The 288,358-nt window shown below is 46.3% G+C and overlaps 1 protein-coding gene across 1 annotated transcript; it reads right to left on the bottom strand.

Annotated features, from left to right (window-relative positions):
- Positions 1 to 63,402: 63,402 nt before the first annotated feature.
- GNB1 (G protein subunit beta 1) lies at positions 63,403 to 245,966 on the bottom strand. Its single transcript, XM_082274342.1, has 11 exons — positions 245,524 to 245,966; positions 188,143 to 188,243; positions 168,168 to 168,206; positions 167,963 to 168,069; positions 152,733 to 152,796; positions 130,577 to 130,739; positions 120,807 to 120,873; positions 118,765 to 118,966; positions 102,292 to 102,508; positions 70,023 to 70,134; positions 63,403 to 63,569 (listed from the first exon to the last, which is right to left on the bottom strand). Exons 2-10 carry the CDS (start codon positions 188,197 to 188,199, stop codon positions 70,028 to 70,030), a joined length of 1,023 nt encoding a protein of 340 aa, XP_082130468.1. The 5' UTR covers positions 188,200 to 188,243; positions 245,524 to 245,966; the 3' UTR covers positions 63,403 to 63,569; positions 70,023 to 70,027.
- Positions 245,967 to 288,358: the final 42,392 nt, after the last annotated feature.

Below are 288,358 nucleotides of genomic sequence, written 5' to 3'. Positions count from 1 at the left end.
CATTTATCCTGAATCAAGGTGGTCCATGGTCTTGCAAGGAAGCAAAGACGTCCCCCCACCCCAGAAACGGGTGAGGGCACCTCTTTATGCAGATGAAGATCAGCCGATCCGGACTGGCTTGACTTAAATTTGCCAGACCATGGTTTCTTGGAACCCCCAGCAGACCTGAACGGTTTGCCTTTTTCTTGCAACCCGGAGGTACGAAAAAGACGCCTATGAGCAGTAAAGGAAGGCCCCCATCTAGGACGTGGTGCTTTGCCGATAGAGGATTGAGAAAGAGGAGTAATCTTACCCCCGGCGAGACCCTTAAACAACTCATCCAGAGAGGATCCAAACAACCTCTCCCTTGTGAAGGGAATATCAGTCAAGGCCTTTTTGGAAGCCTGAATAGTAGAACAGCTTTTTAGCCACACCATGCGCCTGATAGCAATCCTCACTGCCGACACTCTGGCCACTAGTAGAGCCGCATCCAGGGACGTATCACACATGGACACCAGGGCTTGAGCCAACTGGTCTATTCGTGCCAGCACCGCAGGGTGGGAGCCGTTCAGCTTCCAAGTTACTTTTAAGTAACTTCACCCATTCAGTAACCATGTATGACACCAGAATGTTCACAAAGTAGTTTTCAATATGGAACCCGCTATCACGTGTAGGTGACAGGACAGACTCCACCCCTCTATCCAGGGGGTCCGCAAAAGTCGATGATTCCTGCACGGGAACCACAGTACTTATTCAGCCTGGAAACTGGGTGATCCACCTAGTGGATAATGCATCCACATAAGGTAAAAGCGTTTAAAATGCTTAGGCACCACCAGCATATGCTAATGCGCCGCCGTTGTTCATCCACAATGTTATGAAACATTTCAGGACAAGGAAACACCTTGCCCGATTTATGGGATTTGCGGGAGCCAAAAGACACCTACGTACCCGACGCTGTAGATTCATCAGCCATTTTTAATGTTTCTCACACTGAAACTAGAAGGGCTTCCACCAAGGCGCGTTCCCGCGCTATGGCTGATGAGAACAGGTCCTCTTCACCGTCGGAATGCAAAGACACGACCCTTAAGGGTGGGATACATCTGCGGCAACCAAATCTGCCTCAGAGTCTGATGACACTGCCGATGGAGGTGAAGGCAGAGGGCGTTTGCGGCTGGCAACACTTGTAATTACAAAATCTACCTTTGACATCAAGCTTTGTAAAATGCTGTGAAATCAGGCTGTGACTGTGACCCAGAAGGGTCAGCAGCCACACCTAAGGAGTCTGTAGGTGAATTTTTATCCTGGCACTCCATGTTACATTGGTATGGAAAAAAGAGTCGCCAAATTGAGATCTCACCGCTATAATTGCGGACTACCAACCCCAGGCTAGTACAATCTAATAGGAGAGTATATAAGGAAAACCCACAGGGAAACCCAGAAAAACGTTAACGAACCGCTCAGGAGACTGCCAGCATGTCCTGTAATATAAAAAGTGAAACTAATCTGCATAGGAAAAGTTACTTGTCTTTGTAAGAATTAAAGTAGAATGCCGCTTGCCTGTCCAGTGATCCAGGACCACGGGAACATGGCCGCCCCATGCATTCCTATGGGGAACTAACAGAAAATGGCTGCCCATGCAACACAACGGGAAAAAAGAACACATGGATCCACAGCAAAATGGCAGTCTGCACGGCACGCCATGCGGTCTCCAGGACCCCCAAAAGGGGTCCCTGGGCAGAAGGCATCAGAGGGTGCCTCTGAAGGGATCCCACCAGGACCAGTCACCCCCATCAAGGAAGCACCACAGCGGGCGCAATATTTCCACCCCCCAAGGTAGGAACCTGCACGGGATTAGGGGAAAAAAAACAGAGGGGTTTGGGCCTAGTCCTCCCGATAGGCCAGGGGAACGGAGGGAGCCCAAGGGTACGAATATTCCAGGGAGAGGGCCCACGTCCACCCCGAGACCTCTAGAGGTTTTGGGGGGATAATTACTCACCATACCATGATACCAGGTGGGCGCCACAGATCACCTCCCACCCGGTATGGGGGTACTGTCAGCCAGGGGGTACGCCACGACTCAGGGCGTTCCAGGTCAATCGCAGTGAGACAGTGCACTAGCAGGGTCGTCCCCATCCATCATAGACAGTCAGAGTAAAAGCTGCATAAATTACAGTATATATACCATAGTTTGTAGACGCTATAACTTATTGGTACCAATTAATGTACACTTATTGGGATTTTTTTTTATTTTTACCAAAAGACCTAGAATACATTTTGGCCTAAATGTATGATGAAATTTAATTTTATTGGATATTTTTTATAACAGTAGAAAATTTTGATTTTTGTCTTACCGTAAAATCCTTTTCTCCGAGTTCATTGACTGGCACAGTCTCGGATCTTCATATTAGTAGGTTATACTGCCCTCTACAGGAGTAGGACACTAGGAAGAAAAAGTTCTGGCTACGCCTATGGGCAGTCCCAGGGGGTATACCCTCTCTCCCTGCTATAGGATGTCAGTTTTGTATCAAAGCAGTGTCAGAGAAAATAATAAGAATAGGGGGTAATGGCGCAAACAGAATGCCAGTAATGTTTGATGACAGATGCCCAGGACCTCCTCCAGATATTCGATGCCTGTACTCAATTTACTCTTGTGAGTAAAATGTTTTTTATCCCTCATTAAAGTTTTTTTATTACTACATTCAGATCAGCGCTTGGGTTTCTCTCTCCCCTTGTATCAGAGAAAATAATACCAACCCAACTCAAATAGAGGGGCGGGTACTTCATCCGTCAATGAACTCAGAAAAAAGGATTTTACGACAAGACAAAAATCCAATTTTCTCTATCGTCGACAGACGCAGTCTCTGATCTTAATATCAGAAGGGACATCCCAAAGCAGTGCCATAAAAACGAGGGGTGGGAACAGCAGAAAAAAAAATTCTCAAAGTCTAAACCATAGCGAACCAGGCAACATAGGACTCATCAGAACAAGATGAGACCCACCTGAAAAAAATTAAACACCCTAAAGGGAGACTGAAAACACCCTTAAACGGCAGCCTGCAAAACTTTGCGGCCAAAAGAGGCATCAGCAGATGCCAGCACATCCACCTTGTAAAACTTCAGATGGGCAAGGATAGTGGTGGGTTGGCAATTTCCTAACCCCAGAGTGTATTTTCTGGCCTCTCAGGTCAAACATATGGGGGCTGGGGTCTTTTGGATCCCTTGGATCCTATCGGGTCCCTTTTGGTCCCTCCTGACTCTCCTCACCCTGTATTTGTCCATCTTGAAGCAGGGTTTTCCAATATGGTGGCGAAGTTACCGACGCTCACCTTGATTCGCATGGTATGGCGTTGTGTTAAGAGGATGTTGAAGATCAAGGGTTATCTTCCTCAGACTCCGATTTGGCGTAACTGCAACTTCTCAGAACTATTCCGTTTAGAGGGCGCTGAGAGGTGTGGGAGGCCCTGGTGTATATTTTATAGCACAATTGTTCCAAGCCCGTGTGCTGAAATCCTTTCAATATATATAGAGGGAGTTTGATGTTCCTAGGCACTGTTTCTTTCGCTATCTACAATTGTGACATGCAATTATGGCCCAGGCAGGCTTGTCTACCTTACTACCCGACACTCACCGCTTGCTGGGTGAGGTATTTCAAGTTTCGGACAAAAAAGGGTATGATATCACAGGTGTATGCACTCCTATTGGGCTCCTTGCAGGATCGCGCGGGGTGGGAGGGGGATCTTGGACCCATAGATGGGGAGACGTGGGATTTGCGCCTCTCCTTGATCCCTATGGTGTCTGTGTCGGCCTCCCATAAGATGTCTCACCTATTTTTGTTTCATAGAGCATACAGAACACCGGTACAGTTGTTCCATTGGGGCCGCATGTCTACTCCTCTGTGCCCTAAATGTGAACGGGACCAGGGTACATTTGTACAAATGTTGTGGAGATGTCCCAAACTTTTTCGTTACTGGGGGGAGGTGATCGACAAGATCATTAGAGTATACAATTTTCAGTTGCTAAGGGATCCTGTGGTTTGTTTGCTTGGTGCTCTGGAGGTGGACACTCTGACCCCAAATGCCCACGTTGCCGTGTTGAGATTGGTATACATGGCTCGCAAATTAATCACTAGATTTTGTATCTTCTCCAGGATACCGCGCAAAGGTCAGTGGATTGCACAGGTCAATGCCTCTTTGATCAGAGAAAAGCTGACGTACCAGCATCGAAAAGCTAACAAGAAATTTGCCTTATTATGGCAGCCCTGGCTGGATGATCCAGCCTTGGCTCCATCTCAACTACTATGGACCGGTTACTCTTGGGATAGGGTGACATTTCTTGAGACAGCCTAGCATGCAGTGTCTTACCATCCTTTTCTTTCCCTTTTTTACCCAGCCCCCCCCCCTTTTTTTTTTTCTCTTACTTTTCGTGGTCTTTCTACCTATACCCCCTTCTTTTTCTTTTTTTTTCCCTTAGTTTTCTGCCACTGTTCTTCTCCTCCCCTTTTTCTTTTGTACCTTTTACTACAGGTGGGTTTTTGTTAACATACGAAGGTATGTGCTATACCATTGGATGTGCAGGGTTCTACTACTTCTATGTGAGAATAATTTATGTTTTCGTTTATAACTCTCCTGTGCACATGTTCAGGATGGTTTACTTTGATGCACTATACCCCTGAGTGCGATATTTTATAAATGACGTTCTCCTTAAGTGTTGCTATTATATACTTTTGTATTTTTCCGAACACTGGTTATGTACCTGGTTGTGTCTACCGTTGATGTTATTTATACAGTGTATGGTTTATACTCAATAAATATATTTTTCTTGAAAAAAAAAAAAAAAAAAACTTTGTAAAAGTATGACCAGACAACCAGGTAGTCGCCTTGCAAATCTGAAGCAAAGATGCCTTATGGCGCAATGCCCAGGAAGCACTAAGCACCTGAAAAGAATGCGCCTTAACAAGGAAAGGTGGAACCTGACTCTTAATCAAATAAGCCTGCACAACTATCTGTCTGATCCACTTGGAAATAGTTGCAGCAAACGCAAGCAGCCCTTTCTTTGGGCCATCCATGAGTACAAAGAGGGAATCTGACTTTCGAAAAGACTCAGTAGTCGCCAAGTACACTCTGAGTGCCCAAACCACATCCAAAGTATGTAATGCAATTTCCTTAGGATGTTTAGGCTTAGGACACCAAGGGTAACACAATGTCCTCATTTAAGTGAAAACTGGAAACCACCTTCGGAAGGAAGGACGGATCCAGACAAAGTACCACTTTATCCCTGTGAACCACCAGATAGGGAGGACAGGACAACGCTGCCAGTTCCGACACCCTGCGTGCAGAATTAATATCCACGAAGAAGGCCACCTTCTGGGATAGGGTAAGTAGAGGAATCTCCCGAATATTTTCAAAGGGAGGTTTCTGGAGAACCGACCGCACCAAATTAAGGTCCCAAGGTGCCAGCAGAGACAGCACCGGAGGCACTCAATTTAAGCAGAGCAGGAATCACTGAAGCAGACAAACCCCTGTCCTTCAGCACCTGGCTTTCAACAGCCAAGCTGTCAAAGCCAGCGACTAAAGCAGGATGAAAGATTGGTCCTTGAGACAGTAGATCCTCCCTCAGAGGAAGTCTCCAAGGAGCGTCTGCGACTAGCCTGACCATGTCGGCGTACCAAGCTAGGCGAGGCCAGTCCAGGGCCACAAGAATGACCAGAAGCCCTTCCGCCTCGATCCTGCGAAGAAGTCTTGGCAGCAATTTGAGGAGGAGGAAAGGCATACATCAGCTGATACTGACCCCACGGGGCCACCAGCGCGTCTGTGACGTCTGCCAGAGGGTCGCAAGGTCGGGCCACAAACCTTTGCACTTTTCTGTTGATCCGAGATGCCAACAAATCTACATCTGGTGTGCCCCAACAAAGACACAACTGCTGGAACAGCTCCTGATGGAGAGACCATTCCCCTTGATCCAAGGTCTGTCAACTGAGGAAATCTGCCTGACAATTTTCCACTCCTGGAATGTGAACAGTAGAGAGAGCTGGAACAAAGCATTCCACCCATCAGAAAATGCCAGCCACTTCCAAGGCCGCAAGGACACTTTTGGTGCCCCCTTGGTGCATGACATAAGCCATGGCATTGTCCGACTGAATACGCACTGGACAACCCCGAAGGTACTCAGTCCAGTGGACTATGCAAAGCCTGATCACTCTCAAGTCCAGTACATTTATCGGTAACCTGGATTCTTCCAGGGACCCGACTTCTTGAGCAGAAAACCTGCTGAGAACTCCTCCCCCACCTGGACAGATTGGCATCTGTGGTGACAATTGTCCAACATTTAGGAAGGATTTCCCGTGTTTGAGCATCGGGGACTGAAGCCACCAGAGCAGGGACTCCCTGGTCATGTGGCTCAGCTGGATCCGATTGTCCAGGAAATTTGTATTTTTGTTCCATTTGAGAAGGATTCTCAAGTGGAATTGAGCGAAGGGCAACACCATCAGTCCCCGACCTCTCATACAGGTCTGAAGGGATGACCATTTGCTGGACAGCAACTGCTGAATCGCAGTCTGTAGTTTTTTTTGGAGTTTTTCAGGAGGAAGAAAAACCCTGACTGCAGACGAGTCCAAAGTCAGACCCAGATAGTCCAGTCTCATGGAAGGGACCAGGAACGACTTCTGAAGGTTCAGAATCCACCCGAACTTGTCACCAGCACCGTGGGAGACTCCGCACGGAGAAGCAGATTGTCCAGGTAACCCAAGACCGATATCCCCCACTGTATGAACAGCGCCAGGACCAGAGCCAACACCTTTGTGAAGACCCGAGGAGCAGAGGTGAGACCAAAGAGTAACGCCATAAACTGATAGTGATCCTCTCCCACTGCAAAACGCAGAAACCGTTGGTGTCCTGCACATTTTGGGATGTGAAGGTATGCATCTTTGGAGGTCTATGGAGGCCAGGAAATCCCCCTGACGTAGGGAAGCCACCACCATGCGAAAGGATTCCATCTCAAATTTTTGAACTTGCACAAAGCCATAAACAGGTTTAAATAAAAGCCTTGAAAACGCCCTGCACGCAGAAAAGGAACTATTACTCCCAGTTGTACCAGATCCTATACCGCCCCAAAGAGAGCTGTGGGGACCCCCCAGCCTCCTGGATGGGATTGACAAGAAGGGGGCCCTGGGAGTGACAGGTAAACTTCCCCCCCGCACACGATCATTCGTCCATCGCCGGCGGCACACCCTCCCACCCCCACCTGCATCCTGACGCTCGGTCCCAGCCCCCTGGAGTAGTTGCAACCATCCCACAGCCCCAGTAGTGGGGGGGGGGGCAAGTAGGTAGGGGGTGCATGACAGGATAGAGGGGAACCCGGGGGTTGTGAGGGTCCAACTGTCCTAGAAAGGGCCGTGTCCACCCCAAAATCCACCAGGGGAAGGGGGGGGGGGACATTTAACCACCATACCAGCAACAGGTGGGCACCATCTCCTGACAGAACCCCTCTCCGCCAAAGTGGGGGGCTGTCGGCCAATAGGGACACTGCAACTCGGGCCTAGACCCGGTCGTATGCGATCTGGCGAGACATTTAACTGGCAGGGCCCGTCCAGTGGGACTATGTTACGGCCGACCTAGCGCGGAGCTCGGGTCTGTGCACGCTCGCTGACTGGCTGGGGTGACCACTGGCTCTGTATATCCAGCCCATCGCCCATATCCAGATTAGTTGCTTGTAGATCTCACAGGAAAAAAAATCCAGAGAAAAAGCGAACTAGAAAAATCTATAAAAAAAACTGCGCCAGATCCAGAGGTCCCAGCAAAGAACTAGGTCCTTATACTTCTCTTCTTATAGCAGGGAGAGAGGACAAACCCCCTGGGCCTGCCCATAGGCGTAGAATTTTTCTGACTAGTGTCCTACTCCTTTAGGGAGCCGTATGACCTACTGATATGAAGATCAGAGACTGTCCGTCAATGAACGCCAGAGAAATCTTTTCTTTTTTGGACTTTTTCCGTTTACAGTGGAAAAACAAAAAAAAATAGCCAGTAGTGATCAAACACCACCAAAAGAAAGCCATTTGTGTTAAAAAAAAATAGAATTTTTGTAAGACCTTACCGTAAAATTATTTAGTTCTCTGAGAGTCGCAGCCCGTTCAGATGTTCTTCACTATTGGGTAATGCGCCCTCTCTGAAGGAGCAGGTTAGGTAGTGAAAACTTGACAATAAAGAGTTAAACAAAGACACACCTCTAGGGGGCTGTCCCTCTCGACATTACCCTCAGCTATTCAGTGCTGCTCTTCAGTTTCGTAGCAAGCAGTATAGGAAGACAACGAAGCCCAAAATAGAGGGGTGGGGATTGCGACTGTCAGAGGACTCAGAGAAAAGAATTTTACGGTAAGTTCTTACAAAAATTCTATTTTCTCTTAAGTCCTCTGACAGTCATAGCCCGTTCAGATGTTCTTCACTATTGGGATGTCCCAAAGCAGTGCAGGTGTGAGGGGTGGGAAAAGACGCAACCAAAGAATGGCAACGTGTCAACAAGGCCAGAGAAAACTGAGCCAACAGGAGCTAACCCTAGAACAAAAATCACAACACGAAGAGAAAACCTCAACAAAACCGCTGTGCTCAAAACTTGCGGCCAAAGGAAGCATCCGAGGATGCCATCACGTCAAGTCTGTACAATTTTTATTAAAGTGTGCACAGATGACCAGGTTGCCACTTGCACACCTGAGCCACAGAAGTCTGATGGCGAAAAGCCCAAGAGGCACTCACAGCTCTAGTAGAATGCGCCCTCACAGGGAAAGGAGGCACCTGACCCTTCAGTGAATAGGCCTGAACAATAGTCTGTCAGATCCATGTAGAAATGGTTGCAGCGGACACAACCAAAAACCCTTCTGAGGTACCTCAGAAAGGACAACCAGAGAATCAGACATCCTAAAAGACTGTGGCTGACCGGTAAACCCTGATCGCCTGGACCACATCCAATAAATGCAAGGCAAACACCTTTGGATGCTTGCGCTTAGCACAAAGCGAAGGCAACACAATATCCTCGTTGAGGTGGGAATCCGACACCACCTTAGGGAGAAAAGACTGAGTTGGTCGTAGGACCACTGCATCCCTATGAACAACCAGATAAGGCGAACGGCAAGACAGAGCCGCCAGTTCAGACACTCTGCGAACAGAGGTGATAGCCACCAGAAAAGCCACTTTCTGGGACAACACAGGCAGAGAGATTTCTCTGATGTTCTCAAAAGGAGGCCATTGCTAAACGGACAAGATCAAATTCAATTCAGGTCCCACGGAGGCAAAGGAGCCCTACGCGGTGGAGCCAGATGATGCACCCCTTGCATAAAGCTGCGAATCAGGGAATTAGTCGCCAAGGGACGCTGGAAGAAAAACAGCCAAGGCTGATAACTGACCTTTGATTGTGCCCAGTGCCAAACACTGGTCCACACCTTTCTGCAGGAAGGCCAAAACCCTGGCCACCAAAAAGGAGCGAGGATGAAACCCTTGCGACTCACACCAGGCAATGTACGCCTTCCATGTACGATGATAAATCTTCCTGGAGGTAGCCTGTCGAGCTCTCAGTAAGGTAGGGATAACAGCATCAGAGAGACCTCTGTCTCTCAACACCTGGCCTTCAACCGCCATGCCGTTAAAGCCAGAGACCGTAAAGCAGGGTGGAAGATCAGCCCTTGAGACAGCAGATCTTCTCTCAGAGGTAGCCGCCAGTGAGGCTTGACGACCATCTTGATGAGGTCTGCGTACCAAGACTGACGAGGCCAGTCTGGGGCCACCAGAATCACTTGTACCTGTTCCAGCGCTAACCTGTGGAGGAACCTGGACAGCAGATGAATCGGGGGAAGGCGTAAATCAGCTGATACTGGTGCCAAGGCATCACCAATGTGTCCGTGGCATCTGCCAGAGGATCTCGAGCCCTGGCCACAAACCTTTCCACCTTTTTGTTGAGACGAGAAGCGAACAGATCCACGTCCGGAGTCCCCCACCGGGAGCACAGGAGCCAAAACACCTCCGGATGCAGAGACCATTCCCCCTGATCCAAGGGCTGACTCCTCAGATAGTCCGCTTGCCAGTTCTCCACTCCAGGAATGTGAACAGCAGAGATAGCTGGAACGTGCGCCTCAGCCAAAGACAATCTCAGTCACTTCCTTGGCTGCCCGGGCACTCCTGGTGCCCCCTTGGTGATTGATGTAAGCCACAGCCGTGGCATTGTCGGTTTGAACCCGAACCGGACGACCGAGTTGCCCAATGGAGCAGGCAAAGTTTGATCGCTTTGAGCTCCAGGACATTTATTGGCAAGGATTCCAACCATGTCCCCTGGGCACAAAGTGTCCAGTACTCCACCCCAGCCCGTCAGGCTGGCATCTGTGGTGATCACCATCCACAACAGGGGCAGAAAGGACTTGCCCTGGTTCAGAGTGGGTGACAGAAGCCACCATAAATGCTCCGACCTCGTGAGATGGCTCAAACACACCATCCTGTCCAAGGACTGGGGATTCCTGTTCCATTTTGCAAGAATCTCTGCTTGCAGAGTCCTTGTGTGAAACTGGGCAAACGGGATCGCCTTGAAAGCTGAAACCATCAGCCCCAGGGACCTATGCAGGTCCGCAGGGAGGAGAGATCACTGCCCGAGGGACCTGATCTCACCCTGCAAAGTCTGAAGTTTTTCCTCCGGGAGAAAAACCTTTTCTTGAGCGGAGTCTAGGACCATTCCCAGATATTGTAGATGTACTGACGGAGTCTGTGCCGACTCCTGGAAGTTGATGGTCCACCCAAACTCCTGGAGCGTCTGAACCGTGACCGTCAGATTTGATGGAAAGAACCTGTCTGCGGGGCGAGATCGAAATTCGATCTTGTACCCTGAACGAATCAGTTTGTGAACCCACTTGTCCTGAATTAGGTACAACCAGGGTTCCTGAAAGTAACGCAGACGTCCCCCCCCACCCCTGAAACGGGTGAGGGCGTAGCTTCATGCGGAAGACGACTGGGCCGCAGCACCGAACTGACCGGCCTTGGACTTACCAGACCAGGGCTTCTTGTAACTGCCGGAGGCCTTAAAGGATTTTCCTTTTTCCTGCGCCCCTGAGGCACGAAAGTACCCCGCCACGTGCAGGGCAATTTACCCTTCGGGGATTGGGGCAGGAGGGTACTCTTACCCCCTGTGAGACCCTTGACAATCTCATCCAAGGAGTCCCCAAAAAGGTGTTCCCCCCCCAAATAGGGGATATCAGACACGGTATTTTTAGAGGCATGGTCTGCAGACCAGCTCTTCAGCCACACCATGCGGCGGAGTGCAACCCTCACCGCAGACAATCTTGCGACCAGGGGAGCCTCGTCCAGGGCCGTGTCACACAGATACACCATGGCCTGGGCCATTTGGTCCGTGAGCTCAATGAGATTCGAGGAACCGATAAGGCCACCACCAAGTTGCACCTAAGCACCTCAATCCATTCCGTAACCGTCTGAAAGACCAGCACGGAAGCAAATACCGGCTTGAGGAGTGAGCCCGCCACGAAGTACATGTGGTGGGAAAGTGACTCCACGCGCCTATCCCTTGGGTCTTTGAACACCGGGGAGTCCTCCACGGGAACCACCGTGGATTTATTCAACTTGGAAACAGAGTGGGCCACTTTTGGGGACACCTCCAGCGATTGGAAACAGGGATGCAAAGGGGTAATGGCATTGAAAATGCTTAGGCACCGACAGCACATGCTTAACGCGACGTCACTGTTGGTTCACGATATCGTGAAACTCCTCGGGGCAGGGGTGATCTGATCTGACTTCTGGGCTTTGCAGGACCCGAAGGAAACCTGCTTACCTGACAGGGTGGGCTCATCATCAATGTTCAAAGTCTCCCTAAGGAAGCGAACAAGTGCTTCAACCAAAGCGCGTTCCCGCACTGCAGGGGAGAAGGACTCCTCCCAGTCTGAGTGTATGGACAGGGATCCCTCAGGGAGGGCAATGTCCATGGCAACCATGTCAGGCTCTGAATCAGAAGACAGAGGGCATCGGCTGTTTTTGAACATTACCTTGTGACATCATGAGATCAACTTTGGACACAAGTTTCAATGGCTGCAGATAAAGATGCTAGGGAAGGTGATCCGGATGTACATGTCCCAAACAAAATCAGGGGTGAAATTGTCACCCTGGGACTCCATATTAGCAGAAATATAAAGAAAGGAACACTGGCCCTTTAAATCGGCTATTGCGGTCCGCACCGTGATCACACGCTGCTGTTGGAGTACCCCTTTATATTGCCAGATAACTGAGAAGGCAAAGTGCCCAAGTAGAAATGCCTAAAAAGCAATAAAACCCCTTATAGTGCCAGAGAGAAGAAAACAAAACGGCTCTCCACGCTTCCACTGCAGCATATTAAAGATGGCTGAAGGAAGTGACCGAAATCACTAGAGGGCGAACAGCACCCTGAGCCACACAAACATGGATGTCAATAGAAAGTATATGGGAAAACACAGGGAATGCGGCTGCCCACATCCAAGATGGCACCGAAAACGGTGCCAAAAGCAGGTTATGCAAAAAAAATGGCCTCTGCCCTTAATCTGATGCAGTCTGGCTGCCCTCACCCAAAATGGCGGCCGAAAACGGATTCAGGAGCCCAGGCCACCACAGGAATCCCCCTAAAGGAAGCCCCCCAGGACAAGGTAGTAGTAACCCTACATCCCCCACCCCCCCAGTGGACTGTCCCAGGGACACGGGGGGGAAGCATCACTCATCATACCAGGGACCGCGGGCTCTGCTCAGATACAGCTCACCTCCCACCCTGAGTGGGGGTGCTGTCAGCAAAGAGGGGACGCTGCAATACAGGGCATTCCAGGGTTTATGCGTCCCGAAGAAAAAAATCCCCGCAGGCTCGTCCTTATTCGTTGGAGCACTGTTGTGGCGAGGCCTGGGCGGACCACAACCTGCGCATGCTCGTAGGCCAGGCTGGGGTACCATAAGGATCTAGATTATCCAGTGCGAAGCTCAGCCTGGCTGTCGCTTGTAGTTCTCTAGGAGGATCCCTCTGACTAGCTAGCGTCCGTGAGTGAGAAAATAAAATGAAAAATGTTTCAAAGAAAAAAATAAAAACTGAGACCGGAGTGCAAGCAGGGTATCCTAGGTCCTACTCCTGAGCTAGGCAGCAAGAAACTGATTAGCAAGCTCTAAGGGCTCTTTCACACGATCTGTCCGTCGGACGGACATCCGTTTATCTCAGCGGGGGATGGATCCGCCGATCCCCCGCTGAGCAGGAGGATGACAGCTGTTCGCCGCACTGTGTGTGGAGACACAGCTGTCAGTTCCCCATACATCTCTATGGGGGAATCGGATGAGAATGGACTGTCGTTCCGTTTTCATCCTATCCCATCCGCTGGACGGATGGAAAATAGGGTTTCCATCTGTCCAGATTTGACGGATCGGATGTCAGCAGACATGTCTCCGCTGACATCAAATGCCCCATAGGGATGCATGGGGGTCCGCCTGTGTGAAAGGGGCCTAAGTGTCTGAGGGTAATGTCTAGAGGGACAGCCCCTAAAGGTGTGTCTAGTTAACCACTTACCGACTGCCCAACGACGATTGAAGTCGGCCGTTTAAAGCTAAATACCAGGGTTATGGCAGCAGATAGCTGCCATAACCCTGGTATTTTTTTTAAACGGCAGGCGGTTGGCTTTCAAGGTATGGGTGGTCCCGGCGGTGGAAGAGGTGCCCCCCCTTCCGCCGTGTCCCGGCCGTTTTCCCCGCTTACCGGACCCGCCAGCAGCGGGGAAAACAATCCAGTCCCTCTTAGACAGGTCTTGGAGGACCGGAGCGACATCAAACGTCGCTGCCTAGCAACCGGCTTAAAGAGCCGATTGGTTTTTGTTTTGTTTTTTTAAACCATTTTTTTTTCTTTTTTAGTGTACTTGTGAGATCTGAGGACTTTTCTGACCCCAGATCTCACAATAAAGAGGTCCTGTCATGGCTATTTCTATTACAAGGAAGGTTTACATTCCTTGTAATAGGAATAAAAATGATCTCATTTTTTTTTTTTTAAACTGTGTAAAAATCAAAAATAAATAAAATAAATAGGGGAAAAAAAATTAAAGCGCCCTGTCCCTGTTAGCTCGCACGCAGAAGCGAACGCATACGCAAGTCCCGCCTACATATGTAAACGGTGTTCAAACCACACGTGAGGTATCGCTGCGATCATTAGAGTGAGAGCAATAATTTGAGCCCTAGACCTCCTCTAACTCTAAGCTGGTAACCTATAGAAATTTTTAAAGTGTCGCCTATGGGGATTTTGAAGTACCAAAGTTTGTCGCCATTCCACGAGTGTGCGTAATTTTGAAGCATGACATGTTGGGTATCTATTTACTCGGCCTAACATTATCTTTCACGTTATGGAAAAAATTGGGTTAATTTTACGGTTTTATTTTTTTTAGTTCAAAAAAGTGAATTTTACCAAAAAATTGCTTTTGGAAGACCGCTGCACAAATACGGTGTGATAAATATTGCAACGATCTCCATTTTATTCTCTGCTAAAAAAAAAAAAAAAAAAAAATATAATGTTTGGGGGTTCTAAGTTTTCTAGAAAAAAAAAAAAAAAACGGATTTTAGCTTGTAAACACCGAGTGTCAAAAAATAGGCCTGGTCTTAAAGTGGTTAAAGCTTTTAAAATGAAGTTTCACTACCTAGCCTGCTCCTACAGAGGGCGCCATTACCCAATAATGATGAAACTTGAAAGAGGCTGAATCTGTCAGAGGACGCAAGAGAAAAAAATGATATAAATTTCATTACAGTTAAAGTAGCGCAGTGCTGAATAGCAAATTAATGCTCTGGTCATGAAGGGGGGTAAATTCTTCCAGAGGTCAAGTAGTTAATGTAAGATGTGCTAGCCTTTAAAACAGGCAAAGCATTTAGATTCATAGATCTAGTGGGAGTATGAGATTCAAATATGATCAACAGGACGAAAGAAATTAGGTTTCCGATAATTCTACTTCTTCCTCCTTCAGAGACTTCTCATGAAAGAAATAGATATTAAAGCCTGGGACACAAGTGCCAAATATCATCCAGTTCAACAGAAACCGGCCGACATTCGGCCTGTGTGTACATCAACCTATCTGACAGAAGCCAGCTAAATGGCATGGTGGAAAACCAGCATCCGATCAGCTACGAGCGCTGGCCAGTGTGTTCTGGGGGGGTCCTCCTGTCAGAAATAGATCAGTAGGTAGATCCTTGTACTAACATTGCATAGTTAATACAGCAAGCTACTCTTTTTTTGTTTATTCCTTTCAGCCCGCTGAATTGAATGAAAAAAAAAAAAAAAAAAAGCTTAAAAGTGAATACCAGGCTTAAGACAAGTTAAAGGATGGTAAGGTGATTGGATACTAAGACATGGTGATCATGATGGCAACATTGATGCATGATTTGCCCAAGAGAAAGACACCGCCACCTCTTGATTTTGATTCACACACTTCTCAATCTGACATGCGTGGTGGGAATGGTAACAGGGTATTGGAATCAAAATACAACAGATTTTTTTTTATTTATTTTTTAGGAGTCACTCTCAAATTGAATACTTTTTTTTTTTTAAGACAAAACCAGGCCCCAAATCTCAAAGATTGGCAGATAACTCCCACCCTGAATCACAAGAGGAGCAGAGGGTAAAGGCTAGATCAATATGTAGTAAGGACCAAATAGGATCTCAATCTGTCAGGTGATGAATTAGATCTAATGAGGTTAGGAATCAATTTTTGTCCCTCTCAAAATATTGATTACATCAAACTTTTTTCACACAAAGATTACAGAGAACTAAAACATTGACTTGGTTCCATTAAGAAAGTTACCTCTTCTGGGGTACCAGATGACATTTGTGGAAGTAGATGAATCCCAATTATGGTTGCATTCAGACAAGCCTTTTTTAAAACCTCCTTCCAAATTTACAAATAGATGTAAAAATTTCCCCTTGCAATCAAATGCAGGGGTGGATTTATTTTTGAAGTTGGTTTTGCAGGATATAAAGACTTTCTAGAAAACACAATAAAAAAATAAAAACCGAAGTTTTGTGTGGGGGAAAAAAAGAGCACATTCACACCACAATCAAGGGGAGGTTTGGAAGCTCCAGATTTCATCAAATATTATCATGCAGCACAATTGTCTCAACTGATTTGTTTCCACTCTTCTACTCATCAACCCGAGTGGATAAAACTAGAATCGGCACAATAGCCCACAAAACCAATTAGCCGCTTGATGTGGCTGAAACCTAAAGATAGACCAATTATGCTATGCCCCACTATATCATTCTCACCAAGTTTGTGGGACAGATTATTGAAACCACATAGCTTCAAGTCCCCTTATGCTCCCTTGGCTCCCCTGACCGGTAACCCGCAATTTACCCCAGGTCTCAACCCACACAACTTTGCATGGTGGACTAATAAAGGTCTAATTTGCATAGTGGATTATTGTGATAACAGAGAGATTCTGACTAGAGACGTCTTAAAAGACAAATATCAACTTCCCAACTCAGAGTTTTACCATCATATTCAAATAACACACTTCTTGAAATCCCTACTATCTCTGTTCTCAACACCTCTACCTCAATGGTGTATTTATGTAGGTCATATGATAAGCACACAGGCCATTTATCGAAAATTTATAACATTCTGACCTCAAAGTCAGAAAAACTATTCTATATAGAGAAATGGGAACAAGATGTAAATGAAACATACGAAACTAATGAATGGTTTCGGATGACCCAAAGTGCATCAAGATCATACATAAATACGGCATTGATAGAGGCCAATTATAAAGGTGAGGTGGTATATGGTTCCATTGAGAATAGCAGCACATGTGTCGGGAGCTTCTCCTGCAAGTTTCTGGGGATGTGGTATGCAGGGCACAGTAATACATACCAATGGTGAAAGGCTTTTGGATGCGGATCTAGAATTTTATCTATTCTCTCATGCAAGTCAACCTAATTAAATTTACCACAAGCCCTGCTGGGACACTATTGAAGGAACACCAAGACAAAAAGGAAAAAAAAAACAATAGCTTGTTTTTACAGCAGCCAGATTGGCACTAGCCAGATCGGCAATAGCCAGATCTTGGAGATCACCTACTATCCCGTTTGACCTGGTAAAACAGAAATTGAAATAGATTATGATAAACTAATGGCTCTAGGCCACCCTCTTAGACAAAATAGCCATGTATAAAAAAACATGGGAACCCTGGATCAAATATTTGTCCGATCCTCTGTAACCTGCTGTGGATCTGATAGATACATTTTATAGAGTGCACTCATCTTTCTGGGATACTTTCCTTTTCCCTATTCTTCTCCTCAACCGCTCTCTTCTCCCCTTGCATCCTTTCTTTTGGAATCAGGCAGATAAACATAGCCAATAATATAACTAATAATATAACTAATAATATAACTATAACTAATGAAAGCTAGTGGGTTGGGCCATACTTCCCGATTAAGAGATACAGGTGGCAAATGACACTGGACTTTCTTGCACTTTGCTTTCCCTCCATTTCTTTTTTTTTCCGGGATATATTCTGGTTAGAAGGGGAATCATGACCCTTCAAACACTCCAATACAGTATCCCCATTCCTCCCTTCAGATACAGTTTAGCTCTTTTGTTCTGGGAGGAGGATGAGGACATGGACACCGTAGGTCAACATGGCATTAGGTGACAGGTGAATTACCGGATGTATCTTGCCATAAAACGTGTTCAGTTTTGAAGAATGCAGTTATAGTGACATAGCATGGATGACAGACAGATACCCTACCTGTAATGCAACATTTGTTTTGCCATAGACTTATGTAATTCTATTATCAAAACATGTAATGTTTCATTCTTTTTGATAAAAACTCAATAGAAATCATTAAAAGGAAAACACAATTAAATCTTTTAAAAGAACAATTAAGGGCACGAAAGGCATAACAATAAACCTTTTAAAAAGGGTTGGAATATTGACAATATGACCACAGTCAACTGACCCAAGATAAAAAAAAAAGGGGCCCTGCTCAGGCTATTAAGGTCCAATGAGTTTGAAGCCGCTGACTAGTGAGGGTGCAGGCTGAGGAGAGATCTGTCTAGACCTAAAGCACACTGCAGATATAGGATGGGATAGTCTGGAACGCACACCTCACCCAGCCGCTTTTTACCTGCGAATCACTTGAGCAAGGTGAGTCATTTGACGGCCAGGCTATGCCTTGATATAGAAACATGATTCAAAAGATTCTTGCCAACAAGGCTTTGTACAGGCAGGTACCTCAGGCCAGTATGAGCGATTTTCAAAGCTCTCTCTTTGACATGATTGCTAAAGCATTTTGAGCTACAGTTATTTCTCAAGGCAGGATTGTTTTTTTTTTTTTTTTTTTTTTTTTAGAACACATCCAGTCTCCCCAATGTTGTATGCCCTTCCTTCACAAAAGTGTCAGTGACCTCCCCCCCCCTCTCGCCAGGTAAACCCATAGTGTCAGGACTGAGCTGTTCAATCAGCAAAGCAAGTAAACTTGTCGACCATCAGACCATGAGTGGAACCAGTCTACCTTCACAGCTAAAGGATGTTATCCATTTACTTACTATTAGTGAAAATTTAGAGGTACCTACTGAAACTATTTTAGTGTCCATTGCTGTCAAGGCATTCTGAACAATATAGGGATTATTGTAGTTGTGCCATTCCTATGCGAAAAATGTTGAATCTTGGGAAAAAAAAACTGAATTTTTGTAAAATCTTACCGTAAAATTCCTCTCTCTGAGTCAGACAGTCGCCACCCACTCATACAGTCTTCACCAATGGGGTATTGACTTCATCTCCACAGGAGTAACTAGGCATAAGACTTGTTAAAAAACAAAGCATTTACATAGACACACCTATGGGGGCTGACCCACTGGTCCAATACCCCCTGCAATCAGCCATCCCAACTCAGTTTGGTAGCAAGCAGTTAAGTGTAGAAGAACCCCAATAGAGGGGCGGGGGCGGCGACTGTCGGAGGACTCAGAGAAAGGAATTTTACGGTAAGATTTTACAAAAATTCAGTTTTCTCTTACGTCCTCCGACAGTCGCTGCCCACTCATACAGTCTTCACCAATGGGGATGTCCCAAAGCAGTGTAGACATGAGGGGTGCCCAACGCAACTGTCAGAAAGGTAACGCAGTACCCACAACAGAGAAAGGAACCTTACGTGAACAGAAAGGCAACCCTCTGGGTAACAAAAAAGGCTCAACAGGAGCAACAACCCAGGAAAGCAAATGACCAAGGGGATGAACAACCCCAACAGCCAGGGACCCGAAATAAAACCAGGATTCCCTTACCGTACAGAGAACTTTGCGGCCAAAGGAGGCATCCGCCGATGCCAGAACATCAATTTTGTAAAATTTTGAAAAAAGGTGTGTACTGACGACCAAGTCGCAGCCTTACACACCTGGGCCACCGAAGCCTGATGTCGGAAAGCCCAGGACGCACTCACCGCTCTGGTAGAGTGTGCCTTGACAGGGAACGGAGTTACCTGTTCCTTCAACGAATAGGCCTGGACAATGGTCTGTCTGATCCATTTTGAAATGGTCGCCGCAGACGCAGCCATACCCTTCCGAGGTCCCTGAGGAAAGACAAAGAGAACCCGACTTCCGAAAGGATTCAGTCGACGACCGGTAAACCTTGATTGCCCTGACAACATCCAAGGAATGGAAAGCAACCTCCTTAGGATGCTTAGGCTTCGCACAGAGCGAAGGCAAACAATGTCCTCATTAAGGTGAAAATCAGAAACCACCTTTGGAAGAAAGGACGGGTTAGGTCGCAAGACCACATTATCCCTATGAACCACCAGGTAAGGGGAGCGGCAAGACAAGGCCGCCAACTCCGACACTCTGCGAGCAGAAGTGATTGCCACAAGAAAGGCAACCAGCAAAAGGTAACGAGATTTCCCTGATGTTTTCAAACGGGGACCGTTGCAATACGGACAGGACCAAGTTCAAGTCCCATGGAGGTAAGGGCTCCCTACGAGGAGGGGCCAAGTGACACACACCTTGAATGAAGGTGCGAATCAAAGAATCAGACGCCACGGGCGCTGGAAAAGGACTGCAAGTGCAGATACCTGGCCCTTACTCGTGGCCAACGCAAGGCGCTGGTCCACATCAGTCTGAAGGAAAGCCAGCACTCTCGCCACCGAGTATGAACGAGGAGAGAAGCCCCTGGACTCACACCAGGCAAAATAAGCTTTCCATGTACGGTAATAGATCTTACCAGATGATGCTTTCCTAGCCTTGATTAAGGTAGGAATGACCTGAGGAGAGACCCCTGTCCCTCAGGACCTGGCTTTCAACAGCCATGCCGTTAAAGCCAGCGACTGTAAAGCAGGAAATAAAATCATAAAATAGAAGAAGGCTGAGACTGTAGCCCCAGCACAGGGAAGCCTTACTCCTTAACTAGGCAGAAGACAAACTGAGTTGTGATGGCTAAATACAGGGGGGTATTGGACCAGTGGGACAGCCCCCATAGGTGTGTCTATGCAAATGCTTTGTTTTTTTTTTAACAAGTCTTATGCCTAGTTACTCCTATGGAGATGAAGTCAATACCCCATTGGTGAAGACTGTATGAGTAGGCGGCAACTGTCGGAGGACATAAGAGAAACTGGATTTTTGTCTTACCATAAAATCCTTTTCTCAGATGTTCATTGACGGACACAGCTCCAGAATCTTCTTAACGCTAGGCAGGAAAAAATGTATTTTTGTAAAATCTTACCGTAAAATCCTTTTCTCTTAAGCTCATTGACAGACGTAGTCCTCCTTGATTAATATCAACTCGGGTTATACTGCCCTCTACAGGAGTAGGACTAGACAGGAAAGAAAACGTTCTGGCCACACCCTAGGGGCAGTCCCAGAGGGTATATCCTCTCACTTCCTGCTACAGAAAATCAGTTATGTCACAAAGCAGCGTTTAGAGAATTTAACCCAACCCAACTCAAAAACAGAGGGGCGGGTACTACGTCTGTCAATGAGCTTAAGAGAAAAGGATTTTACGGTAAGATTTTACAAAAATCCATTTTTCTCTGTCGCTCATTGACAGACGTAGTCCTCCTTGATTAATATCAACTCGGGACGTCCCAAAGCAGTGCCACAAATGAGGGGTGGGAAAATGGAAATCAAAATCCAATCTAGAAGGCCCAACCGGTGCCAACTGGAAGTTTTAAAGGCTCATCAATCACACGATGAGACTCAACTGAAATTCCAACGGAAAAAAAACCCTCGAGGTAGACCACCGGTCTCCTCAAATTGCGGCCTGCAAAACCTTGCGGCCAAATGAGGCATCCGCCGATGCCATCACATCAACTTTATAAAATTTTGTAAAGGTATGAACCGACGACCAGGTAGCCGCCTTGCACACCTGGACCACTGACGCCTGATGGCGGTAGGCCCAGGAAGTACTGAGCGCTCGAGTGGAGTGCGCCTTAACAGGGAACGGAGGATTCCGACCCTTAATAGAATAGACCTGTACCACCGTCTGTCTAATCCATTTGGAGATATTCGCAGCAGATGCAGGCAACCCCTTTCTGGGGCCATCCGTGATCACAAAAAGTGAATCCGTCTTACGGAACGATTCCGTAGTCTTCAGGTATACCCTGATTGCCCGAACCACATCCAAGGAATGCAACGCATATTCCTGAGGATGATTGGGCTTAGGACACAAGGAAGGTAGCACAATATCTTCATTCAGATGAAAATCTGAAACCACCTTAGGAAGAAAGGATGGCTTCGGATGAAGAACTACCTTATCCCTATGAACCACTAGATACAGGGAATGGCATGATAATGCAGCCAGTTCTGACACCCTGCGTGCAGAAGTGATAGCCACCAAGAAGGCCACCTTCTGGGATAATGTAAGCAAGGGAATCTCCCTGATATTTTCAAAGGGAGGTTTCTGAAGAACCGACAAACACCAAACTAAGACTCCAGGGTGGTAAGGGCGCGCGCACTGGCGGAGCCAAGTGCCGCACCCCCTGGACACCAAGGAATGAGTAGCCCAAAAAGAAGATTGCTAATGCTGAAATCTGACCCTTGATAGTGCTCAAGGATAGTTTCTGCTCAACCCCCCTTTTGCAGAAAAGCCAAGATTCGGGTCACCGAATAGGTACGTGGGGGAAATTCCAAAGATTCACACCACGCGATATAAGTCTTCCATGTGCGATAATAGACTTTGCTGGAAGTCGCTTTCCTTGCTTTAATTAGAGTAGGAATAACTGAAGCTGACAACCCTCTGTCCTTCAGTACCTGGGTCTCAATAGCCAGGCCATTAAAACCAGCGACTGTAAAGCACGATGGAAGATCGGTCCTTGAGACTGCAGATCCTCCATGAGAGGAAGTCTCCAAGGAGCGTCCGCGACTAGCCTGTCCAAGTCGGCGTACCTGGCTTGACGAGGCCAGCTCGGAATTTCCAGGATAACTGGAGTTCCCTCCACCTCTATCCTGCGGAGAAATCTCAGCAGCAATTTGAGAGGCTGCGTCCGCTAGAGGATCGCGGGTGCGAGCCCTGTTGAGCCAACCTACCAACAGATCCATATCCAGGGTGCCCCAATGAAGGGACAGCTGGTGAAATACCTTTGGATGAAGAGACTATTCCTCTTGATCCAGAATCTGACGGCTGAAATAATCTGCCTGTCCACCCCCGTGATAAATATCGCGGAGAGAACTGGAACAACTGTCCCCCCCAATAAGAATGTTGGCCACTTCTATGGCCGTCAGGGCACTCTTGGTGCCCCTTGGTGATCGACATAAGTCATGACCGTGGCATAGTCCGATTGGATCCGAACCGGGCTGCCCTGGAGCTGCTCGGTCCAGTAAATCAGACAAAGTCTAATCGCTCTCAGTTCCAACCCATTTATCGGTAACCTGGAATTTATCAGAAGAAATGACTTCCCCCTGGCTGAGCATCGGAGACCGAAGCCACCAGACCAGAGCCTCCCTGGTCCGCTCACTCAATCGGATCCGATTGTCCAGGGAATCAGGATTCCGATTCCATATGAGAAGAATCTCCTCTTTGGAGAATTCGGGTATGAGACTGGGCAAACGGTACTGCCTCTGAGGCGGCGCCATCAATCCCAGCCAGTTGACGGACAGCAACATCCGAATCATTGACTGAATCTTCTGGAATTTCTCCGCATGGAGAAACACTCTTGCCAAGGATGTATCCAAAATTAGGCCCAGATAGTTCAGTCTCCTGGTGGGAACCAGGGATGATCTTTGGGAAAAGCAACGAAAACGCTGATGTCCTGCGAAGATGGGTATATGAGGATAGGCATCCTAAATGTCTATGGACGCCAGGAAATCCCCCTGATGCAGGGAGGCCACCACTGTATGGATGGACTCCATCTCTTCCAAGACCAGAATTGGACGCACCTAGCCCTTTTTCCTGGGCATTGTGAACAAGTTCGACTAGAACTCCTCCAAGGAATGGGAACTACCACTGCTTGTATCAAGCTGTCCCCCGCAAAGCTTTTTAAGCGACCCAGGGATGTCGAATATTGGAAGGGAAGAATCGCACCGGTGGAAGTGATCGAAACTCGATCTTGTATCCCGACCATATGACCTTGCCAACCCCTTTATCCGGGATTCTGGAAAGCCATGGAAACCGGTGAAGACGTCCCCCCACCCTAGAGATGGGTGGGGCCCATTCTGTCAAGCCAACGGGATAACAGTGGCTTTATTTAGTCTGGAAATCGGCGAGTCCACTATTGGTGGTACCGTCCATCTTTGAAATGAGGGATTCCTCAAAATGATAGCGCCTAGCAATGCGTTTGGAAATAGCAGGGCTCATTTACGGACGACCCTATTTGGGCAAGGGAAACCCTTCACCATTTTGGTAGGCTTGCTAGTACCAAAAAAGGAATAAGAGTCTCAGCTACCTCTGCCGGTGTAACCTCAAGATTTAAGGTTTCCCGGACAGACACAACTAGTGCTTCCACCAACGCTTCTTGTGCTATGGCGGAGGCAGAAGCGTCCTCCTCACTGTCTGAGGAGACCGTACCTGAGACAACCCCAGAAAAGCTGGGTTATACTTACTGATAACTCCTTTTCTAATAGTCTTCCAGGACAGCCCATGAGACGTTAGGCTCCTCCCCCAGGGACAGGAAACACATTCCAAAATTAAAATAAAAGGCGGTCCCTTAGTCCTCACCTTCAGTATTTCATGAGAACCACAGGACACCCTGTAAAACATATACATAGATATATAGACACATATCATACATTATACATAATACCAGATAGTTCGGGTGGGAATCCGGCTGTCCTGGAAGACTATTAGAAAAGGAGTTATCAGTAAGTATAACCCAGCTTTTCTCAAAGTCGTCTTCCAGGACAGCCCATGAGACGATGAGCAAGCACTTACCAGTCTAGGGAGGGACAACTGCCTGGAGCACCTTTCGACCAAACGCCTGTTCCTGAGAAGAGAGGAGGTCCAGGCGATAATGTCTAACAAAGGTCGAAAAGTTAGACCAGGTAGCTGCCTTACAGATTTGGTCTGGTGAGGCACCGGCCCTTTCAGCCCAAGACGTGGACAATGCTCTAGTAGAGTGTGCAGTAATGAAAGGTGGAGCCACCTTTTTCACTATATAGGCTTCTGTGATAGCCTGTTTGATCCATCTAGCTAAGGTTGCCTTAGAAGCTTTTTCCCCTTTATGGGAGCCGGAAAATTGTAAAAACAAAGTATCAGTCTTCCTGAAGGTTTTAGTCACCTCCAGGTATCTCAAGAGGGATCTTCTGACATCCAAACAGCTAAATTCTTTCTCTTTATTGTTGTTTGGGAAATTGCAAAAGGAAGGAAGGACTATGTCCTGAGTCCTATGAAAAGAAGAGACCCTTTTTGGCAAAAATCCTGGATCTGTTTTTAGCACAATCCTGTCATCAAAAATCATAAGAAAAGGTTCTCTGATTGAGAGAGCCTGTAATTCGCTAACTCTTCTAGCTGAAGTTATAGCTACTAAAAATAAGGTTTTTAGGGTGAGCATTTTTACTGATAGGTCTACCAAGGGTTCAAACGGACTGGTAACCAAGGCCTGGAGTACCAGGGATAGATTCCAAGCTGGACACGTTTTAAGCACGGTTGGCTTTGTCCGGGCAATTGCTCTGAAAAAGGCATTCACATTTGGGTCTTCTCTAAGGGAAAACTGAAGAAAGACACTAAGGGCGGCAGCCTGTACCTTTAAAGTCCCTAAGGAGAGACCTTTGTCTATGCCTTCCTGAAAAAAATCCAAGATAGTTGGTATATCTGGGGAATGTCTCTGATTCTCCAACATCCAAAAATGAAATTTCTTCCAGATTTTAGCATACATTTTTCTAGTGACCGGCTTTCGACAGCTGGTCAATGTTTTGATGACTCTGTCTGAGAACCCCTGAGAGCCTAGTATTTGTTCCTCAGATACCAGGCCGTCAGGTTTAGGGTCCTGAGAAATGGATGGACCACCGGACCTTGTGTTAAGAGATCTGGTCTCCAAGGTAAGGTCATTGGAGGTTGCGCTGCCAACGCCTGAAGGCGTGCAAACCATGGCCTTTTGGGCCAGTATGGGGTTATCAGTATCATCTCTGTGTCTTCTAGGATGAATTTCTGAAGAACCTGTGGGATCAATCTGATCGGAGGAAATGCGTAACAGAGTCTGACTTTCCAGGGGTGGGCGAAAGCGTCTATGCCTAACGCCTGATCCCCTTGAGTTATGGAAAAGAATTTTTCTGTTTTCCTGTTTGCCTGGGAGGCAAATAGATCCACTACCGGTAGGCCCCATGAGGTTGTGATTTTGAGAAACACCTCTGGGTTGAGGGACCAATTGTCCTGGTTCATCTGGTGGCGGCTGAGATGGTCTGCCAGATAATTCTGCGTCCCTTTTAGGTGAATGGCCGAAATGGATGTTAGGTTCCGCTCGGCCCAGACAAAGATTTTCTGTGCAATGGTTTGTAGGCCCAGACTTCGAGTACCTCCCTGCTTGTTCAGGTACGCTACCGTTGCTATATTGTCTGACCTGATCTGTAGATGGCTCCCTTCTACCTCTACCTGAAAAAACTCCAAGGCCTTTTGGACCGCCATAAGTTCTTTTTGGTTTGATGAAGACTTCCTTTGTGCTGGGGACCATGTACCCTGCGCCCATCTGTCCTGCAGATATGCTCCCCATCTGGAAGCGCTTGCATCCGTGGTAATCCTCTGTGATACCTGGATGGTCCAGTTTAGCCCTCTTGATAGGTGAAGAGAGGATCTCCACCACCAAAGAGTCCTTTTTATCTTGGTGGGAATCCTTACTTTTTGTTGCAAGGAACTTGACTGCCCATCCCAATTCTGTAGAAAGAATTTTTGGAGTGGACGTTGTTGGAACCTTGCCCAGGGGACTGCTGGGAAACAGGAGGTCATCAAGCCTATCACTCTTGTGACATCCCTCAGAGAGACCCATAAGTTGGTCTGTAAAGAGGCAACCATCAGGTTCATTTTCTCCATCTTGCACTGAGGGAGGAAGATCATCTGATCCCGTGAGATTTCGTAACCCAGGTAGGTCACTCTTTGTGAGGGTACCAGGCAAGACTTTTGTCTGTTGATTATCCAGCCTAGGGAAGTTAAGAATTCCTGAACTATGAGGAGGTCGGCTTCCAGTTTCTGGTATGATTCTGCCACTACCAAGATGTCGTCCAGGTAGGGGGTGATCATGATAGCTTTTAGCCTTAGAGGGGCTAGTGCTTCCCCTAGGACTTTGGTAAAAATCCGTGGGGCTGAGGACAGCCCGAAGGGCAGTGCCCTGAACTGGAAGTGCTTGACTTCCGGTCCTATCTTTACTGCTAGCCTCAGGAATTTCTGATAGGATGTGTGTATGGGGATGTGAAAATACGCATCTTTCAAATCTAGGGTTGCCATGAAACACCCTGGGAACAGTAGGTTCCCTATGGAGTATATTGATTCCATGCGAAAGCGTTTGTATGCTATTGAAAGGTTCAGATTGCGTAAGTTCAGGATCAGTCGATGACTTCCTGAGGGTTTTTGAATCACAAAGATGTGAGAATAAAACCCTGTTCCTTGTTCTTCTCTGGGGACTGGGATAATTACTTTTTGATCTAATAGGTCCCCTAACTGAAGACTCAAGGCGGAGGCCTTGACTGGATCCCTGGGAAGATTTGTGATCAGGATCCTTTCTGGAGGTTGAAGACAGAACTCCAGCCTGTGTCCTTGGCCTACTAGGTCCAGAATAAAAGGGCTGGAAGTAATCTTCTTCCACAGTGGGAGGAAGGCCCCTAATCTTCCTCCCACTCTGAGAAGGGAGTCATTGGGGCTGGTTGGGGCGTTTAGGAGGGTTAAACAGGATGTTACCCCTCCCCTTTCCTTTATGCCCCGTCCAATGTTTTTTGAAATTTTGCTGAGTTTCAAAAGACTTCTGCTGTTTGCCCCTGCCACGAAAATTCCTCTGAGCATAGGGGAATTTTTTCTTATCTGGGAATCCCTTCTTTTTATCCGCTGTACGCTCCAGGGCTTCTGTTAGGCCTGGGCCAAAAAGGTGGTCGCCTGTGAAGGGAAGACCACAAAGGCGAGATTTAGAAGTAATATCTCCCGACCATGTCTTGAGCCATAGGCTTCTTCTGGCCGTATTAGCTAAAGCTGAGGTCCTTGCTGCCATTCTTACAGCTTCAGCTGAAGAATCCGCCAGGAATCCTATTGCCTGGAATAAGAGTGGAAAGGATTTATTAATCTGTTCCCTCGATGTTCCTGCAGTCAAGTGTGTTTGGATTTGAGATAGCCACAGCTCCAGGTGTCTGGCTATGCAGGTGGATGCCAGGGCTGGCTTTAAGCTCATAATGGAGGCTTCCCAGACCCTACGTAAAGAGATATCTGTTCTCTTATCCATAGGGTCTTTTAGTGCTCCTGAATCCTCAAATGCCAAGTCAGTTCCTTTGGAGATTCTGGCAAGAGAGGCATCCAGCTTAGGGATTTTGTTCCAGGGCTGTTCCACACTTTCGTCAAATGGATACCTTCTTTTTAAGTTTCTTGGAAAAAAAAAGGCTTTTTATCAGGAGAATTCCATTCCTGTTTAATCACATCCAATAGTGAGCTATGCACAGGGAACACTCTAGCATGCTTTTTATGACTAGCGTACATTAAGTCATGCTTAGAGAGATGCACTTCTTCCTCCTCAATCTCTAGAGTGGTATAAACCGCTTTGAGTAGATCATCTACATCCTCCAGGCTCAGTTTAAAGTTGGAGCTATCATGGGAAACATTGCTTTTTGGTTCCTCTCCTGATCCTGATCCCTCTGCAGAAGAGTGGGAAGAAGAAACTTCCTCCTCCAAAACCAATGGGTCAATTAGGGATGGTGGAGCCTGAGCTGGGGTGGAAGGCTGGGCTGGTGCCTGCATCTTTTCAATGAGAGTCCTGAATGAACTAAATGTACTTTTTAGCTCATCTCTCACTGAGGACAGCATTTTCTGGGTAGAGACTGCAGAATCGTCTCTGACCAGTTTAGCTATGCATGCCCGGCACACTGCTTTGTTCCAAGAGGAACTCAATTTTTTTCCGCATACAGCACATTTCTTTTTGGGGGGCTGAGGTGGGTTATTGTCCTGAGCCTTGGCCTGGAAGATAAAAGACAAGGGAATTTAATTAGAGATACTTGTCCTCCTCCCACCTCCCATTTTTCCCCCTCCACCTTGTGGATAGAAAAGAGGGAGCGGTGCTGCTTAACCCCTGCCCCTAACGATAGAAAAGAGAGGGGGGAAGGGGAACGGAGTTCCTAACAGGTACCTGCAAATAGGGTGTCGTTCCCCCTTGCTTACCTGAGAGGTGCCGATGCCAGAGCCGACTTCCGCCGCCTGTGCGGTTGCTGCCGTGGTGTCCATCGCTCTGTATGATGGTCCCAGCAACTGCTGTTTCCCCTAACATCGGTCGCCCATTTGAACTCTGTTCGCGCCTTCGGAAACTGGAACGAGGGTTTCCGGCGCCCGCGGATGCCGTCACTGCGCCGGAAGTGACACTGTCACTTCCCGTGAGGCCAGAGTGGATACGCTGAGTTCCGCCCCCTCCGTCTTTGGCGCCAACTTCAAAATTTCTTCCGAAGTTAGCGGTTCACGGGTACACAGCACTGCTGCTCCAAGGAACCGGCCGACCAACGGAGTGAACTCCCCAACGCTCCACCAGACAGCATCCGTAGTCCTGCCGAGAGGCTAGGAGAACAGGAGACAGCGGTCAGCCCCTATTGCGGCACTAAGGGGTACCGCTATGGGCCGAGGAGATGCATCTTTCCAAGTCTTTCCATGGACAGTCCAGGAGACCGGGAGCTTCAGTTCCAGGAACATGTTACCCCCTGTCCGGAGGAAACAAAAATACTGAAGGTGAGGACTAAGGGACCGCCTTTTATTTTAATTTTGGAATGTGTTTCCTGTCCCTGGGGGAGGAGCCTAACGTCTCATGGGCTGTCCTGGAAGACGACTTTGAGAAAAAGGCGCTGCAATGACCAGCTCAGAATCCGTATCTGAAGTATCAGATGACATAGGGGTAGGCGGGGGTCGCTCTTCTTGACCCCCGTCCCTGACAGGCTACCTCCACCCGGGATACCAAAGACTCCAAAACTGCTGATAATGCATCATCACAAGTGGGGTACTGGAGGGTTCTGCGGCCACCCCGAGGGGATCAGGTGGGGATACATGTGTGGCAGGGTTCATGTAACAAGACACTTGCCAGCAAACACAAAAAAATTAATTGCAAGAAAAAAACTTTTTTTTTTTAACTTGGTCCCCCAGCGCCGGAAGTGCCTCGGCCTGCGGGAGGTGTCCTTCGCTTTCTGGAGGGATGGCGATCTGTGGCAGCAGTAACTCAGGCATAGGCATCGGCCTGTGTACACACTAGACAGGTAGGATACCTCTATACCTCAATAGTAATGCCTTTTAGTAGTCTGCCACTGACTTCAGTCACCCTTACAGTCATATAGTGACTTTAGATAGTCAGCTCCCAAACCAAGCCTCCTGGTTTCTATTCACAAAAATCACACTCAAATTGGGGGATCTGTGACCTGTTATAGGATAGAGGGGAGACCCAGAAACTGAGTGTCCGACCATCCCAGAGAGGGGCCCGCGTCCACCAACAAACCCGACAGGGGGAGAGGGGGAACATTCTACTCACCATACCGGAACCAGGCGGGTGCCAACTCCTGACAGAACCCCTCTCCACCGGGGTGGGGGGGCTGTCGACCAATACGGACGCCGTGACTCTGTTGGTCATTGGCGTCCAGGTAGAGACGTTTAACTCGCAGGGTCAGTCCCTGTCCAGTGGGACTATGTCGCGGCCGACCCAGCACGGAGCTATGGCCTGCATGCGCTCGTAGGCTGAACTGGGGTGACCACTGGATCTCAACATCCAGCCCGTAGCCCAGTTTCAGCGTACTTGCTTGAAGATCTCACAGGAACACTGGAGAAAAAAAGCTGTCTAAAAAGTATTTCTAAAAAAAAATCCTGCCAGGACCGAAGATCCTAGGAAGGAATCTAGGTCCTTACTCCTAACTAGACAGAAAAAAACTGATTTGCTGTAGCAGGAAGTGAGAGGATATACCCTCTGGGACTGCCCCTAGGGTGTAGCCAGAACGTTTTCTTTCCTGTCTAGTCCTACTCCTGTAGAGGGCAGTATAACCCGAGTTGATATTAATCAAGGAGGACTACGTCTGTCAATGAGCGACAGAGAAAAATATTTACCACACCTATGGGGCAGGGGATCTACTCCCACACTCTGCTATAGGCATTCAGTTTTGCTGCAGTGTGAGAAGAAAAATAATCCAACTCAATAGATTGATGGGGGCCGTGTCCATCAATGAACAGAGAAAATGATTTTACGGTAAGACAAAATTCCAGTTCTCTTTCTTCTTGGACCATTGGGACGTCCCAAAGCAGTGTTAAACATGAGGGGTGGGGAAAAAAAAACGCAGAAAAATTCCCAAAAGTCTTAACCTAGCTTACCTGAAAATAATACACCCTCAAAGAGGACCAGGTCCTCTCAAACAGCAGCCTGCAAAACCTTGCGACCAAAAGCAGCATCCGCAGATGCCAGTACAGGCACTTTATAAAATTTCATAAAAGTGTGCACAGACGACCAGGTGGCCGCCTTACAAGCCTGTATCACCAACGCCTGATGGAAGAAAGCCCAAGAGGCACTAGGCGCCCACGTAGAAAAAACCTTAATAGGGAACGGAGGAACCTGACCCTTGATAGCACCACCGTCTGTCCTGTCCATCTGGAAATGGTCGCGGCAGAAAACCAGATTCTAGGACAAATATCCCCCCAGACAATATCCCCCCTCTAACCCTATGTCCAAGGGGATGTTTTCAAGGGGGGATGTTTTCGGGGGGGATGTTGTCCTGATATCGACAACCAACCCTTTGCAAGATCCATCCGTAAGGACAAACAGTAAGGCCGATTTCCTAAACTACTCAGTTGCCGCAAGGTACACCCTGAGCGCCTGATCCACATCCAGAGAGTGCAAGGCAATCTCCTTAGGATGTTTAGGACACAGGTAAGTGAACACAATGTCTTCATTCAGATGGAAACCAGAAACAACCTTAGGAAGGAAAGACTGACAAGGGTGAAGCACCACTATCTCTGTGAGCCACCAGGTAAGGTGAACGACAAGACAATTCCGCAAGCTCTGACTCCCTGCATGCAGAAGTAATAGCCACCAAGAAGGCTACCTTCTGGGCCAACGTAAGCAGAGGAAGCCCACGAATATCTTTGAAAAGGCGGTTACTGGAGATCAGACAGCACCAAATTGAGATCCCCACAGAGGCAACTAAAACCGTACTATGGAGCCAAGTGGCGAACCCCCTGAATAAAGGTGCAAACCAAGAATTGCGTAGCCAAAGGACGATAAAAAACGACCAAGGCCAAAAAACCTCATCCTTGACGGTACCCAAGGCGAGGCGCTGCTCAACACCTCGGAGGAATGCCAAAATCCGAGCCACCGAAAGGGAACGGGGATGACCTCCAAGAGACTCACCACGCAATGAATGTCTTCCAGGCACAATGGTAAATGTTCCTAGAGGAAGAGCCAAGCCGTTAAAGCCAGCGCCAGGATGGGCCAACAGATCTTCTCTGAGGGGAAGTCTGCAAAAAGCAGCAGCGACCAGTCATACCAGATCCGAGTACCAAGACCAGCAAGGCCAGTCTGGAGCCTCTAGAATGAACGGGATCCCTTTTGCCTCAATCCTTTGCAGGAGGCTTGGCAGAAGCTTGGGAGGGAATAAGTCTTAATCCGAAAATACTGACCACAGGGAGCCACTTGTGTGTGAGGAGTCGGTTAGAGGAACCTGGGACTGTATCTCTGTACCCGTTAAGACAAGAGGCCAACAGACCCACCTTGGAGACAACTGAAGAACACCTTCGAATGAAGTGACCATTCCCCCTGGTTCAACGCCTGTCTACTGAGGTAATCTGCCAATTTCCCCCCCCTGAAAAGTGTACAGCAGAGAGGGCTGGAACAAATGTTCTGCCCAAGTTAGAATTGCCAGGTATTTCCCGAGTCACCAGGACATTTATTGTGCCCCTTTAGTGATTGACATACGCCACAGCAGAGGCATTGACCGATTCGCCCAAGATGATTGTCCAGGGATCCAGACAAGGTCTGAACACCCGAAGTTCCAGTACATTGATCGGTAGTCTGGACGTCTCCAGAATCCAGACCCCTGAGCACAATCTGTGCCGAGAACGCCTCCCCACCCAGAAAGGCTGGCATCCGGGATGACCCCTGTCCAGTATAAAGGAAAGAAAGAACAGCCCTGTCCCTTGCCGTAGAATGAAGCCACCAATGCAGAGATCCTCTTGTACCCCAGCTTAACAGGATTAGTTTGTCTAGAGACTATGGACCTTGTCCCATTTGACAAATCTCTGCAGAGATCTCGAATGGAATGGTGCAACAAAAAAAACACTCCAAGGTAGAAATAGTCAGGTCCACGCACGTAGGTCAAGAAAGACGACTGAACAGCAGAAGAATTGCATCGTGCAATTTCTGAAGTTTGTCCAGAGTCAAGACCAAAAACAGGCCCAGACAGTACAAATTGGCGGACAGAACCAAAACAGGCTTCTGAAAATCAGAATCCCACCGGACTCCTTCAGAGTTCGCAGAATACTTTCCCTATAGACCATTGGAACGGTCGGGGACACTGTTCCCAGAAGATGATCATCCAGGTACCTCCAGTACCGCAATCCCCTGCTGATGTAACAAGGCCAGCACCTGGGCCAACACTGTCGTAAAGGCCCGAAAAATGGAAGCGAGGCCAAGGGCTAACGCCTTAAACAAAGTGGTCGGGGGACAAAAGAACCTTTCCAGTAAATAAAACCGAAAATCGATCTTGCGTCTGGAACCAAAGACTTCGTAGACCCCTTGTCCTATACTAGGGAGGTCCATGGATCCGGGGACCAGTGGGGGACATCCCCCCCAGCCCAGATATGGGCGAGTGTGCCCCTTCATGCTGAGGGAGGCTGTCCACAGGTCTGGAGAGCCCGCTCATGGCTAGCCAGACAGGGTTCTCTTGGAATCTCCGGCAGAGGTCCAGAAGTCTTGATCCTAAGAGATGACAGACGTCTTATGAGCCGAGAAGAATGGGCCACGTCTGACGGGACTTCTTGTCTTTGTTGCCTGCAGAAGGAAAGAATTCTACCCTCCTGAGAAATCCTTAAGGACGTCATTCAGGGCCGCTCCAAACAAGTGACCCCCACAAAAGGACATCAGATAGGGCCTTCTAAGAAATCTGGTGAGCAGACCAGCATTTTAGCCAAAACACCAAGGCAAAAGACTGCTGCTCATAAATACAGCCTAAGACCAAGGGAGCCACAGCGAAAGGGAGATCACAGGCCGGAGCCTTCGCCCGCTTATCAGCCGGAGCTGTAAAAGGTCAAGGCTTAACAACCGGGAGCAAGGTAGATTCAGGCAACCTGGAAACCGGCGAGTCCATTATAGATGGGACCGCCCACTTGCAAACGAGGAATCCTCTGAAGGATACCGCATAACCAGGATGAGTAAATTTTGGACAACCCCACTGTTTTGGGACATTGTCAAGTAGCAGAAGACGGGGAACACCCTTGCTGCCTAGGATGGCCTGTGGTACTAAAAAAGGACCGACACCGCTGATGCAGTAGCAGCAACTCCATTCGCAGGATTTTATTATTTTTCTTTTTTTAATACAGACACATCCCGCAAGGGGACGCCAACCCAGGACCCACAAATAGACCACCTACTGGACCCCAGGAAAAAGAACAAAAAAAGGGGGTCGCCCTCCAAGCCCATCCATAGAGACCTGATGAAAATAAATGGCCCTCTTAAAGGGGCCTACCCAGATGGTCCGCAGCGCTAAAAGGGGGAGTGCCCTGCACAATAATGGCGGCATGCTATCATCAAAAAGGTGACCAACCCCACAACGCCCCTCTTTCAAGGAAGGCGCCAAGCTGACCGCAAGTCGCGGCCTAAGTCTTAGTGGAAGCGCAGCGGCACAGATCCCATCTAAGGGAAGGCGGGTGGCTACAAGACACGCATGGGGCTACCACCCCCCCCCACAGAGACACCCACTCGGAGGCCCCCCTGCTGCCTGGGCACGAAGATTGCTGGAGCCGACCGCCCAAGGCCAACGGGTGAGAGGGTGGCTTCAGCCACCCTTACTGGGGCCTTTAACACAGCACCTGGCCGGCAGGCCATGGCCTAAATTTTCAGCCAGACCCAGCTGCGTGTGGTGTGGACCCGCAGATGTGAACTCACTTGCTCCTCCGGCCCAACAGCCAGGATCCCTTAAGACCCCCCCTGCCCAGGTCACTAACTCCTAGGCTGGTGACAGACCCTGTTGTAACCCCCCATGTGCGCCCGGAAATAACCGGTCAGCAGCAACCCCAAAGGAAGCCCTTCAGAGCACATTGCAAAAGCCAGCTCACAATCTCCAGGGATGGGGGGTATGGAAAACCCATGGTGACCCTAGAGGAGCTGGGGAGGGGAGTCCACTTCCACCCCAAAACCCGCAAGGGGGGTCGACAACTACTTACCATACTGTGGAACTGGGTGGGCACCGCTGCGGACAGAACACCTCTCCACCGGAATGGGGGGGTTCGGTCAGCCAGGAGCAGGAGGAATGCTGAAACTCAGGCCATGACCAGGTCATATGTGTCCTTGCAAGACATTTAACTTGCAGGCCAGCCCCCATCCAGTAAGGCTATGTCACGGCCGACCTAGTGTAGAGCGGAGGCTTGCACGTACTCGCTGGCCAGACTAGAGAGACCTTAAGGATAAAGAATATCCAGTCCATTGCCCAGTCCAGCAGCTGACTCCCGTTATCGCAGGAACAGAAACTAAGGAAAAAAACTGAATTTTTGTAAAATCTTACCTGTAAAATTCCTTTCTCCGAGTCCTCCGACAGTCGCAGCCTCTTCATATTCGTCACTAATGGGGTTATTGACCTTTGCTCCGTAGGAGTGCTAGGCAACAGAATATATTAATATCAAAGCTTTTAGCATATCCCACCCCCAGGGGGTGGTCCCCTCAGTCAATACCTCCTTGCTTCCTGCACACCAACTCAGTTTAAGTAGAATAGCAGTAGAGTATACAACCAAACCCCAAAAGAGGGGCGGGGGCGGCGACTGTCGGAGGACTCAGAGAAAGGAATTTTACAGGTAAGATTTTACAAAAATTCCGTTTTCTCTTACGTTCGACAGTCGCCGCCTCTTCATATTCGTCACTAATGGGGATGTCCCAAAGCAGTGTAGACATGAAGGGTGGGAAAAAAAGCAGCCGCGCCTAAAGCAACGCAGTACCCACATCAGAGAAAGGAACCTTACCAAAGTAAGAGAACCAACTGGGCAACAGGAAAACATGCTCAACAGGAGCAACAACCCGGGAAAAAACAAGTAACCTAGGGGTAAATACACCCCAACAAGGGACCCTAAGGCACTGCCGCACTAAGAACTTTGCGGCCAAAAGAAGCATCTGCCGATGCCTGAACATCCACCTTGTAAAAGTTGGAGAAGGTGTGAACGGACGACCAAGTCGCCGCCTTACACACCTGGGCCACAGAAGCCCGATGATGACAGGCCCAAGACGTACTCAGAGATCTGGTAGAGTGCGCCTTCACAGGCACGGGAGGAACCTTCCCCCTCAAAGCATAGGCCTGTTCAATGGTCTGTCTGATCCATTTGGCGATGGTAGAAGCCGACGCCACCATGCCCTTCCGAGGTCCCTCAGGAAGGACAAAGAATCCGACTTGCGAAAGGATTTAGTCGATGACAGGTAAACCCTGATCGCCCTAACATCCAGGGAATGTAAAGCCACCTCTTTCGGATGCTTAGGCTTCGCGCAAAGCGAAGGCAAGACAATGTCCTCATTGAGGTGAAATTCAGAAATTCTCTTCGGAAGAAAAGATGGGTTAGGTCGCAAGACCACCTTATCCAAGTGAACCACCAAATACGGAGACTTGCAGGACAGGGCCGCCAGCTTAGACACCCTGCGAGCCGAAGTAATCGCCACTAAGAAGGCAACCTTCTTGGACAACAAAGACAACGAGATCTCCCTGATATTTTCAAAAGGAGCATGTTGCAACAGGGACAGAACAAGGTTCAAATCCCATGGAGGCAAAGGCTCCCTCCTAGGAGGGACCAAATGTCGCACCCCTTGAACAAAGGTGCTAACCAAAGAGTTAGACGCCACAGGACGTTGAAAAAGAACGGCCAGCGCAGAAATCTGACCCTTAATCGTGGCCAACGCCAAACGCTGGTCCACGCCCGTTTGAAGGAAAGCCAACACTCTCGACACCGAGTATGAGCGAGGGGAATACCCCCTGGACTCACACCAGGCAAAATACGCCTTCCAAGTACGGTAGTAAATCTTCCCCGAAGAGGCCTTCCTGGCCTTGATCAAAGTGGGAATGACCTCAGGGGAGAGACCCCTATCCTTCAAGACCTGGCTTTCAACAGCCAGGCCGTTAAAGCCAGCGACTGTAAAGCAGGATGGAATATCGGTCCTTGAGACAAAAGGTCTGCTCGAAGAGGCAGACGCCACGGAGCGTCGACCGCCAGATTCACGAGGTCTGCGTACCAAGACCGGCGAGGCCAGTCCGGTGCCACCAGAATCACCGTTCTCGGTTCCGAGGCCAACCTGCGAAGGAACCTGGACAGCAGCTGAATCGGTGGAAAGGCATACATCAGACGATACTGATGCCAGGGCGTCCCTAACGTGTCCGAGGCGTCTGCCCGAGGATCGCGCGTCCTTGCCACGAACCTTTCCACCTTGTGATTTAGACGAGACGCGAACAGGTCCACATCTGGGGACCCCCACTTCGCGCACAACATCTGGAAGACATCCGGGTGAAGGGACCATTCCCCCTGGTCCAGGGTCTGGCGGCTCAGATAATCCGCCTGCCAGTTTTCCACCCCCGGAATGTGAACTGCAGAGATCGCCGGGACGTGCGTCTCGGCCCAAGACAGAATGTCGGCTAGATCCCGAGCCGCCCGGGCACTCCTGGTGCCCCCTTGGTGGTTGATGTAGGCCACCGCTGTGGCATTGTCCGTCTGCACCCGAACTGGACGGCCCTGAAGCCTGTCTGTCCAACGCAATTCCAGAATGTTGATCGGAAGGGAGGATTCCTCCTCCGACCAAGTTCCCTGGGCGGACAAAACGCCCAGAACACCACCCCAGCCCGACAGGCTGGCATCCGTGGTGACCACCGTCCATGACAAGGGACGAAAGGACTTGCCCCCCCGACACCGCCAGGGACTGGAGCCACCACAAAAGACCCCTTCGGGTGTGGCGGCTCAACGAAATCCGCAGATCCAGAGATTGTGGACGCCCATCCCACACGGCCAGAACCTCCGCCTGAAGCTCCCGTGTGTGAAAACTGGGCGAAGGGAATCGCCTCGAAGGCCGAAACCATCAATCCCAGACACCTCATACACGTCCGGAGGGACGAGCACTGATTGTCCCTGAGGGACCTGACTTCGCACTGAAGTGTCCGAAGCTTGTCTTCCGGCAGGAAGACCTTCGCCTGAACAGAGTCTAGAATCATCCCCAGGTAGGGAAGACGAACCGACGGACACGTCGTCGATTTTGGAAAATTTATCGTCCAGCCGAATTATTGCAGAGTCTGCATTGTGATGGACAGGTCGTTCACCAGACCCTGATTGGTCGCGGACCGAATCAGGATATCGTCCAGATACCCCAGGACAGAGATGCCCTGGGCTCTCAGTAAAGCCAGAACCGGCGCGAGCACCTTGGTGAAAACCCACGGAGCCGAAGCGAGCCCGAAGGGTAACGCCACGAATTGATAATGATCCTCCGCAATGGCAAATCGAAGGTACCTCTGGTGACCCTCGAAAATGGGGATGTGTAGGTACGCATCCTTCAAGTCGATGGAGGCCATGAATTCCCCCGGAACCAGGGCAGCCACCACCGAGCGCAGGGATTCCATGCGAAACTTGCGAACCCGCACAAAGCGGTTCAGAGCTTTTAAGTCCAGAATCGGACGTACTTTGCCCTCCTTTCTGGGCACAGTGAACAGATTGAAATAGAACCCCCAAAATCTGTCCCGATGAGGCACCGGAACCACAACTCCCTGGCCCCGCAGGTCCTGCACCGCCAGGTGCAGATCCTGCAAGCGCTCCGGAGTCAGCTGAAGGTTTGAGGGGAAAAATCTGCCCGCCGGCCAAGAGAGAAACTCGATCTTGTATCCAGACCGAACGATTTCCTGAACCCACCTGTCCCGAATACGGTCCAGCCAGGGTTGAAGAAAACCGAGCAAACGTCCCCCCACCCCAGAAACGGGTGAGGGCGCCCCTTCAGGCCGCATTGTTATGGGTAGCGGATCCGGACTGGCCGGACTTCTGCTTACCCGCCCACGGCTTCTTCTGGGAGCCTTGGCCTTTGAAGGGCTTGCCCTTATAGTGCGAACCGAAAGGCACGAAAGGACCCCTGAGAGGGCCTAAACGAAGCATTCTTCTTACCGCGAACAAACTTCTTCTTGTGAGATTGGGGCTCTTACCCCCAGAAATACCCTTTATCAGAGTATCCAAAGAGTCGCTAAAAAGGCGCGATCCCGCGTAGGGCAAATTAGCCAAAGTCTTGCGGGAAGATTGGTCAACCGACCAACATTTCAGCCATATCAGGCGACGGTTCAATACCGCCACACTAGAAAGACGCGCAGCCAAAGGGACCATATCTAAGTCCGCATCACACATACATGACACCCTGATGAATCTGATCCACCATAGCCAAAGTTGTCGGCGGGGAAGAGTCAGCCACCAGGGTGCGCCTGAGCACCTGCGTCCAATCCACAATAGCCTGGGCTGCCATAATGGAAGCAAAAATAGGCTTCAGCATAGAGCCAGCAACCGTATAGGCATGACGGGCCAGAGATTCCAATCTCCTGTCAGTCGGGTCCCGGAGCACCGGGGTATCCTCAGCAGGGATTGCAGTCGATTTATTCAAAATCGCCACCACGTGATCCACCTGAGGCGGCACACACCAACGCTCATCAGTAGCTGGTGTAAAAGGAAAACGCAGCTTGAACCTACTCGGCACAGCAAAAGGCTTTTTTAAATTGCGCCATTGCTCATCAACAGCGTGCTGAAATTCCGTAGAGCAAGGAAAAACCTGCGATGTTTTGCGTTTCCTTTGCGTCCCATAAGAGGACATCAAAGCAGGAGGACATGGTTCACCCTGCAAATGCAGCGTTTGCTTGATAGAAGCAACCAACTCATCCATGAGTGCAAGCTCTTCAGACGAGCCAGGGGGAGAATTATCAACCCCTTCCACCTCAGCCTCCCCGTCAGACCCCACAAGGTCTAGGGATGAGTGAGACCCTGAGAAGGGCACTCCAGCCATAGCAGCCCCATCGCTCTCTGAATCAGAGGAAATAGACACCCTGGGCCTTTTTGTGGAGCCACCAGCATCTGCACCTGAGCAGCTAAGTTAGCCACAATAGTGGCCAGATCAGCCCCCTCTGGGGAAGCAGCAGCCCCTTGGCCCCCCACCAGGGTGGGAGGAAACTTGCAATCCTGAGAATCCATGCCCCAGCAAAAAAATTAATAAAGGATACTGCCCCTTTAAGATCGCGGGGAGGTAGGAGATATAAAACCTGGAGAGCTCACACAGGCTGCTGCATCGATCGCTGTCCCAGAGGAAAAGGAAGTGATGCAAGACTGACCGCCCCTATGAAGCCTATGTAAGGCTACACAAACATGGCCGCTCGGCTGAGGACAAAAATCTGGGCAAAGAACATGGCGCTGACATGTGGGATCGATCGCCGCTCAAAATGGCAGCGTTTGGCGCCAAAAACGTGTGCAGTACCTCACAGGACCTGCCACCATAATTTTTGCCCCAGAAAAAAGGCGGATCGCCGCACAGCATGTCTTAAATCTCACTGCTTCATATGACACCCAGCAGAGCGGGAGAGCCCCCCCCTCACAGCCCACACACAGGCAGCAAGTGCATACAGGAGCTGACAGGGAGCACAGCAGCCACACAGACATGCAGGGTCACACAATCCCAGACTGACACCCAAAAAAGACAGGTCCCCACATAGAGATACACTTACCAGTCCGGATGGCGTGGGGAGCCTGCTCCAGCGACCAAACCGCAGTACTAAGGACAGGGAGTGTCGCAAGCATGACGCAGTGGAGTTGCAGTGCGAAACCGCAATGGCGTCCAGTGAGGTAGCCACCTCACCGATAGCATCCCTGCAGCGAACAGGGATGGGTCGTTCAATGTGCCAGGGCAAAACCTAAGCTGAATGCTCGATGGCAGGCTGGGAAGCCCCTGGCCCTGAGCCCTGGGATCCAGGGTGGCCAGACTGAGACCCAGCTCCGCACGATCATCTTCATCAGAAGAACTAACACTGAAAATAAACAGCTAAGTAAAAGAGAGAGAAAAAACTTCAAAAAAAGAGAAAAGTGGCTGAGACTAAGAGCCCCAGCACAGGAACAGCCTGCACTCCTGAGCTAGGCATATGAAATTGAGTTGGTGTGCAGGAAGCAAGGAGGTATTGACTGAGGGGACCACCCTCTGGGGGTGGGATATGCTAAAAGCTTTGATAATATATTCTGTTGCCTAGCACTCCTACGGAGCAAAGGTCAATAACCCCATTAGTGACGAATATGAAGAGGTGGCGACTGTCGGAGGACGTAAGAGAAATTCCATTTAAAAAAGGAAAAAATGCTAGGACCAGAGATCCCAGCAAGGAACTAGGTAGAAAAAAAAAATCAGAGTTAGAACTTACCGGTAACTCTGTTTCCAGGAGTCTTCCAGGACAGCCCTTGAGAGATGGAGCTCCTCCTACCAGACCGGAAACACATTGCCATCAGCTCTTTAAAAGGTGGTCCCTCAGGCACCTGGTCAGTTTTATCCAAGAACCGAAGGACAGAGCTGAAAAACAGTTAAAACAGTACGTAACAGTACATCAATTCATTTTATCAATGTAGAAGCAAAAGGGTGGGAACCTGCTGTCCTGGAAGACTCCTGGAAACAGAGTTACCGGTAAGTTCTAACTCTGATTTTTCCCCAGTCGTCTTCCAGGACAGCCCTTGAGAGGATTAACAAGTACTCACCCAGTTCTTTTTAGGGGGGGACCACTGCTTGGAGGACTTTCCTTCCAAACACCTGATCCTGGCTACCCAAAACATCCAGACGATAGTGTCGGACGAATGTTGACATGCTTGACCACGTTGCGGCCTTGCAAATCTGCTCAGGGGTAGCACCGGCTCTTTCTGCCCAAGATGTGGCTAGTGCCCTTGTGGAGTGTGCCTTGAGTCCCTCTGGCGGGTCTAGGTGCAAGATTTTGTATCCCTCTGAGATAGCCATCTTGATCCATCTGGCTATGGTCCCTTTGGAAGCCTGCTTCCCCTTGCGTTTTCCTGAGAACAGGATAAACAGGGACTCAGATGTTCTGAAGCCCTTTGTGGCTCCTAAGTAGGCAATGAGGCACCTTCTGACATCCAAATGGTGTAGTTCTTCCTTGTCATTGGATGGCCTATTACAGAAGGAGGGTAGTATGTCCTGGCTTCTGTGAAAGTTAGAGGCGACCTTGGGTATAAACGTTTGGTCAGTCCTGAGTATGACCCTATCCTCAAGAATCTGTATGAAGGGTTCTCTAACAGAAAGGGCCTGTAGTTCGCTAACTCTGCGAGCGGAGGTTATAGCGATAAGAAAGACTGTCTTCAGGGTAATCGTTCTTAAGGAAGCCTCTGATAATGGCTCAAAGGGTTCCCTAATAAGCGCCCTTAATACGATAGATAAGTCCCAAGTCGGAAACTTACGACAAAGGTACTGGTCTAAGTCTAGAAATTGCCTTGCAGAATCTGCTAATGAGGGGATCCTGTTGTAAGGAAGTTTGTAAATAAACTGATAGGGCAGCAATCTGTACCTTAATAGTGCTTAAGGACAGGCCCTTGTCAATACCTTCCTGTAGAAATTCCAGAATTGTAGGCGAGTCCGACTCTCCTTTTTTGGATTGCGTCAGCCACAAGTTAAACCTCCTCCAGACCTTCTGGTAAATAGCTCTTGTGACTGGCTTTCGGCTCTGTAGCAAGGTTTTGATCACCCTGTCAGAGAGCCCTCTAGATTTTAAGATGTCCGATTCAGATACCAGGCTGCCAAGTTTAGCATGGCTGGCCTGGGATGAAGTACTGGTCCCTGCGACAGCAGGTTCCGGTTGGAGGGTAACATCCATGGTTGTTGATCTGTCAGGGATAATAGTAGTGAAAACCAAGCCCTCTTCGGCCAGAATGGCGCAATCAGGATTAACGTAGTGGGTTCTGTCCTGAATTTTGCTAGGACCCTTGGGATTAGAAAAAGAGGGGGGAAGGCGTAGCATAGTCTGAAAGTCCATGCGGTCCGAAACGCATCTATTGCCAGCGGCTGATCTCGAGGATTGAGCGAGCAAAAATTTGGTAGTTTGGTGTTCGCTTTGTTGGCGAATAAGTCGATCTCTGGATAACCCCATCTGGATGTTATCTGTGAGAAGACTCCAGGGTCTAATGACCACTCCTCTTGTGAGATCAGTTGTCTGCTCAAAAAGTCTGCAAGGTTGTTCTGAGTACCCTTGAGGTGTACCGCTGAGAGGGACTCCAAATTCTTCTCTGCCCAGAGAAAGATTTCCTGTGCTACCTTCATTAAGGTGGGACTTCTGGTCCCTCCCTGCTTGTTTAGGTATGCCACGGAAGTTATGTTGTCCGACCTTACTTGTACGTGCTGGCCCCTGAGTTGCTCCTGGAAGGCTGCGATTCCCCTCTCCATGGCCTTCAATTCCTTGAAATTGGACGAATTGTGTCTCTCTGAAGAAGACCAGACTCCTTGTGTACACTGACTCCCTAGATGGGCTCCCCATCCCCGGCTGCTGGCATCCGTTGTTAGGATGCATGAAATCTGAACTGTCCATGACAGTCCCTTGTTTAGGTTGGTATGGTTTCTCCACCACCATAGCTCTTGTTTTACTCCTACTGGGAGAAGGACCTTGTCCTCTAGTTCTTTGTTCCCGAGGTTCTGTAGGAGGAAAGCTTGAAGTGGCCTCTGATGGAATCTGGCCCACCCAACTGCTGGGATGGAAGCTGTCATGAGCCCAAGTACTGACATAATCTCTCTTATTGAGTTTTGAAGGTTGGTCTGCAGTTCTGCTATTCTTTGATCTATGCGCCTGATCTCCTCTGGAAGTATCATTACCTGCTCTTTTGAGCGGATGATATATCCCAGGAACAGTATCTCCTGTGAAGGTACGAGATTTGATTTTTCGATGTTGATTATCCATCCTAGATGGGTAAGCCAATCCTGAGCCACTACTAGATCCTTGATCAGTTTTTCCTTGGTGGGAGCCATGAACAGCAGGTCGTCTAGATAAGGGATTATAGTTATGGCCCTCAGTCGTAGCGGAGCCAGAGCCTCTGCTAGGATTTTGGAAAAAATCCTTGGAGACGACGAGAGTCCGAACGGAAGAGCTCTGCTTTGAAAATGGTGGATTTTTCTCCGATCTTTAATGCTATGCGTAGATGCTTCTGGGATCCCTCCCTTACGGGGATGTGGAGATGGGCATCTTTTAGGTCCATAGTTGCCATAAAACAATCCCTTTGGAGCAAATTCCTTACAGAGTAAATTGACTCCATACGAAATTTTTTGTACCTTATCGCCGCGTTCAGAGGCTTCAGGTTTAATATCAAGCGGAATTTTCCTGAGGGTTTCTGCACTAGAAACACATGCGAATAGAAACCCTTTCCTTCCCCTTGCTTTGGTACAGGAATTAAGACCCTCTGGTCTACCATTTCTCCTATAAGTAGTGGCAGGGCTTGTGCCTTTGCTGGGTCCCTGGGTAGTTTGGTAATTGTCAATCTCGAGGGGGGAATTTTGCTGAATTCCAACGCATAACCCTTCTCGATGACTCCCCTGACAAAACTGTTGGAGGTTAGTTTTAGCCATTGGGGGAGGAATCTCTCCAACCTCCCTCCCACCTGGCCTCCAGCGTCACTGGGTCTTGGGATTTTGGACAGGAGGGTTAAAGAGCACATTTGCCCTCGGTTTTCCCTTCTGCCCTGTCCAATGCTTCTTCGGTCTTCCCGTATCCGGGCGACCTCTGTCTTCCCTGGCCTGTCCCCTATAGGGACGAAAAGTTTTCTTCTGAAAAACTCTCTTCTTGAACGGAAAGGTCTTCTTTCTATCTGCCGTCCGTTCTAAGGCTTCGTCCAATTGTGGGCCAAAAAGGAATTTTCCCGAAAAGGGGATGCTGCATAATCGCAGTTTTGAGGCTGTGTCTCCAGACCAGGTTTTGAGCCATAGTGCTCTTCTGGCTGAGACAGAAAGTGCCGCCGATCTGGCTGACAACTTTACTGCTTCCGTTGAAGCATCCGAAATAAAGCCTACTGCTTTAAAAAGCATAGGGAAGGATTTTAGCATCTCTTCTCTCGGGGTACCTGCCGTTAGGTGCTCCTGTAGCGGTTTTAGCCAAAATTCAAAATTTCTTGCCACACAAGTTGTGGCTAAGGCTGGTCTTAAATTGGCCATAGCCGTGTCCCATGAACGCTTTAAGATGACATCGCTTCTTTTGTCCATGGGATCCCCTAGGTGTCCCATGTCTTCAAAGGCCAAGTCCGAATGCTTGGAAACCTTAGCCAAGGGAGCATCCAACTTTGGTGACTGGTTCCATACTGATTCCCCGTCGTCAAAGGGGAATCTTCTCTTCAAGGAACCTGCAAAGAATGGTCTCTTTTCAGGTTCTGACCACTCTTTCAGTACAAACTCCGACATAATCTTATGTACTGGGAATACCCTAGCCTTCTTTTTGTTCAGGCTCTGGTACATTTTATCGTGTCTAGATAAAGGGATCTCCTCTTCCTTTATTTCCAATGTCTCATAAATGGCTCCCAAAAGGTCATTGACTTCCTCTATGGAGAGCCTGTATCCGGTGGGTCCGACGGCCTCTCCCTGTCCTTCTTCCTGCCCAGAACCTGACTGGGAGGAGTCAGGGTCCGTGACCCTAGAGGGGTCTTCCCTGCTCCTTACTGGTTCCCCTGATCCTGAAGCTACGGGGGTAGGCGGGGAGGAAGGTCCTGGTGGGGTAGAGGGAGGTATTTGTACATCTGCGATTAGCTGCCTGAAGGACGCAAAGGTAGATTGTACCTCGTCCTTAAAGGAGGAGAGAAACTTTGAAAAAGGTGAATCCTCCTCAGCTTTTAATACAGCCGAGATGCATGCTGGGCATAGGGTCTTGGAATAATTGGAGGAAAGTTTTGTGGCACAAGAGGGGCACTTTTTCCTTTCTGTTTTAGAAGTTCCTTTGGAGGGTTCCTTCTAAGAAAGGGGTACATAGGCAGGGAATTGATTCACATATCAAAAAAAAAAAACAAAAAAAAAAAAAACATTTAAAATAAAAAAGCCCTCTCTGTGCCTCTCTCACTAAAAAGTCCCTAAAGGACTCTTCAGTGCTTAACCCCCTTTTTACCCCCACTATGCTGCATAGCAATCACAGGAAAGAGATACTGGCAGGTGCCAGCCTACCTGTGCTGAGCCAGTGTTCGTTTCCCCTGCAGTGTGTGGAGCCTCCATTCCGTCAGGGACCTCCGTGGGATCGCTGCTGCAGTCGGCATTTTCTTGCAGGCTTCTCCCTTCCTTTAACACTGGCTCCGGCCCTCCCCTTCCTCTCTGCGCCCGGAGGCCGGAACCATGACCTCCGGCGCACAGCGATGACGTCACCGCCGCCGGAAGTGACGCCCCGCGTCTTCCGGTTTACGATTGTATACAGCGAGGCCGCCGAGCGGCCCTGCCGCATCCACCGCTGGTGTGCGGTCTTCGCTGCCCTCTCCCTCACTGGGCCCTGGAGAGAGGGGGGACGGGGAACTCCAACGTCTGTGGAGGGAACCCGAGGCCATGCTGCTCCGCTGGAAAAAATCCTGCAAGGTGAGGGTCCCAGGCTGCTGCGGTGTCTTCCCAGACAGTCCTGAGAAATGGAGCTCATCCAGCCCTCTAAGGTGGTTCCTCCTGGCAACATGTCTCCTCGGAGTGAGGAAACACAAAAAACTGACCAGGTGCCTGAGGGACCGCCTTTTAAAGAGCTGATGGCAATGTGTTTCCGGTCTGGTAGGAGGAGCTCCATCTTTTAAGGGCTGTCCTGGAAGACGACTGGGGAAAAATGAATGGCTATAGCAGAGTGTGGGAGCATATCCCCTGGGACTGCCCCATAGGCATGGTAAAGCTTTTTCCTGCCTAGTGCCCTACTCCTGTAGGGGGCAGCATAACCCAATGGTTAAGATTATGGAGCTGTGTCAGTCACGGAACGAAAGAGAAAACAAGTTTGTTCTTGAATTATGGATATTCATACTAGCAGATAATGTGCTCATGTTTGGTGGCTTTCACTACCTCTAGGTGCAGAGCATGGCAAAGGAGGCTACTGGGGCCCCATCTTACTTGAACCTGTACTTTGGGGGGAGGGGGGGTCAGGTACATAAATTGTGAGAATATTGATTTTATAATCTGGTCCTATGGTAGTGCTGATCAAAGTTGCTCCCCAGAGGTCAGAAGGTCCCCCCATGTGGATAGAGTAACAAATCAACCGTTGCCATATTTCAATCGGTACCTGATAGTACGGGCAAATGCCCCTCAGTCATGATCCCAGAGGAGAGAAGCTGCACCTAAGCAGTACAAAGGTCTGCAAAACCAGAGACAATTGTGACCCAATGTAAGAAATTCCTGTGAGCAGTTCTAGGAAGATACCTATTAAAGTACACAGGTTGGCCTAGAACAGCAGATGCAAAATAAAACAGGCTAGGAGACATGTCCATAGACTAAACCTCCCCATGTATCAACACAACAAAGTGATAGGTTACATAATCACAATGTGATTACCGTAATTAGTGTTGGGCCACGTGGCAAGATGTCATATAGAGATTGCCAGCTGTGTCAGAGACTATATAAAAAAAAAAAGAGGGGCAAAGGTCAAAAGGAGGCTATCCTACAACAGCCTGCAAGTTAAGAGAACAGTGAAGTTGACTCATGGACCAAAAGCAACGCAGAAAAACGTATGGCCTGGCATACCAACAACTGATAATTAAAGGTAACAAACGCACCAACTGCAGAACAGGAGGAAGCAAATGGGCAATTGTGACTAGGTCACTGGAGGTTCCGAGGTGTGGGAGTACAGAGCAATGGCTGAGCAGGAAGATATGAAGTCAGTTCCTGGCATAGGCAACCTAGGCTGAAATACAAAAAAAAAAAGCATGTAATGAAACTATATCCACAAAGGGCACTTACAGGCCCGCTGCAAAGCAGGGACAGTCACTGTAAGCCAACCAAATGTACCAACAGTAGCCAGTGAGACATGGGTGACTCACAAACCACTGCAGAACAGAAGGAATGAATGGCTGTCTGACAAGATCACCTCAGGCCACTATAAGCAGTACAAAGACATTAACCACAAGGGATATCCACAGCCCACTGCATAGTGGTGATCATAACTAGGTCACTGTAGACTGCTGTACAAACAGTATACAGTGAAACATAACCAACAAGGGGCACTCCGACCACTGCAGAACAGGAGGGGTTAAAGGTGGTTTGTGTCTAGATCAGTGTTTCTCAACTCCGGTCCTCAGGGCACACTAACAGGCCAGATTTTAAGCATTACCTTGGGGAGATGAAGACTAGAATACTGCAATCACTGAGCAGCAAATTATATCACCTGTGATGCATTTCAGTTTTCTTGCAAACCTGGCCTGTTAGTGTGCCCTGAGGACCGGAGTTGAGAAACGTTGGTCTAGATCACCATAGGCCATCATACAAATATATAGCAAGACATTACCAATCGGCGTAACTCACAGCCCTGTATAGCAGGAGTTCATGGCTGTCAGAGTAGGGCACCACAGTCTGCTGTTCCATAAGTGCACAGAGATGTTGCCAACCCAGGATCAGGACTGAGAAAATAAGAGCCAATTTGGGGAAAGCCAATCCCCCTGACTGTTGGCCTGGAAGCCAGTGAGATGCCCTGACGCATTTCCTTTTGATCTGCCATGTGCAGTTACATAGTTTGTGAGCTTGAAAAAAGACATCAGTCCATCCAGTTCAACCGATGTGTGTGTGTGTGTTTGCTGTTAACCGTACATTGTATACCCCTGTATGCTGTGGTCCTTAAGGTGCCCATCTAATAGTTTTTTGAAACTAATCGATGCTCCCTGCTGATACGACGGCTTGTGGAAGAGAATTCCACATCCTTACTGCTGCTTGACGGTGAAGAACCCCCTTATTTTTTAAGGTTAAACCGTTTCTCCTCTAGTTTTACTGAGTGGCCATGTGTCATATTCCCTCTCTCTAAAAAGTTTGTTCCTTATGCTAGGGTCATCACCAGTACAGTATTTGTACATTGCTATCATATCCCCCCTCAATCGTCTCTTCTCCAGAGAATAAGTTCGGTGCTTGTAGTCTTTCCTAAGCCAATGCCCTCCATTCCCCTAATTATTTGTGTTACCCTTCTCTGGACTCTCTCCAGTTCCAGCCCATCCTTCCTGAGGACCGGTGCCCAGAACTGGACGGAATACTCCAGATGTGGCCGGACCAGAGTCTTGTAGAGTGGGAGAATAATCTCTATTTCTGGAGTGAATCCCCTTTTTTATACATGCCAGTATTCTGTTGGCTTTGCTTGCAGCGGCTTGGCATTGCATGCCACTGCCAAGCCTGTTGTCCACCAGTACACCCCCAGGTCCTTTTCCATCCTAGACTCACCCAAAGGTTCCCCCCCCAGTGAGTAGCTTGCTTTAGTGTTTCTGATGCCCAAGTGCATTACTTTACATTTTTCAACATTAAACCTCATCTGCCATGTAGTTGCCCACCCCATTATTTTGTTCAGGTCCGCTTTCCACATCCTGCATAGAAGATATTGGCATGCTTAGTTCAGTATCATCCGCAAATACTGAGATTGTACTAGATATCCCCTTCTCTAGATCATTTATGAATAAATTAAACAGGATTGGTCCCAGGACAGAACCTTGGGGGACCCCACTTTCCACACCCGCCCAATCCGAGTACTCCCCATTTATCACCACCCTCTGGATCCAGGTACTCACCCTATGGTCCATACCTACATTCCTTAGTTTGTACAGTAAGCGTTTGTGGGAAACGGTGTCAAATGCCACATCCACAAGCTTTCCTTTATCTAGGTGGCAGCTCACTTCATCGTAGAAGGTTAATAGGTTGGTCTGGCATGAACGATTTTTCATGAATCCATGCTGATTACTACTAATACTGTTTTCATTACTAAAGTCTTGTATGTGGTCCCTTAACATCCCCTCCAAAATCTTGCAGACTACTGATGTTAGGCTGACCGGCCTATAGTTACCCGGGATATATCTCGGCCCTTTTTTAAATATTGGTACCACATTGGCTTTTTTACAATCAGCTGGCACCATACCAGTCTTTAGACTATCCTTAAAGATCAAGAATAATGGTCTGGCAATCACCTGGCTGAGCCCTTTAAGAACCCTCGAGTGCTAGCCATCCGGTCTCGGTGATTTATGTTAAGTTTCTCTAGTTTAGTTCTAAGTCTATCCTCTGTAAGCCATGGGGGTACTTCCTGAGGTGTATTATTTAGTTTAGCATTACAAGCTGGGTTAGTGTAGCCCCCAATGTGCATTGCTGATGTCCCTAGAAGGCTACTTAAAACATCCTCAGCAGGGTAAGAAAGGCCATCAGTGCTAGGCACACTTAACAGCTGGAATCCAGGTGCTGTAGTTGCATTGCTTTTTTGTATACTGGCAGGAGCAAATCTGATCCTATGTATACCAGGACTAGAATGGAGTGCACATACGCAGTAAACGTATAAGACAGAAAAGTACATCTTGCTGGAAACGTGGTGAAAGTTACTGCCTGGAAAAATGGCACCAATAAAACATGCACCCGAACCAGTGTCCTCCCAACAGCAGCAACACAAGTGTTGCAGCCAGTGCTACATTAGACCCCAGGGGATTGGAACACAGCACACTGGGCCCAGGGAAGGGCTGTAGCTGGGACCCGCCCTCCTCGATGAGCCTACCTTTGAAGAGCTCTGCCACATGCAGATCACTGTCCTGGACCTGTATATCACCCTGTGGCTAACATCACAATGCACCATATGCCATGGTGAGCACCGACACACGATTCAGCAAGGGTCTGGTATACCAAGGCTTATGCTCGCCATACACTAAGAAAAATGAACACACTACCATGAAAGCAAACGATCGTGCCATCATGTAATGACAGATAAATCATTCAATGGATATAAATGAATCAGTTTTTTTGTTCGTTTTTCACATATACCTAGTGCAGTTTGGACGAGAAACACATTAACCTTTCAATTTATCGCTCGGTCAGCGGAAAATTTCCAAATCTGTCCGTTTCTCAGCTCAAAAACTTCACAACCGATTACCAATTTGTGCCCATTACCTGGCCGAAAAATGAAGGAACTGTCCAAAAGACTAATTTCGGATGATTTTTCATATAGTGTATGGCCACTAGTCATTCAAACTAGAAAGCTGCAGGAGTAAGCCACAGTGGTTATGGAGCAGCTAGAGCTTGATGATCATGAAGAAAAAATTTCCCTCATGAGAGGGATGTTTCATCACTAGAAAAAAACTCAAACTAGCTGAGAGTGGAAGGGGTTAGATAGAGGATGCTCCTGCAGCTTTTTTTGCCGGTATCCTACCACCTGATGGTAGCTTTGTGCAACTCTAGTTTAAGATCCTGTTGTCCTGTACGGTTCTGGTAACCGTGTTTGGCAAAAACCAATAATGATAATGTAAAGTTTTTTTTTTCTCACAACTTTATACTTTCATTCAAATTAACGAACAGCCCAAGTTGTCCAGCAACGCAGTTATTACAGGGGTTGGGACAATACATTAGTAGGGGTGCTAAGGTCAGAATTTATTTATATGGTTTAAACCACGAGTCCTTCCTGATCTGAAGAGCACGGCTGCACCTGGTAAATTCCAAACTCCCATACTTGTTTCAGGTTATACAGCAGTTTCAAGCCATATCCAGCTTTTCACCATGACCAGAGCTCTGGATGAAAAGGTTAACATATTAAAATAGATTGGTATCACACGGAACTTATTTGCATTTAGTAAAATGATGTTCAGAGGAAACATTGAGCCGGCTATTGATAACACGGAAATTAAACTGCTGTCTTGCAGAGACCATACATAACAGTATAACCCTGTTGAAAATGACAGGTAGAAAACAAGACTAGTCACCACCATTGCCTACTGTCCTGCAGCCAATCTATCCCCATTACTGACTTACCCATGTCTTGTTCTGTACAGTCTGTGGAGGCAGCCAGCGGTAGGGCTTTGCTTCCTCCTGTCAGAGGCACTAGTAGGGAAAACTTAGCACAATAGTGATTTTAGCACATCCCACTTGAAATCCCCTGAGATTAGCAGTCAGAAGCAGCTGCTCCTTATACATCAACAGCAGCTTTACAGTTATGAGGCTGTAGACAACAGAAGTATCTAGGCACATAGAGATACCAGAAAGTGCACTGCTATTTTTCTGAAGGAATTCAAGACAAAAAAAAAAAAAGGTACAATGTTCAGGATAACGCCTAAAGGTTGACTTCATATCTCACCATGGTACAACCATATTTAGGGTGTAACATTGTGTAAATGGGACCTCGCAGCCTAAAAACCGCATGCCTCATTAGAGCATGTGTGTGTTCCTCTCTACTGCAGCTGTCACATTTGAAATCTGTATGGCTTTGCAGGACTTTCAGAGATCTGGATTGTAGTCCACTGAAACTTCCTCCAGCTCTGCAACTTGAAAGCTTTTACCTCCGTACAGAGAGCTGAAGGAGGGTCTGCAAGAGCCCAGCATTGAACCTGTAAATCCACTGGCCCCTGTGAAAAAAAAAAAATGCAGTTTCCCACCTGTATAAAAAAAAAAAAAAAAACCCACACAAATGCACATATTAACCGGTTGCCGACCGCCGCACGACTATATACTGCGGCGGTCAGCCCCGGCCAGGCAGAGTGACGTATCGATACGTCACTCGCCTGTCACTGACTTGCGAGCCTATTGCGGGCGGGCGCGCGCCCGCCACGGCTCGTTCACAGACAAGTCAGTGCGTGTGACCGGCGGACTCGATGTCCGCCAGTCACACTACGATCGCTCCTGTGAAGGGAGAAAGACAGAGCGGCTTGTGTAAACAAGCTGCCTGTCAGTTCTCCCTGTGTAAAAGTGAAGATCTGACCGTTCTACTATGTAGAACTGTTGATCTTTGCTTTTACACCAATAGCAATGTCCCTGCACAGTTAGAATCACGCCCCTAGGACACACTTAACCCCTCCCTGTCCAATAAAGTTAACCCCTTCCCTGCCACTGTCATTTTTGCAGTAACAGTGCATATGTATAGCACTGATTACTGCAGTAATGTCACTGGTACCCCCAAAAGTGTCAAAAATGTCAGTCAAGGGTCCGATCTGTCCGCCGCAATGTCGCAGTACCGAAAAAAAAAAAAAATCGCAGATCGCCGCCATTACGCGTTAAAAAAAAAAACACCAAAAATGACAAAAATCTTTCCCTTTGTTAGTAAACGCGATAACTTTTGGGCAAACCAATCAAAATACGCTTTTTGCGATTTTTTTTACCAAACATAGGTAGCATAAAACAAATTTGCCAAAAAATGTTAAAAAAAATTTGATTTTTACATTTTTTTTGGGGAATTTCATATAAAACAATGTGAAAAATAGTTATTTTTGCAAAATTTACGCTCTTTTGTTTATAGCGCGTGATCAAAAAAATCGCACAGGTGATCAAATACCACCAAAAGAAAGCTCTGTTTGTGGGAAAAAAAGGACGTCAAATTCGTTTAGGTACAGCGTCGCACGACCGCGCAATTGTCCGTTAAAGTCACGCAGTAAAAAAAAAAAATCACAAAAAAACCCCTGGTCCTTTAGCAGCCAAATCCTCCGGGGCTTAAGTGGTTAAGTAAACCTGGCCTTTTAGCACATTTCTGGATGTTCCCTAAACATGGCTTTAGGTCCACTTTCAGTTAGGTTTGTAAACTGTCCCCTGGTTAGAAAAAGGTTCCCCAAATCAATGCCTCATATATTTCACACAGTTATAACTATTTCTGACATATTTTCAATTGCAACCCCCACCTGAAAATGCTAGTTATCAGTCTCTGGCTTGAATCAGACCCAAAACCGTATGCAACTATTCATTTAGAACATCTGACTTTTTTTTTTGGCGAGTGAAGTCATCCAATTAAGATGAGATCAGTCTGTGTTCTGCAAGGGATTATAAGAAGCCAATACAAAGTCACATTTAAGTACGTCATTGCTTTAAAAATGTACCTGAAGTCAGGCAGAATATTTAACAAAAAAAAAAAACACATGCAGGTGTGTTCATTAAAAAAATGAACACCAGTTTCAGATAGTTTTTATAAGCCAAACTAAGCAAAGGTATCAGAAACGTTACAAGCAGGTTTCCAGGATCCTGTCAGATTGTGCAATATCCCCAGCGGCTTGCAAAAATAAGATTATAGAGAGACGGTGATGGGAGGAGTTAAGAATTCCTGATATCCAGAGAATTTTAAAAACTTGGGGTACCTTGACTGAATAATAAAAACCATAAAATTACCAAAGGCTGAATCACCATACAGTTTAATGCTTGTATTTATTTTTTTCAAGTATGCTAGGAGTGTACCTTAACTACTTCCATACAGGACGATTTCTGGCACTCCGCTCCTACATGTAGAAATCATTTTTTTTGCTAGAAAATTACTCGGAACCCCCAAACATTTTTTAGAGACCCTAGGTAATAAAAACGGTAGTCATTGCAACTTCTGTCACACAGTACTGTCACACAGTATTTGCGCAGAAGTTTTTCAAACGCATTTTTTTGGGCAAAAAAAAAAAAAACCTGTTTAATAGATTCATAAAAACAAAACACTAAAGTTAGCCCAATTTTTTTGTATAATGTGAAAGATACACCAAGTAAATAGATACCCAACACGTCACGCTTTAAAATTGCACACACTCATGGAATGACGCCAAACTTCCGTACTTAAAAATCTCTATAGACAACGCTTTAAAAATTGTTACAGGTTACCAGTTTAGAGTTACAGTGGATGTCTTGTGTTCAAATTTTTGCTTCCGCTCCACCGTTGGATTGTATACCGTCAATGTATGGATTGTACGTAGTTTACATATGTGGCCGCGATAAACACATGCGTTCGCTTCCGCGTGCGAGCACGTGGGGACAGGGGGCACTTTACATTTTTTTTTAATGGTTTATTTTTTTTTTCACTTTCCCTTTAATTTTTTTGATCACTTTTATTCCTATAATAGTGAATGACCGGTCCTCTTTATGGGGAGATCTGGGGTCAATAAAAAGCCTGAAAAAAAAGATAGGCTATTCAGCTGAGATCAGTGCAGTATTGAAAACTGCCAGGCCGGGCGTGACATGTCGTGCCCGGGCCTCCGAGTCTCAGACTGTCAGGGACCATTTGGTCCTCGCAGTCTCTATGGTGTACTTCCGCCGGCGGCCTATTTCTTCTCAGGCCCGCCTATCCCACGGGTGAGCCGGTAGAAGCACCGGAGAGCGGCAGGAGGGGGGGGGGGGGGGTTGTCCCTTCCCACCGCCTGCAAGAACAATCAAGTGGCTAAACAGCCGCTATTGATTGTTCTTAAGGTAAAGGGAATTTCCGGCTGAAAAAAATGATTTCTGAATGATGCCTGATCATTCAGATATCCCCACTTAAAAGTCAAGGACGTCATGTGACGTCCAGCGGTAAGGAAGTGGTTAAAGCAGTGTTTCTCAACCTTTTGACCGTCAAGGTATCCTTTAAAATTTAATGTGTACCCCATTCTAAAATTTAAAAACTATACTAATAGTTTTACATAATGCACCAAAATCCATATGCGTAGGACACCCAACATTAGAGATTTATTCTTCCAAAGCAAACACTTTTGCACACTGGCATTAATTTGTATTGTAAGGTTTCTCTTCTCCCTCACTCCGCTAATGTGACCCCAGTGTGAATGGAGAGGGGAAGAGGGACAAACAAGGATGTTGTGCAGGTGCCAGAAGTCCTCCCTATCAACCTATGTAATTGGTTGTTCGGACACTGGCGGCTAGTAGGTTGTAATGGTGCACAATGAAAAAACCTGTGACTTTATGTAACTAATAGGCAAGCTTGATCCACCCGATGCGATGGCTTGTATACAATTTGTAGGCAATTTCTAGGACATTTTGTCAAGGCACCATGAAGACACATGAAAGCACCCTGGTTGAAAAAGGGTGCCTTTTAGTGTATGTGTGGATAGAGGAAGAAAAAAAACAAGAGTATGTTCTTTCATTTGCATATTTCCCGATGTTGGACTCAATTAGAAAGGCTATTAAGTACAGAAAAATACCCACTAATCTGCCAGAAATTAAGCAAGTTCCAAAATTCCTGTTTGAGATGACAACACCGTGCCTTTAATGCTCCAAAATCCAAAACCGCATTATCTGCTGAACAAAACTTCGTCATCTTCAAACCTTCCTTCCCACTCATGCATACATGCATTTCTTTCTCAACAAAACAAAGCTGTTGCTTTGACTCCCGAGAGCCTGTACACAAACTTATGTAGGAAATGGGTTCTTGGAAGATTTAGTTCTGGGGTGTGCCTATGTTAATAGGAACCAAGCTCCTAGAAAGCCTTGTGATGACATTACAGTGAGTAGTAAAAATGGATTTTTGTAAAATCTTACCGTAAAATCCTTTTCTCTTAGCTCATTGACAGACGTAGTCCTCGGTGATACAGCACCTTCGGGTTATGTTGCCTCCACAGGAGCAGGACTAGACAGGAAATAAAAATGCTCTGGCCACACCCCAGGGGCAGTCCCCGAGGGTATATCCTCTCTCTCTCCGCCACAGCAAATCAGTTATGTCACAAAAGCAGTGCTTAGAGAATTTAACCCAACCCAACTCAAAAACAGAGGGGCGGGGACTACGTCTGTCAATAAGCTAAGAGAAAAGGATTTTACGGTAAGATTTTACAAAAATCAATTTTTCTCTATCGCTCATTGACAGACGTAGTCCTCGGTGATACAGCACCTTCGGGAAGTCCCAGAGCAGTATCACAAATGAGGGGTGGGAAAATGGAAATCAAATCCCAATCTAGAAGGCCCAACCGGTGCCAACTAGAAGTTTACAATGCTCATCCTTAATGATTAGACTCAACAAAAAGAAATTTTTCAAACAGAAAAAAACCCTCGAGGTAGACCACCGGTCTCCTCAAATTGCGGCCTGCAAAACCTTGCGGCCAAATGAGGCATCCGCCGATGCCATCACATCAATTTTATAGAATTTTGTAAAGGTATGTACCGACGACCAGGTGGCCGCCTTACATACCTGGACCACTGACGCCTGATGGCGAAAGGCCCAGGAAGTACTGAGCGCTCGAGTGGAGTGCGCCCTAACAGGGAACGGAGGACTCTGACCCTTAATAGAATAAGCCTGTACCACCGTCTGTCTAATCCATTTGGCAATGGTCGCGGCAGATGCAGGCAACCCCTTTCTGGGGCCATCCGTGATCACAAAAAGTGAATCCGTCTTACGGAATGATTCCGTAGCTTTCAGGTATACCCTGATTGCCCGAACCACATCCAAGGAATGCAACGCATGTTCCCGATGATGATTGGGCTGAGGACACAAGGAAGGTAGTACAATATCTTCATTCAGATGAAAATCTGAAACCACCTTAGGAAGAAAGGATGGCTTAGGATGAAGTACTACCTTATCCCTATGAATCACTAGGTATGGGGACTGGCATGATAATGCAGCCAGTTCCGACACCCTGCGAGCAGAAGTGATAGCCACCAAGAAGGCCACCTTCTGGGATAAAGTAAGCAAGGGAATCTCCCTGATGTTTTCAAAGGGAGGTTTCTGTAGAACCGACAAAACTAAATTAAGATCCCAGGGCGGTAAGGGCGCGCGGACTGGTGGAGCCAGGTGCCGCACCCCCTGGATGAAATTCCGCACCAAGGACTTGGTAGCTAAAGGTTTCTGAAAGAAGATTGCTAATGCTGAAACTTGACCCTTGATGGTGCTCAAGGCTAGTTTCTGCTCAACCCCTTTTTGCAAAAAAGCTAATATTCGAGTCACCGAATAGGTACGTGGAGGAAATTCTAAAGATTCGCACCACGCAATATAAGTCTTCCATGTGTGATAATAGACCTTGCTGGAAGTCGCTTTCCTTGCTTTAATAAGGGTAGGAATGACTGAAGCTGACAACCCTCTGTCCTTCAGTACTTGGGTCTCAATGGCCAGGCCATTAAAACCAGCGACTGTAAAGCACGATGGTAAATTGGTCCTTGAGACCACAGACATTCCCTGAGACGAAGTTCCCACGGAACGTCTGCGACTAGCATGTCCAAGTCGGCCAGGCCGGCTTGACGAGGCCACCCTAGAATTTCTAGGACCACTGGCGCTGACTGGATCTGAACCAGGCGTCCCTAGAGCTATCTGGCCCCGACAATCCGAGAAAGTCTGGTCGTTTTCTGTTCCCACACATTTATCAGATACCTGATTCCTATCAGGAAGGGTGATCTTTTCTGGTTGAACCTCAGGGACCGAAGTCACCCGGCTAGAGGCTTCTTGGTCTGTCTGGTCAACCAGATCTGATTCCTGTGGGGAATAGAGACTAATCTTAGGAAAAGGTAAAGGAAAAGATCTATTCAGGGGAACGGTGACTACCGCTCCCTGTAGTACTTAAATGTTGGAAGGGAAGAATCGCACCGGTAGTAGTAGTCGATGCTCGATCTAATGTCCTGAATACCGGTGAAAACGTCCCCCCACCCTCAACCCGGGTGGGGGCGCACCTTCAGGCTGTGTAATCCTTTGCTTCGGGTTTGGCTGAGTCGGTCCTCTGTTTATCCGACCAGCCTTTCTTGAACCCTCCTGGAGGAGTCTTGCCTTTCCCGCTTGTTCCAGCCGGGCGTACGAACCCTTTATGGGCGGTAAAGAAAGGTCCTCGCTTGTTGCGAGGTCCCTTAACTTTAGCAGCCTGTGGCAAGAAAGTGCTCTTGCTCCCAGTGGCATCCTTAATAATTTCATCTAGGGTGGCCCCAAATAGACGATTCCCCTGAAAGGGGAGATTCGTCAAGGTCTTTGGAACCTAGGTCAGCTGACCAGCATTTTAACCACAGCACACGTCTGAGGATTACCGCTGACATAGATGCATGCCGTAATAGGGGAGTAGCGTCCAAGGCTGCGTCACAGATAAACTGTAGCCCTTGTATAATCTGTTCCATCAAATCAGATGTTTCCTGGGGAATATCTTTTCCCCTAAGGTCTTGGCGTACCAATCTCGCCCATTCCGTAAGTGTCTGGGAAACTAGACCAATAACAATTACTGGTCTAAATGCTGACCCTATCAGAGAGAAGATAGTGCGGGACTCTGCTTCCATCTTCCGATCCACCGGATCCTTAAAGGACGAAGTGTCCTCCACTGGGATAACCGTGGCTTTATTCAGCCTGGAAATAGGTGGATCCACCACTGGTGGTACCGTCCATTTCTTAATAAAGGATTCCTCAAATGGATAGCGTCTAGCAATACGCTTGGAAATCGTAAAGGTACGCTTAGAATGCTCCCATTCTCCTTTAATTTTATTACCAAAACACTTGGGTACAGGAAAAACCTTCACCGTTTTGATGGGCTTGTTAGTACCAAAGGGAATCTCTGTTTCAGTTGCCTCTGCCGGTAAAACCTCAAGTCTTAAGGTTTCCCGCACTGCCACAACTAGTGCGTCCACCAATGCTTCTTCCTGAATTATAGTGGGAGAAGGAACGTCCTCCTCACTGTCTGAGGGAGCTTTATCTGAGGTAACAGCCCTTGCAGAGGGACCTGCAGCTGCAGTGACCATCTCTGAATCTGAGTCAGAGGTGTCAGATAATATAGGGGTAGGCGGGGGTCGCTTCCTTGACCCCCGTCCCTGACAGGCTGCCTCCACCCGAGCCACCAAAGACTCCAAAACTGCTGTAAATGCATCTATACTCTGTGCACCGGCGGGTCCCGTGGCCCCCTCGAGGGAAACAGGTGGGGGAATTTGTGTGGCAGGGTCCATGATTATTTCAGTAACTTCCCGGATAATACAATTCAATTAAATAAAAAAACTTTTTTTTTCAGACCCCCAGCGCCACAAAAGCCCCTTAGTGTTACCTGCTAGGGATCCCTATCGATCGAGAGAGCGAGATAGACCCCCAGGCTCACCACTTGATGCTCAGAGTTTAACTGCAACAGGTTACAGCGCTGTCTTCACAAACGAAGTCTTTTGGCTGGCTGCCCAGGAAGAAAGGAGGCGGCTCCGCCCCTCTGCACGCCTTCCGGCGCCTCCCCTAGCTCCACGAGGTGTTTGGATCACCTCAAACATGGCCGCCCCCATGCTGGAGACACGAGGCTACGCCAAAATGGCGGCTCGTGCGATCCAGCAAAAAAAATGGCGGCGGCCTGTACCGAATAGCGGTGTGCTGCAGAGCACACAACACCTTCTCTGCATGGGGATTTTGGCGTGGTTGGCGGTACCGGCCCTGGCGGACCGCATGGCCATTCGGAAGGCCTGCTATAGCTGGAGATTTGACTAGGAAGGCAGTCTACATGTCCGTGGCTTCTGACTGGTAGGTACTTTATTATTATCACAGTAAGATTCCCAGACTGCCACTGATTACAATCTTTTTAACATGTATACAATTAGATTGTTAGCTCCCAAACCAAGCCTCCTGGCTTTTTGCACATAAAATCACACTCAAAGTAGGGGGATCTGTGCCATGTTATAGGATAGAGGGGGACTATCTTACCATACAGAGAGGGGCCCGCGTTCACCACAAGACCCGTCAAGGGGAAAAGGGGGAACATACTACTCACCATACCGGAACCAGGCGGGCACCAACTCCTGACAGTACCCCTCTCCACCGGGGCGGGAGGGCTGTCGACCAATACGGACGCCGTGACTCATGGTCCTTGGCGTTTCAGCGAGACGTTTAACTCGCGGGGTCAGTCCCCCAGTGGGACTATGTCGCGGCCGACCCAGCGCGGAGCTATGGCCTGCACGCGCTCGTAGGCTGAACTGGGGTGACCACCGGATCTCAACATCCAGCCCGTCGCCCAGTTCAGCTTTCTTGCTTGAAGATCTCACAGGAACACTGGAGAAAAAAGCTGTCTAAAAAATCTTTTTAAGAAAAAAATCTTGCCAGGACCGAAGATCCCAGCAAGGTATCTAGGTCCTTACTCCTGACTAGACAAGAAAAAAACTGATTTGCTGTGGCGGAGAGAGAGGATATACCCTCGGGGACTGCCCCTGGGGTGTGGCCAGAGCATTTTTATTTCCTGTCTAGTCCTGCTCCTGTGGAGGCAACATAACCCGAAGGTGCTGTATCACCGAGGACTACGTCTGTCAATGAGCGATAGAGAAAGGATGTTTTTTGCTCCAGATCGGGAAAAGAAAAAAAATGCGAGAGAGTGTGTGGACATGCTTTTGTGAGGTTAGAGGAGTAAATATGGGTAATGCCTGAAATAGTTTTAATACATGTGAGTAAATAAGAGACACCATGACAAAGAGTAAACTCATGTCAAACTGCTTTATTACATCTTAAATAACAGTACATTTTAATATAGTATCTATCTTGCATCCAGCGTTCTTGTAGTACACGGACTTTAAAATTAAATACAAAAGGTGAAAGGGAGTAGGGGGTGCAGAGAGCTCTACAGTAATTTATGCAAGAGTGGGCGGGGCATCTCGTTCTCTGCCAATTCCCGGCCTAACGCACAATTACAGCACTTTTTTGTACAGAAAGAAAAAAAAAATAGAAAAAAAAATAAAAAGCATCTACGTCTAAGGTTGAGTAACGTTCATATACAATTAGGAAGAAGCTAATAAAATTAATAGTCCGCTTCTCTCAATACAAAGACCTGCGGAACAGAGGGGTCAGTTCCTGTGTATCAGTGTACAGGTCTCTGCAGAAAAGTCAAGAGGCAATGCTTAATTCAAAGAGAAAAAAACCTGGGGAAAAAATAAAAAATTAGCAAGGGGAAGCTATTCCTGGAAGAACAAAAATCAGATGCAAGATCCTCTTTCTACAAGAACAGGCTGAGAAGCATCAACTTAAACCAGGGTAAAAGTTTAATTTCACATTTCCCAACCCTTCCTGAAAAATCGATTTTTATGTTTTTGTATGCAATCGTTTGAACAGGATGTTTTTTTTTTGTTAAAAAAAGTGAAATTGAGCTACTCTTCAAAGTGCTCATTTTTTGCACTGAACTTTTTTTTCGAAAACGTATACAGAGAGTAGCTGTGATTATAAAAAAAAATTGAGCACAACCGCAATTGTCATTTCATTTTTTTTCTGTTTAAACAGGTTATTTTTCATTAAAAGGAAAAAAAAATAAACGAAAACATCTAATGACTCTCTATTTGCACATTATTAAGCAACTCTACAGCATGCAATCTTAAGAGGAAAACCCATCCCTATGGCAAACACCCCCCCCCCCCTCCCCGCCGCCAACATAAGAATAAAAGCTTTCATTAAGTTTTAACTTAGAAAGTTCAAGATCATTATTTTCAAAAACATTAATTTGTACATCATTTCATACACATCTGACCGTATATCCAAAGAGTACAGACATGTACTTCTGTCCACGGCTGCTCCTAATCTATATATATGGGACCAGGGTAGTGTTCTTGCAAGATACCCTTTTTGTTTTTCTCAAATTGTTAAGTTTCCCAGTGTTAACTGAACTTACAAGGGGATTCGAGTTTTTAATGGTTCAGGCCTACATGAATAAAGGATGACATGGGTTAAACAGTGAAGAGGACAAAAAAAATGTTTTTTTATATATATATATAAAATCCTAACTGGCAACAGTATACAGCACCAACTAGATCCCTATCTAGCAGTACATAGCACTCAAATAGGAGCTTGCTGTACCAACCGGTATAGGTGTGTATAGGATAATATGAATGTTGCCAGTTTTGCCCTGGGAAAAAAAAAATGGTCTCTGTCCCAACAAAGAAACAAGTTAACTATGGGTTACCCTCAATAGCAAAGGCTGAACTTGACATTGCTCTACAATCTAGCATGCTCTTGATCCCTGAAGGAGTTCTAATATTGTGGTGTGTATTTGTTGTGTGTGCAGGAAGAGAAGGTGGCGTGGTGTAGATGCATTCATAGAGATCAGAAGACAGTTCACTGGCATCGGTGGTATAAAGAACTGTACATGATTTAACAAAGTCCTTCCAACGCTCCCAAGTGGCATCTGTTGCATTGCTTCCCCAACAGCCAGAACTCTCAGATGACAGAGGTAACCGAAAGGCACTCCAGACATTGTGTTACTACATTTCCCCCGAGCAGTTGGTGCTCAAAAGTAACTCAATTACTGGAGCAACCTAATTAGGCATTGACTTTTTCCTCATACTATAGGATGATCATTACATGGAGGGCTTGTGGATGGCTAATACGCTTCTTTAATGTTCATATGGTTCTGTATCTGCAACAGATTCACAAGACAAGACAGGGACAGTTTATAGCATTAAAAAGGCCCTGAAACACAGGTCTATCACATCCCACCTTCATTTAATGGACCATAGACAGGGGTTTAAAAAAAAAAATAATAACTTTACAATCTCTGTTCTGCTGCCGTTTTTTACAGCAACTACCATCAACATCCAACTTAAGAAAAAAACAAAACAAAAAAAAAAAAACAAAAAACAGACACTGTTCTAGAACCTTCAGGTAACAATCATGAAATGGACTTATCATACAGCTATTTCTTGGTTATAACGTACTGCGCATAGTGTTTTGTATCATTACGTCAAGACAAATGAAGGTGAAGAAAGGGTTGAAGAAATAGGAAAATAAAATAAAAACGAAATGGTCCCAAAAGGAATGCACAATTCTTGGTTTCAGAACCACAAAACAATTCTTCCTATAGCAAATAATTGTGCTCTTGGTTTCAGAAAAAAAAAAAAAAAAAAAAAATTATGAGAGGAGAGGTTCTGCCCTTTGATGTATGGGAGTAGGGATAAGTGGGTGTCCACGTTAGTATGGTTGGATCGGATATGCTATGATTTAAAATTTTGAAGGTTGGAATGCTCTTCCAGTCATGGAGAAGTCCGCTGGGTATCTAGAGGGAAGGGGAAAAAAAAAAAAAACATTTAAAAAAAAAAAAAATTTTTTTTTTTAAAAAAAAAAGGGAGGCTAAAATAGTTTGTCTTATTTACAAGTTTAAAAACAGTTTTATATCAAAGTACAATCTTTAACATTTGTAAACAAGAGCCAAGATGGGCTATTTGGAAAGTCTGTTGGGAGTTCTAATCAAGCATTTTTCTTTTTGGCTTTTGCAAACCAAAGTCAGAAAGGGTTGATCATATCTGTGTTTACTTGAAAAACAATAGCTGTAAAAAAACAAAAAAAACAAAACGACTTTTAATTATAATATATACTTGAACAAAAAAATATCTTTTTAGTAGTGAAGAAAAAAACCAAACTATACAAAAATGCCACAACCCTTGGTACCAAGACATTGAGAATACGATAACCTTCAATATACCGCTTATGTAGAGATACTAAATGGCTTGCTCTGTAGATACTAAATTGGCTTGCTCTAGCAATGCCCTCTGGCAGAGACTAAGTCAGAAATGGTTGAGGGACTTGGAACCTTCCTTTTTTAAAAAAAAGAAACATTCTGGGGGGTTTACATTCCATTTTTGTATGGGAAATGGTTACATTATGAAATGTGTACCCTTCGGTTCACCTTACGGGGTGGGGTGTTAGAAAATTTAACTCAAATACTTAGAAGAAAAAAAAAAAAAAATTGGGATATAAATATGGGGGCTGCCACTACCAACTTATTTTGGAAGACTTATGTTCCAGGAATGTCCTATAGTCTACTTTTACTACATAGGGAATAAATGACCAGAAAAACAACGCACAGCATATGAAATGCAAAGCGTGCATTGGCCAAAGATTTTAGTGCTGTTGGATCTTGTCTTTTGTTTTAGTGTTTCCAGCGTCTACATCAGATATGTATATTCAATTGTCCTGGCTGTGAATCTTTAAGTATGGACACAAGAAAGACTGGAGCACCAGGCCATGGGTATCTTGCATGTTTCCACAATGGCTGCTTCACTTTAAAATAATTTGTGATTTCTTTCTAAAGGTAAAGAATACGAAGTTGCAACATAACCATAAACCTATCAGCTAGTCGAGAATGTCATAATATTTTTTTGCTCTGTCTGTGTCCTTTTGAGGAGATTTTAATTTACTTTCTGCCCTGAAGGCAACAGGAAGTCTCCCCAAAGTAAGCAGAGAACCGGTATTCGACAGCTGCCACAAGAACAGGCATCTCTCCAATGTTATATTCCCCCCCACCTCCTGTATTAGTGACAGATGCAGCTTGAGTAGTGCCATTTTTCACTTTAGGTCAGGGGACCTAAAAAAAAAAGTTGAATTTTTGTAAGAACTTACCGTAAAATTATTTTCTCCGAGTCCTCTGACAGTCGCCGCCCACTCATACAATCTGCACGTCTGGGTATTGGTCTTATCCACAGGAGTAAGCTAGGCAGATTATTTTGTTAGAAAGCATTCACAAACCCTTTGTACAGACACACCTACAGGGGGCAGTGTCTCTGGTCCAATACCCCCATCTAGCTGCATTCCCAATTCAGTTTGGTAGCAAGCAGTATAGAGATCCATGAACCCCAAAAGAGGGGTGGGGGGGCGGCGACTGTCAGGACTCAAAATAATTTTACGGTAAGTTCTTACAAAAGTTCTATTTTCTCTTACGTCCTCTGACAGTCGCCGCCCACTCATACAATCTGCACGTCTGGGATGTCCTAAAGCAGTGTCAAAAAGGCAACGCAACACCCAGGTCAGAGAAAAGAACCTCTTCTGAACCAGAAAGGTAAAACACGACAGGTAAACCCTGATCGCCCTTACCACATCCAAGGAATGCAAGGCAAAATCTTTAGGATGCTTAGGCTTTAAACACAGCAAAGGTAAGAATGTCCTCGTTGACATGGAAATCCGAAACCACTTTCGGAAGACGCGTCTGTCAGATGGTCGCGCGTTTGAGCCACAAATCTTTCCACCTTGTTGTCGACCCGAGACACGAACAGATCCACATACGGGGATCCCCGCGCACATATCTGAAACACCTCCGGGTGGAGGGACCATTCCCCTTGGTCCAGGGTCTGGCGACTCATAGTCCGCCTGCCAGTTCTCCACACCTGGAATGTGAACTGCCGAAATCGCCGGGACCTGCGTCTCAGCCCAGGACATAATCTCGGCCACTTCCTTGGCCACTCCTGGTGATTGATGTAAGCCACCGCAGTGGCGTTGTCCGTCTGCACCCGCAATGGGCAGCCCCGCAGATGATCCGACGCACGGAGCAAACAGAGCCTGATTGCTCGCAGTTGCAAGACATTTATCGGCAGGGAGGATTCTCCTGCCGACCAGGTGCCCTGGGCAGACAAATTGCCCAGAACCCCACCCCAGCCCGACAGGCTGGCGTCCGTGGTGACCACTGTCCATAGCAACGGTCGAAAGGACTTGCCTACCGTCAGAGCCGGAGACTGGAGCCACCACAGGAGATCCGATCTCACTAGGGGGGTTAAAAGAAATCCTTCTTTCCAAAGAGTGAGGACGTCTCTCCCACCTGGCGAAAATCTCCGCTTGAAGAGATCTCGTGTGAAACTGTGCAAATGGGATCGCCTCGAAACCCGACACCATTAAGCCCAGAGACCGCATTCAGGTCCGAAGCAAAGAGTACTCATTGTCCCTGAGGGACCTGACCTCGGCCTGCAGGATCCGGAGTTTGTCCTCTGGAAGAAAGACCTTTGTGTGGGCAGAGTCCAGAATCATCCCCAGGTAAGGGAGACGAACAGAAGTGGACAAGGTCGACTTCTAAAAATTGATGGTCCACCCGAACTCCTGGAGCGTCTGAAACGTGATCGACAGATCGCGCAACAGAGTAGCACTGGAGCTCGACCTTAATAGGAGATCGTCCTGGTAAACGTGGATGGAAATCCCCTGTACCCACAACAAGGCTAGAGCAGGAACCACCGACCGGAGGGACTGCATTCGGAACTTCTGGACCCGCACAAAGTGGTTTAGAAACTTTAAGTCCAGAATCGGACGCACCTTGCCCTCTTTTCTGGGCGCTGTAAACAGATTTGAGTAAAACCCCCAAAACCTGTCCCGGTGTGGAATCGGGAAAGCCACCCCTTGAGCGAGGAGATCCTGGACCGCCCGATGGAGATCTCGGAAACGATCTGGGGTCAAATGAAGATTTGAGGGAAAGAATCTGTCTGCTGGGCACGATCGAAACTCGATCTTGTACCCTGACCGAATGAGTTCTTGAACCCACCTGTCCTGAGTCCTGGCCAGCCAAGGTTCGGGAAAATCGCGCAGACGTCCCCCCACCCCTGAAAAGGGTGAGGGCGCCCCTTCAGGTCGAGACGGACTGAGCCGCCGTGCCAGTGTGGGCGGCATTTGACTTGCTCGCCCAAGGCTTCTTCTGGCCACCAGAGGCCTTGAAGGACTTACCTTTGTCTTGTGCCTTGAAGGCACGAAAGGACCCCTGGTTAGGTTTAAAGGAAGGGCCCCGCTTGCCGCGGAAGGACTTGCCCTGGGACACCTGAGGCAGCAGAGTGCTCTTGACAAAAACCCCCCCCCCCCCCCCCCGTGATCCCCTTTCACCAGTTCATCCAGAGAGTGCCCAAAAAGACGATTTCCTGCATAAGGGATGTCAGACACCGTCTTCTTTTTAACCAAACGATCCGACGAATCGTAACTACGACTGCAGACAGTCGTGCGACTAAAGGGGCCTCATCTAAGGCCACATCACAGGTATAAAACAGCTTGACCAATTTGATGCATCATCTCCAGAGTAGCAGGAGGGGCAGAGTCAGCAATTAGAGTGTGTTAAGCACCTTGGCCCACTCCACAACAGTCTGAGAGACCATTACGGAAGCGAACACGAGTTTCCGTAAGGATCCCGATACCATGTAGATGTGACGGGTAAGCGATTCCACCCGCCTATCCGCCGGGTCTTTAAACACCAGAGAATCCTCCGTGGGCATTAAAGTGGCTTTATTCAACCTGGACACAGTGTGGTCCACCTTAGGAGCCGCAGTCCAGCGAGAATCCACTGGATCCGCAAAGGGATAATGGTACTGAAATCTCTTGGGCACCACATGATTACGTTTTAAATTGCGCCATTGGTCATTCACGGTATTGTGAAACTCTGCGGGACAGGGAAAAAACCTGACCCGACTTCTGGGCTTTGCAGGTCCCAAAGGAAGACCGCTTACCCTACAGGTGGGGCTCATCAAAATTTAAAGTGTCTTTCACAGAGCTAATAAGCACAGACATTGCAGTGCGTTCTCTTGCTGATCCGGAGGGGGAATCCTCCTCCTCCACATCCGACTGAGACCCCTCAGGGGGTACGCTGTCCGTGGCAACCAAATCTGGCTCTGAGTCAGACGACTGAGAGGATAGGCCTTTTCTTAGAAGCCCGGTCAGACATCAACAAGCCCACTTTAGAGACGCTAAAGTCGCAAGTGCAGCAGTGAGACTCTATAGCAGAGGATTCGGGAGTACCTGAACCCTCCACCAGATCTGGGGGGGAATTTGCTATCCTGGGACTCCATAATAGCAATCTCAAATTTAAATGACACCGTCCCTTTAAAAATCGGCGATTTCCGCGGTTCCCACTGCAAATGCACTGCAATGAGGAACACGTCCTGTGCTACAGGAAACTGCAGGAAAATGAATGCTAGCAAGAATGCAGGCCAGGAAACACCATAAAATCCCCCCAAAGTGTGCCTATACTTGCCACACGCTGCCAACTCGATCTGCATGTGAGAAGAAAGGAAGTGACCTCACGCCTCTAGAGGCAGAACACAGCCTTGAGCCACAAAAAAATGGTTGCCAATACCAGTCTATGGAGAAAGCTCCGGGAAAATGGCCGCTGACTACATGAAGACACAGTGCCCACAACAAAGATGGCGCCTGATCGGCGCCAACAGTATTGCAGAAAATGGCTGCTGCCCTCCCAATGAGGACAAAACAGCCTGCCCACACTAAAATGGCGGCCCCCACACACCATGTCTGTACTCCCGAATAGATGCTAAAGCACACCAGGGACATCAGGGACCCCGAAACCCCCATACAGCGGTAGAACAGGGACCGCACTGACAGACATGAGGGGGACATTACAGATCCATACCGAACTGCCATCCCCATAAACAGAGGGCCCACATACACACCCCGACAGACAAGGCCATAGACAGAGGGGTAGCATGGTACTCACTGGTCCAGCGAAAACGTGGGTACCGCTCTGTGACAGGAAGCCTCCCACTCTGGGTGGTGGTGCCATCAGTTGAAAGGGACACTAGCAACACGCGGCGTAACCCAGTTGAGACATCCCAGCGAAGTAGCCACTCCGCAGGCTCGTCCCTGAGGACAGGGACATGGTCGTTTGCGAGGCCTGGGCGTACACATAGCCTGCTAACGCTCGATGGCAGGCCGGGATTCCATAAGGCTCTAGGATAACCAGTGTGAATCCCAGCTCCGCAAACGCTGTAGTCTTCCGAAGTCTGACTAACTAAGCGCAGGAACAAATAAAAATCATTGTAAAGAAAAAACTCTTAGAGAAAAAAATAAGAAAAAAGGCTGAGACTGCAGCCCCAGCCAGGGAAAAGCCAGCCTACTCCTATGCTAGGCAGAGACAAACTGAATTGGGAATGCAGCTAGATGGGGGTATCGGACCAGAGGGACGGCCCCCTGTAGGTGTGTCTATACAAAGGGTTTGTGAATGTTTTCTAACAAAATCTTCTGCCTAGCTTACTCCTGTGGATAAGACCAATACCCAGACGTGCAGATTGTATGAGTGGGCGGCGAGTGTCAGAGGACGTAAGAGAAAAAAAGCTTTATTTCCAAAAAGCTGATCTGCAATCAAAATCCCTAGCTTTTTTTCTTTGCATTCTCTTGCATATTTATGAATATTGATGTAACATAACATCCTGTGATTGATACAGGATACTAGATATATGACTGAAGTATGGATTATTTTCACTAAATTTGAAATATCTGAGTTTGTATGGAACCATTTTCAATTAAATGTCTATAAAAAATAAAATCCCTTCCTACAAAGTGAGGTTACAAAGTAACAGTAAAAAGATTGTTTTGGGTAGAAGAATACTGCCCAGGCAGTCCCAGCCACATACAGGCTTATATTGGTCTCAACTCATTCTGTGTTCTAGTGAAGAACTTAGGCCAGCAGTCGTGGCTTCCGTCACTGTTTGTGCTTTCAATATACTGTATGCATTGTGAAATCATAAGCAAATCTATTCTGGATTAACATTTGTTAAATGCTGGCACTCCTCCATAGCCTCCACTATTTATAAAAGGCTGACAAAGAAGGGTTTCATGATAAACTACATTTGCCAGGAATCAGAAGTTTAAAGAAATGTGTGCCGTTTACTAAACATTCAACTCCACTTGTTGGAAGGAAGTAAACATGTCATGGCAGATTAATACTACGAAGAGGTGGAAGGCTGCAGGAGATACTCACAGACTTTAGTTCCAGATCTTCAGGAAGCTGTCCCATGACCCTGTCGCCACAGCCATTCCATCATCTGTCACTCCCAAGCAACTTACACGGTTATCATGACCAGCAAGGACACCTTGAAAATAAAAAGTTAGCAGATGAGCTTGGCAAAACCTGAAAAGGTTAAGACATTAACACACACACACACACACACCCCGCTGAGCTCTACAGTAGACGGTATTAGAAATGCATTAGTCTTGCAAGCCTAAATATTTCACAAGGTCCTCACAAGGCTTGCTGCACTAACAGCTGGTCAAACTGCTGGAAGCTATTCCAGACCACATTTATGTAGACAAAAAGCCAAACACTCAAGGCACCCTACCCTGCTTTTTTTTTTTTTTTTTTTTTATGTGAACACACGCAAAACTCATCCACACCTTGACTCTACTGAAAATCTAATGAACCTTCTAGCACTCGGACTCTCACCTTACTTGGGAAAAGGAAAATTCTAAATGACAAGGTATGCACACATAAAAACAGAGATTGGCATTCCCAAAAATGACTGCAACAGCCCCACAATGTACAGTTTGCAAACAATCACAATATGAAGTGGCCTTCGTCCCATATGTGGATGAAAAATTAAACACAAGGACGGTGCTGTATAACATGCTTGATGGGAAAAGAATTTATTTTAATGTTTTTATTTTAGGGTAACACTTTAGTTTGCCGGGCAAAGCTCGCCCAACTATTTCCATTAGGGCTAGTTTACACTTCAAAACAAGGCTTCGGACACGCTTTGTTAAAGCTCTCTGAACGCCAGTCATAGCTGCTGTCACTAAATAAAATGGTTAGCTTACAGTCCTGTATACACCTTGCTTTGGCTTCGCTTCAAAAATTATACCCCATGTTGCTTCAAAGCATCTTCAAATCCTCCATGGAAGTCTATGACAAAGTTAGCTTGAAGCATCATCGAAGCACCAAAAACACATCAAAAAAGCATGTTGAAGCAGTAGGCACTTGAATGTGCGTAGAAGCCGATGCAAGTGTAAATGGGCGCTTACAGAACGATGCAGCCTCTAATATACTGTAGTAGCAATAACTACATACAATTAGGGCTCATTTACACTTGCTTAGACTTCAACATTAAAGCTCCTAGCGCCTAAACACGCGTTTCTGATGCTTCTGCAATGCTTTTTTTGAAGCTTTAAGGACTAGTTTACACTTGCTTCAAACATGGCTTCGGACACGCTTTTTTTTAAGCTCTGAATGCCAGTCAAAGCACCTGTCACTTAATAAAACAGTTAGCTTACAGTCCTGTTTACACTTTGCATTTGCTTTGCTTCAGGAATTATACCCTGTCGCTTTAGTGGTGCTGCATAGCCCTCCGTAGAAGTCGTATGACAAAGTTCGCTTGAAGCACCTGCAGCTTTTGTGAGGCTTAAATTCAGCTTTACTTTGGAAGTACTGCAGGTATGAGATAATACACACAGGGTATCTGCCAAGCTTCATTAAAGCTTCAAAAAAGCACCACCGAAGCATTGAATCATGTTGAAGGGGTAGGCGCTTTAATGTGTGCTGAAGTCGAAGCAAGCGTAAATGAGCCCTAAGTGGCAGGATGTGCTGGCAGCAGTAGAGGCAAGTTTCCATCTGCTTCCATAATGAAAGAAAGCTTCTCCGCCATGATCAATAAATGCAAGGCTTCCCCTGATCTGATAAGGTGGAAATAGTGACATCTGTCCGTTTCTCCACCTTAACCAATTAAGGTGTTTGTGAAGTGATATTGAAACTGCATTTCTACTTTAGGGATGGTCACACTGGTACGTGTCCTCAAGAACAGTAAGCTGGGAGACATCAATGTTCTGTAGTTGCAGGACCAGCCATTGTTTCTTCTGTCCCTTGCCTGATGAAATTAAATGGCAAAAGTGCCTTAAGGGCTCTTTCAAACAGCCCGTCCGTCGGACGGACTCAGTTTATCTCAGCGGGGGATCGTTCCGCCGAACCCCCGCTGATCAGGAGGATGACAGCTGTTCTCTGTGCTGTGTGCGGAGACACAGCTGTCAGTTCCCCATACATCTCTATGGGGGAATCGGATGGGGTCCGTTCTCATCTGATCCGCTGGACGGATGGAAAAACTGAATTTTTGTAAAATCTTACCTGTAAAATTCCTCTCTCTGAGTCCTCCGACAGTCGCCGCCACCTCTAAGTCATCACTGTTGGGTATTGACTTCCCATCCGCAGGAGTAGCTAGGCATATAGACTTAGTTAAACGACAAAAGGCATTAGCATATACACACCCATGGGGGCTGTCCCATCTGGTCAATACCCCCCCTGCATCACCACTCCCAACTCAGTTTGGTAGCATAGCAGTAGGTAATAAGAACCCCAAAAGAGGGGTGGGGGCGGTGACTGTCTGAGGACTCAGAGAAAGGAATTTTACAGGTAAGATTTTACAAAAATTCAGTTTTCTCTTACGTCCTCCGACAGTCGCCGTCACCTCTAAGTCATCACTGTTGGGATGTCCCAAAGCAGTATAGACATGAGGGGTGGGAGACGCAACCGTAGAAAAGGCAACGCAGTACCCACATCAGAGAAAGGAATCTTACATGCACTGTAAGAGAACCAACTGGGCAACAGAAAAAACAATGCTCAACAGGAGCAACAGCCCAGGAAAGCAAATGCCAACAGCCAGGGACAAAAGAAAAAAACACAAGGGTCCATCATGGCACTGCCGCACTGAGAACTTTGCGGCCAAAGGAAGCATCAGCCGATGCCCGAACGTCTACTTTGTAGAATTTGGAAAAAGTGTGCACCGACGACCAAGTCGCAGCCTTGCACACCTGGGCCACCGAGGCCCGATGCCAACAGGCCCAGGACGCACTCACAGATCTGGTAGAGTGTGCCTTAAAAGGGAAGGGAGGAACCCGTTCCTTCAAGGCGTAAGCCTGTTCAATGGTCTGTCTGATCCATTTGGCAATAGTGGCTGCAGAAGCAGCCATGCCCTTCCGAGGTCCCTCAGGAAGGACAAAAAGGGAATCAGTCTTCCGAAAGGACTCCGTAGACAGGTAAACCCTGATCGCCCTGACAACATCCAAGGAATGCAGAGCAACCTCCTTAGGATGCTTAGGCTTCATACAAAGCGAAGGCAGGACAATGTCCTCATTAATGTGGAACTCGGAGACCACCTTAGGAAGGAAGGAGGGATGCGGACGCAAAACCACCTTATCTCGGTGAATCACCAAGTACGGAGAACGGCAAGATAACGCTGCCAGTTCAGACACCCTGCGAGCCGAAGTGATCGCCACCAAAAAGGCAACCTTCTTAGACAGCAGAGGCAACGATATTTCCCGAATGTTTTCAAAGGGAGCATGCTGTAAGACGGCCAGAACCAAGTTCAAGTCCCATGGAGGTAAAGGCTCCTTCATGGGAGGAGCCAAATGTCGCACACCTTGAATGAAGGTGCGAACCAGAGAGTGAGACGCCACAGGGCGTTGAAAAAGAATAGCCAGTGCGGACACCTGGCCTTTGATCGTGGCCAGCGCCAGGCGCTGGTCCACCCCAGACTGGAGGAAGGCCAACACTCTGGACACCGAGTACGAGCAAGGGGAGAACCCCCTGGACTCACAGCAGGCGAAATAAGCCTTCCAGGTACGGTAATAGATTTTACCGGAGGAGGTCTTTCTAGCCTTGACAAGGGTAGGGATGACCTCAGAAGAGAGACCCCTGTCCTTCAGGACCTGGGTTTCAACAGCCAGGCCGTTAAAGCCAGCGACTGTAAAGCAGGATGGCAGATCGGACCCTGAGACAGGAGATCTTCCCGCAGAGGCAGACGCCACGGAGGCGCCAATGCCAGGTGAACAACGTCGGTGTACCAGGACCGGCGTGGCCAGTCCGGAGCCACCAGAATCACCAGGTGCGGTTCCGAGACCAATCTGCGGAGGAACCGGGCTAGTAACTGAATCGGAGGAAAGGCATACATCAGACGATACTGATGCCAAGGGGCTACCAACGCATCCGAGGCGTCCGCCAACGGATCGCGCGTTCTTACCACGAACCTTTCCACCTTTTGATTTAGCCGGGATGCGAACAGATCCACGTCCGGGGATCCCCACCTCGCACACAGTATTTGAAAGACCTCCGGGTGTAGGGACCATTCCCCCTGGTCCAGGGTCTGGCGGCTCAGATAGTCGGCCTGCCAATTCTCCACACCCGGAATGTGAACTGCCGAGATCGCTGGGACATGAGCCTCGGCCCAAGACAGAATGTCGGTCACCTCCCGGACCACCCGAGCACTCCTGGTGCCCCCTTGGTGGTTGATGTAGGCCACCGCGGTAGCATTGTCCGTCTGTACCCGGACAGGACGGCCCCGTAGACGGCCCGACCACTGGAAGAGAGAGTTTTATCGCTCGCAATTCCAGCACATTTATCGGGAGGGAGGACTCTTCCTCCGACCAAGTGCCCTGGGCAGACAGATTGCCCAGAACTCTACCCCAGCCCGACAGGCTGGCATCCGTGGTAATCACTGTCCACACCAACGGACGGAAGGACTTGCCTTCCGCCACCGACAGGGACTGGAGCCACCAAAGAAGAGCCAATCTGGTCTGATGACTCAAGGAGACACACAGATCCAGGGACTGAGGCAGTCTGTCCCACCTGGCCAGGATCTCCGCTTGGAGAGCCCGCGTGTGGAACTGAGCAAAGGGTATCGCCTCGAAGGCCGATACCATCAGGCCCCGCATACAGGCCCTGAGTGACGAGGACGGGCTGTCCCTGAGGGACCTGATCTCGTCCCGCAAAGTCCGGAGCTTGTCCTCCGGCAAGAACACCTTTGCCTGAGCAGAGTCCAGAATCATTCCCAGGTAGGGAAGACGAAGCGATGGAGACAACGTCGATTTCTGAACATTGATGGTCCATCCGAACTCCTGGAGCGTCTGCACCGTGGTGGACAGATCGCGCACTAGGTCCTGGCTGGCACGTGATCTCAGAAGTAGATCGTCCAGGTAACCCAAGACCGCAATGCCCTGAGCCCTCAGTAGGCCCAGAACCGGCGCCAACACTTTGGTAAACATGAGTGAAAAAAAATCAGGTGCGCTAACCAAATGTACATCCAATCATATGCATCTAAACATGAATGGGTGCCAAAACAATATTATGGGTGCTGGTGCTACAGGATAAAAACTGTAAAAAAGAGACAGGTGCAAATCAATACAACTGAGTCAAAAACACCCTTGTGTAACAAACAAAAAAGTGTCCATCCAAATAAATGGACAAAAACAATCCAGATGTGATGTGAACAGGTCACTATCCAAAATTTTGTTTTAGCACCCATTCATGTTTAGATGCATATGATTGGATGTACATTTGGTTAGCGCACCTGATTTTTATTCACTCCTCTCACATCACTCTAAGGTAGCAGCTTATCCACTTAAAATCAGCGCACTTTTACTTTACTCATACTTTGGTAAACACCCTTGGTGCCGAAGCGAGACCGAAAGGTATAGTGGTCCTCTGCGATAGCAAACCGAAGGTACCGCTGATGACCCTCGAAAATGGGGATGTGCAGAGGTACGCATCCTTCAGATCTATCGAGGCCAGGAATTGCCCTGGACTCAGGGAGGCCACCACCGAACGGAGAGACTCCATACAGAACTTCCGAACACGTGAAGCGGTTCAGCGCTTTTAGGTCCAGAATAGGACGCACTTTGCCCTCCTTTCTGGGCACAGTGAACAGATTGGAACAAAACCCCCGAAACCTGTCCCGATGAGGAACCGGGAGGATCACTCCCTGAGCAAGCAGGTCCTGCACCGCTTGATGCAAGTTCTGCAGACGCCCCGGAAGCAGATGAAGATTGGAGGGAAAGAATCTGTCCGCCGGCGGGAAAGGAATTCGATCTTCTATCCCGATCGAACGATTTCCAGAACCCACCTGCCCGATATCCGAAGCAACCAAGGTTGGAGGAAACCGCGCAAACGTCCCCCCCACCCCTGAAACGGGTGAGGGCGCCCCTTCAGGCAGAGGCGGATTGACCCGCCGCGCCAGCATTGCCGGACTTCTGCTTACCCGCCCAGGGCTTCTTCTGACTGCCCTGGGCCTTGAAGGGCTTGCCCTTGGATTGGTTCCGAAAGGCACGAAAGGACCCCTGATTGGATCTAGGCGCAGAACCCAGCTTGCCCCGAAAGGACTTGTTCTTCAGGTTCTGGGGCAGCATAGTGCTCTTGCCCCCCGTGACTCCTTTCACCAGGGTATTCAATGCCTCGCCAAAAAGGCGAGAACCAGCATAGGGAAAATCAGCAACTGTTTTCCGTGAGGACTGGTCGGCCGACCAGCTCTTCAGCCATATCAGTCGCCGGTTAAGTACCGCAACACTAGAGAGGCGAGCCACTAAGGGGGCCTCATTCAAGGCTGCATCACACAAATACATGACTCCTTGGTGAATCTGATCCACCATTTCCAGCCGGGCAGGCGGAACGCCATCAGACACGAGATTGCACCTAAGCATCTTAGTCCAATCAGCCACCGCCTGAGCCACCAGAACGGACGTGAAAACGGGTTTGAGCAACGAACCCGCCACCGTATAGGAATGGCGAGCTAGAGACTCCAACCGCCGGTCCGTGGGGTCCCGGAAAACCGGGGTATCCTCAGTAGGAACCAAGGTAGCCTTGTTTAACACGGCCACAGTGTGATCCACCTGTGGAGGCACACACCATCGTGATTCCGTAGCCGTCGCAAAAGGATAAAGCAATTTGAACCGACTAGGTACCAGGAATGGACGTTTTAACGTGCGCCACATTTCATTAACAGTGTAATGAAATTCAGCTGGGCAGGGAAAAACCTGCGCCGACTTGCGGGTCCTGCGCGTCCCAAATGAGGACACAACGCCCGGAGGACAGGGCTAATCCTCTAAATGCAAGGTTTCCTTAACAGAAACAATTAACTCATCCATGGTCGCCCGTTCTTCAGGTGACCCTGGGGAGGAGGTATCAACCCCCTCCATTTCAGCCTCCCCCTCGGACCCCGGGGGGTCCAGGGATGAGCGGGACTCTGAAAAGGGCACGCTCACAGCAGCAGCCATATCCCCATCTGAATCAGAAGAGAGAGACAATCTGGGCCTCTTCTTTGCAGCACGTTCAGACATCAGCATTTCCATATTAGACACCAAAGTCGCCACCACAGCAGCTAAATCGGGTCGCAGCGGAGCCACAGGAGAACTGGGGACCCCCACTAAAGCGGGGGGGGGGGGGGATTCCATTGCTCAAAGTTCTCAGAAAAAAACAGTGCAATAAATGTGTACTGCCCCTTTTAAATCGCTGCAGGATGTCCAGAGGAATATTGAGAGCGATAACCTGCAGAGCCCGCAGAGTGTTGCCACCGATGTCCTGCTGCATATGGAAAGGAAGTGCTGCTGAAGTAGGCTGAACTTAAAAGACTTTCAGTCTTAGGGAAAATGGCTGCCCCATAGGAATGCATTGGAGGCTTCAAGAAAATGGCCGCCGAACATGCGGTCGGACCGATCGTTCTACACCCACCAAAATGGCGGCGGATGGCGCCAAAACAGCATGCAGTATCGCCCACAGAGAGGCTGACCATGCCGGCCCAAATCAAAGATGACAGACCGTGTGAGTTCACTCCGCTGCGGTCGCCACACAGTCTGCACCCCCAACAATGCATGCACCGAAGTGACACAGGGAAGGGGACCCCCACACACACAAACTGCACAAGCGATCCCCGCAGGGACCGCATCAGGGAGTCACACAGGCACAGACATGGGGGACACACAGCAACACAGACTGCCATCCCAGACAGAGGCCCCACACAGAAGTACTTACCTGTACCAGATGGCGTGGGAAGCCTCTATGCATGGAAAACCGCTGTCCTCACCTGACAGGGAGTGCCGTGAGCCAGGGACATCACACTGCAGCACCGCAGATTTGTCCTGTGAGGTAGCCACCTCACGGCTGCATCCCTGCAGCGAACAGGGATGGGTCATTCGTAATGCCAGGGCGAGCCATAGCTGAACGCTCGATGGCGGGCTGGGGGTCCATTTGACCCTTTTGCTCTGGAGAACCAGGGAGCGGTCAGTCCGAATCCCAGCACCACATGATCCATCTTCATCCGAAGAGAAGACTAACACTAGAAGCTGACAAAATAAACAGCTAGTAAAGTAAGAGAAAAAACTGACATTTTCAAAGAAAATCAAATAAAAGTTTAGGAAGGCTGAGACTGAAGCCCCAGCACAAGGTAAGCCTGACTACTCCTGAAGCTAGGCAGATTAAAACTTAGTTGGGAGTGGTGATGCAGGGGGGGTATTGACCAGATGGGACAGCCCCCATGGGTGTGTATATGCTAATGCCTTTTGTCTAAGTCTATATGCCTAGCTACTCCTGCGGATGGGAAGTCAATACCCAACAGTGATGACTTAGAGGTGGCGGCGAATGTCGGAGGACGTAAGAAAAAGGGTTTCCATCCGTCCAGATTTGACGGATCGGATGTCAGCGGACATGTCTCCGCTGACATCCGATGCCCCATAGGGATGCATGGGGGGACTGTTCAGATCCGCCAAAAAAAAAAACGGACAGGCGGATCTGAACGGTCCACCTGTGTGAAAGGGGCCTAACTTGTTGAGAAGCATAGAGATTGCAATATGGTTCCCAACCATTGGGTCATGATCCCCTCCTGCTGGGCTGCAGCTTTGTATGCTGGAATGTGAGAAATAACAGCTGAATTAATTAAAACAGCCACAGTCCATAGAGTTTAGTGTTCAAACAACCTGTTAACAGACACTTTGAAAACATAGCCAATCAGCAAAGTTCCAACGTTGTCACATGACTGTATCAGACCTTCCTGATTGGTTGCAGTTTCAGGGCATCTGGTCACAGGCTGCGAGTACATGTTACACTTTGTGAACCGCGCGACTTGATCTATTTCAGAAATTAATGAAACAGCCGCAGTACACCCAAGTGTATTCACAAACTACAGCCAGACACATTAAAACTGAAGCCTATCCGCAAAGTAATGACATCACCATATCTCTTGCCAACTATATGCTGTTCCAGGGTGCCTGGATTTCGCTAACCTGTAATTTCATATGGCAAGTGCTTAGTGTGAATGGATACGTGTATTTACCAGACTATGACCCATAGTTTGTGGAAACCCTCATTTTCAACATACTTTTGCTGTTTTCACCTCTACGGTTGAGAATCATTTGCTGCATTTTGTGCTATACCTTCGTAAGTGGCATCGCGAAAACCCTGAAACACAGTAAAGCACCACTCTAGGTTGTGGTGTGGTGCACTGCACTGGCAAAAATTGCTCTGAATCCAACCTTTAGGTCTGTTCTGGTGCAATGGCAGCCAGTTCAAATGAATGGGTAACACATTAACCATCTGCTGTCTGCCCTAAAGCAGTTTTTCAGCTACAGGGCGGAAACGGTTTGCCGGAATACACACACACGACACTTTATGTGCGCCGTCACCCGCCGATCAGACTCCGAATGGAGCTCTGCCTATGTAAACAAGGCAGAGTTCCGTTCTGACAGGGGTGAAGGGATGGATTCTGTGTACCTGGGGATTACATCCATCTCTTCCCTTAGTAAAAGCAGCACACAGTAAACACAAACACTGGCTAGGCACGCAGTTAACCCTTTGATTGCACCCGTTAACCCCTTACCAGCAAGCATAAGGAGTCACACGCATATTTTTAGCACTGATCACAGTATTCTTGTCACTGGTTTCCAGAAAGTGTCAGTGTCCAATTGTGCGCCACAATATCGCAGTTCCGCTGTAAAGCCGCTGATCGCCGCCATTACTAATTTTTTATATATATATATATATATATATATATATTTATTACACACATATACACACATATATTATATATATATATATATACACACACACATATATATATATATATATATATATATATATATATATATATATATATATATATACACACACACACACACACACACACACACGTTATGTTCGCATAAATCATTCAATATATGCTGATTGCCCTACCTGCGCCATATTTTACACCCGGCGAGCAGGAAACAACAGCACTGCCCCCAAAAAGAAGTGATGTGGCACCAGCCATCTTAGTCCAACCGACCATGCCACTGAGACCTACAAGTACCCGTTGCTTCTGGGACACCTTTTATCCCAGGCACAGGCCTCTGACTGCTCTACAAGTGGAGATGAAGTGACATTAAACCTATAATGTAATATATTGCAGAGTACTAATCATTTGATGTGGTGGGTGCATTGGTTTTCTTTTTTAGGCTCGTTCTTCAGTTTTCACCTGGTGAACTGGGCAGCAACACCTCCTGTATTGAAGTTGATGAAAGAGCACAGACACCTTTGTATAACAGCATTGGAAATTGGGGGGGGGGGGGGGGGGGCAGTGTGTCAGATGTACTTTGACGGAACGGATTTAGATACACTATTATTCTATTATAATACACTATAGTCACAATTTGAAACCAAACAGCTAACACTTTTTCCTTTTGGGATAATACGATTTTTTTAAGATCTTACCGTAAAATCTTTCTTTGATGTCCTTAGACGCAGCCTTATCTCCATGAGCTGAGTGGGTTTATGCTCCTCCCATCAGTAGTCTAGGCAGTAAAATTTGAATACACACGCCCAGGGGGCTGTCCCTCTAGGCATAAACCCCCAGTGCACAACCCATCACATCAGTTTAGTTTAAAAGCAGTGAAGGCAAAATAACCAACCCCAAACAGAGGGGCGGGTGCTGCGTCTATAAAACGGACATCACAGAAAAAGATTTCACGGTAAGATCTTACAAAAATCTTATTTTCTCTATCATCCATCAACAGACGCAGCCTCATCTCCATGAGCTGAGTGAGATGTCCCAAAGCAGTGTAGGTATGAGGGGTGGGAAAAACACAACCAGATAGTAACGTCAACTCCAAAAGGCTAAACTTAGCCAACCGGGCAACATGGAGCTCAACCAAACAGGAGCTCACCCAGAAAAAAGACCCCGAAGAGAAGTACAAACATTCTCTTATGAAACAGCAGTCTGCAAATCCTTGCGGCCAAAAGAGGGATCCAAAGATGCCAACAAATCCACCTTGTAAAATTTGGTAAAGGTGTGCACAGACGACCAAGTCGCTGCCTTACAAACTTGTAGAACAGAAGCCTGATGGCAATAAGCCCAAGAGGCACTCTAGTAAAATGTGCCTTCACAGGGAAAGGAGGAACCTAACCCTTGATTGAATAAGCCTTAACCACCGTCTGCCTGATCCATCACAAAATGGTTGCATAGGACGCAGCCAAACCTTTGCGAGGACAGTCTAGAAGGACAAAGAGTCCGACTTCCTGAAGGACTCAGTAACTGTCAGACAAACTCCTATCGCCCGAACCAGATCCAGAGAGTACAAGGCAACTTCTTTGTGATGTTTAGGCTTAGGATATAAGAAAGGCAACACAATGTCTTCATTTAGGTGAAAATCCGACACCACCTTAGGAAGAAAAGGCAGATTAGGTTGGAAGACCACTTTATTCCTGTGGATCACCAAATAAGGCGGACAGGACAACGCCGCCAATTCAGACTCTGCGGGCAGAAGTGATAACCACTAGGAAGGCAACCTTCTGCGACAAAGAAAGAGAAATCTCCCTATTATCAAAAGGAGGCCTTTGAAGAATAGACAAAACCAGATTAAGATCCCACGGAGGCAACAGGGATCTCCTCGGAGGGGCCAGATGATGCACCCCCTGAATGAAGGTGCGAATCAAACTACGAGTAGCCAACGGACGTTGGAAGTAAATAGCCAAGGCCGACATCTGACCCTTGATAGTCCCCAAAGCCAAGGGCTGCTTAACCCCTTTTTGCAAAAAGGCCAGAACCCTATCGAAAAAGAGCAAGGGTGCTGCTGCAGAGATTCACTTCATGAAATGTACGATTTCCACGTACGATGATAGATCCTCCTAGAGGTCGATTCCCTGGCGTTCAAAAAAGGGTAGGAATGAATGAATCAGAGAGACCTCCATCCCTCAACACCTTGCTTTCAACAGCCAAGCCGTTAAAAAACAGTAACCGTAAAGCAGGATGAAAGATCAGTCCTGAGATAGAGGATAGGAAGACGCCATGGAGGATCCACGACCATTTTTACCAGTTCTGCGTACCAAGTCCGCCGAGGCCAGTCTGGAGCCACCAGAATGCCTTCCATCGCCACCCCCCGGCCAAGAAACCTCGGCAGAACGGGGAGGGAAGGCATACAACAGGAGATACTGACCCCCAAGGAGCCACCAGAGCGTCTGGTGTCAGCTAGAGGATCCCAAGACCTGGCCACAAACCTCTGAACTTTCCTGTTGAGGCGAGATGCGAACAGATCCACCTCTGGAGTCCCCCACCAGACACAGGAGATGAAACGCCTCTGGATTCTGGGACCACTCCCCCTGATTCAACACCTGACGACTCAGCAAGGAGTATTATCTCCAAGGGTTAGAAAGGCTGGATTCATCTCTTTTTCATGGATAGTGTAGGACCCACTGATAATGGGGTACTTTGACGCAGTAGTGGGCTTGAGCACGATATGGCCATATGGTGGGACCAAACCCCCATTTTTATTTATGGACTCTCTTCAGATTTGGTAGTAATTTCTTTTGCATTTGCGCGCTATTCTTTTTTAATATACATGACTCAGGTAATCTGCTTGCCAATTCTCCACACCCGGGAAGTGGACCGCGGAAAGAGCTGGAACATTGTGTTCCGCCCATACCAGAATCTCGGCCACCTCCTTGGCCACCAGGGCACTCCTGGTGCCCCCCCCAATAAATGATGTAAGCCATGGCTGTGGCATTGTCCGAATGGACCAGAACCAGAGAGCCGAGTAGCCGACTTGTCCAGTGAAGCAGGCAGAGCTTGATCGCTCTCCGCTCCAGGATATTGATTGGCAAGGAAGACCATGTCGTCCAAGTTCCCTGGGCACAGAGCTTCCCCAGCACTCCACCCCAGCCTGACAGGCTGGCGTCCGTGGTGACCACCGTTCAAAACACCGGCAGGAAGTACTCAACCAATTCTTCTGGTCCAATGGCCGAGGATCTCTGTTCCATTTTGACAGAATCTCTTTCTGCAGCTGTCCGAGACTGAGCAAACGGACTGCTTGGAAGGTCGAGACCATCAGACCCAGGGCCCTCATGCAAGCCCGCAAGGAGGACTGATCAGCTTACATCAGCATCCTGACCACCCCTTGCAACTTCTGAAGCTTGTCCAAGGGAAGGAAGCCCCTCGCCAGAGCAGAGTCGTGGATCAGCCTCAGGATAGGTGACCCGCACAGAGCCAGGGCAGATTTGGCGACCTTGATCGTCCATCCGAATTCCTGAAGGGTCCGAATGGTGGAGACGTCGTCCAGCAGATCCAAATGGGAAACTGCTCGCAACAGGAGATCGTCCAGATACCCCACAATGGAGATACCTCGTTGACGCAACAGGGCCAGCACAGGAGCTAGGACCCAAGGGTAACACCACAAATTGAAAGTGCTCCTCTGCCACCGCAAAGCGGAGGAATCGCTAGTGTACCTCGAATATGGGGACGTGGAGATATGCATCTTTGAGATCGATGGAAGCCATAAAATCCCAGATTCAAAGATGCCACCACCGACCGAATTGGACTCCATTTGAAACTTCAGCACCCACACGAAGCGGTTGAGAGCCTTGAGGTCCAGGATTGGAAGCACTTGGTCCTCCTTTCTGGGCACAGTGAACAGGTTTGAATAGAAACCGAGAGCGTTCCTGTTGGAGAACCGGCACAATCACCCCTTGAGCCAGGAGATCTCGCACAGCCTCCCGCAGATCCTTCCAACGCTCCGGAGAACGGTGAAGATTTGACTGAAAGAAAGTGTCCCCTGGCCGGGACTGGAATCTTGTACCCGAAAAAAACAGTTCACAAACCCAATCGTCCTGAAAGAAGGAAGTCCAGGGTTCCTGAGAGTGCAGACGCCCCCCCCCCCCCACCCGAGCCGGGTGAGGGGGCCCATTCATGCTGAAGAGGACTTGTCTGCCGCACCGGACTGACCAGCGTTGGTCTTGCCCCAGGGCTATTTAGCACCTCCAGAAATTCTGAACGGCCTACCTTTTTCTTGCGCCCCAATGCATGAAAAAAACGTTTGCGAGCAGAAAAGGGAGGACCCCACTTAGACAGGGTGTCTTACCCTTGGAAGATTAAGAAAAGTACTCTTACCACCAGTCAGTCCCTTGATCAACTCATCCAATGAGTCACCAATTAACCTGTCTTCCAGAAAGGGGAGATCAGCTAAGGCCTTTTTACAAACTTGGTCAGCCGACCAGTTCTTTAACCAAACCATGCGCCTTAAAAACAATGCCCACGGCCGAGACCCTGGCCACCAGGGGAGCCGCATCCATATACGCATCATACAGGAACACCGGAGCCTGGATCACCTGGTCCAAAAGTTCCAGCTGTTGGAGGAACAGTCTCAGGGTCTAAAGACTGCCGCAACCCCCTAATCCATTCCGTCACCGTCTGTGAAACCAACACAAGACACAAAAAATGGTTTAAAAATGGAACCGGCCCGCACATGAAGATGGCGGGAAAGGAATTCCACCTGTCCACTGGATCTGTAAAAACTGGGGAATCCTCCACAGGCACAAGGGTAGATTTGTTCAATCTGGAAACAGGATGGTCCACTTTAGGTGGCACCGTCCAACGGTTTGAGACCTTTTCAGCAAAAGGATACTGGCGTTTAAAGCGTTTAGGCACCACTAACACGTGCTTAACACGCCATTGGTCATTTGCAATATTGTGAAAGGTGTAGAGAAGGGAAAACCTTGCCAGATTTCCGAGACTTTTGGGAGCCAAAAGCCAACCGCGTCCCTGCCGGTGTGGGCTCATGAGCACATTTTAAAGTATCCCGAACTGAAATAATCAGGGCTTCCACTAAAGTGCGTTCCCACGATGCAGCTGAAGATGACCGGTCCTCTTCACCGTCTGACTCAGAGGACAGCGACCCCTCAGGTAGGGGGGCGTCCCTATCAGCCTCTGACTCAGAGGACACCCCCATTCGGCTATCAACCTTTTTCATGACTAAATCAACTTTTGTCACTAGGCTTTTCAGGGCAGCTGAAATCGAGGCCATCGACTGCGACCTGGACTGTCTTAGGGTGATTTTTCAGTTTGGGACTCCATAGTGCAAATTGCAAAAAACGGAGTACTGTCGCTTTAGAGCGCCGATCGTCGTATCTACCAACCAACGCAGCGGTCTGCAGGGAACCCCTTTAAACCAAACTGATAGCAGAAAGTGTAAGGATATGCCCGCAGGGACCCCCAATACATTACCACATCAGACACACTTACTCCTGAAGCTACCACAGCATGGAGAGAAAAGCAGAAGTGACCTCTGGACAGCAGCAGGAAATGACCACACAGAAGTTATGTCGCCTGATAGGGAAACACTAGCAAGTATAGCACCAGGGCTACACAAAGATGGAGGCCCATAGAAAACAGGAAGCTGCAGGGAAAATGGCTGCCCCATACAAGTCTATAGGGGGGAAAAAAAATCTCATTGCCCACATCTAAGATGGCGGCGCCCACAGCGCACCATGCCGCTAGGGACCGACACATGAAGGCCTCAGGAACCACAAGAGGTACCAGCAAGCCCACGGGAACCATGTGACTCCCCCCATAGTGCCAGAGCACACCAGACCCCGCAGGGAGGGGGGAAGGACACACAGGGGGTACCGGGCAGACCAGGGGGATCTCTAGGGAGGCACAAATCCCATTATCCCCAGGGGAGGGCCCACATCTCCCAAGGCCAGCAGGGGCAAGAGGGGCACATTTACTTACCATTCCATGGAAAGTAAATGGGCTCCGCTCCGGGCAGACTGTCTCCCACCTGAAGTGGGGGTGCTGCCAGCCGATGGGTACGCTGTGACTCAGGGCGTTCCAGGTCCATGCGTCCCGGCGAGGCATCCGCTCACAGGCTCACCCCCCCTCAGGACCAGGGTGGCTAGGCCTAGGTTGGTACTATAACCTGCTTATGCTCGTAGGCCAGACTGGGGGGGGGGACCATAAGGATTTAGATTATCCAGTGCAAAGCCCAGCCGGCATCGTTGCTTGTAGATTTACCAGGAAAAATCTTCCATAAACACTAGCTAGCGAGTAAAGAGAAATAAAAGGAAAATATTCTGAAAAGAATAAAAAAACTGACCGGAGTCCCACCAAGAAACCTAGGTCCTACTCCTTCTCTAGGCAGACACAAACTGATGTGCTGGGTTGTGCAGTGAGGGTTTATACCTAAAGGGAAAGCCCCCTGGGCGTGTATTAAAATTTTACTGCCTAGACTACTGATGGGAGGAGCATAAACCCACTCAGCTCATGGAGAGGAGGCTGCATCTGTCGACGAACGATGGAGAAAAAAGTTTTATATAAACAGCTAATCATTGTAAGCACCTGATCGTAGTAAATTGTCTCAACACACTAACTGCTACCTCAGCAAGAGAGCTGGTTTTGAAAAACACACTTACAACAGATCACCAGGTGAAAAGAAAAAGGTCTGAAAAAAATAAAATGCAGCTATCACATCTAAGAATAGGTGAGCTGCAATACAATGCTTGCTTTAGGGCCTAATGCTGCTTTAACCACTTTAAGACCGGAGGATTTTCCTGCTTTAACATCCAGCCACTTTTTCAACTTGGCACTGCGCGACTTTACCGGCAATTGCGCGGTCATACAATGCTGTACCCAAATAAAATTTACATCCATTTTTCCCACAAACAGAGCTTTCTTTTGGTGGTATTTGATCAACTATGCGCTTTTCATTTTTTGCGATATATATATAAAAGAGCGAAAATTTTGCTACATTTTCTACTTTGACAGTTAAAAAATATCCAATATATAAAATTTCTGTCATATTTAGGCCAAAAAATATATTTTTCACATTCTGATATACAACATTCCCCAAAAAAATGTACAAATCAAAATTTAACATTTTAGGCATATTGGTTTTCTGCTACATATTTTTCGTAAAAAAAAAAAAAAAAACAATCACAATAAGCGTATTTTGATTGGTTTGCGCAACAGTTATCGTGTTTACTAACTACGGGAAAGATTTGTCATTTTTATTGTTTATTTTTTTACTAGTAATGGCGGCGATCTGCGATTTTCTAGCAGGACTGCGACATTGCGGCGGACAGATCGGACCTCTGACATTTGACACTTTTGGGGGGACCAGTGACATTACTACAGTAATCAGTGCTATAAATCTGCACGGTTACTGTAATGACACTGGCAGGGAAGGGGTTAACACTGTTGGTGATCAAAGGGTTAAATGTATGCCTCAGGCTTCCTGACGTGTGTGGGGGGAGGGGGTTGTGCGACAGACACAGATCGCAGGTTCAGATAGGCTGAATCCTGTGATCTGTGCCTGCCCGTCACAGAGGAGATTCGCCCGCTTTGTTTACACAAGCGGGCGGATTTCCTCAGTCTTTCCCCGACGACCGGGGGTAGAGAGGCGGTGATCACCGCCTCTCCTCCCATGGCTCGACTCCCGCTGTGTCCAAACACAGCGGGCGCATGCCGCCGAGAGAGGGAGGTATCTGGCGTCGTAGGTCTTTGTCGCCAGACTCAGCCAAGCCGCTCTGCTGCAGTAGCAGCAACGTGAGCGGTCGGCAAGTGGTAAAGGTCTGCCCCATTTCATCTCGATCTCCACACCATTTTCTCTACCAAATGCCAGAGCCTCTACTGCCTTCCAAAGTATCCGACAGCTGATTCTCAGAGGAAGTGGGTTAAGTGCAGAAATGTGCACGGCTTAATTTAAACTTGGAGAGAATTCAAGGGCCTACCAACAGCCTGGGCTCCACAGGGATCAACTAAAAGACTAAGGCTTTGTTCACACAATACATGCATGAAAACCGATGGCCAAAACCATGCAGATTTCACTAGCAGGGACACGTTTACATCCGTTTTTGGCACGTTTCAGTGGTTTTTTTATGCACGTTGACATCAGTTTTCATGCTCGTCTTATGTGCCCTGTTCACACCACAATGTTGAATTCCAATCATTTTTTTCTGCTTAGAAAACTGCATACACGCATTGCAGATTCATGCACAGAAAAAAACCCACACATGATACTGGTGCTGTACTGTGAACAGGGCACAAAGAACAATTGTTTTCTTTGATCCCTTGCAGGAGTGTAGAAAAACTGATGTCTCTGCACAGTGGTGTGAACGAGGCCTAGCTGTTATTCAGATACCATAAATTGCCTAAAGCTCAGCACTGCAGATATTGTAGTTACTTTAGACACAGGGCACAATGGGCACTTGAACAAAATCAGTAAATACTGTATAATACAATTACACTGTCCTGCCTCAATGGTAAAGGTAACATGTCCAAGATCTGACATAACTTACACAATAAGGCCTGTGGGTCAGCGGTCACATTTATTCTCTGCAAAATTCTCATCACTTCCTGTGCAGGTGATAACATTACGCTCTTTGTTCACTGAAAACACATGGTCATTAACCAATCTACACTTCCTGAGAGCAAACACCTTTCAGCTCCACTACATGAATATACAAGTCATATCTCAGCAACAGAGTCACGTCAGGATTATAGTCCAACACCCAGCGCCAGATTAAAAAGCCTCAGTAACAGCTCACGTAAACCAACAATCACATGCTAGTCATGCAAGATGAGCTTATTCTCCTCCACTTCACCTATTTGAGGCATTGATTCATCTAGCTGGATTACTGTTTTGAGGAGAAACTAACCTGCAGATGGAAAAAAAAAAAGTGCCCCTCACTATGCTACAGCAGCAGGTAAGCTTTACTAATGCTTACATTACTTACATGAACCGTTCTAGAATTAAAAAAAAAAAATATGGGGATTACTTAATAAAAAGTAAAGAGGAAACCTGATGCAACAACTTTTATTTAACCACTTACGCAAACAAATGTACCTGCAGGCATCAACCCAGTACTGTTTAGAGCCGTTGGTTGGCTTTCTAATAACAGACATGGCTCAGAAGCAGCTAGGCCATTATCACAGGGAGCGGGAGGTCCCCCTCACTCTGCTCTGCCCAGATCTCCTGACCTGAGCGACCAGCCAGCATGTCTGCTGGCTGGTAAGAGTCCCGAACAAACCCGGATTCGGCTTCAATCTTGTCTCTGATGAAGTAACCCGGAAGTGGCATCCCGATTTAAAAAAAAAAAAAGTGAGCATATTCAAAAATGCAGATTCTTTTGACGTTTTGAATACTTAAGTACAGTGGAGGGATTTGGGGTCTTTTAGACCCAAGATCCCTCCATAGAGAGTACCTGTCACTGCCTATTACTGTCACAAGGGATGTTTACATTCATTGTGACAGCAATAAAAGTGATCAGCTTGATCAGTGATAACATTTTTTTAAAGTGACCCCGTCCTCGTGAGCTCTCTCAACAAAGAAAACGCATACGCAAGTCGCGTCCGCAAATGTAAACGGTGTATCAAATCACACGTGAGGTATCGCTGCAATCGTCGAGAGTAATAATTCTAGCAAAAAGGTACCTCTAACTTTGAACTGGTAATCGCAAATTTTTAAAGAGTTGCCTATGAAGATTTTTTTTAGCAACCGTAGTTTGCGCAATTTTAAACCGTAACATGTTGGGTATTTTACACGGCGTGACATTTTCACAATATACAAAAAAAAATGGGCTAACTTTACTGTAGTTTCTTTAATTCAGAAAAGTGTATTTTTTTCTACAAAAAAAAAAAAAATGGATTTTTGTAAAATCTTACCGTAAAATCCTTTTCTCTTAGCTCATCGACAGACGTAGTCCTCGGTGATACACCACCTTCGGGTTATGTTACCTCCGCAGGAGCAGGACTAGACAGGAAATTAAAAGGCTCTGGCCACACCCTAGGGGCAGTCCCAGAGGGTATATCCTCTCTCTCTCTGCCTCAGCAAATCAGTTATGTGAAAAAGCAGTGCTTAGAGAATTTAACCCAACCCAACTCCAAAACAGAGGGGCGGGGACTACGTCTGTCGATGAGCTAAGAGAAAAGGATTTTACGGTAAGATTTTACAAAAATCCATTTTTCTCTAGCGCTCATCGACAGACGTAGTCCTCGGTGATACACCACCTTCGGGACGTCCCAGAGCAGTATCACAACTGAGGGGTGGGAAAATGGAAATCAAATCCCAATCTAGAAGGCCCAACCGGTGCCAACTAGAAGTTTACAATGCTCATCCTTAATGATGAGACTCAACCAAAAAAAGAGAAAACAATTTTTTTTTTTTTCAAACAGAAAAAAACCCTCGAGGTAGACCACCGGTCTCCTCAAATTGCGGCCTGCAAAACCTTGCGGCCAAATGAGGCATCCGCCGATGCCGTCACATCAATTTTATAAAATTTTGTAAAGGTATGTACCGACGACCAGGTGGCCGCCTTACATACCTGGACCGCTGACGCCTGATGGCGAAAGGCCCAGGAAGTACTGAGCGCTCGAGTGGAGTGCGCCCTAACAGGGAACGGAGGACTCTGACCCTTAATAGAATAAGCCTGTACCACCGTTTGTCTAATCCATTTGGCAATGGTCGCGGCAGATGCAGGCAAACCCTTTCTGGGGCCATCCGTGATCACAAAAAGTGAATCCGTCTTACGGAATGATTCCGTAGCTTTCAGGTATACCCTGATTGCCCGAACCACATCTAAGGAATGCAACGCATGTTCCCGATGATGCTTGGGCTGAGGACACAAGGAAGGTAGTACAATATCTTCATTCAGATGAAAATCTGAAACCACCTTGGGAAGAAAAGATGGCTTAGGATGAAGTACTACCTTATCCCTATGAATCACTAGGTATGGTGACTGGCATGATAATGCAGCCAGTTCTGACACCCTGCGAGCAGAAGTAATAGCCACCAAGAAGGCCACCTTCTGGGATAGAGTAAGCAAGGGAATCTCCCTGATGTTTTCAAAGGGAGGTTTCTGTAGAACCGACAAAACCAAATTAAGATCCCAGGGCGGTAAGGGCGCGCGGACTGGAGGAGCCAGGTGCCGCACCCCCTGGATGAAATTCCGCACCAAGGATTTGGTAGCTAAAGGCTTCTGAAAGAAGATTGCTAATGCTGAAACTTGACCCTTGATGGTGCTCAAGGCTAGCTTCTGCTCAACCCCTTGTTGCAAAAAGGCCAATATTCGAGTCACCGAATAGGTACGTGGAGGAAATCCTAAAGATTCGCACCACGCAATATAAGTCTTCCATGTGTGATAATAGACTTTGCTGGAAGTCACTTTCCTTGCTTTAATAAGGGTAGGAATGACTGAAGTAGACAAACCTCTGTCCTTCAGTACTTGGGTCTCAATGGCCAGGCCATTAAAACCAGTGACTGTAAAGCACGAAGGTAAATTGGTCCTTGAGACCACAGACACTCCCTGAGACGAAGTTCCCACGGAACGTCTGCGACTAACATGTCCAAGTCGGCCAGGCCGGCTTGAGGAGGCCAGCCTAGAATTTCTAGGACCACTGGCGCTGATAGGATCTGAACCAGGCGTCCCTAGAGCTATCTGGCCCCGACCATCCGAGAAAGTCTGGTCGTTTTCTGTTCCCACGCATTTATCAGATACCTGATAGTTATCAGGAAAGGTGATCTTTTCTGGTTGAACCTCAGGGACCGAAGTCACCCGACTAGAGGCTACTTGGCCTATCTGGTCAACCAGATCCGATTCCTGTGAGGTATCGGGACTAATCTTAGGAAAAGGTAAAGGAAAAGATCTTTTCAGGGAACGGTAACTACCGCTTCCTGTGGTACTTAAATGTTGGAAGGGAAGAATCGCACCGGTAGTAGTGGTTGATGCTCGATCTAATGTCCTGAATACCGGTGATGATTTCATCTAGGTTGGCTCCAAATAGACGATTCCCCTGAAAGGGGAGATTGGTCAAGGTCTTTTTGGAACCTAGGTCAGCTGACCAGCATTTTAACCACAGCACACGTCTGAGGATCACTGCTAACTTAGATGCATGCCCTAATAGGGGAGTAGTGTCCAAGGCTGCGTCACAGATAAACCGTAGCCCTTGTATGATCTGTTCCATCAAATCAGATGTCTCCTGGGGAATATCTTTTCCCCTAAGATCTTGGCGTACCATTTTTGCCCATTCCGTAAGTGTCTGGGAAACTAGACCAATAACGATTACTGGTCTAAATGCTGACCCTATCAGAGAAAAGATAGTGCGGGACTCTGCTTCTATCTTTCGATCCACCGGATCCTTAAAGGACGAAGTGTCCTCCACTGGAATAACCGTGGCTTTATTCAGCCTGGAAATAGGCGGATCCACGACTGGTGGAACCGTCCATTTCTTAATGATGGATTCCTCAAACGGATAGCGTCTAGCAATACGCTTGGAAATAGTAAAGGTACGTTTAGAATGCTCCCATTCTCCTTTAATCTGATTACCAAAACATTTAGGTACAGGAAAAGCCTTCGCCGTCTTGATGGGCTTATTAGTCCCAAAAGGCCTCTCTGTTTCAGTTGCCTCTGCCGGTAAAGCCTCAAGTTTTAAGGTTTCTTGAACTGCCACAACTAGTGCGTCCACCAATGCTTCTTCCTGAATTATAGCAAGAGAAGAAGCGTCCTCCTCACTGTCTGAGGGGGTTTTACCTGGGATAACAGCCCTTGCAGAGGAACCTGCAACTGCCGTGACCATCTCTGAATCTGAGTCAGAGGTGTCAGATGGTATAGGGGTAGGCGGGGGTCGCTTCCTTGACCCCCGTCCCTGACAGGCCGCCTCCACCCGAGCCACCATAGACTCCAAAATTGCTGTAAATGACTCTATACTCTGTGCACCGGCGGGTCCCGAGGCCCCCTCGAGGGAAACAGGTGGGGGAATATGTGTGGCAGGGTCCATAATAACTCCAGTTACTTCCTGGATAATATAATTCAAAAGTAAAGAAAAAAACTTTTTTTTTTTTTTTTTTTCCTTTTCTGACCCCCAGCGCCACAAAAAAGCCCCTTAGTGTTACCTGCTTAGGGATCCCTATCGATCGAGAGAGAGAGAGATAGACCCCCAGGCTCACCACTTGATGCTCAGAGTTAAACTGCAACAGCTTACAGCGCTGTTTTGACAAACAGGAAGTCTTTTGGCTGGCTGCCCAGGAAGAAAGGAGGCGGCTCCGCCCCTCTGCACGCCTTCCGGCGCCTCCCCCAAGCTCCACGAGGTGTAGGATCACCTCAAACATGGCCGCCCCCATGCTGGAGACACGAGGCTACGCCAAAATGGCGGCTCGTGCGATCCAGCAAAAAAAATGGCGGCGGCCTAAACTGAATAGCGGTGTGCTGCAGGGCACACAACACTCTATCTGCATGGGGATATGGCGTGGTTGGCGGTACCGGCCCTGGCGGACCGCGTGGCCGTTCGGGAGGCCTGCTAATAGCTGGAGATCTGATTTGGAAGGCAGTCTATATGTCCGTGGCTTCTGACTGGTAGGTAGCTTATACTTAACCCATAAGATTCCCAGAATGCCACAGATTACATCTTTAAAACATGTATACAATAGATTGTTAGCTCCCAAGCCAAGCCTCCTGGCTTTTGCACACATAAATCACACTCAAAGTAGGAGGATTTGTGACATGTTATAGGATAGAAAGGACTCTTTCTTACCATACAGAGAGGGGCCCGCGTTCACCACAAAACCCGTCAGGGAAAAAGGGGGAACATACTACTCACCATACCGGAACCAGGCGGGCACCAACTCCTGACAGTACCCCTCTCCACCGGGGCGGGAGGGCTGTCGACCGATACGGACGCCGTGACTCATGGTCTTTGGCGTTTCGGCGAGACGTTTAACTCGCGTGGACAGTCCTTTAATGGGACTTTGTCGCGGCCGACCCAGCGCGGAGCTATGGCCTGCACGCGCTCGTAGGCTGAACTGGGGTGACCACCGGATCTCAACATCCAGCCCGTCGCCCAGTTCAGCTTTCTTGCTTGAAGATCTCACAGGAACACTGGAGAAAAAAGCTGTCTAAAAAAATCCTTTAAGAAAAAATTCTTGCCAGGACCTAAGATCCCAGCAAGGTGTCTAGGTCCTTACTCCTAACTAGACAGAAAATAACTGATTTGCTGAGGCAGAGAGAGAGAGGATATACCCTCTGGGACTGCCCCTAGGGTGTGGCCAGAGCCTTTTAATTTCCTGTCTAGTCCTGCTCCTGCGGAGGTAACATAACCCGAAGGTGGTGTATCACCGAGGACTACGTCTGTCGATGAGCGCTAGAGAAATGGGGATTTTTGACTGTTAAATCCATTTCTCTGATGTTCATTGATTGACACCGCTCCTGATCTTAACCATTGGGTTATACTGCCCCCTACAGGAGTACACTAGGCAGAAAAAAAATCTGGCTATGCCTATGGGCAGTCCCAGTGGGTGGGTATACTCCCTCTCTCTGCTATAGGTACTCAGTTTTGTTACAAGCAGTGTCAGAGAAAATACAACTCCACAGAGGGGTGGATGCTGGGTCAGTCAATGAACATCAGAGAAATTGATTTTATGATAAGTTAAAAATCCAATTTTTTCTTTCATTCATTGATGGACACTCCTGATATTCATAACCATTGGGACGTTCCAAAGCAGTGTTAAACATGAGGGGTTGGAGCAGCATAAAATTCCCAAGGCTAAAAACAGTAGCCAACCAGGCAACAGGGGCTCAACCAAAAATGAAAAAACTGAATTTTTGTAAAATCTTACCTGTAAAATTCCTTTCTCCGAGTCCTCCGACAGTCGCCGCCCCTTCATATTCGTCACCAATGGGTTATTAACCTTTGCTCCGTAGGAGTGGCTAGACAACAGAATATGTTAATATCAAAGCTTTTAGCATACCCCACCCCCAGGGGGTGGTCCCCTCAGTCAATACCCTCCTGCTTCCTGCATTCCAACCTCAGTTTCAGTAGCATAGCAGTAGAGTACATAAACAAAACCCCAAAAGAGGGGCGGGGGCGGCGACTGTCGGAGGACTCAGAGAAAGGAATTTTACAGGTAAGATTTTACAAAAATTCCGTTTTCTCTTACGTCCTCCGACAGTCGCCGCCCCTTCATATTCGTCACCAATGGGACGTCCCAAAGCAGTGTAGACATGAGGGGTGGGAAAAAAAGCAGCCGCGCCTAAGGCAACGCAATACCCACATCAGAGAAAGGAACCTTACCAAAGGAAGGAAACCAACTGGGCAACATGAAAAAAACTTGCTCAACAGGAGCAACAACCCAGGAAAGAACAAGTAACCCAGGGGTAAAAATACCCCAACAGCCAAGGACCCAAACCAGGGACCATAAGGCACTGCCGCACTAAGAACTTTGCGGCCAAAGGAAGCATCTGCCGATGCCTGAACATCCACCTTGTAGAATTTTGAAAAGGTGTGAACGGACGACCAAGTCGCCGCCTTACACACCTGGGCCACAGAAGCCCGATGATGACAGGCCCAAGACGCACTCAGAGATCTTGTAGAGTGCGCCTTCACAGGCATGGGGGGAATTTTCCCCTTCAAAGCATAGGCCTGTTCAATGGTCTGTCTGATCCATTTGGCGATGGTAGAAGCAGACGCCGCCATGCCCTTCCGAGGTCCCTCTGGAAGGACAAAGAATCCGTCTTGCGAAAGGAATCAGTCGATGACAGGTAAACCCTGATCGCCCGAACAACATCCAAGGAATGCAAAGCCACCTCCTTTGGATGTTTAGGCTTTGCGCAAAGCGAAGGCAGAACAATGTCCTCATTGAGGTGAAATTCCGAGATCCTCTTCGGAAGGAAAGACGGGTTAGGACGCAAGACCACCTTATCCAAATGAACCACCAAATACGGAGATCTGCAGGACAAGGCAGCCAGCTCCGACACCCTACGAGCCGAGGTGATTGCCACCAAAAAGGCGACCTTCTTGGACAACAGACAACGAGATCTCCCTGATTTTTTCAAAGGGAGCATGTTGCAACACGGACAGAACAAGATTCAAGTCCCATGGAGGCAAAGGCTCCCTCCTAGGAGGGACCAGATGCCGCACCCCTTGAACAAAGGTGCCAACTAAAGAATTAGACGCCACAGGGCGCTGAAAGAACGGCCAGAGCAGAAATCTGACCCTTAATCGTGGCCAACGCCAAACGCTGGTCCACGCCCGTTTGAAGAAAAGCCAACACCCTTGATACCGAGTATGAACGAGGGGAATACCCCCTGGACTCACACCAGGCAAAATAGGCCTTCCAAGTACGGTAGTAAACCTTCCCCGAAGAGGACTTTCTAGCCTTAATCAAGGTGTGAATGACCTCAGGGGATAGACCCCTATCCTTCAGGATCTGGGTTTCAACAGCCAGGCCGTCAAAGCCAGCGACTGTAAAGCAGGATGAAATATCGGCCCTTGAGACAGGAGATCGGCTCGAAGAGGCAGACGCCACGGAGCGTCGACCGCCAGATTCACGAGGTCTGCGTACTAAGACCGGCGAGGCCAGTCTGGTGCCACCAGAATCACCGTTTTCGGTTCCGAGGCCAACCTCCGAAGGAACCTGGACAGCAGCTGAATCGGTGGAAAGGCATACATCAGACGATACTGATGCCAGGGCGCCACCAACGCATCTGAGGCGTCTGCCCGAGGATCGCGCGTTCTTGCCACGAACCTTTCCACCTTGTTGTTCAGACGAGACGCGAACAGGTCCACATCTAGGGACCCCCACTTCGCACAACATCCGAAAGACATCCGGGTGAAGGGACCATTCTCCCTGGTCCAGGGTCTGGCGGCTCAGATAATCCGCCTGCCAGTTTTCCACCCCCGGAATGTGAACAGCAGATATCGCCGGGACGTGCGTCTCGGCCCAAGACAGAATGTCGGCTACTTCCCGAGCCGCTCGGGCACTCCTGGTGCCCCCTTGGTGGTTTATGTAGGCCACCGCTGTGGCATTGTCCGTCTGCACCCGAACCGGACGGCCCTGCAGCCTGTCCGACCAACGCCGAAGGCAGAGATTTATTGCTCGCAATTCCAGAAGGTTGATCGGAAGGGAGGACTCCTCCTCCGACCAAGTTCCCTGGGCAGACAGAACGCCCAGAACACCACCCCAGCCCGACAGGCTGGCATCCGTGGTGATCACAGTCCACGAGCAAGGGCGAAAGGACTTGCCCCCCGACACCGCCGGGGACTGGAGCCACCACAGAAGGTCTCTTCTGGTGCGATGACTCAACGAAATCTGGAGATCCAGAGATTGCGGTCGTCTGTCCCACCTGGCCAGAATCTCCCTTTGGAGACCCCGCGTGTGAAACTGGGCAAAGGGTATCGCCTCGAAAGCCGAGACCATCAGTCCCAGACACCTCATGCACGTCCGGAGGGACGAACACTGAACGTCCCTGAGGGACCAGACTTCTTCTTGAAGCTTCTGGAGTTTGTCTTCCGGCAGGAAGACCTTCGCCTGAAGAGAGTCCAGGATCATTCCCAGGTAAGGGAGACGAACCGACGGACACAGCGTCGACTTTGGAAAATTTATCGTCCAACCGAACTCTTGCAGAGTCTGCATCGTGACGGACAGGTCGTTCACCAGGCCCTGACTGGTCGCACACAAAATCGTCACAAAAAAATGGCGGACCGCAGTAGCGGCCGCCGCACAGTATGCCCACAACATGTCTTACACAAGCATGTCCTTCACAGCACAAAGCATGTCACACAGCCTGTTACACAGAGCAGAGCAGGAGAGCCCCCCCCCCCCCCCCCCTGCAGCCCACAGAGAGCAGCTATACTGACAGGGAGCTCAGCATTATGCACAGACATGCAGGGTCCCACAGTCCCAGACTGACACCCAAGACAGACAGGTCCCCACACAGAAATACACTTACCATCCGGATGGCGTGGGGAGCCTGCACAAGCGATCAAACCGCTGCACCAAGGACAGGGAGAGTCGCAGCCAGGATGCAGTGGAATTGCGGTGCAAAACCGCATGGCGTCCAGTGAGGTAGCCACCTCACCGCAGCATCCCTGCAGCGGACAGGGATGGGTCGTTCATATTTGCCGGGGAAACCTAGCTGAACGCTCGATGGCAGGCTGGGAAGCCACTGGCCCTGAACCCCGGATAACCAGGGAGGCCAGCCCGAGACCCAGCACCGCACGATCAAAATCAAAAAGAGAGAAGAAGCTGAGGCTGAAAAGCCCCAGCACAGGAAACGTCTAACCTACTCCTGAGCTAGACAAATGAAACTGAGGTTGGAATGCAGGAAGCAGGAGGGTATTGACTGAGGGGACCACCCCCTGGGGGTGGGGTATGCTAAAAGCTTTGATATTAACATTCTGTTGTCTAGCCACTCCTACGGAGCAAAGGTCAATAACCCATTGGTGACGAATATGAAGGGGCGGCGACTGTCGGAGGACGTAAGAGAAAACAATACACCCTCAAGGAAAACCAAGTCCTCTAAACAGTATACTGCAAAACCTTGCGGCCAAAAAGAGGCATCTGCAGATGCCAACACTTCCACTTTATAGAACTTTGTGAAAGTGTGCACCGACGTCCAGGTGGCCCCCTTTTAACCTGTGTCACTGACCCCTGATGACGGAAGGCGCAGGAGGCACTGAGCATCCAAGTAGAGTGCGCCTTGGTAGGGAAAGGAAGAACCACACCCCTGATGGAATAGGTTTGAATCACTGTCGGTCTGATTATCAGGGAAAGGTCGCAGAGGAAGTGGACAACCCTGTCCGAGACCCATCTGTAAGCACAAATAGTGAGTCTGACTTCCTAAAAAAAAGACTTCATAGCTGCCAGGTACACCCTAATTGCCAAACCACATCCAAGGCATGCAAGGCAATTTCCTTAGGATGTTTTGGCCAGGGACACAGGGAAGGTAACACAATGTCTTCATTCAAATAGAAATTAGAGACAACCTTTGGAAGGAATGACGGACAGGGGTGAAGAACCACCTTATCCCTGTGAACCAGGAAGGTAAACGCCAGGAAAACACCGCCAGTCAACACAATGTCTTCATTCCCACCTTCTGAGACAGCCTAAATAAGGGAATCTCCTGAAGCTTCTCAAAGGTAAAAACTTATGGAGGATCAAAAGCACCAAATTGAGGTCCCAATTTGGCGTACCAATCCCGGCGAGGCCAGTACAGGGCCACTAAGATGACCGGAATTCCTTCTGCCTCGATCCTGCGTAGAAGTCTTGGCAGAAGCTTGAGAGGAGGGAAGGCGTAAATCAGACGATACTGACCCCATGGGCCACTAGCCCGTCTGTGGTGTCCGCCAGAGGATCTCATGACTGTGCCACGAACCTCTGCACCTTTCTTTTGAGCCGAAATGCCCACAGATCCACCTCGGGGATGCCCCACAAGAGACAACTGATGAAACCCCTCCGGATGAAGGGACCACTCCCCTTGGTTCAACGTTTGCGCACTGAGGTAATCCGCCTCCAAGTTTTCCACCCCAGGAATATGTACAGCGAATTTGGCTGGAACTGTCTGCCCACCTGAGAATACCGGCTACCTCCAGAGCCGCCAGGACACTTCTTGTGCCCCCTTGGTGATTGACATAAGCCACGGCTGTGGCATTGTCTGATTGAATGCGCACTGGACATCCTTGGAGATGATCCAGCCAATGTTCCAGGCACAGTCAGACCGCTCGGAGCTTCAGGATATTGATCAGTAGTCTGGACCCTTTCAGGGTTCAGAGCCCCTTGAGGAGAATTTCTGACAATGCCTCCACACCCAGACAGGCTGGCATCCATGGTGACCACCGTCCAATACAAGGGGAGGAAGTATTTGCCCTGATGGAGCACAAAGCCCCCAGATCAGGGACCCTTTCGCACCCCGGCTAAGCTGGATTTGGTTGTCCAGAGATTGCAGAGTCTTGTCCCATTTGATCAGAATCTCCCGTGCAGAGACCTCATATGGAACTGTGCAAATGGGACCGCCTCGAAGGTAGACGCCATCAGGCCCAGCACTCACATGCAAATCTGGAGGAATGACCATCTGATGGACAGTAGGAGGCAAATTGCAGTCAGACTTAGTATAGTTTCCTTCCTCAGGGTCCGTATGGAGAGCCCCAGGTTTTCCACCAGTGCAGCAAGGTGGTTGTTCAAGTAGCCCAGGACCGCGATCGCCTGCTGATGTAACAATGCTAGCACCGGGGAAAACATTTTTGTGAAGACCCGAGGAACAGAGAAAAGACCAAAGGGTAACGCCACAAACTGACAATGCTCCTCTCCCACGGCAAAGCGGAGGTAGCGCTGGTGACCGACACATTGGAATGTGAAGGTAAGCGTCCTTGATGTCGATGGAGGCAAGAAAATCCCCCTGATGCAGGGAAGCTATCACCATGCGAACAGACCATTATGAACTTCTGCACCTGCACAAGCAGTTCAGCACCTTGAGGTCCATGACTGGTCACACCTTGCCTTCCTTTCTGGGGACTGTAAACCGGTTTAAGTAAACCTCTGAAAACGCTCCGAAGTCAGAACCGCGACAATTACCCCTTGAAGTAAAAGGTCTTGCATCGCCCCAAACAGAACCTGTAAGCGGACCAGGGGACAGTCGCACATTGGAAGGAAAGAACCTTTCTGGAGTGTAATAACGAAACGCGATCTTGTAGCTGGACTGTAGGACTTCATGGACCCACTTGTCTTGTACCGGGGAAGTCCACGGGTCCAGAAACCAGCGAAGAAGTCCCACCAAGGAAACGGGTGAGAGGGGGGAGGGAGGAGAAAACGGGTGAGAGGGGGGGAGGGAGGAGGAAACGGGTGAGAGGGGGGGAGGGAGGAGGAAACGGGTGAGAGGGGGGGAGGGAGGAGGAAATGGGTGAGAGGGGGGGAGGGAGGAGGAAACGGGTGAGAGGGGGGAGGGAAGAGGAAACGGGTGAGAGGGGGGAGGGTAGAGGAAACGGGTGAGAGGGGGGAGGGAAGAGGAAACGGGTGAGATGGGGGAGGGAAGAGGAAACGGGTGAGAGGGGGGAGGGAAGAGGAAACGGGTGAGAGGAGGGAGGGAAGAGGAAACGGGTGAGAGGGGGGAGGGAGGGCTGAGACTCGTGCCTGGAACCCAGTCCTATGCAACCTCGTGAGGCGTTTTAACTCACAGGCCAGCCCGTGTCCAGTGGGGCCATGTCACAGGTGATCTGAGGTCTGCGCGCGCTCGCTGGCCAGACTGGGGTGACCACTGGAACTAGATTTTTCAGCCAGTCGCCCAGTCCAGCAGTCGATTGTAGATCTCACAGGAAAAAAAAAAACAGGAGAAAACATTTCTATCTAAAATTTCCCAGCAAGGAACTAGGTCCTGACTAGGCAGGAAAAAAAAAACTGGAGTACCTACAGCAAGGAGAGGAAGTATACCCCCCTGGGACTGACCATAGGCACAGCCAGATTATTTTCCTGCCTTGTGTCCTACTCCTGTAGGGGGCAGTATAACCTAATGGTTATGAATATCAGGGGCTGTGTCCACCAAAGAACAAAAGAGAAAATACAGATTATAACTTGTAAACGACATGTATCAGAAATAGGCTTGGTCCTTAAGTGGTTAAACTACTAAAGAATCTGGCTACTATGGGCAACAGACTTGCATCTTGTCCAGGGTTAGATAAGTTCCAGTTGCCATTGCAACTGAAACTCTCTAGAGACTAGGTGAGTAGTGCTACTAGCCTGTGCCTCTCTCATTCATTTACATTCTACCGAGTGTCTCTAGGTGCTTTTGTGACCACCATTCACGCCCTATTTCCATTGCACACAACAATGGCTCTTGGGTGTGGGTACCAAGGTTCCATCTATTCAGCCTCTCTTTTCTTCCAGGGAAGTAGTGACCGCAGCTACAGGTCTGCACTCCAATTTCACCCCCAAAATCACATCTTCATAATACCATCATTATACCCTGTGCCACCCCCCCCCCCAAATCATATAATTTACTGTGGCTTTGTTGTAAACTCAAGGGCTCAGTACCATATATTTTTACTGATTAATGCAGGCTTAAAGCAAGGGCACAGAGCTAATTGTTCTTCATGTGCCCTGCTCACGGCATACAAGTATGTGTGTAAACCTGGTAATGCATTAAAACCATACACAACACACAAGCAGGCATGCATTATGCGGTGCATAGCCCGCCTACACTGGTGTGGATGACCCCTAACTGTTGCTTTAGTATGCATCTTTCAGCAGGGTGAGATCTGTCCAGGCCTGATCTAGTTACTACACCTTTAGACATCCGTGAATGAAAAATTGACTGTTACATGCAAAATAAGTGTCTTCAATTGATCAAATGAAAGAAAGTGCATATTATCAGATACTAGAGGTTCCCCAAAAAATCATGAGATGGTTAAAGGCTGCACACAAAAATAAACCTTTATCATAGCTACCTGCTCTGTCAGCTTTTAGTGTGTCCCAGACGTTGCAGTTAAAATCATCGTATCCGGCTAAGAGGAGGCGTCCACTCTTGGAGAATGCTACTGAAGTAATGCCACAGATTATGTTGTCATGGGAATAGACCATCAGTTCCTGGTCTGCACGGAGGTCAAAAAGCCTGCAGGTGGCATCATCTGAGCCAGTGGCAAAAGCATTACCATTGGGGAAGAACTGGGAAGGGAAAAAAAAAAAAAAAATGTTTTACATTGCAGTTCATACAAGTATAAAACAGGCAATAAGAAATCGTGAACTCAAGATTTAGGCAAAGGTCTAGTAAATACTTAGAGCATTGTGACCACCGCCAAGAATCCAGTGCCAGGCCTAGCAGACAATTGCCTGACCTGAATGCTGCCATAATAAAAAGTCATGGTTACGCATGCCAAGCTCATGTCAAGCTCAATGGTCATTCAGCATTACATAACCAACTGCTAATTCCTCCAAAAGCTAACCTCAGAGACCCACCATTGTATTATGTAAAGAACGTGTGGTCATAAAAAACAAACAAAAGCTCCTGTCCCTTTAAGACATAATATAAAGCATAGTGTGTTACAATGTCAGCTGGGCCTTTCCATGTTGTACAAAAGCTGGCTGATTCTGCCTGTTCTTGTGTTCCTCTATGTACTGACCATGGTAATCATGGCTGGATTACATGGCTCCGTCATCCTGCTCTCTTGCTCAGCATCTCTGCATCTTCCCTTCCCTCCCTGTCGTCATTTCCAGTGTCTTGTGTGGGAACTGTTAAGCAGATCTCCTCCATGCCCCTCCCACCTCGAGTAATACTATTCTCTGCAGCTGCACCACTGCTTATAAACACAACCATGAATTACTTTTATCCTCTGTTTTAGGTCCATGTTTGGTCCTGCATTCACACGCGATGCGTATCCACTGCGGGCTCCCGCATCGCATTCAACTCGCAGGCAGTTCACACTGCCATACGCGAATCGCTGGGGGCATCAATACAATGTTAACACCCAGATCAGTCTGCATATCGCAGTGCGAACTGTCAGTTCGGACATGAATTGGATCACATAGGTGTGAACACCCATGCGATCAGATTCTGGTGCGGACCAAAAAAAAAAAAAAAAAAAAGGGTCCTGTGCGAGTTGTGCCCGAATGAGATGCGAATTCAGCCATACAGTCTGTATGGCTGAACTCGCATTGCACAGACAATACATGTGATTTGCAGAGCAGTGCACTCTAAATCACATGCGATGTCTGTCATCGCATATATGTGAACCGGGACTTAGTGCACTGTTTCCTTAACTACTTCCAGACCACCCATGTATTTACATTGCTACTTTGATGGTAAATACCAGAGTTATGGAAGCAGATGGCTGCCAATGCCCCAGTATTTTTGTACACGTCGGGCAGTCGGCTTTAGCATAAAAGTGGCCCAAGCGGTGGAACCGCCGTGGGATTACTCTTACTTCCAATTTTCCCCACTTACCGGAGCCGTCAAAGTGACATTACTTTTTTCATTGCTTTTAAGTGTAAATGTAATATCTGGGAGGTCTTTTTGACCTTACATCTCACATTAAAAAAAAAGGACATGTCCTGCCTATTTATCTTACAAGTGATGTTTACATTCCTGGAAAAAGAAATAAAAGTACAAAAAAAATTTTTTTTTGATCAACGGGACAGTAAAAAAAAAAAATTGCATATGCAAGTCGCGCCCACATATGTAAACTGTATTTAAGCCACACGTGAGGTATTGCGAGAGCAATAGTTCTAGCACTAGACCTTCTCTGTAGCTCCAAACTGGTAACCTGTAGATATTTTTAAAGCATCGCCTACGGAGATTTTAATGTACCAAATGTTGTCGCTATTCCAGGAGCATGTGCAATTTTAAAGCATTACATGTTCGGTATCAATTTACTCAGCGTAACATTATCTTTCACATTATAGAAAACAATTGGGCTAACTTTACGGCTTTCATTTAAAGTGTATTTTCCCCCCCCCCCCCCCAAAAAAAATTGAGTTAGTAAGACCGCTGCGCAAATACGGTGTGACAAAGTATTGCAACGATCTCCATTTTCTTCTCTTGGGTCTCTGCTAAAATAAGTTATATAAAGTTTGGGGGTTCCAAGTCATTTTCCAGCAAAAAAAAAAAAATGGGATTTTTGACTTACTGTAAAAATGGATTTTTGTAAGATCTTACCGTAAAATCCTTTTCTCTTAAGCTCATTGACAGACGTAGTCTTCTTGATTCTCAAGAGCTGGGTTATGTTGTCTCCGCAGGAGTAGGACTAGGCAGAAAGACAAAACGTTCTGGCTCCACCTTAGGGGCAGTCCCTGAGGGTATATCCTCCCTCTCTCTGCTACAGGGAATCAGTTCTGTTCTAAAGCAGTAACAGAGAATTTAACCCAACCCAACTCAATGATAGAGGGGCGGGTACTACGTCTGTCAATGAGCTTAAGAGAAAAGGATTTTACGGTAAGATCTTACAAAAATCCATTTTTCTCTATCGCTCATTGACAGACGTAGTCTTCTTGATTCTCAAGAGCTGGGACATCCAGAAGCAGTGCCACAAATGAGGGGTGGGATTGACAAAATCAAATCCAATCTAGAAGGCCCAACCGGAGTCAACCAGAAGTATCAAAAGACTCATCGAGTAAACAGATGAGACCTACCCCACAAATCCTCGAGGTAGACCAACAGTCTCCTCAAACAGTGGCCTGCAGGAACCTTGCAGCCAGAGGAGGCATCTGACGATGCCATCACATAAACCTTATACAATATTGTAAAGGTATGAACCGACTACTAAACAGTCGCCTTGAAAACCTGAACCACTGACGCCTGATGGCGGAAGGTCCAGGAAACTCTAAGCGCCCGAGTAGAATGCGCCTTAACAGGGAACGGGGGATCCCGACCCTTAGATAAAATAAGCCTATACCACCGTCTGTCTGATCCATCTAAAGATGGTCGCAGCAGAACAGGCAACCCCTTCTTAGGGCCATCCGTGATCACAAACAGTGAATCCGTCTTACAAATTGAATCCGTAGTATTCAAGTATATCCTGATCGCCCGAACTACATCCAAGGAATGCCATGCAAATTCTCGAGGATGATTGGGCTAAGGACATAGGAAGGACAATACACTGTCCTTATTCAATGAAACTTTGAAACCACCTTAAAAGGAAGGATGGATTCGGATGAAGAACAACCTTATCCCTATGAACCACCAAATCTGGGGAACAACAGTATAATGCAGCCAGTTCTGACGCCCTGCGTGCAGAAGTGATAGCCACCAAGAAGACCACCTTCTGGGATAAAGTAGGCAAGGGAATCTCCCTGGGAGGTGTCTGAAGACCGAACCGACAGCACCAAATTAAGATCCCAGGATGGTAACGGCGCGTGCACTGGCAGAGCCAGGTGTCGCACCCCCTGGATGAAATTCCGCACCAAGGAATGAGTAGACAAAAGCTTCTGAAAGAAGATAGCAAATGCTGAAACCAGACCCTTGATAACACTCAAGGCCAGCTTCTGCTCAACTCCCTGTTGCAGAAAGCCAATATTCGGACTACCGAATAAAGATGTAGATGGAACCCAAAGGATTCACACACAATATAAGACTTCCATGTACGATGATAATCTTTCTGGAAGTCGCTTTCCTTGTTTTAACTAGAGTAGGAATAACTGAAGCTGACAATCCCTTGTCCTTCAGCACCTGGGTCTCAATAACCAGGCCGTTTAAAACCAGCGATCGTAAAGCAGGATGGAAGATCGGTCCCTGAGACAGTAGATCCTCCCTGAGAGGAAGTCTCCACGGGACGTCCGCCATCAGTCTGACCAAGTCGGCGTAACAAGCTCGACGAGGCCAGTCCGGAGCTGCCAGGATTACTGGAATTCCTTCCTCCTCTATCTTGCGAAGAAGTCTTGGCAGTAACCCAAGAGGAGGGAAGGCATACATTAGCTGGTATTGCCCCCACGGGGCGATCAGTGCGTCTGCGGTTTCTGCTAGAGGATCGCGGGAGCGAGCCACGAATCTCTGAACTTTCCTGTTGAATCGAGATGCCAACAGATCCATATCCGGGGTGCCCCATCGTAGGCACAACTGGTGGAAAACGTCTGGATGGAGGGACCATTCCCCCTGATCCAGAGTCTGACGGCTGAGATAATCTGCCTGCCAATTCTCCACCCCCGGAATGAACACCGCAGAGATTGCTGGAACAAATCGTTCCGCCCAGCGAAGAATGCAAGCCACTTCTTTGGCCGCTCGGACACTCTTGGTGCCCCCCTGGTGATTGACATAAGCCACGGCCGTGGCGTTGTCCGACTGGATCCGAACCGGGCTGCCCTGGAGCTGCTCGGTCCAGTGAATCAGACAAAGTCTGATCGCTCTCAGTTCCAATACATTTATCGGTAACCTGGATTCTTCCGGGGACCAAAGTCCCTGGACAGATAACTGACCGAGAATTCCTCCCCATCCAGATAGACTGGCATCCGTGGTCACTGTCGTCCAATATATTGGCAGAAATGACTTTCCCTGGCTGAGCATCGGAGACCGAAGCCACCAGACCAGAGACTCTCTGGTCTGTTTGCTCAATCGGATCTGATTGTCCAGGGATTCCGGATTCCGATTCCATCTGAGAGGAATCTCTTGCTGAAGAATTCGGGTATGGGACTGGGCAAATGGGACTGCTTCGAAGGAAGCCACCATCAACCCCAGACCCCTCATGCAAGTCCGAAGGGAAGACCAGCTGTTGGTGGACTGCTGATTGAATCTTTCGGAGTTTCCCTACCGGAAGAAAAAAAACTCTTGTCCTGACTGTGTCTAGAATTAGACCCAGATATTCGAGCCTCTGGGTGGGAACCAGAAATGACTTTTGCTGGTTCACCAGCCACCCGAATTCCTGTAAAGAAATCATAGTAATCTCTATGTTTTGTAGCAAGGTCTGAGGAGACTCTGCATGAAGCAGAAGATCGTCTAGGTAACCTAGAATCGATATGCCTCTTTGGCGCAGAAGTGCCAACATTGGGGCCAACACCTTCGTGAAGACCCGCGGAGCCGTGGCGAGACCGAGAGGTAACGCCACAAACTGATAGTGGTTCTCTTCTACGGAAAAACGTAGAAACCGCTGATGTCCTGCGAAAATGGGAATGTGAAGATATGCGTCCTAGATGTCTATGGACGCTAGGACATCCCCTGGATGCAGAAAGGCTGCTACTGTGCGAATGGACTCCATTCTGAATCTTCTTATGTAGACAAAAGAATTGAGTGCCCTTAAGTCCAGAATTGGACGCACTTTGCCCTCTTTCCTGAGTATTGTAAATAGGTTTGAATAAAAACCCCTGAAAGCGTTCTGTCCAAGGAACGTGGACTACCACTCCTTGTTGTAGTAAATCTGTGACTGCTCTCCACAGATCGTCTAAACGATCCGGGGATAGTCGGCTATAGGAAGGGAAGAATCGCGCCGGTGGGAGAGATCGAAGCTCGATCTTGTACCCTGACCTTATGACTTCGCAAACCCATCTGTCCGGGATTCTGGAAAGCCATGGATCCGGGAACCGGCGAAGACGTCCCCCCACCCCAGTTATGGGTGGGGGGCGCACCTTCAGGCTTTGGACGGTTTATCTTCAGGTCTAGAGGGGGCGGGCTTTTGCTTGCCCGACCAACGACCCCTGACGCCTCCTGCAGGAGCTTTGGAGGACTTAATTTTTTCACCCGCGGGACGAAAAAAACCTCTTGTGAGCAGAAAAAGAAGGCCCTCGTCTTTGACGAGTTCCTTTACCTTTAAAATTTTGCGGTAAAAAGGTGCTCTTTCCACCCGTGAGATCCTTAATGATCTCATCTAAGTTGGCTCCAAATAGACGCTCTCCTAAAAAGGGGAAATTAGCCAATGCTTTTTTGGAACCTTGGTCGGCTAACCAACCTTTTAGCCACAGTGTACGCTTGAGAACCACCGCTGAGACAGATGCTCGCGCCAATAATGAAGTGGCGTCTAACGCCGCATCACACACAAACTGTAACCCCTGTATCATCTGTTCCAACAAATCTGATACCGCCTGAGGGACCTCTTCTAGGTCCCGGCGTAACCACTTGGTCCATACAGTTACAGCCTGCGAAACCAGACCAATAGCAATTATTGGTCTGAAAGCTGATCCAATCAAGGTAAACATGGTGCGAGACATAGCTTCTATCTTGCGATCCACTGGATCTTTAAAAGACGGAGCGTCTTCTAGAGGAATAACCGTGGCTTTATTCAATCTAGCAATTGGTGAATCCACCACAGGTGGTTCTGTCCATTTCTTAATGAGGGTTTCCTCAAACGGATAACGCCTGTTAATGCGTTTAGAAATAGTAGAAATGCGTTTTGGCAGACTCCATTCTTCTTTGATTGGATTGCCAAAACATTTGGGCAATGGAAAAAACCTTCGCCACTAGATGCGTTTTTAGTCCCAAAAGGGATTTCAGTTTCAGCTATTTCTGACGGAATACCCTGTAATCTTAAGGTCTCTTGAACAGATACCATGAGTGCGTTTACCAACGCTTCCTCTCTGGCTATGGCTGATGCCGAAACATCCTCCTCACTGTCTGAAAAGACAGTACACGAGACACCAATACCAGATGAAGTACCTGCAACTGCAGAAATAGGCTCAGAGTCTGAATCCGAGGTTTCAGATAAGGGGTTAGGCGGGGGTCGCTTACTTGCGCCCTGTCCCTGACAAGCCACTTCCACCCGGGACACAAGCTTCCATAATAGCGGACAATGATTTAATCGTCAGTGGGGTGCTGGAGGATCCCGCAGACCCCTCGAGGGGATCCGGAGGAGATACATGAGTGGCAGGGTCCATGTTAATTCAGGACACCTTTGCCAGAAAACACAAAAAAACTTTTTTTTTTTTTTTAAATAAAAAATACCTTTTTTTTTTTTTTTTTTAATTTTTTTTTTTTTTTTTTTATGCGTCTCCCCCTAGCGCAATAGCGCCCCTCAGAGTACCTGCTTCTCTAACCCACAGAGAGAGAGAGGGACCCCCAAGGCTCACCAACCGATGCAGTGAAGTTTCCAACCAACTGCAGTCAGCGTCTGTCTTTACAGACTGGAAGGAGCTGTTGCTTTTTCCTGGGTAGAAGGACGTGGCTCCGCCCCCTGTGTACGCCTTCCGGCGTTCCCAGCTCTCCACGAGGTAGCTGGGCTCATGAAACATGGCCGCCCCCATATAGGAGACATTAGACTCCAAAAACATGGCGGCCGGCGTGACCTGAGGACATGCATGCACCTGGTCTACGGCAAAATGGCGGCGGACCGCCGAAAACGTTTTTCCCAGCACATCCACCTGCATCTCTGCTGAGTGGCGATTGATAGATCTACAGGAGATACACTACAAATAAGGTAGGATTATACCTCCTATGTCTGCTGTAATGCTAAAGTCTGCTGGGTAGAGTGTTAGCTCTCAAACCAAGTCCACTTCCCACAAACACATACTGTATTTACAAGGGGGACTTTTAGTGTCAGATATATACTGACCATGTATGGAGGGGCCCATAATTCATACTGCCTCATAACGAGGAAAGAAAAAAGGGAACGTTTACTCACCATACCGAACCGACAGGCACCCTCTCTTCACAATACCCTCTCCACCGGGGTGGGGGTTTGTGGACCACTCCGGACGCCTCGACTCTCAGGTTCCTGGCGTCCAAGCGAGACTTTTAACTCGCAATGTCAGTCCCTCCACTGGGACTCCGTCGCGGCCGACCCAGCGCGGAGCTCTGGTCTGCACGCGCTCGTAGGCAGAAACCGGGGTGACCACTGGATCTCAACATCCAGCCCGTCGCCCGGCCCCGCATACTTACTTGAATGTGTCGCGGCCGACCAAGCGCAATGCAATGGTCTGCGCGCGCTCGTAGGCCGGCTGGGGTGACCACTAGTGTCGCCCAGTCCGGCGTTTTTTGCTTGAAGATCTCACAGGAAAAACACTGGAGAAAAAACTACCTAAAAAATATTTCTTCTAAAGAAAAAATCTTGCCAGGACCAAAAAGTTCCCAGCAAGGAGCTTAGGTCCTTACTCCTGACTAGACAGAAAAAAACTGATTCCCTGTAGCAGAGAGAGGGAGGATATACCCTCAGGGACTGCCCCTAAGGTGGAGCCAGAACGTTTTGTCTTTCTGCCTAGTCCTACTCCTGCGGAGACAACATAACCCAGCTCTTGAGAATCAAGAAGACTACGTCTGTCAATGAGCGATAGAGAAAATCCATTTCTGTGATACTCATTGACGGACATAGCTCCTGATTCTTCTTAACCATTGGTTTATACTGCCACCTACAGGAGTAGGACATTTGGCCGCTATAGGCACTCCATTTTGTTAGTGTCAGAAGAAAGCCAACTGCACAGAAGGGTGGGTGCTGGGTTAATGAACAGAGAATTGGATTTTACAATAAGTCAAAACTAATTTTTGCTTTCGTTCTTTGACAGACAGCTCCTAATTCTTAACCATTGGGATGTCCCCAAAGCAGTGTTAAACATGAGGGGTGGGAAAACATCAGAAAAAAATTCCCAAGGCTAACCATAGCCAACCAGGTAACGGAAGCTCACCTGAAAAACAATACACCCTCAAAGATGACCAGGTCCTCTAAACAGCAGCCCACAAAACCTTGCGGCCAAAAGAAGCATTCGCAGGTGCCAACTCAATCACTTTACAGAAGTAAAGTGTGCACCGACTACCAGGCGCCTGCCTTGCAAAAACTGCACCACTGACGCTTGAAGATGGAAAGCCCCGGAGATGCTAAGCGCCCTAGTAGAGCGCGCCCAAACAGGGAAAGGAGGAACCTAACCCCTGATGCAATAGGCCTGAACTGTGTCTGATCCATCTGGAAATGGTTACAGAAGAAGCAGACAACCCTTAGTGAGGTCCGTCCATGAGCACAAATAAAGTGTCTGACTTCCTAAAAGACTCCGTAGCTGCCAGGTACACATCCAAGACAAATTTCCTTCAGATGTTTAGTCTTCATTCAAATGACATTCAGGGACCACCTTAGGAAGCAATGACGGACAGACAACCACATTATCCTTGTGAAGCATCATAAAGTGGACAGGCTAACGCCGTCAGTTCCGACACTCTGCATGCAGAGGTGAGAGCCACCAAAGGCGGCCACCTTCTGGGGCAGCGTAAGCAAGGAAACCTCCCAAATATTTTCAAAGAGAAGCTTCAGTAAAGCTGAAAGCACCACATTAAGATTCCAGAGTGGCAACGGAGCCTGCACTGAAGGAACCAAATGTCGGACACCCTAAAGCAGTGGTCCTCAACTCCGGTCCTCAGGGCCCACTAACAGGCCAGATTTTAAGTATTACCTTGGGGAGATGCAGACTAGAATACTGCAATCACTGAGCAGCAAATGATATCACCTGGGATGTATTTCAGTTATCTTGAAAACCTGGCCTGTTAGTGGGCCCTGAGGACCAGGGTTGAGGACCACTGCCCTAAAAAAAAAGGCACGCACGGGGCGTGTGTGGCCAAAGGCCCTTGGAAAAAGACTACCAAAACCAGATACCAGGCCCTTGATGGTACTCAAGGCCATTTTTTGTTCAATCCCCCCGTTGAAGGTAGGTTAAGATCCGAGCAACCGAGAAGGAGCGAGGATGAACCCCAGGAGACTCTCACCACGTAATGTAGGTCTTCCACGTACAATGGTAAATCTTCCTAGAGGCAGATTTCCTAGCTTTCAACAGCATAGGAATCAGATTCAAAAAAAACCTCTACCCTTCAGCACCTGGCGTTCAACAGCCAAGATGTTAAAGCCAGCGACTGTAAAGCAGGATGGAAGATTGGTCTGTAGGACAGCAGATCCTCCCTGAGAGGAAGTCCCCCAAGGAGCATCAGTGACCAGCCGTACCAGATCAGCATATCAAGACCGGCAAGGCCAGTCTGGAGCCACTAGAATGACCAGAATCCCTTCTGTCCGAAACCTGCACAGGAGTCATGGCAGAAGTTTAGAGAGGGCTGGAACGAATCAGTCAGCCCACCTTAGAATACCAGCTACTTACCGAGCCGCCAGGACACTTCTTGTGCCCCCTTGGTGACTGATAGACCACGGCCGTGGCATTGTCCGAATTAATTCAGGGACACCCCTGAAGACAATTGTGTCCAATGAGCAAAGTCGGATCGCTTGGAGTTCCAGTACACCAATCAGCCTTCTGGGCTCTGTCAGAGTCTAGACCCCAGACCCCCTGAGCATGTCAGTGCTGAGGACACCTCCCCACCCGGACAGGCTGGAATCCATGGAGACAACCGTCAGTACAGGAGGAGAAGGATTTTCCATGTTGAAGTGTAAAGCCACCTCTAGAGACCACGGATCCTTGACCCATTTCACCAGAATCTCTTTAGCAGAGATCTTGTGTGGAACTGTGCAAACAGACCACCTTTAAGGGTAGGATACCATCAGGCCCAGATAACGCATGTAAGCCCAGAGGGAAGACCATCTGCTGAACAGAAGCTGAATTGCCTCCTGCAATGTCGGGTTTTCCCAGAGGAAGAAACACTCTGGCTGAGGCGGAGTCCAGAGTCAGTCCCAGATAAGCCATTTTTTGTGGACAGAACCAAAGCAGACTCCTGTATGTCCAGGATCCCACTGAACTCCCTTAAGAGTTTGCAGAGCGATCTCCAGTAGTCCATCAGAGCAGTCAGAAGATCGTCCAGGTACCCCAGTACCGCGATCCCCGGCTGACTCAAAACAATGCCAGCACTGAAATCTACACTCCTGTGAAGACCCGAGGTGCGGGGGTGAGAACAAAGGTCAGCGCCACAAACGGATAATGCTCCTCGTCCATGACGGAGGAGGCGCTGGTGACCACCACATATTAGAATGTGCAGGTAGGCGTCCTCGATGTCGAAAGAAGTGAGAAGAAATCCCCCCTGATGTAGGGACGCCACAACAATGTGAATGGACTCCATGCAGAACTTCTGTACAAGCACAAAGCAGCCTAGCGCTTTGAGGTCCAGAATTGGGCATACCTTGCCTTCTTTCCTGGGGACTGTAAAGAGGTTTGAGTAAAAAAACCCTTGAAAATGTTCTGAAGTCAGAACCGAAACAATCACCCCTTGAAATAAGTCTTGCACTGCCCCAAAGAAACCCCGTAAGTGATCTGGGGACAAGACAAGTTGGAAGGGAAAAAATCTTTCTGGAGGACAAGACAAAACTCCATCTCGCAGCCTGACCGAATAACTTTGTGGACCGACTTGACCTGAACAAAGGAGGTCCATGGATCCGGAGCCAGCGAAGACATCCCCCAACCCCAGATGCGAGTGAGGGTGCCCCTTCATGCAGAGGCAGCCTTGTACGCAGGTCTGGAAGAGCCCGCTTGTGGCTTGCCAGACCAGGTTCTCTTGGAACCTCTGGAGGAGGCCCTGACACTTGATCCCTCGTCTTGAGATCCTGAGAGACAGAGGCCGCTTAGGAGCTGAGGCGAGAGGCCCACATCTATGACAGGGCTGCTTTGGAGGGCCTGGGGGTGCCAAAAGGAACCGATGCCTCCAACTCTGCATCAGCCGCAACCTCCATTTTTAAAGTTTCCCGCACTGACACAAACCGTGCATCCACCAGCGCCTATTTAGGGATGGCTAGAGGAGCAGAGGAATCAACCTCACTAGCTGAGTGCCGGGTGCGTGGACACCTCGAAAACATATCAGGGGAGGCTGCCGACTACGATCCCACAAAGGGTCTACAAATGGACCACCTAATAGACGCAGCAAAAAAAAAAACAATGGGGGTCGCCCTCCGAGGCCTCAGAGGAAACAGGACAGCCCCCTTAAAAGGGGGCCGCCTGCCGTGGCGCTGATGCGCAGGCAGGGAACACTCACTAAAACAAGGCAGGTGCCCCACACAATAATGGCGGCAAGACTCATTAAAAATTAAGCGCCCCCACACGCAAGCCGCGGCCTGAATTTTTGTGGGGAATCCAGTCACAATTGCATGGATCCTTAGCCCGACAGATGCCCGAAGAGTGGGGGAGCTTCAGCTACATGTACTTAAGCCGCCCCCCAATGGCCAATCACAGCCTAAATTTGAGGGTGCTCGGCCACCAGCCTCAGCAGGGCAGATCACCCAGGGCAGCAGAGGGGGGAGGCGGATGCCCAAACAAGAGGCAGTGGCTTCAGCCATCCTCACAGGGGCCTCCTCACATTGCAGCCTACTCGTCAGAAGTCGTGGCCTACATTTTTTGGTCTGATCTGGCCCCGTGAGGCGCGTACCTGCGGATGGTAAAAACATCCGCTCCCAAAGCCCAACCACTGCAGGAAGCCCAGAGGACATCCCTGCCCTAGTCACCAACCCCCAGGTGGCAGGGAACCCTGCTCAACCCCCCGTTGCGCACCCGGGAAAAACTGGTAAGCAGCGACTACAACCAACCCCCCTTAAGAGCATGTGGCAAAGCCAGCTCATTACCTCACCCGGGGAGGAGGGGAACCCGGAGTTCCGACCATACCAGGGAGGGGCCCACGTCCACCCCAAAACCCTCCAGGGGTAGTGGGGGGACAGCTACTTACCATACCAGGAACAGGGTGGGCACTGCTCCGTACAGGACACCACTCCATTGTAATGTGGGTGCTGCCAGCCAGGAGGAAATGCTGCAACTCAGGCCAAAGCAAGTTCTTATGCATTCTTGCGAGATGTTTAACTCGCAGGCCAGCCCCTGTCCAGTGGGGCTATGTCAGGGCTTGACAAATTTTCCTGAAATCTAGGAGCCAGCTAAAAAAGTTAGGAGCCAGTTTTTTTTTTTTTTTTTTTTAACTAACCACTAAGCTTTATTTAATAAAACGGATACTAAATTTACACATAAATACGACTAGAAACCCACTCTCCTCTATAGCGCAATTGGATCTTTCCATCCGATGCCATCTGATCCGATCCACGGGATGGATAGAAAATAGAACCACCATCCGTCTGCTTTTGGCGGACAGGATCAGATGGCGCCAGATTACTGCTCCATAGAGGAGAATGAAGAGTCAGATCAGGTCTGCCTGAAAAACTGACAGGCGGACATGATTTAGACAGCCCGTGTGAAAGGGGCCTTCGGCTGTGGCATGGCGATGAGGAAAAAAAAAAAAAAAAAGATTTTTTTTTTAATAATTGGAAAAAAATATTTTTTTTATTTTTTTTAATTAAAAAAAAAATATATATATTTTTTTTACATTTAAAAAATAAATTAATAATAATAACCACACTCCCTGTCAAAGGTAACTAACTGGACAGGGAGATGGTAATGCATTGAGAACAGGCAGTGGAAACAGTCATTACAACAGTCATTACTCCCGGCCACCACAAGAGGGCGCCAGATCCCCATTGGAAGCCTCTCATCTCAAGTAGGCCGAAAAGCCGGGCCTCAATTTTCGGACGGCACGGAAGTCCGTGCACTCCGTGCGCGGAAGTCCATGCAAAAATGACAGGACACCTTCTGCAGGGCACCCCAGGCGCCAGGTCGCTAATTCTAGTCGCAAATGCGACCTGGCGCCCGGGGATTGACGAGCCCTGGGCTATGTTGTGGCCGAGCTATTAAGGAGCTGCGGTCTGCTCGCACTCGCTGGCTCCTAAGGATCTATATTATCCAGTTCATCTTCCAGTGCAGCACTTGATTGTAGTTTTCACAAGAACAAAATATTAAAAAAGGAGGGCGGAGGGATGTAAATCTAATTTACAGTGAAAAAATTGCCATGACAAGAGATCCCAGCAAGGAACTAGGTCCTTACTCCCGACTAGGCAGAAAAAAACCGAATGCCTATAGCTGAGAGTGGGTGTATACCCCCTAGGACTGCCCATAGGTGTAGTCAAGGCTTTCCCTACCTAGTGTCCTACTCCTGTATGGGGCAGAATAACCCAACAGTATAGAAGAATCAGCAGCTGGGTCCATCAATGAACGAAAGAGAAATACTGATTTTTAACTTGTAAACAACCAAATGTCAGAAATAGGCCTGGTCCTTAAGTGCCTAACATGCCTTATTAGCAGTTGTAGGAAAAGAATTAGCCGCACATCCAGGGATTCCAATAGGTTTCAAATACCTTTATTTCCAAAAGTTGCAAATGATGACACCAAAGACACCAGCATGAAGTCTCGTAGACGCATTTCACACATACATCTTGTGCTTAATCATAGGTAATGATTAAGCACAAGATGTATGTGTGAAACGCATCTACGAGACTTCATGCTGGTGTCTTTGGTGTCATCATTTGCAACTTTTGGAAATAAAGGTATTTGAAACCTATTGGAATCCCTGGATGTGCGGCTAATTCTTTTCCTACAAGTGTTCCCACGGAGGCGGGCCGGGGCCATCACTCTACTGGATATCCTATCTCCTGGCAATCACCACACACTATACACCTGGAGCAGTGCCTTTCCTTTCTTCAGTGCCAAATTAGCAGTGCTGCTGTGCAGTCACTTGTCCTCCCTCTGCTATCTGGCATACATCAGAAGGAAATCTCAGCCCCTCCCACTGTAGTCTCATAGATCGGGGAGGGAGGCAGAGGGAGGACACATGACTGCACAGCAGCATTGTGCAACGGTGGTATTTAGCATTCTATACATTTTAAGAACACACACTGTACTAAACATGTATCTTAGAGAATCAAAGTAATTCTTAGATGCGACTTTACAACCACTAACTTTTATAGGGTGTGAGGCCTTTTAATATTTCAAAGTCCCCTCCTGAGCAGCATAAGTTCATCTAATACTACATGTGCTTTCTAAGCAGCAGATCTAAGGATTTTATTAATACAAAGACCTGAGGATTTGTCACTATCATATACACACACACACTATATATATATATATATATACACACACAGTACAGACCAAAAGTTTGGACCCACCTTCTCATTCAAAGAGTTTTCTTTATTTTTATGACTATTAAAATTGTAGAGCCTCACTTCAAGAGGTAGTCATCTGAATTGGTTCTCACTTCACAGGTGTGCCCTGTCAGGTTTAATAAGTGTGATTTCTTGCCTTCTAAATGGGGTTGGGACCATCAGTTGTGTAGTGCAGAAGTCAGGTGGATACACAGCGGATAGTCCTACTGAATAGACTGTTAGAATCAGGGCCGTCTTTAACACAGGGCAAAAGGGGCAGCTGCCCCGGGTCTAGTCTTTGTAGGGCCCAAAGCAGCTGCCCCTTGAGCCCCCAAATAGTTGATAAGTGGATTCAAGAGGGCCCAAGAAAATTTTTTGCCCAGGGTCCAATCAAGAATAAAGACGGCCCTGGTTAGAATTTGTATTATAGCAAGAAAAAAGCAGCTAAGTACAGGAAAACGAGTGGCAGAAGAGACTTGTTTGGGCTAAAGAACACAAGGAATGGACATTAGACCAGTGGAAATCTGCTTTGGTCTGAGGAGTCCAAATTTGAGATATTTGGTTCCAACCGTGTCTTGAAGCATGGAGGAGGAGGTGTGATGGTGCTTTGCTAGTGACACTGTTGGGGATTTATTCAAAATTGAAGGCATACTGAACCAGCATGGCTACCACAGCATCTTGCAGCGGCATGCTATTCCATCCAGTTTGCGTTTAGTTGGACCATCATTTATTTTTCAACAGGACAATGACCCCAAACACCTCCAGGCTGTGTAAGGGCTATTTGACCAAGAAGGAGAGTGATGGGGTGCTGCGCCAGATGACCTGGCCTCCACAGTCACCAGACCTGAACCGAATCGAGATGGTTTGGGGTGAGCTGGACCGCAGAGTGAAGGCAAAAAGGGCCAACAAGTGCTAAGCATCTCTGGGAACTCCTTCAAGACTGTTGGAAGACCATTTCAGGTGACTACCTCTTGAAGCTCATCAAGAGAATGACAAGTGTGTGCAAAGCAGTAATCAAAGCAAAAAGGTGGCTACTTTGAAGAACCTAGAATAGGACATATTTTCAGTTGTTTCACACTTTTTTGTTATGTATATAATTCCACATGTGTTAATTCATAGTTTTGATGCCTTCAGTGTGAATCTACAATTTTCATAGTCATGAAAATAAAGAAAACTCTTTGAATGAGAAGGTGGGTCCAAACTTTTGGTCTGTACTGTACATACACGATATATATATATATATACATACACACTTATATATATATATATATATATACACACACACACACACACACACATATACATACACGCACTGAAGGTATAGCTTCCAACTGTCCCTCGAGAGCAAATCAGTGTCCACTTTTTGGTCTAATGTGCACACCATTATCTACCAAATCTATTTTACTAGCAAAAGTGTTCTCTTGCACTAAACATTTTAACTGACCTCTATTACCACTTTTTTGAAAAGAAAAGGTTAAACATTTTCTGCATATTGGATCTTTGTGGTCTGTCTAACTAGGGGTATAGGAGGGATGTGTCCTTTGCCTATATATTGTGTGCTAAAAGGTGTCTATATACTGGGTGGTAAATGGGCCACTATATAATTTCAAAAGTTAGGAGATATGCTGAAAGCTTTGGAGTCACAAAACTTACACAGATAGCATTTATGTCAGACTCGTGTCCGGTGAAAGTCTGTCGGCACATTCCTTCTCGGATGTCCCAAAGTTTGGCTGAGGCATCGCAGGCCCCAGACACAAAGCACCGGGAATCTGGAGCAAGGGACAGGCTCATTACATCCCCGGTGTGTCCAGTAAAGGTGGTTGTCTGCTGGCCAGTTTCAATATCCCACAGAGCGCTGCAAGCAGAAAGAAAACACATGTAAACTGAGTGCTGACACAGTGGGTGATCTTTGAAGTTTGGATATCGGTCTCTATTATTTTACCTGCAATATATTTTATACTTAAAAACTTGTGTTTATCTATTGGAATCAGATACTTGAGAGATACAAAAATCTCAGCATGCACCAAGTCATGAGGTGGTTGTAAGCTGCACTGTGCATGAGTAGACGTTAGTAAGGTTAGGGCGATTCCAGCAGCGCAACAGTGCACAAGAATTGTGTGAACAAGTCAAACATTTAAAAAAAAGTGGGTCCAGGGGGAATCAAAGTGGCAAGTCACAAAAAGAAAAGGCTTGATCACAAAAAAAAAAAACATGCTCTAGTGCACAAGCAGCAGGTAGGCCTCTTTCACACTGGTGTGCTTTTGCCACGTTTTTCCAGGGTGACAAGAGCACGGAAACTTTTCCTCATTAAATCCTATATTACTGTTCACACTACTGGTGTGCTGCATTTGAAAAGTCCTGCATGCTGCTTCTTTGGTGCAGTTTTTCAAAGTGTAAATGGGCCCTTAAAGAACATTTAGGCCTCATGCACACTGGTTTCTTGTAAACGCTGTTTATCCTGACAGGAGATAATCAGCGTTCTAAACTCGCCTAAACTGCATAGGTGAATTTTATCGGAGTTTGTGCTTCAACTTATTGACCAGAATTTATTTATTCTGGCCAAAGAAATAAACTCAGCAGTGCTAAACGCGCCTAGTGTTTATGGGCATTTAACAGCAATCATCACCATTGGCTGTGGTCAAAATGTACTCTTCTGAAAGCGATTTCAGGGCATTCAGAAAACAGCCAATAAACTACCCTGCTGATAAACTGCTAAAAACACCTATGTGTGCATGGACACTTAGGATAATCAAAGGGGAAATAAGGGGGGGGGGGGGGGGGTTTACACAAAATCGCAAGACACGTGTGCCAAGCCATATTATACCCTAATCGAAGCAGGATTTTGCAGCGCTAATTTGTGACGTAAAAGCAGCAAATTGAAACACCGGTCGCTCAAAAAGGAGCTTTTGAGCAACAGCGTCGCATGTTGCTGCTTAACAATCGCGGCAAAAATGTGGGGCGATTGGGGTGCCATTAAGTAGTAGCGTCCTGAGATATGGAATTGCGGCCATTCCACCCCATGATTCATATCACCTAGGTGTGAACGGAGCCTTAGTAGAAATTAGCCAATATCCGACAGCGTATCAGATACATTATAAACAAACATTGCACCTACAAGGCAAAAGCCCTGAAAGCTTGCAAAAAATCCCTCGAGCTGAACTTTTACAGCAATCATATGATGTGGCAAACAAAAGCAGAGGTGGTAACACCGCCCCAGGTGAAATGTTTCCTCTAGAGACCTGGTGCCAGTCCAGTCTGTGGATTGGACGTGTAATCCAATACACAAGGGAAGATGACCGCATTCCAGATTGCAAAAGATAAACTTTATTCCATAAAATTCATAGTAAATATCAGAAAGCTATTCATGGTACACTCACGATACAGACGAACAGCAGCATGGTTAACCATGCTGCTGTTTGTCTATATCGTGTGTACCATGGATATGTTTTTGATATCTACTATGAATTTATGGAATAAAGATTTCATCCTTTGCAATTTGGAGTGCGGTCATCTTCTCTTGTATATTGGATATGCTGTGGCAACACAAACTTAAAGAAACCCAAACATTGATCTCGGGATTTGCTGGAATTGTGGCTTTTCTAAAATCATATGTATACATTATGGAATATTTTGGATCCAAATGAATAGTGTAATATTCTATAGCACATTCAAAGAAAAGAAAAAATACTATTTACCAAGTGGTGTCTCCAGAGCTGGTAATAATTTGGTTATCATCCAAGAAGCGACAGCAGGATAGATAGCCTTAAAAAAAAAGAAAAAGAAAATAGTGTCAAAATACAGCATAGGTCTTTTTAATTTGAAATGTCAAATTTTGTACCCCCATTTGGTGAATACTGTTGTATTTAAATGCACTCAGTTTATAGTCTGACTGGTTTCAGAGCATTCATACCAGTGTTCTAGATATTCAAACGAGTACAGGTAAACAGCCTGTAGACATTAACCAGATTTGACTGTGGCATGGAGAGCAGTCAGGTACAAAGGGAGAGCATTCTGACTTTCTGCCAAGACGTGGGACAGAGCATCAAATACACTTCCTGTCTAGGTTTCAAAGATTCCTATGCTTTTTAAACCAGCCAGCTTTAATATGCTCAGGGATATCAAGCAACATTGCAAATATAAGAAACCCAGGAGATGAAATAGTATAAGAAAGTTGCTGCCAATCAACAGCTTCACACCAGCAAAAAATAAACAAAAATTAGGCCAAAATACGTTAGGTACAACTGTAATTTGTATATATCGCACAGATGTTTTAAATCTATTATTCACACCTTGTATAATCCCTGGGTGGGCACGGGATATCAAGAAGGACCAGCGGAAGGAGGCCACATGGGAAGTCTCCAACTGAACTGAAGTTTATGTACAAAAAAGATAACATCCTTATACATCAGTATTCGTCAGTCATTCTACCACATGTGTTACTGGGCACAATGGGAACATGGCATAAGGGCCATTAGGCACTTAAGGGGAAACGGGAGTCTTGCACCAAGTTAGCCTTGGAAGCAAAATTGGAGAAAAATATATTCCAATAATTAGGGGGATTTGTACAAAAATCAAAATCTAATTATTCAGGTATCCAAGAAAAAGATATGCCAACCTCTAGTTTAGTGCAGCAGATGTAGCCTAAAATTAGCCCAGAGTAACAAGATGAATCTCAAAAACGGGAACTTTACAACTCCCAGAGATAAAAAGGTATAAGCTGCCACTAAAGATCCACCACAAGACACACTAGGTGTGCTGGCTCCACCATAATGACACACGTATACCAGCCATATAGCAAGCAACATAGGGCAGCTGTGTTGTCCCAGTAAAAATGTGCAGCTATAAGTCCATCAGCAACAATGGAGATAGAATAAACCCACAAAGAGCCAAGCCAGTTCCCACAATAATGGCCATTGAATATGCTTACCAGTCATGCATTAACAAGGGAACTTGCCCAGGGAGAAATAGCCGCCACTCACCTCCTTCCTAGCCCCTCTTAAAATACCCCCACCGCCCGACGTCAAGTTGCACCAAAACAGTGGCTGATGACAATGGAAGAGGTAGTGACTGGCAGCAATTTCTCCCTGGGCAAGCACCCTTTGTAGTGCATGAATGGTGAGAATATTCAAAGGCCATTATCATGGGAACTGGCTTGGCTTTGAGGGTTTAGTCTCATCTCCTTTATCGTCATCTTCAGCAGATGGAAGACTTTCAATTGCACGTTTTTACTGGAACACCACAGCTCCCCTATCTTCCTTGATATATGGCAGGTATACTTATAGGTGTCATTATGATAGAGCCAGAACACCTAGCAGCATCTTGTGGTGGAACCTAATTATGACATCCTTAATTTTCTTTTTTCGTTCACTGACGGACACCGCTCCATGTCTTCTAGTGGGGTTCCCCTGCCCCGTGCCCCCCCTTAGTCCCCTTTTAGGGGGCATGGGTGTGTTTTCGGGTGGTGGGGGGTTTCACTGGTGTTGGGCAAGAGAGCGGTGTGGGTGTGTTGCTGTCCACCCCCCTTTGGTGCTGCAGGTGGGGTCCCGGGGGGGACTGGGAGTTGTGGACGCTCATTTCCCTGGGGTCGCTATTTTGCCATGGATGCTGTTTCCTGGCTTCGGCGGCCATGTTTGTGCAGACCAGCAGCCATGTTTTTGGTTTCCTATTGAAAATAGTGGCGGATATTTTCTTGTAGTCAGAGTGTGGTGATGTGCTGTGGGGGCCTCTAGTGTCAGTGCTTCCTCTTTGATCGCAGTGTGACAGGCTGTTTGGCACTCTCCAGCTCTGGGGTGGTGAGTTTGTGGTTATATGATCCTTCCTCTGCTATACAGCGCTGCGGTTGCACTGATTCTTGTGGTGCTTCAGCGGTGTGTGGGGGTGGCGGGGGTTCTTTCAAAAAAAGAAAAAAAAAAAATCTTTGAGCATGGTGCAGGTCAGATTAACCATGGAGCCTCTGGAGCATGCATCACTACCTGACCCACTCCTTGAACCAGCGGGACCATTTGGGTCTCAGTCTTCCCTGGCGGCGGCCCTGCAATCAATTGTATCAAAGGTTAATATGGCCCTGGAAAGGCAACCTACCAAAAAGCACCCCCCACCTTTTCACCTGTATCCTCTGCCGCATCAGAGTTTGAGGTGGATTTGGCAGCCACGGACGAGAGAGTCAGCCCACTGGGTCTGCGCCCACGCATCCTGAGTGCTCTAACAGTGAGGACGAATCCTCCTCCTCGCCAGCCGTGCATGAGAAAGCACTGGTGGATGCTTTGTGTCAGTGCAGGAAACTTTAAAGTTGGAGGACTCGGCGATGCCGATGCAGTTTGGCACCCGCAAATCTCCCAAGGTGTTCCCTTTTCCTGCCTATTTTGACAAGATTACTACTAGTCAGTGGGGTTCGACTCATGGTTGGAATACCTAAGCATTTCACTAGGAGATACGGTTCAACTGTCGGTGTACTCAGGTTTCCAGGCTAAATAAGGCCACGCTTTGGCCGGTGGAGGGTTCTCCATCCTTTTAGGGAACCTGGACAATACAGCCGAGGCTCTAATCCGTTACCTTTTCACCATGGCAGGTTCAACGTTGAGGCTGCCATCACCTTGGTATCCCAGACCAACGGAATGGGCAAAAACTTTACGCCAGATCTGGAAAGGGATCAACACTCCTGAGCTGGCTGTCAGTTGATCCATTTGTAATGCATCTTTGGATGATCTGACGGTGATCCTTTGCGACACGATTTGGTTGAAGCACTGGTCAGCTGACCAGGCTTCTAAAAAGGTTCTGACTGATCTACCTTTTGTAGGCGATTGTTTGTTCGGTGCCTCTATGGAATCATTAAGGGCCTTACAGGAGGTAAGATTACATTACTTCCACAAGTTGCTAAGGGCAAGGAACCTCGCAAATGTGGTTCTCTCTCAGCTCACAAGCAGCCCTTTTTTCCGTCTGGATCGCAGGAAAAGGGTTCGAGATCCACCCGTAACTTTGCGGGAGGCTCCAAGAGACCCTAGAATAGTAAGTCGAAAGTGGGTTCTCCCGGTTCCGCAGACAAATCTTCCCCAAGCCTGAAGGGGCACCCTCACCCACATCTGTGGTGGGGGTGGGGGGAGTCTTCGCCTTTTTCCGGACCCGTGGACCTTGCTCATTCAGGACAAATGGGTCTACGATTTAATTTGGTTCGGTTACAAGATCGAGTTTCGGTCCTTGCCTCCAGCAAGATTCTTTCCTTCCAACTTACACCTGTCAGACGATTGGCTACAGAGCCTCTATGGGGCAGTGCATGACCTGTTCAGACTCTGGAACCGGCACAATGACTCCTTATGCGAATGTTTTCTAGGTTTTTATTCAAATCTGTTTACAGTTCCCAGAAAGGAAGGCAAGTCAAGGTTTGCCCGATCTTGGACCTCAAGAGGGGATCTTCTGGCTTCTATCGATCTCAAGGACGCTTACGTTCATATTCCAATATATGTCAGACATCACCGTTTTCTTCCTTTTGCCGTGGGCAAGGAACACTATCAATTCGTTGCGTTACCTTTTGGTCTCACCTGCGCTCCTCAGGTGTTCACAAAGTGTTTGGCCCCAGTGCTGGCCTTGCTATGGCAGAAAGGGATTACAGTACTGGGTTACCTGGACGATCTGCTTCTGCATTCAGTCTTCCGCTCTAGAAGTCAACTTGGATATTACTGTACAAACTCTTCAGGAGTTAGAATCCGTCCAAGCTGGACTACTTGGGTCTGACGCTGGATTCAGCGCTGGTCCGAATGTTTCTTCCTCAGGCAAAACTTCTGAAGTTGCCGGATGCGATTCGGCTCCTGTTGTCCAACAGTCAGTCGTCGCTCATGACTGGCATGCAAGTGCTGGGTCCGAAGGTCTCCATTTTTGAGGCGTTTCCGTTTGCTCAGTTTCATACCAGAACTCTGCAAAGAGGGATACTTGCCAAATGGAACGTTCTGATTCTGTTGAGTAGGGGTACAAGCAGGTCTCTGATATGGTGGCTCCACTCCTCGGTGCGTGGCCTGGGAAAATCCTTTCTTCCCCTGTATTGGACTGTGATCACCACGGATGCCAGTCTGTCTAGGTAGGGAGGGGTCTTGAGAGTGTACGCGGCCCAAGGTGTTTGGACTTGGAATCCAGTCTGCCGATCAGCATGCTGGAGATTTGGACGATCAGGTTTTGTCTCAATGGACGGATCGTCTGCATGGACGCCCTGTGAGGACACAATCGGACAATGTTACGGCTGTGGCATAGGTCAATCATCAAGGGGGCACAAGGAGTGCTCTGGCAGGAAGTAGCAGGTATCTTGTGGTGGCCCGAATTATATGTACCGGCCCTCTGCTCTGCACATTCCAGGGGTACAGAATTGGCAAGCGGACTCAGTCGGCAGATGTTGGATCCAGGAGAATGGTCCCTTCACCCTGAGGTGTTTCATAAGCTGTGTCTCTGGTGGGGGACCCCCAATGTGGACATGTTGGCCTCCCGTCTCAACAGGAAGGTGCAGAGGTTCATGTCAAGGTCTCGGGATCCTCTGGCCGACGCCACAGATGCCCTGGTGGCCCCTTGGGGTCAGTATCATTTGATTTACGCCCCCCCCCCCAATATAAACTTCTGTCGAGACTGCTACGCAGAATTAAGGTGGAAGGGATTCCAGTCATTCTGGTGGCACCAGACTGGCCCCGCTGGTCTTGGTAGGCAGGCCCAGTAAGGCTGGTAGCAGACATCCCTTGGAAATGTCCTCTCAGGGAAGATCTTCTGTCTCAGGGTCCAATCTTCCATCCTGCTTTCCGGTCGCTGGCTTTACCGGTTAGGCTATCGAAAGCCAGGTGTTGGAAGGACAGAGGGCTGTCGGAGTTGGTGTTTCCTACTTTGTTAAAAGTGAAGAAATCTACTTCCAGGAAAGTTTATCAGTGTTTGGAAGGCATGCATTACTTAGTGTGAGTTCCGGGGGATTTCTGTGTCATCTTTTGGAGTTTCTACAACTAGGTGTAGACAAACGTGTGGCTCTGGGCACCATCAAGGGCCAGAACTCCGCCTTAGCCATATTTTTCCAGAGACCATTGGCTGCAAAGTCCTTGGTTAACACTTGTGCATGGAGTTCGCCATCCCGCTCCTCCGGTGCGATTCCTGGTACCTCAATTTGGTACCATCGGTGCTTCAAAAGCAGCCTTTTGAAAACATTTGTGAACTCTCTCTGAAGCAGAAGGTGGCCTTTTTAGTCGCCATTACTTCTGCACGTAGGGTGTTGAGAGTTGGCTTTTCTTTGAATGTGCTATAGTATATTACACTATTAATTTGGATCCAAAATATTCCATAATGTATACATATGATTTTAGAAAAGCCACAATTCCAGCAAATCCCGAGATCAATGTTTGGGTTTCTTTGAGTTTGTGCTGCCACAGCATATCCAATATACAAGAGAAGATGACCGCACTCCAAATTGCAAAGGATGAATGGGATAAGTATTCTCAGTCTCTGGACAATCAGATCTGGCTGAGCGGGGGGGAACAAGGGAGTCCTCGATATGGTGGTTTAGTTCTCTGGCACTTTGGCTGGGCAAATCCTTCCTCCCCATGTATTGGACAGTGGTCACCACGGATACCAGACTGTCCAGCTGGGGAGGAGTCTTCAGCAAAAATTCTGCTCAAGGGATCTGGACACTGGATGAATCCAGACTACCGATCAATATGTTGGAACTCCGAGCGATCAGACTGTGCCTGGACCATTGGACGGATGTCAGTGTGAATTCAGACAACGTCATGGCTGTGGCTTAGGTCAATCCCCGAGAAGGGACAAAGTGTCCTGGCGACTCTGGAGGTAGGCAGAACGGTTAGCTCCAGCCTCCTCCGCCGGATACATTCCTGGGACGGAAAACTGGTAGGCGGATTACCTCAATCGGCAGGCATTGGACCAAAGGGAGTGGGTCCCTTCATCCTGAGGCGTTTCATCGGTGGTCTCCGTTGGAGCATCCCCAAGGTGGATCTGTTGGCGTCTTGGCTCAACAAAGGTGCAGGTTTGTGACTGTCACAGGATCCTCTGGTGAATACCAAAGATGCGCTGGTGGTCCCGTGGGGGTCAGGATCAACACCTTCCCTCCTCTCAAGGTTCTGCAAGACTTCCACGCAGGATCAAGGCAGAAGGCATTCCGGTCATCTTCGCGACTCCGGACTGGCCTCGCTGGGCTTAGTACGCCGATCTGGTGCTGATGGTCCCCAACCTTCTTTGGAAGCTTCCTCTGAAGGAGGATATGCTGTCCCAAGGACCAATCTTCCTTCCTGCTTTATAGTCGCTGACTGACGGCTTGGCTGTTGAATGCCAGGTGCTGATGGATAGAGGTTTATCTGAGTCAGATTCCAACGCTGTTAAAAGCTAGGAAATTACTTCTAGGAAGATCTACCATTATACGTGTTAGACGTATATTGTGTGGTGTGAGTCTCTGGGTTCATCCTCGCTCCTCAGGTGGCTCGGATCTTGACCTTCCTTGGGGGGTGGGGGGGGGGGGGGGTGTGTGAACAGAAATTGGCCTTGAATACCATCAAGGGCCAGGTGCCGACTTTGGCGGTCTTCTTCCAACGATCCCTGGTACATACCTTTCTCCAGGGGGTCCATCATTTAGTTCCTCCAGTGTGGTCTCCGTTGCCACCTTGGGACCGCAATTTGGTGCTTTCAGTCCTCCAGAAGCCTCCCTTTGAGAATCAATCGTCGGGAGATACCCTTGCTTACGCTGTCTCAGAAGGTGGACTTTTTGGTGGCTATCACCTCGGCGCGGAGGGTGTCGGAACTGGCGGCGTTATCCTGTCGTTCACCTTACTTGGTGATTCACAGAGAAGGTGGTTCTGCGCCCCTGTCTGTCGTTCCTCCCAAAGGTTGTCTCTGATTTTCATTTGAATAAGACATTGTGTTGCCTTCCCTGTGTCACAGGCCAAAAAATCCGAAGGAAATTGCCTTGCATGTGGTCTTGGCAATCAGGGTATACCTGGCAGCTATGGAGTCTTTTCGGAAGTCAGACTCACTATTTGTGCTTGCAGATGGGCCTCGGAAAGGGCTGACCGCTTCCTCCATGATCATTTCCAGATGGATCAGACAAACCTATTCAGGCCTATTCTATCAGGGGTGAGAGGTCCCTCCTTTCCCTGTCAAGGCGCACTCTACTTGGGAACTTGGTGCCTCCTGGGCCTTCCGTCATCAGGCATCAGTGACGCAGGTTTGCAAGGCGGCCACCTGGCCGTTGGTGCACACTTTCACAAAGTTCTATAAAGTGGATGTGTTGGCATCTGCAGATGCTTCTTTTGGCCACAAGGTTTTGCAGGCTGCTGTTTAGAGGACTTGATCCTCGGATGGTTTATCGTTTTTTTCAGGCAGGCTCCAGTTTTGGTTAAGCTCCTGTTGCCTGGTAGGCTACTGTTTAACTTGGGGATTTTTTTTTTTTTTTGTGGTTCCCACCCCTCATGTTTAAACACTGCTTTGTGACGTGCTAATGGTTATGAAAATCAGGAGCGGTGTGACAATGAACGAAAGAGAAAATTGAATTATTGACTCACTGTAAAATCCATTTCTCTGATGTTCATTGACGGACACAGCACCCACCCCTCTGTAGAGTTGTAATTCTGACTGCTTGTAACAAAAAACGGAGTACCTATAGGAGGGAGAGGGAGTATACCCCCCTGGGACTGCCCCTAGGCATAGCCAGATTCTTTTTCTGTCTAGTGTTCTACTCCTGTAGGGGGCAGTATAACGCATTGGTTTTGAAGATCAGGAGCTGTGTCCATCAATGAACATCAGAGATATGGATTTTACAGGAAGTCAAAAATCCCATTTAGGTCTACTCTTTGCTGGTGTGAAACTATATATTGGCAGCAACTTCCTTTTACCATTTTGTCTCCTGGGTTTCTTATATTTGCAACGTTGCTTGTCATCCCCCCCCCCGAGCCTATTCAAGCTAGTCTTTTTTTCCATCTGTTTAGTTACCACTACTACCTTCATGTGTCCTGAGAAAGTGGAAATATAAAAATGCGTTGACCCAAGGGGACTAATTCACACACCAGTGAATAAAGCTCTTTGCCATGAGTTTTGGATTATCCAAGAAAATGTGTTCCACAGTTCTGTCACAAGCACAAATTGGTATTAATGATCTATATAGGCCTTAGTGTTTTTACATATTATAATATAAGTGATTGTTAATGTACTACCTGTGTCCATTGTTATGCTAGTAAAGTCTGACAATCTTCCTCTAGGTGATTCAGAGTATGTTTACATGGATACCCTGGTTTCATATATTGCTAGTTTGCCAAAAGACCCATATTCATTTCACCCAAATAAATGTTGAGTTACCAAGGTCAATGAGGCCAATCTTGGGACAGATAGCCATTGGCCCCCAAAGTCTGTCAAACTTCTGGCGGTACCCCTGTGTTGAAAATTCAGTTTCTCCCACGGCAGCATAGAGTCTACCCAACTATGCCATTCCTCTTGAGTGGGAGGATGTTAAGATATCAAACAGATTTTAGCGTTGGCCAGAGAATGCAGTTTACTTGTACTAGAAGGGGCACATTATTGTAATCTTTTTACATTACAAGTACATTTTAGATGAGTAGGAAACCACGCTGGAATCATTAAGCAGGAACGCCAATCCTTCCTGCATTATAACAGAACCTTTTAGGCTTTTTAGAACAGACTGCAGGATATCACAGAAGAGACGAGAGGTTTCAGATAAAATACACCTACCTACCGTCTTCTGTAGTATGTAAACTAAACTGTGCATGCTCTGCTTACATCGCCAGCAGAGTCCCTCCTGCACAGGGGTTACTGCACCCCCCACTGGCCAATAGAGATGCAGAAAAACCATCTTGTAGATGCTGACACGGAACCCAGACCTTCAGGTAGTAGGTTAAGTTCAGTTCTGATTTAAGTAGGCTTGCATGTTGCTTTACTATACAAGACACCACCCAAAAGGGAAAAAAAAAAGTGTCACTTTCCTCATTAGAACCCTGCAAGTGCAGCAGCCGAAAAAAAAAAAAAAAAAAGCACACACATATATATATATATATATATATATATATACACACACACACACACACATATATACACACACACATATATACACACACACATATACACACACATATATATATACACACACACTCCTTTTCACATTGCCAATGGACACAGCCAGCCATTTCTTGAGAACTAAAAAGGTAGGAATCTGCAACAAAGGTTTGTTAAAATCCTTGCAATTTACAAAGATCACCCAGAGGGGATTGTTTTTTTTAAAGTACGGTTACTCTTTTAAAAGGTAAATGTCACCCAGCCTACAAATATTACAACATCAAAAGGAACTTCTCAGTTGCCATGACGTATAGCAAGACATGAAGCATACACAAGATAGTTGCGTTGGAGCAGCTGTTGAAAAATGCACATTTCTGTCCCCACAGACAAATAACCATTCTTTAGCTATGCTTTGCGTCTCATGTCGATTCAAACTTACCTGTGTGCCCAGCCAACTCACGGCTCACTCGCACATTTCCTTCACGAGTTTTCAGGTTGTAAATTGAACAAATGTTATCAAGACCACCGCAGGCCACATAGTTTCCAGAGGGGGCATATGCACAGGTCATCACCCAAGACGAGCGTAGGGGAATTGCATGAACCTAAGAAAAGAAATAGATAGTCACAGATAAGATGTTTGACCAATGTGTGTGGTTTTCTATATTGAACAAAACTGGGTGATCCTTCACTTTTTTGGCAGCCATGTGTCAGGTCCCCCCTCAAGAAATTTGGATGTGCGCTGTACTACAGTCTTAATCTCTGTTGTAATAGGATATGAGTTAAGGTGGACTGGCCTCTCATCTCCCAAAGGTGGACTTTGGCTGGAGGAATATGGGGATGCCAATGTCAACCGTCCAATCCTGGACAAGTCTGCAAATCAGGAAAGTTCAATTTTCATTAGCATGCTTGTTTTGGCTTAGTGGCTCTGTTTAAAGGCAAGAGTGACGGTCAGCATGACCACCAAGCACTTTTAGAAGACTAATATTAGCAGATAGGTTTCTCCAATCGCATGTTTACTTTTAAGTAAGCTGTATTGGTTGATTCTATGGCATTGGGTATTATTTTGTAACTAGCTGGAATATTCTACAAACTAAAGAAATGTCAAGTTGTTGCTGTCTCCCACAACCAAAAAAAAGCACTCGTGACAATGCAATGACCATTCGTCTTATAAGGGCTTGGTTCACACAGCTGCAATGTGAGTGTGCAGCGATTTTCAGTGTGATTAAGTAGTGCGAGTTTGCACAATCTATAGGGCCAAATCTAACTGCAAAGTGGCACAGGAAGCTTTTCCAAAGCCGCGCCATGATGGGCCACATTGATGACAACGGACACCATTGAATGTGTGTTTTACGACTGTGTTCCTCAAGTTGCATCAGAAGTTTCTCTAGTGTGAACCAGCACTTACAAAGTGTGATTATATGGTGTAAAGTTGCCCTCAGTCTAAATGCTGTAGATTGAACCTTTTACAGGAAAAAAAAAACAAAAAATGTCTACTTTGTTGATGGCGACTTCACCTACAATTTCTGATCAAATACTTTATATTGATGTTCGATCTTTGATCAGTAGCTTTTAGATCCTTTAGGATAGAGGTTTACACTACACCTTATTGTACATTTTTGGTGGATGAGGTTTTAGAGTTTTACACATATTGAAAACCAGATCCTGAAGACCGTCTTCTGGGTGAAAAACATAGATCCGACCCTTGTGGGATTACCCAATACTCAAAGCATTGTACTATATGGCGATATGTATATCATGACATACTTTTACCAAACATATATTTTGCTATTTTAACATTTCTTGTAAAATCTTACCTGTAAAATTCCTTTCTCTGAGTCCTCCGACAGTCGCCGCCCACTTCATATTCATCACCAATGGGGTTATGTCCTTTATTCCGTAGGAGTAGCTAGGCAATAGAATATGTTAATACAAAGATTTTTAACATATCCCACCCCCAGGGGGTGGTCCCCTCAGTACATAACCCTCCACTTCCTGTATCCAACTCAGTTTCAGTGGAATAGCAGTAGAGAGTACATCAAAACCCCAAAAGAGGGGCGGGGGCGGCGACTGTCGGAGGACTCAGAGAAAGGAATTTTACAGGTAAGATTTTACAAAAATTCCGTTTTCTCTTACGTCCTCCGACAGTCGCCGCCCACTTCATATTCATCACCAATGGGGAAGTCCCAAAGCAGTGTAAACATGAGGGGTGGGAAGAACACAGCCGCGCCCAAGGCAACGCCGTCTCCCCATCAGAGAAAGGAACCTTACCAAAGGAAGGAAACCAGTTGGGCATAAGAACAAAACACTCGCTCAACAGGAGCAAGAGAACCCAGGGAAAAAACAAAAATCCCAAAAAGCCAAAGAACCCGTAACAAGGGCTCTAGGGAACTGCCGCACTAAGAACCTTGCGGCCAAAGGAAGCATCAGCCGATGCCTGAACATCTACTCTGTAGAATATCGTGAAAGTGTGTACGGTCGACCAAGTCGCCGCCTCACACACCTGGGCCACAGAGGCCCCATGACGACAGGCCCAAGACGTACTCAGAGATCTGGTAGAGTGCGCCTTCACAGGTACAGGGGGAACTTTTCCCCTCAAAGCATAGGCCTGATCAATGGTCTGTCTGATCCATTTGGCGATTGTAGAAGCCGACGCCGCCATGCCCTTCCGAGGACCTCCCGGAAGGACAAACAAGGCATCCGACTTGCGAGAAGACTCAGTCGATGTGAAATAGACTCTAATCGCCCGGACAACATCCAAGGAGTGAAGCAACACCTCCGTCGGATGCTTCGGCTTCGCGCAAAGCGAAGGTTTGACAATGTCCACATTGAGATGAAAGTCCGAAACCCTTTTTGGAAGAAAAGAAGGGTTAGGTCGCAAGACCACCTTGTCCAAATGCACAACCAGACACGGAGACTTGTAGGACAAGGCTGCCAGCCCCGACACTCGTCGAGTCGAGGTGATAGCCACCAAAAAGGCGACCTTCCTGGACAACAAAGACAGCGAGATCTCCCTGAACCTTTCAAAAAGGAGCACGCTGCAATACTGACAGAACTAGATTCAAGTCCCAAGGGGTAAGAGGTTCCCTCCTAGGAGGGATCAGATGACGTACCCCCCGCACAAAAGTGCTAACCAAAGAATCAGATGCCACAGGCCGCCGAAAAAGAACGGCCAAAGCAGACACCTGACCCTTGATCGTGGCCAGCGCCAGACGCTGGTCAACACCCGTCTGAAGGAAGGGCAACACCCTAGACACCGAATAAGTGTCAGGAGAGAAACCCCTGGATACGCACCAGGCAAAATACGCCTTCCAAGTACGGTAATAAACCTTCCGAGGAAGACTCCCTCGCATTTATTAAGGTGTAAATGAACTCAGGGGAAAGACCCCTGTTCTTCAGGACCTCGGTTTTAACCGCCAGGCCGTCAAGGCCAGCGACTAAAGCAGGATGGAAGATCGGTCCTTGCGACAGAAGATCTTCTCGAAAAGGCAGACGCCACGGGGCGTCGATTGTCAGATTTACGAAGTCTGCGTCCCAGGACCGGCGAGGACAGTCCGGTGTCACAAGAATCACCGTGGTCGGTTCCGCGAAGGAACCTGGACAGCAATTGAATCGGCGGGAACGCATACATCAGATGGTACTGATGCCACGGGGCAACCAACGCGTCCGACGCGTCTGCCCGAGGATCGCACTCCTTGCCACGAACCGTGGTACTTTGTAGTTCAGACGAGACGCGAACAGGTCTACCTCCGGAAGACCCCACCTCGCGCACAACATCTGGAAGACAGCCGGGTGAAAGGACCATTCTCCCTGGTCCAGGGTTCGACGGCTCAGAAAAAACCGCCTGCCAAATTTTCACCCCCGGAATGTGACCTGCCGATATTGCCGGGACATGCGTCTCGGCCCAAGACAGAATCGCGGCCACTTCTCGAGCCGCCCGGGCACTGACATCTGGAGATCCAGAGACTGCGGACTCCTGGTGCCCCCTTGGTGATTGATGTAAGTCACCGCCGTGGCATTGACCGTCTGCACCCGAACCGGGTTCCAACGACGAAGACAGAGGAGTATCGCTCGCAGTTCCAGAACGTTGATCGGAAGGGAGGATTCCTCCGTCGACCAAACACCCTGGGCGGACAGAACGCCCAGAACACCACCCCAGCCCGACAGGCTGGCGTCCGTGGCGATCATCGTCCACGAAAGGGGACGAAAAGACTTGCCCCCCCGATACTGAGGGGGATAGAAGCCACCACAGAAGATCCCTTCTGGTCTGAGAACTCAATGACATCTGGAGATCCAGAGACTGCGGACGCCCGTCCCACCTGGACAATATCTCCGCTTGGAGATCCCGCGTGTGAAACTGGGCGAAGGGAAATCGCCTCGAAAGCCGAGACCATCAATCCCAGACACCGCATGCACTTCCGAAAGGACGAAGATGGAACGTCCCTGAGGGACCTGACTGCCTCCTAAAGAGCTGCGAGTTTTTCTTCCGGCAGGAAGACCTACGCCTGGACAGAGTCCAGAATCATACCCAGGTAAGAAAACCGAACCGATGGGCACAATGTCGACTTTGGAAAATTGATCGTCCAACCAAACTCCTGCAGAGTCTGTAACGTGAAGGACAGATCCTCCTCCAGACCCTGGCTGGTCGCAGACACCAGATATCCCAGGACCGAGATGCCCTGGGCTCTCAACAAAGCCAGAACAGGCGCCAGTACCTTGGTGAACACCCGCGGAGCCGAGGCGAGGCCAAAAGGCAATGCCACAAACTGGGCATGATCTTCCGCTATGGCGAATCGAAGGTACCTCTGGTGCCCCTCGAAAATCGGGATGTGAAGATACGCATCCTTCAAGTTGATGGAGGCCATGAACTCCCCTGGAATCAGGGCAGCCACCACCGACCGCAGAGATTCCATGTGAAACTTGCGCACCCGCACAAAGCGGTTCAGAGCTTTCAAGTCCAGAATCGGACGTACCTTGCTCTCCTTCCTGGGCACGGTGAACAGAATGGAATAGAACCCCCGAAACTGTCCCGATGAGGCACCGGGACCACCACTCCCCGAGCCCTCAGGTTCTGCACCGCTAGATGCAGGTCCCGCAAACGCTCCGGGGATAGCAGAAGATTTGAGGGAAAAAATCTGCTCTCCGGCCGAGAGAGAAACTCGATCTTGTACCCAGATCGAACGATTTTCTGAACCCACCTGTCCCGAACCCGGGACAGCCATGGCTGAGCGAAAACCGAGCAAGCGTCCCCCCACCCCTGAGTCGGGTGAGGGCGCCCCTTTAGGCCGCACTGTTGTGGGCCGCGGAATCGGTGTGTTAGCCTCGACCTTTGGACGGCTTGCCCCTATAGTGTGACCGAAAGGCACGAAAAAAGACCCCTGAGGGGGCCGAAAGGAGACATGCTTCTTACCAGGAGCCGTCTTAGTCTTGTGGGATCGAGGCAAGAGCGTGCTCTTACCACCCGTGACCCCCTAAATTAGGGCATCAAGGGATTCACCAAGAAGGCGAGAACCACCAAAAGGCAGAGTAGCTAAGGTCTTACGCGAAGATTGGCCACCGACCAACACTTCAACCAAACCAGGCGGCGAGACAACACCGCCAAACCATGTACACGTGCAGCCAACGGAACCATATCCAGGTCCGAATCACACAAATACATGACACCCTGGTGGATTTGATCCACCATATCCCAAGTCGCCTGGAGGGCAGAATCAGCCACCAGGACACGTCTAATCACCTGCGTCCAGCTCGCGACCACCTGGGCCGCCATAAGTGAAGCAATAAGGCTTTAAACATAGAACCCATAATAGAATAGGTATGACAGACAAGGGACTCCATCCTCTTGTCCGTGGCATCCCGGAACACCGGGGTGTCTTCAGCAGGAATCGCAGTGGACTTGTTCAAAACTGCTATCGCGTGGTCCACCGGAAGGGGGACACACCAACGCTCATCAGTAGCGGTCGTAAAAGGATAGCGTAGCTTAAACCTACTCGGTACAGCAAAAGGTTTGCGTATATTACGCCAATGTTCATTCACAGCGCGTTAAAAACATCAGTGCAGGGAAACACCTGCGACATTTTGCGCCTTTTCTGCGTCCCATAAGCCACCAAGGCAGCAGGGGGACATTGTTCATCCTCTAAACGCAGTGTTTGCTTGATAGAAGCAACCAATACATCCATGAGTGCAAGCTCTTCAGACGAGCCAGGGGAAGAATTATCAACCCCCTCTACCTCAGCCTCCACCTCTGACCCTACAAGGTCCAGGGAGGAACGGGACCCCGATAGGGAGACCCCAGCCACAGCAGCCCCATCACCATCCCCCTCCGAACCAGAGGAAATTAAAACTCTGGGCCATGTGTGGATTGAGCAGCCACCAGCAGGTGCACCTGAGCAGCAAGATTAGCCACAAACGCAGCCAAAACCCCCCCCCCTTGAGGGGGGGGGGGGAGAGAGACAGCAGTCCCTTGTGAGCCCACCAAGGTGGCAGGAATTTTGCTTTCCTGAGAATCCATTGCCCCCAGAGCAGATCGGAAAAGAAAGGGTTAACAGCCCCCACAACAAGCGCGGCGAGCGCTGCCCACCGCACACACACACTTAGCCCAATATGAGACCCCCACAGGGAGAAAAGGCTAAACTTAGGTAATGACACAGAGATAAATAAAACCTGTAAGGTCCAATGCTGCTGCTGCTGCTCCGATCGGTGCGCCCAGGGATGTGATGCAATACAGGGCGCTTCTGTGTAAGCCTATGCAAGGCTACAAGAAAATGGCCGCCAGCAGTGTTACCATGCGGCCGGAGCGAGCGCTGACAAAATGGCGTCGTTTGGCGCCGAAAACTCCGCTCCCTCACACAGTGAAAAGCACAGTAAACATGGCGGACCGCCGCAGCGGTCTTAGAAATGTGCCCCAACACGATACATGCATGTTATACAGCACACAGTCTGACACACAGATCCAGTCTGACACAGAAGTGCAGCACAGCCCCCCCCTTGCAGCCCACAGCATGCACCAGAGAGATAGGGAACATTTACAGTGTGACAGAGGCAGGGTAACACAGTCCCAGACTGACAGCCCTCAGACAGACAGGCCCCCACATAGATTTACACTTACCTCATAGGTGGCGTGGGGAACCCGCACAGGCGAACAAGCCGCTGTACATGAGACAGGGAGAGTCGCATCCAGGACGCAGCAATGGTGGGTTGAGAAACCGCACAGCGTCCAGTGAGGTAGCCACCTCACCATAGCATCCCTGCACCAAACAGGGATGGGTCGTTCAGAAACTTCAGGAGCGGTACCTGACTGAACGCTCGATGGCGGGCTGAGAAACCACTGACCCACAACCTGCGACCAGGGGGGTCAGCCCGAGACGCAACCCGCATGATCCTCTTCATCAGAAGAACTAAACTAATGCTGGTAAAAAATAACAGCTAAGTAAAGAAAGAGAAAAAAACTCAAATAAAATCAAAAGAAAAGAAAAGGCTGAGACAAAAGTCCTAGCATAGAGACATGCAGCCACTCCTGACAAGCTAGACATTGAAACTGAGTTGGATACAGGAAGTGGAGGGTTATGTACTGAGGGGACCACCCCCTGGGGGTGGGATATGTTAAAAATCTTTGTATTAACATATTCTATTGCCTAGCTACTCCTACGGAATAAAGGACATAACCCCATTGGTGATGAATATGAAGTGGGCGGCGACTGTCGGAGGACGTAAGAGAAAATACATTTTAGTCATGATACATAATGTAACATTTGGGCACACAAAAATCCCCATCTTCCAGTGCTTCCCCCCCCCCCCCCTTAGGGGAACCTTGAAATACACACACACACATATATATATATATATATATATATATATATATATATATATATATATATATATATATATATATATATATATATATATATATATATATATATATATTTTTTTTTTTTTCATTCTTCTTTAAAATAGCAGGTATTCCCAGGAATATTCCCCTTTACAGTTTGAAGCAGAAAGTAACCATCTGAGCACCTGAAAACGCTATTCTGTTCGTTTTTATTATTTAAAGCAAACTCACCCATCCATGTCTCCATGCTTTTATTGAGAAATCACTTAGAAAGACCTGCCCCCCCCCCCAACCTATTCCAGCTGCGACCTTAAGGGCAGATTCATGTAGCATTTACATCCAGGAATCCATCTGCATTTAGCACAGGCATGCAGTCAGGAGGGCTTGCTTAACTGAGAAAGCCTCTCCCCTCCAGAGGAAGGGAAAAAAATGCCCATGAAAACTCATGGAATGTGCGATATTGACCCAAGCCAGAAACCAGTAAGTACCCGAGTAAATAAAAAAAAAAAACAAAAAAAGAAAACCTTTTAACAATTATATATAATCTACCTTTCTATTTATGAATCCTAGCAACATAAGGAATACAAATAGTTAATGTTGACTGTTTCTAGTTGCTCTTTAATTAAATCTTTAGCATTAAGCGATTAAATGTAGTTAAACTGTATAAGGCAATTATACAGTTGTGCTACCTTCACGATTGTTAATGGGGCACTTTAGTCTTTTTAGAGATTCATATACTATTCAAATTACTATGCTCCCTGACACCGCATTTCCTACCAGAAGGCCAGTTCCATCTTTGCTCAGGTATCCGGAGTGAAAAATCGAACGCCTGGACCAAGATGCTAGACCAAACAAATGTATTTCCTGTGTTCTTGGGCGTTTATGCTTTTCCTCAATTCAACCTCCTGCTGCAGCTTTGCATTCTGTTATAATGTACAATTAGAGTAAAGACTGGGAGTGAGAAATTGCATCCGTCAGGCTACAACACACAATATTCTTCCAATATGCTCCCCTACGCATAGTTTTAGGACTGGAGCTTAAAAGCAGTTGTAAAGGCTTCTGTTTCCTAAAAACAAACTGGTTATACTTGACCGTTCTGTGCAATGGTATTGCATAGTTAAGCCCTGAACCTCCTCTTCTGGTGTCCCCCCTGCTGGCACTCTTGACTCATACTCAGAGTGTCCCCATAGCAAGCAGCTTGATATGTAGGCAGGTGTGCAGGTTAAAACCCAAGCCGCACCTTGTGCATCTACTGATGCACAGCGTGGCCCAGCCCTGCCCCCAGACACAGGATTTGATTGACTGCAGCCAATGGAGCCAATGGCACCTGGTAATGCCTCAAAGCAGACAGAGGAAAGAGCCACTGCAGACAGGCACAGTTCGGGATCGAGATCAGGCAAGCATACAGGGGGTGGAGACGGCAATACAACTTTTTGGACATTTTATTTATGTTTTCCCTTAAAATGCAAGGAATGCATGAAGGTAAAACAACGTCAAGCTTTTACAAACACTAAGCCCAAAAACAAAAATGTAAAAATGGCAGCCTAACAAATCTTCGATGCAGTGGCTGCATTTTTTTCCCTTTATTACTACCTGGTGATCCTCCTGATATTTCTCAACAGAAAGCTGTGCCAGTTGGAGGAGTGCCTACAATGGTCTGCTTTTATTTATATAAAACCTTTAACCCAAACAGGAGGAAGGGGAGGGGAATAGTTGATTTGAGAGCCGGTTCACACTACTACGACTTGTCAGGCGACTTGGTCGCCTGACAAGTAGCGCTCCATGCTGTGCAATGGAACCGTTCTAATCAGAGCGACTCAAGTCGCTCCGACTTAGAAAAAGGATCCTGCACTATTTTTGGGCGAAGTCGGAGCGACTTGCATTGACTTCTATTATGAGAAGTAGTTTGCAGCAGCGATGAAGTCGTGCTGCACAGGCGACTTCAAAGTCGCCCAAAGTCGGGGCGTCTGAGTCGGAGTAGTGTGAACCGGCTCTAACAGCCTCAAAAGCCTTGTTTACAAGGATGGCAAGAATAAGCAGTTGAGCCATGTTTTAATGACAGGGGGAGTACCCAGAAGGGGGAGGAGCCAGGACCACCAGCAGGGGACCAGGGTTGCTCTGTAGAGTGCAACTCATGTAAATAGCCAAGTGTGAGCTGGAGTTCAGCTTTCATTTGTTAGTCAAGTCCAACTAAATGTGCTAGTACATTTAATACTACCCTCTCCCTGATTGACAATGCTGCGGTCTCCACTGCTCCTACAAATAAGAGTGGCGACACTCCAAAACAGGAATTGTGTTACTGACTGGATCATCAGGTAAAAATAAAGGTAAAAGGCCTAAATAAATACAGCCACCACATCAAAAGACTGGTAAGCTGCAATACATTTTTGTTGTGATGCTATATATTGTGCCATAATGAAAAACTCAATGCAGCCTTGTAAAATTACTGAGAATTAGGCTAAACACCACATGGCAGTATCAGTTTATAAAGGTCACAGGTACCGCTCAAACAAAATATTTTTAGGCCTGGTGGTTTGCATCAATAGTATTTGGGGCTGAATTCCTGCTGGGAATCCTTTTTGCAAATTCTGTGTGGATTTTCACTAGGTGTTGAGATTTCATAGCATAGTCTAACCGAGCTCGGTTAAGAGTCTTTCAATCTATGAAAGGTTGTTTCGACTCTGGCACAAATAAAAGATTAAGCTCATTAGGGGCAGCAATGGATATGATGGTTCAACATTTGCAAAATGTGTCAGCACTAGACAAATGAAAAAAATTGCAGAATAGATAAAGGATGCTATATTTAGAATGGATCTGTTCTACAAGCCAGCAGTTCTGGATGCACAGTAAGCCACAGAGGCATAAAAAGGATGATGTGCACGTCTCCGCCTACTATCTTTAAAGGGCCACCACATTTTACATTACAGAGGTTTTAATTTATTTTATGAACAAAAGCTTTAGGGGATTAGAAAACCCAAAGATAGTCACAGCTGACTTCCTTTCACTCATGTTACATCCAGTAATCCCAAAGGACACCGAGAACTCACCTTATATTGATTGATCTTATATATTTGCCTAAAATGGCAGTCACAACAGATCAAAGTTGCACTGCAATAAACACAATGGCGAGTCAATTATCTTCACCATTTCTATAATTAAAACAGTAGAGAACATACAACTGCATTTTTCAACAACGTCCCTTTTCAATGCATTCCACAAGTTTGTATATACCCCCCCCCCCCCCCAAAAAAAAGTAGATCTCATTTGTCCCTTAGCCATGTACACACCGCTTCTAATACATGGTCTGTGACAAATTTGACAAGCTTTTCTTACAAGTGGTTGTAAACCCTCACATATACCCAGTGAAGTAACTCCTACATAAGTTGTACCTGTATCTGCAGTATCCAATTCTCTACATCAGTTAAAAGTTCAGAAGATATAAAGCTTGTCTGAGCCGTCAGAAAAAAATAAAGAGCTGAAATTACACTCTGCAGAGCTCAGTAAGGAGAGGTCTGAGAGCTTATTGGAGGTAAGGGACACATCCCTCTCCAGAAAGCAACAGAGCTGAGGCTGTCAATCTGCTGGAGATCCCTCCCGTCACTTTTTTCTCTTGGTGTCAGGAAAACTTGGCAGAAGTGACAAAAAAAAAAAAAAAAAAAACACATTTAGGCTAGTAATTCCTGGGTTCACAACACTACTTGTGGCCAGGCCAGATGCCTGCTTTTTATTCAGTTGCGAGTATAAAATTGTTGTTTAAATAAATGACTTTATAATACACTATGGGAGAATCATCCTCCTTTTGGAGTCTGGAACAGCCATCAACATAAGCAGTGAAGGATTTCTTGTGACAGCTTAAGCCTGGTTTCAGCCTATTGAGGAGAGTCACTGCGGTCTGGAATCCCGTGCAGCGGTCCATGCTGACAGTAGGATTCCTTGTGAGACAGTTTGGAGTTTGTGTGCCTTTTCTTGAGAATTACCATGATTACTGTGGTGAAAGGCGAATCACTGGAATTTTTTGGGGCAGTGCACAGGAAGACATCACAGGGTGGAAAGTTTTACTGTAAGATCCATTATATTGGTTCAAAGAAAGGAAGAAAGATTAAAGTGGACACTTGGGTTTCTTTTCACATTTCTTTATTCAACATTTTGTATCACAAATTTGATTGGTTTTAGAATGTAAGCACAAGACATCATTTTATGTTTTTTCACGCTGGGAGAACATCGTAATTGCTAGCAGCTTTAACAGCTGCTAGAGTGAACTGCAGGCTTGTTTTACCCAAGTTGATCGATCAACCCATACACTGTTCAAATCTCGTCCGGTTCCTGCTGAACCGGCTGAGACTCAGTCTATGGCCTGCTTAAATTTGATTGTGAGGTATATATCAGTACACTGTACTATAGGTGGTTTATTTCACATATTTGGAGGGAAAGTACAGCAGCTATTTTGGTTGTTGGTGTTCCACAAATTTGTATCATTAAGTTCATCAAGGAATATATTTATACACACACTGTACATTCATTTAGCGTGGGAGGGAGGATTTTTTAGCAACAAAACGCATTTCTACACTAGGCCTTGGCATGTTCAAACTACAGGCTTCAGCTGGTTGCACAGCATCTCGCTGACATGCACCATTTACTGTTGAGCCCTACTCAAAATAATCTTCCAATATTGACCCTGGTGAGCACCAGTAAACTGAGCCTCACTTTTTCAGCATAGGGTTGAGTTTTGAATTTCTTCTTGACTAGTAGTTCCAGGCGTTTCCATTCCACTCTGGCGTTTGCTTTCTGGTTCAAAGTGATAATTCAAAAGCCTCACCTTCATTAGTATAGTGGTCCAGTAAGGGTAGGTTCACACAATTTCTGTATTCTGGTGCATTTCCTCTTTCTTCATCTCAATTCAGGACATGTGCATTCTGTGCGTTTGATGAATTTTTGATGCCTTTTGCCATGTACCAGATGTGTGTCATATAGACATAGAAAAGAATGCAGCATGTCCTACTTTTGTTGGCTGCACTAGTGTGAAGTAGGGCCATTGGAATCCATGTTAAACATGACATGCGTTTCTGATGCAGATTAAAAATGCCCTAGACTGCATCTGGTGGGAACCATACCTACGAGTTCACAGATGGCCAGATGATTGCGCTTGCTCTCTTCGGTGAGCTATTTTGTTCGGTACCCATCTTGAGCAAACTTTATGAAGGTCAATCCTGTTATGAATACTCAGGCATGACTAATTTGCATATTTGCCACTTCGATAGTCATCAAAATTATGGCAAGGACTTGCTCATATCTGTGGATAAGCGTCCTGCTTATGCATGTTCAATGCTTTTTCAACCGTTTAACTTCTCAGTCCATTCATATACACTTCACCATGGTAAAACCTTCCCCACATAGTCATAAAAGACCTTGATGAATTTTGGCTCCTGGTAAACCAGCAGACTAAAAAAAATTTAAAGTAAAACTGATTACAGTCCAAATGAAGAGTGATCGGTACATGGCCAGGTTTACTGTGCAACAGTGCCTAGGAAACTAAGTGATGAAGGTCAAAGATTCAATAAAGTTACTATGAAGTCACCTTCCCAACATGCACATCCAAACGCTTTACAACCAACATAAGATAGTAAAAGTGCAAAAAATGAATGACTCTCCCTCAAATATTTTATACAGTTCTTTTATAAAATGCATTTGTCATCCTAAACGCTATTAAAAACAGACAGGTCCTCTTTATTTGCTAGCACAACACCTGCTAGCTTTAAAGTGGAACTAAAGTCTAAACTGAGCAGGCAGGCTCTTTATTATAGAGGACATACGCAAGATGTCTTCTGCAATAAAATAAACCCGTCTGATAGCGGTCTTTAAAATGTACACCGAGCTGTACCTATGTGCCAAAAGGACTGAACTCCTATGCATGTGCGAGAGGAACGTCATTTCACTGCAGTCGATCAATACAGCCAAACATCATACAGTAGAAGATTCCAGCATCACAGCTCAAAATGTTCGAAATAAAGAGCCATCTGCATTCTTACTTGAATGTTGGTGTCCTTTGTGTACATCATTCAGATCTGTGCAGTAATCTAGCATAAAACCCCTCCTGCATTTAGCACTTTCCTGTAAAAATAGCAAACTACTGCTACTCTCTTCTTGAGAAGGAAAACTTGTCTTGCACACTTAGCGAAAGGAATAGAGGAAGAGTGACAAGGAAGATAACCGGGGAGACCAAAAAGGTTTTGGACAGCCCCCTATGCCGATTTGTCAACCACTTTCTCTCCAATATGGCGTTAACAGCATCTCACCATTGCTCAATGGTAGATGGACAGAAAGCCAACCACATCTGTACTATTACAGGCGAGGAAAAATAAGAGTTGTCAGCATTAGCTTGGACAATGGTATAATGTCCTTAGGGATTATGCTCAAGATTGCAACTTTATAATCAGGGAGTATTGAAATAACAGGAATCTTGCGCCATTTCAAAAATGCTAGACTAGTATCTGAACAGTGATGTCGATGCTGAAGCACCAAGGACAACATTCACTTCTACCCCAGGAATATATTTTTTGGGTGGTATAATAGACCCTGTGTATTATGAATAACTGACAATTTCTGAGAGAGGGATGGAAATTGTTGGTACCGCTTCCAATGTAGCTGTGCATTGGTCTTCCATATTGCCCACTTCTTGCCTCCAAGTCTCCTCTTTATTGCTATATGTCTGTCCCACTGCCAGTGTTTTCAAAGATTGAAGTATTACTAAACAATGCAGACATATATTTGGCTTTTAAATTAAAACGCTCTAATAGGCCCTGTTACTAGCTAGCAATGCTGAGCACTGGAACATGTGTATTACATTTGTCAACTTTGTTTGGATGCTCTTGCGGATGGGCAGCCGATACAGGCAAAGAAAAGTGCTGGTAAGTCGCTGCCTGTGTTCAATTGTACACAGCAGGAGACTGTTGACTGGCTATGTCCAATCACAGCCCAGAGCCCTGTGTTCACAATCAACACGGGGCTCTGTACAGAGGGAATGATTTCTGCAAAGCATGGATAAGAAACAGTTTTAGTAAAAACCAGTACACAATACACATTGTTAAAGTGGCTGTCCTATTATAAGTTAATCACCATTCATATAAATAAAAAAATAAATAATTCAAGTATATACTGTATACCATAGTTTGTAGACACTATAACCTTCACACCTTTCCAAAGATATGTAGCAGAATACATTTTGCCCTAAATATATAAAAATTGGATTTTTGTACTTACCGTAAAATCTATTTATCTGAGTTTGACGACAGACACAGCACTCCGTAAATCATAACTAGTGGGTTATATTGCCTCCTCCAGGAGTAGGACTAGGCAGAACAAAAACACCTGGCTACCCCCTTGACCTGTCCTCAGCTTGGTATATATCCCCTCTTAGCTCTAAGTAATCCGTTTAGTAGCAAGCAGTATTATAAGTATCAGAACTCCATAGAGGGTTTGGGTGCTGTCTGTCGACGAACTCCGAGAAATGGATTTTACGGTAAGTACAGAAATCCCATTTTCTTTCATTCGATGGACACAGCGCTCCATGAATCATAACTAGTGGGATGTCCAAAAGCAGTACCAAACAAAAAATGAGGTGGGAAAATTACCCAAGGCTAAACATAAGCCATTAACCAGGACACAGAAGCCCTGTTTGAAAAAAAAAAAAAAAAAGGTTTAAAGAAAAAAACACCTCTTAAGAGAGAACAGCTCCTCTTAAACAGCAGCCCGCAAAACTTTCCGGGCCAAAAGCAGCATCCGCAGATGCCAAAGTATCTACCTTATAGAATTTTGGGAAGGTATGCACTGACAACAAAGTGGCCGCCTTGCGATATTGAAGCCTGAAGACCGAAGGCCCAAGAAGCACTCGGCACCCAAGTAGAATGTGCTGTGACAGGGAAAGGTGGAACCTGACCTTTAATGGAATAGGGCTGAGTCACCATCTCTCTGATCCATCTGGAGATGTTAGCCGAAGGAAGCAGCCAGCCCTTTTTCTTGGTCCGTCTAATCACAAAAAAGTCTCAGTAGCTGCCAGATACACCCAAATTGCACGAACCCCATCCAAGGTATGCAAGGCAAATTCCTTGGGATGAGCCAGCTTGGGACACAAGGAAGGCAACAATGTCCTCATTCAATTGGAAGTCAGACAACTTTGGGCAGAAATGGACAGGGAGGAAGAACCACTTTATCCCTATGGACCACTAAATAGGGACCGCGAGAGGATAATGCCGTCAAATTTGATACCCTGCAGACTGAGGTAATAGCCACCAAGAATGTCCCCTTCTAGGGCAACATAGGCAAAGGAATCTCCCGAATATTCTCAAATGGAGGTTTCTGGAGAACTGAAAGTACAAAATTTAAATCCCATGGTGGCAAGAGAGACCGTGTCGAACCCCCTGAATGAAGGTACGAACTAAAAAGAGTACGGGGCTAGGGGGGGGGGGGGGGTCGCTGAAAGACGATTGGCCAGGGCAGACACCTGGCCCTTGATGGTTCTCAAGGCCAACTTCTGATTAACGCCCTGTTGAGGTTAAGATCCGAGCCACAGAAAAGGATCGAGGATGAGCACCAATCGAACACCAAGAAATATACGCTGTCCACATACAATGGTATATCTTGCTCGAAGACTACTTCCTCGCCTTCACCATAGTAAGGATGACCGATCCATACAGACTTCTATGCCTCAGTACCTGGCTTTCAATAGCAAAGCCATTAAAACCAGTGACTGTAAAGCAGGATGGTAGATCAGCCCTTGGGACAACTGGTCTTCTCAGAGAGGAAGCCACCCAAGAGACGTTTACAACCACCAGGATTGGAAGATGCTCGCAGGAACTTAGCGGAGGATGATACTGGCCCATTGACACCTGCGTTGTCTGTCAGAGGACCCCGTGACCTCGTTACAAACTTCAGTATCCTCCAGTGGAGCCAAACCGGCTAAAGGAGCTGCATGCAAGACTGGGCAAATAGAACTGTTTTGAAGGTGGATACCACCAGACTCAGAACCTGTATGCAAAAATGGGTAAGTGTGACAGCAGCTGATTAATCACGGCCTGTGGTCCCTGAAGTTGGTGCAGAGGACGGACCACCCTGGACAGACCTAAGAAAATCAATTTCCTGGACAGGGATAGGGGGGACCCTAGGTAGTTCAGACATAACCTGACCCATGGAGGAATAAAATCTGCAAAAGGAGACTTGACCTAAAAAACATGAAACAGACAAGCTTTGTCCCCCTTTCTGGGTACCCCCCAAAGGAACATTTTGTGGATCTCCTTGATGCTCAAAGTTGTCCATGGGCCAGAAACCAGTAAAGATGCCCCCCCCCCCCACCCACCCCAGTAATGGGTGAGGGCAGACCTTCATGCTGAAGTAGTATTCTCTGCTTGTCCAGGGAAGCTAGCTCTAGGCTTACCAGACCAAGGTTGCTTGGAACCCCCCAGGGAAGACTTAAAAGATCCATTTCCCTTATTCTCCATGCTAGAAGCACAAAAAAAGGTCTATGGGCTAAGGAGGGCCCCGTCTGCAGCAAGGCTCCTTACCTTGCCTTGACTGTGGCAGGAAGGTACTCTTCTCTCCTGTGATACCCTTAATGTCATCATCCATGGTAGCCCCAAACAGGCTAACGCCTTGAAAAGGCAGATCAATGAGAGCTTTCTTAGAGGCTTGGTCTGCGGACCTATTCTTAAGCCACAGCATGCGCCCAATCATCACTGAAAACAAAGTTTGGACCGCACAGGATCTGTATCCAAAGCTGCATCACAAACTGCATCCCACGGACCAACTGGTCTGATAAATCAAGCCGCAGGGACCTGCACACCCGCCAGGCTCTGGCGCAAAAGCTTGGCCCATTCAAATAGGGTCTGAGACACCAGGGCTGAGGCAAAGACTGGCCGCAATGCCAAACCAGCCATAGTAAACATGCTGCATGCCACAGCCGCCGCTTTGTCAGCCGGGTCCTTAAAGGACAGGGAATTCCTCTACTGGAATCATGGTTGCTTTATACAACCTGGAAACAGGAGGGTCCATCACTGGTTGACTAGCCCACTTTTTAAAAAAGTGACTCTTTAAAAGGGTAACATACAGCAAAATGTTTAGGGACCACAAAGGGTAATTTTGGCTGTTCCCATTTCTTACAGGAAAACCTGCCAAAATAAGGAACATAAGGAAACCCCTTTGGAGTACGATGCGACTTGTGCGTACCAAACGACACAGCCACGTCTGCGGCTACCTCAGCCGCATCCTCTATCTTTAAAGTCTCATGCACTGCAGTAATAAGTGTGTCCTACTAGCGCATTTTCATTCGCTGCAGAGACCAGGGAGGAATCATTCTCACTATCGGATAGATTAGGGGGTGTGATAATAAGTCCCCCTGGACGGACCACGTCAACGGCGGCATCAGGCTCAGAATCAGATGAGAGCCTGAGTGGGGGACAGTGCCTCCTGGACCTTTCCCCACACGCAACTTCCACTGAGGGGTAGTAAAAAAACAATCTTTTGCCAGCACTAAAGCATCCCCTCAAGGCTCAGGATACCCTATCAGCAGAGAGAGAGAGAGAGAGAGAGATAGATAAACAGGGACCCCCAAAGACTCACCCTACCGAGCAGAGGAGCGCCAAGAATTCAAACCCAGCATTATCATGGACGCTATCTCTGTTCCTATGTCCCGGGAACAGGAAGAGGAAACTGAAGAGGTGGAGCTTCGGCATCCCCACTAGGCTTCAGTTGTTTCCAGCCTCTCCCAGACTAAGAAATATGGCCCCCGTGAAGTCAGGCTACACGTACATGGCCGCCAACCGGAGACCAGCCAGACTAAGGGAAAATGGCCACCATTATCTACAAACACTAAAGCATGCTGCCAGGATCTTTCCTGCACCCTCTGCAAGGGGACCCTCCCAACTGAAGGTAGTACACACGTTTAAAGAAGATTCTGCTGTGCATTCTGTACCATTGTCTACACTGCGACCCCCCTGCACTATACCCACACTGCAAACAGCAGGGCATGAACCTAGGGGTCTCCTACACTGGGAACCCTCCAGACTACCAGGGCAGGACACACTATCCCAGGACCCTTACAGCATGGAGATAGCGGGGGAGACCCCATGGGTCTCTGCTGAATTCTCTGCCCTAGGACCCCCCACCAGATCTCCCGAGAGAAATCAAAGATGTTAAGGAAAAAATTGCTAGGAAAAAATTGCTAGGAACAGAGATCCCAGCCGGGAGCCCAGGTTCTTACGCCTGACTAAACAGATTAAAACTGATTACCTAGAGCAGAGAGGGGGGGGGTTATACACCAGATACCAGGTGTTTTTTGTTCTTCCTAGTCCTACTCCTGGAGGAGGCAATATAACCCACTAGTTAGGATTTATGGAGCGCTGTGTCCGATGAACGAAAGAGAAAAATGTTTTCCATATTTATTGGATATGTTTTAAAGCAGAAAAAAAAAAGAAACATTTTGTTTGGGTACAGCTTTGCATCTCCACACAATTACAGCGCAGTGCTAAATAGTAAAAACGCTTCTGGAGCAAAGGTGGTTAAAATGAAAAAAACCTTTGACTTGAAGATACAAAAACCTTCAGAATTTTGAAAACATTGCTGTTCAGCCTTTCTAGGGAGGACTTTTTTTCAAGCCACCTCACCATAACCTTAATGGTCCTATAGAAGGACTGTAAACATGAAATCCAAGCTAAGTACTTCAAGCCCAAGACCGCTCTTAAAAGCCTGAATGTGTCGACTGATGCAGGAAGAAGTTGCAAACCACAAGTAAAGGAGGTCAGGAACTCTGCTACATCAAGTAACCCAATCACTGATGCCAGGAAGGAGAGAAAAGTTGCTCATCTAGAAATACCACATTAGAGCTGCTGTAGTACAGGCTTCAGATTACAGCAGGAACCATTTTCTGCAGCAAGCTCTTTATCAGTCTATATATTGTGAACCAACAATGATTAAAAGCACTTTACAGAGCATTTAATCCACATCCAAATGAACAAGCATTTATCTCAAGATGGGCAGTCCAGTCCTGGCAGGAGAGGCAATGCTTTACTTGATCTGAGTAAGTCAGGTACATGAACTCTGTTCTCACAGGAGACAAAGCGTACTTTTAACCTTAAACACCATAGTTTACATAGTTGCAGATTTACTTTACAGCGCCCTTTGCTTCCTGTATCCCTCAGCCATTAATCACAGGAGCTGTGCTGCAGGAAGAGCTGATTAAAGCCAGGCTGCCTTAAACCCTGCCAGAAGGCTACACATGACATCAGTATCCATTTCATCATTTCTCCAATATAAAGTGTGCAGGTGTATGGACTTCACATTTAAAACCCCACTCAAGGCAAATTCCATTTTCAGTTGAATGACTGGTCCTCCCACTACCCAAAAGTAGTTTGCTCTGCGATTCTGACAGCATTCAAGATAACAGTGGGCAGTAGTAACACTGCCTGTCTTTCCTAATCCTTGGCTAGCTCTGCTCACTCCTAAATACGTCTGCCTTCTTTGCATGTGAAGTATTCACTGTACAACAGTCAATATGAAATATTTCAGCTAGCGATTCTCTTTTAGGTAAAAGGTGATCCTCGCAGCTATACAGGTGGCGGGAGTCGTCCCCTTTACCAGGCTCTCCTGTCCTATCAGGTAGCCTGGTAAGGATGTGAGTGGCACTGGAGATGGTGTTCCTCCCACTGTGTGATGTCAGAAACCAGAAGTGATGAGGATTTAGTCACTTCTGGTTTCAGTCTAATGTAAACAAGCCATTACCAGCTTGTGAAAGCATCTAATAAAACCAATCTAGGTTTGATCAGATGCTTTGGAGGCCAGAGGAGAGATATGGTGTCTAACAGAGCCCAGATCCCTACATAAAGAGGACCCGTTACGCGCCATGCTATCACAAGTCATTTTATTCACCCCTACTGATTGCAAAAAAAGGTACAATTTACCACTTAAGGAATAGGACTTTGACACTTGTTTACAAGTGAAGAAATAACGCGTGTGCGGGTCACATGTTTTGGACATTACTGGGACACTATAAGCACCTTTTTTCATTTATAAGCACTTTATAGATACTTACCTGTATCTGTTTAAAAGAATATATTAGTAGTGAATAAAGTGACAGGTGCTCATAGATTGCAAAGTATAAATTATTTTCAATATAGCACTAGAACACTATATATATTTATTTTGGAAGTATTGTCACTATTACTGTTTATGTATTCACATATTTTAGTGCGGATTAATTGTGGATTGATTTTGGACAATATCACAGAAGTTATATTATATGATTTTATATGCACACTAATTTTTATTATCACTGAGTGAACACCATTTTTAGTCTTTTCCCTGAAGCACGATACCACCCGCCCCTTCATAGGGTTTATAACTACTTTAACCCCTTCCCGGCAAACATATGAATATATGTGGCCTCACTGGACTTTGCGTATCTGTCTTTGTGCTGGGGGCAAGCTGTACAATGTGCTCCTGACACAGACCAGGGTTTACCTGGGACCCATACGACCGATGAGGACCAGGAACTCCCAAGTTACAGGTCACCCGAGTACTGTGATCGTCTGATTGGCTATCGCAATGGTCACTGTGCAGCCTGCCCCTGTATTTTGTCTCTTTGAATAGAGGGCAGAGATGCATTGCATCTCTCTCCTTGCAGAGAGAAATAAAAGTGTAAACCCCCCCCCCCCCCCCCCAGATAAATGTCTGATCTAGGACAGTGCCAGGGTTAGTATTTAGGTCAAATAAGGGTTAAAGGTAGGATATTTTGAGCAAGATTTTTTCTTTAAGCATTTTTTTTTAATTCGCATCAGTGTGTTTTAGAACATTGATTCTGTGCTGTACTATGGGTACATACAACACACGTGGTATTGATGTGATCGTTGGGAGAAGAATTTATTTTGGGTTGTTCAGTGGTAGGTTATAATAGTAGCAAGAAATATACAGCTACATTTTTACAATTTTATGCCAGTTTTGATTAAAAATAAATCAGGAGATCTCCATTACCATTTACCACCAAATGAAAGCCCAATTTGTCCTGAAAAAACTTCCACCTGGAAGCACAAAGTTTTGACGACATGTATGGTTTTTCTAACAGCAAATTAGTGCTTAGGCTGGTTACAAAAATTCTAGTTGCATTGCATTTCAACCATTTAGGCTTTTTTCACTAAGGAAATTCCCAGTGAACTGCATTTTCCACTGATCTGCAAACATTAGACTGAAATACACATTATTGCTCTTCTCAACCGGTTCATTCACACCACTGAAATGCTGGGTAAAACTTTAGAGATGTTGCCTAGGCTCCCACTTGTGTCATCTGGTTGCTATGCCAATTTAATGGCTTCTGAATTGGAGTCCTTAGCAAGCAAATAATTTCTTATTTGACAGGCTACCTGCTTGTTCTTGGTCACGGAGTACAGGGGCTTTATACAGCCAGATCACTAGCAATTTTAGGTCAGCAATTGTAGCCTCCATAACTCTCACTGCAAGTTTTTAATAAAGCAGAAAAAAGGCATAACCACTGATTAGAAAGGAACAATCTGTACTGTTTCAACAAATTTGAATTCAATATTGCACTCAATGCCTTGGAGGCACTAATATTTGCATTCTCAAATTGGACACTGCATAACTAAAATGGGAGCATTATTTACTACTTAACTAAACAATTACCAGGAGATCATAACCTGAACAGCTGTGTAACTCAGCCTTAAAGTCAGTTATCACAGTGTCTGTATTGTAAGCCAGAGTTCTTTATGTCACGCACCTTGTTTGTGGTATAGCTGTCCCAGATGATAAGCTTGCCATCCTGGGAGGCACTAACTAGCAGCCTGTAGAGAAAAGAAGTTGGGAAAACATCAGTTGAGCACCACATTTTTTTTTTTTTTATATATATGTAAAAGTGAAATTTGCTAGACCCCGTTTATTATAATACAACAAAACTGAAAATAGCTGCGCTTTCTGACAAAATGGTCAAAAAAGTTCTTTCTAGAGCACATTTCACAGCAAAGCAAAAAATATTGGCCTCACGTTGCCAAGCTGGAACAGAGTTCAAAGTATTATTCCATATAATAAAAAGGGATCTTAATGCCAACGTTTATAAAACCCAGAACAACTGATCGCTAAACAGATTAAATGATTGGCTCCTGATGCTACTTTCCTCAAACTTTTTGCATGTCCACAACTGGCTATATACTAGAATAGTGCCAAACAAACTATCTAAACTTACGAGATCAATTGTATTAGGTCTCAAAAATGATTCTCCAACCAAGGTTGCAAAAACTGTTGGTTCTAACTCTAAAGTCAAAGTTTTGGATTGTGCAAGGTGTAAAAAACTCAAAAGCTGTGGCAGGAAGACCTGAAAGCTTAGAATCTACAGCTTGCTTTGCCTACTCCAAGAAGGACAAAGGCAATGCTTCATTTTGAACACGTATGAATGTTCATGCGTGTAGGTCGGAGTTACTGAATAAGAGTGCATGCATATGTTCTTAAATACTTGTTGGGTGTAAGAATATACATATTCTAGAGCAAATATGCAGCTGCAATTATGCACTTGAGTCCCACATACAAGTCTTTAGTTTAGGAGTCCCAGATCTGACAGCACCACTGTCAGTGTCTCTCAATTTTAATATGATACTCCATAAAAAAGTGACCAGTTCTATTACAAGAAAAAAAAAATATATAACAAGCGATACTTTCCTAGCCATTTTATTCGATCTCAATCCCCAAACCTCATGTAAGCCCCAACAAGGAGGAAAACAGGAGGGAACAAATCCCCCTGCTCAAGTGACAGTGCTCTGGTCTGGCATCCGCCTGGGAGGTGGTCGTCTGCATTCCCAAACCAGGAAAACATAAGCCTGAAAGTGTGGGTTCTTACGTGACAACCTGTCCCTTTGTTATCAAAGTATGTGGGTATGAGTGTACAAAAACGGAATTTTTGTAAAATCTTACCTGTAAAATTCCTTTCTCTGAGTCCTCCGACAGTCGCCGCCTCTTCATATTCGTCACATATGGGGTATTAGACTTTGCTCCGAAGGAGTAGCTAGGCAACAGAATATGTTAACAATAAAGCTTTTAACATATCCCACCCTCAAGGGGTGGTCCCCTCAGTCAATACCCTCCTACTTCCTGCAAACATATCTCAGTTTTAGTGGAATAGCAGTAGAGTATACAATCAAACCCCAAAAGAGGGGCGGGGGCGGCGACTGTCGGAGGACTCAGAGAAAGGAATTTTACAGGTAAGATTTTACAAAAATTCCGTTTTCTCTTACGTCCTCCGACAGTCGCCGCCTCTTCATATTCGTCACATATGGGGACGTCCCAAAGCAGTGCAAACATGAGGGGTGGGAAACGCAGCCGCGCCGAAAGGCAACGCAGTCTCCGCATCAAAGAAAGGAACCTTACCAAAGGAAGGAAACCAGCTGGGCAACAGCAAAAAACAAGTGCTCAACAGGAGCAACAACCCAGGAAAAGACAAAAAACCAGGGGATACAAAACTTATCCCAACAGCCAGGAGTCCCCAACAAGGGACCCTAGGGAACAGCCGCACTAAGAACCTTGCGGCCAAAGGAAGCATCCGCCGATGCCTGAACATCTACTTTGTAGAATTTTGTGAAAGTGTGCACGGTCGACCAAGTCGCCGCCTTACACACCTGGGCTACAGAAGCCCCATGACGACAGGCCCAAGACGTACTCAGAGATCTAGTAGAGTGCGCCTTCACAGGCACAGGGGGAACCTTCCCCTGCAAAGCATAGGCCTGTTCAATGGTCTGCCTGATCCATTTGGCGATGGTAGAGGCCGAAGCCGCCATGCCCTTCCGAGGACCCTCTGGAAGAACAAACAAGGAGTCCGTCTTTCGAAAAGACTCAGTCGATTTAAGGTAAACCCTTATCGCCCGAACAACATCCAGAGAATGCAATCTCACCTCCCTTGGATGTTTAGGCTTCGCGCACAACGAAGGCAAGACAATATCCTCATTAAGATGGAATTCCGAAACTCGTTTCGAAGGAACAAAGGATTAGGTCGCAAGACCACCTTATCCAAATGAATAACCAGGTACGGAGACTTGCAGGACAAAGCCGCCAGCTCCGACACACTGCGAGCCGAAGTGATCGCCACCAAAAAGGCGACCTTTTTGGACAACATAGACAACGAGATCTCCCTGATCTGTTCAAAAGGAGCACGTTGTAACACAGATAGAACGAGATTCAAGTCCCAAGGGGGCAGAGGATCCCGCCTAGGGGGGACCAGATGCCGCACACCCTGAACAAAGGTGCCAACCAAGGAATTGGAAGCCACGGGACGTTGAAACAGAACGGCCAGTGCAGACACCTGACCCTTTATCGTAGCCAGCGCCAAACGCTGATCAACACCCGTTTGAAGGAAAGACAGCACACGGGAAACCGAGTACGTGCGGGGTGAGAACCCCCTGGACTCACACCAGGCAAAATAGGCCTTCCAAGTACGGTAATAAACCTTCCCTGAGGAAGACTTCCTCGCATTGATCAAAGTATAAACGACCTCTGGAGAGAGACCCCTCTCCTTCAGGACCTCGGTCCCAACAGCCAGGCCGTCAAAGCCAGCGACTGTAAAGCAGGATGGTATATCGGTCCTTGAGACAGTAGATCGTCTCGAAGAGGCAGACGCCACGGGGCGTCGACCGCCAGATTCACGAGGTCTGCGTACCAGGACCGGCGAGGCCAGTCCGGTGCCACAAGAATCACCGTGTTGCGTTCCGAGTGTAACCTGCGAAGGAACCTGGACAGCAACTGAATCGGTGGAAACGCGTACATCAGCCTGTACTGATGCCACGGGGCCACTAACGCGTCTGACGCGTCTGCCCGAGGGTCGCGCGTCCTTGCCACGAACCTCCTCACCTTGTAGTTGAGACGAGACGCGAACAGGTCCACATCTGGAAGACCCCACTTCGCGCACAACATCTGAAAGACAGCCGGGTGGAGAGACCATTCCCCCTGATCCAGGGTCTGGCGACTCAGATAGTCCGCCTGCCAGTTCTCCACCCCCGGAATGTGAACTGCCGTTATCGCCGGGACATGAGTCTCGGCCCAAGACAGAATGTCGGCCACTTCTCGAGCCGCTCGGGCACTCCTGGTGCCCCCTTGGTGGTTGATGTAGGCCACCGCCGTGGCATTGTCCGTCTGCACCCGAACCGGGCAGCCCTGCAGCCAGTCCGTCCAGCGATGAAGACCGACTTATCGCACGCAATTCCAGAATGTTGATCGGAAGGGAAGACTCCCCCTCCGACCAAGTCCCCTGGGCGGACAGAACGCCCAGAACTCCACCCCAGCCCGACAGGCTGGCATCCGTGGTGATTACCGTCCACGAGATCGGACGAAACGACTTGCCCCCGGACACCAACGGGGACTGGAGCCACCACAGAAGGTTTCCTCTGGTGCGATGACTCAACGAGATTTGAAGATACAGAGATTGAGGTCGCCCGTCCCACCTGGACAGGATCTCCGCTTGGAGACCCCGCGTGTGAAACTGGGCGAATGGAATCGCCTCGAAGGCCGAGACCATCAATCCCAGACATCTCATACACGTCCGCAGAGAAGAGTGCGGAACGTCCCTGAGGGACCTGACTTCCTCCTGGAGAGTCCTGAGTTTGTCTTCCGGCAGGAAGACTTTCGCCTGCACCGAGTCCAGAATCATTCCCAGATAGGGAAGACGAACAGACGGACTCTCAGTGTCGACTTTGGAAAATTTATCGTCCAACCAAACTCCTGCAGAGTTTGCATCGTGACAGACAGGTCCTTCTCCAGACCCTGGCTGGTCGCAGACCGAACCAGAATGTCGTCCAGATAGCCCAGGACAGAAACGCCCTGGGCCCTCAATAATGCCAGAACCAGTGCAAGCACCTTGGTGAAGACCCGCGGAGCCGAGGCGAGACCAAAGGGCAACGCCACGAACTGGTAGTGATCCTCCGCAATGGCAAATCGAAGGTATCTCTGGTGACCCTCGAAAATGGGGATGTGAAGATACGCATCCTTCAAATCGATGGAGGCCATGAATTCCCCCGGAACCAGGGCAGCCACCACCGACCGCAGGGATTCCATGCGGAACTTGCGAACCCGCACAGAGCGGTTCAGAGCCTTCAAGTCCAGAATTGGACGAACCTTGCCCTCCTTTCTGGGCACGGTGAACAGATTGGAATAAAACCCCCGAAATCTGTCCCGATGAGGCACCGGAACCACCACTCCCTGAGCCCTCAGGTCCCGCACCGCCAGGTGCAGGTCCCGCAAACGCTCTGGAGACAGCTGAAGATTTGAGGGAAAAAATCTGCTCTCCGGCCGAGAAACTCGATCTTGTAACCAGATCGAACGATTTCCTGAACCCACCTGTCCCGCACACGGGCCAACCAGGGCTGAAGAAAACCGAGCAAGCGTCCCCCCACCCCAAAACTGGGTGAGGGCGCCCCTTCAGGCCGAACTGTTATGGGCTGCAGATCCGGATTGGCCGGACTTCTGTTTACCAGACCAGGGCTTCTTCTGAGAGCCTTGACCTTTGAACGGTTTGCCCTTGTAGTGCGGCCGAAAGGCACGAAAGGACCCCTGAGGGGGCCGAAAATTAGCATGCTTCTTCCCAGAAGCCCCCTTAGCCTTGGGGAAATGGGGCAAGAGAGTGCTCTTACCCCCGGTGATCCCCTTAATCAACACATCCAGGGACTCCCCAAAAAGGCGAGACCCATCATAAGGTAGATTGGCTAAGGTCTTACGTGAAGATTGGTCCACTGACCAACATTTTAACCAAACCAGGCGGCGAGACAACACCGCCACGCTGTGCACACGTGCAGCCAACGGAACCAGGTCTAGGTCCGCATCACACAGATACATGACACCCTGGTGGATTTGATCCACCATATGCAGGGTCGCCGGCGAGGCCGAGTCGGCCACTAGGACGCGCCTAAGCATCTGCGTCCAACTTGCGATCGCCTGGGCCGCCATGAGAGAAGCAAACAGAGCCTTAAGCATAGAACCCGTAACAGAATAAGTATGACGGGCAAGAGACTCCAGTCTCCTATCCGTGGCATCACGGAACACAGGGGAATCCTCTGCAGGAATCGCAGTGGCTTTGTTCAAAACCGCAATTGCGTGATCCACTGGGGGAGGCACACACCACCTTTCATCAGTGGAAGGCGAAAAAGGATAACGCAGCTTGAATCTACTTGGTACCGCAAAAGGTTTGCGCAGATTGCGCCATTGATCCTTAACAGCGCGCTGAAAATCATTGCAGGGAAAAACCTGCGGCGTCCTGCGTTTTCTCTGCGTCCCATAAGCCACCAAGGCAGTGGGGGGACACACTTCGTCCTGCAAATGCAGCGTTTGCTTAATGGAAGCAATCAACTCATCCATGATTGCAAGCTCTTCAGGCGAGCCAGGGGGAGAATTATCAACCCCCTCAACTTCAGCCTCCACCTCAGACCCCACTAGATCAAGAGAGGAGCGGGACCCCGATAAGGAGGCCCCCGCCATAACAGCCCCATCACCTTCACCCTCAGAATCAGAGGAAAGAGCAACTCTGGGCCTTTTAGTAGATTGAGCAGCCACCAGCATCTGCACCTGAGCAGCAAGGCCAGCCACAATAGTGGCTAAATCCCCCCCTGGGGGGGAACAGCGGTCCCCTGGCTTTCCACCAAAGCTGTAGGAAATTTGCCCTCCTGAGAATCCATTGCCCCTGTAATGCCAGACAACAAAGGGTTAACTGTCCCTTTTAAGCAAGCGCGGCAAGCGCAGCCCACCGCACCACACTCGAGCACAATAAGACCCCCACAGGGAATATGCAAACTGAACACAGGCAATGGATAGCAAGAAACAGAAGGATAAAACCTGAGGAGACCCTCGCCGCTGCTGCTGCCTCAATCGGTGTTCCTGGAAAGAGGAAGTGATGCTGCCAGGGCGCTCCATGTAAGCCTATGGAGGCTACAAGAAAATGGCCGCCATGCATGTAAAAACATGCGGCCGGAGCGAGTGTAGGCAAAATGGCGTCGTTTGGCGCCGAAACCGCCGCTCCACAGTGCATTAAAACACACATTATATTCCAAAATCAGAATACATGTCAGATCGCCGCAGCGATCGCTGTATATGCCCAAACATGCCAAAAAAACATGCCCCACAGCACACAGCTTCTCACACTGACCAGTCTGACACACACACAGTGTCATACAGCTCCCCCCCCCCCCTGCAGCCCACAGCATGCAGCCGAGAGATAGGGAGACAAGCAGTGTGAATAGAGGCAGGTTACACAGTCCCAGACTGACACCCCCCCAGACAGACAGGTCCCCACATAAATACACTTACCTCACATGGCGTGGGGGACCCGCACAGGCGAACAAACCGCTTCACATGAGGCAGGGAGAGTCGCATTCAAGACGCACACAATGGGGGTTAAGAAACCGCACAGCGTCCAGTGAGGTAGCCACCTCACCAATCATCCCTGCACCGAACAGGGATGGGTCGTTCACTGTGCCAGGAGCGTTACCTGGCTGAACGCTCGATGGCAGACTGGGAAGCCACTGACCCACGACCTGCGACCAGGGGGATCAGCCCGAGACCCAGTCCGCATGATCCTCTTCATCCGAAGAACTAACTAACGCTGACAAAATAACAGCTAAGTAAAGGTAGAGAGAAAACTCAAACAAAATTTTAAAAAGAAGAAAGAGTCTGGGACAGAAAGTCCCAGCACAGAGAGCCAGCCACTCCTGACAAGCTAGACATTAAAACTGGGATATGGTTGCAGGAAGTAGGAGGGTATTGACTGAGGGGACCACCCCTTGAGGGTGGGATATGTTAAAAGCTTTATTGTTAACATATTCTGTTGCCTAGCTACTCCTTCGGAGCAAAGTCTAATACCCCATATGTGACGAATATGAAGAGGCGGCGACTGTCGGAGGACGTAAGAGAAACAAGTTTTACCTCGTCACCTCCACTAATCCCAGGACCCTTTGTGCACCTTCAACTTTCTTTTGGGTGAGAGGGTGCACTCACCCAGGTCAAAAGGAACAGCACAAGGGCCAGCAGCCAGTCAGCTTGGAGGACAGGCAAGGCTTGCATGAGCTGTGTGTTTGAATGGACACATCCTTTCAGCATTAGTCCTCGCTGGAAGCCAGAACTCAAGGGCATCTCCATAGAATCTTTGAGGAAAGGACACACTTTGAATGTGGATACAGCTGGGGCAACTGGCTGAACAGGAAAAATTGGATTTTTGACTTACCATAAAATTCATTTCTCAGATGTTCATTGAACGACCGCTCCAGATTCCTAACCATTGGGTTATACTACCCCTACAGGAGTGGGACACTAGGCAGGAAAAAGCTTGACTACGCCCATGGGCAGTCCCAGGGGGTATACACCCACTCTCAGCTATAGGCACTCAGTTTTGTTACAAGCAGTGTCAGAAGAATGCCAACTCCACAGAGGCGTGGGTGCTGTGTCCGTCAATGAACATCAGAGGAATGGATTTTACGGCAAGTCAAAAATCCCAGTGACCCACCTATCACCCGGATGTTTAAAGGCCGGGGACTCATCAACCGGAATGAAGGTAGCTTTATTCAACCTTTAAACAGACGAGTCCACTACAGGTGGGACCGTCCACCTTTAATGCAGTTATCCTCATAAGGACACCGCAAGCAAAAAGCGCTTAGGAACCACTGCATTTTGGACAACCCCACTATTTTGTGGCAATATGGTCAAAGTGAGCGGAAAAGGGAATACCCTTGCCGCTTTGGAGGGCCTGTGGGTGCCAAAAAAGGGACCAGCGCCTTCGATGCCGCATCAGCCACAACATCCAATTTCAAAATGTCACGCACTGACACAAGTGCATCCACCATCTTTTCATTCGCGGCTAGAGCAGTAGAGGAATGGTCGCTATCTGAGCACTCAGGGCAGGGTGAGTGGACGCAGACCCAATAGGGTCGCTATATACCAAAGCTCACCCTGAAAATATAACAATCAGGGGAGGCCAACTGCGATCCCGCAGAGGGAATGCCCACAAAGGGCCCACAAATGGACCACCTACTGGACCTCCACAAAAAACAAGGGGGTCACCCTCCATAGAGGGCATAATAGGAAAAAGCCCCGGTAAAAGGAGCCACCCAGGGGGACGCGGAGGCAGGGTACCCTAATAGTCCCACAGTGATCACTGAAATTTTTGAGGGGCTTGGGGGGCGAACCCACTGTCCCAGGGAGGGGAACACGGCGCCCCAAAAACCCTCCAGGGATAGGACAGGACAACTACTCACCACAGCCGAAACAGGGTGAGCACCACTTTGGACAGGACACCACTCCATCGTAATGTAGGTGCTGTTGGCCGGGAGGAAACACTGCGACTAAGACCGTAGCCAGTTTTTATGCGCCCTCGCAAGACGTTTAACTCGCAGAGCTATGTCATGGCCAACCTAGCGCGGAGCTGGTGTCTGCATGCGCACGCTGGCCAGACTGGGGGGGGGGAACCCAAAGGATCTACATTATCCAGTTTGTCGTCCAGTCCGGCACTTGATTGTAAATACCAGGAATAAAGAAAAAAGGAGGAAAAAAATTCCATTTATTATGAAAAAATTGCCGGACCAGAGATCCCAGCAAGGAACTAGGTCTTTACCCCTGACTAGGTAGAAAAAAAACTGAATGCCTATAGCTGAGAGTGGGTGTATACCCCCTGGGACTGCCCGTAGGCATAATCAATTTTTTTTATGCCTAGTAACCTACTCCTGTAGGGGGGCAGTATATCCCAATGGTTAAGAATCAGGAGCGGCGTTTGTCAATCAACTAAAGAGAAATGGGATTTTTGTACTTAATGTAAAATCCATTTTTCATTGAGCAGTTCATTGACAGACACAGCTCTCCATTACTCAGAACCACAGAATTATATTGCCCCCTACAGGAGTAGGACACTAGGCAGAAGAAAAAAAAAAAAAGACTTGGCTACGTCTATGGACATTCCTAGGTGGTATACATCCCCCTCCATGCTATAGGCCTTTCAGTAACAAGCAGTGTCAAAAGTATTACATTTCCATAAAGGTATGGGTGTGCTGTGTGTCAATGAAGAGAAACGCAATTTACGGTAAATACAAAAAACTGGATTTTTGTCTTACCGTAAAATCCTTTTCTCTGAGGTTCACTAACGGACACAGCTTCGTGTCTTTGGCTACAACCCTGAGGCAGTCCCAGAGGGTATATCAGCACTTCCTGCTATAGGACTTCAGTTTGTAAGAAATGGTGTCAAAAGAACATACAAGTCAACCCTACAAAGGGGCGGGTGCTGTGTCAGTGAATCTCAGAGAAAAGGATTTTACGGTAAGACAAAAATCCAGTTTTCTTTCGTTCACTGAGGGACACCGCTCCATATCTTTGACCCTTGGGTTGTCCCAAAGCAGCATCAATATGAGGTGTGGGAAAAACACAGCAACATGTAGAATTCCCAACAAGGCTAAACATAGCCAACCAGGTAAAAATATGAGCTCAACTAGTAACTGGAGCTCACCACCAGAAAAAAAGAAAAAAACTACACCCTCAAGAAGCAGAAGCCTCTAACCGCAGCCTGCAATACTTTGCAGCCAAACGCCGCATCCGAAGATGCAAATACATCACCTTATAAAATTAGTGAATGTGTGTACAGATGACCACGTAGCCGCCTTGCACACCTGAACCACTGACTCCTAATGACGGAAGGCCCAGGAGGCACTAAGCTCCCTTGTAGAATGCGCTTTAACGGGGAAAGGAGGAACCTGACCCTTAATGGAATAGGCCTGCACCACCGTCTGCCTGATCCACTTGCAAATGGTCGCAGCAGAGGCGGCCTGCCATCTGCAAGAACAAAGAATCTGACTTCCTAATTGGTTCAGTCCCTGCCAGGTAAACCCGAATCGCCCATACCACAGCTAAGGAATTTAAGGCAATTTCCTTAAGATGTTTAGGCTTTAGGACATAGTGACGGTACAATGTCTTCATTCAAATGAAACCCCGAGACAACCTTAGGAAGGAATGCCTGACAGGGTTGTACCACCACTTTGTCCCTATGAATCCCCAAGTAAGGTAACCAACAAGACAACGCAGCCAACTCCGACACACGACGTGCGGTAGTAATAGCCAAAAAGAAAGCCACCTTCTGCGACAGGGTGAGCAGAGGAATTTCCCCAAATATTTAAAAGGGAGGCCTTTGAACCACCGACAGAACCAAATGGAGATACCGCGGAGGTACCAAGGATCATACCGGAGGAGCCAGATGGCGACCTCCCTGCACAAAAGTGTGAACCAAAGACTTCGCCGCCAGCGGCATTTGGAAAAAAAAAACCAAGGCGGAGATCTGGCTCTTGATGGTGCCAAGAGCTAAACGTTGATCTAAACCCAATTGTCGACACTCCAACAGGCGAGACACAGGAAAGGAGCGGGGAGAAACCAGGCATGTATCACAAATATACTGTAACCTTTAGATCAACTGATCCACCAGCTCAGAAGGATGCGACTCCCCTCCAGATCCTGGCGCAAAACCTTAGCCCGTTCCGTTAAGGTCTGGGATACAAAGGTGATGGCAAACACTGGTCTTAAAATTGAACCAGCCACATTGAAGAGGTCCTGGACCAGAGCCTCAGCTTTGTCTACGGGGTACGTAAAAAGATGGGGAATCTTCCATTGGCAAAAGTGTGGTCTTATTCAGCCTGGTAAACCTGGGAGTCCGACGGTGGAACCGTCCGTTTCTTCAGAAGAGACTCCTCAAAAGGGATATCTTCTAGCAAAGCACTTAAATATTTTAACCCCACTGACTAGTGACGATCTCATAAAAATAGACAGAAAAGGGAAAAACCTTATTCACCTTGGAAGATTTGAGGGTGCCAAATTGCACCAGCGTCACAGACTCAGCAGCAGTTGAGTCCTACAACTTTACAATCGGGGCCTTCACCAGCGCTTTTTTATGCGTGGCTGCAGAGGAGGAGGATTCATCCTCACTAATCGAACACTCACCGTGCGTGGACGCAGACCCAGTGGGCTGACTCTTGTCCGCGGCGGCCAAAACCACCTCCGAATCTAAGGAAGCAGAGGATACAGGTGAGGGGGGGGGGGGGGGGATGTCTTTGCAGGGCCATATATACTTTGGTTACTAGGGACTGCAGGGCTGCCAGGGCAGACAGACCCAGAGGTTCCCGGAGCTTCAAGGAGTGGATCGGGTGGTGAAATGTGCTCCACAGGCTCCATGACCATGAAGGGTTAAGTGAAACCACGCTGCTCGGCAAAGAAAATTTTAATTTTTTTAAAATAAAAAAATGGGAAGCCCCTTCCCCTGTGGCACCACAAGAATCAGTGCACCCGCGGCACTGTATACAGCAGAGGAAGGATAATGTACCCCCAGAGACTCACCACCCGAGCTGGAAAGGTCGGCGTACCAAGACTGGCAAGACCACTCTGGGGTAGCTAGAATGACCAGAAAACCTTCAGCCTCGATCCTGCGCAATAGCCGTGGCAGAAGCTTAAAAGGAGGAAAAACTTAGATCAGACAATACTGGCATCATTGAGCCACCAGAGCGTCTGGTGTCTGCCAGAGGATCCCGTGACCTTGCCACACACCTCGTTATCTTCCTGTTGACCCGGAACGCCAACAGCTCCACCTCGGGAGTAACCCACCGAAGACCTATCTGAAACACTTCAAGGTAAAGGGACCACTCCCCCCTCCTGGGTCAAATGCCTGCTGACAGATAGTCCACCTGCCAGTTTTCCACTAATGGAATGTGTACGGCGTAGAGTGCCAGAATGAAGCGTTCTGCCCACCGGAGAATGACGGCTACTTCCAGGGCTGCAAAAACACTTTGTTCCGCCCTGGTGATTGACACACAACCGTGGCATTTTCCGACAGGATCTGTACCCGGAGCCCCCAGAGACGAGCTGTCCATTGTTTCAGGTACAGCCTGACGCCCAAAATTCCAAGTCATTGATCGGTAGTCTGGACTCTTCCACCGCCCAACAACCCTGAGTGGAGCCCAGTCCCAGGACACCTCCACATCCAGAGAGTGGCATCCTTGGTGACCACTGTCCAATACAAAGGGAGAAAGGATTTGCCTTGCCCTGCCGAAGAGCAAAGCCACCAGACCAGGGACCCCATGGTTTCCCAGCCCAGCCAAATCTGATTGTCCAGAAAACCTCGGACACTTATCCCATTTTGCCAGGATCTCGCTTTGAAGGGACCTCGTATAGAACTGTGCAAGCGGAACTGTCTCAATGGTAGATGCCAATAGGCCCAGCACCCACATGCAAGTCTGGAGGGAGGACCACCTGTTGGACAGCAGTAGAATAACTTGCAGCATGCAACTTCTGGATTTTGTTCAGAAGGAACACTTTGGCTAGAGCTGAATCCAGAATCAGAACCAGATAATCCAATTTTCTGGATGGAATCAGAGCAGCCTTCTGCAGCCAATCTAACTCCTTCAGGGTCTGTATAATGATCTCCTCATCGTCCCATCAGGGCACCAGAGGACTCTGCTCGCAGGAGGAGGTTGTCCAGATAGCCAAGTACCACAATCCCATGCTGACGCTGACATAGCAACACCAGAACCAGGGCCAACACTTCTGTGAAGACCCAAGGAGCCGAGGCAGGACCAAAGGGTAATGTTAAAAACTGAGAACGCTCCTCTCCTTAAGCAAAATAGAGGAAGCACTGGTGTTGGGCACATGTTGGAATGTGCAGGTAAGCATCCTTGATGTGGATAGAAGCAAGAAAGTCACCCTGATGAAGAGGACTGACCCGCGACCTTGCCACAAACCTGTTGGTGTTACGACTCAACAGATCCACCTTGGGGGGTGCCCCACCGAAGACATCTGATGAAGAAATCTGATGTGGAGGGGGCCAGAACGAAGTGTTCTGCCCACCAGAAAATGCCGGCTACTTCCAGAGCTGCCAACACACTTTTTGTTCCGCCCTGGCGACTGACATAAGCTACTGCCGTGGCATTGACTGAGTGAATCTGCACTAGAACCCTTGAAGTCGATCTGTCCAGTGATTTGGGCACAGCCTGAACGTTTAGAGTTCCAAGACATTCAATTCATCGGTAGTCTGGACTCTTCCAGGGTCCTAACACCCTGAGCGGAGCTCAGACCCAGGACACCTTCCCACCTGGACAAACTGGCATCTGCGGCGACCACTGTCCAATACAAGGGGAGAAACGATTTGCCCTGACGAAGAGCCGGAGAGCAAAGCAACCAGACCAGAGACCCTTTGGTTTCCCGGCTCAGCCAGGTCTGTGTGTCCAGAGACTTTGGACACTTGTCCAAAGACACAGATAATCCAATTTTCTGGATGGAATGAGAGCAGACTTCTGGTAATTCAGAAGCCAACCAAATTCCCTCAGGGTCTTTATAGTGATCTCCACGTCGTCCACCAGAGCAGCGGAGGACTAAGCTCGCAAGAGCAGGTCGTCCAGGTAACCCAGTATCGCAATCCCCCGCTGATGTAGCAATGCCAAAACTGGGGCCAACATTTCCGGCTCCTCTCCTACAGCAAAGCAGAGGAAGTGTTGGTGCTGGGCACATTGGAATGTGCAAGTAAGCACCCTTGATGTCGATAAAGGCAAGAAAATCCCCCTGATGTAGGGATGCCACCACCTTCTGTACCCATAAAACAGTTTAGGGCCTTGAGGTCCTGAATCACACACACCTCGCCCTCTTTCTTTGGGACAGTGAACAGGTTTGAATAAAAAACCTGAAACCGTTCCAAGGTCAGAACCTGCACAATCACCCCCTGAAGCAGGTCTTGTACCACCCCAAAGAGCTTGCAATCAGCCCAGGGACATGCACACATTGGAAGGAAAGAACCTTTCCGGAGGGTAAGAACAAAATTTGATCTTGTAGCAGGACTAACTTTCTGGACCCATTTGTCTTGTACCAAGGAGGTCCAGGGGCCCAGAAACCTGCGAAGACGTACCCCCCACCCCAGGTACCGGGGAGGGCGCACCTTCATGCTGAAGGAGGATTGCCCGTGGGTCTAGAGAATTCCTCTCTCAGCTTTCCAGACCAGGGTCGCTTGAAACCCTCGAGGAGGACTTGAAAGGCTTTGAACCCTTGTTGGTGGACCCTGAGGGAGGAAAAACCTTGTGAGCAGAGGACAGGCCAAGTCTCCGATGAGGTTCCTTACCAGCCTGCGGAAGAAAAGTACTTCTGGGGGTGACCACTGGATCTAGATTATCCAGCCCATCGCCCAGTCTGGCAGCTGATTGTAGATCTCGCAGTAAAAAAAAAAAAAAAAAAAAAAGCCAATTAAAAAAGAAAAAAAAAAAATTGCCAGGACCAGAGATCACAGCAAGGAACTAGGTCCTTACTCCTGACTAGGCAGAAAAAAAACTGAAGACCTATAGCACAGAGGGGGAGAGTATACCACCACGGACTGCCCAAAGGTAAAGTCCAGTTTTTTCTGCCTAGTCTTACCCCTTTAGGGGGCAGTATAACCCAATGGTTCCAGAATGCTGAAGAGCTGTGTTAGTCAATAAAGGAAAGAGAAAAAGCCATTTAAAAAAAAGGAAAAAAAAAAAGGTGGTCAGGACCAGAGATCCTGGCAGGGAACTAGGTCCTTACGCCTGACTAGGCAGAAAAAAAATTAAGGCCTACAGCAGAGAGGGGTGATGTATACCACCTAGGACTGCCCATAGACACAGTCAAGTCTTTCTTTTGCCTAGTGTCCTACTCCTGTAGGGGGCAATATAACCACGTGGTTCTGAATAATGGAGAGCAGTGTCACTCAATGAACGAAAGAGAAAGAACGTTCGAACAGGGGAAGCCAGTCAGGCAAAACTACCTTAGCAGGTACAATTTACCCTTTAGTATTACCAAGTACCTCATGATTTATACATTATCTGTTCTTAAACCCATTTGCATGCCTGTATAAGTAGGAATGGAATCCCAGAAATGTGTGATTAAACAGCTAAGCACAAGTTTTGTAGAGTATGCTTCAAGTAACAATGGCCCTGCCACATGCAGGTACAGAAATTCCATAGCCACACTTACCTGGAATCTGTGCCCCAGTGCATAGCATAGATTTTAGCAAGGTGTCCCCTCAGGGTACGTCTAGTGCGCATCTGAATTCGACCTACTGGATCAATATTGGCTGTGATCTAGAATAAGAGAACAAAACCGTTGAATACACCAAAATAAATGCTTTAGACTTCCTATGAAATGAGAACAGTAAGGTAAAGCATAGGGAAATGTTTACCTGAGCCAGAGTGGCATCTGCACATGCTTTCCTGGCATCCTGTAAAATAAGGAAATACAATTAGAGATTAATACATTTAAATTCAAGACAAGACATTAGACCAGTTCGAGAAAACATCTGCGGGCTCGTTCGAGTCAGGTTGCATGAGTCTATAGATACATATACACACACACACACACACACACACACACACACACACACACACACACACACACAGAGCGTGGCTCAGCCCTGCCCCCTCATCACAGAATTTGATGGACTGCTCTCAATGAGTCCTTAAGGGGAGAGAGAGACCAGTGCAGCTTCAGAACGTCGGTTCGAGGGAGGGCTCAGCAAGTATAAGGGGGCGATACAACAAACACATGTGTCCCTATTTAACACACATGTCCCTATTTAAGGTTAAGAAAAAAACAGGGGGGAAAAAAAAAATGCACTGGACTGCATAAGAAACGCCTACTAAAAAGCATCAAACGCATTGGAACGCATAAAAAAAGCGCATGCAGAAATGCATCTGAAATTGCATCTGGATTGCGTTTATGGTGTGAACTGGTCCTTAAAGGTAAAATATGTTGTGCCTTTAGAACCACTTTAATGCTACATTGGGCCTAATCAGCAATTCACGCAGATACTAATTGAAAGGCAATCTAATATTAAAGAGGAAGTAAACCCTCCTCTGCAACTTTTACCTATAGGTAAGCCTATGATAAGGCTTACCTATAGGAACTGTAAATATCTCCTAAACATGTACCGTTTAGGAGATATTTACCTTACATGCAGCCAGTGACATCACTGGCGCATGCGCTCTGAAGGAACGGCCGCTGGTGCCGTGCCTTCAGAGCCCCGTGCCGTGACCGTCGGCTGCCGCGCGCATGCGCAGGAGTGACGTCACCACGGCTCCGGCCAGATGGCCGAATGCTGTGATCCTGGAAGACAGGCGACTGGACATGTCGCCCGTCATGCAGGTAAGCGGGCGGCACGGCGGAGGCTCGTTCTAAGGTAAGTATTCAATAATGAGCTAGTATGCGGTGCATTATGTGTTTCTCTTTCAGGTTGCAAAAAAATAAAAAATTAGCTGCCAGTTCATGATTCCTGGGCTACATAGTAATTGCAGTAAAAATGACCTTCAGTTACGGCATGCTTTTGTCTCCCAGTTCGGCTCAACTAGAGTGGAGGTCAAGGCATTAACTTTGGAAGAATAGAATACAGGATGATGCCCTTAAAAAGCCCCTTTCCGAACTTTACAAAGAACTCTTCCCTGTTCCCCCTCCTTTGATAACTAAATGTAAGGAGAAATGGGTGGAGGTCCCAGACTTAAAAAAGGGGAGGACTGGGATATGTGGAGTTCTCCCTTTACTCATTTAGTGTCGGCAAGAGACAGGTTATTTAAATTCCAAGGGTCTACAAAGAATATATTATACCCCAGCAAATTTGTCCAATATTTACCCCCAGGTCTCAGCAGAGTGTTGGTGGTGTGCACTCCCCGGCTACCTTCGGGCATACTTTTTGGTACTGTCAAGTGATCGGTGACAGTTTGCCTCCTTGGTCTTGGAGGCAGCTCTGGCACCCACCAGGGCCACACACACTTTGCTTAGTATACTGTTATTTTATGTACCTAAGATACTAATTCTACATTGGAAAAAAATGGATTTTTGACTTACCGTAAAATCCAGGTTTATTGACGGACGCAGTCTTCTGATGCACATCAGTAGGGCAATACCACCCCCTACAGGAGTAGGGCACTAGGCAGAAACAATTTCTGGCTACGCCTATGGACAGTCACCTGGGAATTTACCCTCTCTTCCTGCATGGTATTCCAGTTTTGTATCAAAGCAGTGTCAGAAAAAAGTACACCAACCCACTCAAAAAAAAATGAGATCCTAGAGAAAAAGGATTTTACGGTAAAGTCAAAAATCTAGTTTTCTCCATCGTTCATTGACGGACGCAGTCCTCCGACGTCCCAAAGCAGTACCAAAATGAGGGGTGGGTACCAGAAGAAAACAGTCCAAGGGCAACATGGCCAACCAGGCAACACAGGACACATCAGAACAACCAGATGAGGTCCTCCTGAAAACCAACAGAAAAAAAAACACCCTCAAGGAAGGCCAGGAGGCCCCCCGAAACTGCAGCCTGCAAAACCTTGCGGCCAAAGGAGGCATCCGCAGAGGCTTTGGTAAAGGTGTGAACAGACGATCAGGTTGCCGCCTTGCACACCTGAAGCACAGACGCCCCATGGCGAAAAGCCCAGCAATCACTAAGCGCCCTAAGAGTGTGCCTTGACAGGGAAGGGTGGAACCTTGCCCCTAATGGAATAGGCCTGCACCACTGTCTGATCCATATGGAAATAGTCGCAGCAGACGCAGGCAGCCCCTTCTTCGTGCCATCCGTGAGCACAAAGAGCGAGTCAGACTTGCGAAAAGACACGGTAGACACCAAATACACCCTGATCGCCTTAACATCGAGGGTATGCAGAGCAAATTCCTTAGGATGTTTAGGCTTAGAGCACAAGGAAGGATAACACGATGTTCTCATTCAGGTGAAAACTGGAAACCACCTTCGGCAGGAAAGACGGATCCGGCCGAAGTACCACTGTGTCCTTGTGAACCACCAGATAGGGAGGACAGGACAGGACAGCGCTGCCAGTTCAGACACCCTACGCGCAGAAGTGATAGCCACCAAGAAAGCCACCTTCTAAAACAAGGTAAGCAGGGGGACCTCCCGAATAGTCTCAAAGGAAGGCCTCTGGAGAACCGACAGCACCAAATTAAGATCCCATGGCAGTAGCGGAGGTCACACCAGAGGTACCAAGTATCGCACCCCCAGGGGCCAATGGCCTCTGGAAGAAAATAGCCATGGCTGAGACCTGACCCTTGATAGTACTCAAGGCCAACTTTTGATCAACTCCCCGTTGAAGGAAAGCCAAGATCAGAGCCACCGAATAGGAGCGAGGGTGGGTCCCAAGAGACTCACACCACGCAATATACGACTTCCACGTACAATGATAAATCTTGCTGGAAGTAGTCTTCCTCGCTTTTAGCAGAGTGGGAATCACTGAAGCAGATAAACCCCTGTCCTTCAGCACCTGGCTTTCAACAGTCAAGCCGTCGAAGACAGCCACTGTAAAGTAGGATGGAAGATTGGCCCCTGAGACAGCAGATCCTCCCGGAGGGGCGATCAAAGTGTTTAATGTGTTCCTAGGGGGGTGCGGGCTTGCTGGATAAACAGACCTGTGTTCCAAAAGAGGAGGAACACAGGATTCCTGTGTTCATTACTGACAGAACAGCGGTCTGCCGTATTTACATCGGCAGACCGCCATTCTGTCTCCACAGGAAGCGACCACGGGTGCCCAGCGGACATCGCAGCCGCCGGACCCGATGATTGACTCCACCCCCACTAGCTGTCCTGCGAGATGGCATACAGGTATACATTGTTTCGCGGGACAGAGCCGAGCTGCCGTTGTCTAACTACGGCAACTGGTTGGCAAGTGGTTAAGGCACATAAAAGATATATCAATGCAAGTGCAAATTAAAAGTATTTATCCCCCTAACATAATAAGCAAACTTGCGCACTAGTATCAGAATTAAAATAATAAAATTTAATGTTATATACCTGGTCTGTAAATCTAAAATAAAGTTCTTTGTAAGAATACAGAAACAGGCGAAACATTAATGGAGAGGGCTTTGGACGTTTTATTTTTTGGCCAGGTTTATAAAAAAGTATAAGTCATGTTAGCCAGTAAAAAAGATAGAAAAAAAAATAAAGGTATAACTAGTAAGACTCATTTCAGCATGTCAACCCTCTGCAAAACAGGCCTCTGAACGGATACACTAAGCTAAAGACATCCAGGAAGTCTGGTCCAGTCTGGAGCCAAGCTTTTAATAACTGTTTAGAAGAGAAGAGAATTAATGAAGACACGAAGAACTGTTCGCTTGTAGAAAAGCTAATGTGTACCAAGATAAAGCAAACAGCCAAGGATTTATTTCTAGAGAGGTATTTGACCATGTACAGAAGTAACACTGCTGTAGTAGTAGTATGAAGCTGGTTTACCAACTTAGTGTTGAACCTGGTGCCACCAACATTAAAGATTCTTTATGTGTGTTAAATTTCGCTGTTGCCCATTTAAACCGATTTAAAATCTATCCGTATTACCAAAAAATATAAACTCTCACCAAGAGCGCTATATCCTTTAACATTAATGTAATCCCAAAGAAAAAAAAGTGCTATAACTGGGGTTGCCAGATTTAATTTAGGTTAAGGCTGAAGGTTTTTTACCTTTACGCATTCTGCATCCCTAACTAAAGGGGATAGGGTGCTCAAGTGGCATCCCTACAAGGAGAAAGGGATGAAAATGTAGATCGGAAATCCAAACTGGAGAGATGGGATCAGTCATCAGCACATCCATTTTTTACAACAAAGTTGCCACAACAGCAGCCAAATTAGTCAGGTTCCTCTGAATTTTCTACCCTGAATCCCCCGCCTAAGCTGATGGGAATTTGCTGTCCTGGGATTCCATAGCAGAAGTAAAGTTTTTTTTGTGTGTACTGGCCCTTTAAGAGCGCCGCGGACCCCGCAGCCCACTGCTATAAGGACTGAGACACAGACCCCCCCGCAGTGACAAAACTGACCAGGAAGATTGCACAAGTAGGAAAGGAACAGCAGGACAGGACCCCACCAGTGTGTTACTAGCTCCTTCGGTCGGCTCTGTGAGAAAGAGGGAAGTGATGTCACCGCCGGAGGCTGAACTGAGGCTGCAGACCAAGGAAAAATGGATGCCTATTGAAACTAATGGGAGGCTTCGGCAGGATGGCCGCTGACATGTGCTCGGAACGATCGTTTGCCACACGCAAGATGGTGGCGCAAGGCGCCAAAATACACTACATAGCATGCTGTATAAGCGCCCATAGTGAAGCCAGACTGCTGCCCACACTTAAAATGGCAGACCGGCGGATTTTAACCCTGCAGCGGTCACCGCATGTGTCTGCACCTCCCAAGCACCCTAAAGTGACATTGAGAGGGACGCCCAAAACCCCACACAGCGCTGCTGTGAGAGAATAAAACCCCCGCAGGGACCGGGACCAGGGAGTGCAAAACACACAGACATAGGGGACACCACAGACACAGAGGCCCCACACAGAGTGTACTTACCTGTACCCGATGGCGTGGGGTGCCTCATATCAAACGGGAAACCCCCCCACCTTCAGGCGGCAGGGGAGTGCCGCCAGTCAAATGCAGGACACTAGTAGTGCACGGACGAACCTATGCTGTGTCCAGTGAGGTAGCCACCTCACATGGCTGCATCCCTGAGGACAGGGATGGGTCGTTTGCGATGCAAGGGCGAACACATAGCCTGCGAAACGCTCGATGGCAGGCTGGGATTCCATCTGACCCTCTGTCCTGGAGAACCAGGACGGTCAGTTCAATTCCCAGCTCCACAAACGCCGTCTTCATCCGAAGATCCAACTAACTAGCGCTGATAAAATACAGCTAGCAATATAAAGAAAAAATGACATTTTCAGAAAATAAGAGAAAAGAAGAAGGCTGAGACTGTAGCCTCAACACAGGGAAGCCTATCCACTCCTAAGCTAGGCAGAAGACAAACTGAGTTGGGATGGCTATTGCAGGGGGGTATTGGACTAGGACAGCCCCCATGGGTGTGACTATGTAGATGAATTGTACTTTTACAAGTCTTATGCCTAGAAACTCCTGCGGAGAGGAAGCAATACCCCATTAGTGTGAATGGGCAGTGACTGTCGGAGGACGTAAGAGAAAAAAAGATTTTGCTTTAGTGCTCAAAAAGGTGTCTCAGGGGCTGATTGAACACTGCAGGAGCTGTTTAACCTTGAGCACAAAACAATTTTCCAGTGAAGCACCCACAGCCGTGGAGCAAGAAAAGAGAAAAACAAACACTTATTGCCAATGCAGAGAATATTCCTCTAGAGATTGTGGATCAGCCACAGGAAGCATTCAGGCGTAAACAATACCTCAACAAGGGATATCTTCAGCAGGATCCAGTGTGTTCCACCTGGTAATACCACCAGGTGAGCACAGAGCCCTCTATTGATAGTCTGAGCACCTCTGTGTGACCCTCTGATGACTTTGCTGCAGACTACAGGATTGAGGAAAGCTGGATGTCAATTCATTGTTTTTAAGGAGGTTAATGCAGAGAGTAGTCCTCTGAGAAGTCTAATGACCAGCTTATTTGTCCTGTCACAGAGATTCCAATCACATTTTTCCAGTGTCTAAGTGATGTCCAAAGAAGTCTCACTCAAAAACCAGATTCAACCCTGTGGGGAAGATACAAGCCCGATGGGTCATGCCAGTTACTAACTCAAACAGAAAATATTAGTGTCAGAGCCAAGGCCTATAGAAAGAAAGGGGTTGAAAAGGATGCTGAGTCAACAAGAGAAGGAGAAGCCATTCAGAGAGGGTCCATATCCCAACACCTTGCACCATATTGGACAGAGTGAATGTTGCCAAGTGGATATCAACCTACAGGTTGCAGACTTCAGTGAGGGTTAAATATGAACACTGATGGCCACATTTGGAGGCGCTACCAACCAACACCAGAGAGGCCCTATCTATCCTGTCAAATCTTGCAGGTTTTAGGCCCTTCTGAATAGGGTTGAGTACAAGGGTCCAAAAAAGCTGACTTCAGGCAAGTTGTTTTGAGTATCCCACAATGGGGATGCCAGGAAAGGGCAATAGGATGAACACAGGAGACGAAGCAAAGGGTTAACATGTCTTAGGACGCTGAGGAGTCAGGTTCTTGTTTTGATAGGGGACAACAAGGACTGGTCCCAGTCGAAATTGTAGGTCAGAGAAGTGAAGATATAAGGCAAGTACCGCGTACCAAGAGGGGTTGAAATGGAACCCAAAGAAAGAAGATTGTTCTGAGGAAGGGAGTGTCCAGATGGGATACAATTGCAATACAGGCATCCAATTTGTACAGTGGCAAGGGATCCCAGGATGCAGAAAATCCAATGAGGAAGTTGAAGCACAGAACAAACCGGGGCGCAGGAAAAGTGTTAATTGGAAAAATTTATTAAAGCTAAAACAATACCACACATGAAAGTAGCCTGTAACCAGCCTAGGTGGCAGCCCCAGAGGCACAGTATAAAAAAATGCCATGATTTCTTTAACAACGTGAGGTGGGTTGTTACTGCTAGGGCCTGGTTGTTAGTGCGCTGGGCCCACTTGAAGAGTTGCCAAGCAGCAGCATCTATGGCCGCTCTGTAAACTCATGACAGACTATGCATTCAGGCTGACAATGCCTTTCAGGGTAATGCCCAATTGTCAAGCCTGATTCAAACTTCACAGTACAAACATGGGCAGTTTCAATATTGACTTCTGGCACTCATATGGATGCATACCATTTTGTGGCTTGTAATTAGGAAAATAACTGGACTAGCCCAACTTGGCACCTCTGCATGAAAGAAAAATCCAAAGAAGCTACCTCCTACTAAAGTCAGGTCATGGACATTCCCTAAAAGGAGATTACTATTTACAATAGGTCAAAACTTTATTTTTTTACCTTCATGCATTCCCTGGCATTGGGGTAAAAAAAAAATATCACACTTTGTGTGTAAGTGACCCGACACCTCTCAGCTGCATAGGGGCTTAGAAAGGTGGGGGCCTTCCATGTGAACAGTTGTGCAAGGGGAGAATATCCGCACAAGTCTGACCAATGGAGTATTGGAAGACTGTTACAAGTAGAATATATAGATATTAAAAAACTGCACAAAAAAGGAAGCAGCGTTCAAACCGTCTGAATTCAAGACAAAAGTATCAAGACATATAATATATATATATATATATATATATATATATATATATGTATATTACACACACACACACACACACACACACTATCTCACAAGAGTACACCCCTCACATTTTTGTAAATATTTTATTCTATCTTTTCATGTGACAACACTGAAGAAATTACATTTGCTGTAAAGTAGTGAGTGTACAGCTTGTGTAACAGTGTAAATTTGCTGTCCCCTCAAAATAACTCAACACAGCCATTAATGTCTAAGCTGCTGGCAACAAAAGTGAGTACACCCCTACGTCAGAATGTCCAAATTGGGCCCAAAGTGTCAATATTGTGTGTGGCCACCATTTTCCAGCACTGCCTTAACCCTCTTGGGCATGGAGCTCACCAGAGCTTCACAGGTTGCCACTGGAGTCCTCTTCCACGTCTTCATGACGACATCACAGAGCTGGTGGATGTTAGAGACCTTGCACTCCTCCACCTTTTGTTTGAGGATGCCCCACAGATGCTCAATAGGGTTAAGGTCTGGACATATGCTTGACCAGTCCATCACGTTTACCCTCAGCTTCTTTAGGAGGCAGTTGTCTTGGAGGGGTGTTTGGGGTCATTCTGTTGGAATACTGACCTGCCGCCCAGTCTCCGAAGGGAGGGGAATCATGCTCTGCTTCAGTATGTCACATTACATGTTGGCATCCACGGTTCCCTCAATCAACTGTAGCTCCCCAGTTCCGGCAGCACTCATGCAGCCCCAGACCATGACACTCCCACCACCATGCTTGACTGTAGGTAAGACACTTGTTTGGTTCAGATGGTGTCGAGCGTGTGTGGCAGCAACCAGGTGAGGAGTACAAAGACAAGTTTATCCAGGTCTCATCAGACCACAGGACATGGTTTCAGTAATCCATGTCCTTAGTCTGCTTGTCTTCAGCAAACTGCTTGTGGGCTTTTCTTGTGCATCATCTTTAGAAGAGGCTTCCTTCTGGGAGGACAGCCATGCAGTCCAATTTGATGCAGTGTGCGGCGTATGGTCTGAGCACTGACAGACTGACCCCCCCACCCCTTCAACCTCTGCAGAAATGCTGGCAGCACTCATACGTCTATTTCCCAAAGACAACCCCTGGATATGATGCTGAGCATGCGCATTCAACCTCTTTGGTCAACCATTACGAGGCCTGTTCTGAGTGGAAAATGTCCTGTTAAACCGCAGTATGGTCTTGGCTACCATGCTGCAGCTCAGTTTCAGGTTCTTGGCAATCTTCCTATAGCCATCTTTATGAAGAGCAAAAAATGTGAGGGGTAAAAAAAAAAAAAAAAAAATATATATATATATATATATATATATATATATATATATATATATATATATATATATATATATATATATATATATATATATATATATATATATATATATATATATATATATATATATATATATATATATATATATATATATATATATATATATATATATATATATATATATACACACATATATTTTTTTTTTTTTTTTTTTTTTTTTTTTTAATAGTCCATTCAATTTAATGTGACATGTCAAACTTTAATCCAGTGACCACTTCATTGTTCCCACACCAAGTGCACAAGCGTCTTACTAATAGAAATGACTGCTAAGCTATAGGTAGTCTTCGGCATTTGGTTGTAAATATCACAGCTCCCCATTATACTAAATCTGCACCACTCCATAAGAAAGCTCACAATGATCCATAAATCCAACCTCAATTAAACAAGCATAGGGAGGGGAACAAACATGGGTCCCGCAACGATATCCCCTTGTGATGAAAGGCGTCTGACAGTCAAGCTGCGACGTCATTATGGCTGCTGGCTTAAGCGCAGTGAAGCTTGAATCCCTATCTCCTTTACTTGATATTAGGAGTACCTTATTACACAGTGTGGCCTATGTTTGTTCCCCTCCCTATGTTTAAAGTGTTTGTAAAGGAACTTTTTAAAACACACAAACCACTATACATACCTGCACTGTGCAATAGAATTGCACAAAGCGGCCCAGAATCTCCTCTTCCTGGCCCCTCCTGTGTCCAGCGCACCCCTCGGGAAGTCACTTCCCATGGGGGCACTTATGCGTGCCCAGGCCCCGCTGCTGCATCCATTGACAGTCAGGACTTTGCCCCACCCCATCACTGGCTTTGATCAACAGCACTGGGAGCCAATGGGTCCCGGTGGCCCAGAAAAGCCAGTGAGACATGGAAGGGAGGAAAGGGAAGAGCTGCAGGCATTCAGAACTGGATCAAACAAGGGTTTAGGCAAGTAAAAGGAGGGGTGAGGGGCCAAAATCAACGCCAAAACATTTTAACTTAACCACTAGACCCCTGTAAGATTTATCCCCCTTCATGACCAGGCCATTTGTTGTGATACAGGACTGCATTACTTTGACAATTAGGCAGTCAGCTTTTGGTGAGCTTGATCTCCTAGGAGTTTTTGCACCTTTTAACAATAAACGAAGAATTGTTTAAGCTGTATTACGCTATGTATTCTTTCATTTACTTCTATGTCCACTGGAATGGGTTTACCATCTGCAAGTCCATTTGATTGGTGATCTTTACCTGTTGAGGAATACCCTCAGAGCTATTGGCTTGTCCATTAATTTGGAAGCCAACATTTTTTGGTAAGCGGCTATTCCTTTATCAGTTATTGGTGCCTTTATCTGTAAGCATTCAGGAAGATTGGCTCTACGTGCATGCTGGGACTTGTGGTACTTTCCCTAAGGACCGTGTCGACTACACTTTTGGAGTTGAGTTTATTTTCTACTATATGGACACTTTCTGGATTTTTATGCACAGATTTTTTAATTATACATTAGTTTCACCATTTTCTCACTAGTGGTATATGTTTATATTTGTTTATTTTTTGTATACACGTTACGTCACTTTTACTAGTGCTGCACGTATTTTTACATTGTTTGTTGGGTTCTAGTCTATTGACCCGTGCGAGGTGCTGGTTCATTCATTCATTTTGAGGTTTCCACACTTTATATCCAGCGCAGATTTTTCTGTTATACAATTTAGACCAAAATGTTTTCTACGTTTTTGGAAAAATCCCAATAAAGCATACATTGTATGGTTGATGTGAATTATGGAGTCTACAAAACTATAGGATATATTTATGGGATATTTTTTTTATAAGTAGATTTGCACCGATACATATCTGTGCCGATACCAGGCATTTGCACAGGTATCGATACTCGTGCAAATGCACCGATACCCGGAACTGACAGCTTCTGGCTCGGTTTTCAGCTGTCAGCAGAATTTCCCCACTAAAAGCTGAGAATTAAAGAATGCCAGCAATTATTAGTTAAGCGGGGCCACTGCGTCCCTAAAAAACCAATGAAATAATTTTTCCCTCCCCAACGCCTCCTCCCCTTCTGCCAGTTGTCACCGTAAGCCACAAGAGGAGTTATCTGTGTGTTGCAGGAGGGGGGAGCCCAAGGTGACAAATAGGTAATAACTGTGGAGGAGTATATAGCAGTTGGGTGGAGGCAGGATAGGCTTCTCTAAAGATCAGGGTTTTCCGGGATTGTCTAAAAGTGAAGAGAGTAGGAGATCGTTGGACAGATTAGGGTAGGGAGTTCCAGAAGTTCGCTTAATTAAATAGATTTCTTGTTTCACTGAACTTTTGTGATATAATCAAGCATGTTTATTTAGAGCAAAAGTCATGTGTGATAACAGTCACTATTTATTATAGTGCTTCACTTTATGACATTTATAAAAAGGGCCTGCGCACCTATTATCACTCACAATTACAATGCAAAGCTGATTGACCATGCTGGGATGGATGTGCTTCCATGCCTTGGCATGGTCAGTTTGAAATAGCAAAGCAGAAGAAGGACTGGCAGGATCACCAAGTATTTCACACAAAGGAATACCAAAGAACAGGATACTTTAACCACTTCAGCTCCGGAAAGGTTTTACCCCCTTAATGACCAGGCCATTTTTTTTGCGATACGGCACTGCATTGCTTTGACAATTGCGCTGCCGGGCGACGCTGTACCCAAATTAAATTGATGTTTTTCCCCACAAATAGAGCTCTTTTGGTGGTATTTAATCACCTCTACGGTGTTTTATATTTTGCTCTTATAAACAAAAAAAAAAAAAAAAGACAATTTTGGGGGAAAAAAATTTTTTTACTTTGCTATTAAACATTCACAATAAAAAAAAAAAAAAAAAAAATGTAAAAATACTATCACTTTATCAATTTAGGCCAATCTGTATTCTGCTACCTATTTTTGGTAAAAAAAAAAAAATCCCAAAAAGTGCATTTTGATTGGTTTGCGCAAAAGTTTGTGTCTACAAACTATAGGATAGATTTATGGACTTTATTGTTTTTACTTGGCAGCGATCAGCAATATTTAGCGAGGCTAACACATTGTGGCGGACAAATCTGACACCAAGTGACTTTTTGGGGACCAGTGACACCAATAACAAGGATGATGTGCTAAAAAAAAAAAAAAAAAAATGCACCGTTAGGGCTCTCTCACACAGTCCGCCTCCGTAGGCGGATCCGTGCTGGTCAGTGGGGATCGATCCCCGATCCCCGCTGAGCCGGCGGATGACAGCTCCGTCTCCGCTTGCAGTGCGGAGAGGGAGGTGTCACAACCCCCGCTGCTCTCTATGGGGAATCGGATAAGAGCGGACCGCCTGTCCGCTCTCATCCGATACCATCCGATCCCCAGGACGGATGGAAAAAACGGATTTTTGTAAGATCTTACCGTAAAATCCTTTTCTCTTAGCTCATTGACAGACGTAGTCCTCTTTGATTCACATCAATTGGGTTATGTTGTCTCCGCAGGAGTAGGACTAGGCAGAAAGAAAAAACGTTCTGACTCCACCCTAGGGGCAGTCCCAGAGGGTATATCCTCCCTCTCTCTGCTACAGGAAATCAGTTCTGTTGTAAAGCAGTAACAGAGAATTTAACCCAACCCAACTCAATGATAGAGGGGCGGGTACTACGTCTGTCAATGAGCTAAGAGAAAAGGATTTTACGGTAAGATCTTACAAAAATCCGATTTTCTCTGTCGCTCATTGACAGACGTAGTCCTCTTTGATTCACATCAATTGGGACATCCAGAAGCAGTGCCACAAATGAGGGGTGGGATTGACAGAAATCAAAATCCAATCTAGAAGGCCCCCAATGGGACTCTGTCGCGGCCGACCCAGCGCGGAGCTCTGGTCTGCACGCGCTCGTAGGCAGAACCGGGGTGACCACTGGATCTCAACATCCAGCCCGTCGCCCGGCCCCGCATACTTTCTTGAATGTGTCGCGGCCGACCAAGCGCGATGCAATGGTCTGCGCGCGCTCGTAGGCCGGCTGGGGTGACCACAAGTGTCGCCCAGATCCGGCGTAATTTGCTTGAAGATCTCACAGGAAAAAACACTGGAGAAACTACCTAAAAAAATATTTTTTCAAAAAAAAAAAATCTTGCCAGGACCAAAGATCCCAGCAAGGAACTTGGGTCCTTACTCCTGACTAGACAGAAAAAAACTGATTTCCTGTAGCAGAGAGAGGGAGGATATACCCTCTGGGACTGCCCCTAGGGTGGAGCCAGAACGTTTTTTCTTTCTGCCTAGTCCTACTCCTGCGGAGACAACATAACCCAATTGATGTGAATCAAAGAGGACTACGTCTGTCAATGAGCGACAGAGAAATAGGGTTTCCATCCGTCCGGATTTCACGGACAGGATCGGATGCGGATGGCAGCGGGTGTCAGCGGACATGTCACTGCTGACATCCGCTGCTCCATAGGGCTGAATGGGGCATCCGATCAGATCCGTCTAAAAAACTGACAGGCGGATCTGATCGGACCGCCCGTGTGAAAGAGCCCTTACTGTATAAATGACACTGGTAGGGAAGGGGTTAACACTAGGGGTAATCAAGGGGTTGGGTGTGCTCCAAGGAAGTGATTTCTTATGCCCCATACACACGTGCAGATTATCTGCAGACTTTTGTCTGCAGACTTACCAAAACCATATAATATGAGGTCAAACCTAAACACTTTCAATTTGTATGCAATCCGGCAGGCCCTTGCACTACATAGAAAAGGTAAGTCTGCAGACAAAAGTCTGCAGATAATCTGCACGTGTGTATGGGGCATAACCGTATGGGGGGTGGATGTACTAGGGGACAAGATCGATCTGTTTTAGCTTAACTGAAACAAAAGATCTCTCTCTGCCTCTGACAGAACAACCGTCTGCCTAGTTTACACGATCCCGGGTGTACATGGTGGCCGCTGAACCCGCCGATTGGCTCCCGCTGTGTGATCACAGAATCACGGAAGTGGTTAATACAATGACAACGCTCTCAATGGCAAACCTAACATCTTTGGATTCTACAGAGTGTCCATCTAGAAACATTTAAGATGGCTGCTTAGACATGTATTTAGTTTATAAAGTTCAGGCTAGATTTGTGAATGGTAGGGTCATTGCAGCTACAATGCATACTAGAACACATGAACCTGCTGTTAGTAGGGAGAGTCAACAATAAGCCTTATGATTTGAGAAGAGCAGCTACTAATAGCAATTGCAATACTGATCAACATCAAAAGAGAAGTTGGTATTAGGGTTACTAATACAGTAAAACCTTGGATTGCGAGCATAATTCGTTCCGGAAGCATGCTTGTAATCCAAAGCACTCTTATATCAAAGCGAATTTCCCCATAAGAAATAATGGAAACTCAGATGATTCGTTTCACAACTATTTATTCATAAATCCTTCAATTTATAGTCCATATAAAAAGATTATAGCATTGCGATAGGTTATATAACCATAAAATGTCCATCCACAAATAGCCGCTTCCACAAGGGGATTGGAAGCAAAATCCAGCAGGAGCTACAGGGTATCAAAGAGAAGAGAGGAGCCTCTAAGTGTAGCAATATGGTTCCATTTAATGAAGGTACAACATTTAGCAACTCACATGGTTGATGAATAAAACAGGCACATCTAAGTATGCAGGCATCCGGGGTAAAGCTGTCTACATAGACCATCTTCTGCACTGCCGGCTGCCAGTCTGTAATACTGACCGGGAAGATCACCCTGCAGTAAAGCGAGGGGTAGCATGGAAGGGATGACGTAGATGAGGGTGCGGAGGATGGTCCTATGTGGACAGCTTTACCCCTGATGCCTGCATACTTAGATGTGCCTGTTCCCATCATCAGCCATGTGAGTTGCTAAATGTTGTACCTTCATTAAATTTAACCATAGTGCTACATTTAGAGGCGCCTCTCTTCTCTTTTATACTCAGCTGTGGCTTGAGGCTACTTGTATATCAAGACATCGCTTGTATATCAAGTCAAAATTTATTTGAAATTTTTGCTTGTCTTGCAAAGCGCTCTTAAACCAAGTTACTCTCAAACCAAGGTTTTACTGTATTCTTAATTTTGTAGTCCAGCATTTAACCCTTTTTTTAGTCAAAGCACCATAAAATGCTGTACAATCTTAAGGCACCCCATCCTAAAGGTATAAAAACTAAATAGTTATTCCATAATGCAGCAACATCCATACATGCAGGACACCCAACACCAGAAGGGATTTATTCTTTGAAAGCATATACACCTTTGCAAACTGGTACTGACTAGTATTCTAATGTTTCTCTCCCTCATTCAGCTGTGACCCCAGTGCTGATGGAGATGGGCAAACAAGGATGCCGTGTAGATATCCTTAACTGATGCCATCACTGGACACGGGTAGCTGAAAGGTTGCACAATGAAAACCTATGGCTTTGTGTAACTAAAAAGCATTATTGATTCACCTGCTGGCTTGTATACAGTTTGAGCAATTTTTAGGCACTTTTGCCAAGGCACCCTGCACAAACCTGAAGGCAATCTGGTTGAAAAAAGGCTGCAGTAAAAGGCTGTATGAAATGTACAAGAATAATTGGATAGGCACACAACAGTGGTTGAGGTATATTTCAGGAATCGGACAGTGCTATACCATCTCCAGAATTGCATTATATGGTGGGGCATTCTTTTTAGCCAGATTCAGACAACAGCATGTAAGGGCATTTTAGAATTCTATTAAAAAGACTAGGCTAGAAACTACTAACCGATTAATCGATAACTAATCTATGAAAATAGTTGTCAAACTATTTTTAAATTCGATTAGTTGGTCAGCTGATTAGTTGGCCTGCATACAGAATGCATTATTTGTTTACATAAAGAAATGCAGTGAAGCACAAATACAGCTCAGTACATCCTTCATACATGTCAGTAAATTGGTGATCAACCGATATCGGTTTTTCGTTACCGATACTTTGGCCAATGCATAATCGGAATTGGCCGATATGCGCCGTTATTTTCATACATTTAAAACTTTTTGCGGCTTTGATCGGGACTTTGGTGGCCTTGCAGGCTGTTTGCCAGGTGGGACAGCCCCTCCCGCTGTCATTACAATACAGCCGACTGTCTGCTATGGACGCCGATACCGGGGTGATGCCTCTAGCTGCAGGCATCACTCCGATACAAGCACTTTCCGAAATATCGGCAATATCGGTAACCTCCAGGGCCAATTCCGATATATCGGTGAAAGTGCATATCGGCCCTCGATATCAGCTTTGCCGATGATCGATCCTAGTCAATATACACAGTGCAGCACACATACAGCTCAGTACACCATCCATACATGTCAGTATACACAGTGCAGCACACATACAGCTCAGTACACCGTCCATACATGTCCGAAGACACAGTGCAGCCCACATACAGCTCAGTACACCGTCCATGTCAGAAGCACACATACAGCTCAGTACACCATCGATACATGTCAGTAAGTGCCTGAGAACTTGTGAATGTGAGGAGCAATGCCTCATGGGACATTTAGTCCTTGGCAGGAAGTGTTCTAAAGGCAGAAGTTTTTACCTTGCTATAGGGGCACTCTATACTATGCTTTGCAGCTTGCTATCAGGGGAAGTGTCGGCATGGGAACCCCAGAAGAGGAGAACCAGGGCTGCTCAGTGCAAAACCATTACACAGTGCAGGTAAGTAGAATGTCTGTTGTAGTTGTAGTTAACCACTTAAGCCCCGGAGGATTTGGCTGCTAAAGGACCAGGGTTTTTTTTGCGATTTTGTACTGCGTGACTTTAACGGACAATTGCGCGGTCGTGCGACGCTGTACCTAAACGAATTTGACGTCCTTTTTTTCCCACAAACAGAGCTTTCTTTTGGTGGTATTTGATCACCTGTGCGATTTTTTGATCACGCGCTATAAACAAAAAAAGAGCGTAAATTTTGCAAAAACAACAATATTTTTCACATTTTTTTATATGAAATTCCCCCAAAAAAAAAGTAAAAATCAAAATTTTTTAACATTTTTCGGCCAATTTGTTTTATGCTACCTATGTTTGGTAAAAAAAAAAAAATCGCAAAAAGCGTATTTTGATTGGTTTGCGCAAAAGTTATCGCGTTTACTAACAAAGGGAAACATTTTTGGTGTTTTTTTTTTTAACGCGTAATGGCGGCAATCTGAGATTTTTTTTCGGTACTGCGACATTGCGGCGGACAGATCGGACCCTTGACTGACATTTTTGACACTTTTGGGGGTACCAGTGACATTACTGCAATAATCAGTGCTATACATATGCACTGTTACTGCAAAAATGACATTGGCAGGGAAGGGGTTAACTTTATTGGACAGGGAGGGGTTAAGTGTGTCCTAGGGGCGTGCTTCTAACTGTGTAGGGACATTCCTATTGGTGTAAAAGCAAAGATCAACCGTTCTACATAGTAGAACGGACAGATCTTCACTTTTACACAGGGAGAACTGACAGGCAGCTTGTTTACACAAGCTGCTCTGTCTTTCTCCCTTCACAGGAGCGATCGCAGTGTGACTGGCGGACATCGAGTCCGCCGGTCACACGCACTGACTTGTCTGTGAACGAGCCTCGGCGGGCGCGCGCCCGCCCGCGATAGGCTCGCAAGTCAGTGACAGGCGAGTGACGTTCCAATACGTCACTCTGCCTGGCCGGGGCTGACCGCCGCAGTATATAGTCGTGCGGCGGTCGGCAACCGGTTAAAAAAAAAAAAAAAAAAAACACTTTAAAGACTCCATGCAGGGAAGATCAGCATCTGAACCCAGAGAACATGGCGGCTGATAGACTGGAGGCAATATAAGGCATTACAATTACATTTTAAGTAAACTTTTGCCAGTATTGTGCATTGTATTTAAAATGACCAAATCCAAGAAAAAAAAAAAAAAGGCTAAGCTTTTAGTACTAGATTATAAAAGATTTATATCTCCCTTCCACCCTTCATATAACTTCATGTCTGACTCCTTGTTAAAATGCCCAAATTATCCTACTTCTGAGTGTATGTGTATATATATATATATATATATATATATATATATATATATATATATATATATATATATATATATATATATATATATATATATATATATATATAATAAAAAAATCGTCAAACAGGCTTAAATTTTTTTTTTCTTTAAATAAAAAAAATTTGATCTCTGGGTCTGATGATTTTTACCAGATTCAACCTCTAATAGTATATACAGTACATCTCTTCTGACTGTTATTCTCAGAGTGGACTAGAGATTTTGCTCCCTAAACATATAGTAGGTTAGTTATAATAACCCCCGCAAATCGATATTTAGGAATACATTGCCTTTTTTTAAACTTTACATATTAACCAAAATTATACACAACATTTTAAGGTTTTTCTCTGATCAAAATAATCATTGGCCAACTAATCGATTATGAAAATAATCGTTAGTTCCAGCCCTAGAAAAGACACTAATTACACCATGAAAACAAAATTAAATGGCACATTGGAAGCCCAAATACATGCCACCAAACTAAGAAAAGGTACGTACTTTAAATGTAAATGCAAAATTGCAAAGAAAATGGGTGGCATACGAGGTCAGGAGAGCTTCCCTCCAGGTAGTCAAATGGGAGAGATTTACTAAACCTGGAGTGTGCAGAATCTGGTGCAGCTCTGCGTGAAAACCAATCAGTTTGCAGGTTTTATTCAATTCAGGCTTAATTGAACAAGCTGAAGTTAGAAGGGGATTGGCTACCATGCACAGCTGCACCAGTTTTAGTAGGTCTCCCCCAATATATGCTTCCATTACATTGTATATTCCAATCAGTTTGGCCTCAACAATTCACTGTCAAGACTACCATAGTAGCAGGAGGACTTTATGAATTTGCAGATTTAGTTTTCAATGAGCAACCACCACCAAGTGATAGCCACAATAGCATGGCACAACCTTCATTTCCAATGCATCAAAAATAACATTTGCCATGAGTGTTAGATCCAGCTTGATCATCCTATAAAAGGGGTGGCAAACTTTGGCACCCCAGATGTTTGGGAACTACATTTCCCATGATGCTCACCCACACTGCAGAGTGCATGAGTATCATGGGAAATGTAGTTTCCAAACAACTGAGGTGCCAGGGTTCGCCATCACCATGCTATAGTAAGCATGCACACAAGTTGTTTATAGTGTAGACTGAAATATAGACTATCAGAAGAAGTCTTGTATCTGGTTTTTACATAAAAACTTAGTGGATTTGTTTTTTCAATTTAGGTGCAAATTAAGGATTCTGAGGGTACGATGGAATCTAAATTTAAAATAGAGCCAGTCAAACTGACTTAAAATGACTGACACTGGGCCAGCTGTACACAAAAGGCTTTTAGTTGATTAGGCTCCTTGTAAGATGCACACGTTTTTATTATACAGGATTTATATAGCGCCATCATTATCCTAATAAAAAACATAAGGCCAGCATGCTAGAGATACAACCACAACAACAAATTTGCAAAAAAAAAAAAAAAAGGCAGCTTTAAAAAAAAAACAATGTGACACGAGTTTACATTATAGCAGCCTTGCAGTCTACTGTTGAAGCACTGCACAACCAAGTTACACAGAGCAGGCGTCTTGTTTAACAAACTAAAGACAAGTGTGAAGTTAAAATGGCATTTATGGAACATTTAACATCCACCGACTTGAATTTTCCTTGTCTTCAAAAACAGTAGCTTTAAACAGCAACAGATTCTCTGTGCCAACTACAGTTATGCTTATTACAAGAGGGGTAAATGTATAGCGCATTTTATATTGGTAAAGTGTGTTTACTTTAGATGGCTCTAAGGGGACTGATAAGTTAAAAAGGAATAACCTATGAAACACTGAACATTTCCAAGGAGGAGACATTGTTTTACTTACTCTGATTTGGTTCTTGAGCTGCTCAGCCTCCTGGCGTAGCTGATCGAGTTCACTCATTTTTCTTCACTAAAATGAAGCTTCTCTACCACCAACACTCAATTCTGTAAAGAAAGAGGGAAAAAAAGGCAAACTTAGTTCTGAAGTCTCAAACTTCACACAAAAGAAAAAACATTTAACTTTACATTTGGAGGCCCCAAGACATCAGTTAGCCAACTCAGTAGGTCTTTAACAGAACAATGGTAGACCCAACTTCAAACAAAGCTCACTGACTTAAAGATAGAAAAGATTCACAACACAGAAAAATCCAAGTTTTACAAACAGTATAAATCTTTAATACTAGTAAACACTGAACATTAACTGTGCGGCATAAAAGTCAAGACTATCAGGCTCTATGAAAAATTACCCAATAAACTCAACTTAGGTTTTATAATACAAAGCGTGTCAGACTTGGGTAACCACCACAGAAAATAAAAAATGCTCTCAGTGGAGATCAAGTTACAGAAGTTCGTCATCTACAGATCGTGTAAATGCAAGATTAATGGAGAAGACATTGTGAAGATGTGAAGATTTACTTTTAAGTCTTATTACCTCACCAATAAGGTGTAAAACAGCAAAGAACTATACTTCAGATTCTCCTTAAAATTCAGCACTGATGGTAGTCTTGGCAAGTTCTGGTAGAAGGTGCAAATGTATGTTCTTCAGCTACATTCCTTTCACCTGTCCTCCATACAATGTCATCTTTAAGCCCGAATAGAGCTCAGTTACTCAAATCGGGTTAACACAAAACCGGCTGAGAGTCTTAAACTGTCCGCTATCCTTCTGACCCTAATCCATTGGTTGCTTTTATTTTAACTGCACTGTCCTTGGTGTGGCGCAACAAGTTTTCCCAAGCAAAGCATTCTTGACCTGGTATGTTTCAGCTTTAGCATAGTCAAATATTTATGTGGATGAAAGGATTGTAAGCATTTTTAATCATCACAAGTAAAAAGGGACATCTACAGGTAGTCGCACCTCATTCAGTGCTATGTACTTACATGAAGTGCCATTTACCAAAGATATCCAACTTCTTACAAATCTGTAATGCTTCTAGTTTTAAAAAAGGACACATGTTGAAACATTTCCAGAGACAAAGGGAAATGTAGCTTTTCCAATGGGAAATGTGTGAGAAATTGCCAGATGGCTGTATTTGATTTCAGGCTAATACACTTAGCAGCTTGTTAAAACCAGCCAGATAAGTGTCCGAACAGAGTAAACACTAACTAAATCTCCTCTACTGTGTAGGTCTGAATTATTTAAGCTTACTTCAACTTAATATCCAACTCAAAAAACGCTCAGGGCAAATCAGAACACACACAAACGAAATTTTGTACACATGGGTCCTGCCAAAAAAATAAATCTCAAGATCCTTTCAATCTCAGGCCAACAATGGGGGGCAGGATCAATAGTAAAACCAGTACTGAATTTACTTCTAATGCTAGTCTTTTTAAGGCCATTTGTAGATCCATAGCATGCTCACCTCTGTGCTTCTTTCCCACTACTGTTCAGTTACCTTCACTCTTGTCAAATGCAGACCCAATTAGTAAAATGCACCTGAGAGCAAATCCCCTTAATCTTGTTGACGAAAATATTCCTCTGGTAATGCTTTGCCTGGCAGAGCAGCAGTTTATATAAAGCAGCATTTACAAGCTGTTAAATTATGTACATTTAACAATGTATTTTTGCACTAACCATATTGTTTATGTGAAAAGTACACACACATTTTTTTTTTATATATATATATATATATATATATATATATATATATATATATATATATATATATATATATATATATATATATATATATATATATATATATATATATACATATACATACATACATATACACACACACACACACACACACACAGTAAACCCCCGCTCAATCGCGGTTCAGTTTTTGCGGTCCCGGTAATTCGCGTTTTTTTGTAATGTTATTTTACTATATAAATTAAAAATGAAATATTTTTGTGTTTTCCATAGCTCTTGCTATGTCTCTCAGTATCTTTTATGTGTTTAAATGAGTTTCTATTGTTTTAAAAGTGTGTTTAAAGACCTTAAAATGCTTTTACACGTACAGTGACAGTAAAAAAAACATGCCTACAATGCATTTTAATAGGGTTTTTCTATTTCGCGGAATTTCACTTTTCGCGGCTGGGTCCGGAACGTATCCCCCGCAATGGAGGGGGGTTTACTATATATATATATATATATATATATATATATATATATATATATATATATATATATATATATATATATATATATATATATATATATATATATATATATATATATATATATATATATATATATATTATACACACACACAAATCGGAACATTGAACAGGAACACAGTATACACAAGCTTCAGAATGCAGGCAATACACTTTAAAAAGAAACGCTTGCACTTTAAAAGTTAGGAGGACCAAATATAAAAAAAAAAAAAAAAGCAATTCATGTTTTTTTGCATCGCAACAGAGGGATGACTAGCTAGATCTCTTTACAGTGAAGATCCATAATGCAAGGCAGTGAAAAGTAGAAGGGAATTTCAGGTAGCAATACATCAATATATAAAAGAAAATCCATTCTAGTTTCCCTTTGGTGCAGACTATGGTGTATTCAGAACATGAACAAAGATGGACAAACAGGAGCACTAAGCAAGGAAATATATACTGATACCAAGACCTTTCACACATGCAGCTGGGGTGGAGATAAACAGATGGCCAAGCTATAGTTTTACTACCCACTGATCACCCACCTAAAGTTTAAAACCTAGCTGTTGGAAGCTGTTCACATGCCGAAGAAATTTTTAACAGCAGTGGAGGTGGGAATTCAGCCATTATTAGTATGGATGGAGAAATCTCTTCCATTTCGTCCACCAGAGCAAGCTAAATGAAAGAAACGAATACATGAACTGCCAGGTTTAGTATTGCTGCCTGTGTCCCATTATAACTTGTCCACCCTATGATTGGGGTCAGAACAGGAGTGAAAAGGAAATCATTCATTTTTAAGTAGGGCGGAAAATGTTTTCAGAACTGTCAGGTTTTGAAGGTAATATTTCTTATCAGGAGATTCTTCACTTCCTGCCCCAGTGTGACAGGTATCCGACATGTAAACTAGAACATTAACATTTGCTTGCTCAGCTAATCATTAAAAGATTGTCTGATCAGTGCAAAACCAAACCCTATTGATCCTGCCAATACCCTTGTGAACTGATTGCGGTTAGCAAAGGAAGCCAAAAGAACAGTTCTGTTCAGTGAATTCTACAGGAGAAGACGAGGGGAGGTTCTGTAGTTCTATCCTAGGGAAACAAAAAATAATGGCACCACCAAATCTAAAGACTGGAATTACACATTTTTGTTTTTGGGTTTAAGATGAACTCAAGAGTATTGCAAACTGAAGAACAGAGATATGAATAAGCCTGGTAGGAAAAAATAGAATTTCTGCTTGAAATACATTTTCATGCAGTATAAATTCAAATCAGACAGCAACACAAAAATTACTGATTTTAACCCTTTCCTAGTCAATCCAACAACTTTAGCTGGGTAGGGCTTTAAAACCGTTGGGGCAGAAAATTGAGTGCAAAATGCAGATGATAGTCTGGGAAAAATGGGCCTCAACAGATAAGGTCAAAATGTTAAGTACCTACAGCTAATTTACTTTTATTTTTCAAGAGCTGGATACCTAGCTTCTGGAATTGTTAAAGGTTAGACCGCATTCACGCTGCAGCGGCACGACTTCTGCACAACTTTGGGGGCAACCTGTGAGGTCCTGTGCACCGCAACTTCGGCGCAACTTGCACGGACTTCATATAATGAATGTCTATGCAAGTCGCACCGAGGTCGCCCCGAAGTAGTACAGGACTTTTTTCTAAGTCGGAGCGACTTTTGTCGCTCCTATTAGAACGGGTCCTGTAGCACTGCATGGACCGCGACTTGTCAGGCTGACAAGTCGCGGTAGTGCGAATGGAGACTTAATTTCATAGTTTACAAAAAGCTACACCCATGTTTACATTTAGGTCTCATGCACACATAAAAGAAAAAAAAAAAAAAAAAAAAAAGGCACTTTTACAGGAATTTGACTTTTTCAGCCTCTAAATGCACCTTTTTGCCTATATAGCCATGAACATGGTATGAGTAAGACTACTGCCGAAAAGAGTCAGCGTGTTCATTGTATTTAATATGTAGGAAATATTCAGATCTACAGATGAGACAGAGCTGCCGTCCTATGTTCTTTTCTCACTAGGAGCATGGAGACACTCGAGCCAGAGCACCGGTATTTCCAGTTTTACGGGGTCTGCGTATTTTGTTTGTGGATGACACAGGCGTTTACAGGCCTATAAGACCCCGTTCACACGGGGGCGAACCGACTTCCTGGGGCGACCTCACAGGTCGCGGCGCGCTGCTCGCACCGCGACCTCGGAGCGGCCGGCACGGACTTCATAACATTGAAGTCAATGCAGGTCGCTCCAGGTCGCCCCAAAGAAGCTCCGGACCCTTTTTATAAGTCGGAGCGACTTGTGTCGCTCCTATTAGAATGGGTCCACAGCTTCTCTATGCCAGGCGACCAGGTCGCCTGACAGGTCGCCCCAGTGTGAACGGGGTCTAAGAGGAATGTTTAGAGGCTGAAATTAAAAAACAAATAAATTCACTTGTATTCGGACGTGGAGCGTTTGGGCAGAAAACCACTGAACGGGCCTAAATGATTTTTTTTTTTTTAGCGATCGCGCGTTTATTCACTCCACTAGCCAGAATAAAGATTCTAGCCAAAGGAATAAATGACAGCCTGAATGCTTGATACACCTAAAAGCCTTTCTAAGTGTTTTTCAAGTAACTTATTTTCCCACTGGAGCAAAACCACATACTAATCCTCCGGGCTGCAGACTGCAGAGTACAAAGCACCTGTAGCTTTTTTTTTTTTTTACACTGCAGTACAAAAAACACACAGATCCTTAATAGTTGCACGTCATAGTACACTAAACATGTGTTGTGCTGGCCATACTATTATGTACATATACATACTTTTCAGTTAGCCAAACATTTCTGTATTTTTTTTTTTATTGGTCTTCTGTAATATTCAAATTTTCTGATATTAATTTTTTGGCTCTCACTAGCTGAGCTGTAAACCATAATTAAAATAAAAATGCTTGAAATATATCACTGTGTGTGAACGCATCTATATAAAAAATATACACGAGTTCCAGGTTTTGAATTGAATTACTTAAAATTAATTTTAAATGGTATTCTAATTTTATGACATGCACCTGTATATATAAACTGAATCGCAATGCACAGTTATGAATGGGGCCCAACAATAGGGCAGGCTTCTATACCACGAAAATAAATTTAACCTAAAAATCAACCACAGAAAGCCATTCGCCATTTCTGTACTCGTATATCTGATTTGTACACAGCATGACACTTCTCTGTGAGGTCAAATGTTAAATTGCTTTATCTCTAGGACCTAACAGGTAAGCAGCTAAAATTTTAGGCCAAAAACACATTTAACAGATCCCACCAGACACCTAATTGAAGAAGAGAAGAACCATAGAAAGCTAAAGCGCACAAGTTCATAAGAATATCATGCAGGATTACTGTGGTCTAAAGAGGATCTACAAAGAAACGCTGGGTTGGCACAATGTGAGATTATACTTTCCGTGAACCTAATAGAATAGAGTAATACCGAGCCAGGGCTGAACAAAAGCAAGGAGCCAATACTCCTGAAGAATAGGGTGGCATCCAACCTTTTCTACTTCTCCTTGGAAACAAATTTCCCAATTGCTACCGATTAATAGCCTAGACTAACTGGCTCTTCATTTCTGTATTTGACAACCCTTCCCATACCACTTTCTTTTGGACACAAAACTGACAACCTGCAATTCCTACAAAAAGGCAGCGCCCTAGATCCCTGCCAAGAAAATCATTTCTGGATGGACCTTGGTGGGCTAAGTCCAATAATGGTAGGACTCCTCACCAGGAAAAATATTCCTTATGCAATAATTCTAGTGCTTGACCTTCTGTAACTCCAAACTGGTAACCTGTAGAGAATTTTAAAGTGTTGCCTATGGAGACTCAAGTACTGTAGTTCGGCGCCAATCCAAAAGTGCGCGCAATTTTGAAGCATGACATGTTAGGTATCCATTTACGTGGCGTAACATCTTTTATATTATACCAAAAAAAAAAAAAATGGGATATATATGGTTTTGTTTTTTTAATCCATCAAAGTGTATTTTATCCAAAAAACAATTCAGTTTGAGAAAACTGCGCAAAAACTGTGTGACAAATATGCAACGACTGCATTTTTATTCTCTAGGGTCTCTGCTGAAAAATATATATAATGTTTGGGGGTTTTAGGTAGTTTTCTAGCAAAAAATACAGATTTTTACTTGTTAACCAAATGTGTCAGAAAAAGGTCTGGTCACGAAGTAAAGTGATATTAACCACTTAAGCCCCGGAGGATTTTCCTACTCAAAGACCAGGGCCTATTTTGCGATTCTGCACTGCGTGACTTTAACAGACAATTGCGCGGTTGTGCGGCGCTGTACCCAAATGAAATTGATGTCCTTTTTTTCCCCGACAAACAAAGCTTTCTTTTGGTGGTATTTGATCACCTGTGCGATTTTTACTTTTTTGCGCTATAAACAAAAAAAGATCGACAATTTTGAAAAAAACAATATTTTTCACATTTTTTTTATATGAAATTCCCCCAAAAAAAATTTTAGGCCAGTTTTCTGCTACACGTTTGGTAAAGAAAAAAAAAAAATCGCAATAAGCGTATTTTGATTGATTTGCACAAGTTATTGCGTCTACTAACTATGGGAAAGATTTATGTCATTTTTATTGGTTTTTACTAGTAATGGCGGCGATCTGCGATTTTATTTTGCGGGACTACGACATTGCGGCGGATAGATCGGACCCTTGACTGACATTGACACTTTTGGGGGTACCAGTGACATTACTACAGTAATCATTGCTATAAATATGCACTGTTACTGTAAAAATAACACTGGCAGGGAAGGGGTTAACTTTTTGGTGATCAGTGGGTTAAATGTATCCCTAGGGGCGTGATTCTAACTGTGGGGGGCGTGGCTTGTGATGTAACCACAGAGACATACAATCCTACATAGCAGGATCGTATGATCTCTGCAGTTACATCAGGGAGAATGACAGGCGGCTTTGTTTACATCAGCCGTCTGCCTTTCTCCCTCTCCAACGGGAGATTGCGAGTGACCGGCGGACATCACTCGCGCGGGGATGTTAGTGAACGAGCGGGAGCGCGCCTCCGGAGGCGTGTGCTCGCCCCCTAGAGGCTTGTAGGCGAGCGACGTAGCCCTACGTCGGTTTGCCTGTACGGGGCTGACTGCCGCAGTAAATAGTCGTGCAGCGGTTGGCAAGCGGTTAAAGTCTTTTTTTAAAAAAAAAAAACAACAAACATGTTACCCTTACCTGCTCTGTGCAGCAGTTTCGAACAGAGCAGCCCATATCCTCCTCTCGGGTCCCTCCTATCTGCCGAGTGCCCCCACAGCAAGCAGCCTGCTATGGCCCACCCGAGCTGTGCCGCTGCTGTGTCCATTCAGACAGAGCTGCGGCTCTGCCCCACCCCATTCCCTCTTTCTCATTGGCTCACTGACTGACAGCAGCTGGAGCCAATGGCGCCCACTGCTGTGTTTCAGGAAGCCAGAAGGGACAGTCCTGGACAGCAGAGGCTCTCGTGAAACACAGAGCTCACTATGCAGAGCTTTGTCACATTAGCACTCCCACATTTATGACGCAACACAGGAAATGGTGAAGCACACACTGGATGCAGTGTGACCTGAAACAAGATGCTTTTAGCAAAATAGGAAAAGGGAAGCTGAATTAATGTACATAAAGAAATCCAAAAACCATACACTACAACCTGTAGCTGCAACTTGTAAGCCAATCATTACAAGGTAAGGGAAATAACGCAGGGATTCCTACACACTGCATCTCAAAGTAGCTGCTCCTACAGGCTTTTTTTTTAACTCATTTTTTTCTGCCTGGAAACTCCCCTCCATGTCAGCCAATGTGTCTATGCACACTATGACAGGAGTTTACAGGCATATGCCCTTTCAGGCAGAAACTCCCTCAAACTCGCATTTTTAAGAGGAGCTTTCAAGCAGAAAAGTCGCCTAAGTCCTCAAACGTGTGAAAAAGCATGAAAGGTCAAAGAAGCTCGGAAACAAAAACAAGGAAAAAATGAGCTGAAGAGGGTTTGTAAAAAAAAAAAAAAAAAAAAAAAAAAATGTGCAAGTGCCCAAAAAAGCACAAACTTCTTTAAGCTGAAATAAAAGCTCAAATGCCTGTAAGAGCAGCTTTTTTTTGTTGAGCCATATAAGCAGCTTGTTTTTAGCTGCAGCATGAGCCCTAATTACCTAGTTAAAACTAGAACATTTGAAAGTGTGAAATGCCTTTAGGTAACAAGCTGGTGTAGTAAAACTGTCTAGAAAGCGGTACTGACCCTAAAATACATCTAGGTTTCTGCTTATTATCAGGGAGGTGAAAGAAGCCTTGGTCACTAGTGTTGCATCTACTTGCAGACTGAGGCATGAAGCAAAATGTTACGACTAGAACTTTTCAGACACCAGTATGTAAACTGTTTTTCACATGGTAGTTCCCATGGTTCTATATCCTAACAATAATGGCAACAGCACAGGAAACTAAAGGGACTTTTCTTGTATGAATTTGCCTCTGATATTCTGTTAAGATTAGTCTTTTTACAGCAGTTGAAAGAGGAAAAGGTGTGGTAAAATCAGACTTGGGTGTGGGTTCCTCATGCAATCACAATTACTTGCAGTATCAAGTCAAATGGCAAAACGTTACCAAGCAAAAACCCTTGAAAAGTAATACGGAGGCTGGCTCCTTCGGTGAAAACCCACATGTACCATAAAAGGTGCTTAATGAGAACTTCTGGTCCCTGAAAGGATGATAGATGAACTGTTAAAAAGGAGAAGTATGACTAAAGCTTTTTTGGTTGTACTTCTATGGATCACATGAGTGAGGTTTGTTCTGCACTCCTGTGACCCGTTTTCAGCTGACAGCGGGCTAAAGCCCCCTGTTGGCTGAAATCAAAGAGACAGTCTAGGCTGGGGAAAGATTATGATCATATGGCTGGGATCCTACTTGAAGCCTGGACCGGCACCCAGCTCAGCCACCAAGCAAGGCGCTAACTGCCCCAGCCAGCCCCTCCCGTCCCCTTTACAGGCCAGCTGGAGGGGAAAGCAGAGAGCTGGTGACTGACAGTCACAGCGCTCTGCTCAGCGCAGAGGGGTGAACTAAGCGATCGGCGGTGTTTGATCGCTCAGTTCTCATTGCAGAGCCAGCAGGGGACAGACGCAGCATCGGATCAATGCTGCATCCACAGAGGCAACTATAAAAGTTTGTTTATTTTCAAATCCTGAACTTCAAGTGCAAAGGCTTGTGTACACGTGCAACTGTCATTGCTGCGCCTCTGAAATGCAATATAACCACCCCCCCCCCCAAAAGCCTAAGGCACCGCAAGCCTGCACATTACAAAAGATTGCAGCACAGCCCAATTTCCCTTAAATGGTACTACCTGCCAAATGCGACCAGTGCACATGTTCTGAGGAGTAACGGGGCCAGGCTCTGGGATGACCTAGATTCCGAGGTTTCTGAGTCGTCGAGCATAGGCTGTCAGGGCAGGCTTCCAGGAAACTTCTTCCCAGTTTACATCCACAACCTATGTATGGGGTCCTTCAATTCCTGCTTGGCAATCCTCATGTGTGCGGTGTCACTTACCCTGTGATTAGGTATTGGTCCTAATTGAGCACCTTTTATTAATATAACACTATATTGGTTTGTGCTTGGTTTTCCCTTCCCTTTACACAGTTCCTTCTTTGCAGCACATTTAGCTTAGGTGTATTTCTAGTTTTGGTACACCCACATTTTCTGAGTGATGTTGTACCATTTTGATATACATCTCTGTCACTCTTCTCCACCTGGTTCATATCACAGCGTTTAACCAATAGGTTTGAGCTCTGTGCTGGGCATTTTTTGGATGCTGTGTGTGTATAATTTTTTACTGCACATGTGTACCACCCTCTCCCAACTGCCATGAAAAGTGATGGTAAAACACTGACCAACCACCTGTTTTTGCTGCCTCCCAGCTGTAAAGTGAAACAATGGCTATAGGCAGCCCCTTTTAATCGGCCATTTTGTAGAGTGTGAAATGGTTAGCATTTCTGCCAAGACGTTGTGGTCTGTGTCCCTGCTGGAGAGAATTACCAGTTTGTCCTGGTAACCAATGTCACAGACTTTTGAAAGTTGTCACAAGGGCAAGGGATGAGGGGACATCTTATGATGGGGACAAAAGTTCTAAGACAACCAAGAAAGGAATTCCCCACACTTGGAGATATTTTTATTTTTTTACATCTTGCAGTGTCTCCAAGACAGCAAGGAAGAGGAAATCTTTTGAGCAGTATTTGGGGGTTTTAAGAATTAGCAGTATTGTGGTTTAGTGGTTAGCAAATTCACCTTGCAGCACTGTGGCTCTGTTCAAATCCCAGCCAGGGCACTATTTACGTGAAGTTTACATATCCACTCTGACAGCAGAGGTACTGCACAATATTCCTGCTTCCTCATCCTAGTAGGTCAATGTCTGTCTGTATGAGAGATAGGTACCTTTAGCTGTAAGCTTCTTAAATGCAGGGACTGATGTTAATCTGCAGTACCTAATGAACGGTGTACATTTTCTATGCAATATAAATGCCTATAATAAATACACCAATTATATTTCCAGGTTAAAGCACAAAGTATGTTAGCACAAAAAAAGGAAATAAAAAAAAGTATCTCTGCAATACTTGCATATTTCTCTATATTATCCCCCCTAAACAACATGCAGCAAGGAAGAGGGGGGGGGGGGGGGGGGGTTTGGGGCGCCGCCAGAACACACCGCTCTCAGTCATTGGGGGCCGATCGGCAGACCTTTTTCAGCCATACCCCTTCAACAAAAGTCGGCCGAACGGCTGGCTTAGGTTGGACCAGATGCAGTACACATAGGTCAAATGTCCAACAGTTTCTATTGAACCGGCCGATGCTGCCAGATATTCGGCCCTTCGACCGTTACTCACCGTACGGGGAACACAGGCGGGCGCCATTTCATGACAGGACCCCACGCCACCTGGAGTAGGGGGGCTGTCAGCCAAATAGGAATGCTGCGACATAAGCCTAGACCCTGTCGTGTGCGTCCTGGCGAGAAGTTTTAACTCGCGGTCCAGTCACAGTCAAGTGGGACTATGTTGCGGCCGACCCAGCGTGGAGCTAAGGCCTGCACGCATTCGATGCCAGACTGGGGTGACCACTGGATATGGGGGTCCAGTCTGTCGCTCAGTTCGGCATAATTGCTTGAAGATCTCACAGGAAAAACGTTTTGAGAAAAATCTACATAAAAATTTTACTTCCATGCCAGGACCAAAGATCCCAACAAGGAACTAGGTCCTTACTCCTGACTAGGCAGATTAAAAACTGACATCCTATGCAGGAAGAGGGGTTATACCCTTCAGGACTGCCTGCCCATAGGCTCAGCCAGAACTTTTCTGCCTAGTGTCCTACTCCTGTAGGGGGCAGTATAACCCTACTGATATGAATCAGATAGAACTGCGTCCGTCAATGAACGATAGAGAAAAGGCATTTTAACGAACCTGAAGTACAAACAACAAACAAGTTCTAAATCAAGTTTACGGTTTTAAGTGACTTTACCTTACACTACAAAATTTGTCTTTGCACTCCTATTATCCCAGAAGTGGAAGCTGGAATCTTTAAACTGTACCATGCACACGTTAAAACAAAACAAAAGTGGTTGCTAAAGGTCCAATGGGGATGTAGTTCAAAGCTGCACTTAAGGGCCCTTTCACCCACATGCGTTTTTCCTGCATTTTTTCCTTGCAATAAAAAGGTTTCCCTTTAAAATCGTTTAGAACTTTTCACACCACTGCGTTACAGGTGCAGTGCCTTTTCAAAAGTCATACATGCTTCATCTTTGGTACGGTTTGAAAACTGCCCCAAAAAATGCAGCTTCCTATTGAAATGAATGGAAATTGTGGCAAAATCGAGGTAAAAATGTGCTGCAATTTTGCGTTTTTAGTGCGTTTGAGTCAGATGTCCATTTTTCACAGGTGCATGCAACCCAAAAATGCACCAGAAACTCATAGTAAACAAACATCAAAATTATAGGAAAAAAGCATATGCGCTTTTTTTCCACAATTTTGCTACAGAGCAATGTGAAAGTACCCCAACAAGCAACCTTAAAAAGGATAAGTTCGCCTTTAACGAAAAAGAAAAAAAGTGCAGGTGCAATACTAGGCTCCCTCAGATGCTGTCTGTTGCCCGTACCTCCACTATGGAGTTACTGAATTGCAGGAAGAACCAATGAAATAAGAGCAAGCTCACGAGTGCCCTCATAGTTCATTGAGAACTGCAAGCACCTGACGTTAGATGTACTTCATTTATCCCCAGAACAAATGATGTGGCTGTGTGGGAGGAGCTCTGCAAAGCGACATTATCACTCGCTATCATGGTGAAGGGGGAGCGAATCGGGAAGTGTGGGCTGGTGCTGTATTGCAACAGGTTACAAAGGAGAACTTATCCTTTCCAATGCTCTGCAGCTTTCTGATGACTACCGCATCTCATTTTTACCCATCTCTTCCAGTCACTTGTCTTGTCTAGTTGTACTCACTCCAGCAGTAGCTGCATGCCATTGCTCAGAGTGTTTCTCAATCACGACAATGGTTGATGTTGACTGCAAAATATAGTGTACGCTGGAAGCACGTGACAGGGTGACCACACATGAGTGTAACTGGAAGAGGAACAGAGGATCACCACCCTATAACAAGAAATGCCTTCTATAAAAATGATCAGAAATCCAAAGACAGCTGCAGATTTAAACATCTTTCTAATTACACTGACATGTTAAAGACTATGATTTATAGATATTTCTACATTGTATTTTGTAATCTGAGACTAGTTGCACAAGAAAAGTGGTAATTAGGAAGAGATTCTGCTGCAAACAAGTTCCCTTGCTTGGTAACACTGAGGGTTCACAGGCGGCAGCCACATTTTAAGTTCTCAAGTATCAAATCAAGACAATGCACTCTCACCTATTCGGTGTTAAAATGTCATAGGTCTTTTGCAAGACACCATTAGGGTCCTTTTAAACTGGCTTTCCTTCCAGCGGACTTCATTTTGCTCAGTGGGGGTTGGCGGATGGATCCCTGCTGAGCAGGCGGATGACAGGTCTGTCTCCGCTCTCTGTGCTGAGACAGAACTGTCAGATCTCTGATCTCCTCTATTGGAGATCGGATGAAAATGGACAGCCTGTCAGTTTTTATTCGATCCTCCCGATGGATGGAAAATAGGGTTTCCATCAGTCTGGATTTCACAGACCGGATCAGATAGAAGCGGATGTCTGCGGACTTGTCACCTCTGACATCCGCTGCTCCATAGAGGTGCATGGAGTGTCCGACCAGGTCCGCCTGAAAGACTGACAGCCGGACCTGATCGGAAAGCCCGTGTGAAAGGACCCTTACAAGTCAAGTGTGCTAAAGACCGTGCTCTTGCTCAAAAAATAAATAGTGCAATAAATCAAAAACAATGTAATATGTCTAAAATAAAAATCTCTATAAATTAAATTGTAATGATCAAAGTGTAACACTAGCTACATAAAGTGAAAATTCCCAAGTGATTTAAAAATACATATTAAATGTGCATATATTGATAAGTTTCCAAGTATTTGATGAAAACAATTCCACCGTATTGAATAAATGATGAACAGTTCTACCATTATACATGGTAACACTGATAGACCAAATATTACGACCAAAACCCCCTCAAAATAGCTAACATTTTCAAAGCAAAGAACGAGCAAATGTCTGAGGTGTAAGCTTACAAAACTGCAGTACTGACAGACCTATAGACCTCACCATCTCATTATGATCTGATGTTTTTATGAACCTATTCCTAGCTGTCAAATTTATATCCTCAAGAGAAACTCCAAACAAACAAGTTATTCCACAGGGTGAGCTTGCCAATTAGAAAACCAGCACCTGGTTATCAACACAAAATTATCAAACAACTGAAAGGTACTTGTACAAGGCTTTGTTTAAAGTACAAAAATCCATCCAGTCGTACGATCAAACTAACCTAACCTAGGACTGGGGGTGCATCTGAGCTGTAGGTTTACTGAACAGTTTTATTTTATATGCCATGTGGCAGACGGTAACCGAATCACTACATCCGAGCAGTGAGGCATTGTGAACAGTGTCAGAATAATCTCTATAGCAACTACATGTACAGAATGTTTATGAGGTTAGAGAAAACACCTCAAGATGTCATGATGCTTCCACATTGTGCTGTGCATTCCCATTTGCACCAACATGTACAAAGGAAATAGAAGACACAGGGGGCCAGGTCACAGCTCCTAGTCCTCTTTCCTGTAGATTACACTAAAAATGTCATTTACCATGGATATTCAGGAGGCCCAAATTGCAATTCCACTAAACCATCTGAATTATACACGTTTACTGCGCCAAGAAGCTAAATTACATGTAACCATTATGCGGCAAGACCCACCTATGCGTTTATGAAGATTGGATTTTGATTGCTGAGAACTGACTGAAGATCCTCCTCACATAAAATGTGCATTTGAGGCGTCAAATCCCTTGCATTGCCTTCATTTATATACCGGTCACAACTTTTAAATTATTGAGCCAAAAATCCAGGCCAAAAGATCTTCCAAAAGTGCTTTCTAAAAGTACTACAATTGTAAGAGAATGTGAGCGATTGCGCACTGAGAAACTCACTCAAAATTGGCCTCCTCTATGGAAAAAGCAGTCACTGTACAGGAAAACCTAAGCCCTGCAACTCATGTCCTGCGGCAATTGTTTTTGCCCCAATTGGGTGACAATCATAAGCTTGTAGGCAAACACCAGACAGAATACCCAGTTCAGCTCATTGGATGTACTATGTACATCCAAAGAGTGAACCTTTAATTATAAGCTGATGGACATCAGCTTGTATGGGTTTTGTTTAGCCGCCTCCTCGCTGAAAATTGAAGGGGATGAGACAGCTCCATAGCTGCCAATCACTTTCACGGACCTGGCAGCGTGGTACAGGAGCCTTGGCTGATCCAGAAGAACCTACGGAGCAGCATCTGTCAGGAGCTTGAGTATGTGTAAATACCTCAACCTTAAGAGCCAAATTGTTCCAGAGAATCATGACTCTTTTTTGATCCTGTAAAGTAGGCAAGGGAGATCTGGAGGGTACAAATCGGCTGAACAAGAGACTCCACTGCGAAGGTCCGATGGGTCCCTGGACCTGGTGGAAAATCTGTCTAGTAATTTCTTAATCTGGACACCAGCTGATCAGGAGATGGCACTCCCCACCTGTGGTAAATGGCTTGAAAGACCATTAAATGAACAGCCCATTTTCCCATATACAGTCATTTAAGACAAAGTCAATTTTTCTGCTTGTAAATCAGAATTGCACACCAGGCCACACATGCACTTTTAGCCCATGAGATTTAAGCCTGGCATCAGTCATTAAGAGCTCCCACAACTGTGGAGGAAAAGGGATCCCCAACTTCAGTGCCAGATTGGAAATACACCCTGCCAGGGAGTGTTTGGGCTTGGAGAACAGATGTATTGGGCAATCAAAAAACTGAGTATTTGTCCTACACAGCCAGAATATAGTTGCAACTATCTGAAATGAAGCTTATTGTATGGCTCCAGTAACCTTGGCCATCCTAGCCAACTCTCACATCACAAACCAAATGTAGGCTTTCAAATGGACCACGGAACACCAAAGACAGGAATGCCCCATCATATTTTGAGTGCCTCTATCCAACCTGTCGTTTCAGGACCTGCATTATGCCTCGCACACACGCATCGATTATTGGCTGGGAATTTTCGGCCAACGTCCGATCTTCGGCTTGTTAGTATGATGCTTCCGACAACCGACTCAGACTTTTCGGCCGAAAAAAATCTGGTGTGCAGACTATAAAATTTTTGTTGGCCGTCAACACAACGGCCGATTTTCCGTCAGTCAGTACAGATTTCGGCAGACAAAAATCTGATGAGCAAGACTGGGCATGCTCAGAGAAGAAAAAACACGGAAAGTAAACCAGCACATGACATCACTTCTGAAGTTGATTTTTGTTGGCCGAGAAAATTTGTGTGCAGTCTAGGCACATTCCAACCAAAACACTCTGGACAAAAGTCGGACGATCGGTCAGCCGATAATGGTTGCGTGTGTACGAGGCATTACTTTTGCCTTGATAGATGGCTGTGCTATTATGGTTAGCAAAACTACTATCACCATTTTATTATCCAGCCCTACTGCAGAAAATATATACTCTATTGTAGGGCTTGACAAATTGGCTTTGGATCTAGGAGCAAGCTAAAAATGTTAGGAGCCAGATTTTTTTAAACAAAGCTTTATTCTCAACTACAGCACAGCCAGGGCGGAGGGGGCACGTACCCCCTATCAGAAGTGCCAAAATGCTGCTTTAGCTAGGCTAAATAAAAAATGCACCACCTGCCTGGCATCCGGAACTGCATGGCCTGGGTGTTGGGCGATCTAATTCGTGCATCCCCCTAATAGGAATGTCAGGTACAGCACTTCCAGCCCCAAACCAAACACAGTGGAAAGCATGCAGACCATCCCCAGAAGGACACAGGCCGAAGACAGAAAGGCATCATCACAGCCTGTCTGTCACCAGGCCACCATATGCATGCGACTGGCGGTGGCTTCCTAGAGAGGGACAGTGCAGCAAGGCGGGGGCAATGGGAGATCCAGTGACCGGGGTACACAATGCAGATTCTCATGCAACCCTAGGCTGTGTGGCTGTGGCAGGACAGGGAGAAACTGACGACAACACAATCTGGAGATGGAATCAGTGAAGTGACTGGCCTCAGGTGATATGTAGAGTTTTAAAAAAAAATTGGTATTAGTTGTACCTTTTATCGGCAGCGCTCTCCCCTCAAAGTACATAATTTATATAGTATTTGAGCTTTTGGAAGGGCATGGAGCTGAAGTTATTTTCTGCAGAACTCAGGTGAGGAGCGCTGAGAACTGATTGGAGGGAAGGGGCACACCCCCTTCACAAAGTATCAGAGCTAAGGTTGTGTGCTGTAGCTCCCTCCAACCCCCTTTTTACCTTTTAGTGTCAGGAAAACATTTTAAAAGTGACTCCTGCAGATAGGAACAATGCAGCAGACAGAAATGACACTTAGCGCTGAGGACTGAGACAAATACACAATATAGTTGGATAAGTTTTGTCCATATTTCGTGGCTGAGGTTTACAACCACTTTAAAGCTGTATTAAACCCAAAACCAAAAATGTATTATATTGCAGCATTAGATGTAGTGGCTGCATCTTCACCTGGTGATCTGGCCAGTAATACACCTCCTGTAAAAGTGAGACAGCTCTAGAGGAATGAGCATAGGAAGGCACAGAAGACAGCAGCATTGTGGGGAGGGTAGTGTTAAATGTATTTAGATACACTTATGCCCCGTTTCCACTGAGCTTTCTGGTACGGTTCGGTACGCTATTTATGCCGTTTCCATTATGAATGGTACCCCAATTCCGAACCGTACCAATTTTTTGGTACCCTTTCGTTGGGGTACCAAGCACATTAGACCCGTACCAACAGGGTGGAGCTACACTCTGCAGAACTTTGATTGGTTGACAGAGAATCGTCTATCACAGCTTTCCTGCTACACCACGCCTATCATGAAAGGGTACTATTGGCAGTGGAAACGCAATGTGTACCGTACCGAGTTTTTCTGCTCTAGGATCAGCTCTCAAAACGCCCAACAAGAGAAATCCTATTCATTTCAATGGCCCCTGTTCACATCTGAGCGTTTTGACGCTGTGAGCAAAATGCCCAAAGCTAAAAAAAGTACATGAGCTTCTTTTTGGGCAGATTACAGGTGTTTTCCATTGGTCTCTATTCAATCTAAAAAAGCCTGCACAAAAAACGCCTGTAAATCACGGTTAAAAAAAACACGCGAAGACACTACACTCAGGTGTGAATGGAGCCTAAAGGCCCGTACACACATACCGATCGTCGGCATACAAACGTCGGCGGACGAAAGATCTGCCGATTGTACGCGTGTTAGTATGGTGCCTCCGACAGCTGTCTGCGCACAATCCGCGGACAAAAGTCTTTCTTGCAAACATGAAAATTTTTGTCTGCAGACACCAGAACGGACGATTGTTCGCCTGTCAGTACAGAATTCGGCCGACAGACCGCAGATTTGCAAGACTGGGCATGCTCAGAAAAAAAACACAGGGAAAGTTAACCATTACATGACATCACTTCTGCAGTCAGCTGAAGTCTGCAGACAAAATTCTTGTGCTGTCCTTGTGCTGTCTTTGCACTTTTCAACAGACACCGACATCCCGGGGAGAAAAGACGAACATTTGTATGACGACGATCTGCGTGTGTGTACGGGGCTTTAGGCTCCATTCACACCTGGGCGTTTGAGTGTTTTTCAGCTCCAAAAACGCTAAAAAAAACATTTCAAAACGCCCAACAAGTAAAACCCCATTCATTTAAATGGCCCCTGTTCACATCTGAGCATTTTGCAAAACGCTTGTAGCTGAAAAAAGTACATGAGCTTCTTTTTGGGCTGATTACCAGCGTTTGCTCAAGTGTGAATGCAGCCTTACTGAAGCCAAACTCCAGCTCACACTTTATAATCAGTAAACCATTTTTTTCTCTTTTGGGGGAAAAAAGTTTTACATGCATAAATAAAAGCTGATCATTTAAATTAACTGTCAGTGTTAAGTAGTTTGTCACATCCATGTAAACTGATAATTTGCTGGAGAGCTTGAGATTGTGAAAAACTTGCTGGCTGGATCACCAGAGGAAAAAAGAAAAAAGAAAGCCTAAAATAGGAAACTAATACAGCCATCACATCGAAGAATTGGTAAGCTGCAATATAATAAAGGTTTGCTTTTGGGTTTAATACTGCATTAAGGAACGGACTTGCATTGTTTCCCCGAGTCTCTCTCTACAAATGACAAATTTACTCTTTAGTGAACAAAGCAACATCTATAAAAAAAAAAAAAAATAATAACCACATTCTTGAAACTAGTTCATTGCCTTCCCTTGGGGTGATTAGGACAGAAAGGAATCTAGGACACCAGGAGAAATTACTGAATGAACTTAGTATTTGGGAGTTTTTTTTCCCTACTGCTCAGCATCTCTAGATATTGTGTGATCATGAAAAGTAGTAGACCAGGCAACAATCATACATGTGGAAAATGTTGATTACTATTCGATCAGCACACAGTCCGCCTGAAAATATGTACTTCTTACCTACTGGGTATTTCTACAAAGCAAGATGGGCAAGCCTAACGCCACCCATTTTGGTTCAGAGCTTCAGGCAAAAAAAAAAAAAAAGCAAGATTACCCAGGTGTTCCTTCAAGCATGACATTTTTTAATTCAGTTAATATAAAAGCCTTAAACTGTTTACTTTGTTGACAGAAAGCCGAAGGAAGACTTGACATTAAGGCCCTGTTTACACCTAGGCATTTTATAGCTCGTAAAACACTCATCTCGTAAGTCTCAAAAAGCCCAACAAGCAAAATCCTATTCATTTCAATGGTCCCTGTTCACATCTGAGCATTTTGTCGCCTGAAGAAAAACATCTGAAGCTTAAAAAAGTACATGAGCTTTTTTGGCAGATCACAAGCATTTTTGTTAGATGTCAATGCATGCATCTAAACACCTGAGAAAAAAAAAATGCCAGAAACCGATACGCTCAGGTGTGAATGGAGCCTAAAAGGTCTGTGCCTACTCCGAGCCCCTAAAGTACACTGGCCAGCTTTACACTACTCCAGCCTTCATGATCACAGCATAATAGTAGAGCAAGCGACAGAACATATTAGAGGTCATTTAACCACTTAAGGACCCAGCCTTTCTAAAATTTGTTGCTCACAAGTAAAAATCTGTATTTTTTGCTAGACAATTGCCTAGTATCCCCAAATATTAATTCTTTTACAGAGGTCCTAGAGAAAATAAAATGGCGGTCATTGAAAGGAGAAATATAATATATATATCCCAATCTTTTTGTATGCTATGAAAGAGGTTACATAACGCAAATCGATAACCAACAAGTCATGCTTTAACCACTTCCTGCCAGGACGACGTCCTCCAATTTCATTGGTTATCCTGGAAGGACGACTGCACCTACAGGCATCATTCCGGTATGAAGGTTTTCAGCCGGTGATTCCCTAACATGCAGAAGTGACCCGAGTGGTTAATTGATCACTTCTGCGTGTGGCGGAGTGAGTCCCACCTCCCTCCCGCCACCTCTACAGTATAATCGCTGTGCCCAGGAGCGATGCAGCTGGCAGCGATAGCTGCCCTGAACAGAGGAACGGACATCGTTCCCCTCTCTCTGTAACCCTGGAAAATGGGAGCGTTGAATTATGTTGTCACTTCCAATTCCACCTCTGTTTACCTGGCCACCAGCGACGGTGTAGTGCTAGAATTTTTTCTCTCGCTCAGATGTTGATGAAGATACCTCACATGTATGGTGCAAACACTGTTTACTTATGTGGGTGTGACCTACGTATGCAGTCACTATGGCGAGCAGGGGCGCTTTAATTTTTTTACACTGTCCCTTTAGAAAAAAAAAAAGTTATCACTTTTATTGCGATCGCAAGGAATGTGAACATCCCTTGCAACAATAATACAGATCCTCTTTACGTTGAGATCTGGGGGCTGAAAGACCCCATATCTCTCCTCTACCCTTAAAAGAAAAAGATATATAAAAGTTTCTCATCTTATGCTTTAAAACTTTTGTTGAGTAAAAAATGTTACCCACTGGGTGATCTCTGTACATTGCAGGGATTTTAACAAACTTTGTTGCAGATTCCTACCTTTTGTTATTCTGAAGAAATTCCTGTGTGTTTCTCTGTGTCCATGTGGGAAAGTGAATCTAATGGGAGTGGTTTCATAATTCTCTATCAGCTGCAGGGCACGGGTGAGGAAAACTGCAGGGCCTACACCCTTTTAGACATATTCCTATTGGGAGTATCTCACTAAAAACGACATTTGTTGCAGGGGATGCCTGAAATCCCACTTATATCTTAGTGCAAAATTCTGGGAAGATCAGTGAGCCAAATCGCACAAGCAGGAAATTAGGTTTCTAAGGGGCATTCAGTACACATTCCATGTATAAAACACCGCCAAGTAGACATATTGCATTTTCAGAAAATTACAGCGGCTGTAGATTAAAAAGGAAAGGTTATTTTCAACATTCAATGTCGCAATTGTACACGCTATATTTTTTCTTTGACTGAAGTCCCAGCAGGAAACCTAGGTCCTACTTCTCTAGGCAGAAAAACTGGTTTGCTGGAGCAGAGGGAGTGGGGTTATGCCTGTGGGGACTGCCCTGTGGGCGTGGAGAATTACTTTTTTCCTGCCTAGAACTACTCCTGCCAGGGGCTGCATAACTCAATGGATAAGTATGGAAGCTGCAAATGGAGAAAAACATGTTTACATGGCCAGAGAACCAGAAGTGATGTTGGCTTCACTCCGGTCCTCCAAGGGAATAGAGATGAGCAGTAGACATCTTGCCATTGCTTAACTCTTTGGAAAAACCCTGATGCTGGATGGTTTCCAGGCACAGCAGTCAGTAACGTTAGTCTGAAAACTGTCGGGAAGCAGGAGGGAGGGGTGACCCCCTCTCCCGCCACCTCAAAGTGATCCCACAGCTGGGATCACTGTCATCGGAAAGCCCACTGAAGGAGAAAAAAAATTATACTGGGTTTATGGCATCTAGCTGCAGCCATAATCCTGGTATTTAACGTCAAACTAATTATGTATATACCCAGTTAGGCAGCTGGCAAGTGGTCCTAAACCTGAGTCATAAAAAAATCTGAGCAAAATCGCAGGTATATGAGGGGATGGGTTATTCCTTTCCTCCAATCAGCTCTTAAACACTAAACTGCAGCCTCTCCGTCCCCTTCTCTGTGCTTCTGACAGATGATTTTTTAACCCGATCTGCCCTTTTGAAGTGGTGTAGGGAACAGAAGACTGCAGATAAGTAAAATGTATGTAGGATAATTTGTTTCATTTCTGAGCATAACCTGAGGCAGTTCACTTCACTGGCTATATCTGAGGGTTTACAACCACTATTTAATATAACTGTCAAGCAACAGTTATATATACACCATGAAAATATATAGCATATTAGACTATGCAAATCTCGAGACCAGTAGTTAAAAAAAAAAAAAAAAAAAAAAAAAAAAAACAGCTGGTGTTCAATTCTGAGCTGCTTCTATTGTAGAAAATGAAAGCATGCATTTTCTTGATTCTTCAAAAGGTACCTGCTGGATCTTATGTTACCATCAGTTGCTTCAGAATTCAATACTATTTGTCCATCCCTGCAAATTACAGCTAATGTGCTCTATGCTTTTATAGAAAAAGGTGTTAAGAGAAGTAGCGCAGGATATGAAAAAAAAAAAAAAAAAAAAAAACATTTCTAATCGCTTAGGTGGACGCTGCATCAATCTGATACTTAATCTATCCCCTGCCTCCTCTACACCAAGAACTGAGTGATCAAGGTGGCTGACCATTCAGCTCTCGGTCTTTAATGAGCTAGTGACAAGTCACTGGCTCTCTGCTCTGCCCTTCCAGCGCTCATTGGAGCACCAGGAGGAGTGACTAACTCGGGCTGAGAGGCTGAGCCAGCTGCTGGCTGGATACTGAAACAAAAAAAAAAAAAAAAAAAAAAAAAAAAAAAAAAAAAAAAAAAAAAATCGGGATCGCTCCGGAGCCTGAACTAGCTGAGTACGGGTCACAGGAGTGCAGAACCCCAGGAGAGCTTTGGTCCTACTTCTCTAAAGAAAAATTCAAGCTAGTAAGCATAACAACCTGCTAGTATGAGAAAGTGGCTCCCAAGGACTCTAATTTCAAAAGTCAACATGGTATTCACCAGAGGGGGGGAAAAAAAAAAAAAATCAGAACTATGCTCATCATTCATTAATTCCAGCCACCCCTCCTGCCATTAAACAAAGAGTAGATGGCTCGAGCAAAATAATTTTTAGTCAGATTTAATAGATCTGTCCCCAATCTGCAAAAAGGATGGATGCCCAAAACGTATGTCAATGAAGTCCCTTTGTGCTCTGCTACTACCTTACATGTCTCACAGCAGCAGCAACTGGGGTGCAAAGTCTGCTGTTTGTGAAAAGTGAGAAGACTGTGCTGAAATCAGAACTTTGTTAGGTCAAAATTTAGTATGTCCCTTTACCTAACATATTTCACTTAAACTTGGTAAAACGGAACAGTTAAATTTGGCACAGTACCACACATATTTTCAGTGAATTAACCACTTCAGATGATTTGGCTGTTAGAAGACAGATCCGTGTTCCTGCTTAGCAGAAATACAGGATCTGTCTACCCTACTAGCAGAACGGCTATCTGCCTTGTTCACATGGGCAGACCGCCGTTCTGTCTCTCTCATGAAAGATTGGCTGGTCCCAGTAGACAAGTCTGCCAGACGGGCAGATTGGCTCCTGCTGTGTCCAATCACAGCAGAAACTGGTCGTCTGTAGGAGCCACCGCCCTGAGGTATATATACGTGGGGCAGTCAGCAAGCTGTTAGGCAAATCAGATTTCCTCCGATTCTCTCAAAGTTAGGTCAGTTGCCAAAATGGCAGCATTGTAATTTGCTACTACAATATTTTCTGTTGGCAACTTGAAATTAAAGCTTAAAGTGGCTAAAAGACAGGTGGTTTATCTAAATACATTCTATGTATTAAGATAAAAAGCCTGTGTGTAGTAGCACTCCAATACTTACCCGAGTCCCATCTCAATCCAGCGATGTCCACAAGTGCCTTGGCCATCCGGGTCTCTCCCTCCTGATTGGTTGAGACAGCAGCAGCACAATTGGCTCATGCTGCTGTTAAATCTAGTTAACCAATGAGGGGGTGGGGCCAAACTGTAGCCCCATGTCTAAATAGATACACTTAGGTGCGGCTCGGGTACCCCCTTTAGCAAACAGCTTGGTGTGTGTGTGTGTGTGTGTGTGTGTGTGTGTGTGTTTGTGTTTGTGTGTGTGTGTGTGTGTGTGGGGGGGGGGGGGGTCAGGAGCTCCAGCCAGGGACCCGACAAGGCAAGGTTCTGGGCTACCTCGTGCAAAACCACTACACAGAACAGTAAGACTCCATTCACACTAGCGCAACTTGTCAGGCGACTTGGTCGCCTGACAAGTCGCGGTCGGTCGTCCGCCATTGAATAGTACAGGACCCGTTCTAATAGGAGCGACACCAGTCGCTCCGACTTAGAAAAAGGGTCCTGTACTACTTTGGGGCGACCTGGAGGCGACTTGCATTGACTTCAATTATATGAAGTCCGTGCAAGTCGTGCTGAGGTCACGGTGCACCGCGACTTCACAGGTCGCCGCACCAAGTCGTGTCGCCGCAGTCTGAACGGGGTCTAAGTATCACATGTTTGTTTTAATTAGAAAAAAAAAAATTGCCAGGTCCAGAGATCAATGCAAGGAACTAATTCCTTACTCCTGACTAGACAGAAAAAAAAAAAAAAAAAAGTTAAAAATGAGTACCTATAGCAGAGAGAGGGAGTATATCACCTAGGATTGCCCATAGGCGTAGCCAGACTTTTATTCAGCCTAGTGTCCTACTCCTGTAGGAGGCAGTATAACCCAATGGTTAAGAATATCAGGAGCTGTGTCAGTCAATGAACAAAAGAGAAAAAACATAATTCTAATTAAACACATGAATATCAGCAATTAAACTGACAGGGTAAACTCTGAATAAGTTTCTCAACTACAGAAAAGAAAAAACGAAGGAGAGAATAATCATGCTATCAATCTCAGAAACTGCAAAGTTTGCAGAGACAGGATATCCAAGTCAGTCTTTAAGAAAAATTGTCAAAAAAAAAAAAAGAATACATTTTTCATAGTTTCCATTAGAGATTTTGTAGCTTGTTTTTCAGTATGTGTTTAGCCAGGAAACAGGAACTCTACATATTTCCTTTGCAGGATTAGAACTACACTGCACGTGAACCTAGCCATGATATAAGCAAGTCACAAAGAAATCAGTTTTAATGACAAAACTACCCACAAGATCAAGTCCTCCAACAATACTTAAATGCAGTTATAACCATATAATGGGCACCATACCATTAGCGAACCTCCCCCTATTATAAACAATCTGGTGTTTATTAATTATACCAACCATTAAACTACTCAAGGGAAGCTGCAACCATGCGCTTGTTATAATGACTTGCAGCCAGGATGTTTTTCTACATTCAGCATGTGGTTAAAGTTCTCATGTCTATACAAGTCAACATCACTAGAGGCAAAACAATTGACAGGGAGAAAATATATAAAAGGACACAGCAAGTTGCAATGCACTACACTGCAACACAATGAGCTTTGGAGCATAAAGAGAGAGGAAATGTAATATTGTATCATTTCACTAAAGTCAGAAATTTGAACAGCAAAATGCAAGTAATTGCACCCAAGAAATGCATATGATCCTATTTTCAGTGCATCTGAATACATTCGTTTGAAGACTATTACAAAACAATGGATTCTTTTACATCTCTGCATTTTGATAAATAGGGAAAATGACTAAATCCACATCTAAATCAGAAAAAAAAAAAAAAACACCAAGTGTGTATGTGTGTGTGTGTATGTGTATGTGTGTGTATGTGTGTGTATGTGTGTGTATGTGTATGTGTATGTGTATGTGTGTGTGTGTGTGTGTGTGTGTGTGTGTGTGTGTGTGTGTGTGTGTGTGTGTGTGTGTGTGTGTGTGTGTGTGTGTGTGTGTGTGTGTGTGTGTGTGTGTGTGTGTGTGTGTGTATATATAACCTGCCATAACATTACACTGTAAGGACCACTGAGGAAGCAGAAGTATTTCTGCCATGGTATCCCTTATGTTTTGTCACTGCATACAATACATTTGTTACCACACCCAAATGAGTCACATAGCACATGCAGGCCAGTGTGAAATATGATCAAACTGGCAACTTCAGGGATAGTCAAAGCAACATCTGTCAGACTAAATCCAGCAGCACCATGCTACTAATATATATACATGAGATTTTAAAGTGGTTTTAAATGTAAAAAAAATTGCATTTGTAAGACAGCTGCACAAATATGGTGTGACAAAGTATTGCACCAATCTCCATTTATTTCTAGTGTCTCCGCTGACATCCGCCACTCCATAGAGCTGCATGGAGCATCCGATCGGAAAGCCTGTGTGAAAGGGGCCTTAGAGCACAAACTTACTTTTTTCTGCGGTAAATAAAATATGCAGCTTTGAGTTGCATGCCACTCAAAATCGAGGGGGGGGGGGGGGAGCGCTAGTAATGCCATTGCTGTTGGTTGGAAAGAATTTATTTAAACGAGGCAGACATATGTTCTGTAAATGTTATACAGAAAGGGCGGCTTCACACCGACCTTTTGCTAACACGCAGCTAACCTGCAGTTTGTGAGTCAGCTGTACTTTCCCGTAGATTTCAATGAAGTCCTGTAGTTTATCATAGAAGTCTATGGAAAAGTGCAGCTAAAGCAAAGTACACACTAGTAGAAAATAGAGCTGCACGATTAATCGTATGAAAATCGCGATCTCGATTCACCCCCCCCCCCGACGATCTAAACCTGAAATATGCTCGATTCTTTGCATAGCTGCATAGCAGAGAGAACAGCTGTGGAAAAAAAAAAAAAAAGCCTCCTGGCAAATGCCTATCAGCAAAGTCTCCCAGTAACTAAACAAAATGATTACATTGTATCTTTTCCTTCCCTCTGCCAGGGAGAAAGGAAGTTTAACCTCTTAAAGACTAGACCTTATTCTGACACTTGTTGCTTGCAAGTTAAAATCTGTTTTTTTTTGCTAGAAAAGTACTTAGAACCCCCAAACATTTTATATATTTTTTTTTAGCAGAGACCCTACAGAATAAAATGGCGATTGTTGTAATATTTTATGTCACACTGTATTTGCGCAGCAGTCTTTCAAACGCAATTAATAGACTAATGAATAAAAAAAAAAACGTAACAGAGTTATCCCAATTTTTTTTTGTTACACAGAGAATCGAGAGAATCGTGATCTTTATTCCAAGCTAAAAAATCGTGATTCTCATTTTGGCCAGAATCGTGCAGCTGTAGTAGAAAATCTGCCGAAAAGTATGTACACCACTTTCAGCAGCCGATGCCGACATTTTCAACGAAAAAAAACGGAGGGACAAACACCAAAATTTTTTTAGTCCGTCCCCAGACGACCGATTTTCGTTTAATGTGTATGCAGTACGTCCCTGAAAAATCGGATACGAAAGGCCGCGCATGATCTGAAGTTGCTGACAACCCGGAAGTCTAGGAACAAATGTGCCAAAAAAAAAAAAAAAAAAAATCGGACGAGAAATTTCGTGAACATTTATGCACTGTCGACAAAAAAATGGTAATGAACGCTGAGAAGACAGAGAAAAATCTGAGGATATTTCGTCCGATTTTCGTCAAGTGTGTACGGCCTTTAACCCACACGAAAACCACAGGTTAGCTGCATGTTCGCAAAAATGCAGCAGGTCCATTTGAACATTTTGGCTGAAGTCAGACCTTTTTAGGTGCCAACACATTAAAATTTACATTATGCTACTGCAAAAAGCTACAATGCACTTAAATTGTGTACAACGTTGTACACTGCACTCAGACGTACTGCGGGTGTGTGTTGATGCTCATTAAATGTTCATCCAAAGTGATAAAACTGCCCTAATGTAACATGTCAATGCGATAAAAAAAAAAAAATTAACATGCACGCTAAGGTGTGAACTGAGCCTAACATTCTGGATAACAGTGTTTTATATAGAAATAATATAAGCCCTTCCCACACCTGTTGCCCAATTTAGCCATTCCATTGTCCCTAAATGAAGCACAGGTGACCGCAGCCCCCCAAAGTGCATGCTCACTCCTAGATTGACCAATTGCCTCTAAACACTAAATTTCTTCACCCATTTCACCAGCCTAAAAAAAAAGAAAAATGACAAATCTAGAATCGATATTTAAAAACTTGCAATCTAAGGATTTTCTGTTGTCCAACCTACTCCGCAAGTTGCATAAACTTGCATCTGGCATGACAGAAATCCCAGTAAACCCTTCTAAAATAAAATGGTATGTATGTATGTCTCTATAATTTTTTTTATATATATATTCCCAAAAGCAAAGCAGTGTCAAAGTATTTCATACAACCAGGGCTGTCATTAACAAAAAAGGATTTAGGAGTTGGCCATTTAAGGCCCCTGTACACAACAGTGCTACTTGTCAGATCAAAGTGCACCGACTTTGAAAAGGTTCCTGCACTATTGTTGGCAATTTCAGGTGCCACTTGCATTGACATCTATGCATGAAGTGGCACAGATTTCAGCAAGCCGCACATGAAATCGCACTGACCGGCGGCTTTGAAATCACTCTGAAGTAGCGCATTTTCAAAGCCACGTTCGGTGTGAACCGGTGTTCCGTGAGAATTACCTACCCGTGAGAAAAAACCTACCCCTCGTCACTTCCGGTACTCCGCACTGTATGTAATGCAGCGGGTACATTAAAACAGCTGTGCTGAAATACGAGTGATCTCCGCTCCTGTCCCGGTCACTTCCCTGCTCTCGGATAGTAAATATAAAAGCGGCGGCGGCTGTATGAAAACATAAATCACTGAGCCGAAAGCCGCTTTTATATTTACTTGCCGAGAGCAGGGAAGTGACCGGGACAGGAGCGGGGATGACTCGTATGTCAGCACAGCTGTTTTAGGTAAGCGCCGCGCCGGTAGGTTTTTTTCACGGTACACCGTGATCGTTTTATACTAGTGCGCATGCGCACTAGTAAGCTCCTCTGTGCTGCCATCAGGTATCCGGCGCTCTGAGCATGCGCACTGCTGCGCTGCTCAGATGCTTCTGGCCGGAAGTGACGAGGGGTAGGTAATTCTCACAGGGTAGGTAATTCTCACGGAACACCGGGACTTAGTCATAGTACAATATTTTTAAAAGGCCACTGCTTAAAAGCTTTTTAAAGTGTGTAAAACCTAGGAATCTGAAGACTGGCATCGGCATGCGATTTTTTGGGACCATAACAATTCTTGCTGTTATTAGGCATAAACTTGCAAATGCAGTGGACTGGTACTTGTAGGTTTATGAACAAATCTGTGGCACAAACCCATTTAGGCCAGCCATTCTTAAACAGGGTTCCTTCGAAGGTTGCTAGAGGTTCATTGAGCTGTGGCCAATTGACTTTCAATTTGCATTTATAGTTAGTTTCAGGGGCAACACCACTTTTCAGAGCCCTCAGCATGACACGAATAATCTCATTAGCTATCAGTTAAGTGAAAAAAAATAAAATCTGCGTTCCTGGTCAATATTTTGCGCCGGTGCGCACAACTAAGCATAAAATATGAATGCATTTTTCCCAGGAAGGTATTGTGCGCACAAACGCAAACACGCATATACATGCAAATACGTGAAAAAACAAACGCATAAAATAAGGTTAAAAAAAGCAGACGCTCAAACATCAGTACCGCGAGCAAGATGGATACTTTGGGGCAACAACCATCTCAGTGTGGAAAAGTTTTAGAGCCAAATCGTCTTCACACAAAAGCAAAGCTAAGAGACTAATGTCCCGTACACACGTACCGATTGTCGGCCGTAAATATTCAGCCGAAGACCGATCGGCCGATTGTAGGCTTGTTAGTATGATGCTTCCGACAGCGCATTTTTGGCCAAACAGAATCTGTCGTGCAGGCATTAAATTTTTTGTTGGCCAACACCAGAACGGCCGATTGTTCGCCAGTAAGTACAGATTTCGGCCGACAGACAGCAGATTTGCAAGACTGGGCATGCTCAGAAAAGAAAAAAACACAAGGAAAGTTAACCATCACATGACATCACTTCTGCAGTCGGCCGACAAAATTTGTGTGCAGTCTTTTGCAGTTTTCAACAGACACGACAGCCCTGGACAAAAGACGGCCGATCGTTCGGCCGACGATCAGTACGTGTGTACGGGGCTTAACTCTGTCTGAGTATACAGTAGCAGAACCCAGGCAACTGAGAACAGAAAGACTTCTCTCCACTCTTCACACATCAAGGAAACCTCTGCTCCCACCCTATAGATCAGGGATCCTCAAACTACGGCCCTCCAGCTGTTGCGGAACTACACATCCCATGAGGCATTGTAAAACACAGACATTCACAGACATGGCTAGGCATGATGGGAATTGTAGTTCCTGAACGACTGGAGGGCCATAGTTTGGAGAACCCTGCTATAGACCTTAATATTAGACAGCAAATGTATTCAGGCCAAGCTACCCAGAGATATGCAAGATGACCCTCATCTAGCCAACTTCAGATAGGATTGGCTTTATGAACTTGGAAATTGTTACTTTTTTTCCAAGCCCCCTAGGTAGGTTTTGTTATAATGTACTCGTATGAACAGCATTAGTACATAATGGCAGATTTGCCTGTCATATGGTTGTCTTACCAGCACACCACTGGGACCCATTCGGCAGGCCCATCTTCACCCGGTCTGCCTACCAAGTCCCATGCCTTCGACCACCTGATAGGCCAGGCTGCAATTATGCCACTCCCATGCATGCGTACGGGAGTCACATCACAGCAGCATGGTTTGGGGGCCAAACAGGGCCATAAATGTTCGCTGAGCTGCACATGCACGGCTTAGTGAACATGACAGCTGACAGGCAGAAGGATGCATTTATGGCAGAAGAGACCAATACAGCCTCTTCTGTCAAATACCCTGCCTGTCAGCCATTTGAGGGGGGGGGGGGGCACTTTACTTCCTCTAACTGGCAACTGCATGTGCTTTAATATGTAAAATAATTTTAAAGTAAAATACTTTTAGAGAACCTTCAGTGCCAACATATGGGAAAGCAAGCATCGCAAATTTAAACCAAATTCTACAGGACGATTCAGAAAAAAAAAAATTTTAAAAATGAATCTATAAAGCAGGGGTTGACAAATTTCTTTGAATCTAGGAGCCAGCTAAAAAAGTTAGGAGCCAGTTTTTTTAAAAAAAAAAAAAAGCTGCCCCGCGTCCAGAAAAAGAAAAAAATAAAAGAAGAGGAGAGGGAGGTAGAGAAGGGGAGATGGGGGGGCTAGGGGGAGAGGAGGGGGGTGTGAGAGAGATAGAGAGAAGGAAAGAGGGTAGAGAGTGAAAGTCTCAGGCAGATGTGTATATGTACAGTGAGGTCCCCTCAGCTCTATGGTGTGTACAGAGGAATCTTCCAGAAGTGTTGCACTCACCCACCCCCACCTTCCTCCTATACACTCAGAAAATGGCCTGCTCTGCTCCCCCACATACGCGTCTATGGGGGGGCTCCCACACCTGGCCAATAAAAGGTAAACTGTGCCCCCCAATTGTAGGTGGTTCCCTTCCCTTAGCCACGGCAGGATGGGTTCAGTCTGCATTCCCACCTCCCCCAGGGGCTGAGGAAGCAGTGACACACAGGCAGGCTGGAGCAGTGAGATGGGGAGCGCCTGACACATGAAATTCTGTGCAGAGCCAAGACCTGGTGCACCATTTCCCCGCCTCACACACCGCTCAGCCACGGACACAGCACTCTTACCTGAGGTCAGATGGATGTGTTCCGGGTGACTGCAACGAGGAGGGCTGACAGTGGCAGAAGTCGAGCAGTGCGTCCTATGGATGTGCTGAAAGTGGAGAAGAGGCAGCCGGTTCTGATTGGTCAGCGCCATCCATGTGACGGTGCTGACCAATTAAAATGCCTTGTCAGGACACAGAATTGTGGATAGGAGCCGCGGGGATTTCAATCTCTGCATCACAGAGCGGCGTCCCGATGCCCGACAGCTGAAAACCTAGGCGCCCGGACTCAGTTTCTAGTCGCCAATGCAACCTGGCGCCCGGGAATTGTCGAGCCCTGCTATATGGGTGGTGTGCAGTCCCCTTGTCAGAACACAATAGCACACAGCAGGGGAGATTGCTATACCAACATCGCATGGTTAGTACAGCGGCTTCTCCATAGCGGTCAGTTTTTTTCCGTTCAGCCCTTTAGGATCGGGGAAAAAAGCACTACTGTGTACTAGGCTTAAAGTGTTTGCTATCCAAAAAAAAAAAAAAAAATAAGGTGATCCTCTTCCCTTAAAGAGGAAGTAAACCCTGCACAAAAAAAAAAAAAGAGAAAAAAAACCTGAAAGACAAAGCCATAATGAGCTAGTATGCATTGCACACTAGCTCATTATGAAATACTTACCTTGGAACGAAGCCCCCGCAGTGCCGCCCGCACAGCGACAGGACGGCCGACATGTTCGGCCGTCCTGCTTCGATTCCTGCGGCCATCTGATTGGCTGGAGGCGCGTACATCACTCCTGCGCATGGGCTCTGAAGCAACAGCACGGGTGGCCGTACCTTCAGAGCACATGCACTGATGACGCAATCGGCTGCATTAAAAGTAAATATCTCCTAAACAGTTCAAGTTTAGGAGATATTTACAGTACCTATAGGTAAGCCTTATTAAAGGCTTACCTATAGGTGCAACTTCCAAGAGAGGGTTTACAGCCTCTTTAAAGCAGGTTATACAGCAAAGGGCTTGTGCTGTGTCATATGGCCCTGTTTATCACATAAAAAAACCTGGCTGATCCTGCCTGGATCTGCCCACCCCCCCGTAAACTAACCACAGTATATCATGGCTGCTGAGCCCTGGCAGCATGGTCAGTTTACACTGCAGCCCTGCTCTGTCCTCCCCCTCCCTGTCAGCTCAGTGTCACAGCCCGCCTACCCCAAGCCTCTGTCCATGCGTTTTATAAAAAAAAATGCTGTGAAACTGAAGACCTGATTTCAATGTGCTCGGGGGTTCACGTGACCAGCCGGCGCTCTCTCTCCCCTCCCAAGAGATGTCAGCAGGGGAATCTCGGTCCCTGCCCCCTGCAGCTGTCAGATGGGGAGAGGAGAGAGCCAACTGGTCACGTGATCGCCGAGCAGCACACTGAAATCAGGTATTCACAGCATTTTTTAAATAAAACACAGACAGAGGCACAGGCTTAGGAAACAAAGATGATACAAAGTCATGCAAGTGGCTTAACAACCACTTTAAGGCTAGCCATACACTAAGGCCCTGTACACGCGGGCCAAATGCTGGCTGGTTCAAATAAAATTTAAAAAAATGCCGACATTCGGCCCATGTTTGTATGGCACCCTGTCTGACAGAAGCTGGCCGTTTTCTGTCAAGACAAGCATGCTGGAAAACCAGGAGCCCAACGACTCCCGATCAGTGTCCTCAGCCAATGGCAGAGAGCGCCGACTCTGTTCTGGTGGGGTCTTGTCAGAACACAACAGCTCAGCGGGGGGAGATTGCTGTACCAACGTTGGATAGTTGCTGACCGCTAGTAATCAGAAACATGGCCGCATCAAAAGGTGGCGACAACTAGCGGGCGGACTAACAATCTGCACTAAATATAGCATCTACCGGAGTGTATAGGATGCCGGTGTTGTGTGAAAACACCAAGTGGTCGAAATCTCCAATTATTCACCAAGCCTTTTTCTGACACTTGTTGCTTTTTTGCTATAATTACTTAAGCCCCCCAGACACATACATACACACACATATATATATATATATATATATATATATATATATATATATATATATATATATATATATATATATATATATATATATATATATATTTATTTATTTTAGCAGAGAACATAGAGAATAAAATGGCGATCATTGCAATTTTTTGTCACACTGTATTTGTGCTGAAGTCTTTCAAGCGCAGTTTTTTTTTTTTTTTGGGGGGGGGGGGGGATACTTTATTGAATTTAAAAAACACTAAACAGTAAAATTAGCCCAATTTTTGTTGTATAATGTAAAAGATGTTACGTCGAGAATCCTGATATGATATTTATTCTAAGCAAAAAAAAAAAAAAAAAGTGATTCTCATTTTTTCCAGAATCGTGCAGCTCTACTTTGAAGAATAAATTGTTAGCAAAAGTTCCTTGGTTTTCTCTTTGAGCAAAGGTGGTGTTTGCGACGCTACCTACGGCTCAAATTTTGGCCAATTTAGCAGGAATCAGTCCAAATTCAAACTGTCTATGGTCAACTTTGCTGCCTGTCATTCTGTTAAGGTTTCAACCTTTGACTAAGGCCCCTTTCACACTATCCGTCCGGACGGATTCAGTTTCTCAGCGTTCACACTATCCATCCATCGGACGGATTCAGTTTCTCAGCGGGGATCGAGCCTCCGATCACCCGCTGAGCAGGGGGATGACAGCTGTGTCTGCACGCTGTGTGCGGAGACACAGCTGTCAGTTCCCAATGCATCTCTATGGGGGGAATCGGATGGGAACGGACCATTGGTCCGTTCCGATCCACTGGAACCCCATTTTCCATCCGTCCAGATTGGACGGATCGGATGTCAGCGGACATGTCTCCGCTGACATCCGATCCCCCATAGGGATGCATGGGGGGGGGGGCGTTCAGATCCGCCCAAAAAAACAGACAGGAGTATCTGAACGGTCCGCTTGTGTGAAAGGGGCCTAAGGCCCCTTTCACATCGTCCGCATTCCGTTGCGGACCGTGCTCTGCTCAGCGGGGATCGATCCGCCGATCCCCGCTGAGCCGGCAGATGACAGCTCCGTCTCCACACTGTGTGCGGAGAGGGAGGCGTCAGAGCCCCGCTGCTCTCTATGGGGAATCGGATGAGAGTGGACCGCCTGTCCGCTCTCATCCGATCCCCAGGACGGATGGAAAATAGGCTTTCCATCCGTCCGGATTTCACGGACAGGATCGGATGGCAGCGGGTGTCAGTGGACATGTCACCGCTGACATCCGCTGCTCCATAGGGCTGAATGGGGAATCCGATCAGATCCGCCAAAAACACCGAGAGGCGGATCTGATCGGAACGCCAGTGTGAAAGAGCCCTAAATGACTCAGGGAAAAAATAATATGCAAAATAATGATTACTGAATTGGCTTCCTGCATGTTCCAGGCTAATGACTCCAAGTACTGAAAACAGGGTTGTCACAACTGCCAAGCAACTAGTATTTTCATCAAATTAGCAACTGCAGCCAAAGTCTCCTTTAATCTAAACTTTCTAACCTAGGGTAATTCAAGCTGAACATTTTTCTGAAAAGCAGGTCAATTGATCAGAAAATGCAGATATATAGGCAGGTGAAATTAAAAAGGAAAGTACAACACATAAAACCTTGCATTAATCTCCGCCTAGCCTGAAATCTGCAAATGGGTCCTATCTTCAGGAAGGGACCACTGCCATGCAGTTTGCATCAAAGGTAACCCACTGCTTCTGCATTCTATTCATTATAAAGTACAGTCTGAATTGCCTATGGCATTTTGAGGCTTTCTAAACCCATTATGTGTGTTACAGAAGGGGGTTGTTAGATTAGCTCACGCAATGGAGTCCAAAATGTAGTATTAACGTGGTTCTAAAGGCTGAAGTTTTTTCTACCTTCATGCATTCTAGTCAAGGTAAAAAAACCTTTGGGTAGAATCTTAGTTGCTCTGTGCAAAGAAAGGTTTTATTCAAGGTTTTTAATCCCACCTTAATCCATGAGGCTGCATTCACACCTGAACATGTGTGGAAAACGTATGTTGTGTTTGCAATGCCAATCATTGTTGATTGCCCCCTAAACTGGCAAGCAGATGCGTGTTTTTGGGTGTGTCAAAAGAATCAAAGCCTGGCACTCAAAAAAGGTATATGTGTGTAAGCACATTTGTTGTGTGTAGGATAGCCCATTGAAATGAAAAAAAAAAAAAAAAAAACTTCACGAAATGCTAAAGCCTAGTACATACGGGCACTGAATGTCAGGTGGCATCGGTCGGTTTATTAGAAACCTGCCGACAATCGGAGGCAGATCGGACAAACGCTGGCTTCTGTCAAAGGGGCATGAGCAAAAAAAGGTCTGCTTACAAGCTCCTGATTAGCACTTTCAGCCAATGGGGGGGGGGGGGGGGCTCCCAGTCAGGACAACACAGCAACAGCAAGAGAAATTGCTGTACTAACACTGAATGGTTAGTGCAGCAGCTCCTCCAGAGCTGTTCATTTTTTACATTCAGCCCTTCTAGGTTGGAAAAAGAAAACCCAATAGGGTGTACTAGACTTAGGTGTTCAAGAATTATTTAAAAACCAGAACCAATGCTACTGTACAAACCATTTGAAGCTTGCCGTAGGCAGATTTGTTAAAATGCTTTAGAGTGGTTGCTACAGGTTGCTGCTAATAGAAAATGAAAACAGATTTTTCCTGCATTACTGAATAAGCCTGTTTATGTTAGCCAACTGTCCACTAAGCATTACCCTTTCTATACGCTGACATCCTGGAATTGTGTATCAACAACACAGCTTGCCATATGGTTTTAAGTGGATAGTACAACTGAGAATATTAATTACCAAGATTGTACTTTGACAAGCCAAAATCCAAGGGTGGTAAGAATATAATCCAACTCAGTAACTGATCACTAGCCAGGATACATATTTCAGAGTGACCTTTGTTATTTTCAGCAAGGCTTAGCGATTACATTAGCAATAAGCACCAACAATACAGCCAGATTTGAAATATATGCAACAGCTGCTTGTTTCAAACCATTTCAATGCAACCTAAAAATGGCGTGAATCCTAAACAATAGAACTGCAGGAAATGTAAATAGTTTAAAAAAAAATTAAATCACTGATCAATATGCAGACCTTTGTTTCAGAATTCTTGCATTACAATTACACCGACGTTTGAAAGACACCATTACATAAGTGGACAACACAATATTCTACAAGCCATACACAGCTTTTACCCCCAAAAGCTCTGCGAACGAAAAATCCCTGCAGCAAAAAGTGATCTATAAAATAAAGGCTTTAATACATAAAAGCTTTAACAAACAAAGACAGTCTTCAAAAGAATACTATGACAAAATAAAAGCATGCTCATAAAAAGCCCAAGGTGATGTGTTGCATTGTACAGGACTCCTAAGCATAGGAAATAATTCTAAAGCAAAAATGGAAAATCAAGATAAGGAGGGAGGTGGCCACAACTACACAGACAACACATTCAGGGGGTTACATGGGTACCTGGCTATATTTAGCTTCATCTGAGCATTTTTTTTTGGGGGGGGGGGGGGGGTTGGGAGAACAAAAAACCATTTCACATCCCCCTTACTAGAACCACCAAGAATTTTTTTTTTTTTTGTAACTGAAGGCCACCAATATAACATGCAGAGTAAATACATGAATAAGATTCCAGCCTCCCCCCAAGATTCTGATATTTTAGCTTCATTACCATACCCACTTACACACAACAGGTTTTGATTAAATTTTCTACTACTGAAAAAAAAAAAAAAAAACTTCAAAAGGAATCTGACAAGTTTGGCTCCAAACGTTTACCACCCCCCTTCACGACCAGGTCATTCTTTGAGATACAGCACTGCGTTATTTTAACTGACAATTGTGCTGTTGTGCGGCGCTGTACCCAAACAAAATTTGTCCTTTTCCCCCCCCCAAATAATAGAGCTTTCTTTTGGTGGTATTTATTCACCTCCGCAACAATTTTGAAAAAACTATTTTTTCCACTTTCTCCTATTAAACATATCCCGTTAAAAAAAAAAAACGTATTTCTTCATCAATTTAGGACAATATATATTCTGCTACATATTTTTGTTAAAAATAAAAAAATCCAAAAAAGCCTATATTGATTGGTTTGCACAAAAGATATAGCGTCTACAAACTATGGGATTATTTATTTTTTACTAGTAATGGCGGAATGAGATATTGCAGCTGTTAAAAATCGGACACTGACTTTTGGAAACCAGCGACACCAATACAGTGATCAGTGCTAAAAATGAGCACTGTCACTGTACCAATGACACTGGCTGAGAAGGGGTTATCAGGGGCAATCAAAGGGTTAACCTTTAGTGTTTTAGTATAGTGGAGGTGGTGCTTTTACTAATGGAAGGCATGGTTGAGTTTCCCAGCTTCCCCTGTTTACAGACTGCCGTTTTGCCTGTGGTACCGAACAATAAGTGGGTGCTGGCAGAGACCGCAGGAACCGCTGATTGGCTCCCACTGTGAAGAATCACAGTAGGAGTGAGCCACTGGCAGCACGCACTCATGCTCACTACCCGGAATTGCAGGAACGCGTAATTTATGTGTGGCCACCCTGCTTTAGGGCAGTCGGCAAGTGGTTAAAGCGGTAGTATACTCCGTTTTTTTAACTTTTACCTACAGGTAAGCCTATAAGGCTTACCTGTAGGTAACATTAAAATCTCCGGAACCTGCACGGTTTAGGAGATAGTTGCCCTGCATGCAGCCGCTGACACCGTCACGCCTTCAGAGATCCTAGCCAGGAAAGTGAACTCCCGTGCGCATGCTCGGGAGTGACGTCATCGTGGCTCTGGCCACTCAGTGTTGGAGCCGCCGAACCCAGAAGAGACGCCAAGGGAAGGTGTCAGCTGCCTCAACGGTGTTCGGGTGACCGTATCGGGGCTTCGTTCTAAGGTATTTCTTAATGAGCTAGTATGCGATGCACTATGCATATTGACGGTCATAAGTAGAGGCATGATGGGACTTCAACAGCTGGAGGGTCGCCAGCTTGAGACCCCTGGTCTAGAAGATCGGAAGAGACAATGACGTCACTTCCAGTTTGGGGCAGATGTTTGCAGGTTTACATTTCTTGTGATAGCAATAAAAGTGATCAAAACAAAAACTGTAAAAATGGAAAGTAAAAATAAAGGGTTCATAAAAAAAAAAAAAAAAATGTAAAGTGCCCCACCCCTCTGCAAATGCATATGCAGGTCAAGCAGGTATACGTTAACTGTTTTCGTACCACACGTGAAGTTACAGGGAAATATACAATTCTAGCATTAGAACTCCTTTGTAATTCCCAACTGGTAATCTGTAAAAAATTTTTAAAGCGTCGCCTAGGGAGAGGTTTTAAGTAACGTAGTTTGTCCCCATTCCAGGAGCATACCCAATTTAAAAGCGTTACATGAGGAATCTATTTACTTGTTGTAACATCTTTTATATTCTCCCAAAAAATTGTATTATATACTGCATTGTGTTAAAAATTTAGCATTAAAATTCATTAAAGTATTTTTTCCAAAAACAATTGCGCTGAAAAACCGTTGCGCAAATACTGAGAGACAAATAGCAAGGACTGCCATTTTTTTCTCTAGGTGGGTCTCTGCTAAATTTAAATATATGTTTGGGCTTCCAAGTAATTTTCTAGCAAAAAAAAAAAATTTGGATTTTTGACTTACTGTAAAATCCATTTCTCTGTTCACCGACAGACAGCTCTTCCATCTTCATAACCGTAGGGTTATGCTGCTCCCTACAGGAGTAGGACACTAGGCAGAGAAAAGCTCAAGCACGCCTATGGGGCAGTCCCTGGGGTTATACTCCCACTTCCTACTATAGGTATTCAGTTTTCCAACTAGTGTCAGAAGAAAAACCCAACTCCAAAGAGGGGCGGATGCTGTGTCCATCAATGATCATCAGAGAAAAGAATTTTACGGTAAGTCAAAATTCCCATTTTCTCTTTCGTTCATTGACGGACAGCTCTTCATCTTCATGACTGTAGGGACGTCCCAAAGCAGTGTCAAACATGAGGGGTGGGAACAGCAGAAAACAAACTTCCCAAAGGCTAAACATAGCCAACCAGGTAACAAGGAGCACAACTGGGGGGGAAGAAAAAAAAAAAAAGAACACCCTCATAAAGGATAAGTCTTCCAAACAGCTGCCTGCAAAACTTTGTGGCCTAAAGAAGCATCCGCAGATGCCAACACATCCACTTTACAAAGGTTTGTGAATGTTTGCACAGACAACCAAGTGGCTGCTTTTCAAACTTGCACCACTGACGCCTGATGACGGAAAGCCCAGGAGGTACTAAGCGCCCGAGTAGAAAGCGCCCTGACAGGAGAGGAAGAACCTGACCCTTAATAGAATAAGCCTGAACCCCAGTCTGCCTTTTGGAAATGGTCGCAGCTGAAGTAGCCAGCCCCTTGCGAGATCTATCCGCGAGGACAAACAGCGAGTATGACTTCTCGAAGCAACTCCGTAGCTGCCAGGTACACTGATTGCCGGAACCACATCCAGGGAATGCAACGCAACTTCCTTAGGATGCTTAGGACACAGGGAAGGCAACACAAGGTCTTCATTCAGATGAAAACCAGGGACGACCTTTGGAAGAAATGATGGACATAGTTGAAGAACCACCTTATTCCTGGAACTAGATAAGGTGAACGGGGCAAGACAGCGTTGCCAGCTCAGATACCCTGTGTGCCGAAGTAATAGCCACCAAAAAGGTCACCTTCTGGGACAATGTAAGCAGGGGAATCTCCTATATATTTTCAAGGGAGGTTTCTGAAGAACTGACACCACCAAATTTAGTTCTCACGGTGGAAATGGAGACCACACCGGGGGAGCCAAGTGTCTCACTCCCTGAAGAAAAGTAGGCACCAAGGAGTGCGATGCCAACGGACACTGAAAGAAAAGTCACCAAGGCCGAGACCTGGCACTTGATGGTACCCAAACGTTGGTCGACCCCTCACTGGAGGAAAACCAAGATTGGAATCACCGAAAAGGAGCGAGGGTGAACCCTAAGAGACTTACACCACGCATTGTACGTCTTCCAAGAAGGATGGTAAATCTTCCTGGAAGTAGATTTTCTAGCTTTTAAAACGTAGGAATCACCAAATCACACAACCCTCTATCCCTCAGCACCTGGCTTACAACAGCCAAGCCGTCAAAGCCAGCGACTGTAAAGCAGGTTTAAAGATCGGTCCTTAAGACAGCAGATCTTCCCTGAGAGGGAGTCTCCGAGGAACATCGGCGACCAGCTGTACCGGAGCGGCGTACCAAGATCAGCGAGGCCAGTCTGGAGCCACTAGAATGACAGGAATCCCTTCTGCCTTAATCCTGCACAGGAGTCGCTGCGGCAGAAGCTTGAGAGGAGGAAAGGCGTAGATCAAATAATGACTCCAGGGAGCCATTAGGGCGTCTGTGGCATGGGCTAGAGCAGGGGTCCTCAAACTTTCTAAACAGGGGGCCAGTTCCCTGTCTCACAGACGCTGTTGGGGGCTGGACTATAGTTTGAAAAAAATATGAACAAATTCCTATGCACATATTTTATTTGTAGTGTACAAAAAACAGTACAATTATTTAAAACCATAGCCTCAGGAACTAAAGTGCAAGCAGTCTTGGGGACCCCCACTGTTTGAGACAATATCCTCAAAAAGGGGGAATGCCCTTGCTGCTTTGGAGGACCTGTGGGTGCCTTTAAAGCTGCATTAGTGGCATCTTACTAATGTGCCAGTGGCATGCTTCTCCCCCCACGCCCAGTGCAGCACCCCAAATCACCTAGGAAAGGTATGTCTGCCCTGGGGGGGGGGGGGGGGGGGGGGAGCTACACACCACACCAGGAAAAAGGATGGAGAGGACACTGCTCCATCGTAATGTGGGTACTGTCAGCCAGGAAGAAACACTGCAACTCAGGCCGAAGCCAGTTCGTATGCGCCCTTGCGAGTCGTTTAAGGGTCCATGTACACGGGACGCTGGAAATGGTCGTTTAGGAGCAGTTGGACGTTTTTTTCAGAAGCCCCTGAACCCATCTACATTTTATCTTATCTGTCCATGTACACCAGGTCGTTTACAGTCATTTGCAGGCAGTTGCGTTCAGGGACTTTAGAACGCAATTATTTGCGTTCGAACGTGTGTTTCCCGGCGTTTCAAACGCACAAACGCGTCTAAACGCTTCCGAACGCGCCTGAACGCGATGACCCGCGTTTAGCGTTCGCGTTTTTCCATTTTAAAAGGGGAATAATTTTTTTGACCTCTAGGAACGCTTCTAAACGCAAACGCCCCCAAACGCCGCTAAACGCGGGTACAAACGCGACTGAACGGACGTTTCAAACGTCCTAAAAATTCCAGCATTCAAAGAGACTTTTAACAACGTCCCGTGTACATGGAGCCTAACTCGCAGGCCAGCCTCCGTCCAGTGGGGCTATGTCGTGGCCGACCTAGCGAGGAGCTGCGGTCTGCACGTGCTTGCTGGCTGGACTGGGGGGGCCCTAAGGATCCAGATTATCCAGTCATTCGCCCAGTCTGGCAGTTAATAGATTCTCACAGGAAACACAATAATAAAAAGGAAAAAATTAAATCTAAAAACAAAATAAAAATAGCTAGGACTAGAAATTCCTGCAAGGAACTAGGCCCTTACTCCTGGCTAGGCATAAAAAAAACAGACTACCTATTGCACAAAGTGGGAGTGAATATACCCCCAGGGACCGCCCCATAGGCCTGCTCAAGCCTTTGTCTAGTGTCCTACTCCTGCAGGGGGCAGCATAACCCTACGGTCATTAAGATCAAGAGCTGTCAGTCATTGAACGAAAAAAATACTGATTTGTACTTGTAAACAATGTGTCAGAAAAGGCCTGGTCTTCAAGTGGTTAAAGCAGAGTTCCACTAATTTTTTAAAAAGTGTAGCTGCCGACTTTTAATAAACACACGCACCTGTCCCACAATCCAGCGATGCTGCCCGCCCGGAGCCCCGCTTCTGTCTTGTCTCTCCCCAGTGCCGACATCACAAGTGTGGGCATCCGGCTGTGACAGCTTGTGACTTCACAGCCAGGTGCGCACCGCGCCTCCTTAGCGGCCAGGCAATCTTCTGGGATCGGTGATGTGTCCCAAATAATTGCAGGGAGGGGGGAGAAGAGACCGTCCGCTCAAGTCACCTAGGTGGCCCAAGTGGAAGTGGGAGCTGTGTACCTGTGAAAACTAGGTCATACTCGCATGTCATGCAAATTGGATTCGGGGAAACCCTCATCCAATTCACGCACATGTGAACTCAAGCTCCTCGTCCCAGCGCACCACTATAGGAAGCCACTTCCTTTGGTGGCATACCTGTCGGCTCGCTTTTGAGCTGAGCTGTCCACGTCTATTACCACACAAAGCGCAGCGATGCTCGGCCCCACCCCCTGCTCACAGCATTTGATTGACAGCAGCAGGAGCCAATAGCTTCCACTGCTGTCAGAGGGGAGAGTACAGGACTGATCGATACAGGAATCGGTAAGTATTTAGGGGAGGGTGTAAAGGGAACACCTACTGGAAAGTTTTTTTACCTTAATGCATGTAAGATGAGCTCCACCCAAAAGGGGAGAATTCCGTTTTAAGTACTCCACCCCTTTGCCACATTTAGCATCTCTTTTTTTTGGGGGGGGGGGTACCTAGTTTGACAGGTACCAGCTCTCCCTTCCGCTCAGATTATCTCCCGTCCCCTCCTTGCTGGACCATTTAGGAGGAGCAGCGCGACTTGAGCATGTGCAGTAGGCCCCCAGCTGTGAGGCCACAAGCTGTCACAGCTGTATGCCCACAGTTGAAATGCTGGCGTCGGGGAGAGCAGCTCATGGGAAAAGACAGCTCAGGTGAGCATATCGCTGGATCCTGGGAGTGTGTATTTAAAGTCACCTAGTACTAAAACTGTAGCTGCTGACTTAATAAAAACATACACAAAAAAAGACTGGAGCTCCTCGAAGATAATAAAATAAAAAAAAAAAAAAAAAAAAATCATCTGGCCTTAGAACCACTTATATGAAAACCTTTAGCAGTAAAAATTTTATTAGCACTCAGCGTTCAGCTCTGCAAAAGAGGCAAGCTCTGTTGCATTCATCCATACACAAGCTTTTGCCAATTGTACTTTAGGAGACATGTAGTGAAGAAATATGGCAGCTGCCATTGGGGCTAGTTCTTTTCCCCTCAAACTAGTCAAAGGACCGAGTCAGCGGGTTATTAAAATAAACAAGGGCCTATTTCGCATTGGACACTTCTTTAACTCCATGGGGCCCCTTTCTTTCCCACACTGTCAATTTCCTCAAAATGCCCCTCAAAGAGATATCGCCACTCCCAGATATCGCATTTCCTCCACTCCATATGGGATGCTAAACCTGACCCTCCACAAATCACTCTTTATGAACGCTGGTGCTCGGAAGCCAGGGACCCAAGGGGAGGGATTTCCCTCATCTATTCAATACTATCCAACAGCGATGTCAAACCTGCATATGTGCTAGCCTGGGAGAGGGACCTGGAAATGGAGTAGGGCCTGGACGACTGGGGTTTTCGCCTTCAACGCTCCTTTACAGGTATACTGAATGTGTCGCTCATCTAAGCTAATGTTAAATTGCTCACCAGATGGTACCTGGTCCCTACCCGCATTGCGGCCATGTTTCCAAATGCCTCTCCACAGTGCTTTAGGGGCTGCGGTTCATCTGGTGATCACTTGCACACTTGGTGGGCCTGCCTTAAGATTAGGCCATTCTGGAATAAATTATTCCAGATCATTCGTAAAGTACTTGATCACCCCATCGCTCAGTCCCCACGAATTGCACTTTTCAACGTCAAGGTCCCTAAACTCTCTAAACCTGCTCAGAAACTCCTCCATTTTATGCTCCTGGGAGCCAAACTCGCCAGAGCATGGAAAACACCCAGGGTGTCCATCAGGGAAACCAAACTAAGAAAATCTCTAGTATTATCAATAATAATGTGGTTAAATTTGAGACCATCTGGGAACCCTGGGCTAAATATGTACAGGTTTCCATTTGATCTGGCCGCCAGACCCTCTTTTCTCTCCTTATTTCAGCTAACCTCTTGAGCCTCCTATGCTCTTCCCTTCTACCCCCTTCCAGTCTATTCTACCTTACTCCCCCCCCCCCCACCCTTCTTTGCTGCCCTACCACTCTTGCGGGCTCTCTGGAAGGGGAATGTGCTGGACCCATATGTCTCGCCACCCATTGGGGGCATGGTGTCCCCTCATACTTCCCCTCCTGGAGATACCCTCCGCCTTACCTCGTTGTAGATTGCCTGTGGTTTATTCTTGGGCATCAATCTATATGGGGACTCGACCCTCTGCATCCTGTTTCAGCTCCCATAGCGTGTTGGGGTGGATCTTTGGACTACCCACTTTGACCTCAACATTCGGTTAATGCATATGCACCCCTCTAATTTTAGTACTCCTCAATTTTATATGTATGGAATTCAGGACCATGTCTAGCCTGATCATTTTACCATGTTTGTTGTATTTTGTACTTTACTTTTCTTTCATTGATTTTTATTGAGAAAGTCGAGGAAGACAGCTCTGCAGATATTGGAGAAAGTTTAGAAACTGAAGAGAATGCTGACTTTTTAGACAACTTTGTTGAAGAAGCATTGAAGCTTGCTACTATTCATCATATGCGATGTGCTGTTCATACACTGCAACTTGCCATAAGAGATGGATTAAAAAAGATCGCCATGCAGCTACACTAATTGGCAAATTACGGCAAGTAACTGTTGCAGCCAGGGCCCCAAAAACAGATGCAATTATGAAAAGATGTGCAGGAAAAGGAGTCATTTTGGATCAAACAACTCGCTGGGGAAGCACTTATTTAATGGTGAAGCGTTTGCTTGAACTTAGACTTCATAGAAGAAATGGACAATGAAAATCTTGCATTAACTGAAAGTCAGTGGACACAAACAAAAGCTGGAGAACCTTCTCTCTCACCCCTTCACTGTCACCAAGAGGTTGCAATGTGATGATCTAACCCTGGGTAAATTCCTCTTGGAATGGAAGAGCCTGTTATATCGCCTGAACAAAAATGGAGGGTTAATAGCTGAGGGCATTGCATCTTCAATGATGAAAAGAGTCTTTTGCTGGAAAATGAAATCTTGTTAGTTGAAGACGACATCCTTGTTTATCCAGAGATCGTTAGTGATGTGGCCAGAATAGTTACTGCAATGCCACCCACCCAAGTCAGTGTCGAAAGATTAATACATATTAATACAGAGGAGTCGGAACATTTATCTACCGACTCCACAGCCCTGGTTTATTCCAAGCGTCAACTACCCTTTCAGTAAAATTAGACTTTCTAAGATTAGTTTTGAACTTTCCTCCAGTTAGAGGCCATGTCACTGATTTTTGTTTCATACTGGAGAAAAAAAAAAAAAAAAAAACTTCCCTCCTGAACCTTATTCGCCCCCTTGATGTATTTAAAGGTTTCAACTAGTGATCAACCGATATCAGTTTTTCGTTGCCGATATTTTTGCCAATGCATAGCAGTATCGGCTGATATTTTCGTACATTTAAAAAAAAAAAAAAATGTTTATTACTTGACAGGTACTCTTGCAGACAGACAGGGCTTCCAAACAACCAGTGGATGAAAAGCCTGTGTATAACCTCAGCAGCTCCGACAGGGACTCCTGGGTGCAGAGTCAGATCAGTGAGAAGGCTGGAAGATAGGAAGCGCTTCTGGTAATAATTGTATTAATGAAATAAGTCACAAACACCTGATGGTAAACGACAGTGGTGGAGAAAAAAATAAAATAAAAAAAAGGCTCCACTCCAGGGAAGGTCCAATAATAACAGTTTATTGCATAAAATAAATAGAAGTTAAAACACACTGGTTGGATGTCGGGCTGAGCCCATGTACTTGCCCCCACCGCCGATGTACTGCTAGCTGGGTTTCTGGACAGTGTCAACGTCGCCAGCAGGCGCCCCGCGCCGCCACAAGGATGGATGATTGATGCGACAGGGCTCCAGATGTATCAACAGTACACAGACTGATACAGGAAACACTTGCGCTAGACAGCAGAAGCGGTGGCGGCGTGGGAGAGGACGTCACTCCACCACGCCGGCAAGAGACAGGGGGGAAGAACCTACGACTCCTGCAGTGGAAGAGCCAACGGTCCCGCCACCATGACTCTTGCCGGTGGAGTGACGTCATCTCCCGCCAAGTACACGGGCTGAGCCTGACATCCGACCAGTGTGTGTTTTTAATTTCTATTGATTTTATGCAATAAACTGTAGTTTTTCCCCACCACTATGCAGTTTACCATCAGGCGTTTGTGACGGATTTCATTAATACATTACCAGAATCGCTCCCTAACTTCCAGCCTTCTCATATTTGGAATATCGGCCAGATCCGGGCCAATACAGATATCGGCAAAAGTCAATATCGGCCTTGCCGATAATCGGTCGATCCCTAGTTTCAACGCATGTCTCCCTTTTCCCTTCTTTCCTCCAGACTAAACCTATTAAGTTCATGAAAACACTCAATAGGTTTTATCCCCAAAACCTTTCAACGTTTTGTTACACATCTGTGGACTTGTTCCATTTTATCAATATCTTTCTGTAAGTGAGGTCCCCAGAACTGGACAAGGTATTTTAATGGGGTCTCACTAAAGATCTATGTATGGGAATGAGGACCTTTTTCCTCCTGCTGGTAATGCCTGAAGATCTATATAGAGGAATCAAGACCCCCCTTCCTGCTGGTAAACCCTCTAGTGATGCATCCTAGAATTCTACTTGCTTACTGTATTGCCCCCAGGAAGTGAAAAAGGACACTGCGTTTCCGGTAAGATCAAAAGGCATTTCCTCTACTTTGCTAAAAATGCTCCAATGTTTAAAAAAAAAAAAAAAAAAAAATTGAAAACTGATGCAGCTACCACATCTAGGGACTGTAAACAGCAATACATTGCATTTTAATTCTTGTGCTTATATATCCTTTAGCAGTGTTGCCTCTAAATGCTTGTCGCACAAGAACTAGAATGAGAATTGGAACCAACTATGCTGCTAGATGTTCTCCTTGCTGGAGAGAGAGCTGGACCCAAGGACAAAAAAAAAAAAAAAAAAAAAAAAAAAAAAAAGGGTCTCTGCTTCTGCTTTACCCAATCTATGGAAGTGTGTTTCCCCATCTTTCCTTGTATATTCCCCACCAGGTCTTGGGATGGTTGCCGCTTTGACATGAGAAGCAAACAGCTGGCCAGCTGAAGAAAGCGGCATAGCAGGGCACATACTGTTTTTTTCCCCTCTGTCCTGGAGGACTTGTGAAATAGCTATAACCTGTCAGGTTTGTTTTTCTTTTTGTTGCCCATTGTGTCCCATCGAGGAGACTTCTCTTTTCTTCCTGTTCAGAGACACAGCAGAAAGGAGATTTCATAAATGCAAAAGGAAATGCCCTTGTAAAAAGCTGTCACAAGAACAGGTTTCAACTATTGAAAATGCCCCCCCCCCCCCCAAAAGTCCTCTACCTCAAAATTCTGTTAATACCAAGTGTGACTCTCCAGCTGGGACCAGTACCAAGGTACTACAGGGACCAGGTAGAGGTAGCAATAAGCCTGACGGGGGATCCACACCCAATCCCCCCCCCCCAAAAAAAAAAAATATTTTGGCTTTATATACACTTTAAAGCTGACAAACTAAAAATGCAGATCACTTGCATATAAGGGAGTCATTTTACCTGCCAAAAATTTGTATATCTACCATTTCAGTTCTGAAATTTACACATCTCTGCCATAAAGCACAGCCATGTATGCAGTGCTTAAAGTGGGCCGGTATGCACTGGTACCGCCACTTCCAAATATGGCTCTTGAGCATACCGCCACCTCTCCATGCACCTTAGCATACCAGTACACTCATTTTGGACATCTGCACCCTCAATTGCCCCCCCCCAAGAATATTTCCCACTCCAGAGCCAGACCAGTCACCACCAGTGAGTCCCCCTGCTCCGGAGTCCCAGCCCAGGCCAGGGGAGGGTGCTCTGTGGGGACCCTGATGTGGGGGGGGGCGGCAAAATTTATAGGCTATAATAGAGTACCGGCACCTCTTTTGGGCCACTTAAAGCACTGCATGTATAGCAGTTAAGACGTACAGGTCCTTTCCTTACCCCAACCTGTGACTGGATGCTGAAGGGAACAGTACACTTAAGATGGCTAAAAAACTAGCAGATTTTCAAACGAACAATCAAACAAAAAATTCTCAGCACATTTGATGACTTTATGAAGGTCGTTCGAAAGTTCATCATTCTGGCAGTAGTCACCCAAAACAGACAGCAGCCAGAGGGAAATTACCACAGTTTCTGTATGTTTCGGCTGCAGCAGCGGGGCAGTTCAGCACAGCAAAGAACTTTATTTGAAGTGTACAAATAAGATCATTAATGCCAAGCAATTCTGTATAGTGTGCTGCAATAAAATGTAGCATATCTGCATGTTATCACAGCTCCGGCCTGCGTTGTAGTATGAAAGGGACATAGCAGAAATTTTTTTCTCTTGCGGTGACTGGCGTTTTAAAATTCAGCCTCAATTTTGGAGCAAAAGGACTTTCCCAAGCAAAAACCACATACACTAAGAAATTTGTTTGAGAAAAAAAATATTCTTCTGCTCAACATTTCCTCATCACTATGGTCGAATAGTAACATCGATTTAACCCCATTAACAAGATCTAACATTCCTAAAACAAACTTTCAAACAAAATTTTAATATATAGCCAACTTTTCCCTGTCTCTGCCTGAGCATTGCTGTACAAGTACCTTACTGCAAAAGGCTTAAACTAAGTCAGATTCAGGTACTTTCCCTGCGGACATGTAAAATCTCATGACTTAATGAATGCAGATCTGCATTAATGTATCTTTTACAATTGCCTGGTGTTCAGCTTTAAAAGAAAAACTTAATTTGATGGTCAGTGCCGACCCTCTTGAAAATGTTCAGTGCCTGGCTTTAATACAGAAGTCACTATTCCAGAATAAGCAATGCAGAAAATTCGGTTCCACAGATGTCAGAACTCCTGATCTGCATATTTGCTCAGGTCAGCATCTCAGACTAAGGCACACTACAGCCCGAGCATCATGGAGCATTTTTTATGCACGTTTCTATAAACATGTTTCAGGCTGGGGTGTTTTTTGTTTTAGCCAATGGAGTACTATAAATGGAATCCGTCAAATACAAATTTATGGATGATGCATGTATTGAACAGAACCTCTTACAGGTAAATGCTTTTCCACATCAATACCTCAAATAGTGAAGAAAAGCCAAATAATAAGATCACCTAAAAATTGACACTGTTGACGTGCGCTTTAGGCCCACCATTTAGGAAAAAATTCCCTCATCTCTAATTACTAATTTGCTAAACCCATCATTACTGTTCCGATCTGGGCAACAAACATTTTCTACAAACCGGTTAAAGCTGACCTCCCATAAGCAATACTTTGCACACCTAATGAAATTTAAAAAACTTTATATGGTCAGCTTAAAGTCCCTTTCACATCGGCATTCTAATCGGGTCTGCCTAACAGTTTTTCAGGTGGACCTAACCAGAAGATCTATGCATTCCTAGGGACAGCTATAAACAAACTTGTCTGAGTTTACACCCGCCTAGCTTCAAATCCAAAAAGGTCTCGGAAAAAAAAAAAAAAAACCCACAGGGAGCACTTTTTTTGGTGTAGTGAATCGGTGGTAGCCGGGAGTAAACGGACAGCAGAGTGAGTTTACATCCAGCCACGCGGACATGGAAGTACCATCTGCTTGCTCTGTTCTGATCAGCAAGGGAACACCTCACAGATCCACTGATGATCACAACAGAATCTACTTCGTGTGAAAGGGACCCAATTGCTAACCTTGCCCCGTTTAAAATTTGGGGGTTGGGAGTCAGAATTTAGGCTGATAGAAGTGTCAGCAGTATAAGCCAATCGGATGCTGTTGCACAACACACATTGATAATCACCCTAAGAAGCCTTTATACAATATTGCAAAGGCAGCACAATGGGGCAATTCAGCATCTTGCAGGCGGTCATTGACAGTCCACTAATAAGGAGGACGCTGAAAAAGGCGATACAGGAAGCCAACAGTTTCACCCTAAATTGGTTACTGGCCGAAGAATATGCTACAGAATAGCAACACCATGGTAGGTTAAAACTACCGCCACAATAAGTTCAATTCTGTAAACATTAAAAATGTGTAGACTAGCTGCACCTTAGTAAACAGCCTATGATGACCACATAATTAAAATCTGAACTGTGCAGGGCTGCAGGTCTCTTGGATGCAATGCCGCACTGACATATGTATGACTGCCTGTGTTTATGCAAGATGTAAATGTGGGCTGTATACAACACTGGGCAGCACCAGGTATTACACTTCAGATGAAACTCCTTATACCCAAATGCAAGGTTTTCACAAAAAGCACCAACAGTGACGTGAAAATTAAATTCCCAAATAGGCAATAAAAAAAAAAAAATTACACACAGTATATTACAAAAGTGAGTACACCCCTCACATTTTTGTAAATATTTTATTATACCTTTTCATGTGACAACACTGAAGAAGTGACACTTTGCTACAATGTAAAGTAGTGAGTGTACAGCTTGTATAACAGTGTAATTTGCTGTCCCCTCAAAATAACTCAACACAGCCATTAATGTCTAAACCACTGGCAACAAAAGTGAGTACACCCCTAAGTGATAATGTCCAAATTGGGCTCAAAGTGTCAATATTTTGTGTGGCCACCATTATTTCCCAGCAGTGCCTTAACCTTTTTGGGCATGAAGCTCACCAGAGCTTCACAGGTTGCCACTGGAGTCCTCTTCCACTCCTCCATGAAGACATCTCAGAACTGGTGGATGTTAGAGGCCTTGCGTTCCATCTTCAGTTTGAGGATGCCCCATAGATGCTCAATAGGGTTTAGCTCTGGAGACATGCTTGGCCGGTCCATCACCTTTACCCTCAGCTTCTTTAGCAAGGCAGGTGGTCTTCTTGGAGGTGTGTTTGGGGTCGTTATCGTGTTGGAATACGGCCCTGCGGCCCAGTCTCCGAAGGGATGAGATTTTGCTCTGCTTCAGTATGCCACAGTACATGTTGGCAATTCATGGCTCCCTCAATTAAATGTAGCTCTCCAGTTCAAGCAGCACTCATGCAGCCCCAGACCATGACACTCCCACCACCATTCTTGACTGTAGGCAAGTACTCTTTGTACTCTTCACCTGGTTGCTGCCACACACACTTGACACCATCAGAACCAAATAAGTTTATCTGTCTCAGACCACAGAACATGGTTCCAGTAATCCAGGTCCTTAGTCTGCTTGTCTTGAGCAAACTGTTTGAGGGCTTTCTTGTGCATCATCTTTAGAAGAGGCTTCCTTCTGGGATGATAGCCATGCAGACCAACTTGATGCAGTGTGCGGCGTATGGTCTGAGCACTGACAGGCTGACCCCCACCCCTTTAACCCCTGCAGCAATGCTGGCAGCACTCATCTATTTCCCAAAGACAACCTCTGGATATGGACGCAGAGCCCGCGCACTTACTGTCTTTGGTCGACCATGGCGAGGCATGTTCTGAGTGGAACCTGTCCTGTTAAACTGCTATATGGTCTTAACCACCGTGCTGCTGCTCAGTTTCGGGGTCTTGGCAATCTAATAGCCTAGGCCAGTGATAGGGAACCTTGGCACCCCAGATGTTTTGGAACTACATTTCCCATGATGCTAATGCACTCTGCAGTGTAGTTGAGCATCATGGGAAATGTAGTTCCAAAACATCTGGGGTGCCAAGGTTGAAGGTTCCCCATCACTGGCCTAGGCAAATCTTTATGTAGGGCAACAATTCTTTTTTCAGATCCTCAGTTCTTTGCCATGAGGGGCCATGTTGACCTTTCAGTGACCAATATGAGCGAGAGAGCGATAACACCAAATTTTACACACCTGCTCCCCATTCACACCTGAGACCTTGTAACACAAAGGAGTCATATGACATTGGGGAGGGAAAATGGCTAACTGAGCCCAACTTGGACATTATCACTTAGGGGTGTACTCACTTTTGTTGCCAGTGGTTTAGACATAAATGGCTGTGTGTGGAGTTATTTTGAGGTGACAGCAAATTTACACTTATACAAGCTGTACCCTCACTACTTTACATTGTAGCAACGTGTAATTTCTTCAGTGTTGTCACATGAAAAGATACAATTTTTACAAAAATGTGAGGGGTGTACTCACTTTTGTGAGATACTGTATACAAACACACACACATCCAAGGCATACTGTACTAAATTGCCACATTCAGCATTACGAAATGTTAAAAAAATTAATAAAAGAAAAAATGCATTATAGAAAATGCTTACGATCAAATCAAAGTTAACAAATCTATTTGTGATATTTAGCAGTACATTTTCTGATCAAAACCTCCACCTAGAGAGAGACGCCATTCTTGCGTTTAAAGATATCTGAGCTCTGGAATAAAAACAAGACTGCAGCTTACCGATCCTAGAAATGATGAAGTCTGCATTTATTTTCTTTTCTCTGGCCAAGTACACTTTTTCAATCAGCAGAAAAATGCCTTTTGATTTTGCCAGAATCACTAGTGACTTCCTGTACACTGAACAGAGTATCTGACACAAAGTAAGCCGCTTTCGCTATCTTCTGTGAACAACAAAACACCCCTTCGCTGTATAATAGAAATGAGAGGAGGTGTATTTTTTTGCAAATCAGGAGAGCAGCCTATGGTGACAACATTGCTCTTTAAATCGGTACTGTGCAGTTATTGTGTTGTCACTAAGACAGGAAGTGTTCTGCTGGAAGGATTAACAGGTGAACATAAACTTGCAACTATTAAAAAAAAAAAAAAAAAGATTTAATCGCACAAATGATAATTAGACATCATGTAGGTCTGTTTACACAAGAGGCTGGACTGCATCACCTTTACAATGTTTATCAAATGGAGCATTAAACCAGTGCTGGATGGATCAAAAAATACTAATAAAAATCACTGCTACAATCACACTGGGTTTAATTGCACACACGCTGAAAATTACCAGCCGGGCGCAGCAATATCCTAAAGTCAACTGGGAAATGATAGAGCCCTCTTCGCTCTGTACTTGAAATTCAGAAGTTGGGAAAATATTAAAAAATGAACAGACATGAGCAGGCCATGCCCACTTAACACCCCCTAAAGTTTTTTTTTTCTGTCATGGATATGCCTGCCACTAGTATTGTGCTGTATAGAGAGGGCAGACTACAGACAGAAATCAGAAAAATGCAGCATACAAAGATCAAAAATGTCTGCTGCTGTGTGCAGAAACTTGCCATTTGTAAAGCAGCAACAAATGGAGATGCAAGGCCAAGACGAGAAGCAGGGCTGCCTTGTCATACAAGGAAGAGGAGTTTTACATGTAAAAACGAAATGCTGAGACGCCATCTTGTTGCAGTAACTGGGCCTAGATCTGACACTTCCCATTCATTCACCACTTAGAAGCAGCTACCTTCCAGTATTAACATTAACCACTCCCCTTTTCCCTTCAGCTTTCCTTTTCAGACAGATATGCAGAACATATATACAATGCGAGTTATAGTGAATGCCCTATCAACACTAAATATTTTCCTAAGGGGTTTTTTTTTTTTTTATCTGCACTGGTAAAGCAGACGCTTCAGGGCCACGTAAAAGCTGTCGATCATATGGGGCTGGATTTGACGGTTAGAAGTCAGCTTCCCCATTTTACCATTTCCTGTCAAAGCTGTACACAGAACAAAAGGGAAGATAAGCAAAAATGAACCTTGGCTGTACATTTACAGAGCTGAAACCCTGGGCTGGCCCATTCCTGTGTTCATCTGTCATACTTGGGCAGACAAAGGGGTTAATATCCCTTTCCATCTGACAATACAAACGCCACAGAGCAAGCATAATGTGTCCACACACCAAATGTACTTGGGAAAACATCCTAATCACAGATGGATCATTATCCTGCAGCAGAATGACAATACAAATCCCAGGTACAGACCACAAACCAGGCTGCAAGAAGCCCACTTTCTCTCGGTCCCCCCTATCCTCCATAATGCACACTCTGACATTCCTGCTTTACAGGTCCCTCCCTTTTCCCTTTGCCTTGGAGGGTAAAATCCACCATTATATTGCACCCACCGGCTCCTTTGGCACATAAATTATGCAGCACAACACCCAGACACGCAGAAAACTGGTCATGCATGTTCTGTGCATACACACGCCGAGATTTTTTTTTTTTTTATCAACTGCAGGATGGGCTTAGCTGGCTAGATTTCCAATCCGCTCAGTTATCTAGTTAAAAAAAGACGCAGCTCTAACCTAGCAGTCAAGCAAATGTCACTACAGTGCAAACGCCTGGTTACTGTAGCATTCTAACAAAATGTCTCCACTAAGACACTCCTTCCAGCTTGTGTGTCCTCCACAGTACACCCCCACCTTGAAGGATTACTAAATTATGTGCCCACAAACCAGAGGTTGAGGCTTCCTCCATGATGCATCCACCCCATGCTTTACAGACAAGCCCCCACCCCCAATATCGCTTTCATCGCTACCACCATTTACTGCATTGTTTATGAAAGCTGCCAGCTCTCCCCGTAGGAAGCAGATGACGGCCTTCCCACAAGTCCCGGCACAGCAAGGGTTATGTGACATTAAAACTGAAACCACCATAATAACAAGGGGAAAGAAATATCCTTGGCCCTTCGTGCCCCCACCCCTAAACAGCTGGCTTCCTCCTCATGCGGTCTAAAGGGGGGAGGGGAGGTGTGGGAAGAACTAAAAAAAAAAAATCTTTCATAAAGGATTAAGCAGCTGATGGGGAACTACAAGTCCCAGTCTGGCCTGAACATGCTGAGCCTTGCAGTTCCACAACAGCTGGCAGGTCCTATGCTGACCATCTGTGACATGGAGGAAAAGGGTGACACTGTGCAAAATGTAATACATGGAGACATACGTGTGTGATAGGGAAGGGGGGCCTATACAGAATTGGGGGGGGGGGGGGGGGAGTGCATAATGCAAAGGTCTGATCATGCACCCATCACCAGGGAAAGTTCCAAGGGGAAAATAGGGTGCTGTGGGCAGGGGGAGTGGTGTCAGGAGCTGTGTGATGAGCCCTAGAGATAAAAATTGGGGGCAGCATGTGGGATGGAGGCACTATATCAGAGGAAGAGGCTGTGATTAACCCATGATCTACAGATGGGGGTGGCAGGGTTACAAGATTGGGGTGCTGTGCCAATGAGCCTGGGAAGGGCAAAAACTGGGGCCTGAAGGAGACAGAATTAAAGGGGGGTGATGTAGCCCTTATCTGGTGACCGGAGTGGGGTGCTGTGCCGGAGGGTGCCTGGGAGGGACACAAAACAGGGGCCTGAAGGGGCCAGCATGGGGGATGGGAGGTTAGAAATAAAAAAGGGGGGAGGTGTCTGATGAAACCCTGATGTGGTGACAGGAGGGGGTGCTGTGGCTGAAGAGAGCAGTATGTGGGGATAGGGGCACCCTGGGAGAGGAAGGGGTACCAGGAAGTGGGGGAGGGGGTGCTATGGCTGAGGGTAGCCATGACAGGAGAGGGGTGTCTGATGAATCCTTGATGTGCAGATTTGGGTAGGGGGTGCTATGGCCGAGGGTTGCCATGACAGGGGGAGGGGTGTCTGATGAATCCCTGATGTGCAGATCGGGGGGGGTGCTGTATGTGGGTTGCAGGAGTCACCATGGGAAAGGGGGTGCTATGGCTGAGGGTTGTCATGACAGGAGAGGGGTGTCTGATGAATCCTTGATGTGCAGATTTGAGGTGGGGGGGGATGGGTTGCTGTATGTGGGGTGGGGGGGTGCTATGGCCGAGGGTTGCCATGACAGAGGTAGGGGTGTCTGATGAATCCCTGCTGTGCAGATTGGAGGGGTGCTGTATGTCAGTTGGGGGGTGCTATGGCCGAGGGTTGCCAATGCCATGACAGGGGGGAGGGTGACTGATGAATCTCTAATCTGCAGATTGGGGGGGTGCTGTATGTGGGTTGGGGGGTGCTATGGCAGAGGGTTTCCATGACAGGGGGGAAGGGTGACTGATTAATCCCTGATGTGCAGATTGGGGGGGGGGGGGGGGGGTCACCATGGTAGGCGGGTGCTATGGCAGAGGGTTGCCATGACAGGGGGGAGGGTGACTGATGAATCCCTAATCTGCAGATTGGGGGGGTGCTGTATGTGGGTTGGGGGGGTGCTAAGGCAGAGGGTTGCCATGAAAGGGGGAAGGGTGACTGATTAATCCCTGATGTGCAGATTGGGGGGGGGTCACCATGGTAGGGGGTGCTATGGCCGAGGGTTGCCATGACAGGGGGGGGGGTGACTGATGAATCCCTGATGTGCAGATTTGGGGGGGTGCTGTATGTGGGTTGGGGGGGTGCTATGGCAGAGGGTTGCCATGAAAGGGGGAAGGGTGACTGATTAATCCCTGATGTGCAGATTGGGGGGGGGGTCACCATGGTAGGGGGGTGCTATGGCCGAGGGTTGCCATGACAGGGGGGGGGGTGACTGATGAATCCCTGATGTGCAAATTGGGGGGGGGGTCACCATGGTGGGGGGGGGTGCTATGGCCGAGGGTTGCCATGACAGGGGGAGGGGTGACTGATGAATCCCTGATGTGCAGATTTGGGGGGGTGCTGTATGTGGGTTGGGGGTCACCATAGTGGAGGGAGGAGGGGGGTGTGCTATGACCGAGGGTTGCCATGACGGGGAGGGGGCGCTCTTAGGCCGTGTCGTTGTTACCTGCTGTCCGCCCAATGTGTGACCATCCACGGCTGTCCAGGCTCTGCCTTCCTCGGCCCTTCTCTTCAGTCCGGCCCCAGGGGCTGCGATCCGCCGGCAGCGAGGCCCGCGGCGTGGACGGAGGAGGTGAAGGGCGGATGGACCGGGGTGGGGGGACGGGGAGGATGAGGGGAGAGCAGGAGGAGACGTGCTGCTGGGCGGTGACGGGGAGGGCGGCGGCCGCTTCCTTTTTTTTTTTCCTCTCTCTCTCTCTCCTTTTTTTTTTCTCCTCAGTCGGCTCCCCTCCTCGGTGTGTCCCGTCCGCTCCCCGCACTGCCGCCTCTGCGTCTGACACTGGAGCGAGCCAAACACACGGCGCACCTCACACACAGCGTCCCCCTCAGATCCCTTCAGCCATCGAGCAGAGATGGGCGCGGTAACCCTGCGGACAGCGCCGGGAAACCCCACGCACGGGCGGGCGGGACTTAGGGCAAGTGGGGGGCGGGGTCCGGGGGACGACGTCAGCGCGCCGCGCTCCGGCTGAAGCACGCACAGTGCCAGTGCTGCCCAGGGAGACGGAGAGCGGGGACTGACCTAGTCCTGAGGGGGAGAGAGCCTGACTCTCACACTCTCACCCTGGATAGGCCGCTATGTGTGCACTGCTTACACAACTATTCAAAGTGAAAAGAAGTAATTTTCTGTTTAAAATTAGCTTGAAATATATCTTGTGAAAATGGGGAATGCTGAGCTCATTTACAGGATGGGAAGAGGAACTGCTAAAGAGAACCGGTAACGTTGTATAATAGTTCTGGTCTGTAAGTCTGTGCACACCTGAGGCCCCATTCACATCTGCATGTCACTCTAATCTACTTTCTCTTTTGTGTGTTTTTCGTGCCACAGCAAAGGGCTTCCCTACCCACCACAAACGTGCCACATTGATTGGCAGCAGAGCGACAAATGTCACCAGCACACCATGGATCTCCAAAAGTGGGTCCAAAGCTTTATCTAGGGATCACACCGCCTGTGTGTCACATGCCTGATGAAGGGGTCCTGTCCTACACCGCCTGTGTGTCACATGCCTGATGAAGAGGTCCTGTCCTACACCGCCTTTGTGTCACATGCCTGATGAAGAGGTCCTGTCCTACACCGCCTGTGTGTCACATGCCTGATGAAGGGGTCCTGTCCTACACCGCCTGTGTGTCACATGCCTGATGAAGGGGTCCTGTCCTACACCGCCTGTGTGTCACATGCCTGATGAAGGGGTCCTGTCCTACATCGCCTGTGTGTCACATGCCTGATGAAGGGGTCCTGTCCTACACCGCCTGTGTGTCACATGCCTGATGAAGAGGTCCTGTCCTACACCGCCTGTGTGTCACATACCTGATGAAGGGGTCCTGTCCTACACCGCCTGTGTGTCACATGCCTGATGAAGAGGTCCTGTCCTACACCGCCTGTGTGTCACATGCCTGATGAAGGGGTCCTGTCCTACACCGCCTGTGTGTCACATGCCTGATGAAGAGGTCCTGTCCTCGTTAGGGAGATTCAGCCTCTCTATTTGTCCTGTTTTCCATTATCATTGAAAGTAAAAGAAAATCCCAAATTTTGGGTTGTCCCCAGAAAAGTAATAGAGGGGAAATCTAGTTCTGGGAAAATGGGGATCCCCAAGGGATTCCCTTAACTTGCAGGGATTTCCTTTCAATTCAGGTTTGGCTATGGGACAGGAAGTGAAGAAAAATCTCCCCAAAGGGACACAGATGGCAAAAAAAAAAAAAAAATCTGACAGTGTTTATAGTTGTCTGTTACCATTTCAAAAATGGAAAAAAAAAGTTTGGAAGTAAGGAGATCCAGATCTACCGCAGGGGTAGGTCTGGAAGGAGGGGATTTAAATGGGCCTCTAAGAAACAAAAAAGGGGTAGCAAAACAAAATTGTATAAAAGAGTTTATAAAAGTTTATTAAATGTGGATCATAAAAGTCACATCATGAGATAACTGTACATCAGGTCTAATATAAACATATATATATGAATAGAGAAGAATCACTGCATTGTGGTAATCCTGAAGGGGCATTAAACCCAGATATACATTGCTGGGACTACGCGTTTCGCTTTGAGTGCTTCATCAGGGTCCAGCAATTTATAGATAGTCACAGTAGATCTATGCACGGAATCTAAAAACAAACAATGCAGCAATAAATATACAAAAAATCCAAAACAATAAGATAATGAATATAATAAAGAAGTATCATCCTGGTTCTTAGCCTGTTCGACAACATCTTATATACATATTTTAATCCAAAATATACATTTTATTGTCAACCATATATATATTTTGTTTTAATATTTAATAATAAATATAAATACATAATCCAATACAAATATAAACATTACATAGGAGAAAAAAAAGAAAAAGCAGGTAAAATGGAAAAGAAAAAGATTTAATTGAAAATTATACATTGGTGGGCAAGAAAGAAAAAAAAAAAAAAAAGTTTTACCTATAGTTCTGCTTTAAAGCGGAGTTCCACCCATTTTAATAAGTTTAGATGTATGTAATCCCCTTTATAAATACTTTTACCAATGTAAACTATTTTTTTTTGCAAGGAAATACCTTTTTTCTTCTTTATTCATCCTCACTTCCGGTCCGGCCACCTATAGACGATTACGTCACTCGGAGATTCACAAGGGCTGCTGGGATGTATCGCATTATTACACTGGCACCAGCTGTACTCGGATGTATTGCTTTTAGTCGGCGCTCCGCCTCACCTCCTCTCAGTGAGCTCTACGGGATGTAATGCTTTCAGTCCGCGCTCACTGAGAGGAGGTGGAGCGCGGACTAAAAGCAATACATCCAAGTACAGCTGGTGACGGTGTAATAATGCGAGATTTCGTCACTAGGTGATACATCCCAGCAGCCCTTGCGAATCGCCGAGTGACGTAATCGTCTATAGGTGGCCAGACCCGAAAGTGCGGATAATTAAAGAAGAAAAAAAGGTATTTCCTTGCAAAAAAAAAAATAGTTTCCATTGGTAAAAGTATTTTTAAAGGGGATTACATACATCTAAACTTATTAAAATGGGTGGAACTCCGCTTTAAGGCCCATGTACACGATAGGAAAATCGGAAGAAAAATCTCGTCCAACTAACGATCTGCTGATTTTCGAATCATTAGTATCGTACTTTCAACAGCCGATTCCAAATTTTTGGATGACAAAAATTGAAGGTGCAGGCTATAAATTTTTTATCGTATGTGAACACAATGTCCAATTTTTGTTTAATCAGTACAGTTTTCGTCCGAAAAAAATCCTGAGAGCAAGACTAGGCATGCTTGGAAACTAAAGAACACATACAAAACAATTCAACACATGACATCACTTCTCAAGTTGAATTCTGTCATACGAGAATTTTCTTACGTTGAGTAACCTCTTCACTTTCCATATGAGACTAGCATGCAACAAAAAAACGGATGAAAACTCGTTCAATAATCTGATCATGTGTACCAGATTCTATCCTATGTGTCAATGCACACTGCTATAGACTATTGGCATTTTTTGAGCTTCAGTCTCTAAAAGCAGAAAAATAATTGTTTTTGTAGAGTTTTTTGGAGCGTTTTTCCAGCAGAGAAAAAACACTGAATGCTACTTAAAGCGGAGTTCCACCCAAAAGTGGAACTTCCGTTTAGGGAGTCCTGACCCCCCGACATGCCACATTTGGCATGTCATTTTTTGGGGGGGGGAGCGGGTACCTAGTTTTGACAGGTACCCGCTCCCACTTCCGCTCGGAGCGCCGCGGCGCCCTGAGCGGAAGTTCTCCTCTCCCCCTCCCTCCCTGCAATCTTCTGGGACACGTCAGAGGTCCCAGAAGATTGCCGGCCAATCACGGCGCGCAGCGCGACTCGCGCATGCGCAGTGGGTACCCGGCTGTGAAGCCGCAAACTGTAACAGCCGGGTGCCCACAGCAGTGATGCCGGCGCCGAGGGAGAGGATCGAGGCTTCCGGCGGCCGCATCGCTGGACCGTTGGACAGGTGAGTAAATGGCTGGAACTCCGCTTTAACGCTCCTTAATGCTCTTAACTACTTCTAAATGCTATTAAAATGCTTTTTTTTTAACAGATTTTTGGAGCTTTTTTTTTTTTTCTTCCCATACTGCAAAAATACTAATGCTCCTAAAAGCTTCTAAAAACTACTAAAATGCTATTAGAAGCTGGCACAAAAATGCTTTTATCAGCAATTTTCATTCAGCATTTTTTCTAGTTTTCTTAGAGCTTACGAAAAACGCCAGTGTGCATGGAACCTTACAGGAATGTGTGCATTGGGAATAGGGCATTGGAATTTATTGGGAGCAGAACTTGACGTATTTTTTTTTTTTTGGCCGCTTGTGAGATGCCTTTCACAATGGAACCACAATGACGATGTGCGTTTTTCAGGAACCCGCATTTCTCTACATGTTCTCCGAACACACATGTGTGAATACCAGAGGTGTATTTAGGTTTTGTGCTGCCCTAGGCTGGACTAAACTCGTGCACCCCCTAATTTACCTATGACCCACCCTTCCTGTCAAGGCCACACCCCTTCCTGTTTCAGACCCGCCCTATCATCTGTAAACCACACCCCTTCCTCTTTAGGCTCCACCTCTTCCCATCTGTACATTAAAAGTGGGTACCAAGTGCCTACTTGTATATTTTGTTGTTTTGTGTGGGTACGTTGGCTCGTGGGAGCGCTCCTGGGGGCCCCCACTAGGCAGCGGGAATTCCAATCAACGGGGCCAGCGGCCGCAATTGCTGCCGGGCACCCGCTTTCGCTCCCCGCTGAGAGAGAACGACGGCCTGCTGTTGTAAATACAGCTGACCGTTGTTCTCCCTGAAATGATCACAGAGAGCCTGTGATCCTTCTATATAGGAACACAGGTCTCTATGGTCATTTCACAAGCCCCTCCCCCATACATTTAGAAAACACCACCTAGGCTCACACTTAACCCTTTGATCACCCCCGGGTTAACCCCCTTCCCTCCCAGTGTCATTATTACAGTAACAGGGCATATTTGTAGCATTGTTTACACAAGCGGGCGGATCTCCTCACTCGATCCCCGACGATCGGGGAAGAGCGGCGGTGATCACCGACGCTCCTTCCCTGGCCCGACTCCTGCTGTGACTGAAAACAGTGGGAGAGAGCCTCGGGCGGGGGGCGCGCGGCGCCCACAGGGGGAGGAGTCCAGCGACGTAGACCTACGTCGCTGGACGATAACGAACCACTTTGCCACAGTACGGTCCATGTGAGCGGTCGGCAAGGGGTTAAAGTGGGAGTAAACTCCAATGGAAGATTTTTAGCTATAGGCAAGCCTATAATAAGTCTTACCTATAGGTACAGTAAATATCTCCTAAACATGCATCGCTTAGGAGATATTTACTTGTGAAGCCGCTGGTGATGTAATCGACACATGCTTTGAAGGAACGGCATACCGCGCTGTTCCTTCAGATCCCTTTGCCATGAACAGCAGCTCCCTCACTCATGCAAGGGGGTGACATCATCGTAGCTCGTCCAATCAACAGACCAGAGCCCGCCAACCTGGAAGAAAGACCATGTGAAGATGGAAGCCCTGTCAGCAGTGTCAGCACGCTGCTGGAAGGCTTCCTTTTAAAGTAGGTTTCACATAATGTGCTAGTTTTCTATGCATACTGGCACATTATAACTTTTCTTTGCAGGTTTAAAAAAAAAAGCTGTCAGTTTACTATTTCTTAAAACAAAATTCTCACATCTGAAAATCAGGCATAAAAGATGATTTACAAAATCTCAAAGAAACCATGTAGGAGGGCAGTACAACCAGATGGTTGAGCCCCCCCCCCCCCCCCCAAAGACAGCCCACCTAAACTAGGGCATGCAGCCACTCAGGGCTGTACACATGCCACAGCCCCGATCATAGGCATTTGCAGGGAGTGTGCTTGGGCACACCCAAATCATTACGTGCTGCTGGCTTCCCTCCTCTCCTCTCCCCCGGCTGCTGTGGGGGATGTTTAAGGAGAGGGACTGTGGGGGAAGAGGCTAGTAAATTTGTTTTTGTTTTCTGTATTCTGCAAAAAACCTGGTTGATCTTGCTGTTCTCTATCTCCCCCTTCTGTCCATGGCCCCAAATCAGCTATGGATTTTGCAGAGCAGTTTTGGCAGCTCTCCACTTGCTCAGTTTTCAGTGAGTTTCTATGTTGAGCATTTACTCCCTATCACATAGGGGCAGGCCATGTGACTATAGAGTCACACATGTTGGTGTATACACAGTGGTAAATGACAGCCCACTCCCTCCCTCCTCCTCCATGCCCACTAACCAGCTGAACACAATGGGGGTGGGATATTACATGTAGATTGATGGAGGCTTCACCTCCCCCCTTTTCTAAGACACAGCCTGGAGGGGAGTGACACAGGTTATGACTGGCAGAAACCCACACCATGATATTGCCAAACAATAATAAAGATTTGATTTCAAATATATATTTGTATGATAATTTAAACCAGTTAATTGAAATTAATTTATTATTTTTACTCTGTATTCCAAAGGGCTCTTTCACACGGCCGCTCCGTGTGAGAGCTCCGCTGCGGTCCTTTTTCTTTTTTTTTTCCACGGAGCGGATGACAGAAATGTCATCCGCTCCGTATGCCCGCATATCATCCCATCCGTTTGAGGATGATATGCGGACATAATGTAAGTCTATGGGGGTTTGCGGATGTCAGCGGATGACACCGCTGACATCCGATTTTCCTTCCTTTCCGTTTTTGAACGCAACAAAAATAGGGTCTTGTTCAGTTCAAAAAAACGGAACAGAACTGACAGGAAGAAAATCGGATGTCAGCGGATGGTATTCCGCTGACATCCGCAATGCCATAGACTTACATTATGTCCGCAAATCATCCGCAAAAAAAATAGGATGATTTGCGGACATACGGAGCGCCCGTGTGAAAGAGCCCAAAGGTTGTTTTTTTTTTTATTTATTTTGAATATGTGACCAGCCTGGACAGGTCTTGGCCAACCATAATTGAGTTGCACTGAGGTTTGCACATCACAATCTACCCTAAAGTAACTGTTCTTCTTGCAGCACAACTTAGTATTTCTATGTAATACAACAGCCGGAATCCTAAACAAATTAAGGATAACATTCATTTACATGTGAATTTACATCGGATGCAATGTAACTTTAGCTATATCCAAGATTTACATTTTGAAGAGTATGCAAATTATAACAAATACATTTTCAGTGGCTAATAAACACAGCTGTAACAGGTTCTTGGAAATCCGGCACAGCCAGGTTTTAAGTGACAGCACAGATTTGAATTTAACCTCTTACATTGTTAAACATAGGATAAAATGCAAACTGGCTGAAGGAAAATAAATAGAGAGAGTTGAGCAGCCATACACCTGAAGATTTTAAAGAAATCTAACAAAATACCTTAATCATGCTTAATAGCATGACTGGACAAATCTCCCACGATGGCTACTGCATTCTGACAGCCTACATTAGCGGCTGTCAGAATACCAAAACAGTGCCTGCATTTGATTAGATGCAGGCACTGCTCGTCTTACAATTTTCTGCATGGCATTGAAGGATGTTGGGTGTGATGGTTCTAATAGGGTCACCTACTGAACAAAATCCTGAAGAACTAGCTAAAATTTGATTAATGTATGGCCAGCTTTAGGCCTCATGCACCCTGGACATGTTTAACGTGGCTGTTAAGGGTGTTTAACGTTTTTTTTTCCTGCCTCTTAATACCCCTGCATGTTAGCTTATGTGCCCATGCACACATAAACAGTTAGAGGAGTTTAACCACTTGCCGACCGCCAGCAGTACATATACTGCAGCAAGTCGGCTCTGTCTCGTAAAATGACGTAACTGTACTTCGTTTCACAGGACCACTAGTGGAGGTGCACGCGCGCACCGATTGGCTACAGGGGGGGCCAATCAACGTGTCCGGCGGGTGAAATTGTCTTGGAGACAGAAAACACCCCCCTAGACAGTTGCAAACACGGCAGACCACTGTTCTGTTAGTAATGAACACAGGAGTCCTGTGTTCCTGTTATTTAGGAACACAGGTCTCTGTGTTCATGCAGCAAGCCCAACCCCCAAAGTTAGAAAGCACCCCCTAGGGACACATTTACCCTTTGATCCCCCCCTGGTGTAAACTCCTTCCTTGCCAGTGTCATTAATTAGTACAGTTACATGTCAGTGCATATTTTTAGCACTGATTACTGTAGTATTGTCACTGGTCCCCCCAAAAGTGTCAAAAATGTCAGTTAGTTGTCCGCTGATCGCCTCCATTACTAGTAAAAAAAATAAATAAATAAATAAAAATGACATAAATCTTTCCCCTAGTTTGTAGACACGATAACATTTGCAAAAACCAATCAATATACACGTATTGGGATTTTGTTTTACCAAAAATATGTAGTAGAATACAAATTGGCCTAAAATAATGAAACAATTAGATTTTTAATTTTTTTTTATATTGGGAATGCTATATAGCAGAAAGTAAAAAAATATTGTTTTTTTTTCCAGAATTGTCACTCTTTTTTTGTTTATAGCGCAAAAAAATAAAAATCACACAGGTGATCAAATACCACCAAAGGAAAGCTCTATTTGTAGGAAAAAAAGGACATCAATTTTATTTGGGTACAACGTTGCACGACCGCGCAATTGTCAGTTAAACTAACGAAGTGCCGTATCGCAAAACATTGCCTGGTCATTAAGGGGGGAAACCTTCTGGTCCAGAAGTGGTTAAAGGCAGAAACCTTTAGAGGCAGAAAAAAACCCCACAGCTGCGCTTCCAGGAACAGTTGCATTTTGGCAGAAAAAGCATTCGATGAGCCTAAACACGCCTAAATACGTGGTAACGCTAGGCACGTTAACCACTTGCCGTCTGCTCACTAGAGCTCTACTGCGGCAAAGTGGTTCGTTATCGTCTGGCGAGGTAGACCTACGTCGCCAGACACTCCCCTTTCTCGGCGGCGCGCGCCCCCCAGCCGGAGGCTCGCTCCCGCTGTATTCAGTCACAGCGGGAGTCGGGCTAGGGGAGGAGCAGCGGCGATCGCCGCTGCTCTTCCCCGATCGTCGGGGAATCGAGTCTGGAGATCCGCCCGCTTGTGTAAACAGAGCGGGCGGATCTCCTAAGTGACAGGCAGGGTCAGATTGCAGGGTTCAGCATAGCTGAACCTGCGATCTGTCCTTGTGTCACTCAGTCACCTCCCCCCACACATGTCAGTAAGCACCAGGCATACATTAACCCCTCCCGCTCCAATAAAATTAACCCCTTCCCTGCCAGTGTCATTTTTACAGTAACAGTGCATATGTATAGCACTGATTACTGTAGTAATGTCCCTGGTACCCCCAAAAGTGTAAAAAATGTCAGTCAAGGGTCCGATCTGTCCGCCGCAATGTCGCAGTCCCGCAAAAAAAATCGCAGATCGCCGACTTTACTCGTTAAAAAAAAAACCACCAAAAATGACAGAAATGTTTCCCTTAGTTAGTAAACGCAATAACTTTTTTGCGCTTATTGTGATTTGTTTTACCAAACATAGGTAGCAGAAAACAAATTGGCCAAAAATTAAAAAAAATTTTGATTTTTACATTTTTTTGGGGGGGAATTTCATATAAAAAAATGTGAAAAATATTGTTATTTTTTCAAAATGTACGCTCTTTTTTTGTTTATAGCGCAAAAAGTAAAAATTGCACAGGTGATCATATACCACCAAAAGAAAGCTCTGTTTGTGGGGAAAAAAAAGACGTAAATTTCGTTTCGTTATGGCGTTGCGTGACTGCGCAATTGTCAGTTAAAATCGCACAGTGCCGAATCGCAAAAAGTGGCCCAGACGTAAGACAGCAAAATCCTCCGTGGTAAAGTGGTTAAACTCCCTACTTACTACTACTTCATTTCGTTAGCCAGATTAAATTATTATTCTGCACAATGAAATGAATTAAAGCCCAAGTGCTTGACTTTCCTAAAGGCGCCTAAATGCATTTACATGCATCAAACACTTTTTCTGCTGCCAGGAGGAAAGGCATCTAGGGGAGATAGCAAAATTCTCCAGTGTCCATGAGGCCTTAGAGGTGTTCAGGTTGGTCCTGCTTTAGTTAGATTTACCTTATGGTCTCATAGATTACTGTTTAGGCCTCATGCACACAGGGCGTTTGAAAAATCCAACTACTACTGCTTAACCACTTTACCACCGGAGGATTTTGCTGTCTTACGTCCAGGCCACTTTTTGCGATTCGGCACTGTGCGACTTTAACTGACAATTGCGCGGTCGTGCGACGCCGTACCCAAACGAAGTTTATGTCCTTTTTTTCCAACAAACAGAGCTTTCTTTTGGTGGTATTTGATCATCTGTGCAATTTTTATTTTTTGTGCTATAAAAAAAAAAGTGTCAATTTTGAAAAAATAACAATATTTTTCACATTTTTTTATATGAAATTCCCCCCCAAAAAAATGTAAAAATCTAATTTTTTTAAAATTTTTGGCCAATTTGTTTTCTGCTACCTATGTTTGGTAAAAAAAATCACAATAAGCGTATTTTGATTGGTTTGCGCAAAAGTTATTGCGTTTACTAACTAAGGGAAAGATTTTTGTCATTTTTGGTGTTTTTTTTTTTTAACGAGTAATGGCGGCGATCTGCGATTTTTTTTTTTTGCAGGACTGCAACATTGCGGCGGACAGATCGGACCCTTGACTGACATTTCTGACACTTTTGGGGGTACCAGTGACATTACTACAGTAATCAGTGTTATACATATGCACTGTTACTGTAAAAATGACACTGGCAGGGAAGGGGTTAATTTTATTGGAGAGGGAGGGGTTACTAACGTGTGTGGGGGGAGGTGACTGAGTGACACAGGGACAGATCGCATGTTCAGCTATGCTGAACCCTGCAATCTGACCCTGCCTGTCACTTTGTGTAAACAAAGCGGGCGGATCTCCACACTCTATTCCCCGACGATCGGGGAAGAGCGGCAGTGATCACCGCCGCTTCTCCCCTGGCCCGACTCCCGCTGTTACTGAATACAGCGGGAGCGAGCCTCCGGCGGCGCGCGCGCGCCACCCACAAGGGGAGGAGTCCAGCGACGTAGGTCTACGTCGCTGGACCGGAACGAGCCACTTTGCCACAGTACAGTCAATGTGACTGGTCGGCAAGTGGTTAAAAACGTCTTACATGGCCTAACTCTGTATGCCTGAGGCTGCTGCTCCAGAACGCACTAGCCCTGGGTTTGAAAACGCCTATGCCACTTACAGTTCTTAAAAGCCTGTGTGTGCATGAGGCCATAGAATAACATGGAGGGGCGTTTTAAAGCTGCAAAAAAAAAAAAAAACCTCTGATGCTCCTAAAAAGTAGCTGTAAAAACACCCTGTGTGCATGAGGCCTTAAAGATCTGTCCACTTACAAGTGACATAGATAGTCTGATAGGATAAGTCATCACTTGGATTTTCACATGTTCGGCATTGAAAGTGAACCCTATATTTTGTCCACTTTGGCAACACAATGCATACAGCATATGCATCTGTGCATTGCACTATAACATAGATGTATTACAGTGCATTAGGGTGTTATTAACTTTGCATTGAGTGGCTACTGTGTGTTACTCTGCATTGTGGTGTAAAATGTTTTATCGGGGGCTATGCCATATTATAAATGGTGTAATGAAGAAGCCCTTAGTCAGCATAATCATATCACAGATTATACCTCCCAGCCCAAGTGTTCACTAATAGTAAGAAAAAAGGAAGAGCTGCTAGGGAGCGAAGTGCTGGGTATGCCTTAGGCAGGCCACCTTTTAACTGGCACTCATTCTGTTTCAGGCATAGTCCAATGCTCACAATAAAACATTCATTTGTGTAGTGTATGGCAACCTTAATACCTACCGTAACCAGCAGTCCCTTCAAGCTATCACGTAAAATGCAGGATCAGTGTTGACCTCTGGTGCTGCATTGTACAGGACCACATTGGAATGAGGGGTGACAACACAACCACAAAAGGAAAGCGGCCCCAAGGGATTAAACATCACTACTAGAACTGCTGGGGAGGAAGACAATACAGCTATGGATTTAAAGAGAAGTGCGGGACTCATTTAAGAAAAAATAATATATTCACCTAGGTGGGTGCAGTATCGGTCTGATGCTGCATATGTCCACTGCCAGCTCTAAGACTGAGAAGATCGGTCAAACACCACTGATCACTCAGCTCTCGGTTTTCAGCCTGCAGAGAGCTGGTGACTGTCAGTCACCGGCTCTCTTCTCTGCCCCTCAGCACACAGCAGTGCGCTGAGGGGCTGAGCCAGCTGCCGGTCCAGGTATCTGGGAGGATCCTGACCATACGGTTGGGATCCTTTCAGAGCCTGGACCGGCTCTGTGATGTCAGCCAACGGCAGACTGGCTGCACTCCTGTGATCCATAGGAGAAGTAAAGCCAAAAAAGCTTTGGCTATACTTCTCCTTTAGGCAAGTAAAGTTCTGTATTATATCCGACCTGGATGAAACTAGCATTATACTCTGCAATTGTCTAGGGGGGTGTGAATGCATTTATTTTTTTGGGTCAATCCATAGTTAAATTTTAAGACTATGGTGAATTTGTATCAAAATCCCTCAACTAGAGTTACCGTAAAGTACAACAATGTCATCTTAAAATACAAGGTATTCAATAAGGCGGAACTAAACTCTTTTAATCAGCATTAATTATTTTTATCCTTATGCTGCTCTCATTATATACTGTAGATAGGAAAGTATATTATATTTCTTGTTTTTACCTTTTTTTTTTTTTTTACATTTCTTTAGTCGAGTCCTGGTTTCTGGCCTAGGCCAAAATGACGTCATACATCCCCAGAGTCTTCATAGGGCATTTTATATCTTTGACCACTTCAATACCGGGAACTTTCACCCCCTTCCTGCCCAGGCCAATTTTCAGCTTTTAGCGCTGTTGCATTTTGAATGACAATTGCGCGGTCATGCAACACTTTACCTAAACCAAATTTATGTAATTTTCCCCCCACAAATAGAGCTTTCTTTTGGTGGTATTTGATCACCGCAAGTTTTTTTCTTTTTTGCTAAACAAATAAAAAAAAAGACCGAAAAGTTTGAAAAAAAAAAATTTTTTTTGTTTATGTTATACAATTTTGTAAATAGATACGTTTTTTCCTGCACTGATGAGCACTGATGAGGCTGCACTGACAGGCCCTGATGAGGAGGCACTGATATGCGGCACTGATAGGCAGCACTGATCGGCACTGATATGTGGCACTGATAGGTAGCACTGATATGCAGCATTGGTGGGCACTGATAGGCGGCACTGCTGGGCACTGATAGACGGCATTGATGGGCACTGATAGGTGGCACTGATGGGCACTGATAGGCAGCACTGATCGGCACTGACAGGCAACACTGATGGGCACTAATTGGTACTGATAGGCAGCACTGGTGGGCAATAATGGGCACTGGTGGGTGGCACTGATAGATGGCAATGATAGGCACTGGTGGGCAGCACTGATGGGGAGGGCACTAATGGGCAGCACTGATGGGAAAGGCACTGGCGGGCTCCCTGAGCGCTGATTGCCATCCCTGGTGGCATGGGTGGGCATCCTTGGGGTCATGGGTGGGCATCCCCGGTTGTTCTAGTGGCAACCCCCCCCGAGGGTCTGCACTGGTAATCAATGATCTGATTACCAGTGCAGACCCCCCCCTGTCAGGAGAGCCGCAGATCGGCTCTCCTCTACTCGTGCCTGTCAGGCACGTACTGAGGAAAGCCGATCAACGGCTCTTCCTGTGTACTATCTGACCAGCTGTGATTGGACACAGCTGGTCACGTGGTAAAGAGCCTACGTCAGTAGACTCTTTACCGAGATCGGAGATGCGGTGTGTCAGAGTGACACGCCGCATCACAGATCGCCGCTCATATGACATATGACGTCTGGTCAGGATAATGCAACCACTTTCCCGCCGTCAATCGCCTATAGGGCGGGCGGGAAGTGGTTAAACTGGAGAAGGGGAGGCGGCACCCTCATAGAGTCTGTCCTGCTATCTGTTTGTGGTGTCACCTTTAGCTCTGACTGAACTAACTTCAATGGTGACTGTGTTCCTCTAGATCAGTGTTTCTCAACTTTTTTTCAGTCAAGGCACCCTTTAAAAATTATGGAGAGTCTTCAGGCACCCCATTCTAAAATGTAAAAACTATTCTAATCGTTTTACATAACGCAGCAACATCCACAGTAGCAGGCAACTGACATCCTCCATATCAACTGAGGATGCCATTGGTTGTTAGGCAGCTAGAAGGTTGTAATGGTGCACAATAAAAAGCTGTGGCTTTATGCAGGGCTGCTGTAAGAAATCGCAGGGCCCCATACAGACTACCTGGCAGGGCCCCCTCAAGAAAATATTAAAGATATATTTAGCTAAAATTACAACAAATCACTATTATCAGACACAAATATAACATAACTCGCATAATTCCTGCTAAATCTAAAAAAAAAAAAACTATGTTAAATAAAAAAGAAGATGAGATGAGAAAAATATACAGGCTGGGCAGTTGGAGCTCAGTGAACAGAGAGACAGAGAGAGAGAAACAAAGTTACAAATAAACTCCTGAGCAGAGATAAGTGCTGGGAGGGGGGACACACACAAGGGAGGGGGATTAGTGAGGGACAACTGTCTCTTTCTCAACAGATAAAAGCTGATAGCAGGGAGAGGGACAGATCAGATTCAGGTGCTGGAGGAAGATTTCTGTATTTGTTGTCCATCACTAATCCCCCTCTCTGTGTGGCCCCCCTGTGTGCTAGGGCCTCCTACAAGAGGGCTGGTGGTCCCCCCTATCAGCGGCCCTGGCTTTATGTAACTAAAAGGCAGGCTTCATCCACACGCCAGCTTGTATACAATTTTTTTGGCAATATTTAGGCATTTTGCCAAGGAACCTCTGAAGAAATCTCAAGGCACCTGGGTTGAAAAAGGATGCTCTAGATCAGGGGTCTCCAAACTTTGTAAACAAAGGGCCAGTATACTGTCCTCCAGACTCTGTGGAGGCCTGACTGAGGCCAGTGGGAGGAGAAAATGCCCAGGTGTCAGTGGGAGTAAACAATGCCTCATCATTGGTGTACAAAAAAAAATAGTGCCCTCTTGATGGTATTAGTGGGAAGAATTGTGCCCCAATGCTTGTGTCATTGGCAGGAATTGTGCCACTTCATTGGTGTCACTGGTAGGACACGTGTCCAATTGTTGGTGTCAGTGAGAGGAATAGGGCCTCAAGGGCTGGATAAAAGCAAGCAAAGGCCCACATCCGGCCCCCAGGCTGCAATTTAGAGACCACTGCTCTAGATAAATGTTTGGGTTCCCAGCTGTTTTCAGCTGCATAAGAGGCTTAGAGAGCTGGGGGAGGAGAAACAGCAGCACACTGATCTGCCTAGTGAATGGCTGTGCACAGATTGGGGAGGGGCGAGTCGGATCATTGGAGTAAAGCAGGCTAAGTTCCCAGCATAGCTGGAAAACTGGCCACGGTGTGCTTTCATGCCTAGTGTGGTCCGTTTTTAATAGGAATGCAAAGGGACTGTCAGGAACACCATGTATTTCACACAAAGGAAACAATACAAAGAGAACAGGATACTTTTTCATACAAGTACATGGTACAGCAGCACATTTTAGAAATATAACATGTTGGGGTAACATATTCTTTAATTTCATTTAAGCAGTTGTGTCCATAATCCCAGGCTCAGGTTTCCCATTGATAGGTAACATTTTTTTTTTTTTTTTACATTTCAAATTAGGGTACCTTGAGATTTTGCAAACTTTAAGACCTTGTTTACACTTGCCCTTGGGGGTGGTAAAACAGCCCCCCCCCCCCCAACTGCTCCCCCTTAAGCTGCCAAGGCAGTGGAGGGGGTGTACATATTCTGTGCCAGCAATGCTTCGAAAGGCCTTGGCAAAAATGAATCCTGCTGTCATGTTCAGCAGGCAGTACTGCTAAGATTTGTATGACCATATGAATTATAACTAGGGTTGCCACCTCATCCCTTTAAAACCATACACATAATAATTACACAGGTTCTGCAGCTGATTACGGTGGTAATTAAACTCACTTGGTGCCTTATCTGCATTAAATTAGCCTCAGAACCTGTGTAATTCATGTGTTCGGGATTAAGGGCCGGTTTACACTAGTGCGATGCCAGACATGGCATGTGATTCACACCGCATTGCTGTGCAGAGCATATGCGATGTCTGTGCGATGCAAATTTAGCCATACAGGACCCCTTTTTTGTTTGCACCGGAATTGGATCGCATGGGTGTTTACACCCATGCGATCCGATTCTGAAAATTGTGCTGCCTTTTGCAAACTGATTGCGGGGTTTCATTAACTTAACGTACACTCCTCAATCAGTTCACATGAACAGGTTGCAGTTTTGATGTTTTGCAGATTTGCAGCGAATTCGCACCGTATCTAGTGTGAACTGGCCCTAAAGGGATGAGGTGGCAACCCTAATTATAACTGTGCCTCAATCTATGCTTTAATCAGATTATCGAACGATCTTGTGTCCGATTTTTGTTGCATGTTAGTCTCATATGGAAAGTGAAGCGGTTACTTTCATACGAAAATTCCCGTACGACAGAATTCAACTTCAGAAGTGATGTCATGTGTTGAATTGTTTTGTATGTGTTCTTTCGTTTCTAAGCATGCCTAGTCTTGCTCTTACATTTTCTTTTCGGACAAAAACTGTACTAATTAAACGAAAATCGGACGTTGTGTTGACGTACGATTAAAAATTTTATAGTCAGCACATCCAGTTTTTATCGTCCGAAAATTCATTATCGGCTGTCGAAAGCAACATACTGACAATCCGAAAATCGGCAGATCGTTCGTTGGACGAAATTTTACTTCCGATTTTCATATCATGTGTACGGGCCTTAAGATTTCTCAAGACCATGAAACTTCAGGTGATCTTCTGATTGACCTCTGACAATGGACAGACAGAAGGAACCTGTGATAGGTTTCTCTACAAGCTATAGTGCATGCATGACTAATTCAGGTGGCTGGCATATTTAATAAAGGACCTTCCTGAATAATCTGTAATTTGTTTGCCACTGAACAAGAATTCTACCTTTTTTTTTGTAGCTGCCTAGCTTTTGTACCTGGACTTTGGACTGAACTGTAAGCTTCAGTAAATGCAATTTATTTCGTTCCAAACTGCCTTTGTTGTCCGCTACTGAGTAACGTCTTTCATTTCTAACTGCCTGTTAGCATGAGAGTTCCCCTCACAATGACAGAGAGTTTGTATTATACTCTTTCATGGTTCCAGTGTAGTATAGGAGAATAAAAGCCAAATCTTGATTGGTCTATAATCTATCACACTGCTTACACATACCTCCTGTTTTAAATTTCACACAAGTACACGCGCAACCAAATGTACTTGCATCAAAAAAAATAAAATATTTGCAGTAAGTCATGTCCCTAAGGCCCCTTTCACACTGTCCGTCCGTCGGACTGACTCCGTTTATCTCAGCGGGGGATCGATTCGCCGATCCCCCGCTGAGCAGGAGGATGACAGCTGTATCTCTGCGCTGTGTGCGGAGACACAGCTGTCAGTTCCCCATGCATCTCTATGGGGGAATTGGATGGGAACGGACCGTCGGTCCGTTCCCATCCGATCCGATCCGCTGGACGGATGGAAAATAGGGTTTCCATCCATCCAGATTTGACGGATCGGATCGGATGTCAGCGGACATGTCTCCATAGGGATGCATGGGGGGACTGTTCAGATCCCTAAAGGGCCATACACACTATAAGATTTTCTGAAGACCTTTTCCTTCAGATTTACCTTTTCTATGTAGTTCAAGGGCCTGCCAGATTGCATACAAATTGAAAGTGTTTAGGTTTGACCTCATATTATCTGGTTTTGGTAAATCTAAAGGAAAAAGTCTTCAGAAAATCTTATAGTGAGTATAAGGCCCCTTTTCACACAGGCGGACCGTTCAGATCCACCTGTTCGTTTTTTTTGGCGGATCTGAGCGGTCCCCCCATGCATTCCTATGGGGCATCGGATGTCAGCGGAGACATGTCCGCTGACATCTGACCCGATCCGATCCGTCAAATCTGGACGGATGGAAACCCTATTTTCCATCCGTCCAGCGGATTGGATCGCATGAGAACAGACCGACGGTCCGTTCCCATCCGATTTCCCCCATAGAGATGCATGGGGAACTGACAGCTGTGTCTCCGCACACAGCGCGGAGACACAGCTGTCATCCTTCTGCTCAGCGGGGGATCGGCGGCTTGATCCCCCGCTGAGAAAAACGGAGTCCGTTTGACGGACATAGTGTGTGAAAGGAGCCTTAGGGTGTTCACTATGCCTCAGATTAAGGGCCTATTCACACCAGGTGTGGTAGAACTGCCTTGTCTCCTACCTGGCCAGTTTACACCACCACCTTGCCACCTCATACCTTTAACCCGAACACATATGAATTAGGCCCCTTTCACATATGCTGTCCGTTTGTGAATTTTTCATCCATCTGTTGACAGATGAAAAACGGACATCAATGCATCTCTATGGAAAAATGGATGTAAATAGATGATCATCCATTTACATCAGTTTACATCCGCATCTGTCATCATCCGTTTTTTTTTCAACTGATCAAAGCTCTATTTTTCTTCGGTTAAAAAAAAGGATCGGACGAAAAACAGATGTAAACTGACAAAGGCCCCTTTCACACGAACGATCCGATTAGATCCGCCTGTCAGTTTTTTAGGCGGACCTGATCGGATCCTCCATGCATCCCTATGGGGCAGCGGATGTCAGCGGTGACATGTCTGCTGACACCCGCTGCTATCCGCATGCAGTACTTTTCAGTGCAATGCGATGTGATGCAGTCCACCGTTCTTTACAAAAAAAATGTGAACAATGCAATGCACTGCGGTCAGCACGTTGGCACTGCTGTCATCCCACTGCACACCAGCAGCTGCTACATTCTGCATTCCCTGTAGTAGTCTTCATCTCCCTAAGGTAATACCTAAAATCTGGCCTGTTAGTGTGCCCAGAGGACTGGAGTTAAGAAACACTGCTCTGTACGCTGGCATGAACCCTTACGGTTTTCACTGGCTTATAAAAGAACAAACATTACTTAAAGTGTATATAAAGCTATTTTATTTATTTTGGATATAGCGGGGAGGGGTTGGACCTCTGGCATGTTTTTGTTGGTGTCTATGTCCCTACTGGGGAGGTCACCCTCTTTTTATCCCAGTGATCATGTTCACCTGTTTTATCTATAGGGCTGAAGGTCAAGGGTCCTTTCACTCAGGCGTTCCGCCCAGCAGGCTCCGCTTTGCTCAGCGGGGGTATCTATCTATACACTGATCCCCACTGAGCAGGTGGATGACAGGTCTGTCTCCGCTCACCTGTCAGAGCCCCGCTCTCCTCTATGGGGAGATCAGATGAAAATGGACCGCCTGTCTGTTTTCATCTGATCCCATCCAATCCGCCAGGCGGATGGAAAATAGGGTTACCATCCATCTGGATTTCACAGACAGGATCAGATAGCAGGGGGTGTCAGCGGACATGTCACTGCTAACACCTGCTGCCCCATAGGGGTGAATGAAGCGTCCGATCAGGTCCGCCTAAAAAACTGACAGGCGGATCTGATCGGAAAGCCTGTGTAAAAGGGGCCAAAGGGTGGGACTCAGATTAAAAAAGTAATTAGAAAGATCAGGAGAACAGCCAGGCAACTAGTATTTTCAGAATTTTCATGTCAACAATAACAGCACTCATGTTTCTCTCTTGACAGGTTGTCTTTAAAGCAGATATAAATCCTAGCTTTTTATACTTTGTTGCATCTCAGTGCTGCTGATCTTCTGCAGCCTCTTTGCAGAAACTTCCTGTCTATATGCACTCTAGTGATGGCTGCAATTAAATTTCTCAGGGCCGGTTTGCTGATGGTGACAACCGTGGACCATGCCTGTGAAATATTTGCTGAAATTACTACTTGTAGTCTCCACCAGAAGCCTATGTGACAGGATGACAACGCAGAACCACAATTCAACAGAAAGTGACAAAGTGCTGTCATTTTATAACAGGACTGTCAGTGCAGGATAACCAGATATTATTTTATGAAGGCTGCAGATTTAAAAAAAATTAAATAATCATAAAATATTTCAAATTTAGCCATAAGCTTGTTTAAATGTTAGTGACTCGTTTTACATCTGCCTTAATTTACTGATTGCAAATGATAAGGATTAAAAAAATACAAAATTTTTAAAAATGTTTTTATTTTTTGTTTTTTAATACACATGCAGCAAGTGACCAGCATTTTTGTTTGTTGTTCTGAGCGCTATAAACTGAGAAAAGGTCAAATCAGAAGCTAACAGTTGCTACGGGATACTGCATTTCCCATGTTATTATTGTTATTTTCGCTGCCCTATTAAAGCGAACCAAATTGGACGATTAACCTATTAGTTAAATGTCCGCTTAACAGAGGGAGGTGAGACATGATACTCTGGCTCTTCGTGCCAAAGTGGTGGATTACGGGAGTTCAGGATCAGGCTTCTGTGCCGAAACATGAAAATCTGATGAAAATCCAATTAAATGTAGATCGGATTGCATTATGTCTTTGCCAGCTTGCTATAAATTGTGTAAAAGGCCCATATGTTTGTTAATATGCTTTGATGACCCGCTACATGAGGTTGAAGTAGTTTGATTGCACAGATTATCTATATTTTTATGCCGGATATCCCCCCAAGAATAATTTCTTGTTAATCTTTATGGATGGCCATCTGCAGCATGATATTTGCAAAATGATCCTAATAATTTGGGTAACAAATACAGTAGGATAGGTCAGGGTTTACAGAGATAACTCGTGTTTGATTCAATTATCTTTGTTATGGGGGCCTAACTTTTCCTGACCTAATGGCTAAATCCTGCCAATTGCCATTCCATGGTCTGACGAGATGTGTATTCTGCTACTCCTACATTTTTAACCACTTAAGCCCCGGAAGATTTTACCCCCTTCCTGACCAGGGCCTATTTTGCGATTCGGCACTGCGTGACTTTAACGGACAATTGCGCGGTCGTGCGAAGCTGTACCTAAACGAATTTGACGTCCTTTTTTCCCACTAACAGAGCTTTCTTTTGGTGGTATTTGATCACCTGTGCGATTTTTTGATCATGCGCTATAAGCAAAAAAAGAGCGTCAATTTTGCAAAAATAACAATTTTTCAAATTTTTTTATATGAAATTCCCAAAAAGAAAATGTAAAAATCGAAATTTTTTAACATTTTCGGCCAATTTGTTTTATGCTACATATGTTTGGAAAAAAATCGCAAAAAGCGTATTTTGATTGGTTTGCGCAAAAGTTATCGCGCTTACTAACAAAGGGAAAGATGTTTGTCATTTTTATTGTTTTTTTTTTAACGAGTAATGGTGGCGATCTGCGATTTTTTTTGCGGGACTGCGACATTGCGGCGGACAGATCGGACCCTTGACTGACATTTTTGACACTTTGGGGTTACCAGTGACATTACTGCAGTAATCAGTGCTATACATATGCACTGTTACTGTAAAAATGACACTGGCAGTGAAGGAGTTAACTGTATTGAAGAGGGAGGGGTTAAGTGTGTCCTAGGGGCGTGTTTCTAACTGTGATTGGCTGTGGCTACTAGTGTAAGAACAGAGATCAACGGTCCTACATAGTAGAACCGTCTGATCTCCATTCTTACACAGGGAAGAATGACAGGCGGCTTTGTTTACATTAGCCGCCTGCCTTTCTTCCGGTGTAATGGACGATCGCGAGTGCCCGGCGGACATCAGGTCCGCCGGGCACACGCACAGGGGGGGGTCCGTGACCGCGCGGGAGCGGGAGCGCGCCTCCGGCGGCGCACGCTCGCTCCCTAGAGCCTCACAGGCTAGCGACGTACCCTACGTCGCTTTGCCTGTGAGGGGCTGACTGCCGACGTAAATAGTCGTGCGGCGGTCGGCAAGCGGTTAATCTGAAAATGCTAGTTGTAATACCTCTGGTTTCAATATTTTCAGCCACTGTCCTGAAATAATTAGTGATAGAGTTCTGATTTTGACTTTTCTAATCCACATTCTTCTTAAAGCGTAAGTATATTTCAAAAACGTTTTTGTTTTGACTGTTTTTTGATGTTGAGGTGATTTTGTTTGCTTTCTGCATCCTGCTGAGGATATTTCCCTTCACTTTCTGTCTCGCAGACACAACAGGAAGTGAGAAGAAATCTTCCTATTAGGGAAATCCCATCTTAGACAATTGTCTAAACTGAAAGATTTCATCCCAACATCTGGCTAGATAACAATGACTACCAGGACAAACAGAGAAGGAAATCTCACCAGTGGGTACACAGACAGCGATTAAAAACTTGCTACAGGGTCTAAAAATGGATACACACTATCCAACTTTTGTGGTTAGATTTCCTTAAGATTTACCTTTTTTATGTAGTGCAAGGGCCTGCCAGATTGCATACAAATTGAAAGTGTTTAGGTTTGACCTCATATTATATGGTTTTGGTAAGTCTAAAGGAAAAAGTCTTCAGAAAATCTTATAGTGTGTATGGCCCATTACCCTTCCCTTCTCTATTCAAAACTAAAAAAAAAAAAAAAAAAAACGAAAAAAATAAAAATAAAAAGCTTTATAAACATTTTAAAGCAACCTAGAGGTTAAAAAAGTTCATTTTTAAATAGAGACTGTACCTTTTAACCTCTTATTACCGTAATCCTTAATTAACCTATGCTTATCTTTCTTCTCTTGGCTATTTTGCCTGCCTCTTTTTTTTTACTTTTTTTTTTTTTTCAACCATTCACATTTAAAAAACATGCCAACTTTTTAATAAAATGAATTACTTTACAATGTTCTATACTAAAAGTAATAATATTGTTGTTATACATTTTATGGTGTAAAATGTGCATTTTTTATCTGCAGTATTTAAATTTTTTTTAAAGTCTAGGTTGGTCAAACTTTTTTTACATCTTTTTAAATAGAATGAAATGAAAATTTATCTAAATCTTGTTAGCCTTTCCACCCCAAAAATATTATCTTAACTAATGACAAAGTTATTACTAAATCAATAGGTTAATAGCTTTAATGTAAAAATTGCTCTGGCCAGTAAGCAGTATACAGGCTTGATAGCTGCTGAAATTTGCCTGTAGCTCCAACCTACCGTACCTCCAAACTATTTGATGCATTCCATTTTTGAATGCTCACTGTGTAGCAGTAATTGAGAAAATAAAAAAGAAGTGTGATTTGGGGTTCTGTCTGTTTAAATTTTAAGTGAACCCTTAGTCACTTACTGTCTCTGAAGGATCATAGATAGTATGGGGTATGCATGAAAAGAGACTGTAGCAAGATGCAAATAATTTAAGCTTCTTAGCATAATTAGTAAGAGAACGAATGCAAAATTCCTCATGAGAGTACCGATAGCTTGACAGGATACCTGTCAAAATTTGAATTTTCTTTCAATTCCACTATTCATCTCTGCAGATACCTGAGAGATGAATAGAGATATGAGTATGCCCCCTGTGTTGGACTGTATGATATGCACTGAATAGTGGATGTGCAGGCTGACCAGAGTATCATCCAAGTTTATAATAATTGGGTTCTAATTCTGACTGATGGGCTTTTTTATGGATATTTTGTGACAAAGCCATTGCCAGTTTGTTAGCCAAATTCAAATATCCAATTTAAGTTGAATGCTGTGAGTGAGGACAAACTTCTAATCTCTGCAGTTTAAGAATGAGGATTCTGTCTGTTTGGGTGACCCTTTGCTTGTAAGGGTTCAAAACTAGTTTTTAATTAGAAAAAAGTAATTTAAAATAATTGTAATTTTTAATGTAAAAAAGATATGAAAGAAAAAATTGCTCATATTTGCAACAGGGTGCAGTGTACTGGTACAGTATAGCAAAAGAAAAAGTTGGATAATTCTGCCATTTAGTGGAGTACCATTGGTTACAAAGTAAAATTTCCAAACTAACATTTTTTGTGACTTGGGGTTTCCTCTTTATAATGCATGATATTTAGCTATGAGGGAAGGGCTTTGCAAACACAAGAGAGGTCCTGGTCCACCACTAGGGTTTTGGGTGCGGGTGTGATTGTTTTAGCCTAGACATTAGGAAGATGGCCAAGGGAAGGAGAGTGTAAAAGCTATGCAAAGCACATAATAACACTGCATAACAGAACCAGTTCTGACTTGATGGCAAATCTCATTTCAAAGTTGACTGATGGTTCAGACTATTGTATGACTGAATTCCTCTAAAGCAGTGCCAGACTTCCCCCCCACACCAATGTAGTAGTCTTTGTAGAGACATAAGTATGCCAAGCTGTTTACAGGATCATCATTTTTCATGTACAGAGTTGTTAGTGGAACTGTCAGGAGCTGGAGGTATATGAAACTCAGTGTGAGGACTGTAATTCTAGGGTTAGACACTAGAGCAGTGTAAGAAGTTCATATTGCTTGAAGCAACAACACAAATCCATGCTGTCAAAATCTGTGTCTGTGAATCATCGTATGATCGTAAGCCAGGACATTCCCAGAAGATGTAGAGCAAAGCTTCCATTGCTTGGTTGCATGCCCAACACATAGGAGAAACTAAAAGAAACACTTTGTATAAGAACATAAGGACTCTATGCCACCTGTTCATTATTTGATATCTAGATTCCTGCGTTCTGCTGAAAATTGACACTTTATAAGCGGAAAAAATAGAATACAGTATAGTCCTTCTGTTCTGATGTGAAGGCCTGGCCAAGTTCTAGTTCCCACTTTTTGAAGAAAAGGGGGCATATAGTTTTTGCTTAGATGAGTAAGGAGATTGTAATTAATCGATAATGGGTTCAGATCTGAGAATTGTTTCTCCAATGTAGTATGGGGGATTGTTTCTTTACAGTTGAGGATAGAGAGATACAGTTTTAAAGATAGAGAGGTAATGCTTGAGTTGCATAGCTTGACAAAACGTTATTTTTATCGCCTTTGCAGGCAATTCAATTTTTGGGGTGAGGGCTTTTATTAGAGCGGACTTTCTATTTTCATGGAAGGTCCTAATTAAAAAAAAAAGGCTTGTAAAAAAATTTGGAAAATTCCCTGTGAAAAAAACACATGAAGCCTGTTATTGTAGTGCATGTGGATATAAAACAGGCTGTAGTACATCAGCAGTAGGGGTGGGTCAAACGACCCCCTGTTTGGTTTGCGCCAGAACTTTCAAACATATGAAAAATATGCAAGTAATTGGGCATACAATGGTTATGGGGGTCTAGGTACTGCCCTTGGGAACATGTATCAATGAAAACAAAGTTTGTAAAACATAATTTTTAAACGAGCAGTGAATTACTGATGCTTAAAGTGAAAGCATCAAAATGAGAAATAACAATAAAAATGAAAATATCCTTTCAATATAGTGCCTGAGGGTCCCCTTAGTCTACCTGTAAAGTAGCACATTTGTACAGTGTATAGAAACTGCTGCAGAAATACTTGCATTTATAAAGCCAAAAAAATTACATTTTCCCTGCAAGCTTTCTTTATTTTGTAAACAATGGCTTGGGAACCCAGTCTGTATGATAAGGCCACAATGTAGTACACTAGAAACAACATTAGAGATTTTTTGGATAAATTCTGGTGTCTCTTCTGCAGACTTTGGATAGAAGTAACAGGTGCAAAAAAATTGGTCTTTGTGTGGCGAAGGTGCCTTCACACCGTAACCCTAAAGAGGTACTCTTGATGAAAGCAAGAATTGGCCTTGCTGCCAAAAATTGAAATGATATGCACCTGTCAAACAGGTGCGAAAAAATTGGTCTTTGGGTGTCTGTGGCGCCTTCACACCTTACCTATGTAGAGGTACCCTTGATGAAAGCAAGAGTTGGCCTTGCTGTAAAAAAATGTAAAACTGAAATGATATGCACCTGTCAAACAGGTGTGGAAAAATTGGTCTTTGGGTGTTAATTGTGCCCATGAATCCTACACTAAAAAAATTCTTCCAGATGAAATCAACACCCACAACAATAGGCAGCCTAGAAGTCTTCCAGAGATTCTACTTCCCAAAAACACTTAATCTGTGACATCTGCATCAGGGGCTTCATAGCTGCTGGTAATCCAGGACTAATTCACTTTGATTATCAGTAACAAAACCTCCAGCACGACTGAATGCCCATTCGGAAAGCACGCTGGATGCAGGGCAGCACAGAAGCTCAATGGCATACTGGGCAAGTTCTGGTCAGTGGTCAATTCTCGTGACCCAGTAACCCAGTGGATCGTCAACTGGAATGCTCTCAATCTCTGTTTTCACCCCTAGATAATCGTCCACCATATGATGCAGACGCTGCTGATGGTATATGGAAGGTAAGAGCCCTGAGGGCCCTCAGGGCTAAACAAATTATGAAATGCATCACTTAGGCCGCCCCTTTCTTCACTGCTCCTCTCTTGACCCACAGAAGCCTCAAAACTGTGACCATGAAACCATGACACTGTAACCTACCAGAGTCAGGAGAAGCATTAGATAAACTCCTCTTTAAAGTGTCCTTTAGGAGATTTCATCTTCTGCACCCTCTGAGGGGATGGGATAAGTTCCGAAACTTTCCCCATGTAATGGTGGTCAAGGAGGGTTGCCAACCAATAGTGATCCTTCTCCTTGATGCCACGTATACTTGGGTGCTTTTGCAGGTTTTGAAGCATAAGGGAGCCCATGCACTACAAGTTTGCGGAGGCCTGAGAAGCAGACTCCTCAGGGTAACTGGGGATTACAATATCTGGAACTGCCTCCTCCCAGCCAGGTACTAGTCCCAAGAGTTCTGGGGATGGAAAACCATCTGTTAAGGGTTGATCTATGGGTTCCTTTGCTTCAATGCCTCCAAAACTGCCAGAAATCTCCTTCTCCTCCCTCTCCTCTGGTGGCGTAGGAAGAATGGTGTCTGCATAAAGCGGGCCTTGAGAGGAAAGGAAGTCCTCCTCTTCCTCCTGCTGCTCTGCCTCGAGTGCCCTGATCTTAATGCCACGCAGAGTCTGCTCCAGCAGGAACACAACAGGGATTGTGTCACTAATGCATGCATTGTCACGACTCACCATCCTTGTGGCCTCCTTGAATGGTGAGAGTACAGTGCATGCATCCTTTATCAGCAGTCATTGGCAACAGCAGCAGTCAGCAGTCATTGGCATGGGGAAAAAAAAGCCGAGCTGGCCTGAGGCTGTCATTGTGCCATACTTACACAGATACTAAATGATGGCCCTCTGTTGCAAGTGCAGCCACTGCAGTATTGCCAAGGTTGAGTTCCACCTGGTGGGCATGTCACAAATCAGGAAGTTTACGGGCAGGTGCAATTCCCACTGAATTACAGCCAACCTTGCACTGGCTGTGTATGACCCCCTGAAATGGCTGATTTAGAAGATTTTTCTGCCCTAGGTACCTATTTAGGATAGGCTGCACCACCAAATTGAGGACATGGGCCAGGCATGGCACATGTGTGAACTTTCCCTGTCTAAGGGCAGACAGGAGGTTTGTGCCATTATTGCACACCATCATTTCTGCCTTCAGCTGGCGTGGCTTGAATCACCTCTGGGCCTGCCCCTGCAGAGCTGCAAGAATCTCTGCTCCGGTGTGGTTCCTGTCCCCTAGACACAATAACTGAAGTGCTGCATGGCACAGTTTTGCCTGACTCATTGAATAGCTCCTTGAACACTTAGGGGTACTTGCGGTTTGTAGGACAATTCAGCAGAGGAAGCCTTTGAGGAGGAGGAGGGGGTAGAGCTGACAAATCTTGCATTATCACCACTAGTTGTATGGAGATGTGGTGGCACAACAAGCTGCAGCACTGAGTTCTACATCCTTCCGAATTGCAAGCAGAGTTACCCAGTGTGCTGTAAGCAAAATATAGCATCCCTGACCATGCTCGCTGGACCACGTGTCAGCAGTAACATGGACTTTGTAGCTGACTGCCTTGCCAAACGATGCCACAACATTGCCTTTCACATGATGGTACAGAGCTGGAATGGCTTTACATGAAAAGAAATACCAACTGGGAACCTGCCATTGTGGTACGGCACATTCTGCAAATTCATGCAAGGGGCGGACTCTACCAGACTGAAAGGTAGAAGTTGTAAAGCCAGCAGCTTTGATAAGCTTGCATTTAGATGCTGTGCATGTGGGTGGCAGTGACTGTATTGTTTTTTGCTGCAGCAGATGGGGCAGAGAAATTTTCCAGCTATAGTCTACAGCTGGTGGTGTGCTACTTAAGAAAATGTAATAAAGATGTGGAAATATATACGTGGATGCACTTTAATCAATCGAAAGTGGTGTTTGGGGTACTCACTACACAGACACATTCCACTGACACACTACAATATACTGCAGAAAACTGCACTAACGCACTGAAATATACTGTGTTAAACGTGCACTAACGCACAGAAATATACTGTGTTATACGTGCAGTAAAGCACAGAAAAATACTGCATTAAATGTGCACTAACGCACTGAAATATGTTGCGTTAAACAGCACGTAACACAGTGGAATATACTGCGCTAAACGGCACATAATGCAGTGAAATATACTGTGTTAAATGTGCACTAATGCACAGAAATATACTGTGTTAAACGTGCACTAACACACAAAATTGACTGCTTTAAACGGCACGTAACGCATTGAAATTTACTGCGTTGAACGTCCACTAATACACAGAAATATAATGCGTTAAATGTGCACTAACACACAGAAGTATACTGCGCTAAATGGCATGTAACGCACTGAAATATACTGCGTTAAACGTGCACTAACGCACAGAAATATACTGCGTTAAAAGCACACTAATGCACTAAAATATACTGTGTTAAATGGCACGTAACGCATAGAAATATACTGTGTTCAACGTGCAATAACGCATGGGTGAGCACCCATGCTGTAGACTTAGTATACATAGGGAAGTTGTCCCAAATATGTGGTGCTCCAAAGAAGGGGAGGTGAAAGGGGAGATGGCTTACAAAAAATATGCTTGAGTTCTGTGCAGAAATTATAACTACAGAATGTCTAATCCTGTGTATGGCTGCAAATGAAAAGTCAGATGTCACTGAAACTTTTTGGAAGTTATAGTAAAGTGCAGAAAATGTATTTTATGTGTGGACATTTACTGTATGACCAGAAATGGTGAGAGGGGGCCAATGGCCAGAAGTGTATGACACAACATGGCGGAGGGATCCATCAACAACAGCTGGGTAACTGTCCTATCCAAGAAGAAGTGGGTTGCTCAGTTTGGTGCCAACATATGCCTAATCCTAGTTCCCCTTACATGTTGAAAACCTACTCTTTTTTAGTGAGGGGACTGGCTTTTCCCAGTGCCCTCTTTTTGGCCCTCCTGGCCAGTTGACTTAAAGCAGAGTTCCACCCTAAAAATTAACTTTCCTGACAGACTCCATGGCAGCATACGTTTGGGTAGCCCCACCTCCTCTCCTACCCTATAGAACCCCACTCCCATAAATCTCTGCTCCCTTTCAGCATCCCTGTTCCTTTTTTGTCCTCCTCAAACATATAATGATGCGTTCCTACCAAAAGTGGTCCCAAAATATTCTGGAAGCAGGATTGGTTCGGCATGGAGCCTCCGCTAAGCCCTTTGCTCTTAGCAGGGTATGGAGGGGGCAATCGAAGAGACCCTTTGCAGGAGCTTTGTGGTCTGGCCGAGAGAGCCCAGCTGCTGCGGGTGGCCTACTATTGCCCGAAGAAAGTCCAGTGTTGCGACTCCTTGGACCCCGTACCTGCTCAGGAGTCAGGGTGGTAAGTCCCTGTCATGGGACCTGTCTTTGAATCAAATGCCTTTCTTTCCCTCTTTCTGTTTTTTTTTCTGCTGCATATTTGCATACATCCTGGTATCTTTTCCCCTTGTATCAGACACTCTGGGTGGCTGAGAGGTTGCCGGTTTTTTTCCCCATAAGTGTTAAAGACTGTGTTCCCCTTCCTGTCAGTGGGTATGTGCGGGTTAAAGCAGTTTCGGTCCAGTTCTTACCGTCCATCGGCTCCAGCCGCAGCCGCGATTGCGGCCGCCACTTCCGGGGAGCGCGGCGTTCTGCGCATGCTCAGTAGGTGGCCGAGTGTCAGATTCGGCGCTTATGCGCGGTTAGGACGCGTGATGTCACTCGAGCATACGCAGTCCGTTCAAGAGGCCACGAGGCGGCAAATTTAAACGGAATCAGTGCCCTGAAGCGGGTGGGAAGGTCGGCTGTAGTGTTTCAGCCTCCCCAAGCTCCACGGCTTTGCATTAAAAGGTAAGAGGGTCCTGGGATGCCTCCCCCCCCACCGGATTAAGGGTTACTCTGGCTAACTTTGAACAGTTTTTTGGCTTTAGTCAAAGAAAGGGACTTGAAACTGTGCCTTAGAGTATGGAGTCGTCTCCGCCCCCTGGTGGCCAGCCCGCTCATACCAGGTATGTGCAAGGCAGAGAGGGGGTAGGGAAGCTACGATTATATCTGTGGCCATTGTCCTTTTCTATGCTTTGTCTGTCTGTCTCCAGCTCTTCCAGGTCCGATCAGCAGCACAATGCACGCAGAGAAGATCGGCGTTCGAAATCGCAACACCGGCACTCCTCATCCAGGTCCAGACGCAGATCCCCCCATAGTCCAGGGCGTGAGGGCCAGTCTTCTTCCTCCAAGCATCTTGGCCGCTCGGAGCGTCCTCATGGAAGGAAGTGCTGGGGATGTGGTCTACAGGTTCCGGTCGGTCGGGAGAGATCATCACCGAGGAATGGAGCAAGGTCGAGAGAAAAAACTCTATGCTCACTAAAATGGCGAAACTATACCCATTCAAGCAGGAAGAGGTTAAGCATCTGGAGTCTCCACCTCTGGTGGACGCGGCGGTGATGAGGCTTGTAAAGCATGTTACCTTACTGATGGAAGACACGGTGTCCTTCAAGGATCCCCTGGAGAGGAGAATAGATTCTGACCTCAGGCAGGCTTATCTCACAGCAGGCATGGCCTGAAAACCAGCTTTAGCCTGGCTACAGTGTCAAAAGCCATGGAGGTCTGGATCAATGGCCTCGATGAGACTCTCAAGGGAGTCTCAGAAGAAGCAGCAAGGAGCTCCCAATTCAGGAGTTGAGGATGGCTCCGGTTTTCATGGGGGAGGCTTCCATTGACATCATCTGCCTCCTGGCCGGAGTCATGTTATCCTCCGTCACCGCTAAACGTGCCCTGTGGCTCCGGCCCTGGGTGGCTGATGCTGCGTCCAAACAGGCATGGTGCCGGATTCCCTTTGAGGGTTCTTTCCTCTTTGGGAACAAACTGGACGCGGCCATAACTCGGGCCACTGGTGGTAGGTCTGGCTTTCTCCCCCAGGACAGACGCGCAGGTGCCCAGAAGCGGGCCCCTCCAAGGAAGCAAAACACGAGTCGCGCCAGGGAGGCACGTAGTTACAGACCAGGCAAGAGCTGTGGGAGAGGATGGAAGTCCAGGCAGTCTGCCTTCCAGAAGCGCCCCAAGGGAACCTCGTCTGGGGACCGGGAGGCCACTAAATCTTTTTGTGAATGGACCCGCCCAGGCATCTCCAGTGGGAGCCCGTTTGCTCCGCTTTCGGGATGTTTGGGCGGCCTCGATTCAAGACCCCTGGGGTCCTCAGTATGGTGTCTCAGGGGCACTCCTGGGCCTTCAGCAGCGTTCCCAGGGTCAGGTCCATCACCACGTCTCTTCCTCCCTCGGCAGAAAAAAGACAGATTCTTCTTTCTTACATAGACACTCTGGTGGTCCAGTAGGCTGTAATTCCAGTTCCAGACTCGGAAAGAGGTCAGGGAGTTTATTCACCCCTCTTCTTGGTTCAAAAGAAAAATGGCACCTTGCGGCCCATGATAGACCTTTCATACCTCAACAAGTCTATACGAAAAGGAAAAATTCAAGATGGAGTCTCTGATCACGATCCAGCATTCAGTCCAACCAGTAGATTGGCTAGCGTCCATAGACCTGAAGGACGCCTATTTTGACGTTCCAGTGGTTTATCCACTTCGCCATCGGACGAGTTCATATGCAGTTCACCTGTCTCCCCTTCGGGCTTTCAATGTCACCTCGTACATTTTCAAAAACCTTATTGGCAGTGGTGGCCCTTATCAGGATCAGAGGCATCAGGATACACCACTATCTGGACGACTTTCTTCTCCTGTCCCAAGACAGGTCTTAACTGCTTGAGCACTTAGATCAAGTGGTCTCAGTTCTCCAGGAATTCAGATGGATCTTGAACTTCGAGAAGAGTCACCTGGTACCCACACAATCTCTTGTGTTCCTGGGGGCTCTTTTCGACACAGTGAAATGTACCATCTCCCTGCCCGAAGAGAAAATCCTGGTGGTTCGGGACAGGGTGACTCTTGCTATCGTTTCCTCTCGTCTCACTGCTCGGCAGTGCCTGAGGGTAGTGGGAACCCTGGTGGCCACAGCCCCCATGGTGAAATGAGCCTTGTGGAAGTTGTGGCCGTTCCAGAGGGGCTTTCTCCAGCAGTGGATATCAGAGAACATGTCCCAACACATCCATCTGATTTCATTCATGAAGAGGTGCCTTCCCTGGTGGCTGTTACGGGAGAACTTCCTCAACTGCCATTCCATAGCCCCAGTTGCATGGATCACAGTGACCTCGGATGCCAGCAGTACCGGATGGGGAACCCACTGCCTGTCAAAAGTGGCACAAGGCAGATGGCTTTTTCCTGCCTGCGGAGTAGTCTCCAATATTCTGGAGCTTCGGGCTGCCTTCAAAGCACTGCAAGCCTTCCGCGTCAAGGGGTCAAGGGGCTTCAGTAATGCTCAGACTGGACAATACAACAGCGGTGGCGTATGTGAAAAGGCAGGGGGGGAACTCGCAGCCTGTCATTGCTCCGAGAGACGGAGCCAATTATGTCCTGGGCAAAAAAGAACCTGTCCAATCTTTCGGCAGCCTATGTTCCGGGAGCACTAAATGTAGAAGCGGACTTCCTTTCTCGAATCAAACTCGACAACAACGAGTGGTCTCTCCATCAGAAAAGTGTTCAACTGGATTCTATATCTGGGGTTCTGTCCGGAGGTAGACCTCTTTGCGGCCCCCCACAACAAGAAGCTTCAAAAATATTATGCGAGGTTTCGAGATCCTCGGGTGTTCGGAGTGGATGCTCTTACGGACAGCTGGAAATTCCACAGAGCCTACGCCTTCCCGCCAGTCCCAATAATTCTCCAGTTCCTACGGAGACTGATGATGGAGGTGGTAGAAATCCTGGCAGTGATTCCATACTGGCCCAACAGGCCTTGGTTCCCTCTTTTGACTCTCCTCAGCTACCAGGATCCAATCTCTCTGCCTCTCAGGCCGGATCTATTGTCTCAAGGCCCTACACTGCATCCATTCCCCGCACACCTGCATCTCAAGGCTTGGATTTTTTGAGAGGGGGAGGTGGGAGGCCCTGGGATGCCCAGTAGAAGTGATTCCTACACTTATGAATGCCAGAAGAAGTAGCACTAATAGGGTCTATGAGAGAATTTGGTCGAAATTCAGGAGTCATAGGCATTTACGGGAGTATCGTGGGCCAAGCATCAGCTAGTCCAGCAGTTCTTCAAGGGCGCAGTTAGGCTCAGGCCCCAAAGGAAACCAAGATTCCCCAAATGGGACCTTCCTCTAGTCTTGGGCTTCTTCTCATCACCTGGTACGGCTTCTCTTTCAGTCAAAGAGCTTACTCTCAAGAAAGCATTCTTAGTGGCTATTACCTCCGCTAAGAGGGTCTCCGAGATCCAAAACCTGAGGTCGAAGGGGCCTTTCTTAACCTTCTTCCCGAATAGAGTGGTCCTGATTCCTATGCTGGGGTCAAATCCCAAGGTGACCTCCGTCTTTCATGAGAACACAGACATAGTCCTTCCCACATTCAGGGCTGGTGAAGATTCTTCGGTTCATCCTCTTGATGTCGTTGATACCCTGAAACAATTTCTGGCAGCCACTTCCTCCTTTCGCCAGTCGGATTTTCTTTTCGTCCTTCTTCAAGGGAAAAAGAGAGGAATGCGTGCTTCTTCCAGAGCAGTTGCTGCATGGATTGTCCAGGCCATCCAGTGGGCCTACAGAGCAAAAGGCTTGGCTCCTCCAGAGGCGGTACCAGGACATTCGACTCAAAGCGTCTCCACGTCATAGGCAGACTCTAGGCATGTCACTCCTGATGTGATCTGCAGGGCAGCGTCTTGGTCGTCTATGAACACTTTTCTTTCTCATTAATGTGTTGAACCGGCTGCCTTATCTTCTGTTAATTTTGGTGTTCAAGTGCTGTCAGTGGATGGTACTAATTAAAAGTTTTTGTTCAGCATCTTCCCACCCTGGAGTATATAGCGAGTTATTTCCCGAACGTATGCTGCCATGGAGTCTGTCAGAAAAACGGAAAATTGTTATCAAATACTTACCGTAATTTTCCTTTCCTGATGGACTCCATGGCAGCAGGAGTCCCCTCCCGACTCCTGAGTAGGCTAGTTACAGAACACGGATGCTGAAAGGGAGCAGAGATTTATGGGAGTGGGGTCCTATAGGATAGGAGAGGAGGCGGGGCTACCCGAACGTATGCTGCCATGGAGTCCATCAGGAAAGGAAAATTACGGTAAGTATTTGATAACAATTTTCTGCTTTACAGCATCAGTTAGAGTAAAACAGCATGAAAAAGAATTGGATAATTAAATAATAAATAATTTTTTTTTAGTTTCACTCACCTTGTTTTTAATGAAAATCAACTTACCTTTCTTCCTCTTCCTCCTTATGCGGCCACGGCCTCCAATGTCACTTCCTCCTTTGCATTGCATCCTGGGAGATGAGCGTCATCAATCTCAGGATGCAATGGGAATGGGCGGCCGCTACTCTCATTGCCAATCGTAATCTACAGCGCATGTGTGAGATTGCGATCGGCATTCTGGGAGCCAGAAACCAGGAAGAAGGTCACAGCGGGGGACACAGTGGCTTCAGACGCCCACACCGGAGGGGGCCGCGCTCTGCTATCAATTTTAAAGGTAAGATTTTATCTTTATTCAATTACTGTCCTGTACTGTAATGTAGGGTTAGTGTTAGTGTAATTAAGGGTTAGTTTAGGATTAGGGGGGTATTTTTAACTAAAAAATGTCTTTGTGGCCGGAACTCTGCTTTAAGTTCAAAGTCTAGGAATTGCAGTATGGTTACAGCAAACAAAACAAAATGTACTTCTCAGCAAACATACCAGTTAGGCTCGGTTCACACTGGGGCAGCACGACTCCTTACTACTTCGGGGGCGACTTGTGCATTCCCATGCACCACGACTTCGGAGCGACTTGCATGGACTTCACATAATGGAAGCCTATGCAAGTCACTCCGAGGTCGCCCCGAAGTAGTACAGGACCCTTTTTCTAAGTCGGAGCGACTTGTGTCGCTCCTATTAGAACGGGTCCTGTAGCAGTCAATGGACCGCGAGGGAGCGCGACTTGTCAGGCTGACAAGTCGCCTGACAAGTCGCGCTAGTGTGAATCGAGTCTTAGGCTCCATGTACACGGGACGTTGTAAATGGCCGTTTAGGAGCAGGTGGGCGTTTTTTTTTAGAAGCCCCTGAACCCATCTACATTTTATCTTATCTGTCCATGTACACAGGGTCGTTTACAGTCATTTGCAGGCAGTTGAGTTCAGGGACGTTTTTTGGAACTCAATTATTTGCGTTCGAACGTGTGTTTCCCGGCGTTTCAAACGCAGAAACGCGGCTGAACATGACCAAACGTGACCGAACGTGATGAACATACGTTCAGCCACGTTATACGTTTTTTCTGCCTCCATTCAAAATCAATGGTTCCCTATGGGAGCCTATTGATTTGAATGGAAGTCGCACCGCAAGTCGGATGAGGATGATCCGACTTGCGGCGGCGACTTGCGCTGTGAGAATCTTAAGGGGGAACTCCACGCCAAAAAATGGGAAAAAAAGGGCGTGGGGGTCCCCCCCAGGTTCCAAACCAGGCCCTTCGGGTCCGGCATGGAATTTGAGGGTAGCCCCACGCCGAAAAAATGGCGTGGGGTCCCCCCCAAAATCCATACCAGACCCTTATCCGAGTATGCAGCCCGGTAGGGCAGGAAGGGGGAGGGGATGAGCGAGCGGCCCCACCCCCCCATGGACCATACCAGGCCACATGCCCTCAACATGGGGGGGTGTTGGTGCTTTGGGGCAGGGGAAGGGCCTCTTCCCCACAACCCTGGCCGGTGGTTGTGGGGGTCTGCGGGCAGGGGGCTCATCGGAATCTGGAACCCCACTATAACAAGGGGGCCCCCCAGATCTCGGACCCCCTCCCTATGTGAATGGGTATGGGGTACACTGTACCCCTACCCATTCACCCCATAAAAGGCAGTGTGTGTAAATAATGACAGGAGACGTTTTGGAAAGTTTATTAAAAATCTTCATCTGGTCTTCTCCCTCTCTGGTCTTCTCCCTCTCTGGTCTTCTCCTCTCTTCTGGTCTTCTGCTCTTTTGCTGTCCGCTCTTCTTCTGTCCAATCTTCTGCTCTTTTGCCTCCTCTGGTCTTCGTCGGCGTCGTCGTCTTCTTCTTCTTCCTCCGGTCCTCCTCCGACGATGTCTCTGGCGATTATGCCGGTCTCTGCTGCTTGTTATATAGCCATTGTGGGCGTGGCCTCCCTGTGACGTCACCGGGAGGCCACGCCCCCTTGTGTCACAGATGATGTAATCTGTGACATAAGGGGGCGTGGCCTCCCTGTGACGTCACCGGGAGGCCACGCCCACAATGGCTATATAACAAGCTGCAGAGACCGGAGACCGGCATAATCGCCAGAGACATCGTCAGAGGAGGACCGGAGGAAGAAGAAGAAGACCAGAAGAGCGGACAGCAAAAGAGCAGAAGATTGGACAGCAGAAGAGCGGACAGCAAAAGAGCAGAAGACAAGAAGGCTGGAGAGGGAGAAGACCAGAGCGGAGAAGACTGGATGAAGATTTTTAATAAACTTTCCAAAACGTCTCCTGTCGTTATTTACCTACACTGCCTTTTATGGGGTGAATGGGTAGGGGTATAGTGTACCCCATACCAATTCACATAGGGAGGGGGTCAGGGATCTGGGGGGCCACCCTTGTTAAAGGGGGCTTCCAGATTCCGATGAGCCCCCTGCCCGCAGACCCCCACAACCACCGGCCAGGGTTGTGGGGATGAGGCCCTTGTCCTCATCAACATGGGGGCAAGGTGCTTTGAGGTGGGGAGTGCAGAGCTCCCCCTGTCTCAAAGCACCAACACCCCCCCATGTTGAGGGCATGTGGCCTGGTATGGTCCAGGGGGGGTGGGGCCGCTCGCTCGTCCCCTCCCCTTTCCTGGCCTGCCGAGCTGCATGCTCGGATAAGGGTCTGGTATGGATTTTGGGGGGGACCCCACGCCGTTTTTTTCAGCGTGGGGCTACCCTAAAAATTCCATACCGGACTCGAAGGGCCTGGTTTGGAACCTGGGGGGGACCCCCACGCATTTTTTTTCCCATTTTTTGCGTGGAGTTCCCCCTCAAGATTCTCACAGCGTACGTCGCACCGCAAGTCGGATCATCCTGATCCAACTTGCGGTGTGACTCCCATTCAAATCAATAGGCTCCCATAGGGAACCATTGATTTTGAATGGAGGCAGAAAAAACGCTGCTAAAAGCAAACATGGCCAAACGTGCAATAACGCCAATGGAAAAAGCTACTGAAAGCACGTTTAACAGCTGCTTTTTCCCGGCGTCAGAACTAGCCTTGCAGCACGTTTTCTCTAACGTCCTGTGTACATGGAGCCTAACAGCTGCTTTTTCCCGGCATCAGAACTAGCCTTGCAGCACGTTTTTTCTAACGTCCCGTGTACATGGAGCCTAAGCCACCAAGAAAAAATTACACTGTCTAACAGTTTGTGTTAAAAACAGGTTTTTGTTGCAAAACATTTACAAATATATATGTAAAAGCTGCACTGCCTTGTCAAGGCCCCTCTGTATAGTGTGGTCCTAGTTTTAATCTTTGAGAGTCTCTATGTTGGAGCATACTGTATATAGCAATTAATAAATTACAGGCAGAATGTGTCTGCACGTCATATCCAGCAAGCTAAACAAGAATGGTAACCTCCCCACTTTATAACTAGTTTTTAGAACAAGGTGCACATGGAAGAGCTTTGCACACAGCAAACATAACAAAATGTATTTCCAAGCACACTTACTGTACCAGCTGGCAAGCACAAAAAAAAAAAAAAAAAAAAAAGATTACACTGTCTGAAAAATAGTTTTTAATAAAACTGATGTTTTATAATGCAATAAAACTGATGTTTTATTACATTATACACTGCTCCTCAAAGAAATTAAAGGAACACTTTTTAATCAGAGTATAGCATCAAGTCAATTAAACTCCAAGGATTTTGATCCGGTCAGTTAAGTAGCAGAGGGGATTGTTAATAAGTTTCAGCTTCTTTGGGGTTAATGAAATTAACAACAGGGGCACTAGATGGGCAACAATGAGACAACCTCCAAAACAGGAATGGTTTTACAGGTGGAGGCCACTGACATTTTTCCCTACTCATCTTTTCTGACTTTTTTTTACTAGTTTTGCATTTGTCTAGGGTCAGTGTCACTACTGGTAGCATGAGGCGATACGTGGACCGTATAAAGGTTGCACAGATAGTCAAAATCCTCCAGAATGGCACATCATTTGATGCCATTACCAGGTTTGCTGTGTCTCCCAGCACAGTCTAAAGAGCATGGAGGAGATTCCAGGAAACAGGCAGTTACTCTAGGAGAGCTGGACAGGGCCAAAGAAGGTCCTTAACCCATCAGCAGGACAGGTATCTGCTTCTTTGTGCAAAGAGGAACAGGATGAACACTGCTGGAGCCCTACAAAATGACCTCCAGCAGGCCACTAGTGTGAATGTCTCTGACCAAACAATCAGAAACAGACTTCATGATGGTGGCCTGAGGGCCTACATCCTCTAGTGGCTCTGTGCACCTCTGCCCGGCACTGTGGAGCTTGATTTGCATTTGCCATTGAACATCAGAATTGGCAGGTCAGCCACTGGTGCCCTGTGCTTTTCACAGATGAGAGCAGGTTCACCCTGAACACGTGACACACGTGAGAGTGTCTGGAGAAGCCATAGAGAATGTTATGCTGCCTGTAAAATCATTCAGCATGACTGGCTTGGTGGTGGGTCAGTGATAATCTGAGGAGGCATATCTATGGAGGGGATGCACAGACCTCCACAGGCTAGACCAGTGGTTCTCAACTCCGGTCCTCGGGACCCACCAACAGGCCAGGTTTGCAAGATAACTAAATTACATCACAGGTGATCTCATTTGCTGCTCAGTGATTGCAGTATTCTAGTCTGCATCCCCCAAGGTAATACTTAAAATCTGGCCTGTTAGTGGGTCCCGAGGACCGTAATTGAGAACCACTGGGCTAGACAATGGCACCCTGACTGCCATTAGGTATCGAAATTCAATCCTTGGACCCATTTGTCAGACCCTATACTGGTGAAGTGGGTCCTGGGTTCCTCCTGGCACATGACAATGCCTGGCCTGATGTGGCGAGAGTATGCAGCCAGTTCCTGGAGAATGAAGGAATTGATACCATTGAATGACCCCCACACTCACCTAAACTAAATCCAATAGAACACCTCAGGGACATTATGTTTAGGTTCATCCAAGGACACCAGGTTGTACTCAGTCTGTTCAGGAGCTCAGTGATGCCCTGGTCCCAGATCTGGGAGGAAATAGCCCAGGACACTATCCATCATCTCATTAGGAGCATGCCCCGACAATGTCAGTCATGCATACAAACACATGGGGGCCATGCAAACTACTAAGTACCATTTTGAGCTGCTGCAATGAAATTGTAGCAAAATGGACTAGCCTGCTTCATCATTTTTTCGCTTTCCTTTTTGGGGTGTCTTTAACCACTCTACCACCGCTCACAGTAATACTACTGCGGCAGAGTGGTTCGTTATCGTCCAGCCACGTAGTATTAACGTCGTTGGACACTCCCCCTTCTGGGCGGCGCTTGCGCGCCGCCGGAGGCTCGCTCCCGCTGTTTTCATTCACAGCGGGAGTCGGGCCAGGGGAGGAGCAGCGGCGATCGCCGCTGCTCTTACCCGATCGTCGGGGATCGAGTCTGGAGATCCGCCCGCTGTGTGTAAACACAGCGGGCGGATCTCCATAGTGACAGGGAGTGACAGATCGGACTGTTCAGCATAGCTGGACATCCGATCTGTCCATGACTCACACAGTCACCTCCCCCCCTACACGTCAGTAAGCACAGGCATACATTAACCCCTCCCTCTCCAATAAAATTAACCCCTTCCCTGCCAGTGTCATTTTTACAGTAACAGTGCATATTTATAGCACTGATTACTGCAGTAATGTCACTGGTACCCCCAAAAGTGTCAAAAATGTCAGTCAAGGGTCCGATCTGTCCGCCGCAATGTCGCAGTCCCGCAAAAAAAATCGCAGATCGCCGCCATTACGCGTTAAAAAAAAAACACCAAAAATGACAGAAATCTTTCCCTTTGTTAGTAAACGCAATAACTTTTGCGCAAACCAATCAAAATACGCTTATTGCGATTTTTTTTACCAAACATATGTAGCATAAAACAAATTGGCCAAAAATTTTTAAAAAAATTGGTTTTTACATCTTTTTTGGGGGGAATTTCATATAAAAAAATGTTAAAAATATTGTTATTTTTTCAAAATAACGCTCTTTTTTTGTTTATAGCGCAAAAAGTAAAAATCGCACAGGTGATCAAATACCACCAAAAGAAAGCTCTGTTTGTGAGAAAAAAAGGACGTAAATTTCGTTTGGGTACGGCGTCGCACGACCGCGCAATTGTCAGTTGAAGTCGCACAGTGCCGAATCGCAAAAAGTGGCCTGGACGGAAGACAGCAAAATCCTCCGGTGGTAAAGTGGTTAAATTCAGCCCGCTGAAGGTTGATAATTTTCATTTCCATCAAAAGATGTAGCATCCTTTCGTTCCTAACACATAACCCAGTCTATATTAGTATAGATATGCAGCATGATATTTTTCCCTATTGAGATCTGGTGTGTTTTCAAAGTGTTCCTTTAATTTTTTTGAGCAGTGTAATTACTTTGGTCAATTCCTGCATTATTTCCTCTGTCCATGAACCACAAACACATAGGATTTGCCCTGAATCCATGCTTGAGGTGATTGTAGCGGTATTAGTGCACTTGCGACAGAGACAATTGAGTACTGTCCGTGATACTTTTTTTATTTGCACTAACATACAATTTTTCAGGACAAGCTTTCGGGGGAAGGTCCCCTTCATCAAGATCCAAGCAGTACTGATTCACAAAATGTTAGCAGAATGGTAAAAAAAAACACAAAATCTCTAAGCCAAAGGAAAAAAAAAAAAAGGAGGAAACCAAACAAACATAAATTTAACTGGCATGGTAATAAAACTAGCATATTTAGTAAGATAAGACAGAGGAAGAGCTGAAGACAGGGGGGGAAGCAAGATGGTTGTAGACTAAGGGTTCTAGAAGTTGGGATGGATCTTAAGTTGTTCAGGTTGGTGGGGTCCAGTGAGGGCTTTTTAACTATGGGAGTGATCTGTGGATGTTTTAGAGGGGAGGAGAAAGGTGCCACTTGAGAGGGAGAGATTGAAGATGTGAGTGATGGAGCTTAGGATATAATAAAAGGGTAATTGTAGTAGTTGTGAGGGAACAGGATCCAGGGGTCAATTGGTTAGGTGGGCATCTGAGAAAAGTTTTGTAACCTCTTAAGTAGTAGCCAGTTCAAAAGAGGAGAGCGTTCACTGTGCTGTTAGGCAAGGTATGTTGACACACATATTGCATCAATCTTGTCTTTAAAGTTATTAGCAATCTCTTGGGCAGTGAGTGAGTTAGTGGGTAGAGGGGGTGGGAAACAAAGCAGAGAGTTAAAGATTGAGATGAGCCGACGGGGACTGGATGACGAGGTATCAATAAGAGAGACAAAGTAGGCTTGTTTGGAAGCATGGAGGCAGGAATTGTATTTTTGGAGGAGGATTTATATAGGGTGAAGTCCTGCAGGAATTCACTTTTATGCAACAGTCGTTCAAGAGCATGGCAATGTCTTCTGAGATTTCTAGTGTTGTCAATTTACCAGGGTTGCAATGGTCAGGGCCTGATTCCGCATGTAGTTAGAAAAGCAAGTGCTTCCAGCGATGATGAGAGTAAACTGTTGTAAACAGAGGTGGCCAGGTCAGGACAGGACAGGGGAGAGAATATTTCATATAGGTGGTCAGTAGCAGAATAAAGAAGAGAAGGGTTAAAGTGGCAAAAGTTCCTACAAGTAATTGTTCGTTGCTTGGAGGGAAGGGTGGTTGGAGGCAAGGATACAGTGAAACTGATGAGGTTGTGATCAGAGAGAGGAAATGGGTTGTTGGTGAGGTTGCCAGGAGTACCATCTGCTATATACCCTTTATTGCCAATTTTTACTTCCTCCTTCAAACCCCTTGCCACTCCTAACCCTCGACAAACTTTCCTCCCATTTCCATCCCTTCCCTTCCTTTTTCCTGTTCTAACCTATCCCCTCCTCTTCTCATCTTGTCTTTTTGTGCCATCTATTATTCAAAGGTAGAGATCAATTAGTATAGAAGTGGGGTAGCACTGGAACTCATGTTAAGAAATCTCACTATTAAATTCTAAAAGAGGTATAATAGGAAGGCATATGGGGTGAATAGTCAATTCTGTATGGCCTGGCCTTTAATTGATTTCTGGTTAAATGAGCCTTGGCATTGTATGTGTAGTAGGCAAATTAGACTGTCTTTTGAGCAGGAACTGACATGTCTCAAAATATACAGTATACTGTATGTGATTGATCAGCTTTCAAAAGACAAAGCTCTGTAAATACAGGATAATAATAATATTCAGTCAATTTTTAACAGTGAAAGTGTTAAACCTTCATAATGGAAATTGTTATGTGCTTTAAAAC

The sequence above is a fragment of the Pelophylax lessonae genome, assembly GCF_965119305.1.
Source record: "Pelophylax lessonae genome assembly, chromosome: 12".
NCBI classification, from domain to species: Eukaryota; Metazoa; Chordata; class Amphibia; order Anura; family Ranidae; genus Pelophylax; species Pelophylax lessonae.
Note: the sequence above shows the minus strand (reverse complement) of the source record. Positions and strands in the feature narration are given on the sequence as shown.

Coding starts and splice junctions, on each gene's coding strand:
- GNB1 (XM_082274342.1), bottom strand. CDS start 188,199: ATGAGTGAACTCGATCAGCTACGCCAGGAGGCTGAGCAGCTCAAGAAC. Junction 152,797..167,962: donor CACTGGGGCACAGATTCCAG/GTAAGTGTGGCT, acceptor TTTTCTCTACAG/GCTGCTAGTTAGTGCCTCCC. Junction 120,874..130,576: donor TGAGTTGGCTGGGCACACAG/GTAAGTTTGAAT, acceptor TTTTTTTTTAAG/GCTATCTATCCTGCTGTCGC.